This window comes from Bufo bufo, chromosome 5, assembly GCF_905171765.1.
Source record: "Bufo bufo chromosome 5, aBufBuf1.1, whole genome shotgun sequence".
NCBI lineage: Eukaryota > Metazoa > Chordata > Amphibia > Anura > Bufonidae > Bufo > Bufo bufo.
Window position 1 is genome coordinate 3,270,185 of NC_053393.1, and position 214,670 is coordinate 3,484,854.

Sequence of the window (214,670 nt, forward strand, 5' to 3'; positions counted from 1 at the left end):
TCCTTACCTCTTCACACCGGGGCCCTGCATGGACCTGGAAGCTCCTCACCATCAGGACTTTTGCCTGTGCAAGGTACGGAGGGAGCTCAAACACTTCAGTATCAGGGTTACGGTAGTTGCTTGGAGGGAACCATATGGCGTCATTACATCTGTGTCCTCACTCCTTGCAAAAGCAGGAAAGAAACCGGTCACTGAGGCCTTATTGAAAGCTTTAATGGGGGACCTGAGGAAATCCCTCCAAGCTGACATAAAAGAAATGATAAACCCTTTGCAAAAAGATATCACTGAAATAGGTCACAGAACCTCCCATTTGGAAAACAAAATGGCGGAATTTGCTAAAGCCCATAATGAACTGTTTGCCTCTACTAACGATAAAGATGAGGAGTCGGCTGCTCTCAGGGTGAAAGTAATCGACTTATTATTTCAGCGGAAGCGGTCTTCTATTTGTTTCCGCGACATTCCTGAAGCAAGCCCTGCACGATTTTCTGATTTATTCACTGCATTGCTGCCAGGGGTCTTGCAAAGTGAACCGTTTATTGACTGGGCCCATAGAATCCCGAAAGCTAAACGACTTCCAACCGACGTACCCAGGGATGTGTTGGCACGTATCACTTTCTATGTGGCAAGGGAAATGTAATGGCCGCTGCCTGCAACAATCCAGTATTGCCCGATAGGTTCCAAGCAGTTTCCCTGTACACAGACCTCTCTGCTGCCACCTTAGCTCACGCATGCGCAGGGAAGGAACACCATGCTGGCACTCACAAACGGGCATACTCGCGCATGCGCAAGATTACTGAGCTTCGACTCTGTGACGTCGGGGGAGCAATGAGGAGATTCAGAGGATGCGGGCGGTGCTGGGCTCCTGGACCCTTGCGCTCCTTACTTACATATGTATAAAATCGTTTTATTGATCCAATAAAAGCACCCAGAGCTATGAGAACAGTACATTGTGGACATGCTAGTGGCGATCTAGCAGCGCACGTCCACAGCTCTAGATGCTCAAACTACCGGACAGAATCCCTTTAGCAACTTCCCGCATTTCTTCCCAATACCTATTTAAATGGGCAACAGAGGGCATCCCATACCTGGGAGTTACTCTGACCTTTCCTAGTAAGGACTTCTTTAATAGACACTACATGACACTCCTTAACACAGTGTCAAATGATCCTACGTTATAGGGAGGATAGCGACAATAAGGATGATGGTGCTACCTAAGATATTCTGTGTCCATTCCCTTATCACAGCGTTACATACACAAATCCCTTCTCCTGCGGGTTGTATGGGAGTATTCGAGGCATATTCTACATTGTATAACCCTACAGCTGAAGGAGGTTTCAGTTTTCCTACTTTATTACCATGCTACACTTCTAGATGTGCCGCTAGTTCACCTCAGATTACCCCCCTCACTGGATGTCTATTGAAACTGACGCTCTGGGAATTGGGAATCTTAAAGACTTCCTTGGGGTTCCAAATATTGATGCTCGGCAGGCAAGGCCGCTTCCTGTTTTCCCTAAAAAACGAGTAAGTTAGAAAATACCCCAGATATCATTGTGCAGGACTGAGCTTGTGATTCCTGACATTAAGAGTGGATCCAGAATTGGCCAAGTGCGGGAAGGAAACGGACTGCTCCCGTTCTCAAGGGTCGGAGATTTATTCCACTTGTCTAATAAAGACTTTTTCAAGTACCCAAGACTGAGATCCTTTTTGGACTCTCTTCCTAAGGACCAGACTCCTATGAGGTCTCCTTTTGAGCTTCATTTTTTGGGTGACTTCGGGAGGAATAAGATTTATATAAGAAGCTTCTATTACTGAAGACATTTCTGGCCGAGATAAATGGCTAACTGGTTTGAATATCCCATAAGACTCGGTGTCTTAGCCCCTCAAGGATACTCTAAATGTTCACTACACCTGGAATCATCCAGAAAAGTACATGACCCCGGAGGTCCCCACAATCTGCTGGAGGAGAGGTGACCATTATATTGGTACCATCTTCCATGTGTTTTGGTAATGCACCATAAGAAGTGCTTTCTGGAAGGAGATCCACAGCTTTCTGTCTGCTCCTTATTGGGCTAAGACTACTAGCACCGTTTTATTTTTTATGCATTAACGGCCTCTAAAATACTTGTAGCTAAAAACTGGAGATCCCCCAACCCTCTGCTATCATTGGTAGAGTTAGTAATAACTGAGATGGAAGGTACTATGGCTTATACTCATCATTAATACCCTACGCTCACCGGCCTCCTCTGCACAATAAAATGAATAAAACGGTGAATTGGCGACGAACCTCCTAAACTGCGACACTTTGTACCTTTGCTGGATGAGAAACACAATGTAACGCAGCTTCCATGGACCGAGTGGAGCCGACTCCTCGGCATTAGTTCCGTTTGCTTGGTTTTTGTTTCCCCCCCGATTTTTGGGATCATAAGACGTCAACTCCTACATTGACGGACGCTTTTCAGCCCAGATCAAGAACTGCACGACTTCACCCTGGAGTGGTTATGCTTTTATGGCGATATATCATCATGTAATGTTATGGCTACCGAGACTGCGGATTTCTAAATAAAAATTATGTGAAAACAAAAGTTCTGTACTTGGTCTCCAGAAAGAAGCAACGGCGGCTGAGCTGGTCCTGGTGGAACCGGGCTTCCTGGAGACAGATCGGGTCATCGGTTCTGACATCGGCTGATTACCGTGTTACCTTGTAGGGCGCCCCCCACTAATGTGTTTTTTGTGATTTTTTTCAAAAGCCCCCCCGTTAGTCCGTTGCAGCCTCCTCCCCCCCCGTTAGTCCGTTGCAGCCTCCTCCCCCCCCCCCGTTAGTCCGTTGCAGCCTCCTCCCCCCCCCCCCCCGTTAGTCCGTTGCAGCCTCCCCCCCCCCCCCGTTAGTCCGTTGCAGCCTCCTCCCCCCCCCCCCGTTAGTCCGTTGCAGCCTCCTCCCCCCCCCCCGTTAGTCCGTTGCAGCCCCCCTGATGATTTGGCGCGCTGTATTATAATGAGCAGTAAACTCACAACGGGGAGGAGACCAGTCTTCCGCTGTGGGCGATTCCTTCTCCCTGGCTGTGATGGCGATCCAATCAGAGCGGACCGCTCACCACCCGGGAGAAGGAATCTCGCAAGAACTTGAGCTCAAAACCACCCATGGGTGGGGGCCGCCCTACAAGGTGACACCATAATTAGCCGACGTCAGAACTGACGAAAGGTCCTCTTTAAATCAGGTTTTTATATTAAACACATTTTGAAAGCACATCCAGATCCTGGCAGCGCATGCGCAGTACGGTGCGTTCTGAACGATGTCGTCACACCGGGACCTTCAGTTCTGACCCAGCTGCTGCTCCAGGGGCGCACATAGGGATTTGTAGGACACAGTCACACAGCGGGTGCTCGTTATCGGGTCACACTGGGTGCTGTACGGCGTGGTAGTCCTATGGATGCCATACATGGCCGGCCGGGTCGCTCCTGATGAGGACCCACAGGAGCAGTCAGATACTGGAAGTTCTGCAAATCGCCCAGGAAGGGGGTGAGACTGACCCGCTCAGCTTCTGCCTGTTCTTCTCGGTTACCCAGCAGTGGGTGGAGCCTCCCAGCAGTGGGCGGGGTCTCATAGCTCCTACCATCTGTACCACCTCGCTGGGGTGATGCAATATAAAACATGAATCCCACTACGATGAGGCGGACACAGAAACATCATCCCGTGGACACCCCGTCCGCAGGCACCTCCATGCAGAGGAACATGGAGACTTACAGTTCCATCCCCTCCTCCGCCTCGCTCTTCCTGCCGGTGGGCTCGTTACTCCTCTCCTCCACCCCAGCCAGAGAGCGCAGAAGCTGATGGATGGGACCAGATGGGGGCGACCAGAGGACAAGATCCAAACATGGTGAAGAGCTGAGGAGAATGAGAGTAGATTACTGACCATCACAGAGACAGCATTACCCCTCCCCCACCCGCGGAGCTCCCAGGAGGTGCGGTGTATAGGCAGGACACGGCCGCGGAGTGGGCACAGGGAGCGGTGTGTAGGCAGGACACGGCCGCGGAGTGGGCACAGGGAGCGGTGTATAGGCAGGACACGGCCGCGGAGTGGGCACAGGGAGCGGTGTATAGGCAGGACACGGCCGCGGAGTGGGCACAGGGAGCGGTGTATAGGCAGGACACGGCCGCGGAGTGGGCACAGGGAGCGGTGTGTAGGCAGGACACGGCCGCGGAGTGGGCACAGGGAGCGGTGTATAGGCAGGACACGGCCGCGGAGTGGGCACAGGGAGCGGTGTATAGGCAGGACACGGCCGCGGAGTGGGCACAGGGGGCGGTGCATAGGCAGGACACGGCCGCGGAGTGGGCACAGGGAGCGGTGTGTAGGCAGGACACGGCCGCGGAGTGGGCACAGGGAGCGGTGTATAGGCAGGACACGGCCGCGGAGTGGGCACAGGGAGCGGTGTGTAGGCAGGACACGGCCGCGGAGTGGGCACAGGGAGCGGTGTATAGGCAGGACACGGCCGCGGAGTGGGCACAGGGAGCGGTGTATAGGCAGGACACGGCCGCGGAGTGGGCACAGGGAGCGGTGTGTAGGCAGGACACGGCCGCGGAGTGGGCACAGGGAGCGGTGTATAGGCAGGACACGGCCGCGGAGTGGGCACAGGGAGCGGTGTATAGGCAGGACACGGCCGCGGAGTGGGCACAGGGAGCGGTGCATAGGCAGGACACGGCCGCGGAGTGGGCACAGGGAGCGGTGTATAGGCAGGACACGGCCGCGGAGTGGGCACAGGGAGCGGTGCATAGGCAGGACACGGCCGCGGAGTGGGCACAGGGAGCGGTGCATAGGCAGGACACGGCCGCGGAGTGGGCACAGGGAGCGGTGCATAGGCAGGACACGGCCGCGGAGTGGGCACAGGGAGCGGTGCATAGGCAGGACACGGCCGCGGAGTGGGCACAGGGAGCGGTGCATAGGCAGGACACGGCCGCGGAGTGGGCACAGGGAGCAGTGTGTGGATAGGGCATGGCTGTGGAGTGGGCACAGGGAGCAGTGTGTGGGTAGGGCATGCTGGTGGAGTGGGCACAGGGAGCAGTGTGTGGGTAGGGCATGGCTATGGAGTGGGCACAGGGAGCAGTGTGTGGGTAGGGCATGGCTGTGGAGTGGTATATGGGCAGGACATGGAGTGGACAAGGTCTAGAGCGATACACTATACAGTAACCATGCGGCAGGGGTTCAGCCTCACAGTGAGCGGAGAAGACTCTCAGGGATGATGCTTTCTGGCCGGGGGTCCTTCAGGCTTTCCTCCAGCAGCGGGCAGACGCTCATCACCTTACAGCTGCTCATACTGAAGTCTCCAGGGTCCACAATGACGCTCTCATCTCCAGAGCTTCTATCAGGAGACCTGCAGGGGAGAGGCATCACAAAGACCCTGCTGAGAACACAGAGGAGAGGAGGTACAGAGGAGCAGCAGAGACTAGATGAGGGGCACAGGAGGTGTAGAAGAGCAGAGGAGGAGGAGGTGATGAGGGGCACAGGAAGTGTAGAGGAGCAGCAGAGACTAGATGAGGGGCCGAGGGACTGCAAGACTGGTTTCAGCTGCCAAGTGCGGAGGCTGGGCCGCCCCTGTCCCCACATCACCTGACGGGAGGCTGCCCTACCCTGTTATCTATAATCCGATTGGTCAGCCCTCTACACCATACACATCTGATTGGTCAGCGCTCTACACCGTACACATCTGATTGGTCAGTGCTCTATACCATACACATCTGATTGGTCAGCGCTCTGTACCATACACATCTGATTGGTCAGCGCTCTGTACCATACACATCTGATTGGTCAGCGCTCTACACCGTACACATCTGATTGGTCAGCGCTCTACACCATACACATCTGATTGGTCAGCGCTCTACACCGTACACATCTGATTGGTCAGCGCTCTGTACCGTACACATCTAATTGGTCAGCGCTCTGTACCGTACACATCTGATTGGTCAGCGCTCTACACCATACACATCTGATTGGTCAGCGCTCTACACCATACACATCTGATTGGTCAGCGCTCTACACCGTACACATCTGATTGGGTTTGTGCATAAATAAACATAGGAAGGAGAACCCGAGTCTTCGTGCTTGATGTCCCCCGGCCGGGGAATCGCCTGAACCTCGACAACTTCATTTTTATTAGAGGAAACTACTCTAATAAGGAGCAGGGGAGGAAGGGCAGAGGAGGGGCAGGGGAGGAGCAGAGGAGGAAGGGCAGAGGAGGGGCAGGGGAGGAGCAGAGGAAGGGCAGGGGAGGAGCAGAGGAGGGGCAGGGGAGGAGCAGAGGAGGAAGGGCAGAGGAGGGGCAGGGGAGGAGCAGAGGAGGAAGGGCAGAGGAGGGGCAGGGGAGGAGCAGAGGAGGAAGGGCAGAGGAGGGGCAGGGGAGGAGCAGAGGAGGAAGGGCAGAGGAAGGGCAGGGGAGGAGCAGAGGAGGAGCAGAGGAGGAAGGGCAGAGGAAGGGCAGGGGAGGAGCAGAGGAGGAAGGGCAGAGGAGGGGCAGAGGAAAGGCAGGGGAGGAGCAGAGGAGAAAGGGCAGAGGAGAAAGGGCAGAGGAGGGGCAGGGGAGGAGCAGAGGAGGGGCAGGGGAGGAGCAGAGGAGGAAGGGCAGAGGAGGGGCAGAGGAAAGGCAGGGGAGGAGCAGAGGAGGGGCAGGGGCGGAGCAGAGGAGGAAGGGCAGAGGAGGGGCAGAGGAAAGGCAGGGGAGGAGCAGAGGAGGGGCAGGGGCGGAGCAGAGGAGGAAGGGCAGAGGAGGGGCAGGGGAGGAGCAGAGGAGAAAGGGCAAGGGAAGGAGCAGAGGAGGAAGGGCAGAGGAGGGGCAGGGGAGGAGCAGAGGAGGAAGGGCAGAGGAAGGGCAGGGGAGGAGCAGAGGAGGGGCAGGGGAGGAGCAGAGGAGGAAGGGCAGAGGAGGGGCAGAGGAGGGGCAGAGGAGGAAGGGCAGAGGAGGAAGGGCAGAGGAGGAAGGGCAGAGGAGGAAGGGCAGAGGAGGAAGGGCAGAGAAAGGGCAGGGGAGGAGCAGGGCAGGGGCGGAGCAGAGGAGGAAGGGCAGAGGAGGAGCAGAGGAGGAAGGGCAGAGGAGGAGCAGAGGAGGAAGGGCAGAGGAGGAGCAGAGGAGGAAGGGCAGAGGAGGAGCAGAGGAGGAAGGGCAGAGGAGGAGCAGAGGAGGGGCAGAGGAAGGGCAGGGGAAGGGCAGGGGAGGAGCAGAGGAGGAGGGGCAGAGGAGGAAGGGCAGGGGAGGAGCAGGGGAGGAGCAGAGGAGGGGCAGGGGAGGAGCAGAGGAGGAAGGGCAGAGATGGGGCAGGGGAGGAGCAGAGGAGGGGCAGGGGAGGAGCAGAGGAGGGGCAGGGGAGGAGCAGAGGAGGGGCAGGGGAGGAGCAGAGGAGGAAGGGCAGAGGAGGGGCAGGGGAGGAGCAGAGGAGGAAGGGCAGAGGAAGGGCAGGGGAGGAGCAGAGGAGGGGCAGGGGCGGAGCAGAGGAGGAAGGGCAGAGGAGGGGCAGGGGAGGAGCAGAGGAGGAAGGGCAGGGGAGGAGCAGAGGAGGAAGGGCAGAGGAGGGGCAGAGGAGGAAGGGCAGGGGAGGAGCAGAGGCAGGGGAGGAGCAGAGGAGGAGCAGGGGAGGAAGGGCAGGGGAGGAGCAGAGGAGGAAGGGCAGGGGAGAAGCAAGGGCAGAGGAGGGGCAGGGGAGGAGCAGAGGAGGAAGGGCAGAGGAGGGGCAGAGGAAGGGCAGGGGAGGAGCAGAGGAGGGGCAGAGGAGGAGCAGAGGAGGGGCAGAGGAGGGGCAGAGGAGGAGCAGAGGAGGAAGGGCAGAGGAGGGGCAGGGGAGGAGCAGAGGAGGAAGGGCAGAGGAGGGGCAGGGAAGGAGCAGAGGAGGGGCAGGGGAGGAGCAGAGGAGGGGCAGAGGAGGAAGGGCAGAGGAGGAGCAGAGGAGGAAGGGCAGAGAGGGTGTAGATAGGGGATGTCTGTGTAATGGCATAACCCCCCCCCCCGCCAACGGTATGTGTAATGGGATAGCCCCCCCCCAGCGGTATGTGTAATGGGATAGCCCCCCCCCCCCAGCGGTATGTGTAATGGGATAGCCCCCCCCCCCCCAGCGGTATGTGTAATGGGATAGCCCCACCCAGCGGTATGTGTAATGGGATAGCCCCACCCAGCGGTATGTGTAATGGGATAGCCCCCAGCGGTATGTGTAATGGGATAGCCCCCCCCCCCCCCCAGCGGTATGTGTAATGGGATAGCCCCCCCCCCCAGCGGTATGTGTAATGGGATAGCCCCACCCAGCGGTATGTGTAATGGGATAGCCCCCAGCGGTATGTGTAATGGGATAGCCCCCCCCCCCCAGCGGTATGTGTAATGGGATAGCCCCCCCCCCCAGCGGTATGTGTAATGGGATAGCCCCCCCCCCCCCCCCCCAGCAGTATGTGTAATGGGATAGCCCCCCCCCCCCCCCAGCGGTATGTGTAATGGGATAGCCCCCCCCCCCCCCCCCCAGCGGTATGTGTAATGGGATAGAAGCGGTATCCCCCCCCCAGCGGTATGTGTAATGGGATAGCCCCCCCATCGGTATGTGTAATGGGATAGCCCCACCCATCGGTATGTGTAATGGGATAGCCCCCCCCCAGCGGTATGTGTAATGGGATAGCCCCCCCCCCCCAGCGGTATGTGTAATGGGATAGCCCCCCCCCCCAGCGGTATGTGTAATGGGATAGCCCCCCCCCCCCCCAGCGGTATGTGTAATGGGATAGCCCCGGCCACCTCCACAGGTAATGGCTGGACTCCGCTCTCTCCCGTTTCTTCTCCGACTTTCCGCTATTACCTGCTGTTATCATCCTGATTTGCTGTTACTTCGTCTGTGATTTCTGGATTATGAGTTTCTCGACTGATCTGGTATTATTTGATTACCCCCCATTACTGACCCGGCCTGTCTGACTATGCTCTCCGACCTCCTGCATCGATACAGCCTCTACGGGGTTGTCAGGATAAGAAAAACGTGGCCACTTTCCTCCAAGAACAGCCCCTCACCTGACCGCAGGATGAGTATGGTATTACAGCTCGGCCCCAGTCACTGTAAAGGAGCTGCAGTACCAGACGCAGCCCACGGGTCGGGCTGTTTGTGGAAGAGAGTGGCCATCTTTTTCTGGAGAACCCCTTTAATTACTTGTGGCCACTGCTGCAGTACACTCCCTCTATTTTACAGAATGACACGGTGAGGACACGGGCCACGCCAGTTACACGCCGGTGAGGACACGGGCCACGCCAGTTACACGCCGGTGAGGACACGGGCCACGCCAGTTACACGCCGGTGAGGACACGGGCCACGCCAGTTACACGCCGGTGAGGACACGGGCCACGCCAGTTACACGCCGGTGAGGACACGGGCCACGCCAGTTACACGCCGGTGAGGACACGGGCCACGCCGGTGAGGACACAGGCCACGCCAGTTACACGCCGGTGAGGACACAGGCCACGCCAGTTACACGCCGGTGAGGACACAGGCCACGCCGGTTACACGCAGCAGGTTTTTCTAGCTCCGGCTTCCTCACCCTCTTTCAGGGTCCGGGGATTCCTGCAGCGGTGACATCCTGGGGAGACCGTTCCCCCCATAATTGTGGTCATTCTCCAAACTCAGGCGCTGAAGGCAGGCGGACACAGCATCCTCCGACATGTAAAGCTTCATGGCAGGACCCCTGCAAAGTGGACAGTTCATACATGTAACACAGGTCATATCAGAGGAGCGGACACAGTACGTATACGACCCGGGTGACGTCAGAGGAGCGGACACAGTACGTACACAACCCGGGTGACGTCAGAGGAGCGGACACAGTACGTACACAACCCGGGTGACGTCAGAGGAGCGGACACAGTACATATACAACCCGGGTGACGTCAGAGGAGCGGACACAGTACGTACACAACCCGGGTGACGTCAGAGGAGCGGACACAGTACGTACACAACCCGGGTGACGTCAGAGGAGCGGACACAGTACGTACACAACCCGGGTGACGTCAGAGGAGCGGACACAGTACATATACAACCCGGGTGACGTCAGAGGAGCGGACACAGTAAGTACACAACCCGGGTGACGTCAGAGGAGCGGACACAGTACGTACACAACCCGGGTGACGTCAGAGGAGCGGACACAGTACGTATACAACCCGGGTGACGTCGGAGGAGCGGACACAGTACATATACAACCCGGGTGACGTCGGAGGAGGGGACACAGTACGTACACAACCCGGGTGACGTCGGAGGAGCGGACACAGTACGTACACAACCCGGGTGACGTCGGAGGAGCGGACACAGTACATATACAACCCGGGTGACGTCGGAGGAGCGGACACAGTACGTATAACATCATCACTCACTCGTCTTCCTCCTGAAATCTTCTTTTGGTGCAAGAAGGGTCCGAGCGGCCGGAGGGGAGACTCCTGAAAAAACAACATGGAGACTGAGAACCCACTGTGTGTGTGCTCAGTCCGCGGTCCGGTGCAAGCGCTGCAGTCCAGTTCATGGTCCGGTGCAAGCGCTGCAGTCCAGTCCACGGTCCTGACTGTTGTCAGGGGGCCCCGTTCTACTCACCTGCTCTCCGGCCTCCTCCGCGCTCCCGGAACCCTCATCCTGAAGATTACTCCTCACCCAGACTAGGCCGTAGACACTCTGCGCATGCGGTCCGGTGCAAGCGCCGCGGTCCAGTCCGTGGTCCGGTGAAAGCGCCACGGTCCAGTCCGCAGGCCCGTGCAAGCGCCACGGTCCAGTCCGCAGGCCCGTGCAAGCGCCACGGTTCGGTGCAAGCGCCACGGTTCGGTGCAAGCGCCACGGTCCAGTCCGCGGTCCCGTGCAAGCGCCACGGTCCAGTCCGCGGTCCCGTGCAAGCGCCACGGTCCAGTCCGCGGTCCCGTGCAAGCGCCACGGTCCAGTCCGCGGTCCCGTGCAAGCGCCACGGTCCAGTCCGCGGTCCCGTGCAAGCGCCACGGTCCAGTCCGCGGTCCCGTGCAAGCGCCACGGTCCAGTCCGCGGTCCCGTGCAAGCGCCACGGTCCAGTGCAAGCGCCACGGTCCAGTCCGCGGTCCCGTGCAAGCGCCACGGTCCAGTGCAAGCGCCACGGTCCAGTGCAAGCGCCGCGGTCCAGTGCAAGCGCCGCGGTCCAGTGCAAGCGCCGCGGTCCAGTCCACGGGTCACACCTCTGGTCTCTGGGGGCTCTGTGGTCGGGAGCTGCAGGGCTTGTGCCCGGTCTCACACTCCGTGTCACTGGAAAAGGTGTCGGGTCCTTTGCCTCTCCGGTTGTCAGGAGGTTCTACTCACCTGCTCTCCGGCCTCCTCCGCGCCCCCGGAACCCTCATCCCGATTACTCCACACCCAGACCAGGCCGCAGACACTCTGCACTTTATGAGAGGACCAGCCGCCGACTCCAGGCGTCCACAGCGCCCGCCCCGCAGTCTCCTCAGCCGGACGTAGGCTGGATAATATCCCCTCAGGCGCCGTACACGTTATTAACGGGGCTGACAGCAAAACCACCAGAAACATGGCCGCCGCTCTCCTCAGAGGCGACACCTAAAGGGACAGGAAGTTCCTCGGCGGGGATCACGTGTTCCGGATAAACACACTGCCTCAGGTGCTGTCTCGTGCTCAAGACGTGTTTTCTGGTGGTCGCGCCCATTTTGACTGGACAGCCAATCAGGAGCGGCGCCTAATGATCATGTGATCAGATCTCAAGCCTGCAGGAGAGCGGCTGTCATCAGGAACAGGTGAGAGCGGAGGCGGCAGCAGCAGTGCGTGAGTCCGGCTGACAACTTTCCTGTGGTCGGACATTGGTCCAGTGTGTGGCTGTGGTAATATGGAGGCGATGTGACTGGGGGTCCCTCTAAGAGCAACACTGGGGGAAACAGGGGATCAAAAGACTGGGGGAAGGAGGAGGGAGGGACGAGGAGAATTGGGGGGGAGGGACGAGGAGAATTGGGGGGGAGGGACGAGGAGAATTGGGGGGGCGGACGGCGGGAGGGACGAGGAGAATTGGGGGGGCGGACGGCGGGAGGGACGAGGAGAATTGGGGGGGGGACGGCGGGAGGGACGAGGAGAATTGGGGGGGGGGACGGCGGGAGGGACGAGGAGAATTGGGGGGGCGGACGGCGGGAGGGACGAGGAGGGGGGGGACGGCGGGAGGGACGAGGAGAATTGGGGGGGGGGACGGCGGGAGGGACGAGGAGAATTGGGGGGGGGGACGGCGGGAGGGACGAGGAGAATGGGGGGGGCGGACGGCGGGAGGGACGAGGAGAATTGGGGGGGGCGGACGGCGGGAGGGACGAGGAGAATTGGGGGGGCGGACGGCGGGAGGGACGAGGAGAATTGGGGGGGCGGACGGCGGGAGGGACGAGGAGAATTGGGGGGGGCGGGAGGGACGAGGAGAATTGGGGGGGCGGGAGGGACGAGGAGAATTGGGGGGGGGCATTCGACGGGAGGGACGAGGAGATTGGGGGCATTCGGCGGGAGGGACGAGGAGATTGGGGGGGGGGGCGGCCCGGAGGCTGATCTTTGAGCATGATGTGCAGGTGATGCCTGGCACCGCTGATCTGTCAGTTGGATGTAGCCAAGGTGTAGTACCAGGCAGAACTGATGGACCCGATCCCCTCCCCCGGTTGTACTGTGTATTGTCTCTAACATGTGACATTTTATGTGTACAGAAGATGCGTGACGCTGTTTTCTCTACACATTGCTCCAGGCTCCATTCTCCTCTACATGAGACCATCATCCTCCATATGGTACCTTCTGAATGATCTCCTCCTCCTTCTCCACATTAGAGCCATCATCCTCCATTTCACCCTGGCTGTGTGGCCTCCTCTTCCACATTAGACCCTTCATATTACCCCATCACTGGCTGTGAGACTTCCTCCTCCACATGAGACCATCATCCTCCTTATTGCACCATCTGTGTGACCTCCTCCTCCTCCACATTAGACCCATCATCCCTCATATTGTCCTGGCCGTGTGACCTCCTCCTCCACATTAGACCCATCATCCCTCATATTGCCCTGGTCGTGTGACCTCCTCCTCCACATTAGACCCATCATCCCTCATATTGCCCTGGTCGTGTGACCTCCTCCACATTAGACCCATCATCCCTCATATTGTCCTGGCCGTGTGACCTCCTCCTCCACATTAGACCCATCATCCCTCATATTGTCCTGGCCGTGTGACCTCCTCCTCCACATTAGACCCATCATCCCTCATATTGCCCTGGTCGTGTCACCTCCTCCTCCTCCACATTAGACCCATCATCCCTCATATTGTCCTGGCCGTGTGACCTCCTCCTTCACATTAGACACATCATCCCTCATATTGTCCTGGCCGTGTGACCTCCCTCCTCCACATTAGACCCATCATCCCTCATATTGTCCTGGTCGTGTGACCTCCTCCTCCACATTAGACCCATCATCCCTCATATTGCCCTGGCCGTGTGACCGCCTCCTTAGACCCATCATCCCTCATATTGCCCTGGCCGTGTGACCTCCTCCTTAGACCCATCATCCCTCATATTGCCCTGGCCGTGTGACCTCCTCCTTAGACCCATCATCCCTCATATTGCCCTGGCCGTGTGACCTCCTCCTTAGACCCATCATCCCTCATATTGTCCTGTGTTTTCTCTACACATTGCTCCAGGCTCCATTCTCCTCTACATGAGACCATCATCCTCCATATGGTACCTTCTGAATGATCTCCTCCTCCTTCTCCACATTAGAGCCATCATCCTCCATTTCACCCTGGCTGTGTGGCCTCCTCTTCCACATTAGACCCTTCATATTACCCCATCACTGGCTGTGAGACTTCCTCCTCCACATGAGACCATCATCCTCCTTATTGCACCATCTGTGTGACCTCTTCCTACTCCACATTAGACCCATCATCCCTCATATTGTCCTGGCTGTGTGACCTCCTCCTCCTCCACATTAGACCCATCATCCCTCATATTGTCCTGGCCGTGTGACCTCCTCCTCCACATTAGACCCATCATCCCTCATATTGCCCTGGTCGTGTGACCTCCTCCTCCACATTAGACCCATCATCCCTCATATTGCCCTGGTCGTGTGACCTCCTCCACATTAGACCCATCATCCCTCATATTGTCCTGGCCGTGTGACCTCCTCCTCCACATTAGACCCATCATCCCTCATATTGTCCTGGCCGTGTGACCTCCTCCTCCACATTAGACCCATCATCCCTCATATTGCCCTGGTCGTGTGACCTCCTCCTCCTCCACATTAGACCCATCATCCCTCATATTGTCCTGGCCGTGTGACCTCCTCCTCCACATTAGACACATCATCCCTCATATTGTCCTGGCCGTGTGACCTCCCTCCTCCACATTAGACCCATCATCCCTCATATTGTCCTGGTCGTGTGACCTCCTCCTCCTCCACATTAGACCCATCATCCCTCATATTGCCCTGGCCGTGTGACCGCCTCCTTAGACCCATCATCCCTCATATTGCCCTGGCCGTGTGACCTCCTCCTTAGACCCATCATCCCTCATTTTGCCCTGGCCGTGTGACCTCCTCCTTAGACCCATCATCCCTCATATTGCCCTGGCCGTGTGACCTCCTCCTTAGACCCATCATCCCTCATATTGTCCTGGCCGTGTGACCTCCTCCTCCACATTAGACCCATCAATCCCCCATATTGCCCTGGCCGTGTGACCTCCTCCTTAGACCCATCATCCCTCATTTTGCCCTGGCCGTGTGACCTCCTCCTTAGACCCATCATCCCTCATATTGCCCTGGCCGTGTGACCTCCTCCTTAGACCCATCATCCCTCATATTGTCCTGGCCGTGTGACCTCCTCCTCCACATTAGACCCATCAATCCCCCATATTGCCCTGGCCGTGTGACCACCTCCTCCTCCTCCACATTAGACCCATCATCCCTCATATTGCCCTGGCTGTGTGACCTCCTCCACATTAGACCCATCATCCCTCATATTGCCCTGGCCGTGTGACCTCCTCCACATTAGACCCATCATCCCCCATATTGCCCTGGCCGTGTGACCTCCTCCTCCTCCTCCTCCTCCACATTAGACACATCATCCCTCATATTGTCCTGGCCGTGTGACCTCCTCCTCCACATTAGACCCATCATCCCCATATTGCCCTGGCCGTGTGACCTCCTCCTCCACATTAGACCCATCATCCCTCATATTGCCCTGGCCGGGTTACCTCTTCCACATTAGACCTATTATCCCTCATATTGCCCTGGCTGTGTGACCTCCTCCTCCACATTAGACCCATCATCCCTCATATTGCCCTGGCCGGGTGACCTCCTCCTCCACATTAGACCCATGATCCCTCATATTGCCCTGGCCGTGTGACCTCCTCCTCCTCCACATTAGACCCATCATCCCTCATATTGCCCTGGCCGTGTGACCGCCTCCTTAGACCCATCATCCCTCATATTGCCCTGGCCGTGTGACCTCCTCCTTAGACCCATCATCCCTCATATTGCCCTGGCCGTGTGACCTCCTCCACATTAGACCCATCATCCCCCATATTGCCCTGGCCGTGTGACCTCCTCCACATTAGACCCATCATCCCTCATATTGCCCTGGCCATGTGACCTCCTCCTTAGACCCATCATCTCTCATATTGCCCTGGCCGTGTGACCTCCTCCTTAGACCCATCATTCCTCATATTGCCCTGGTCGTGTGACCTACCTCCTCCACATTAGACCCATCATCCCTCATATTGCCCTGGCCGTGTGACCTCCTCCACATTAGACCCATCATCCCTCATATTGCCCTGGCCGTGTGACCTCCTCCTCCTCCTTAGACCCATCATCCCTCATATTGCCCTGGCCGTGTGACCTCCTCCACATTAGACCCATCATCCCTCATATTGCCCCATCCCTGTCTGTGACCTCCTCCTCCTTAGACCCATCATCCCTCATATTGCCCTGGCCGTGTGACCTCCTCCACATTAGACCCATCATCCCTCATATTGCCCTGGCCGTGTGACCTCCTCCACATTAGACCCATCATCCCTCATATTGCCCCATCCCTGGCTGTGACCTCCTCCTCATACTCCACAATCAGACTCCTCATTGTCCATTATTACCCCTGCCCTGGTTGGGTGGGGGAGGTGAGTCTGGAGGAGGAGATTTGGGTGGAGCGTGTCTCTAGGACTAATGTTGAGTGGATCATGTGCAGGTCTTTTTCACGCCCCCGAGGCTGTAGTCTCTGTGTTTGGGCCACGGGGTTGTTTGCGCTCATCTCTGTGACTGCAGGAGGCTGAGAGAAACCTAGAAGTGCATTGAAGACCGTCTGGTGGGGGGCAAAGATAGCGGGCAGACGCCTGCGCTGGGTGATTGGATGCCGCGGTTTTTATGTTTATTTTGTTGTTTTTCCGCAGTGACGGTCCGGGATCAGTCTGGACTCCTGTGGCAGGTGGAAGGGTCCTGGCTGCTGGTGTCCACCTTGGGAGGGGGGGCTATGTAGACACCTCAATCATCTGCGCACACTCCCCAGCAGAAGGCGTCCACGACCAGCGCAGCACTGAGGCTCCATCGCTCCTCCATCATGGCGAGATCCAGCATAAAACGTGAGTAGGGAGCGTGCCGCCATGTATCAGTGAAGCATGAAAAAGCCCCGAAAACCCAATGAAGCCCTCTGTATGAGTCCAGCCGCAGAACCCCTACCCTGCAGTCATACAGCATGTGCATAGCACAGATCTCTGCTTGCGGTCAGTGACTGGGAGCATTACCTGTATAAGACCTCAGTCCCCAGTCTAGTTACTCAGGTATCTGCCCCATCCTCGGCTGTGTACCTCTCCCAGGCGCTTCATGCCTGATCTGTATGTACGTCCTCTGTACCCAGGCCTGGCTGTGACCCTCATGGAGGCCTCGACCGATAAGGACCCCGATGTACAGGAGCAGATCTACAGCTCCCTGTGCTTCATGGGGGAGACGGCCCCGCAGGAGGTTCTGGAGGCATGCGATTCATACCTGCGCCAGCATGACAAGGTATAAAGCCCCTTGTGCTCAGTGTATAAGGCTCCCGTATGATCCGTGTATGTGAGGTAAGAGGCTCCTGTATGATCAGTGTATGTGAGGTAGGAGGCTCCTGTATGATCAGTGTATGAGGCTCCTGTATGATCAGTGTATGTGAGGTAGGAGGCTCCCGTATGATCAGTGTATGTGAGGTAGGAGGCTCCTGTATGATCAGTGTATGTGAGGTAGGAGGCTCCTGTATGATCAGTGTATGTGAGGTAGGAGGCTCCTGTATGATCAGTGTATGTGAGGTAGGAGGCTCCTGTATGATCAGTGTATGTGAGGTAGGAGGCTCCTGTATGATCAGTGTATGTGAGGTAGGAGGCTCCTGTATGATCAGTGTATGTGAGGTAGGAGGCTCCTGTATGATCAGTGTATGTGAGGTAGGAGGCTCCTGTATGATCAGTGTATGAGGCTCCTGTATGATCAGTGTATGTGAGGTAGGAGGCTCCCGTATGATCAGTGTATGTGAGGTAGGAGGCTCCTGTATGATCAGTGTATGTGAGGTAGGAGGCTCCCGTATGATCCGTGTATGTGAGGTATGAGGCTCCCGTATGATCAGTGTATGTGAGGTAGGAGGCTCCTGTATGATCAGTGTATGTGAGGTAGGAGGCTCCCGTATGATCAGTGTATGTGAGGTAGGAGGCTCCTGTATGATCAGTGTATGTGAGGTATGAGGCTCCCGTATGATCCGTGTATGTGAGGTAGGAGGCTCCCGTATGATCAGTGTATGTGAGGCAGGAGGCTCCTGTATGATCAGTGTATGTGAGGTAGGAGGCTCCCGTATGATCCGTGTATGTGAGGTATGAGGCTCCCGTATGATCAGTGTATGTGAGGTAGGAGGCTCCTGTATGATCAGTGTATGTGAGGTAGGAGGCTCCTGTATGATCAGTGTATGTGAGGTAGGAGGCTCCCGTATGATCCGTGTATGTGAGGTATGAGGCTCCCGTATGATCAGTGTATGTGAGGTAGGAGGCTCCTGTATGATCAGTGTATGTGAGGTAGGAGGCTCCCGTATGATCAGTGTATGTGAGGTAGGAGGCTCCTGTATGATCAGTGTATGTGAGGTAGGAGGCTCCCGTATGATCAGTGTATGTGAGGTAGGAGGCTCCTGTATGATCAGTGTATGTGAGGTATGAGGCTCCCGTATGATCCGTGTATGTGAGGTAGGAGGCTCCCGTATGATCAGTGTATGTGAGGCAGGAGGCTCCTGTATGATCAGTGTATGTGAGGTAGGAGGCTCCCGTATGATCCGTGTATGTGAGGTAGGAGGCTCCCGTATGATCCGTGTATGTGAGGTAGGAGGCTCCTGTATGATCAGTGTATGTGAGGTAGGAGGCTCCTGTATGATCAGTGTATGTGAGGTAGGAGGCTCCTGTATGATAAGTGTATAAGGCTCCTGTATGATCAGTGTATGTGAGGTAGGAGACTCCTGTATGATCAGTGTATGTGAGGTAGGAGGCTCCTGTATGATCAGTGTATGTGAGGTAGGAGGCTCCTGTATGATCAGTGTATGTGAGGTAGGAGGCTCCTGTATGATCAGTGTATGTGAGGTATGAGGCTCCCGTATGATCAGTGTATGTGAGGTAGGAGGCTCCTGTATGATCAGTGTATGTGAGGTAGGAGGCTCCTGTATGATCAGTGTATGTGAGGTAGGAGGCTCCTGTATGATCAGTGTATGTGAGGTAGGAGGCTCCTGTATGATCAGTGTATGAGGCTCCTGTATGATCAGTGTATGTGAGGTAGGAGGCTCCTGTATGATCAGTGTATGTGAGGTAGGAGGCTCCTGTATGATCAGTGTATGAGGCTCCTGTATGATCAGTGTATGTGAGGTAGGAGGCTCCCGTATGATCAGTGTATGTGAGGTAGGAGACTCCTGTATGATCAGTGTATGTGAGGTAGGAGGCTCCTGTATGATCAGTGTATGTGAGGTAGGAGGCTCCTGTATGATCAGTGTATGTGAGGTAGGAGGCTCCTGTATGATCAGTGTATGTGAGGTATGAGGCTCCCGTATGATCAGTGTATGTGAGGTAGGAGGCTCCTGTATGATCAGTGTATGTGAGGTAGGAGGCTCCTGTATGATCAGTGTATGTGAGGTAGGAGGCTCCTGTATGATCAGTGTATGTGAGGTAGGAGGCTCCTGTATGATCAGTGTATGAGGCTCCTGTATGATCAGTGTATGTGAGGTAGGAGGCTCCTGTATGATCAGTGTATGTGAGGTAGGAGGCTCCTGTATGATCAGTGTATGAGGCTCCTGTATGATCAGTGTATGTGAGGTAGGAGGCTCCCGTATGATCAGTGTATGTGAGGTAGGAGACTCCTGTATGATCAGTGTATGTGAGGTAGGAGGCTCCTGTATGATCAGTGTATGTGAGGTAGGAGACTCCTGTATGATCAGTGTATGTGAGGTAGGAGGCTCCTGTGTGATCAGTGTATGTGAGGTAGGAGGCTCCTGTATGATCAGTGTATGTGAGGTAGGAGGCTCCTGTATGATCAGTGTATGTGAGGTAGGAGGCTCCTGTATGATCAGTGTATGTGAGGTAGGAGGCTCCTGTATGATCAGTGTATGAGGCTCCTGTATGATCAGTGTATGTGAGGTAGGAGGCTCCTGTATGATCAGTGTATGTGAGGTAGGAGGCTCCTGTATGATCAGTGTATGTGAGGTAGGAGGCTCCTGTATGATCAGTGTATGTGAGGTAGGAGGCTCCTGTATGATCAGTGTATGTGAGGTAGGAGGCTCCTGTATGATCAGTGTATGAGGCTCCTGTATGATCAGTGTATGTGAGGTAGGAGGCTCCTGTATGATCAGTGTATGTGAGGTAGGAGGCTCCTGTGTGATCAGTGTATGTGAGGTAGGAGGCTCCTGTATGATCAGTGTATGTGAGGTAGGAGGCTCCTGTATGATCAGTGTATGTGAGGTAGGAGGCTCCTGTATGATCAGTGTATGTGAGGTAGGAGGCTCCTGTATGATCAGTGTATGTGAGGTAGGAGGCTCCTGTATGATCAGTGTATGTGAGGTAGGAGGCTCCTGTATGATCAGTGTATGTGAGGTAGGAGGCTCCTGTATGATAAGTGTATAAGGCTCCTGTATGATCAGTGTATGTGAGGTAGGAGACTCCTGTATGATCAGTGTATGTGAGGTATGAGGCTCCTGTATGATCAGTGTATGTGAGGTAGGAGGCTCCTGTATGATCAGTGTATGTGAGGTAGGAGGCTCCCGTATGATCAGTGTATGTGAGGTAGGAGGCTCCTGTATGATCAGTGTATGTGAGGTAGGAGGCTCCTGTATGATCAGTGTATGTGAGGTAGGAGGCTCCTGTATGATCAGTGTATGTGAGGTAGGAGGCTCCTGTATGATCAGTGTATGTGAGGTAGGAGGCTCCTGTATGATCAGTGTATGTGAGGTAGGAGGCTCCCGTATGATCAGTGTATGTGAGGTAGGAGGCTCCTGTATGATCAGTGTATGTGAGGTAGGAGGCTCCTGTATGATCAGTGTATGTGAGGTAGGAGGCTCCTGTATGATCAGTGTATGTGAGGTAGGAGGCTCCTGTATGATCAGTGTATGTGAGGTAGGAGGCTCCTGTATGATCAGTGTATGTGAGGTAGGAGGCTCCTGTATGATCAGTGTATGTGAGGTAGGAGGCTCCTGTATGATCAGTGTATGTGAGGTAGGAGGCTCCCGTATGATCAGTGTATGTGAGGTAGGAGGCTCCTGTATGATCAGTGTATGTGAGGTAGGAGGCTCCTGTATGATCAGTGTATGTGAGGTAGGAGGCTCCTGTATGATCAGTGTATGAGGCTCCTGTATGATCAGTGTATGTGAGGTATGAGGCTCCTGTATGATCAGTGTATGTGAGGTAGGAGGCTCCTGTATGATCAGTGTATGTGAGGTAGGAGGCTCCTGTATGATCAGTGTATGTGAGGTAGGAGGCTCCTGTATGATCAGTGTATGAGGCTCCTGTATGATCAGTGTATGTGAGGTAGGAGACTCCTGTATGATCAGTGTATGTGAGGTAGGAGGCTCCTGTATGATCAGTGTATGTGAGGTAGGAGGCTCCCGTATGATCAGTGTATGTGAGGTAGGAGGCTCCTGTATGATCAGTGTATGTGAGGTAGGAGGCTCCTGTATGATCAGTGTATGTGAGGTAGGAGGCTCCTGTATGATCAGTGTATGAGGCTCCTGTATGATCAGTGTATGTGAGGTATGAGGCTCCTGTATGATCAGTGTATGTGAGGTAGGAGGCTCCCGTATGATCAGTGTATGTGAGGTAGGAGGCTCCTGTATGATCAGTGTATGTGAGGTAGGAGGCTCCTGTATGATCAGTGTATGTGAGGTAGGAGGCTCCTGTATGATCAGTGTATGCGAGGTAGGAGGCTCCTGTATGATCAGTGTATGTGAGGTAGGAGGCTCCTGTATGATCAGTGTATGTGAGGTAGGAGGCTCCTGTATGATCAGTGTATGTGAGGTAGGAGGCTCCTGTATGATCAGTGTATGTGAGGTATGAGGCTCCTGTATGATCAGTGTATGTGAGGTAGGAGGCTCCTGTATGATCAGTGTATGAGGCTCCCGTATGATCAGTGTATGAGGCTCCCGTATGATCAGTGTATGTGAGGTAGGAGGCTCCTGTATGATCAGTGTATGTGAGGTAGGAGGCTCCTGTATGATCAGTGTATGTGAGGTATGAGGCTCCTGTATGATCAGTGTATGTGAGGTAGGAGGCTCCTGTATGATCAGTGTATGAGGCTCCCGTATGATCAGTGTATGTGAGGTAGGAGGCTCCTGTATGATCAGTGTATGTGAGGTAGGAGGCTCCTGTATGATCAGTGTATGTGAGGTAGGAGGCTCCTGTATGATCAGTGTATGAGGCTCCTGTATGATCAGTGTATGTGAGGTAGGAGGCTCCTGTATGATCAGTGTATGTGAGGTAGGAGGCTCCTGTATGATCAGTGTATATGAGGCACGAGGCTCCCGTATGATCAGTGTATGTGAGGTAGGAGGCTCCTGTATGATCAGTGTATGTGAGGTAGGAGGCTCCCGTATGATCAGTGTATGTGAGGTAGGAGGCTCCTGTATGATCAGTGTATGTGAGGTAGGAGGCTCCTGTATGATCAGTGTATGTGAGGTAGGAGGCTCCTGTATGATCAGTGTATGAGGCTCCTGTATGATCAGTGTATGTGAGGTATGAGGCTCCTGTATGATCAGTGTATGTGAGGTAGGAGGCTCCCGTATGATCAGTGTATGTGAGGTAGGAGGCTCCTGTATGATCAGTGTATGCGAGGTAGGAGGCTCCTGTATGATCAGTGTATGCGAGGTAGGAGGCTCCTGTATGATCAGTGTATGCGAGGTAGGAGGCTCCTGTATGATCAGTGTATGTGAGGTAGGAGGCTCCTGTATGATCAGTGTATGTGAGGTAGGAGGCTCCTGTATGATCAGTGTATGTGAGGTAGGAGGCTCCTGTATGATCAGTGTATGTGAGGTATGAGGCTCCTGTATGATCAGTGTATGTGAGGTAGGAGGCTCCTGTATGATCAGTGTATGAGGCTCCCGTATGATCAGTGTATGAGGCTCCCGTATGATCAGTGTATGTGAGGTAGGAGGCTCCTGTATGATCAGTGTATGTGAGGTAGGAGGCTCCTGTATGATCAGTGTATGTGAGGTAGGAGGCTCCTGTATGATCAGTGTATGTGAGGTAGGAGGCTCCTGTATGATCAGTGTATGAGGCTCCTGTATGATCAGTGTATGTGAGGTAGGAGACTCCTGTATGATCAGTGTATGAGGCTCCTGTATGATCAGTGTATGTGAGGTATGAGGCTCCTGTATGATCAGTGTATGTGAGGTAGGAGGCTCCTGTATGATCAGTGTATGTGAGGTAGGAGGCTCCTGTATGATCAGTGTATGAGGCTCCTGTATGATCAGTGTATGTGAGGTAGGAGGCTCCCGTATGATCAGTGTATGTGAGGTAGGAGGCTCCTGTATGATCAGTGTATGCGAGGTAGGAGGCTCCTGTATGATCAGTGTATGAGGCTCCTGTATGATCAGTGTATGTGAGGTATGAGGCTCCTGTATGATCAGTGTATGTGAGGTAGGAGGCTCCCGTATGATCAGTGTATGTGAGGTAGGAGGCTCCTGTATGATCAGTGTATGCGAGGTAGGAGGCTCCTGTATGATCAGTGTATGTGAGGTAGGAGGCTCCTGTATGATCAGTGTATGTGAGGTAGGAGGCTCCTGTATGATCAGTGTATGAGGCTCCCGTATGATCAGTGTATGAGGCTCCCGTATGATCAGTGTATGTGAGGTAGGAGGCTCCTGTATGATCAGTGTATGTGAGGTATGAGGCTCCTGTATGATCAGTGTATGTGAGGTAGGAGGCTCCTGTATGATCAGTGTATGAGGCTCCCGTATGATCAGTGTATGTGAGGTAGGAGGCTCCTGTATGATCAGTGTATGAGGCTCCTGTATGATCAGTGTATGTGAGGTAGGAGGCTCCTGTGTGATCAGTGTATGTGAGGTAGGAGGCTCCTGTATGATTAGTGTATGTGAGGTAGGAGGCTCCTGTATGATCAGTGTATGTGAGGTAGGAGGCTCCTGTATGATCAGTGTATGTGAGGTAGGAGGCTCCTGTATGATCAGTGTATGTGAGGTATGAAGCTCCTGTATGATCAGTGTATGTGAGGTAGGAGGCTCCTGTATGATCAGTGTATGTGAGGTAGGAGGCTCCTGTATGATCAGTGTATGTGAGGTAGGAGGCTCCTGTATGATCAGTGTATGTGAGGTAGGAGGCTCCTGTATGATCAGTGTATGTGAGGTATGAGGCTCCTGTATGATCAGTGTATGTGAGGTAGGAGGCTCCTTTATGATCAGTGTATGAGGCTCCCGTATGATCAGTGTATGAGGCTCCCGTATGATCAGTGTATGTGAGGTAGGAGGCTCCTGTATGATCAGTGTATGTGAGGTAGGAGGCTCCTGTATGATCAGTGTATGTGAGGTATGAGGCTCCTGTATGATCAGTGTATGTGAGGTAGGAGGCTCCTGTATGATCAGTGTATGAGGCTCCCGTATGATCAGTGTATGTGAGGTAGGAGGCTCCTGTATGATCAGTGTATGTGAGGTAGGAGGCTCCTGTATGATCAGTGTATGTGAGGTAGGAGGCTCCTGTATGATCAGTGTATGAGGCTCCTGTATGATCAGTGTATGTGAGGTAGGAGGCTCCTGTATGATCAGTGTATGTGAGGTAGGAGGCTCCTGTATGATCAGTGTATATGAGGCACGAGGCTCCCGTATGATCAGTGTATGTGAGGTAGGAGGCTCCTGTATGATCAGTGTATGTGAGGTAGGAGGCTCCCGTATGATCAGTGTATGTGAGGTAGGAGGCTCCTGTATGATCAGTGTATGTGAGGTAGGAGGCTCCTGTATGATCAGTGTATGTGAGGTAGGAGGCTCCTGTATGATCAGTGTATGTGAGGTAGGAGGCTCCTGTATGATCAGTGTATGAGGCTCCTGTATGATCAGTGTATGTGAGGTATGAGGCTCCTGTATGATCAGTGTATGTGAGGTAGGAGGCTCCCGTATGATCAGTGTATGTGAGGTAGGAGGCTCCTGTATGATCAGTGTATGCGAGGTAGGAGGCTCCTGTATGATAAGTGTATAAGGCTCCTGTATGATCAGTGTATGTGAGGTAGGAGACTCCTGTATGATCAGTGTATGTGAGGTAGGAGGCTCCTGTATGATCAGTGTATGTGAGGTAGGAGGCTCCTGTATGATCAGTGTATGTGAGGAATGAGGCTCCTGTATGATCAGTGTATGTGAGGTAGGAGGCTCCTGTATGATCAGTGTATGTGAGGTAGGAGGCTCCTGTATGATCAGTGTATGCGAGGTAGGAGGCTCCTGTATGATCAGTGTATGCGAGGTAGGAGGCTCCTGTATGATCATTGTATGTGAGGTAGGAGGCTCCTGTATGATCAGTGTATGTGAGGTAGGAGGCTCCTGTATGATCAGTGTATGTGAGGTAGGAGGCTCCTGTATGATCAGTGTATGTGAGGTATGAGGCTCCTGTATGATCAGTGTATGTGAGGTAGGAGGCTCCTGTATGATCAGTGTATGAGGCTCCCGTATGATCAGTGTATGTGAGGTAGGAGGCTCCTGTATGATCAGTGTATGTGAGGTAGGAGGCTCCTGTATGAACAGTGTATGAGGCTCCTGTATGATCAGTGTATGTGAGGTAGGAGGCTCCTGTATGATCAGTGTATGTGAGGTAGGAGGCTCCTGTATGATCAGTGTATGTGAGGTAGGAGGCTCCTGTATGATCAGTGTATGAGGCTCCTGTATGATCAGTGTATGTGAGGTAGGAGACTCCTGTATGATCAGTGTATGAGGCTCCTGTATGATCAGTGTATGTGAGGTATGAGGCTCCTGTATGATCAGTGTATGTGAGGTAGGAGGCTCCCGTATGATCAGTGTATGTGAGGTAGGAGGCTCCTGTATGATCAGTGTATGCGAGGTAGGAGGCTCCTGTATGATCAGTGTATGAGGCTCCTGTATGATCAGTGTATGTGAGGTATGAGGCTCCTGTATGATCAGTGTATGTGAGGTAGGAGGCTCCCGTATGATCAGTGTATGTGAGGTAGGAGGCTCCTGTATGATCAGTGTATGTGAGGTAGGAGGCTCCTGTATGATCAGTGTATGCGAGGTAGGAGGCTCCTGTATGATCAGTGTATGTGAGGTAGGAGGCTCCTGTATGATCAGTGTATGTGAGGTAGGAGGCTCCTGTATGATCAGTGTATGAGGCTCCCGTATGATCAGTGTATGAGGCTCCCGTATGATCAGTGTATGTGAGGTAGGAGGCTCCTGTATGATCAGTGTATGTGAGGTAGGAGGCTCCTGTATGATCAGTGTATGTGAGGTAGGAGGCTCCTGTATGATCAGTGTATGAGGCTCCCGTATGATCAGTGTATGTGAGGTAGGAGGCTCCTGTATGATCAGTGTATGAGGCTCCTGTATGATCAGTGTATGTGAGGTAGGAGGCTCCTGTGTGATCAGTGTATGTGAGGTAGGAGGCTCCTGTATGATTAGTGTATGTGAGGTAGGAGGCTCCTGTATGATCAGTGTATGTGAGGTAGGAGGCTCCTGTATGATCAGTGTATGAGGCTCCTGTATGATCAGTGTATGTGAGGTAGGAGGCTCCTGTGTGATCAGTGTATGTGAGGTAGGAGGCTCCTGTATGATTAGTGTATGTGAGGTAGGAGGCTCCTGTATGATCAGTGTATGTGAGGTAGGAGGCTCCTGTATGATCAGTGTATGTGAGGTAGGAGGCTCCCGTGTGATCAGTGTATGTGAGGTAGGAGGCTCCTGTATGATCAGTGTATGTGAGGTAGGAGGCTCCTGTATGATCAGTGTATGTGAGGTATGAAGCTCCTGTATGATCAGTGTATGTGAGGTAGGAGGCTCTTGTAGATGTCAAACTCTCATCTATTTCCAGTTGACGTCCATCCATCGCACCATCATCTTGAGAGCAATGGAGACCGTGGTGAAGAACAGTCTGAACGACCTGAGCAAGGAGACGGCCAGACTGACCATTCTGCTGGCGTCCAGCGAGATGACCAAGTCTAAGGTGGGCGCACTGCTTCTTGTGCCTTTGGCTCTGCTCTTCCGCGGCGGGGGCCCGCCTTTGGCTCTGCTCTTCCGCAGCGGGGCCCGCCTTTGGCTCTGCTCTTCCGCGGGGGGGGGGGGCCCGCCTTTGGCTCTGCTCTTCCGCGGCGGGGGCCCGCCTTTGGCTCTGCTCTTCCGCGGCGGGGGCCCGCCTTTGGCTCTGCTCTTCCGCGGCGGGGGCCCGCCTTTGGCTCTGCTCGTTAATTCGCCGGTTTTCTCGCCCCCAGGACGTGGTCTTCGAGTGGCAGCAGGCCGCCAGCAGCGTGCTTGTAGCGGTCGGGAGATGTTTCATCAACAGCGTGATGGAGGAGATTCTGCTGAAGTTCCAGCCGGGGATTCTCCCTCACTTCTTCATCATGCAGACACTGGCCAACCTCTCCGTGGCTAATGGTACGTTCCAGGGCTGTTCGATATCTACTTGGGGACGGGGGTCACTCCTGTCGGTGCCCGGGCAGTGGACCACCTGCTGTCCTGAAGGGGAACATCACCAGTAACCGGTCCGTATACAAGTGTAAGGTGAGGTTTACCATGGTGGGGGGTAGTAACTGGTCGCTGTTCTCTCCTCAGTTTTTGGGATGGTCCCGTTCCTGAACTCCATCCTGGGCACGATGCTCCCCATGTTGGGGATGGCGAAGCAGGACCCCATGAAGGCCGTGTTCTGTGTCGGTGAGTGCTGGGCTGGGGGGGGGGGGGGGGGGATACTTTTGGCCCCTCACCCTGTACAGGTTCATGTACAGGAAGCTGATCTGTGGGGGGGTGAATTCTCGCTTCCCTTTTGTGCTGTGGAGCGCTGCACCAGTGACGGGACGAAAATGGAACGCAGCCGACACACCTGAGCGAGTCGCAGGAAATGAGGTCTGAAGAGCCCCTGCCATACTACCCATCCTGCCCCCAGCTGTTAATACACTGCACTACAGTCAGAGCCTGCGGCGTGTGCCCCCCCCATTACACCGCGCTCTGCTGCATGCTCCCCGGCTGTAGATCAGACAGTGTGCCCCCCATTACACCGCTCTCTGCTGCATGCTCCCCGGCTGTAGATCAGACAGTGCCCCCCATTACACCGCGCTCTGCTGCATGCTCCCCGGCTGTAGATCAGACCGTGTGTCCCCCCATTAGTGTGCTGTGCTGCATGCTCCCCGGCTGTAGATCAGACAGTGTGCCCCCCATTACACCGCTCTCTGCTGCATGCTCCCCGGCTGTAGATCAGACAGTGCCCCCCATTACACCGCGCTCTGCTGCATGCTCACCGGCTGTAGATCAGACAGTGCCCCCCATTACACCGCTCTCTGCTGCATGCTCCCCGGCTGTAGATCAGACAGTGCCCCCCATTACACCGCGCTCTGCTGCATGCTCACCGGCTGTAGATCAGACAGTGCCCCCCATTACACCGCGCTCTGCTGCATGCTCACCGGCTGTAGATCAGACAGTGCCCCCCATTACACCGCTCTCTGCTGCATGCTCCCCGGCTGTAGATCAGACAGTGCCCCCCATTACACCGCTCTCTGCTGCATGCTCCCCGGCTGTAGATCAGACAGTGCCCCCCATTACACCGCTCTCTGCTGCATGCTCCCCGGCTGTAGATCAGACCGTGTGCCCCCATTACAGTGTGCTGTGCTGCATGCCCCCCGGCGTTAGATCAGACCGTGTGCCCCCCATTACACCACTCTCTGCTGCATGCTCCCCGGCTGTAGATCAGACTGTGTCCCCCCATTACACCACGCTCTGCTGCATGCTCCCCGGCTGTAGATCAGACCGTGTGCCCCCCATTACACCACGCTCTGCTGCATGCTCCCCGGCTGTAGATCAGACCGTGTGCCCCCCATTACACCGCGCTGTGCTGCATGGTCACCGGCTGTAGATCAGACCGTGTGCCCCCCATTACACCACTCTCTGCTGCATGCTCCCCGGCTGTAGATCAGACTGTGTCCCCCCATTACACCGCTCTCTGCTGCATGCTCCCCGGCTGTAGATCAGACCGTGTGCCCCCCATTACAGTGTGCTCTGCTGCATGCTCCCCGGCTGTAGATCAGACCGTGTGCCCCCCATTACACCACGCTCTGCTGCATGCTCCCCGGCTGTAGATCAGACCGTGTGCCCCCCATTACACCACGCTCTGCTGCATGCTCACCGGCTGTAGATCAGACAGTGCCCCCCCATTACACCGCTCTCTGCTGCATGGTCACCGGCTGTAGATCAGACAGTGCCCCCCATTACACCGCTCTCTGCTGCATGCTCCCCGGCTGTAGATCAGACCGCGTCTCCCCCCATTACACCGCTCTCTGCTGCATGCTCCCCGGCTGTAGATCAGACAGTGCCCCCCATTACACCGCTCTCTGCTGCATGCTCACCGGCTGTAGATCAGACAGTGCCCCCCATTACACCGCGCTCTGCTGCATGCTCCCCGGCTGTAGATCAGACCGCGTCTCCCCCCATTACACCGCTCTCTGCTGCATGCTCCCCGGCTGTAGATCAGACCGTGTGCCCCCCATTACACCACGCTCTGCTGCATGCTCCCCGGCTGTAGATCAGACCGTGTGCCCCCCATTACACCGCGCTCTGCTGCATGCTCACCGGCTGTAGATCAGACAGTGCCCCCCATTACACCGCTCTCTGCTGCATGGTCACCGGCTGTAGATCAGACAGTGCCCCCCATTACACCGCGCTCTGCTGCATGCTCCCCGGCTGTAGATCAGACCGTGTGCCCCCCATTACACCACGCTCTGCTGCATGCTCCCCGGCTGTAGATCAGACCGTGTGCCCCCCATTACACCGCGCTCTGCTGCATGCTCACCGGCTGTAGATCAGACAGTGCCCCCCATTACACCGCTCTCTGCTGCATGGTCACCGGCTGTAGATCAGACAGTGCCCCCCATTACACCGCGCTCTGCTGCATGCTCCCCGGCTGTAGATCAGCCAGTGCCCCCCATTACACCGCGCTCTGCTGCATGCTCCCCGGCTGTAGATCACAGTGCCCCCCATTACACCGCGCTCTGCTGCATGCTCCCCGGCTGTAGATCAGACCGTGTGCCCCCCATTACAGTGCGCTGTGCTGCATGCTCCCCGGCTGTAGATCAGACCGTGTGCCCCCCATTACACCGCGCTCTGCTGCATGCTCCCCGGCTGTAGATCAGACCGTGTGCCCCCCATTACACCACGCTCTGCTGCATGCTCACCGGCTGTAGATCAGACAGTGCCCCCCATTACACCGCGCTCTGCTGCATGCTCCCCGGCTGTAGATCAGACCGTGTGTCCCCCCATTAGTGTGCTGTGCTGCATGCTCCCCGGCTGTAGATCAGACCATGTGCCCCCCATTACACCGCTCTCTGCTGCATGCTCCCCAGCTGTAGATCAGACTGCGTCTCCCCCCATTACAGTGCGCTGTGCTGCATGCTCCCCAGCTGTAGATCAGACAGTGCCCCCCATTACACCGCTCTCTGCTGCATGCTCCCCGGCTGTAGATCAGACAGTGCCCCCCATTACACCGCTCTCTGCTGCATGCTCACCGGCTGTAGATCAGACAGTGCCCCCCATTACACCACGCTCTGCTGCATGCTCCACGGCTGTAGATCAGACCGTGTGCCCCCCATTACACCGCGCTCTGCTGCATGCTCCCCGGCTGTAGATCAGACAGTGCCCCCCATTACACCGCGCTCTGCTGCATGCTCCCCGGCTGTAGATCAGACAGTGTGCCCCCCATTACACCGCGCTCTGCTGCATGCTCCCCGGCTGTAGATCAGACCGTGTCTCCCCCCATTACAGTGTGCTGTGCTGCATGCTCCCCGGCTGTAGATCAGACAGAGCCCCCCATTACACCGCGCTCTGCTGCATGCTCCCCGGCTGTAGATCAGACCGTGTGCCCCCCATTACACCGCGCTCTGCTGCATGCTCCCCGGCTGTAGATCAGACCGTGTGCCCCCCATTACACCACGCTCTGCTGCATGCTCACCGGCTGTAGATCAGACAGTGCCCCCCATTACACCGCGCTCTGCTGCATGCTCCCCGGCTGTAGATCAGACCGTGTGTCCCCCCATTAGTGTGCTGTGCTGCATGCTCCCCGGCTGTAGATCAGACAGTGCCCCCCATTACACCGCTCTCTGCTGCATGCTCCCCGGCTGTAGATCAGACTGTGTGCCCCCCATTACACCACGCTCTGCTGCATGCTCCCCGGCTGTAGATCAGACAGTGCCCCCCATTACACCGCTCTCTGCTGCATGGTCACCGGCTGTAGATCAGACAGTGCCCCCCATTACACCACACTCTGCTGCATGCTCCCCGGCTGTAGATCAGACCGTGTGTCCCCCCATTACAGTGTGCTGTGCTGCATGCCCCCCGGCGTTAGATCAGACCGTGTGCCCCCCATTACACCACTCTCTGCTGCATGCTCCCCGGCTGTAGATCAGACTGTGTCCCCCCATTACACCCCGCTCTGCTGCATGCTCCCCGGCTGTAGATCAGACCGTGTGCCCCCCATTACACCACGCTCTGCTGCATGCTCCCCGGCTGTAGATCAGACCGTGTGCCCCCCATTACACCGCGCTCTGCTGCATGGTCACCGGCTGTAGATCAGACAGTGCCCCCCATTACACCGCTCTCTGCTGCATGCTCCCCGGCTGTAGATCAGACCGCGTCTCCCCCCATTACACCGCTCTCTGCTGCATGCTCCCCGGCTGTAGATCAGACAGTGCCCCCCATTACACCGCTCTCTGCTGCATGCTCACCGGCTGTAGATCAGACAGTGCCCCCCATTACACCGCGCTCTGCTGCATGCTCCCCGGCTGTAGATCAGACCGCGTCTCCCCCCATTACACCGCTCTCTGCTGCATGCTCCCCGGCTGTAGATCAGACCGTGTGCCCCCCATTACACCACGCTCTGCTGCATGCTCCCCGGCTGTAGATCAGACCGTGTGCCCCCCATTACACCGCGCTCTGCTGCATGCTCACCGGCTGTAGATCAGACAGTGCCCCCCATTACACCGCTCTCTGCTGCATGCTCCCCGGCTGTAGATCAGACCGTGTGCCCCCCATTACAGTGCGCTGTGCTGCATGCTCCCCGGCTGTAGATCAGACAGTGTGCCCCCCATTACACCGCGCTCTGCTGCATGCTCCCCGGCTGTAGATCAGACCGTGTGCCCCCCATTACACCACGCTCTGCTGCATGCTCACCGGCTGTAGATCAGACAGTGCCCCCCATTACACCGCGCTCTGCTGCATGCTCCCCGGCTGTAGATCAGACCGTGTGTCCCCCCATTAGTGTGCTGTGCTGCATGCTCCCCGGCTGTAGATCAGACCCTGTGCCCCCCATTACACCGCTCTCTGCTGCATGCTCCCCAGCTGTAGATCAGACTGCGTCTCCCCCCATTACAGTGCGCTGTGCTGCATGCTCCCCAGCTGTAGATCAGACAGTGCCCCCCATTACACCGCTCTCTGCTGCATGCTCCCCGGCTGTAGATCAGACAGTGCCCCCCATTACACCGCTCTCTGCTGCATGCTCCCCGGCTGTAGATCAGACAGTGCCCCCCATTACACCGCGCTCTGCTGCATGCTCCCCGGCTGTAGATCAGACCGTGTGCCCCCCATTACACCACGCTCTGCTGCATGCTCACCGGCTGTAGATCAGACAGTGCCCCCCATTACACCGCTCTCTGCTGCATGCTCCCCGGCTGTAGATCAGACCGTGTGCCCCCCATTACAGTGCGCTGTGCTGCATGCTCCCCGGCTGTAGATCAGACAGTGTGCCCCCCATTACACCGCGCTCTGCTGCATGCTCCCCGGCTGTAGATCAGACCGTGTGCCCCCCATTACACCACGCTCTGCTGCATGCTCACCGGCTGTAGATCAGACAGTGCCCCCCATTACACCGCGCTCTGCTGCATGCTCCCCGGCTGTAGATCAGACCGTGTGTCCCCCCATTAGTGTGCTGTGCTGCATGCTCCCCGGCTGTAGATCAGACCATGTGCCCCCCATTACACCGCTCTCTGCTGCATGCTCCCCAGCTGTAGATCAGACTGCGTCTCCCCCCATTACAGTGCGCTGTGCTGCATGCTCCCCAGCTGTAGATCAGACAGTGCCCCCCATTACACCGCTCTCTGCTGCATGCTCCCCGGCTGTAGATCAGACAGTGCCCCCCATTACACCGCTCTCTGCTGCATGCTCCCCGGCTGTAGATCAGACCGTGTGCCCCCCATTACACCGCGCTCTGCTGCATGCTCCCCGGCTGTAGATCAGACCGTGTGCCCCCCATTACACCACGCTCTGCTGCATGCTCACCGGCTGTAGATCAGACAGTGCCCCCCATTACACCGCGCTCTGCTGCATGCTCCCCGGCTGTAGATCAGACCGTGTGTCCCCCCATTAGTGTGCTGTGCTGCATGCTCCCCGGCTGTAGATCAGACAGTGCCCCCCATTACACCGCTCTCTGCTGCATGCTCCCCGGCTGTAGATCAGACCGTGTGCCCCCCATTACACCACGCTCTGCTGCATGCTCCCCGGCTGTAGATCAGACAGTGCCCCCCATTACACCACGCTCTGCTGCATGCTCCCCGGCTGTAGATCAGACCGTGTGCCCCCCATTACACCGCTCTCTGCTGCATGCTCCCCAGCTGTAGATCAGACCGCGTCTCCCCCCATTACAGTGCGCTGTGCTGCATGCTCCCCGGCTGTAGATCAGACAGTGCCCCCCATTACACCGCTCTCTGCTGCATGCTCACCGGCTGTAGATCAGACAGTGCCCCCCATTACACCACGCTCTGCTGCATGCTCCCCGGCTGTAGATCAGACCGTGTGCCCCCCATTACACCGCGCTCTGCTGCATGCTCCCCGGCTGTAGATCAGACCGTGTGCCCCCCATTACACCGCGCTCTGCTGCATGCTCACCGGCTGTAGATCAGACAGTGCCCCCCATTACACCGCTCTCTGCTGCATGGTCACCGGCTGTAGATCAGACAGTGCCCCCCATTACACCGCTCTCTGCTGCATGGTCACCGGCTGTAGATCAGACAGTGCCCCCCATTACACCGCGCTCTGCTGCATGCTCCCCGGCTGTAGATCAGACAGTGCCCCCCATTACACCGCGCTCTGCTGCATGCTCCCCGGCTGTAGATCAGACAGTGCCCCCCATTACACCGCGCTCTGCTGCATGCTCCCCGGCTGTAGATCAGACAGTGCCCCCCATTACACCGCGCTCTGCTGCATGCTCACCGGCTGTAGATCAGACCGTGTGCCCCCCATTACACCGCGCTCTGCTGCATGCTCCCCGGCTGTAGATCAGACCGCGTCTCCCCCCATTACAGTGTGCTGTGCTGCATGCTCCCCGGCTGTAGATCAGACCGTGTGTCCCCAAAGGCGGGGCAACACAAGTAGGTGGGGTCAGTTATACCATAACGCAAAATACTGTCCCATCTGAACCACATACCACAGTGCATCACAGTATACTACCCCAAAAGCCGTCCCTCTGTGGTGGCCATCATGGAGCAGGGGGCTCAGGAGGCGAGATACCGGAGGACGTGTGTGGTATCTGGCCGGTACCTGATTCTCCCTGCTGAGAGCTCGTTATTACCCGCTCAGCGGCAGTGAGGGGGGCTTTGGCCACAGACCTTACAGGGCTGCCCCTGCTAATGGGGGTCATATCCGCAGTTGACGCTCTGCTCTTGTGTCAGCCCTGCAGCATTTTAGTGAGAGTATTCAGGAATATCTCGCCAACCTGGACAAGGCCCCGGACCCTACAGTCAGGAAAGACACCTTCTCCAGTGACTTGTTCAACGCGTATGACATCCTGTTCAATAACTGGCTGCAGAACCGCGAGTCCAAGGTGAGTGCGCAGTGGGCTCTGCTACATGTCTGGGAAGGAAGTGTGGACTGTCAGAGTCTCTCTGCCCTGTCCCCCCCCCCCCCCCCATCCCTTTCCTAGAGTCTGTGCCCTGTCCCCCCCCATCCCTTTCCTAGAGTCTGTGCCCTGTCCTGTCCCCCCCCCATCCCTTTCCTAGAGTCTGTGCCCTGTCCCGTCCCCCCCATCCCTTTCCTAGAGTCTGTGCCCTGTCCCCCCCATCCCTTTCCTAGAGTCTGTGCCCTGTCCCCCCCACATCCCTTTCCTAGAGTCTGTGCCCTGTCCCCCCCCCCCCATCCCTTTCCTAGAGTCTGTGCCCTGTCCCCCCCACATCCCTTTCCTAGAGTCTGTGCCCTGTCCCCCCCCCCCATCCCTTTCCTAGAGTCTGTGCCCTGTCCCCCCCACATCCCTTTCCTAGAGTCTGTGCCCTGTCCCCCCCCATCCCTTTCCTAGAGTCTGTGCCCTGTCCCCCCCCACATCCCTTTCCTAGAGTCTGTGCCCTGTCCCCCCCCCATCCCTTTCCTAGAGTCTGTGCCCTGTCCCCCCCACATCCCTTTCCTAGAGTCTGTGCCCTGTCCCCCCCCCATCCCTTTCCTAGAGTCTGTGCCCTGTCCCCCCCACATCCCTTTCCTAGAGTCTGTGCCCTGTCCCGTCCCCCCCATCCCTTTCCTAGAGTCTGTGCCCTGTCCCGTCCCCCCCATACCTTTCCTAGAGTCTGTGCCCTGTCCCGTCCCCCCCATCCCTTTCCTAGAGTCTGTGCCCTGTCCCCCCCCCCCCCCCATACCTTTCCTAGAGTCTGTGCCCTGTCCCCCCCCCCCCACATCCCTTTCCTAGAGTCTGTGCCCTGTCCCCCCCCCCCCCCATACCTTTCCTAGAGTCTGTGCCCTGTCACCCCCCCCATACCTTTCCTAGAGTCTGTGCCCTGTCACCCCCCCCCACATCCCTTTCCTAGAGTCTGTGCCCTGTCACCCCCCCCCACATCCCTTTCCTAGAGTCTGTGCCCTGTCACCCCCCCCACATCCCTTTCCTAGAGTCTGTGCCCTGTCACCCCCCCCCCCCACATCCCTTTCCTAGAGTCTGTGCCCTGTCCCCCCCCCCCCATCCCTTTCCTAGAGTCTGTGCCCTGTCCCCCCCCCCCCCATCCCTTTCCTAGAGTCTGTGCCCTGTCCCCCCCACATCCCTTTCCTAGAGTCTGTGCCCTGTCCCGTCCCCCCCCATCCCTTTCCTAGAGTCTGTGCCCTGTCCCCCCCCATCCCTTTCCTAGAGTCTGTGCCCTGTCACCCCCCCCCCATACCTTTCCTAGAGTCTGTGCCCTGTCCCCCCCCCCCCCCATCCCTTTCCTAGAGTCTGTGCCATGTCACCCCCCCCCCCCCCATCCCTTTCCTAGAGTCTGTGCCATGCCACCCCTCAATCAGGGCTGTGCAAGCGGGGGTAATTAACCACCTCCGGACCGCTGTACGCACAGACGCGTCCTGGAGGTGGTTGATTCATTCCGAGTGGACGCATATACGCGTCATCTCGCGAGACGCGAGATTTCCTGTGAACGCGCGCACACAGGCGCGCGCGCTCACAGGAACGGAAGGTAAGAGAGTTGATCTCCAGCCTGCCAGCGGCGATCGTTCGCTGGCAGGCTGGAGATGTGTTTTTTTTAACCCCTAACAGGTATATTAGACGCTGTTTTGATAACAGCGTCTAATATACCTGCTACCTGGTCCTCTGGTGGTCCCCTTTGTTTGGATCGACCACCAGAGGACACAGGTAGCTCAGTAATATGTAGCACCAAGCACCACTACACTACACTACACCCCCCCCCCCCCCGTCACTTATTAACCCCTTATTAGCCCCTGATCACCCCTAATCACCCCTGATCACCCCATATAGACTCCCTGATCACCCCCCTGTCATTGATTACCCCCCTGTCATTGATCAACCCCCTGTAAAGCTCCATTCAGACGTCCGCATGATTTTTACGGATGCACTGATAGATGGATCGGATCCGCAAAACGCATCCGGACGTCTGAATGAAGCCTTACAGGGGCGTGATCAATGACTGTGGTGATCACCCCATATAGACTCCCTGATCACCCCCCTGTCATTGATTACCCCCCTGTAAAGCTCCATTCAGACGTCCGCATGATTTTTACGGATCCACTGATAGATGGATCGGATCCGCAAAACGCATCCGGACGTCTGAATGAAGCCTTACAGGGGGGTGATCAATGACTGTGGTTATCACCCCATATAGACTCCCTGATCACCCCCCTGTCATTGATCAACCCCCTGTAAAGCTCCATTCAGACGTCCGCATGATTTTTACGGATCCACTGATAGATAAATCGGATCCGCAAAACGCATCCGGACGTCTGAATGAAGCCTTACAGGGGCGTGATCAATGACTGTGGTTATCACCCCATATAGACTCCCTGATCACCCCCCTGTCATTGATCACCCCCCTGTCATTGATTACCCCCCTGTCATTGATCAACCCCCTGTAAAGCTCCATTCAGACGTCCGCATGATTTTTACGGATCCACTGATAGATAAATCGGATCCGCAAAACGCATCCGGACGTTTGAATGAAGCCTTACAGGGGCGTGATCAATGACTGTGGTGATCACCCCATATAGACTCCCTGATCACCCCCCTGTAAAGCTCCATTCAGATGTCCGCATGATTTTTACGGATGCACTGATAGATGGATCCGATCCGCAAAACGCATCCGGACGTCTGAATGGATCCTTACAGGGGCATGATCAATGACTGTGGTGATCACCCCATATAGACTCCCTGATCACCCCCCTGTAAAGCTCCATTCAGATGTCCGCATGATTTTTACGGATGCACTGATGGATGGATCCGATCCGCAAAACGCATCCGGACGTCTGAATGGATCCTTACAGGGGCATGATCAATGACTGTGGTGATCACCCCATATAGACTCCCTGATCACCCCCCTGTAAAGCTCCATTCAGATGTCCGCATGATTTTTACGGATGCACTGATAGATGGATCGGATCCGCAAAACGCATCCGGACGTCTGAATGAAGCCTTACAGGGGCGTGATCAATGACTGTGGTGATCACCCCATATAGACTCCCTGATCACCCCCCTGTCATTGATTACCCCCCTGTAAAGCTCCATTCAGATGTCCGCATGATTTTTACGGATGCACTGATAGATGGATCGGATCCGCAAAACGCATCCGGACGTCTGAATGAAGCCTTACACGGGCGTGATCAATGACTGTGGTGATCACCCCATATAGACTCCCTGATCACCCCCCTGTCATTTATCACCCCTCTGTAAGGCTCCATTCAGATATTTTTTTGGCCCAAGTTAGCGGAATTTATTATTTTTTTTCTTACAAAGTCTCATATTCCACTAACTTGTGTCAAAAAATAAAATCTCACATGAACTCCCCATACCCCTCACGGAATCCAAATGCGTAAAATTTTTTAGACATTTATATTCCAGACTTCTTCTCACGCTTTAGGGCCCCTAGAATGCCAGGGCAGTATAAATACCCCACATGTGACCCCATTTCGGAAAGAAGACACCCCCAGGTATTCCGTGAGGGGCATATTGAGTCCATGAAAGATTGAAATTTTTGTCCCAAATTAGCGGAACGGGAGACTTTGTGAGAAAAAAATAAAAAATATCAATTTCCGCTAACTTGTGCCAAAAAAAAAAAATTTCTATGAACTCGCCATGCCCCTCATTGAATACCTTGGGGTGTCTTCTTTCCAAAATGGGGTCACATGTGGGGTATTTATACTGCCCTGGCATTCTAGGGGCCCCAAAGCGTGAGAAGAAGTCTGGTATCCAAATGTCTAAAAATGCCCTCCTAAAAGGAATTTGGGCCCCTTTGCGCATCTAGGCTGCAAAAAAGTGTCACATATCTGGTATCTCCGTACTCAGGAGAAGTTGGGGAATGTGTTTTGGGGTGTCATTTTACATATACCCATGCTGGGTGAGATAAATATCTTGGTCAAATGCCAACTTTGTATAAAAAAATGGGAAAAGTTGTCTTTTGCCAAGATATTTCTCTCACCCAGCATGGGTATATGTAAAATGACACCCCAAAACACATTCCCCAACTTCTCCCGAGTACGGAGATACCAGATGTGTGACACTTTTTTGCAGCCTAGGTGGGCAAAGGGGCCCATATTCCAAAGAGCACCTTTCGGATTTCACTGGTCATTTACCTACTTACCACACATTAGGGCCCCTGGAAAATGCCAGGGCAGTATAACTACCCCACAAGTGACCCCATTTTGGAAAGAAGACACCCCAAGGTATTCCGTGAGGGGCATGGCGAGTTCCTAGAATTTTTTATTTTTTGTCACAAGTTAGTGGAAAATGATGATATTTTTTTTTTTTTTTTTTTTTTTTTTCATACAAAGTCTCATATTCCACTAACTTGTGACAAAAAATAAAAACTTCCATGAACTCACTATGCCCATCAGCGAATACCTTGGGGTCTCTTCTTTCCGAAATGGGGTCACTTGTGGGGTAGGTATACTGCCCTGGTATTTTAGGGGCCCAAATGTGTGGTAAGGAGTTTGAAATCAAATTCTGTAAAAAATGACGAGTGAAATCCGAAAGGTGCTCTTTGGAATATGGGCCCCTTTGCCCACCTAGGCTGCAAAAAAGTGTCACACATCTGGTATCTCCGTACTCAGGAGAAGTTGAGGAATGTGTTTTGGGGTGTCATTTTACATATACCCATGCTGGGTGAGAGAAATATCTTGGCAAAAGACAACTTTTCCCATTTTTTTATACAAAGTTGACATTTGACCAAGATATTTATCTCACCCAGCATGGGTATATGTAAAATGACACCCCAAAACACATTCCCCAACTTCTACTGAATACGGAGATACCACATGTGTGACACTTTTTTGCAGCCTAGGTGGGCAAAGGGGCCCACATTCCAAAGAGCACCTTTAGGATTTCACTCGTCATTTTTTACAGAATTTGATTTCAAACTCCTTACCACACATTTGGGCCCCTAGAATGCCAGGGCAGTATAACTACCCCACAAGTGACCCCATTTTGGAAAGAAGAGACCCCAAGGTATTTCGTGATGGGCATAGTGAGTTCATGGAAGTTTTTATTTTTTGTCACAAGTTAGTGGAATATGAGACTTTGTAAGAAAAAAAAAAAAAAAAAAATCATCATTTTCCGCTAACTTGTGACAAAAAATAAAAAGTTCTATGAACTCACTATGCCCATCAGCGAATACCTTAGGGTGTCTACTTTCCGAAATGGGGTCATTTGTGGGGTGTTTGTACTGTCTGGCCATTGTAGAACCTCAGGAAACATGACAGGTGCTCAGAAAGTCAGAGCTGCTTCAAAAAGCGGAAATTCACATTTTTGTACCATAGTTTGTAAACGCTATAACTTTTACCCAAACCATTTTTTTTTTACCCAAACATTTTTTTTTTATCAAAGACATGTAGAACAATAAATTTAGAGCAAAATTTATATATGGATGTCGTTTTTTTTTGCAAAATTTTACAACTGAAAGTGAAAAATGTCATTTTTTTGCAAAAAAATCGTTAAATTTCGATTAATAACAAAAAAAGTAAAAATGTCAGCAGCAATGAAATACCACCAAATGAAAGCTCTATTAGTGAGAAGAAAAGGAGGTAAAATTCATTTGGGTGGTAAGTTGCATGACCGAGCAATAAACGGTGAAAGTAGTGTAGGTCAGAAGTGTAAAAAGTGGCCTGGTGTTTAAGGGGGTTTAAGCACTGGGGGCTGAGGGGGTTAAAGGGCTTCTGTCACCCCCCTAAAGTCATATTTTTTTTTTTTTGGCTCCTTAAAATCTTTATGCTGCGATTTATCAATATGTAATGCTCTTACTCATTTTCGTTCAGTAGTTTCTTCAAAAAATGGACTTTTATAATATGTCAATTACCCCTCTACCAGCAAGTAGGGCGGCCACATCCTCCTTTCATAATGACGCCCCCTCCGCATGTTGATTGACAGGGCCAGCGAACGAAAATGAGTAATAGCCCTATATATTGATAAATCGCAGCATAAGGATTTTAAGGAGCCCGAAAAAAAAAAATGACTTTAGGGGGGTGACAGAAGCCCTTTAAAGAACGCACCCCGTGCTGTCTCTGACCCCTCCATGTTTGATAAGCACGTGTGTGGATTGTGGTGACTAGGGATGAGCGCATAATACTTTGAATACTGTACGTACAGTATTAGAATGTATTGGCTCCTATGAGCCAAAGTTATTACTTCACGAAGTCTCGCGAGACTTTGCTTAATAACTTCATTAATCAATTTCTACTTTAAAAAATTCGGGTTCAGTTCCAGGGTACCGCGCTCGCTCCATGCAGTATTCAAGCACAGCATTATGCCCTCATCCCTAATTATGACGGGTTGGATGAAAGTGGTGTGACGTCGCTGTGATGCCCACAGGAGAAGTCCTCTTAGTGGACAGAACTGACCTCATAATGGTCGTAAAAGGCCATTAGCATTCCCCATGGTGGGGGGTTAGTGGGGGCCTCTGGAGCTTCTTAAAGAGGCCCTCTCCCCGCTCCTGACATCCCGGAGCCTCTGTTCTTACGGCTCTATGTTCTGCCGTTCCTTTATTACTTCTACTAGAAGTTATGGGTGAATTGCCAGCAGTCTGCAGTAAGGGTACAGAGGGGCGGTAACCAGTTTGGGGCGTGTCCCTGCACAGACTGACAATGGCAGCACTGATTGGATAGAGTCAGTCTGTGCAGGGACACGCCCCCAACTGGTTACCGCCCCTCTGTACCCTTACTGCAGACTGCTGGCAATTCACCCATAACTTCTAGTAGAAGTAATAAAGGAACGGCAGAACATAGAGCCGTAAGAACAGAGGCTCTGGGATGTCAGGAGCGGGGAGAGGGCCTCTTTAAGGTGTATGTGTCACTAGCAGGTCATGTCTTCCGGGGAAAAAACCCAGTTGATGAACTGGCAGACTTTCCTGCTACCCCCCCTCCCCCCCCAAGGCACCCGGACTTCTCCGCCGCGTCCCGTATTAGGCTGGGTTCACACGAGCGGATGCCGTGCGTGGCATCCGCTCCGTGAAAGAGTGCCAAGACCCGATGCAGACTGCAGAGGCACGGAGCAGTAACATGACTGAATGACTGATAACGCTCCGTGCCTCTCTGTGATCAGTGAGATAAAGTTGTCACCGTGATTTCGTAGTAAAGAGGTCACAGAGAGGCACGGAGCGTTATCAGTCATGTTCATGCTCCGTGCCTCTGCAGTCTGCATCGGGTCTTGGCACTCATTCACGGAGCGGATGCCACGCACGGCATCCGCTCGTGTGAACCCAGCCTTAATGGAATTCTGTCACCAGGTTTCACCCCCTCCAGATAAAAAAGATGTTAGAGCAGAAGGAGGGGGGAGGGAGAGCCGGAGGCGTCACAAAGGATTATGAGGCGGCGCTGGGCACGAACGGCGACGGGTGCGGGCGGCAGCTTGGATCCATTTACATCCCCTTGGGCACCTTATTCTGTTGAATGACAGGTTAGTAATAGCGTTTTTTTAGCAAAATGAGCCTCCAGATTACATTTATAAGACCACATTAGCAATCGTGAAAGCTCCCTGAACATCAGCATATTTCTATCTGGAGGGGGTGAAACCTGGTGACAGGATCCCTTTAACTTCTGTTTCTTTTATCTGTTGCATTGTATGTCCTTGTCTTTTTAGATATTGAGGCCTCACTGTGATCAGACCCTTGTGTTCTGAACGATTTCAGAAGAAGCGTTGGTTGTATATTGGTGCAGTAACCCTGTGAATGCTGGAGAGTGGCAGCTAATATTCCGTAGATGTGGATGTCGGATAGCTGAAGGGGAAGATTTAGCGCAGGGGTGCACAACCTGCGGCCCCCGTCCTGCGGCGGATCGTGTGATCAACTGGGTTTCTGCCCGGAGCGCCGCACAGCAATGGATTACTGCAGTCTGGCAGGCGCAGGACGGGCGGGCGCTGATGGCGGAGGGTCCATGGCTCTCAATGAGTCTTGGAAGCCGAGGAGCGCAGAGCTGCGGGGACCTGGGCTGGAAATGGTGCAAAAAAAGTCTCAATGTCTCCTCAAGGACAAATTACGTGGGGAAAAAATATAAAAAAAAGTTATTGAAAAAACAATAAAATTAAAAAATATAATAAAATACTGATTAAAGAAAAATGTTCTCTTAGGCCTCATGCACGCGGCCGAGAGCGTTCCGTGGTAACCCTGTGGGGGCAGAACTCTGTGGGGGCTTGACGTTAACATCTGGGTGACTCTTTAAGCTCGCGTCGTGACCCCCCCCCCATCCCTTAGGCAATCCCATCATGTTCATAGACCGGCTTTCTCTGACCCCGGATCCCCTCTCTGCAGGTCAGGCTCGCTGTGGTTGAAGCTCTTGGTCCTATGAGTCACTTACTTCCTAATGAGAAGCTGGAGGAACAACTTCCCCGTCTCCTCCCGGGCATCTTATCCCTGTATAAGAAGAACGTGGAGCCGTTCTACGTGACCAAGGTGAGCGCCCGGAAACTGGAATCACCTCTTTTCTCTGCGCGCTCTCCCGCCTCCTCTTCTCTTCTCTGCGCGCTCTCCCGCCTCCTCTTCCTCTCTGCGCGCTCGCCCGCCTCCTCTTCCTCTCTGCTCGCTCTCCCGCCTCCTCTTCCTCTCTGCTCGCTCTCCTGCCTCCTCTTCTTCTCTGCTCGCTCTCCCGCCTCCTCTTCCTCTCTGCTCGCTCTCCTGCCTCCTCTTCTCTTCTCGCTCGCCTCCTCTTCTTCTCTGCTCACTCTCCTGCCTCCTCTTCCTCTCTGCTCGCTCGCCCGCCCGCCTCCTCTTCTCTTCTCTGCGCGCTCGCTCGCCCGCCTTCTCTTCTCTGCGCTCGCCTCCTCTTCTCTGCTCGCTCGCCCGCCTCCTCTTCTCTTCTCTGCGCGCTCGCTCTCCCGCCTTCTCTTCTCTGCTCGCTCGCCCGCCTTCTCTTCTCTGCTCGCTCTCCCGCCTCCTCTTCCTCTCTGCTCGCTCTCCCGCCTCCTCTTCCTCTCTGCTCGCTCTCCCGCCTCCTCTTCCTCTCTGCTCGCTCTCCTGCCTCCTCTTCCTCTCTGCTCGCTCTCCTGCCTCCTCTTCCTCTCTGCTCGCTCTCCTGCCTCCTCTTCTTCTCTGCTCGCTCTCCCGCCTCCTCTTCCTCTCTGCTCGCTCTCCTGCCTCCTCTTCTCTTCTCGCTCGCCTCCTCTTCTTCTCTGCTCACTCTCCTGCCTCCTCTTCCTCTCTGCTCGCTCGCCCGCCCGCCCGCCTCCTCTTCTCTTCTCTGCGCGCTCGCTCGCCCGCCTTCTCTTCTCTGCGCTCGCCTCCTCTTCTCTGCTCGCTCTCCTGCCTCCTCTTCTCTGCTCGCTCGCCCGCCTCCTCTTCTCTTCTCTGCGCGCTCGCTCTCCCGCCTTCTCTTCTCTGCTCGCTCGCCCGCCTTCTCTTCTCTGCTCGCTCGCCCGCCTTCTCTTCTCTGCTCGCTCTCCCGCCTCCTCTTCCTCTCTGCTCGCTCTCCCGCCTCCTCTTCCTCTCTGCTCGCTCTCCCGCCTCCTCTTCCTCTCTGCTCGCTCTCCTGCCTCCTCTTCCTCTCTGCTCGCTCTCCTGCCTCCTCTTCTTCTCTGCTCGCTCTCCCGCCTCCTCTTCCTCTCTGCTCGCTCTCCTGCCTCCTCTTCTCGCTCGCCTCCTCTTCTTCTCTGCTCACTCTCCTGCCTCCTCTTCCTCTCTGCTCGCTCGCCCGCCCGCCTCCTCTTCTCTTCTCTGCGCGCTCGCTCGCCCGCCTTCTCTTCTCTGCGCTCGCCTCCTCTTCTCTGCTCGCTCTCCTGCCTCCTCTTCTCTGCTCGCTCGCCCGCCTCCTCTTCTCTTCTCTGCGCGCTCGCTCTCCCGCCTTCTCTTCTCTGCTCGCTCGCCCGCCTTCTCTTCTCTGCTCGCTCTCCCGCCTCCTCTTCCTCTCTGCTCGCTCTCCCGCCTCCTCTTCCTCTCTGCTCGCTCTCCCGCCTCCTCTTCCTCTCTGCTCGCTCTCCTGCCTCCTCTTCCTCTCTGCTCGCTCTCCTGCCTCCTCTTCTTCTCTGCTCGCTCTCCCGCCTCCTCTTCCTCTCTGCTCGCTCTCCTGCCTCCTCTTCTCGCTCGCCTCCTCTTCTTCTCTGCTCACTCTCCTGCCTCCTCTTCCTCTCTGCTCGCTCGCCCGCCTCCTCTCCTCTTCTCTCCTCGCTCGCCCGCCTCCTCTTCTCTTCTCTGCTCGCCCGCCTCCTCTTCTCTTCTCTGCGCGCTCACTCTCCCGCCTTCTCTTCTCTGCTCGCTCGCCCGCCTTCTCTTCTCTGCTCGCTCGCCCGCCTCCTCTTCTCTTCTCTGCGCGCCCGCCCGCCCGCCTCCTTTGCCCCTCTTCTTTCCTTAGTCTCAGATCCAGCTGTTTCTTGGATGTCTCTTCCTCAGAGCCTGTGTCAGATCCTGGAGAGCGCGGTGTCTAATGAGAGTCGCACACTGGAGCCTCAGATAGACTCGGTGCTGTCGGTGCTGCACACCCAGGTGAGGTCTCAGTCCGTCACCCCGTACATTGACCCTAATGGGGGTCCACGTCCTGTCTCTGACTCTTCCATGTTGTCCTGTCGTCAGATCTGCTCCTCCATGGAGGCGCCCACACAGATGCTGGCGAGGAATCGGAACGAGGCCCTGCGCTGCTTCACGGTGCTCGGTAAGTGGGGGGCGCAGCATATTCTGGTGAGATGCTCCGCTGTGGTCTGGGGGTCTTTTACAGACTCTTCTTCAGAGGGATGGTCTTGTGGTACCACATGAGTGCTGTATGAGGGGCTGTGGATCACTGTCTTAAAGGAACCCTGAAGTAAATGACTGTACTGTGTGCTGAGCAGGCAGCAGATCGTCCGTGACTGCCATTGATGGAGCCAAGGCTTCCTAGTCACCTCCATTCCTTTGTCCCGCAGCCTCCATCTTCCCGGATCACCTGCTGTCTTTTCTGCTCCCCAAACTGGAGGCCAATAACCCCAAAACACGTGTGGGGACCCTGGTAGTCCTGAAGCAAGTCATCAACTCTGCCGGTAAGTCGGGGGCAGGGGTGGATCATGTTCTAGCCTCTCTCCGTAGAGGCCTCTACACCTGTAGCTATGATTAAAGGGCCAGCTCACACTATATCAGTGCAGTCAGCACTGATACAGTGTAACAAGTCCTCAGCTGTGAGAGGCCTCGAGAGCAGTCACAGAACACTGGATCCTGATTGCAGAGTTCTGTCGGGCTGTAGGATTATAGCTGAGCTGCCGGGAGGAGGCGACGGCTTCTCTCACTCTTTGTCTTGGATTTCAGCGTCTTTGATGGAAGTGAAGAAGGCGCTGATTCTCGCCGCAGTCAGGTCGCCGCTCCAGGACGGCAGCAACCAGGTGAGCGCGGCTGAGCAGACGTTCCCAGCATCCTCTGCACACAGAGCTGCCCCTCAGACGAGCGTGGTAGTGAAATACTGCAAGGTTTTACATCCATGGATTGTCCTTGGACTAGACCGTCAGTGTGGCCCCCACCAGTCAGGTACTGCAGTACCAGACACAACCAGGTGGGCTTAGATGGCACCATGTAGTGGCCTAATCCCGGGGGCCTCTCTCCTCCCTTCTCTGGTGGGGCCTTTGTTTGGTGACATCCCAGGGGCCTCTGTCTAGCAGGGGGGATTGCCTGGGGGCCCCTGTCTGGCCGAGGGGATTGCCTAGGGGCCCCTGTTTGGCGGAGCCCCCATCCCGTCACCTGTACCCTCCTCTCTTTCAGGTTCGGAAAGCGATGGTGCAGCTGATCAGCGCGATGGCGCACCACCGATACCTGGAGCAGCCGGGGGGAGAGGTGATGCTGCAGTACATCATCCGGCTGTGCTGTATGACTCCGGAGAGCTCGGTGAGGGGGGGTGATCTGCGGCCACCGTGACCCCGCTCCAGGCCTCACCGATGACTATAACCCCAAGCATGTAGGGTAACATCCAGCCAACATTAATCATCCCTCTTCCATCCTCAGCCGCGGCGGCAGAACTCCCAACAGGAAGAAGTGACTGAAGAAAGTGTGAGACGGATCAGCATCAACACCCTGTACCTGATCAGCACCACGGTGGAGCGCATGAGCCACGTGAGTCCACAACTACCACCCCCATGGGTTAGTAGGGTCATTAAACTCCTGGAAATTGCAATGGGTTAACCCCTTCCCCCACTGGTCTGTGGTGGCTCCGGTGCGCGCTGCGTCCTCGCCGTTCTCTCCTGCCCATGTCTCTCCCCGTGGGCTACGTCTGCTCAGCCAATCACTGGTCAGTCCTGCCACTTCCTGTGTGTTGAGCCCAGACCAGGAAATGGAGGTCAGTGAGGGCCCGACAGGCGCAAGGGTGGGGATCAGTGAGGGCCCGACAGGCGCAAGGGTGGGGATCAGTGAGGGCCCGACAGGCGCAAGGGTGGGGATCAGTGAGGGCCCGACAGGCGCAAGGGTGGGGATCAGTGAGGGCCCGACAGGCGCAAGGGTGGGGATCAGTGAGGGCCCGACAGGCGCAAGGGTGGGGATCAGTGAGGGCCCGACAGGCGCAAGGGTGGGGATCAGTGAGGGCCCGACAGGCGCAAGGGTGGGGATCAGTGAGGGCCCGGCAGGCGCAAGGGTGGGGATCAGTGAGGGCCCGACAGGCGCAAGGGTGGGGATCAGTGAGGGCCCGACAGGCGCAAGGGTGGGGATCAGTGAGGGCCCGGCAGGCGCAAGGGTGGGGATCAGTGAGGGCCCGACAGGCGCAAGGGTGGGGATCAGTGAGGGCCCGACAGGCGCAAGGGTGGGGATCAGTGAGGGCCCGGCAGGCGCAAGGGTGGGGATCAGTGAGGGCCCGACAGGCGCAAGGGTGGGGATCAGTGAGGGCCCGACAGGCGCAAGGGTGGGGATCAGTGAGGGCCCGACAGGCGCAAGGGTGGGGATCAGTGAGGGCCCGACAGGCGCAAGGGTGGGGATCAGTGAGGGCCCGACAGGCGCAAGGGTGGGGATCAGTGAGGGCCCGACAGGCGCAAGGGTGGGGATCAGTGAGGGCCCGACAGGCGCAAGGGTGGGGATCAGTGAGGGCCCGACAGGCGCAAGGGTGGGGATCAGTGAGGGCCCGACAGGCGCAAGGGTGGGGATCAGTGAGGGCCCGACAGGCGCAAGGGTGGGGATCAGTGAGGGCCCGACAGGCGCAAGGGTGGGGATCAGTGAGGGCCCGACAGGCGCAAGGGTGGGGATCAGTGAGGGCCCGACAGGCGCAAGGGTGGGGATCAGTGAGGGCCCGACAGGCGCAAGGGTGGGGATCAGTGAGGGCCCGACAGGCGCAAGGGTGGGGATCAGTGAGGGCCCGACAGGCGCAAGGGTGGGGATCAGTGAGGGCCCGACAGGCGCAAGGGTGGGGATCAGTGAGGGCCCGACAGGCGCAGGGGTGGGGATCAGTGAGGGCCCGACAGGCGCAGGGGTGGGGATCAGTGAGGGCCCGACAGGCGCAGGGGTGGGGATCAGTGAGGGCCCGACAGGCGCAGGGGTGGGGATCAGTGAGGGCCCGACAGGGGTGGGGATCAGTGAGGGCCCGACAGGGGTGGGGATCAGTGAGGGCCCGACAGGCGCAAGGGTGGGGATCAGTGAGGGCCCGACAGGGGTGGGGATCAGTGAGGGCCCGACAGGGGTGGGGATCAGTGAGGGCCCGACAGGGGTGGGGATCAGTGAGGGCCCGACAGGGGTGGGGATCAGTGAGGGCCCGACAGGGGTGGGGATCAGTGAGGGCCCGACAGGGGTGGGGATCAGTGAGGGCCCGACAGGGGTGGGGATCAGTGAGGGCCCGACAGGGGTGGGGATCAGTGAGGGCCCGACAGGGGTGGGGATCAGTGAGGGCCCGACAGGGGTGGGGATCAGTGAGGGCCCGACAGGGGTGGGGATCAGTGAGGGCCCGACAGGGGTGGGGATCAGTGAGGGCCCGACAGGCGCAAGGGTGGGGATCAGTGAGGGCCCGACAGGCGCAAGGGTGGGGATCAGTGAGGGCCCGACAGGGGTGGGGATCAGTGAGGGCCCGACAGGCGCGGGGATCAGTGAGGGCCCGACAGGCGCGGGGATCAGTGAGGAGAGTACGGCTTCTTTAGCATCATTCTGCCCCTATGGTGGGCGGCAAACCTTGTCGGAATGTCAGCAGTGTAAACCGCTCCGTGTTTCAGATCCTGTGGCCCTACCTGCTGGAGTTTGTGGTCCCCATCCAGTTCACCAATGCCCTGACCCCCGTCTGTAAGAGCCTGGTCCATATGGGGCAGAAGAAGCAGGAGGAAGGCGTGGAGCAGCTGCTCATCAACTACAATGTGAACGGTGGGTGTAAACCCCCCCAAAAGTGCTCCGTACCCCCCCCCCCCATATCCTCTGTATGAAACCCTCGTCTGATTCATCTCCGTTTTGTCTTCACAGTGAATCTGCCGTCTCCACACGCTTTATTTGCTCGTCTCCTGGTGGGTGCAAACCTAGGTCTTATTTATACCTCATTTAGGAAGATGGGGGGGCAGAGGAAGATGATTGGGGGGGGGGGGGGGCAGAGGAAGATGATCGGGGGGGGGGGGGGGGGCAGAGGAAGATGATTGGGGGGGGGGGGCAGAGGAAGATGATTGGGGGGTGGGGGCAGAGGAAGATGATTGGGGGGGTGGGGGCAGAGGAAGATGATGGGGGGGGTGGGGGCAGAGGAAGATGATTGGGGGGGGGGGTGGGGGGCAGAGGAAGATGATTGGGGGGGGGGGGGGGGGGCAGAGGAAGATGATTGGGGGGGGGGGGTGGGGGCAGAGGAAGATGATTGGGGGGGGGGGGGGGGGGCAGAGGAAGATGATTGATTGGGGGGTGGGGGCAGAGGAAGATGATTGATTGGGGGGTGGGGAGGAGAGGAATAGGGTAGAAGGGAAGATGGGGTGGCTGTCTCTTCTGCTTTGGTCCATGTCGGTCTCTTTTCCAGGTGGTGTCGGCCTCCCTAGAACCCAGCGATGGCAGGAACGCCGCTGCTCTCCGTCTTCTGTCCATCATGCAGATTAACATCCACCCGACTATAGGACCGTGCTGGGAGCAGGAGATCCCTCCGCTGCTGCACCTCCTAGAAGGTGGGATTACTCTTTCACCTGGTGTATAGTCGGGGGTCTCGGCTCTAGCTCTCTGTAGGATCCGTAGGTGTCGCCGACCGTAGACGTGAGGTTGTCAGTGGATCCCCCCCCCCAGATTGATAGGGTTACGTCCACCCCCTCAGATGCAGGATGCATGTGTCCAGCCCATCCAGAACGGGAGGCATGTGGTGACATAACCCCAGTAAGGCGCCGTTCTGTGGTCGCCGGCGGGCCGTTTACTTGTCGGGGGTTTTCTGCAGTGCACCTTGTATGTTGCTGGAGGATGGGGGCCATGGTGGTCTCCAGTGCTTGCTTTCACTTCCATGCTGGTGTTCTAAGGATGAAATTGCTGAAGATGAGAGTAGCGCCCCCTATAGAAGCCGCGCCTGAGCAGGTTAACCTCAGATAACAAGCCCTGGGCTGCAGTGCACAGGAGAGCTCGCCCATATACACACCGGGCACCCACCCTTCTGGAGGCTGTAAACATTCAGCGCTGAGGGTTTGTTACAGTTGTATCCAGTCTAGACGTTATCTGCCCTGATACATTGTAACAAACTGTCAGGACAGGAGAAATTTGTACTGCTGTTACAAATACATTGTAACAAGTCCTCAGCTGTGTGATGAGTCTTGGTTAGGACAGTTTTTGTTTCTCTAGATGTAAATAAGAATTTTTCCTGACAGCAAGCAGAGGTATTGTCAATCTTCTGACACTTGTTTTTCTTGTTTTATAGAAACGAATGACAAACTTAATCAGCAGACGGCATGGGAGGAACGGTTACTGAAGGTAGGAGCAGCCTGCGGGGCAGAGGGCTTACTGTAGAGATAGGGGAGCAGCCTGCGGAGCAGAGGGCTTACTGTAGAGGTAGGGGAGCAGCCTGCGGGGCAGAGGGCTTACTAGAGGTAGGGGAGCAGCCTGCGGGGCAGAGGGCTTACTAGAGGTAGGGGAGCAGCCTGCGGGGCAGAGGGCTTACTGTAGAGGTAGGGGAGCAGCCTGCGGAGCAGAGGGCTTACTAGAGGTAGGGGAGCAGCCTGCGGGGCAGAGGGCTTACTAGAGGTAGGGGAGCAGCCTGCGGGGCAGAGGGCTTACTAGAGGTAGGGGAGCAGCCTGCGGGGCAGAGGGCTTACTGTAGAGGTAGGGGAGCAGCCTGCGGAGCAGAGGGCTTACTAGAGGTAGGGGAGCAGCCTGCGGGGCAGAGGGCTTACTAGAGGTAGGGGAGCAGCCTGCGGGGCAGAGGGCTTACTAGAGGCAGGGGGGCAGCCTGTGGGGCAGAGGGCTTACTAGAGGTAGGGGAGCAGCCTGCGGGGCAGAGGGCTTACTAGAGGCAGGGGAGCAGCCTGCGGGGCAGAGGGCTTACTGTAGAGGTAGGGGAGCAGCCTGCGGGGCAGAGGGCTTACTAGAGGTAGGGGAGCAGCCTGCGGGGCAGAGGGCTTACTAGAGGTAGGGGAGCAGCCTGCGGGGCAGAGGGCTTACTAGAGGTAGGGGAGCAGCCTGCGGGGCAGAGGGCTTACTAGAGGCAGGGGGGCAGCCTGCGGGGCAGAGGGCTTACTAGAGGTAGGGGAGCAGCCTGCGGGGCAGAGGGCTTACTAGAGGCAGGGGAGCAGCCTGCGGGGCAGAGGGCTTACTAGAGGCAGGGGAGCAGCCTGCGGGGCAGAGGGCTTACTAGAGGCAGGGGAGCAGCCTGCGGGGCAGAGGGCTTACTGTAGAGGTAGGGGAGCAGCCTGCGGGGCAGAGGGCTTACTGTAGAGGTAGGGGAGCAGCCTGCGGGGCAGAGGGCTTACTGTAGAGGTAGGGGAGCAGCCTGCGGGGCAGAGGGCTTACTGTAGAGGTAGGGGAGCAGCCTGCGGGGCAGAGGGCTTACTGTAGAGGTAGGGGAGCAGCCTGCGGGGCAGAGGGCTTACTCTAGAGGTAGGGGAGCAGCCTGCGGGGCAGAGGGCTTGCTAGAGGCAGGGGAGCAGCCTGCGGGGCAGAGGGCTTACTAGCCCCAGGGGTCCGGTACATTGACTGTGCTCTGGTTCAGCTCCTGGTGGACTCGCTGCTGGCCGTGTCAGATGACCTCTGGATCTGTCAGTTGTCACAGGAGATGAGGAAACAACTGAACAGTTACAACTCCTCCTCCCTGGAGAAGGTGAGTGCTGGGCCTTCAGGGATGATGGGAGTTATGGTGGTCAGTGCCCAGCAGAGGGCGACGTTCATCTCTTTGTCTTTCGTGGTTCATCCCCAGAACTTCCTCTATAAATGCATCGGGAGCGTCCTGGGCACCTGTACCAACCGGGAGGTGGTCAGGAAGGAGCTGCAGGAGCTGCTCACCGGTGCCCACTACCAGGATGAAGCGGAGCGAGAGGTACTGCCTATTGCAGGGAGGGGGTGAAGACCAGGAAATGGGAGCTACAACTACAACTCCCAGCATGTCAGGAAATCAGTCGACTACCCCGGTATTGTGGGGAGACTGCTGAGGAGAAGCTAATGAGTAGGACATCATGGTGTGTGGATGGGCATGCTGGGGAATGTAGTGCAGCAGGAGGTTGGGGTTTATTCTCTCGCAGTCAGTGGAGTATTGGGGAGACGAGGGTGTCCGGCCATTACACATTATGACAAGCCTTCAGCTGTGTGAGCAGGTCAGGACAGGTTCCACCTCTGCTTGCTGTCACAGAACTGGTTTCAGATCTCTTCCTGATCCGACGTTTCGGCCTGATTGCTGAGGAGCGGGTGGTGCCCGCCCCTGGATGACGCTGAGGGGAGGGTGGTGCCCGCCCCTGGATGACGCTGAGGGGAGGGTGGTGCCCGCCCCTGGATGACGCTGAGGGGAGGGTGGTGCCCGCCCCTGGATGACGCTGAGGGGAGGGTGGTGCCCGCCCCTGGATGACGCTGAGGGGAGGGTGGTGCCCGCCCCTGGATGACGCTGAGGGGAGGGTGGTGCCCGCCCCTGGATGACGCTGAGGAGCGGATGGTGCCCGCCCCTGGATGACGCTGAGGAGCGGGTGGTGCCCGCCCCTGGATGACGCTTATCTCTGTGTTGTAGGGTCTCGCTGTTGCTTTCGGCATTTGCTCAGCTCATCACCTGGAGGACACTCTGGACAAGATGTCCGACTTCCTGAAATCCGACTTCATGAAGAAGTACACGGGAATCTTCAACCTCTTCAAGGTTCGTGCAGCGCTTCCAGTGTGCCCCACCTCCCGGGGTGTCGCTTCCAGTGTGCGCCCCCCAACCTCGAACCCCTAAGCCCACCACACCCCCGTTGCGGCATCTGCGTTGAAGTTAGCGCTTGCGTGTGTATGATGGGGCGGTTGTCCTACACAATGTCCCGTCTGTGGGCATGCTCTGGCGGTGCGGGTTCTGGAGGGAGAGTGCCCGCTGGGACCCCTTTACCTGTAGCTTTATCCTGCTGCTGGCGATCATGTTGCACTAGGCGGCGCGATGGCGTCGGCGGACAGCCTGTGTCTTCACTGGCACTGCGCCCCCTCCCACCGTACAAGTGACGCTCTATGAGGGGAATGTTAATTTGATCTTCAGACCTCGCTCTAATGGACAAAGCAGACCCCGTGTTATTGTGATGCTGAAGAACATGGCCGCCACTTCCTCCCCCAGGAATTGACCTGCACCGGAGGCCGGGGGCGTACGATCATCAACAGCACATGTTATAGGAGGCTGAGGTTACTGCACGCCCCAGCACCGCATCATCACGTGTCTGGACTGCGCTCCCGTAGCCCTGCTACATACACCCGCGTCACACCCCCCCTACTGGTGCCGGACCCCTGCCACATACACCCGCGTCATGCCCTCTACTGGTGCCGGATCCCTGCCACATACACCCGCCGTCATGCCCTCTACTGGTGCCGTACCCCTGCCACATACACCCGCGTCATGCTCTCTACTGGTGCCGTACCCCTGCCACATACACCCGCATCACGCCCTCCACTGGTGCCATACCTCTACTACATGCACCCACGACGCGCCATCCACTGGTGCCATACCTCTTCTACATACACCCACGATGCGCCATCCACTGGTGCCATACCTCTTCTACATACACCCACAACGTGCCATACCTCTTCTACATGCACCCACGACGCGCCATCCACTGGTGCCATACCTCTTCTACATACACCCACAACGTGCCATACCTCTTCTACATACACCCACGACGCGCCATCCACTGGTGCCATACCTCTTCTACATGCACCCACGACGCGCCATCCACTGGTGCCATACCTCTTCTACATACACCCACGACGCGCCATCCACTGGTGCCATACCTCTTCTACATGCACCCACGACGCGCCATCCACTGGTGCCATACCTCTTCTACATGCACCCACGACGCGCCATCCACTGGTGCCATACCTCTTCTACATACACCCACGACGCGCCATCCACTGGTGCCATACCTCTTCTACATGCACCCACGACGCGCCATCCACTGGTGCCATACCTCTTCTACTAGATACACCCACGACGCGCCATCCACTGGTGCCATACCTCTTCTACATGCACCCACGACGCGCCATCCACTGGTGCCATACCTCTTCTACATACACCCACGACGCGCCATCCACTGGTGCCATACCTCTACTACATACACCCACGACGTGCCATACCTCTTCTACTACATACACCCACGACGCGCCCCCCACTGGTGCCATACCTCTTCTACTACATACACCCACGACGTGCCATCCACTGGTGCCATACCTCTTCTACATACACCCACGACGCGCCATCCACTGGTGCCATACCTCTTCTACATACACCCACGACGCGCCATCCACTGGTGCCATACCTCTACTACATACACCCACGACGTGCCCTCCACTGGTGCCATACCTCTTCTACATACACCCATGACGCGCCCCCCACTGGTGCCATACCTCTTCTACTACATACACCCACGACGCGCCCTCCACTGGTGCCATACCTCTTCTACATACACCCATGACGCGCCCCCCACTGGTGCCATACCTCTTCTACATACACCCACGACGCGCCCCCCACTGGTGCCATACCTCTTCTACTACATTCACCCACGACGCGCCCCCCACTGGTGCCATACCTCTTCAACTACATTCACCCACGACGCGCCCCCCACTGGCGCCATACCTCTTCTACTACATACACCCACGACGCGCCCCCCACTGGTGCCATACCTCTTCTACTACATTCACCCACGACGCGCCCCCCACTGGTGCCATACCTCTTCTACATACACCCACGACACGCCCCCCACTGGTGCCATACCTCTTCTACATACACCCACGACGCGCCCCCCACTGGTGCCATACCTCTTCTACATACACCCACGACGCGCCATCCACTGGTGCCATACCTCTTCTACATACACCCACGACGCGCCATCCACTGGTGCCATACCTCTTCTACTACATTCACCCACGACGCGCCCCCCACTGGTGCCATACCTCTTCTACTACATTCACCCACGACGCGCCCCCCACTGGTGCCATACCTCTTCTACTACATTCACCCACGACGCGCCCCCCACTGGTGCCATACCTCTTCTACTACATACACCCACGACGCGCCCCCCACTGGTGCTGCCGCATAATTTTCTAATCTGTCCTGGGAATCTTAAAGGGGTTTTCCCATCTCATACATTTGGGGCATATCGCTAGGATATGCCCCCAATATCTGATGGGTGCGGCTCCCACCTCTGGCACCCGCACATACACTGAGAACGGAGCGCACAAAGTGCCGGAGGGCTCTTCACATATGTGCAGCCGCCCTACATTCATTCCTATGGGACTGCGTGTCGCTTGGCTATTTTCGGAAGTCCCATTGAAATGAATAGGACGCGCACCGCACAGTCTGACGGAAATAGCTGAGCCAGCCCTGGTCTATTTTCGTCACTCCCATAGAAATGAATGTCCTCATTCTGCAGGTAAATGCCGCCACTGACTAACGCTTCCTTCCCCACAATCGGCCGCTCCTCGCAGCATCTAACGGAACAGTTCGGTACAGTGGCCACGACTACCTACCCCCAGGTACTGCCCTCACTATCTGTTCTGAGCCTGACTCTGCACCCAGAACTGCTACTCTGCCCCTGACACCCTCAGTTCCTCCCCCCTCTGTATCTCTGTCTCGCCCGCTTGCGTACATCCAGTTGATGGCAGGATGTGTTTGGCGCCATGTCTGCCACCCAGGTCACTATACCTGCTGTAGATGATTAGTCGACGACCTCCTTCAAGATCTTTCTCTTCTGCTTTCAGGATCGAGCAGATGTCGACCTGGAGAAGATCAAGAGCGCCCTCATCCTGTGCTACGGTTATGTGGCGGTGCACGCCCCCATAGAGCTTGTGCTTCCTCGGGTTGAATCGGATATTTTGCGCAATGTCTTCCTTTACTTCCACACCAAGGTGAGGCGCTAGTGCCATCTTCCCTTTTATTATGCCCAGTGCCCCTTGTGTTAGCCCAAAAAGCAGTGGGCACAGGGTAAATCCCTCCACCCTGTGTAGAGGTGCCCATGATGTTCATATTAATGCCCATTCTGTGCCAGTCTCTACCAGAGCCCAGTATAAGGCCCTTGTGGGGTCTGCCCCTGCACACGTGTTCTCCACATCTGCCGAACCTAATTCTCTGTTCGTCTGATTTACCCCTCAGGTTCTGGGGATAAAGGTAGAGCCCAAGGTACAGTGTGTGGAGCTTTACTGCCCTCCTGCTTCCTGCCCTCTACTCTCTGCTACCTGCATGCTTACACCAGGAGGGGTGCCAGGGTGTCTGACCGAGGGGCCCACAACCCTATGGAACTTAGATTTGATGCTGGCCTCACCAGTAACAAGCCCAAATAAAGAGCAACAGGGGGAGGAGACCCTAGGTTAGGGTGTTGTTGTTGGGGGCACCCTACATTTGGGTGTGGGTGGCAGGGGGTATCCTAGATCGGGGTGTTGGCGTTGTCAGTGGAATTTATAAATTGCGGTGTGGGGGGCGCAGGTGGGGGGATCCTAGGTTGGAGGGGGTGGTGGTGGAGGGAGATCCTAGGTTGGGGTGGGGGGGACGGAGGGAGATCCTAGGTTGGGGGGTTGGTGGTGTAGGGCGATCCTAGGTTGGGGGCTTGGCGTTGGGGTGGGGGGGACGGAGGGAGATCCTAGGTTGGTGGTGTAGGGCGATTCTAAGTTGGGGGTTTGCACGGTGAAGGGAGATTCTAGGTTTGGGGGCTTGGTGGTGAAGGGAGGTCCTAGGTTGGGAAGTGAGTGACTGAGTTGGGGATCCTAGGTTGAAGGGTTGGCATTGGGAGAGGGAGTGGTGGAGGACGATCCTAGGTTGGGGGGTCAGTGGGGGAGATCCTAGGTTTGGGGGCTTGGTGGTGGAGGGCAATCCTATGTTTGGGGGGGTTGCACGGTGAAGGGTGATCCTAGGTTTGGGGGTGGGGTTGCACGGTGAAGGGAGATCCTGTACTGGGGGCTTGGTGGTGAAGGGAGATCCTAGTTTTGGGGGCTTGGTGGTGAAGGGAGATCCTAGTTTTGGGGGTTTGCACGGTGAAGGGTGATCCTGTATTGGGGGCTTGGTGGTGAAGGGAGATCCTAGGTGTGGGGAGATCCTAGTTTTGGGGGCTTGGTGGTGAAGGGAGATCCTAGGTGGGGGCTTGGCGGGGAGAATCCTAGGTTGTGAAGTGAGTGACTGAGTTGGGGATCCTAGGTTGAAGGGTTGGCGTTGGGAGAGGGAGTGGTGGAGGACAATCCTAGGTTGGGGGGTCGGTGGGGGAGATGCTAGTTTGGGGGGGTTGGTGGTGGAGGGTGATGCTAGGTTGGTGGTGGAGGGTGATGCTAGGTTGGTGGTGGAGGGTGATGCTAGGTTGGTGGTGGAGGGTGATGCTAGGTTGGTGGGTCGGTGGGAGAGATGCTAGGTTGGGGAGTTGGTGGTGGAGGGTGATGCTAGGTTGGGGGGTCGGTGGGGGAGATGCTAGGTTGGGGAGTTGGTGGTGGAGGGTGATGCTAGGTTGGGGGGTCGGTGGGGGAGATGCTAGGTTGGGGGGGTTGGTGGTGGGAGAGGGAGTGGTGGAGGACGATCCTAGGTTGGGGGGTCGTTGGGCGGTTGGTGGTGGAGGGTGATGCTAGGTTGGGGAGTTGGTGGTGGAGGGTGATGCTAGGTTGGGGAGTTGGTGGTGGAGGGTGATGCTAGGTTGGGGAGTTGGTGGTGGAGGGTGATGCTAGGTTGGGGGAGTTGGTGGTGGAGGGTGATGCTAGGTTGGGGGAGTTGGTGGTGGAGGGTGATGCTAGGTTGGGGGAGTTGGTGGTGGAGGGTGATGCTAGGTTGGGGGAGTTGGTGGTGGAGGGTGATGCTAGGTTGGGGGAGTTGGTGGTGGAGGGTGATGCTAGGTTGGGGGAGTTGGTGGTGGAGGGTGATGCTAGGTTGGGGGAGTTGGTGGTGGAGGGTGATGCTAGGTTGGGGGAGTTGGTGGTGGAGGGTGATGCTAGGTTGGGGGAGTTGGTGGTGGAGGGTGATGCTAGGTTGGGGGGTCGGTGGAGGGTGATGCTAGGTTGGGGGGTCGGTGGGGGAGATGCTAGGTTGGGGAGTTGGTGGTGGAGGGCGATGCTAGGTTGGGGGGTCGGTGGGGGAGATGCTAGGTTGGGGAGTTGGTGGTGGAGGGTGATGCTAGGTTGGGGGGTCGGTGGGGGAGATGCTAGGTTGGGGGGGTTGGTGGTGGGAGAGGGAGTGGTGGAGGACGATCCTAGGTTGGGGGGTCGTTGGGCGGTTGGTGGTGGAGGGTGATGCTAGGTTGGGGAGTTGGTGGTGGAGGGTGATGCTAGGTTGGGGAGTTGGTGGTGGAGGGTGATGCTAGGTTGGGGGAGTTGGTGGTGGAGGGTGATGCTAGGTTGGGGGAGTTGGTGGTGGAGGGTGATGCTAGGTTGGGGGAGTTGGTGGTGGAGGGTGATGCTAGGTTGGGGGGGTTGGTGGTGGAGGGTGATGCTAGGTTGGGGGAGTTGGTGGTGGAGGGTGATGCTAGGTTGGGGGGGTTGGTGGTGGAGGGTGATGCTAGGTTGGGGGAGTTGGTGGTGGAGGGTGATGCTAGGTTGGGGGAGTTGGTGGTGGAGGGTGATGCTAGGTTGGGGGAGTTGGTGGTGGAGGGTGATGCTAGGTTGGGGGAGTTGGTGGTGGAGGGTGATGCTAGGTTGGGGGAGTTGGTGGTGGAGGGTGATGCTAGGTTGGGGGAGTTGGTGGTGGAGGGTGATGCTAGGTTGGGGGAGTTGGTGGTGGGGGGTGATGCTAGGTTGGGGGAGTTGGTGGTGGAGGGTGATGCTAGGTTGGGGGAGTTGGTGGTGGAGGGTGATGCTAGGTTGGGGGAGTTGGTGGTGGAGGGTGATGCTAGGTTGGGGGGGTTGGTGGTGGAGGGTGATGCTAGGTTGGGGGGGTTGGTGGTGGAGGGTGATGCTAGGTTGGGGGAGTTGGTGGTGGAGGGTGATGCTAGGTTGGGGGAGTTGGTGGTGGAGGGTGATGCTAGGTTGGGGGAGTTGGTGGTGGAGGGTGATGCTAGGTTGGGGGAGTTGGTGGTGGAGGGTGATGCTAGGTTGGGGGAGTTGGTGGTGGAGGGTGATGCTAGGTTGGGGGAGTTGGTGGTGGAGGGTGATGCTAGGTTGGGGGAGTTGGTGGTGGAGGGTGATGCTAGGTTGGGGGAGTTGGTGGTGGAGGGTGATGCTAGGTTGGGGGAGTTGGTGGTGGAGGGTGATGCTAGGTTGGGGGAGTTGGTGGTGGAGGGTGATGCTAGGTTGGGGGAGTTGGTGGTGGAGGGTGATGCTAGGTTGGGGGAGTTGGTGGTGGAGGGTGATGCTAGGTTGGGGGAGTTGGTGGTGGAGGGTGATGCTAGGTTGGGGGAGTTGGTGGTGGAGGGTGATGCTAGGTTGGGGGAGTTGGTGGTGGAGGGTGATGCTAGGTTGGGGGAGTTGGTGGTGGAGGGTGATGCTAGGTTGGGGGAGTTGGTGGTGGAGGGTGATGCTAGGTTGGGGGAGTTGGTGGTGGAGGGTGATGCTAGGTTGGGGGAGTTGGTGGTGGAGGGTGATGCTAGGTTGGGGGAGTTGGTGGTGGAGGGTGATGCTAGGTTGGGGGAGTTGGTGGTGGAGGGTGATGCTAGGTTGGGGGAGTTGGTGGTGGAGGGTGATGCTAGGTTGGGGGAGTTGGTGGTGGAGGGTGATGCTAGGTTGGGGGAGTTGGTGGTGGAGGGTGATGCTAGGTTGGGGGAGTTGGTGGTGGAGGGTGATGCTAGGTTGGGGGAGTTGGTGGTGGAGGGTGATGCTAGGTTGGGGGAGTTGGTGGTGGAGGGTGATGCTAGGTTGGGGGAGTTGGTGGTGGAGGGTGATGCTAGGTTGGGGGGGTTGGTGGTGGAGGGTGATGCTAGGTTGGGGGAGTTGGTGGTGGAGGGTGATGCTAGGTTGGGGGAGTTGGTGGTGGAGGGTGATGCTAGGTTGGGGGAGTTGGTGGTGGAGGGTGATGCTAGGTTGGGGGAGTTGGTGGTGGAGGGTGATGCTAGGTTGGGGGAGTTGGTGGTGGAGGGTGATGCTAGGTTGGGGGAGTTGGTGGTGGAGGGTGATGCTAGGTTGGGGGGGTTGGTGGTGGAGGGTGATGCTAGGTTGGGGGGGTTGGTGGTGGAGGGTGATGCTAGGTTGGGGGAGTTGGTGGTGGAGGGTGATGCTAGGTTGGGGGAGTTGGTGGTGGAGGGTGATGCTAGGTTGGGGGAGTTGGTGGTGGAGGGTGATGCTAGGTTGGGGGAGTTGGTGGTGGAGGGTGATGCTAGGTTGGGGGAGTTGGTGGTGGAGGGTGATGCTAGGTTGGGGGAGTTGGTGGTGGAGGGTGATGCTAGGTTGGGGGAGTTGGTGGTGGAGGGTGATGCTAGGTTGGGGGGGTTGGTGGTGGAGGGTGATGCTAGGTTGGGGGAGTTGGTGGTGGAGGGTGATGCTAGGTTGGGGGAGTTGGTGGTGGAGGGTGATGCTAGGTTGGGGGAGTTGGTGGTGGAGGGTGATGCTAGGTTGGGGGAGTTGGTGGTGGAGGGTGATGCTAGGTTGGGGGAGTTGGTGGTGGAGGGTGATGCTAGGTTGGGGGAGTTGGTGGTGGAGGGTGATGCTAGGTTGGGGGAGTTGGTGGTGGAGGGTGATGCTAGGTTGGGGGAGTTGGAGTTGGGAGTGGTGGGTGGTAGATGGATTCTCGGTCACTGGTGGGTGCAGCGGAGCTGTGTGCATTCTCTCAGGGTCAGTTTTATCTTGCGGAGTTTGGCTCATGATGGCGATAGTAACTCTTAGATCTTACTACTGATCTTTACTAACTCTTTCATGGTGACGGTTATGTAACTAACATGGCGGGTGGGAGGGTCTACGTGTTCCGCTATACCGCGCTCCTCTGCAACTTGGGGACGTTGGATGCCGTTACCGGGAGAGACTGGGACACATACAGGTGACGTATGAGATATATACAGTATATAGCGCCGATTATATACTGCTTCCCGAATCACTGCAATCAGCGCCTCCAATCTTTGCATGTGTAATGGGGGGCGGGGACTGTGCTTATTATAATATTACAGGGTGGGGGGTATTATCATTATAATACAGGGTGGGGGCAATCTCATATTACAGCCAGGGGGTTGTTCACATTACAATATTACGAGTTGGGGCGGGGGTAATCTCATTATAATATTATAGGCGGGGGTGTTCTCATTATAATATTACAGGTGGAGGGTGGGAGTTAGTGTTCTGTGTAATTCTGGAGATGATGAGGATGATTGTTCCTCACATGTTCAGTGCTTCTGTCTGAGTAATTTGCTGTCACATAAGGATGATGGGGATCCATCTGCTTTCTAGACGGTGAGCGCCGCGCTGCAGGGTCACCGGACTGGCCGCCGCGCTGCAGGGTCACCGGACTGGCCGCCGCGCTGCAGGGTCACCGGACTGGCCGCCGCGCTGCAGGGTCACCGGACTGGCCGCCGCGCTGCAGGGTCACCGGACTGGCCGCCGCGCTGCAGGGTCACCGGACTGGCCGCCGCGCTGCAGGGTCACCGGACTGGCCGCCGCGCTGCTGCAGGGTCACCGGACTGGCCGCCGCGCTGCAGGGTCACCGGACTGGCCGCCGCGCTGCAGGGTCACCGGACTGGCCGCCGCGCTGCAGGGTCACCGGACTGGCCGCCGCGCTGCAGGGTCACCGGACTGGCCGCCGCGCTGCAGGGTCACCGTTGTGCAGTCAGGTGACCCTGTGGCCACCCCAGTGCTGGATTCGTGCATCCGTTCATCCTGCTCCGGGGGTCCGTGCATTAGGGATGAGCTGACCTCACCTGTACGCTACCTTCTGATGGTTTCCTCTGTGGTGTCTTGTACCCAGGACTTGACCCTGAAGCTCTGCCTCATCCGCACCGTCTCCATGATCGGCCTGGCAATCTGCAGCAGCCCGCAGGCGGGGTTCTTCCACTTCAGCCGCAAGTCGGAACTGATCTCTCAGCTGGTGGTGAGTACGAGGCCCCGGCATCTGGAGATGCACGTGTGGCCCCGGAGATGTGACATGTGTCCCCTCATGTCCTGCCAGGAGTTACTGAAGCTGGAGCCTGTGGACAGCCAGAAGTCTGCCCTGCGCCACCGTGCCCTCGCCGCCTGCTCCTACCTGGTGTATCCTGACTCGCAATGCTGGGTGATGATGGGGTTAATGGTGGCCTTACACCACAAGCTTGCTGACAGTTTCCAGTAACGCCCAGCAGATCACTGTATATGTATATAATGCAGTGACAGCGCTGCTGGTGCAAGACATATGATAGAAGTGGCCCCTGTGCGTAGTATGGGGCCCCTGGAGTGGTTGCCTGCAGCTCAGGATAATGCCCCTTCTGTGATGTCATTAGTTGAAGGATTGCAGACTCTGTACAAGGGTCCTGTGATTGGGGGTGTTACCCTGGCCCTTCTACCTGTAGGTGGGGTGGGATGTGTCCGGGGCCCCTGCTCCTCTGTGGTTGTTTCTTAATGCGCTCCTCAGTAAGCTGGAGCCTCCCCTGAAGGATGCAGAGAAGACGGAGCTCGTCAGTACGGCGCTGTCCACCGTCATCCCCCTCCCACCTGTCTCCATCGGGACCATGGGAGAACTGCACCAGGAGGTAAGAAGAACAGGGTGCCTCCTCTGCCGGAGCACAGTACCTGGGCTGGGAGGCTTTTTGGCAGGTGGGCCTGTCAGTCTTGGGTGCTGTACCTGGGCTGGGGGGGCTACATGGCGCGTAGACCTGTCAGTCCTGGGCTGGGGATCTACGTCGTGGGTGGGCCTGTCTGTCCTGGGGGTCCACGTGGCGGGTGGGCCAGCCTGTCCTGGGCTGGGGGTCCACGTGGCGGGTGGGCCAGCCTGTCCTGGGCTGGGGGTCCACGTGGCGGGTGGGCCAGCCTGTCCTGGGCTGGGGGTCCACGTGGCGGGTGGGCCAGCCTGTCCTGGGCTGGGGGTCCACGTGGCGGGTGGGCCAGCCTGTCCTGGGCTGGGGGTCCACGTGGCGGGTGGGCCAGCCTGTCCTGGGCTGGGGGTCCACGTGGCGGGTGGGCCAGCCTGTCCTGGGCTGGGGGTCCACGTGGCGGGTGGGCCAGCCTGTCCTGGGCTGGGGGTCCACGTGGCGGGTGGGCCAGCCTGTCCTGGGCTGGGGGTCCACGTGGCGGGTGGGCCAGCCTGTCCTGGGCTGGGGGTCCACGTGGCGGGTGGGCCAGCCTGGGCTGGGGGTCCACGTGGCGGGTGGGCCAGCCTGTCCTGGGCTGGGGGTCCACGTGGCGGGTGGGCCAGTCAGTTCCAGTCCATGCCCTCTCCCTTTGTTTTGTAGATCCTGTATCGGGACACGTTGGATGCTTTGAAGGACTTGCTGAAAGGACTTCTCTGCTGGAACATAACCCCTAACGGACTGGAGGAAATGTTTGGAGTAGGTGAAGGGGGGAGGGCTCAGGTTATTGGGCCGGGTCAGCATCTCATTGGGTTCTGTTTGTACTTTGCAGGTCCTGATCCCCTGGATCCGATCCAGTAAGGAGCATGAACGGGAGCGTGCCCTGGAGCTGAGCAGCGCCCTCCTTCATTTTTACCTACACAAGCTCAACGTCAATGTGAGGACCTCCTTCTGCAAAGATGACAGCTGTCCCCAGCAGCACAGAGGATTTCAGGAGAAACAGATTACTTCTGGAGACCCTGCTGTGACATCCCAACAGTCATTTCCTGAAATACTCTGTGCTGTTGGCGATCCTGGTCCTCTTCCCTGTAGATTAGCGGGTTGTGTCTCTGTATACCTCAGATCCTGCTCCTCTGTTCCTCCTCCTGCCGGTTGTGTCTCTGTATACCTCAGATCCTGCTCCTCTGTTCCTCCTCCTGCCAGTGGATCTGCCGGTTGTGTCTCTGTATACCTCAGATCCTGCTCCTCTGTTCCTCCTCCTGCCAGTGGATCTGCCGGTTGTGTCTCTGTATACCTCAGATCCTGCTCCTCTGTTCCTCCTCCTGCCGGTTGTCTCTGTATACCTCAGATCCTGCTCCTCTGTTCCTCCTCCTGCCGGTTGTGTCTCTGTATACCTCAGATCCTGCTCCTCTGTTCCTCCTCCTGCCGGTTGTGTCTCTGTATACCTCAGATCCTGCTCCTCTGTTCCTCCTCCTGCCGGTTGTGTCTCTGTATACCTCAGATCCTGCTCCTCTGTTCCTCCTCCTGCCGGTTGTGTCTCTGTATACCTCAGATCCTGCTCCTCTGTTCCTCCTCCTGCCGGTTGTGTCTCTGTATACCTCAGATCCTGCTCCTCTGTTCCTCCTCCTGCCGGTTGTGTCTCTGTATACCTCAGATCCTGCTCCTCTGTTCCTCCTCCTGCCGGTTGTGTCTCTGTATACCTCAGATCCTGCTCCTCTGTTCCTCCTCCTGCCGGTTGTGTCTCTGTATACCTCAGATCCTGCTCCTCTGTTCCTCCTCCTGCCGGTTGTGTCTCTGTATACCTCAGATCCTGCTCCTCTGTTCCTCCTCCTGCCGGTTGTGTCTCTGTATACCTCAGATCCTGCTCCTCTGTTCCTCCTCCTGCCGGTTGTGTCTCTGTATACCTCAGATCCTGCTCCTCTGTTCCTCCTCCTGCCGGTTGTGTCTCTGTATACCTCAGATCCTGCTCCTCTGTTCCTCCTCCTGCCGGTTGTGTCTCTGTATACCTCAGATCCTGCTCCTCTGTTCCTCCTCCTGCCGGTTGTGTCTCTGTATACCTCAGATCCTGCTCCTCTGTTCCTCCTCCTGCCGGTTGTGTCTCTGTATACCTCAGATCCTGCTCCTCTGTTCCTCCTCCTGCCGGTTGTGTCTCTGTATACCTCAGATCCTGCTCCTCTGTTCCTCCTCCTGCCGGTTGTGTCTCTGTATACCTCAGATCCTGCTCCTCTGTTCCTCCTCCTGCCGGTTGTGTCTCTGTATACCTCAGATCCTGCTCCTCTGTTCCTCCTCCTGCCGGTTGTGTCTCTGTATACCTCAGATCCTGCTCCTCTGTTCCTCCTCCTGCCGGTTGTGTCTCTGTATACCTCAGATCCTGCTCCTCTGTTCCTCCTCCTGCCGGTTGTGTCTCTGTATACCTCAGATCCTGCTCCTCTGTTCCTCCTCCTGCCGGTTGTGTCTCTGTATACCTCAGATCCTGCTCCTCTGTTCCTCCTCCTGCCGGTTGTGTCTCTGTATACCTCAGATCCTGCTCCTCTGTTCCTCCTCCTGCCGGTTGTGTCTCTGTATACCTCAGATCCTGCTCCTCTGTTCCTCCTCCTGCCGGTTGTGTCTCTGTATACCTCAGATCCTGCTCCTCTGTTCCTCCTCCTGCCGGTTGTGTCTCTGTATACCTCAGATCCTGCTCCTCTGTTCCTCCTCCTGCCGGTTGTGTCTCTGTATACCTCAGATCCTGCTCCTCTGTTCCTCCTCCTGCCGGTTGTGTCTCTGTATACCTCAGATCCTGCTCCTCTGTTCCTCCTCCTGCCGGTTGTGTCTCTGTATACCTCAGATCCTGCTCCTCTGTTCCTCCTCCTGCCGGTTGTGTCTCTGTATACCTCAGATCCTGCTCCTCTGTTCCTCCTCCTGCCGGTTGTGTCTCTGTATACCTCAGATCCTGCTCCTCTGTTCCTCCTCCTGCCGGTTGTGTCTCTGTATACCTCAGATCCTGCTCCTCTGTTCCTCCTCCTGCCGGTTGTGTCTCTGTATACCTCAGATCCTGCTCCTCTGTTCCTCCTCCTGCCGGTTGTGTCTCTGTATACCTCAGATCCTGCTCCTCTGTTCCTCCTCCTGCCGGTTGTGTCTCTGTATACCTCAGATCCTGCTCCTCTGTTCCTCCTCCTGCCGGTTGTGTCTCTGTATACCTCAGATCCTGCTCCTCTGTTCCTCCTCCTGCCGGTTGTGTCTCTGTATACCTCAGATCCTGCTCCTCTGTTCCTCCTCCTGCCGGTTGTGTCTCTGTATACCTCAGATCCTGCTCCTCTGTTCCTCCTCCTGCCGGTTGTGTCTCTGTATACCTCAGATCCTGCTCCTCTGTTCCTCCTCCTGCCAGTGGATCAGCCGGTTGTGTCTCTGTATACCTGAGAATATGATTTTTGGATTGGGGGGGGGGGGGGTGCTCTGATTGCAGCTTGTGTTGTAGTTGTACAGAGCTCTTGGTAATGCCACTGATTGTGGGGATGTTTGGGGTTGTAGTTTTCTTGTGCTGACGTTCTTCTTTGCTTGCAGTGTGTGATGACCTTCCATAACCTGGGGCTTCTGATCGGTAGGTTGTCCCCTCGCTGCTCGGACTCTCTCGCCTCCATACGGCAGCACACCCTGGACTGCATCTACTACCTGCTGTACATCCAGCTGCGCTATGAAGGTGAGCGCCGCCGCACTGATCCCCCTCCTCCCTGCTGCCTCCGCACTGATCCCCCCTCCTCCCTGCTGCCGCCGCACTGATCCCCCTCCTCCTCCCTGCTGCCGCCGCACTGATCCCCCTCCTCCTCCCTGCTGCCGCCGCACTGATCCCCCTCCTCCCTGCTGCCGCCGCACTGATCCCCCTCCTCCCTGCTGCCGCCGCACTGATCCCCCTCCTCCCTGCTGCCGCCGCACTGTTCCCCCTCCTCCCCGCTGCCGCCGCACTGTTCCCCCTCCTCCCCGCTGCCGCCGCACTGATCCCCCTCCTCCCCGCTGCCGCCGCACTGATCCCCCTCCTCCCCGCTGCCGCCGCACTGACCCCCCTTCTCCCCGCTGCCGCCGCACTGACCCCCCTTCTCCCCGCTGCCGCCGCACTGACCCCCCTTCTCCCCGCTGCAGCCGCACTGACCCCCCTTCTCCCCGCTGCCGCCGCACTGACCCCCCTTCTCCCCGCTGCCTCCGCCTTGATCCCCCTCCTCCCCGCTGCCTCCGCACTGATCCCCCTCCTCCCCGCTGCCTCCGCACTGATCCCCCTCCTCCCCGCTGCCTCCGCACTGATCCCCCTCCTCCCCGCTGCCTCCGCACTGATCCCCCCTTCTCCCCGCTGCCTCCGCACTGATCCCCCTCCTCCCCGCTGCCGCCGCACTGATCCCCCTCCTCCCCGCTGCCGCCGCACTGATCCCCCTCCTCCCCGCTGCCGCCGCACTGATCCCCCTCCTCCCCGCTGCCGCCGCACTGATCCCCCTCCTCCCCGCTGCCGCCGCACTGATCCCCCTTCTCCCCGCTGCCGCCGCACTGATCCCCCTCCTCCCCGCTGCCGCCGCACTGATCCCCCTCCTCCCCGCTGCCGCCGCACTGATCCCCCTCCTCCCCGCTGCCGCCGCACTGATCCCCCTCCTCCCCGCTGCCGCCGCACTGATCCCCCTCCTCCCCGCTGCCTCCGCACTGATCCCCCTCCTCCCCGCTGCCTCCGCACTGATCCCCCTCCTCCCCGCTGCCTCCGCACTGATCCCCCTCCTCCCCGCTGCCTCCGCACTGATCCCCCTCCTCCCCGCTGCCTCCGCACTGATCCCCCTCCTCCCCGCTGCATCTTGTATCTTTGGGTCTCTTCTTTTCCCCTGCTCCATCCCCTCTTCTGCAGATGCCATCTTGTATCTTTGGGTCACTTCTTTTCTCCTCGGACTTCCAGGTTTTGCTCCCGATCATAAAGATGAACAAGTAGAGAAGCTGCAGACTCTGCGGGGCGGCCTCCTGAACCCTGACTCCAGTGTCCTGTTCCACACTTGCTTTGACATCGCAATGGTAAGAATCTACTGCACCCAGCTGGGTCAGCAGAGTCGTCTCGTTATCATTAGAGGGCAGGGTCAGCAGAGTCATCTTGTTATCATTAGAGGGCAGGGTTAGCAGAGTCGTCTCGTTATCATTAGAGGGCAGGGTCAGCAGAGTCGTCTCGTTATCATTAGAGGGCAGGGTCAGCAGAGTCGTCTCGTTATCATTAGAGGGCAGGGTCAGCAGAGTCGTCTCGTTATCATTAGAGGGCAGGGTCAGCAGAGTTGTCTTGTTATATTTAGAGAGCGGGGTCAGCAGAGTCGTTTCGTTATCGATAAAGGGTGGGGTCAGTCATTTTGCTATCTTTATAGCACAGGGTCAGCAGAGTCGTCTCTATTAGAGGGTGGGGTCAGCAGAGTCGTCTCTATTAGAGGGTGGGGTCAGCAGAGTCGTCTCTATTAGAGGGTGGGGTCAGCAGTCGTCTCTTAGAGGGCAGAGTCAGCAGAGTCGTCTGGTTATTATAAGGGCAGGGTCAGCAGAGTCGTCTCGTTATCATTAGAGAGCAGAGTCGTCTGGTTATTATAAGGGCAGGGTCAGCAGAGTCGTCTCGTTATCATTAGAGGGCGGGGTCAGCAGAGTCGTCTCGTTCTCATTAGAGGGCAGGGTCAGCACAGGGAGGTGTCTCCGCCCTCAGGAAAGCTGTCACTGGGGGTGTTGAGCTCTCGGGCTCTGTGTCGGGAGAGGTTTGTCATGTCTGTGATGGATTTGCCTCCTCAGATCATCGGGAAGCGCCTCCCCCCTGAGCAGCTCACCAGCCTCCTCTTCATCACCTTCGAGGGGCTCTCCGATCCTGATGCTAATTGCTCCAGAGCGGCCAGTGTGATGATCAATTCTCTACTGAAGGATCGAGGAACCGTCTTGCTGTCTAAGGTGGGAGCAGTGCCCCCCTGAGCTCGCCCCACTCGGTCCAGGCCGGTGGGGGGGTCAGGCTGAGTCTGCACTTGTCTCTTCCCAGGTCCCAGAGATAATTCTTCGAGTTAAGGAACAACTGGAGGAGACCTCGGAGGAGCATGTGAGGAAGGCGGCGGTACAGACCATGTACATCCTGGCCACGCAGCATGTGAAGGCCGTGGTGTCTAGCTTACTGTCCAGTCCTGTGCCCTATGACAGGTAATGGCCGCCGTACCCCATCCGTGGTCTGTCCTCCACTGATCCCTCTTATACTACTCATTATCATTTCTGAGTACTACTACCCCCACTCTGCTCCTCCCTCTCTCTTGCAGTGATATGTGCACGCTGTGGGGGGCGCTGTCCTCTGATCCTCCGCTCACGTCTGAGGTACTGAATCTTCTTCTGGAGAAGATGACGGGTGACGTCCCCTACAAGGAGTGTAAGACGTCTTTGCTGAGCTCCGCCTCCAGTCGGGTGGCCACCCTCCTGCCTCTGACTGTAAGTAGATCACGTGACCCCGCCTGCGCTGCTGTATCCCGGGCCCCGGATTAGCAGTGCGGTATTTACAGTCATGCAGACCCCGCTACATGTGTTAAATATTCAGAAGGTGGTTCTGCACCCACTTTGTACACATCTTATATGTAGAGCGACATTGGCCTGGTCCCTGTCTCCTACTGCTCTGCCTGTGTCGGTCTGCACTGCTGTAATCGAATTGTATTCCATGTCCCCAGAAATCACAGGGTGCGCACAGGCTGCAGGGGGTCATGGGATGGGTGTATAACCCCAGTGGTGTTGCTGGGGCCAGTTGGGGTATAGGTCATCCTCGCCCCGGGGTCGGCGGTCCGGGACCAGTATTTCCATAGCATGGTTGCCCGCCCGCCCTCCCTGGCGCTCTCATCTGGCCTGCACAGGAGCTTTATTCCAGACGCGGCAGCTGTAAGACATCTTCATTTCCTCCTGGTGGGGGGAGGGGCGCGGGGGGAGTCTGGAGAGACGCTCTGCACCCGCTGCTTTCTCCCCCATTCCAGCTAATCCCTGTCTGTATACATATACCCCCTCACCCGTCCAGGTGCTCGCCTGCACCAGCCCTGAGGTCAGGACAGGGACGCAGACAGCGGGCCATGTGTCCGCATCACAGGGGGCGCTAATGGCCGCGTCTTTCCTGGCAGCAAGAATCATCTCTAGTAACTTATTATTTTTTAACCTGTTTTTATTGAGTTTTTAAAGTATAAAAAGGTCACGCCATAAAACGAACCCTCCCCGCACCCCAGCGAGCAGTCTCCACAGTGTCCCTCGGACTTTATGCCGTCCGGCTCCTAAAGATTGCCCCGACCCCGCCTTCCTCAGACACCCCCCCCCCCCACACCCCCCCCCCCCACCGATACCAGGTGAGTAGTCACTGCTGCGTGTTCGGGGAAGTAGGTCGAGTCCTGCTCCCACCCTCGGCAACCGGCAGATCCCGTACAGATCTGGAAGACCAACCGGCGGTGCTGGGAATCTCCAGAGTCTACGTAGACCCCCACAGGACCACGGCTTATATTTGATTGGCCTCCGGTTCCGTGCACCTAGGACATTGGCCATCAGATGGAACCCGCATCTTAAAGAGTAGCCCCTGCAACGCCGCACCAATAGATGGAGGAGGAGTACAGATTGCCACTGAGCTGAAGGCGGGGGCCCCACATCCACCTCCCATTTCTCCCTGAGTCCAAGTATCGGATCTCCCAGGCTTTTCACGAGAAGAACCCCATATACAAAAGAGATGAGCTTACAGGAGGCAGACGGGCTCACCACCGAGGCTTACAATGCTGATGTGGACTGTCGGTAGAGATTGGGCGTTGGACCGTGCGTGGCCCGTCGGTTGAGACGGGGTGTTGGACCCTGCTCGAGGGCAAGTAATTGTAGAAGATGGATGCATGGGTACAACTACCCCTATCAGTTGTGGGCAGAGGCAATCGCGGCATCCTCATACACCAGGTGCACATATCGAGGCCTCTGCTGCGCCCCTCCCGCGAACCCTTCGCACAGAGAGGTATCATGCATACAGGAGCGATTCCCACCGAATCGTATGCATGGAACGCGGGAGCTTACAAGCCTCTAGTGCACCTAACGGGGTGTGACTGGGTATAGGAGACGGTGTAATTAGCGGTGCTCACACTTGGTCCCACATGGGATAGGCGTTCCGGTACGCTACATTGCGCTGCCCGAGGCAACAACGCTGATTTGGACTAATTAATAAACCGTCCCGAAATGGTCCCAAATGTGTTGATGCTCCGTAAGGACTCCAAACATAAGCAAATCATCAGCATAGAAAGCCGCCCGCTCCCGTATTTAACCCCCGTGATTCTAGGCCAGTTCCGCATAATGGCGGCGAACGGTTCAATAGCCACCGCAAATGGGGACAGCGGACGCCCTGCCTAGACCGCGCTCCAGGTGAAAGCTGCTACCGCTTATTCTGGCCTTTTGGATTAACATACAATAGCTGGATGCACGCAACGTACTCCGGGCCGGACCCCGTTATCTTTAGGACGGCCCGCAGGGACCCCCGCTCTACACTGCCAAAGAAAGAAGCGGAGCCGCCTGGAGATGAGTCACCATCAACTTTGCTGGAATAAAGCCTGACTGATCCGGAAGTGATCGCCGCCGCCAACCTCAGCGCCAAAACCTTTGCTGAAATGTTTACATCCGAAGAGAGAAGACTCGGACGGGTATGAGCCTTAAAGGAGGGCGGGAACCAGATCTTCATATAACGCCATAGGCGGCCCGCCAGCGCCTTCATTACACATACTGCTCCCTGCCGCCTGCAATTCTTCCAAAGTAGAATAGTGAGTGCAGCTCTGGAGTAAAATACAGGATGTAACTCAGGATAAGTAATGTATGTACACAGTGACTGCACCAGCAGAATAGTGAGTGCAGCTCTGGAGTGTAATACAGGATGTAACTCAGGATCAGTACAGGATAAGTAATGTATGTACACAGTGACTGCACCAGCAGAATAGTGAGTGCAGCTCTGGAGTATAATACAGGATGTAACTCAGGATCAGTACAGGATAAGTAATGTATGTACACAGTGACTGCACCTGCAGAATAGTGAGTGCAGCTCTGGAGTATAATACAGGATGTAACTCAGGATCAGTACAGGATAAGTAATGTATGTACACAGTGACTGCACCAGCAGAATAGTGAGTGCAGCTCTGGAGTATAATACAGGATGTAACTCAGGATCAGTACAGGATAAGTAATGTGTATATACACAGTGACTGCACCAGCAGAATAGTGAGTGCAGCTCTGGAGTATAATACAGGATGTAACTCAGGTTCAGTACAGGATAAGTAATGTATGTGCACAGTGACTGCACCAGCAGAATAGTGAGTGCAGCTCTGGGGTATAATACAGGATGTAACTCAGGATCAGTACAGGATAAGTAATGTATGTGCACAGTGACTGCACCAGCAGAATAGTGAGTGCAGCTCTGGAGTATAATACAGGATGTAACTCAGGATCAGTACAGGATAAGTAATGTATGTACACAGTGACTGCACCAGCAGAATAGTGAGTGCAGCTCTGGGGTATAATACAGGATATAACTCAGGATCAGTACAGGATAAGTAATGTATGTGCACAGTGACTGAACCAGCAGAATAGTGAGTGCAGCTCTGGAGTATAACACAGGATGTAACTCAGGATCAGTACAGGATAAGTAATGTATGTACACAGTGACTGCACCAGCAGAATAGTGAGTGCAGCTCTGGAGTATAATACAGGATGTAACTCAGGATCAGTACAGGATAAGTAATGTATGTGCACAGTGACTGCACCAGCAGAATAGTGAGTGCAGCTCTGGAGTATAATACAGGATGTAACTCAGGATCAGTACAGGATAAGTAATGTATGTGCACAGTGACTGCACCAGCAGAATATTGAGTGCAGCTCTGGAGTATAATACAGGATGTAACTCAGGATTAGTACAGGATAAGTAATGCATGTACACAGTGACTGCACCAGCAGAATAGTGAGTGCAGCTCTGGAGGATAATACAGGATGTAACTGTGCGTCTTCTGGAATCCTTTTTTCTCCAGTGTCCCTACTCTTCTTGGTGGGCCGTTTGGGGTCATGTGTGGACTACTGATTGAGTGAGGTCCTGTCTTCAGCTATAGGTTGTGTGGCAGCAGAAGGGGTTAATGCGGGCGGTAAGTGGAGGGTCTTGCACACAGCTGTGAGTGGGAGTGAATCCTGTGAAACACGAGCCGGCAGTAAAGTGTTTATCCTGTCAGAGGAGTCCAGCTCGTCTTCTGCTGGTTCCGGAGGTCTCCTGTCGGGGCTTATCCCCCCCCTCTAACGCTGCGCCGGTCTCTGTGCGGGGTGTAAATTCCGGCAGCGTTGTCTGGACTCTGGGACGGCTGGTGACAGCCACCCAGCTTTCCTACAAGAGATGTCTGGGGTTATGAGAGAGTTGCCTCTGGTGCCTCACGCCTCTGTTCTCTTCCAGGCCACTTGTGCTCTCCGTGAGGTGCTGTCCCAGCCAAAGTCGTCCCCCGCTGTCCAGGAGCTCTACCCCCAGCTCTTTGTGGCACTGCTCCTGCAGGTCAGCTGTATGGTGGGCGTCCAGCTGCCCAAGAACCTCGGACCGACCAAAGACAGGAAGAGTCAGAGCAGCAGGAACCTGGACCCATGCAGGTATGGTGCCCACCGGCCCAGCTCCTTATGGCTGCCCATAGTCCAGAGGTTAGAGCGCTCCACCGAGGGGTTAATTCAAGACTCCTGCCTGGTACAGGCGATCAGCTGGGGGATGGGGTGTCACTCAATCTCCCCACACTCACCCCAAATATTCAGTGCACTGCAACACCCCTGTACATCCAGCGCTATGTACATCCAGTGCCCTTTACACACCCCTCCTCCATACATCTAGTGCCATGGGGGGTGTACAGGGCATCGGTATAACCCACTGTCCACCAGATGTGCACACAGTGGTGGGGGGCATAAACTTAATAGGGGCTGCACAGGTCACTCTGTGAATGTCTGTCATGGGGAGCTGCAGGAGGCGGCCACTTAATTTATTATTCCCATTTAGGGGGAATTCGCACAAATATTCACATTGCAGATTGGATGTGACCCATTCGTTTCAAGGGTATTGACAGAACACTGTGTAGAGCTGACATATTCCACACAGTACAGACATTCTCATCACTGATATATCACTGACATATTCCACAGCGCTGTACAGACATTCTCATCACTTATATATCACTGACATATTCCACAGCACTGTACAGACATTCTCATCACTTATATATCACTGACATATTCCACAGCGCTGTACAGACATTCCCATCACTTATATATCACTGACATACTCCACAGCGCTGTACAGACATTCTCATCACTTATATATCACTGACATATTCCACAGCGCTGTCCAGACATTCTCATCCCTTATATATCACTGACATATTCCACAGCTCTGTACAGACATTCCCATCACTTATATATCACTGACATATTCCACAGCGCTGTACAGACATTCTCATCACTGATATATCACTGACATATTCCACAGCACTGTACAGACATTCTCATCACTTATATATCACTGACATATTCCACAGAGCTGTACAGACATTCTCATCACTTATATATTACTGACATATTCCACAGCGCTGTACAGACATTCTCATCACTTATATATCACTGACATATTCCTGTACAGACATTCTCATCACTTATATATCACTGACATATTCCACAGCACTGTACAGACATTCTCATCACTTATATATCACTGACATATTCCACAGCGCTGTACAGACATTCTCATCACTTATATATCACTGACATATTCCACAGCGCTGTACAGACATTCTCATCACTTATATATCACTGACATATTCCACAGCGCTGTACAGACATTCTCATCACTTATATATCACTGACATATTCCACAGCGCTGTACAGACATTCTCATCACTTCCACATATTCCACAGCTCTGTACAGACATTCTCATCACTTATATATCACTGACATATTCCACAGCTCTGTACAGACATTCTCATCACTTATATATCACTGACATATTCCACAGCGCTGTACAGACATTCTCATCACTTATATATCACTGACATATTCCACAGCGCTGTACAGATATTCTCATCACTGATATATCACTGACATATTCCACAGCGCTGTACAGACATTCTCATCACTGATATATCACTGACATATTCCACAGCGCTGTACAGACATTCTCATCACTTATATATCACTGACATATTCCACAGCGCTGTACAGACATTCTCATCACTGATATATCACTGACATATTCCACAGCGCTGTACAGACATTCTCATCACTTATATATCACTGACATATTCCACAGCGCTGTACAGACATTCTCATCCCTTATATATCACTGACATAATCCACAGTGCTGTACAGACATTCCCATCACTTATATATCACTGACATATTCCACAGCGCTGTACAGACATTCCCATCACTTATATATCACTGACATATTCCACAGCGCTGTACAGACATTCTCATCTCTTATATATCACTGACATATTCCACAGCGCTGTACAGACATTCTCATCCCTTATATATCACTGACATATTCCACAGAGCTGTACAGACATTCTCATCCCTTATATATCACTGACATATTCCACAGCTCTGTACAGACATTCTCATCACTTATATATCACTGACATATTCCACAGCGCTGTCCAGACATTCTCATCACTTATATATCACTGACATATTCCACAGCGCTGTACAGACATTCCCATCCCTTATATATCACTGACATATTCCACAGCTCTGTACAGACATTCTCATCACTTATATATCACTGACATATTCCACAGCGCTGTACAGACATTCTCATCCCTTATATATCACTGACATATTCCACAGCGCTGTACAGACATTCTCATCCCTTATATTTCACTGACATATTCCACAGCGCTGTACAGACATTCTCATCACTTATATATCACTGACATATTCCACAGCGCTGTACAGACATTCTCATCCCTTATATATCACTGACATATTCCACAGAGCTGTACAGACATTCTCATCACTTATATATCACTGACATATTGCACAGCGCTGTACAGACATTCTCATCCCTTATATATCACTGACATATTGCACAGCGCTGTACAGACATTCTCATCCCTTATATATCACTGACATATTGCACAGCGCTGTACAGACATTCTCATCACTTATATATCACTGACATATTCCACAGCGCTGTACAGACATTCTCATCACTTATATATCACTGACATATTCCACAGCGCTGTACAGACATTCTCATCCCTTATATATCACTGACATATTCCACAGCGCTGTACAGACATTCTCATCCATCACTTATATATCACTGACATATTCCACAGCTCTGTACAGACATTCTCATCACTTATATATCACTGACATATTCCACAGCGCTGTACAGACATTCTCATCCCTTATATATCACTGACATATTCCACAGAGCTGTACAGACATTCTCATCACTTATATATCACTGACATATTCCACAGCGCTGTACAGACATTCTCATCCCTTATATATCACTGACATATTCCACAGCGCTGTACAGACTAGGGTTGTTGCGGGTATCGAAATTTCGATACCCAATCGATACTTTTGTCCCGGTATCGATACGATACCGGGATTTCCGTTTTTTCGATACTGGGCTGCGCTTCTGCGCAGTCTAGTATCTCTGAACATGAGCGCGCTGCTATCGGCGCGCTCATGTTCTCTCTCAGCAGCACGGGGAGAAGGAAGCTGTCCTCCCTCCCCCTGTGCTGCTGCCGCTGCCACCAATGAGAAGAGAGGGGCGGAGGAGGGGCGGCAATGAGAAGAGAGGGGCGGAGGAGGGGCGGCAATGAGAAGAGAGGGGGTGGAGGAGGGGCGGCAATGAGAAGAGAGGGGCGGGCGCACTGCGCCACCAATGATAGGATTACTATCGGAGCGATGGGAGGAGACATCAGCTTCACTAGTGGGCGTTCCTTTTCCCTGCGCTGCGATTGGACAGCGCTACAGCCAGGGAGAAGGAACGCCCACTAGTGAAGCTGATGTCTCCTCCCATCGCTCCGATAGTAATCAGCAGCATGTGGAGCAGGAGAGGAGACAGTAATGGGGCACTGCGGGCGAACGGAGCGGCGCCCAGGACTAAATGGTGAGTGCTGAGACATCGCTGGGCGCCGCTCTGTGTGGCCTAATAGTGAAAGTCTGGACTCATATACAGTAGTCAGTCTTTAACACATACAGGAGGCGGGTGCCGGCAGCAGAATCGCATTGCCGGCACCCTGCCCCTGACAGGGAGCTGCGATCAGCGGCAGTTAACTGCCGCTGATCTGCTAGTACCCGCCTCCTGTATAAAGGGGTAAAATCATTGGTGGTGCAGTGTGCCCCCCCCCCTCAATCCCCCCATCCCATTAAAATCATTGGTGGCACAGTGCGCCGGCCCCTCTCAACCCTCCAGTATTAAAATCATTGGTGGCAGTGGCCACAGGGACCTCTCCACTCCCCCTCATTGGTGGTGCAGTGGCAGCTTCTGATCGGAGCCCCAGCTGTGTAAGCCTGGGGCTCCGATCGGTTACCATGGCAGCCAGGACGCTACAGAAGCCCTGGTTGCCATGGTAACATCCCTGATGCTGTGTGCACAAAGCACAGAGCAGCAGGGACAGTGTGGAGTCCTATTCACCCTGATAGAGATCTATCAGGGTGAATAGGAAAAGGGATGAAAGATCCCAGGTTCTAGCCCCTAAGGGGGGAAATAGTTATTAAATAAAAAGTGAAAAAAAAAACACTAAAATATGAAGTATAAATCACCCCCCTTTTCCCAATTTCACTTATAAAATATATAAATAAACATATTACATCGCCACATCAGAAAAGTCCAAACTATTAAAATATAAAAAAAAAATCTAGGTGGTGAATGCCGGAACAGAAAAAATAAAATAAAAACTGCGCGATTCGCCATTTTTAAAAATGAGGAATGCACGTGGCTTTTTTTGTTTATTTTTTTCGCGTGGTATCGAATGGTATCGAGTATCGCAATACTTTTTCATGGTATCGAAACCGAATCAAAAATTTGGTATCGCAACAACTCTAGTACAGACATTCTCATCACTTATATATCACTGACATATTCCACAGTGCTGTACAGACATTCTCATCCCTTATATATCACTGACATATTCCACAGCACTGTACAGACATTCTCATCACTTGTATATCACTGACATATTCCACAGCCCTGTACAGACATTCTCATCCCTTATATATCACTGACATATTGCACAGCGCTGTACAGACATTCTCATCACTTATATTTCACTGACATATTCCACAGCGCTGTACAGACATTCTCATCACTTATATATAACTGACATATTCCACAGCGCTGTACAGACATTCTCATCCCTTATATATCACTGACATAGTACACAGCGCTGTACAGACATTCCCATCACTTATATATCACTGACATATTCTACAGCGCTGTACAGACATTCTCATCACTTATATATCACTGACATATTCCACAGCGCTGTACAGACCTTCTCATCACTTATATATCACTGACATATTCCACAGCGCTGTACAGACATTCTCATCACTTATATATCACTGACATATTCCTGTACAGACATTCTCATCCCTTATATATCACTGACATATTCCACAGCGCTGTACAGACATTCTCATCACTTATATATCACTGACATATTCCACAGCGCTGTACAGACATTCTCATCACTGATATATCACTGACATATTCCACAGCGCTGTACAGACATTCTCATCACTGATATATCACTGACATATTCCACAGCGCTGTACAGACATTCTCATCACTGATATATCACTGACATATTCCACAGCGCTGTACAGACATTCTCATCCCTTATATATCACTGACATAATCCACAGTGCTGTACAGACATTCCCATCACTTATATATCACTGACATATTCCACAGCGCTGTACAGACATTCTCATCCCTTATATATCACTGACATATTCCACAGCGCTGTACAGACATTCTCATCCCTTATATTTCACTGACATATTCCACAGCGCTGTACAGACATTCTCATCACTTATATATCACTGACATATTCCACAGCGCTGTACAGACATTCTCATCCCTTATATATCACTGACATATTCCACAGAGCTGTACAGACATTCTCATCACTTATATATCACTGACATATTGCACAGCGCTGTACAGACATTCTCATCCCTTATATATCACTGACATATTGCACAGCGCTGTACAGACATTCTCATCCCTTATATTTCACTGACATATTCCACAGCGCTGTACAGACATTCTCATCCCTTATATATCACTGACATATTCCACAGCGCTGTACAGACATTCTCATCCCTTATATATCACTGACATATTCCACAGCGCTGTACAGACATTCTCATCACTTGTATATCACTGACATATTCCACAGCCCTGTACAGACATTCTCATCCCTTATATATCACTGACATATTGCACAGCGCTGTACAGACATTCTCATCACTTATATTTCACTGACATATTCCACAGCGCTGTACAGACATTCTCATCACTTATATATAACTGACATATTCCACAGCGCTGTACAGACATTCTCATCCCTTATATATCACTGACATAGTACACAGCGCTGTACAGACATTCCCATCACTTATATATCACTGACATATTCTACAGCGCTGTACAGACATTCTCATCACTTATATATCACTGACATATTCCACAGCGCTGTACAGACCTTCTCATCACTTATATATCACTGACATATTCCACAGCGCTGTACAGACATTCTCATCACTTATATATCACTGACATATTCCTGTACAGACATTCTCATCCCTTATATATCACTGACATATTCCACAGCGCTGTACAGACATTCTCATCACTTATATATCACTGACATATTCCACAGCGCTGTACAGACATTCTCATCACTGATATATCACTGACATATTCCACAGCGCTGTACAGACATTCTCATCACTGATATATCACTGACATATTCCACAGCGCTGTACAGACATTCTCATCACTGATATATCACTGACATATTCCACAGCGCTGTACAGACATTCTCATCCCTTATATATCACTGACATAATCCACAGTGCTGTACAGACATTCCCATCACTTATATATCACTGACATATTCCACAGCGCTGTACAGACATTCTCATCCCTTATATATCACTGACATATTCCACAGCGCTGTACAGACATTCTCATCCCTTATATTTCACTGACATATTCCACAGCGCTGTACAGACATTCTCATCACTTATATATCACTGACATATTCCACAGCGCTGTACAGACATTCTCATCCCTTATATATCACTGACATATTCCACAGAGCTGTACAGACATTCTCATCACTTATATATCACTGACATATTGCACAGCGCTGTACAGACATTCTCATCCCTTATATATCACTGACATATTGCACAGCGCTGTACAGACATTCTCATCCCTTATATTTCACTGACATATTCCACAGCGCTGTACAGACATTCTCATCCCTTATATATCACTGACATATTCCACAGAGCTGTACAGACATTCTCATCCCTTATATATCACTGACATATTCCACAGAGCTGTACAGACATTCTCATCACTTATATATCACTGACATATTGCACAGCGCTGTACAGACATTCTCATCCCTTATATATCACTGACATATTGCACAGCGCTGTACAGACATTCTCATCCCTTATATTTCACTGACATATTCCACAGCGCTGTACAGACATTCTCATCACTTATATATCACTGACATATTCCACAGCGCTGTACAGACATTCTCATCCCTTATATATCACTGACATATTCCACAGCGCTGTACAGACATTCTCATCCCTTATATATCACTGACATATTCCACAGCGCTGTACAGACATTCTCATCCCTTATATTTCACTGACATATTCCACAGCGCTGTACAGACATTCTCATCACTTATATATCACTGACATATTGCACAGCGCTGTACAGACATTCTCATCCCTTATATATCACTGACATATTGCACAGCGCTGTACAGACATTCTCATCCCTTATATTTCACTGACATATTCCACAGAGCTGTACAGACATTCTCATCACTTATATATCACTGACATATTGCACAGCGCTGTACAGACATTCTCATCCCTTATATATCACTGACATATTGCACAGCGCTGTACAGACATTCTCATCACTTATATATCACTGACATATTCCACAGCGCTGTACAGACATTCTCATCCCTTATATATCACTGACATATTCCACAGCGCTGTACAGACATTCTCATCCCTTATATATCACTGACATATTCCACAGCGCTGTACAGACATTCTCATCCATCACTTATATATCACTGACATATTCCACAGCTCTGTACAGACATTCTCATCACTTATATATCACTGACATATTCCACAGCGCTGTACAGACATTCTCATCCCTTATATTTCACTGACATATTCCACAGCGCTGTACAGACATTCTCATCACTTATATATCACTGACATATTCCACAGCGCTGTACAGACATTCTCATCCCTTATATATCACTGACATATTCCACAGCGCTGTACAGACTAGGGTTGTTGCGGGTATCGAAATTTCGATACCCAATCGATACTTTTGTCCCGGTATCGATACGATACCGGGATTTCCGTTTTTTCGATACTGGGCTGCGCTTCTGCGCAGTCTAGTATCTCTGAACATGAGCGCGCTGCTATCGGCGCGCTCATGTTCTCTCTCAGCAGCACGGGGAGAAGGAAGCTGTCCTCCCTCCCCCTGTGCTGCTGCCGCTGCCACCAATGAGAAGAGAGGGGCGGAGGAGGGGCGGCAATGAGAAGAGAGGGGCGGAGGAGGGGCGGCAATGAGAAGAGAGGGGGTGGAGGAGGGGCGGCAATGAGAAGAGAGGGGCGGGCGCACTGCGCCACCAATGATAGGATTACTATCGGAGCGATGGGAGGAGACATCAGCTTCACTAGTGGGCGTTCCTTTTCCCTGCGCTGCGATTGGACAGCGCTACAGCCAGGGAGAAGGAACGCCCACTAGTGAAGCTGATGTCTCCTCCCATCGCTCCGATAGTAATCAGCAGCATGTGGAGCAGGAGAGGAGACAGTAATGGTGCACTGCGGGCGAACGGAGCGGCGCCCAGGACTAAATGGTGAGTGCTGAGACATCGCTGGGCGCCGCTCTGTGTGGCCTAATAGTGAAAGTCTGGACTCATATACAGTAGTCAGTCTTTAACACATACAGGAGGCGGGTGCCGGCAGCAGAATCGCATTGCCGGCACCCTGCCCCTGACAGGGAGCTGCGATCAGCGGCAGTTAACTGCCGCTGATCTGCTAGTACCCGCCTCCTGTATAAAGGGGTAAAATCATTGGTGGTGCAGTGTGCCCCCCCCCTCAATCCCCCCATCCCATTAAAATCATTGGTGGCACAGTGCGCCGGCCCCTCTCAACCCTCCAGTATTAAAATCATTGGTGGCAGTGGCCACAGGGACCTCTCCACTCCCCCTCATTGGTGGTGCAGTGGCAGCTTCTGATCGGAGCCCCAGCTGTGTAAGCCTGGGGCTCCGATCGGTTACCATGGCAGCCAGGACGCTACAGAAGCCCTGGTTGCCATGGTAACATCCCTGATGCTGTGTGCACAAAGCACAGAGCAGCAGGGACAGTGTGGAGTCCTATTCACCCTGATAGAGATCTATCAGGGTGAATAGGAAAAGGGATGAAAGATCCCAGGTTCTAGCCCCTAAGGGGGGAAATAGTTATTAAATAAAAAGTGAAAAAAAAAACACTAAAATATGAAGTATAAATCACCCCCCTTTTCCCAATTTCACTTATAAAATATATAAATAAACATATTACATCGCCACATCAGAAAAGTCCAAACTATTAAAATATTAAAAAAAAATCTAGGTGGTGAATGCCGGAACAGAAAAAATAAAATAAAAACTGCGCGATTCGCCATTTTTAAAAATGAGGAATGCACGTGGCTTTTTTTGTTTATTTTTTTCGCGTGGTATCGAATGGTATCGAGTATCGCAATACTTTTTCATGGTATCGAAACCGAATCAAAAATTTGGTATCGCAACAACTCTAGTACAGACATTCTCATCACTTATATATCACTGACATATTCCACAGTGCTGTACAGACATTCTCATCCCTTATATATCACTGACATATTCCACAGCACTGTACAGACATTCTCATCACTTGTATATCACTGACATATTCCACAGCCCTGTACAGACATTCTCATCCCTTATATATCACTGACATATTGCACAGCGCTGTACAGACATTCTCATCACTTATATTTCACTGACATATTCCACAGCGCTGTACAGACATTCTCATCACTTATATATCACTGACATATTCCACAGCGCTGTACAGACATTCTCATCCCTTATATATCACTGACATAGTACACAGCGCTGTACAGACATTCCCATCACTTATATATCACTGACATATTCTACAGCGCTGTACAGACATTCTCATCACTTATATATCACTGACATATTCCACAGCGCTGTACAGACCTTCTCATCACTTATATATCACTGACATATTCCACAGCGCTGTACAGACATTCTCATCACTTATATATCACTGACATATTCCTGTACAGACATTCTCATCCCTTATATATCACTGACATATTCCACAGCGCTGTACAGACATTCTCATCACTTATATATCACTGACATATTCCACAGCGCTGTACAGACATTCTCATCACTTATATATCACTGACATATTCCACAGCGCTGTACAGACATTCTCATCCCTTATATATCACTGACATATTCCACAGCGCTGTACAGACATTCTCATCACTTATATATCACTGACATATTCCACAGCGCTGTACAGACATTCTCATCCCTTATATATCACTGACATATTCCACAGCGCTGTACAGACATTCCCATCACTTATATATCACTGACATATTCCACAGCGCTGTACAGACATTCTCATCACTTATATATCACTGACATATTCCTGTACAGACATTCTCATCCCTTATATATCACTGACATATTCCACAGCGCTGTACAGACATTCTCATCACTTATATATCACTGACATATTCCACAGCGCTGTACAGACATTCTCATCACTTATATATCACTGACATATTCCACAGCGCTGTACAGACATTCTCATCACTTATATATCACTGACATATTCCACAGCGCTGTACAGACATTCTCATCACTTATTTATCACTGACATATTCCACAGATCTGTACAGACATTCTCATCACTTATATATCACTGACATATTCCACAGCGCTGTACAGACATTCTCATCACTTATATATCACTGACATATTCCACAGCGCTGTACAGACCTTCTCATCACTTATATATCACTGACATATTCCACAGCGCTGTACAGACATTCTCATCACTTATATATCACTGACATATTCCTGTACAGACATTCTCATCCCTTATATATCACTGACATATTCCACAGCGCTGTACAGACATTCTCATCACTTATATATCACTGACATATTCCACAGCGCTGTACAGACATTCTCATCACTTATATATCACTGACATATTCCACAGCGCTGTACAGACATTCTCATCCCTTATATATCACTGACATATTCCACAGCGCTGTACAGACATTCTCATCACTTATATATCACTGACATATTCCACAGCGCTGTACAGACATTCTCATCCCTTATATATCACTGACATATTCCACAGCGCTGTACAGACATTCCCATCACTTATATATCACTGACATATTCCACAGCGCTGTACAGACATTCTCATCACTTATATATCACTGACATATTCCTGTACAGACATTCTCATCCCTTATATATCACTGACATATTCCACAGCGCTGTACAGACATTCTCATCACTTATATATCACTGACATATTCCACAGCGCTGTACAGACATTCTCATCACTTATATATCACAGACATATTCCACAGCGCTGTACAGACATTCTCATCACTTATATATCACTGACATATTCCACAGCGCTGTACAGACATTCTCATCACTTATATATCACTGACATATTCCACAGCGCTGTACAGACATTCTCATCACTTATATATCACTGACATATTCCACAGATCTGTACAGACATTCTCATCACTATATATCACTGACATATTCCACAGCGCTGTACAGACATTCTCATCACTTATATATCACTGACATATTCCACAGATCTGTACAGACATTCTCATCACTTATATATCACAGACATATTCCACAGCGCTGTACAGACATTCTCATCACTTATATATCACTGACATATTCCACAGCGCTGTACAGACATTCCCATCACTTATATATCACTGACATATTCCACAGCGCTGTACAGACATTCTCATCACTTATATATCACTGATATATTCCACAGCGCTGTACAGACATTCTCATCCATCACTTATATATCACTGATATATTCCACAGCGCTGTACAGACATTCTCATTCCTTATATATCACTGACATATTCCACAGCGCTGTACAGACATTCCCATAACTTATATATCACTGACATATTCCACAGCGCTGTACAGACATTCTCATCACTTATATATCACTGACATATTCCACAGCGCTGTACAGACATTCTCATCACTTATATATCACTGACATATTCCACAGCACTGTACAGACATTCTCATCACTTATATAGAGCTGAGGCGTGTGGGAGGAAACCTACGCAAACAAGGTTAGAACATGCAAACCCCATGCAGATGGTGACCTTTTTTGGTCAGATTTGAACCTAGGACCCCAGCGCTGCAAGCGAGTAGTCCTCACCACTGGGCCACCACCCTGCTATCTCCAGATATACCAGGATATTGGGGTAATGACAGACTGCAGAGACTCCCACCATCCCTGAGAGCGGGGTGTCACTGTGGACTCTATACAGGAGGCAGGGAAATCCGTAGTGTCTGCCATGGTGGTTGTCATCCAGACACAGATATATGTAACTAGGAATGTCTGTAAGATGTTGAGGTCTCCTCTCAGGACGTGTCCCCTTTATTTTACCATTGGCTTTGTGTCTCTAATTTCGTGACCCCCCGGCCGCCCGCTCCCCCACTGATCCATGTTCTCTTCTCCCAGCTCTGCGGTGGAGGCTCTGTACTTCATGCTGGTTCAGGGAGGCAGCGAGGCTGTAGCTCTGAGTGTGGCAGCTGATGGAGGCTGGGAGAAGATGAAAAAGGAGGAGACTCATCACATGGGAGTGACATCACTGAGCAGGTGAGGGAGCCCCACACACACCACCCCGTTATCCTCCACCAGCAGCAGGTAAGGAACCCCCCCCTCCCCAATCGGTCACCCTGTTATCTCCACATTGGTCAACTCGTTATCCTTCACCAGCAGCAGGTAAGGAACACCCACACACACACGCACACCAGTCACCCTGTTATCCTCTGCCAGCAGCAGGTAAGGAACACCCACCCCCACCGGTCACCCTGTTTATCCTCTGCCAGCAGCAGGTAAGGAACACCCACACACACACGCACACCGGTCACCCTGTTATCCTCTGCCAGCAGCAGGTAAGGAACACCCACACACACACGCACACCGGTCACCCTGTTATCCTCTGCCAGCAGCAGGTAAGGAACACCCACACACACACGCACACCGGTCACCCTGTTATCCTCTGCCAGCAGCAGGTAAGGAACACCCACCCCCACCGGTCACCCTGTTATCCTCCACCAGTGGCAGGTAAGGACCCCCCCCACACACACACGCACACCGGTCACCTTGTTATCCCCGTTGGAGTGTGGCAGCGGGCTGTGCATGTCTTCTCTGCTGACGACACCCTCCTTACCCCCCCCCCCCCCCCCTTCCCCAATGTATTATTAAGCCACCATTATTCTAAACCCCCTTCTCTTCCCGCAGCTCCATGGTGCGATACGCCGGACCCAAACTACCAGACATCATAAAGAAACTGCAGTCCGCTCAGAGCAGTGCGTATGAAAGCCAGCGGGTCACTGCCACCGCCTTCCTCGCCCAGGTTAGGAGACATCTACACCCGGTTTACTTCAGGAGACAATTTTAGGTTACATCTGCTCAGTGAGGACCCATGCACTATGTATGGTGCCCCCTCATCATGTATGGGCATCATGACTTGGCACGTGCTGGTTGGATGTGGTCTCTTGAGTCAGAGTTTGGTGTGTGCGGGCTGAATTTGGTCTCTTGGGTCAGAGCTTGGCACGTGTTGGTTGGATGTGGTGTCTTGGGTCAGAGCTTGGAGTGTGCTGGTTCTGTTTGGTCTCTTGGGTCGGGGCTTCGCTTGTGCTGGCTGGATTTGGTCTCTTGGCTCACTGCTTGGCGTCTACTGGTTGGATGTGGTCTCTTGGGTCGGAGCTTGGCGTCTACTGGTTGGATGTGGTCTCTTGGGTCGGAGCTTGGCATCTACTGGTTGGATGTGGTGTCCTGGGTCAGAGCTTGGAGTGTGCTTGTTCTGTTTGGTCTCTTGGATCGGGGCTTGGCTTGTGCTGGTTGAATGTGGTCTCTTGGTTCAGGGCTTGGCGTGTGCTGGCTTGATTTTGGTCTCTTAGGTCAGAGCTTGGCACATGTTGGTTGGATGTGGTGTCCTGGGTCAGAGCTTGGAGTGTACTGGTTCTGTTTGGGCTCTTGGGTCGGTGCTTGGCGTCTACTGGTTGGATGTGGTGTCTTGGGTCAGAGCTTGGCATGTGCTGGTTCTGTTTGGTCTCTTGGGTCACGGCTTGGCATGTGCTGGCTGGATTTGGTCTCTTGGGAGTCATGGCTTGGTGTGTGCTGGTTCTTTGTGATCTTTGGTCATGGCTTGGTGTGTGCTGGTTCTTTGTGCTCTCTTTGGTCATGGCTTGGTGTGTGCTGGTTTTTTGTGATCTATTTGGTCATGGCTTGGTGTGTGCTGGTTCTTTGTGCTCTCTTTGGTCATGGCTTGGTGTGTGCTGGTTCTTTATGATCTCTTTGGTCATGGCTTGGTGTGTGCTGGTTCTTTGTGATCTTTGGTCAGGGCTTGGTGTGTGCTGGTTCTTTATGATCTCTTTGGTCATGGCTTGGTGTGTGCTGGTTCTTTGTGATCTATTTGGTCAGGGCTTGGCATGTGCTGGTTCTGTTTGGTCTCTTGGGTCACGGCTTGGCATGTGCTGGCTGGATTTGGTCTCTTGGGGGTCATGGCTTGGTGTGTGCTGGTTCCTTGTGATCTTTGGTCAGGGCTCGGTGTGTGCTGGTTGTATGCAGCTTGCTGTGTCTCAGGTCTGTGAGGGACACATTGGAGAGGTGATGGAGTCTGGCATTGTATACAGGTTTATACAGCAGCACGTATGGAGCCGTGTCCCCGTCCTCTGTAATTTTCACCGCAGTCTGGAAGTTTCCAGCATAACAAATGTCTTGCATCACCGCTGAGCGAGGGTCTGGCAGGACGTCCAGGGTTATGGAAAAATCCATCATCTGCTCCTCAGCTCTCCCTGGACTGTGATTCGGCCACTGCTCCTGCATCCTGGAAGCTGAGCCTGTAACACGAGCAGCTGAGGCAGCTCTGTGGTGGAGGAGCGAGCCGGCCTGGCACCTCGCCTCATCTATCATTCATACTAAAGATGTTAAATAAAAGGTGCGAGACACAAGCGCTCCCCCTGGGATGACGTGGTGCAGCGTGGACGTCTGCTTGTTGTGCTTCACACCTCACCACGATCAGAATGGACAATAAGGGACACGTAAAACCTGGGCTAATAACATACGACACAATCCCGGCACAGCTGCATGGAGGAGGCACCAGATTGTATCCAGGTCATGGATGTGCTCTGGATAGGATGAGGCTTTTACCTGCCGCTGATGTCTGGGTGTCAATAATTGGGGTGTTACAACCTCGTGTAGAGGAGAGTAGTCCGCCAGCGGCAGGAGGGGAGAACCTTCTGCACTGCAGCCTGTGTGTTTCATAGTGTCTGTCCTGTGTATGACGTGTCTCATGGTGACCCTCCTGCGTGTCACGTGTCTCATGGTGTCCCTCCTGTGTGTGTCATGTGTCTCATGCTGTCCCTCCTGTGTGTGTCACGTGGCCTCTTGCTGTCCCTCCTGTGTGTGTCACGTGGCCTCTTGCTGTCCCTCCTGTGTGTGTCACGTGTCCTCATGCTGTCCCTCCTGTGTGTGTCACGTGTCCTCATGCTGTCCCTCCTGTGTGTGTCATGTCTCATGCTGTCCCTCCTGTGTGTGTCACGTGGCCTCTTGCTGTCCCTCCTGTGTGTGTCACGTGTCCTCATGCTGTCCCTCCTGTGTGTGTCACGTGTCCTCATGCTGTCCCTCCTGTGTGTGTGTCACGTGTCCTCATGCTGTCCCTCCTGTGTGTGTGTCACGTGTCCTCATGCTGTCCCTCCTGTGTGTGTGTGACACGTGTCCTCATGGTGTCTCTCCTGTGTGTGACACGTGTCTCTCCTGTGTGTGTGACACGTGTCTCTCCGGTGTGTGTGACACGTGTCTCTCCTGTGTGTGTGACACGTGTCTCTCCTGTGTGTGTGACACGTGTCTCTCCTGTGTGTGTGACACGTGTCTCTCCTGTGTGTGTGACACGTGTCTCTCCTGTGTGTGTGTGTGACACGTGTCTCTCCTGTGTGTGTGTGTGACACGTGTCTCTCCTGTGTGTGTGTGTGACACGTGTCTCTCCTGTGTGTGTGTGTGACACGTGTCTCTCCTGTGTGTGTGTGACACGTGTCTCTCCTGTGTGTGTGTGACACGTGTCTCTCCTGTGTGTGTGTGTGACACGTGTCTCTCCTGTGTGTGTGTGACACGTGTCTCTCCTGTGTGTGGGTGACACGTGTCTCTCCTGTGTGTGGGTGACACGTGTCTCTCCTGTGTGTGGGTGACACGTGTCTCTCCTGTGTGCAGCTCCTGCAGAGTAGTGAGCTCAGTGACCTCATCTTTCTGGAGCCCCTGATGGACAGCATGACCAGCCGACTGAAGGACAGCAGTGTCACCGTGCGCATGCTTGCCATCCGTGGCTTGGGGAACATTGCAAGTGGACATCCTGAGAAGGTGAAGACCCTGTGGTCCAGGGGGAGGGTGGAGGGGGGGAGTAGTGGTAATTCTTACTCTATGTATCCACTTTATTACAGGTACGAAAACATGGATCCCACCTGCTAACTGCCATGATGAACGCCATGGATGACCGAGAAGACCCTGACCATATAGTGACCCAGGAGGCCATGTCCAACATGTCTCTTCTGCTACCTCATGTGCAAGAGAAAGACATGCACTCTCTTCTCGTTCACACCGCCATCCGCATCAGACCCTTCTTCGACCACGTGAGTAACAGGCGGCCAGATGCGCTGCCGTAGTATGAGTACGGTTACTGGGGCCTATAGTGTCTGTGGCGCCCATGTTTGCTTCGCCTGTGTGGTTATTGTGGCCCAGCTTCACGGCTTTGGCTGTCTTTTAGGAGAGGGAAGAATTGCGCACATCGTCCATTATCCTGTTTGGCAATCTCACGAAGTTCAGCTCCGGTGGCGGGGAAGAGACGCTGTTCGAGCAGATCCTGAACGGTTTAGTGACGTTACTCCTACATCTGCAAGATCCAAAACCAGATGTGGTTAAGGTGAACATGGCGCAACGTTGAGGGAGGGGCCACCCGTTCTCCACCATGTTGTCATCTACACGTGTCTGTTCTCCTGTGTTGCAGGCCTGTAAGTTTGCTCTGCAGATGTGCGCCCCAAGTCTGAACAACCAGGGTCTGGCGGACATGTTCACCTCGCATCTGCACCCCGACAGAGGACTGCACTATGGGGAGTTCATAAACATCGTCTGCAAAAACCTGGTGAGGCGCGTGCCAGTGAGCGCACAGAGATGAAATGTGGAGGATGTACACGCATGGTCTTGTGGGGGAAAGAGGGAGGGATTTTTCGGGGGCAATGTCTCAGGTCCGAGGAGTGTCAGTGAAGGCGGAATGCTCTGCAGATAATGGGAGTGATCTACTAGCTGGACTCTCAGGAGTGCACTGTGTGACATTAACCTGTCTGTTTTCCAGCTGCAGGGCTATCCTGACATGGTCCCTCGTCTCATCCAGACCAACATCTCCTACTTCAAGAGCATCTGGTCGGATCTACGGGCAGCCGCCCCGTTATTCATCGGTATCTTATTTTGTTATATAAAGGGGTCAGCTCCACCCACTGCAGGGCCACGCAGGTGGAAACGAGATTGCCCCCTCCCACTGCTGCAGGGCGACGCAGGCATAAACCAGAGACTGCCCCCTCCCACTGCAGGGTGACATGAATTTTATGTATGGTGTTTTGTCTCTGCAGGGTTCTTGGTGTTGCACATGCAGCCGGATCAGTGCAGAATGGTCGATTTAGATCATCTGGTGACATGTAAGTTCCTGTCAGGTGGATGATGAGTGTCATATCCAGTAAAATTGTCTTAAGCACCTTCCTAATGTCAACAATATGTTATACTCCCTGCCTGTCTGCACTGGGCCTGCCTCTGCCTTGTGTCCTGCCTGCCTGTCTGCACTGGAACCTCCTCTGGCTTGTGTCCTCCCTGCCTGGCTGCACTGGAACCTCCTCTGGCTTGTGTCCTCCCTGCCTGGCTGCACTGTTTCATCCCTGCCTGTCTGCACTGGGCCTGCCTCTGCCTTGTGTCCTCCCTGCCTGGCTGCACTGGAACCTCCTCTGGCTTGTGTCCTCCCTGCCTGGCTGCACTGGAACCTCCTCTGGCTTGTGTCCTCCCTGCCTGGCTGCACTGGGCCTGCCTCTGGCTTGTGTCCTCCCTGCCTGGCTGCACTGGGCCTGCCTCTGGCTTGTGTCCTCCCTGCCTGGCTGCACTGGGCCTGCCTCTGGCTTGTGTCCTCCCTGCCTGGCTGCACTGGGCCTGCCTCTGGCTTGTGTCCTCCCTGCCTGGCTGCACTGGGCCTTCCTCTGGCTTGTGTCCTCCCTGCCTGGCTGCACTGGGCCTGCCTCTGGCTTGTGTCCTCCCTGCCTGGCTGCACTGGGCCTGCCTCTGGCTTGTGTCCTCCCTGCCTGGCTGCACTGGGCCTGCCTCTGGCTTGTGTCCTCCCTGCCTGGCTGCACTGGGCCTGCCTCTGGCTTGTGTCCTCCCTGCCTGGCTGCACTGGGCCTGCCTCTGGCTTGTGTCCTCCCTGCCTGGCTGCACTGTTTCATCCCTGCTTGTCTGCACTGAACCTGCCTCAGCCTTGTGTCCTCCCTGCCTGGCTGCACTGTTTCATCCCTGCTTGTCTGCACTGAACCTGCCTCAGCCTTGTGTCCTCCCTGCCTGGCTGCACTGTTTCCCCCCTGCCTGGCTGCACTGGGCCTGCCTCTGGCTTGTGTCCTCCCTGCCTGGCTGCACTGGGCCTGCCTCTGGCTTGTGTCCTCCCTGCCTGGCTGCACTGGGCCTGCCTCTGGCTTGTGTCCTCCCTGCCTGGCTGCACTGGGCCTGCCTCTGGCTTGTGTCCTCCCTGCCTGGCTGCACTGGGCCTGCCTCTGGCTTGTGTCCTCCCTGCCTGGCTGCACTGGGCCTGCCTCTGCCTTGTGTCCTCCCTGCCTGGCTGCACTGGGCCTGCCTCTGCCTTGTGTCCGGCCTGTCTGCACTGAACCTGCCTCGGCCTTGTGTCCTCCCTGCCTGTCTGCACTGGAACCTCCTCTGACTTGTGTCCTCCCTGGCTGGCTGCACGGCCTTGTGTCCTCCCTCCCTGGCTGGCTGCACGGCCTTGTGTCCTCCCTCCCTGGCTGGCTGCACGGCCTTGTGTCCTCCCTCCCTGGCTGGCTGCACGGCCTTGTGTCCTCCCTCCCTGGCTGGCTGCACGGCCTTGTGTCCTCCCTCCCTGGCTGGCTGCACGGCCTTGTGTCCTCCCTCCCTGGCTGGCTGCACGGCCTTGTGTCCTCCCTCCCTGGCTGGCTGCACGGCCTTGTGTCCTCCCTCCCTGGCTGGCTGCACGGCCTTGTGTCCTCCCTCCCTGGCTGGCTGCACGGCCTTGTGTCCTCCCTCCCTGGCTGGCTGCACGGCCTTGTGTCCTCCCTCCCTGGCTGGCTGCACTGGAACCTCCTCTGACTTGTGTCCTCCCTGTCTCTGACACAGGACTGTGCCACACAGCTGGTAAATGATGATATATGGGGTCTGTACAGCAGGGGGACTTATAGGGTTTGGCTCAGAGTAGATTCCATACAATACTAACTACTCACGAATTTCCAGCAGTGACTTGTAAACCCTGTTGGGGGCGCTGCTCTGCTATGTCCCTCATCCGTACTTTACCTAATGAAGTTTTCGGGGTCGGTGCAGGATTTGTGGGTAACTGCAGGCTCTGAAGCGTCATCATTCATCTTTATGGCCTGTGTCTGATTACCGGGAACGCTGCTGTTTTCCTTCCTGTATTGCTGCGATCAGCTGAGCTGCTTCCAGGATAAGGAGATTTACAGCTGTGTAACCTGCTCCTGTGTCCCCCGGGAGCCCCTCACTCTGACTGTGGGGGCAGGAGGAAGCACAGTGATCTCATTAGGCCGTCTGTCCCGCTAACGTGCAGACGGATCTCTCAGAGCTTCCCATAGGGTCCCGTGTAAACAGCTACTGGAAGTAAGGCTGCCCAGTGCGAGCGAGCCGGGCCCCGCGCCAGAGTGTGGAGGGGTGGAAGAGGAGAGACGGGCGGAGCGCTGCAGCCGGCCAAGTCCTAACACAAAGGGATGGGGCGTCCAAGAGGAAAAATAAGACTCTATAGGTGATGGGCTGTATAGGTAGTAACTAGATTGGATGTGTGTACTGCGGAGAAGCACAGCGGTCTCCGGAGACGCAGTGCTCTTCCTTTTATTAACCCTTTATTCTTGTGCTGTCTGACCTGATTGGCTCTGGTCTATTGGGGACCACAAAAATAATCAAATCCTGGTTTTCAAATGTAACCTTATGAGGAAGATGGTCAATCGCTGGTCACTGACCCCCATTCATAAGGGGGTCACACGATGACCTCAGGGTCTACTCCTCGTCAGTGTTCACAGGCAGGATGTAGATGGTGCATTGGCTCCAGCTCTCCATGATGATGTCACCTCCTCTTTCTCCAGCTCTCATGGTCTTGTTGAAGGATCCGGTCCCGTCTGTGCGAATTAAAGCGTCTGAGACCATGGGCCGATTGGTCAAGTTTGCCTGATGTCGGAAGACAGAACCACAACACCCATGATCCAAGCTGCTCCTCCGCGATGAGGGCTGAGCTTCGTTCTAGCACATTCCGAGCTTCCCTCGTGTCACCAGCATGTGATGTCCCGCGTCTCGTCTGCCTTCTCTTACCTCCTGGATCTGCTCACATTGACTTGAGGTCGTTCCTGAAGACCAGAAGCCTTGTGTTGGCCATGATGGTTACAGACTTGCTGCAATAAAGACTTTGTGGGTTGCAAGTCCTGATCGTTGGGCCCCTGTGACCCGCCTTGTTTTGTGTAGGTTCCTCGTCTGTGGTGGGGTGTGTGTATATTTGGCTACGTCCACGTTGCTGTATATTTCAGAATGATGGGGCTTTTCTATTGTTTTGGCCTTGGAAGCATCAGAAAATATGACTATATTATTTTCACTATGTTGGCGAGTTGTGTATTAAGCTCAGGCGCAGTGTCTAAGGCCGCGGCCGCTCCGTCACGTGAAGGTGGAATTTCAAATGTTCCTTATTGGCAGGAGATGTGTAAGTATCAGACATGCCAAATATTATTATTATAGCGTTATGGAGGAGACCCGCCTGGATGGGACGCAACACCGGTCACAGAGCGATGAAGTGACGTGAGGCCTCCGGTGATGGGTGCCGTATTCTCATTCAGAATAAACAACTCTTTACACTATAAAAATATCCACCATGGCAGCTGGCCTCCTCAGTGTCTGGAGTTCACCCTCCGCAGAAGTCACCCTCCGGCACATGAATGATTTCCGCGTTTGCAGAGATAGAAAAAAATTCCAAGTGGGTTTAACTGCATGACAACGGGGGTTAAACCTGCAAATCCACAGTCAGACTGGCCCTGGATTTTAATACCGCCTAAGGCCCAGTTCACGTCTGTGTTTGGCAGATCCGGCCGGGAACAGACTGATGGAATCCTGTCCAGCCCTACTCACTATAATGAGGAACGGTGGACGCATTATAGTGAATGGGGCCGTCTGGTAGTATCCGGCAGAGGGTCAGAGATTACTGCAGCCCCGAGGACTGAACTTATACCGTTAGGTGCAGAATGATCGCAGTCTGACTCCACTAATGGGTCTAAAAAACTGGGAAATAACTCATGACTGGTTACAGCCGAGTAACGGGCAACTAACAGCCAGGACGTGCACGCTGATAACTAGGTGGAATTGACTTATGTAGTGAAGGGCGGTGTTCACATTAATAGCAGCGAGGAGGTCAGGGAGTGCGGTCATTGGTGTCCATTATGGCCTGTATTTAAAGGAGGAGGGCGGCGAATGTTGCACCTACTGGTTTTAGCCCACGCTCAGCGGGAAAAATGGGTCGTTCCAGACATCGGACCAAAGAAATAAGAACTTTGACCAAGAAGTTGATTGGAGACTGGAAAACACAAAGAGCAGAAAATAACTGGCTGCTCGGCTAAAATGATCCACAATGCTTTAAAATGGCAAAAAAAAAACAACTAAACCTGTGGTAGGAAAAGAAATACCGCCATCCATGTAGACGATAGAATAACAGAAATGGGAAAGACGCAGAATGGGTGGGGGATGGGTCTCATACTCTGCAGTCGGCCTATTTATCACATACCAGGCGCCATGGACCAGGATACTGGAGCCAGTCCATTTATCACGGACCAGAGTCGGCCCATTTATCATGGACCAGGATACTGGAGTCAGCCTATTTATCGCACAGCAGGTGCCATGGACCAGGATACTGAAGTCGGCCCATTTATCATGGACCAGGATGCTGGAGTCGGCCCATTTATTGCACAGCAGGCGCCATGGAACAGGATACTAAAGTCGGCCCATTTATCGCAGACCAGGATACTGGAGTCGGCCCATTTATTGCACAGCAGGCGCCATGGACCAGGATACTGGAGTCGGCCCATTTACCACATACCAGACGCCATGGACCAGGATACTGGAGTTGGTCCATTTATTGCACAGCAGGCACCATGGACCAGGATACTGAAGTCAGCCCATTTATCGCAGACCAGGATACTGGAGTCGGTCCATTTATCACATACCAGGCGCCAGGATACTGGAGTCGGCCCATTTATTGCACAGCAGGCGCCATGGAACAGGATACTGAAGTCGGCCCATTTATCGCAGACCAGGATACTGGAGTCGGCCCATTTATTGCACAGCAGGCGCCATGGAACAGGATACTGAAGTCGGCCCATTTATCGCGGACCAGGATACTGGAGTCGGCCCATTTATTGCACAGCAGGCGCCATGGACCAGGATACTGGAGTCGGTCCATTTACCACATACCAGGCGCCAGGATACTGGAGTCAGCCCATTTATCGCGGACCAGGATGCTGGAGTTGGTCCATTTATTGCACAGCAGGCGCCATGGAACAGGATACTGGAGTCAGCCCATTTATTGCACAGCAGGCGCCATGGAACAGGATACTGGAGTCAGCCCATTTATTGCACAGCAGGCGCCATGGAACAGGATACTGGAGTCAGCCCATTTATTGCACAGCAGGCGCCATAGAACAGGATACTGGAGTCAGCCCATTTATTGCACAGCAGGCGCCATGGAACAGGATACTGAAGTCGGCCCATTTATCGCGGACCAGGATACTGGAGTCGGCCCATTTATTGCACAGCAGGCGCCATGGACCAGGATACTGGAGTCGGTCCATTTACCACATACCAGGCGCCAGGATACTGGAGTCGGCCCATTTATGACGGACCAGGATGCTGGAGTTGGTCCATTTATTGCACAGCAGGCGCCATGGAACAGGATACTGGAGTCAGCCCATTTATCGCAGACCAGGATACTGGAGTCGGCCCATTTATTGCACAGCAGGCGCCATGGACCAGGATACTGGAGTCGGTCCATTTACCAGGCGCCAGGATACTGAAGTCGGCCCATTTATCGCGGACCAGGATACTGGAGTCGGCCCATTTATTGCACAGCAGGCGCCATGGAACAGGATACTGGAGTCAGCCCATTTATTGCACAGCAGGCGCCATAGAACAGGATACTGGAGTCAGCCCATTTATTGCACAGCAGGCGCCATAGAACAGGATACTGGAGTCAGCCCATTTATCGCGGACCAGGATACTGGAGTCAGCCCATTTATTGCACAGCAGGCACCATGGACCAGGATGCTGGAGTCGGTCCATTTATCACATACCAGGCGCCAGGATACTGGAGTCGGCCCATTTATTGCACAGCAGGCGGCATGGACCAGGATACTGGAGTCAGCCCATTTATCGCACAGCAGTTGCCATGGACCAGGATACTGGAGTCAGCCCATTTATCGCACAGCAGTTGCCATGGACCAGGATGCTGGTATGCGATAAATGGGCCGACAGCAGGTGCCATGGACCAGGATACTGGAGTCGGCCCATTTATCACATACCAGGCCCTGATGTCATGACACGGCCGCCCAGACGTGTGCAGTGTTGGCTGGCAGTTGTCAGAGATAAAGGGTCTACAACTAAAGATCACTTATTAACAGAAAAGCCAAATCTGGAAACGGCTTTCCGCTTATGGTGGGAATATTCAAGATTGTAACGGAAAACAAACGCCGCCGATTACTCCTTTTTCAGTTTAAAAATTGCGATTTAGTTCATGTTTTCATTTGGAGCTGAATGTGCAGCCCCCGGCGGATAAAGGCTGGCATCAGGAGGAGCTTCTCTGTTTTACTGCTGTCATTTTGGACACGACCACTGCCTTCTACTACACTTTAGGATCTCTGCTTGCTGTCATTAAATGGAAGCATGCTTGTTACATTGTGTCAGCGGGATTAGGTCAGTGAAGATTTCCAGCTTCTGCCAGTAAGCAGAGATCTTAAATACAGCCAGGAAGCTCACTGGATGATGATCCTGCAATGTGTTTATGTCTTGGTATGAGCCCCCATATTCCAGCAGAGGGCGCACGCACAAAGCTCCATTACACGAGGACCCGGCGCCCTCCATAAAGCTCCGGATAAGGGCTCACGCACATGGATACCAAGAAAGTGTATGTCGCCATTTTTTTTTATCCTGCAGAAATGTCCTGTCCACAGCCGATCTGCAAAAATCACAGATTGGGTGCGGACCAAAAGTACATGCGTGTGCACGTGGCCTAACGGAGCACAGGGAAGACCCCCAGCGACTTATCACACTTCAGCTGGCACACGCCTTCTAGTCCGCAGGAGTTAATAGCACATGGCTTCTCGTGTGATGACCAGTCCAGCTGGACTAACCCTAACCGCACACAGATGGGGATGGTGCGGCAGCGCTGAGGAGACATCCTACTGGTCGCATGAGAAGTTTTATTACAACACAAACCTTCATACAAAGTGTATATACAGGAAGGATGAAGCCCCCATATCAGCCCTCCATTGCCTACCAGATGGAGGAACATGACTGGGGCGTCTTGTCTGAAGTCAGTCTCTGGTTACGTGAAGAGCCGGACTGTGCCGTCAGCTCCAGAAGAAAAGACCCATGGCTGTGTGGGGTGGAAGACGACATCCAAGACGCCCAGGTCCCGGGTGATGTGGTGTCCTCGGAGAACTTTCACAGGCACAATGAGCGGATTCTGCAGGAGGTCGCTGCACGAGAAGAGGGGACACATCAGAAAATCCCCCCCATAGCGCGTACACAGAGACGCAGGCGAGGCGTCGCACTTACTTGTACACCATGCCATGACACACAATGACACTGCCATCATCAGATCCAGAGGCGAAGAGCGGGTACTGTCGGTGGAAGGACACAGCCCTCAGAGCTTTCTTGTGATGTCTGGAAAACACACAACATCTGAGCGGCAGCTCCACTGTACGAAGACCCCCATCACAGGACCACCGCTCACGAGACATACCTGAGGACCTTGTAAGGCTTGGTGGAGAGATCCATGTCAAACCAGCCCAGCTTGGAGTCGTAACTTCCATAGATCAGATTGTCACCTGGAAGAGACGAGACTGACGTGACTGCCGGAACACACAGAGGCAGCGTTCAGCATCACCCCCATCGTCCTGCGCTCACCTCCAGGGTGCACAGCCATGCTGGAGATCCACTTGCAGTTGGCGAGCAGCTTCTTGGTCAGCTCCTGCTTCAGCAGATTGTAGACTCTTATATACCTCTGAGTGGCCACAAAGAAGAAGGGCCGGGTGGGGTGGAACTGGACTCGCTGGACCTGACCTTTGCTTTTGCGGAACGGGTTTTGGCTGCGTCTGCGGCTTAACTGATGTATGAGAACTTGAGAGTTGCCGTTATCCGGGAGAACCACCGCAAAATAGTCCCCGCGTCCGTGCCACGTCACCTGCTTGACTGCCTGCGGGGAGAGACACGGTGAGTGTAAGGAGCAGCCGCAGGGGGCGTCACCCCTCGTTGAGAGTCTACCTTCTCATGGTGGATTCGGAGCCGCAGTCCCTGCTCATAATCTGCCCCCTCCGCTGCCACCCAGGTCACTGGCTGCTTCTTCTGCTCCTCCGGCGCTTCGAACGCCTCCACATGCTGATCGGTGGAACTGCAGAGAAGACGGTCTCCAAGGCTGGGGTTCAGGACGACGACTGAGCGCTCCCTGAGGGGAAACAGTCAACATGTCAGGACGTACAGCAACGTACGAATCCTATACCCAGACAGCACCGCTGTGGTCAGGGATACTCACACACATGCAGCCACCAGCACCAGCGACGTGTTTGGGTTCCAGCTCACACTTTTTATGGCCCCGTCCAGACGAACAGTTTTCATACAACGACCAGAGCAAACTTCCCAGAAGCGGAGCGTGGAGTCATCAGAGCCTAGGGTGCAAAACAGTGGTGTCACCCACATCTGACACCCCGGGGATCGGAGGAGGGCTCCCCATGTCATGTACCAGCTGCCTCCGTGAGGCATGAATTACAGTAAGAGTCCGGAAATCCTGATAACCCAGCGTGGGCCACAGCCTGACACTGGGCTATCAGGACCTCAGGGGCAGTCTATGGGAACCATCCTCCCACAACATGGGGGGCGCTCCTTGAAGAACTGAGTGTGAATGGTTACCGATTCCTTGAGTCCACGTACCTGAGACGATCCACTGACCGGATGGGGAGACACTGATACAGCGCACAAGGTCTGTGTGCCCCCGATAAACCTGACGGAGCAAGCAGAGGGGAGAACAGTCAGGGCAAGGGACAGGAGAGATGGTGGACGAGGGGGCAGCAAGACGTTTGGATGGACTGAGGACTCACCATGGACTGTGTGGTGGGGAACGGCTGCAGATCTTGGGGTTTGGGTAGTTTGGGGATCAGATCCTCAGGATCCACATTGACCTGGTCAATAAAAGAATACAGATGAGACGGACACTCCTGGAAGTGCAGCGCTCACGTCTGGGGGTCACTTACCCTCATCTTTCTCTGGCGAGGACACAAGTACAGGTCCAGGCAGCGCTCAAACCTCTCATGTATGAAGCGGGAGTACGCAGGAACGACGCGCAGGGAACTGTGCGGCTTGGGAAGGAACGACAGCTTCCGGTCTTCGGGGTCCTGCTGCTCCCAAGCCAATTTCTAGAGGAAGGAGGAGACCATGGACATGAAGACGCCTCATGATATGCAGCACTTGGGACACAGTATGGAGGGTCACCACAGACGTCCCACCTCCTCCTCTGTCATCAGGTACTCCGGAGGGGGGTTGTAGGACTCCTCATGTCCTGGGAGCCGCAGCTTTGGAGCAGGAACGTGCATTTTGTGCCGCCCTAGTATGGCATTCGGATCCTCTTGAGCCCACAGGTCATAGTAACTTGGGGCATCATCTCGAGGCTTCCGCGGATGGATCCAGCCCATCTTAATGGCATGAACCAACTTGGAAACCTAAAGGCAGAAAAGATCCATAATGTCATCACAGCAGAGGTTCCGCAGCAGGAGCAGCAGCAGGAACCAAGGGCTTAAATGACCTTCTCCTTCTCAATCAGGGATGGAATGAAGCTCTTCTTGTCCGCTGGTCGGTTGGTGACTGGGTGGATCATGGTCTCATGGCTGAAGAAATCCACCGATGGCTGCAAGAAGAACAAAAGGGTCGTGAGACAGAAGAACCCGCCAGGAGCCACGCGGCCCCCGCAGACAACACAGCAGGAAAATACACGGTCACCCCACCATCATCCAGAACGTCTTCACCCAACTGTCAGCGTCCAGCTGAAGGAGACGAGAACAGTCCGAGGTGCCGCCAAAAACATGATGCAGCGTCAGTCACATAAGCCAAAAAGCAGACTGCACCGCTCCAGACTATGCCGTATCTCCTCCAAATAAAGCTTCTGGAGGAACCCCGAGGGGTTACAACACTCTCACCTTCCTAGTAGTCACAGCAGCCCCTCCATAATGACTCCCCAGTAACTGTCTCCTCAGTACTAAGGAGGTGGGGGGGGGACTGCTGGGACTAATAAAGGAGGGGGAGTTACGGGAGGCCTGCTGCGGCTACTAGAGGGGGGGAGGAGTTAAAGGAGGCCTGCAGCGACTACTAGGGGGGGAGGAGTTACGGGAGGCCTGCAGCGACTACTGGTGGGGAGGAGGAGTTACGGGAGGCCTGCTGCGACTACTGGTGGGGAGGAGGAGTTACGGGAGGCCTGCTGCGACTACTGGTGGGGAGGAGGAGTTACGGGAGGCCTGCTGCGACTACTGGTGGGGAGGAGGAGTTACGGGAGGCCTGCTGCGACTACTGGTGGGGAGGAGGAGTTACGGGAGGCCATCTGCAACTACTAGAGGGGAGGAGGAGTTACGGGAGGCCTGCTGCGACTACTGGTGGGGAGACTGTTAGAGTCCCTGACTACGGGTCATGTAAAAGGGAACAGTGTAGACTCGCCTTCCTGTGTGTTGGCTTTGAACCTTTGGGACTGGCTCCTAAACCCGGAAGACTTCTGAACAGACATGAAGTATGGTCAACGTACCTGGTACGGGTCAAAGTTCACGTCTCCAAACTGTCCTCTTTGCAGCCGGTCAACCAGATCCACCTGCTCATCCGTGAGTTTTATGTCCCGACTGGTCTTCTTATCGTGAACGGTTCGCCTGTAAAGAGACAGACCTTATAAGAAATCCCTCCACAGTCGGACCAGGCGCCCATTCCCTCCACAGTCGGACCAGGCGCCCATTCCCTCCACAGTCGGACCAGGCGCCCATTCCCTCCACAGTCGGACCAGGCGCCCATTCCCTCCACAGTCGGACCAGGCGCCCATTCCCTCCACAGTCGGACCAGGCGCCCATTCCCTCCACAGTCGGACCAGGCGCCCACCCCCAATGCTGGATGGGTAGGTCATTCCAGTCCAGATGTCAATAGCCCTGTATCCGAAATAGGACCTGTCCGGCTCTTGCACCCAATGACAGGGTCTACCCTGCACTAGTGGATGGCGGCCCTGACCTCCAGTACACTCACCAGTAATCCGGATTCTCCATCTTGTCCAGAAATTCTTCCAGTTGGTCCTTATTCCTCAGAGGCTTGAAGATCTTCTTCCCGTCCAGATCGTACCCGATGTGAGGGAAGTCCTTGTACCACTCCATGGGGATATTCCCAACCGTGTTCCTGATGTCCTGCAATGGGGAGAAGAGACCGTTACAATGAGACGACAGCGTGTTATAGAGCAGGAGGAGCTGAGCAGATATTATATATAAAGAGAACCTGTCACCGTGTAATCTGCAGGCAGCCTGTTATAGAGCAGGAGGAGCTGAGCAGATTATATATAAAGAGAACCTGTCACCATGTAATCTGCAGGCAGCGTGTTATAGAGCAGGAGGAGCTGAGCAGATTATATATAAAGAGAACATGTCACCGTATAATCTGCAGGCAGCGTGTTATAGAGCAGGAGGAGCTGAGCAGATTATATACAGAGAACCTGTCACCGTGTAATCTGCAGGCAGTGTGTTATAGAGCAGGAGGAGCTGAGCAGATCATATACAGAGAACCTGTCACCGTGTAATCTGCAGGCAGTGTGTTATAGAGCAGGAGGAGCTGAGCAGATTATATATAAAGAGAACCAGTCACCATGTAATCTGCAGGCAGTGTGTTATAGAGCAGGAGGAGCTGAGCAGATTATATATATAAAAGAGAACCTGTCACCATGTAATCTGCAGGCAGCGTGTTATAGAGCAGGAGGAGCTGAGCAGATTATATATATATATATATATATATAAAAGAGAACCTGTCACCATGTAATCTGCAGGCAGAGTGTTATAGAACAGGAGGAGCTGAGCAGATTATATATATAAAAGAGAACCTGTCACCATGTAATCTGCAGGCAGCGTGTTATAGAGCAGGAGGAGCTGAGCAGATTATATATATAAAAGAGAACCTGTCACCATGTAATCTGCAGGCAGCATGTTATAGAGCAGGAGGAGCTGAGCAGATTATATATAAAGAGAACCTGTCACCGTGTAATCTGCAGGCCGTGTGTTATAGAGCAGGAGGAGCTGAGCAGATTATATATAGAGAGAACCTGTCACCATGTAATCTGCAGGCAGCGTGTTATAGAGCAGGAGGAGCTGAGCAGATTATATATAAAGAGGACCTGTCACCATGTAATCTGCAGGCAGCGTGTTATAGAGCAGGAGGAGCTGAGCAGATTATATATAAAGGGCAGACGCGGCTCTACAGACTATCAGCACAACTATGGGGGGGGGGGGGGGCTGTGCGGACACGAGATGATGGGAGTGATGCACTGCAGGTAACCAACGTACTTATGATGGAGCCGGGTGCCCTGTCTCAGCTGACACCTGGCACTTGTCCCCCACCCTGGTAATTCTCTGACAACCCTGGTGCCAAAGATGCAGACACAAGGGCCTGACAACCACAAAACCCTACAGCTGGAGGACACAGGAGCACTGGAGGTAGTCAGCTCACTCCTGGCACCATTAACTCTTCGGCCCTGGATGGTGACCGGACTCTGTGTGAGGACAAACCCGCCAGAAGAGATGGAGCCTTTTATATGAATCCCCAGGGTGGCATCCATGACCTAAATGGCATGTGCGGCGATTTCCCTCGATGCATGCGCATAGTCACTTGTGACCTGGCCCATTGACTGTAATGGGTCAGTGTTCGGTCCGCTCTGCTAACACAGCGCATGGAGCGTAGACACAACTCTGCAGCATCTGACCCAATGACCGCACAGAAAGGACAAAAAGTTCATTAAAAACTCATTCTTCCCAGTCTACGGGCGAATTACGAAATGTGGCGGACACCAGGAACTATTTGAGGGAGCGATAAGGGTTAACGCTGCGCCTCGTTAAGCAGCACAGGCCAGTCTAGGCTGTTAAATCCCACAGCCGTCTGGGGACTCCCTTCCCCCTCATCCAGCTTCCGATGGAGCCCCCCTCACTCGTGTCTGCTGCCGGCTGAGGGAGGAACCAGACTCACTCTCAAGGGTCACTATAAAAAGTCATTCACAGCTGCAGCTCCGCCAGACGGCTGCACTCCACACGTGTGAGACAGGAGGACGCAGAGACGATGGACAGAGCCGCAGAGGCAGAGAGGCAGTGACAGAACAGAGGCGGATCCTGGGTCACAGGTGGACAGCATCGCGACAGCCTAGGACGCTCACCTACCCGCTGCCCTCTGCTACATCATGTCTTTTGCAATGCTCCGCCATGCCCCTCCTGCCCGCTTCCTCTACCCGGACATCAGCATGCTCTCCGATGATGAGGACAGCGGCAGCGACAGCTCAGGCTGCGGCGACAAAGGCTTCCATCACTCTAGTGGCGGTGGCAAAAGGGCAGATAAAAAGTGTCCGCGACTGCAGCGAGAACCACGTCAGCGACATACGGCCAACGCCCGAGAGAGGGACCGGACCAACAGCGTCAACACCGCCTTCACAGCCCTGCGCACACTCATCCCTACAGAGCCCGCCGACCGCAAACTCTCCAAAATAGAGACTCTACGACTGGCATCAAGCTACATCTCACACCTTGGAAATGTACTACTGCTCGGAGACACATGTGGAGATGGGCAACCCTGTCACACGAGTGCCCCATACTACCAGCTTCACCCGACCACAGCCAGCCCCAAGCACAGGGAGCACGAGCAAGGCCAACCCAAACAGATCTGCACCTTCTGCCTCAGCAACCAGAGGAAGATGGTGAGTACCAAAAACTGAGGAAAAAAAATGTCTGCTTATGTCACCTCACAGCAGCCACACATACACCCGGGGGGACATGCCGCCAATAGCCAGGACAAACGGACATGTAAGGAGCCATCAGTGCTCCTCACCATAAGATCCATCCAAACTTCATATAATCCCCCGACAAGCATTCTCCAAGTGTCCAATCCATCATCACCGGGTGCTTTAGCCCTAAAAATCCCACCCAGACTTCAGAAATCACTATAGGGAAACAGGTGCACAAAGAAAGCCAGGTGAAGAGAAACTTCTGCTCCACCTCATACTATACACATTACTACAGGTGAGGACTAGAAGAAGGTCTGCTCCACCTCATACTATACACATTACTATAGGTGAGGACTAGAAGAAGTGTCTGCTCCACCTCACCGTCCTCCTGGAGACCTCACCTCATACCATACACATTACTACAGGTGAGGACTAGAAGTGTCTGCTCCACCTCACCGTCCTCCTGGAGACCTCACCTCATACTATACACATTACTACAGGTGAGGACCAGAAGGTCTGCTCCACCTCACCGTCCTCCTGGAGACCTCACCTCATACTATACACATTACTACAGGTGAGGACTAGAAAGTCTGCTCCACCTCACCGTCCTCCTGGAGACCTCACTTCATACTATACACATTACTACAGGTGAGGACTAGAGGTCTGCTCCACCTCATACCATACACATTACTACAGGTGAGGACTAGAAGGTCTTCTCCACCTCATACTATACACATTACTACAGGTGAGGACTAGAAGAAGGTCTGCTCCACCTCACAGTCCTCCTGGAGGCCTCACCTCATACTATACACATTACTACAGGTGAGGACTAGAAGAAGGTCTGCTCCACCTCACACCATACACATTACTACAGGTGAGAACTGGAAGAGTCTGCTCCACCTCACCTCATACCATACACATTACTACAGGTGAGGACTAGAAGGTCTGCTCCACCTCATACTATACACATTACTACAGGTGAGGACTAAGCAGGTCTGCTCCACCTCACCTCATACCATACACATTACTACAGGTGAGGACTAGAAGGTCTGCTCCACCTCATACTATACACATTACTACAGGTGAGGACTAAGCAGGTCTGCTCCACCTCACCGTCCTCCTGGAGATCGCACCTCATACCATACACATTACTACAGATGAGGACTAGAAGTGTCTGCTCCACCTCACCGTCCTGAAGACCTCACCTCATACCATACACATTACTACAGGTGAGGACTAGAAGTGTCTGCTCCACCTCACCGTCCTCCTGGAGACCTCACCTCATACCATACACATTACTACAGGTGAGGACTAGAAGGTCTGCTCCACCTCACCGTCCTCCTGGAGACCTCACCTCATACCATACACATTACTACAGGTGAGGACTAGAAGGTCTGCTCCACCTCACCGTCCTCCTGGAGACCTCACCTCATACCATACACATTACTACAGGTGAGGACTAGAAGGTCTGCTCCACCTCACCTCATACTATACACATTACTACAGGTGAGGACTAGAAGCGTCTGCTCCATCTCACCGTCCTCCTGGAGACCTCACCTCATACCATACACATTACTACAGGTGAGGACTAGAAGAGTCTGCTCCACCTCATACCATACACATTACTACAGGTGAGGACTAGAAAGTCTGCTCCACCTCACCGTCCTCCTGGAGACCTCACCTCATACTATACACATTACTACAGGTGAGGACTAGAGGTCTGCTCCACCTCATACCATACACATTACTACAGGTGAGGACTAGAAGGTCTGCTCCACCTCATACCATACACATTACTACAGGTGAGGACTAGAAAGTCTGCTCCACCTCACCGTCCTCCTGGAGACCTCACCTCATACTATACACATTACTACAGGTGAGGACTAGAGGTCTGCTCCACCTCATACCATACACATTACTACAGGTGAGGACTAGAAGAAGGTTTGCTCCACCTCACAGTCCTCCTGGAGGCCTCACCTTATACTATACACATTACTACAGGTGAGGACTAGAAGAAGGTCTGCTCCACCTCATACCATACACATTACTACAGGTGAGGACTAAGCAGGTCTCCTCCACCTCACCTCATACCATACACATTACTACAGGTGAGGACTAGAAGGTCTGCTCCACCTCATACTATACACATTACTACAGGTGAGGACTAAGCAGGTCTGCTCCACCACACCTCATACCATACACATTACTACAGGTGAGGACTAGAAGGTCTGCTCCACCTCACCGTCCTCCTGGAGACCTCACCTCATACCATACACATTACTACAGGTGAGGACTAGAAGGTCTGCTCCACCTCACCTCATACCATACACATTACTACAGGTGAGGACTAGAAGCGTCTGCTCCATCTCACCGTCCTCCTGGAGACCTCACCTCATACCATACACATTACTACAGGTGAGGACTAGAAGAGTCTGCTCCACCTTTCAGACTTGAAGTAATACTCCGGGTGACACTAGAGGGTCTCTGTTACATTAATGCGACATTTGGGACATGCTCCTCATACCGCACTCGTGGAGTTACTGACCATGGCCCCCATTACAACCCTCAGCTATGGTGGTATTACACCCTCTCTGCTGGTTATAACCCCCTTCCCCCATCTCACACGTGGACTGAGACACTCATCGTTGTTGTCTGCTGGTGGAGTAGTGCCGGCCGTCTGCTGTGTATGGTGGGCAGCTGGCACCCGGGGTCTCTGCATCTCCCCCATCTCCGGTCACTTTCATTCAGTCTATTGACTTTTAAGCAGGAGGGCAGGCTGGCGGAGAGCAGGGGGCCACGTCTCTGGGGGCACATAGGGCAGCGTGCCCACTCCGCCGTCCTCACACAGAAACGCTTTGTAAATCTGAGGAGGCTTTGCCCAAAGTTTCCATTTTTAAGTGGATTGTAAAATGTGGAAAGAGAGAATACCAGAGCGGTGACGGCATGAGGAGCGTCAGGAGCCACAGACAGCAGCGGCCCCACAGACGGGGCGACGCTGGTCACACTACTTATAACTGATGTGGGGGAGGGGCGTATGACAGGTGCAGCCTGCAGGGCTGGGATCTGACAGTCCAGGCCCAAAGCCTGAGGCTGCACTACTGACTGCACCTGATGGCGGTCAGTAGGAGAAAGGAGTTGTCAGACCGCCTGGCACGTAGAGGGTCTTACAGGGGTCGTCCCAGGACACAGAATGGAGAAGTGGTGGAGCGCGCGCCGGGGCCCCTCTAATCTCCAGAAATAGGAGTCTACATCGGTCGGACCCCCGCCATCAGATACATACTATTATCCTGTGGGTACATACGGCGCATGACACTTCTGAAGACTCATGACCCCATACTTATCACAGCTGAGGGTTTGTTACATTACACTGAAGCACACAGCAGCGCTCGCCCTTATTACTGGCCAATCAAACACTGGTTCTAAGGAGGGCGGGGCCAGCGGTGGAGGGTGCGGCGGGCAGGCAGAGCGTGTACACACAGCGACATCGCGTGTAACATCGAGACAGCGCTGAGTACGCCTGACGAAGGAACCAAAGAAACACCGATCCTCTACTGTGTAGGGTGAGGCGGAGCTGTGACCCGAGGTGAAGGCGGCCCTCACGCATCATCCGCACAGAGGCAAAAGGGTTAGGTCCATAGGACAGCTAGTAAGACCCAACTTACCCCGCACTCACCAAAAGGGGCAAATTATTATACCGCAGTACACTGCAGCTCTAGCCCTTATTACACCGCAGCTCTAGCCGTTATTATACCGCAGTACACTGCAGCTCTACCTGTTATTATACCGCAGCTCTAGCCGTTATTACACCGCAGCTCTAGCCGTTATTATACCACAGTACACTGCAGCTCCAGCCGTTATTACACCGCAGCTCCAGCCGTTATTACACCGCAGCTCTAGCCGTTATTACACCGCAGCTCTAGCCGTTATTACACCGCAGCTCCAGCCGTTATTACACCGCAGCTCCAGCCGTTATTACACCGCAGCTCTAGCCGTTATTACACCGCAGTATACCGCAGCTCTAGCCGTTATTACACCGCAGTATACCGCAGCTCTAGCCGTTATTACACCGCAGCTCTAGCCGTTATTACACCGCAGTATACCGCAGCTCTAGCCGTTATTACACCGCAGCTCCAGCCGTTATTACACCGCAGCTCCAGCCGTTATTACACCGCAGCTCCAGCCGTTATTACACCGCAGCTCCAGCCGTTATTACACCGCAGCTCCAGCCGTTATTACACCGCAGCTCTAGCCGTTATTACACCGCAGTATACTGCAGCTCTAGCCGTTATTACACAGCAGTATACCGCAGCTCTAGCTGTTATTACACCGCAGTATACCGCAGCTCTAGCCGTTATTACACCGCAGTATACCGCAGCTCTAGCCGTTATTATACCGCAGCTCTAGCCATTATTATACCACAGCTCTAGCCGTTATTACACCGCAGCTCTAGCCGTTATTACACCGCAGTATATACCGCAGCTCTAGCCATTATTACACCGCAGCTCTAGCCGTTATTACACCGAAGTATACCGCAGCTCTAGCCGTTATTACACCGCAGTATACCGCAGCTCTAGCTGTTATTACACCGCAGTATACCGCAGCTCTAGCCGTTATTACACCGCAGTATACCGCAGCTCTAGCCGTTATTATACCGCAGCTCTAGCCGTTATTATACCGCAGCTCTAGCCGTTATTACACCGCAGTATACCGCAGCTCTAGCTGTTATTACACCGCAGTATACCGCAGCTCTAGCCGTTATTACACCGCAGTATACCGCAGCTCTAGCCGTTATTATACTGCAGCTCTAGCCATTATTACACCGCAGCTCTAGCCGTTATTACACCGCAGTATACCGCAGCTCTAGCCGTTATTACACCGCAGCTCCAGCCGTTATTACACCGCAGCTCTAGCCGTTATTACACCGCAGTATACCGCAGCTCTAGCCGTTATTACACCGCAGTATACCGCAGCTCTAGCCGTTATTACACCGCAGCTCTAGCCGTTATTACACCGCAGTATACTGCAGCTCTAGCTGTTATTACACCGCAGTATACCGCAGCTCTAGCCGTTATTACACCGCAGCTCCAGCCGTTATTACACCGCAGCTCTAGCCGTTATTACACCGCAGTATACTGCAGCTCTAGCTGTTATTACACCGCAGTATACCGCAGCTCTAGCCGTTATTACACCGCAGCTCCAGCCGTTATTACACCGCAGCTCCAGCCGTTATTACACCGCAGCTCTAGCCGTTATTACACCGCAGTATACCGCAGCTCTAGCTGTTATTACACCGCAGTATACCGCAGCTCTAGCCGTTATTATACCGCAGCTCTAGCCATTATTATACCGCAGCTCTAGCCGTTATTACACCGCAGCTCTAGCCGTTATTACACCGCAGTATACCGCAGCTCTAGCCGTTATTACACCGCAGTATACCGCAGCTCTAGCTGTTATTACACCGCAGTATACCGCAGCTCTAGCCGTTATTACACCGCAGTATACTGCAGCTCTAGCCGTTATTACACCGCAGCTCTAGCCATTATTATACCGCAGCTCTAGCCATTATTACACCGCAGTATACCGCAGCTCTAGCAGTTATTATACCGCAGCTCTAGCAGTTATTACACCGCAGTATACCGCAGCTCTAGCCGTTATTACACCGCAGTATACCGCAGCTCTAGCCGTTATTATACCGCAGTTCTAGCCGTTATTATACCGCAGCTCTAGCCGTTATTACACCGCAGTATACCGTAGCTCTAGCCGTTATTACACCGCAGTATACTGCAGCTCTAGCCGTTATTATACCGCAGCTCTAGCAGTTATTATACCGCAGCTCTAGCCGTTATTACACCGCAGTATACCGCAGCTCTAGCCGTTATTACACCGCAGTATACTGCAGCTCTAGCCGTTATTACACCGCAGTATACTGCAGCTCTAGCCGTTATTATACCGCAGCTCTAGCCGTTATTACACAGCAGCTCTAGCAGTTATTACACCGCAGTATACTGCAGCTCTAGCCGTTATTACACAGCAGTATACCGCAGCTCTAGCTGTTATTACACCGCAGTATACCGCAGCTCTAGCCGTTATTATACCGCAGCTCTAGCCATTATTATACCGCAGCTCTAGCCGTTATTACACCGCAGTATACCGCAGCTCTAGCCGTTATTACACCGCAGTATACCGCAGCTCTAGCTGTTATTACACCGCAGTATACCGCAGCTCTAGCCGTTATTACACCGCAGTATACTGCAGCTCTAGCCGTTATTATACCGCAGCTCTAGCCGTTATTATACCGCAGCTCTAGCCATTATTATACCGCAGCTCTAGCCATTATTACACCGCAGTATACCGCAGCTCTAGCAGTTATTATACCGCAGCTCTAGCAGTTATTACACCGCAGTATACCGCAGCTCTAGCCGTTATTATACCGCAGTATACCGCAGCTCTAGCCGTTATTATACCGCAGTTCTAGCCGTTATTATACCGCAGCTCTAGCCGTTATTATACCGCAGCTCTAGCCGTTATTACACCGCAGTATACCGTAGCTCTAGCCGTTATTACACCGCAGTATACTGCAGCTCTAGCCGTTATTATACCGCAGCTCTAGCAGTTATTATACCGCAGCTCTAGCCGTTATTACACCGCAGTATACCGCAGCTCTAGCCGTTATTATACCGCAGTTCTAGCCGTTATTATACCGCAGCTCTAGCCGTTATTATACCGCAGCTCTAGCCGTTATTATACCGCAGTATACCGCAGCTCTAGCCGTTATTATACCGCAGTTCTAGCCGTTATTATACCGCAGCTCTAGCCGTTATTATACCGCAGCTCTAGCCGTTATTACACCGCAGTATACCGTAGCTCTAGCCGTTATTACACCGCAGTATACTGCAGCTCTAGCCGTTATTATACCGCAGCTCTAGCAGTTATTATACCGCAGCTCTAGCCGTTATTACACCGCAGTATACTGCAGCTCTAGCCGTTATTACACCGCAGTATACCGCAGCTCTAGCCGTTATTACACCGCAGTATACTGCAGCTCTAGCCGTTATTACACCGCAGCTCTAGCCGTTATTACACCGCAGTATACCGCAGCTCTAGCCGTTATTACACCGCAGTATACCGCAGCTCTAGCCGTTATTACACCGCAGTATACTGCAGCTCTAGCCGTTATTATACCGCAGCTCTAGCCGTTATTATACCGCAGCTCTAGCCGTTATTATACCGCAGCTCTAGCCGTTATTACACCGCAGTATACCGCAGCTCTAGCCGTTATTACACCGCAGTATACTGCAGCTCTAGCCGTTATTACACCGCAGTATACCGCAGCTCTAGCCGTTATTACACCGCAGTATACCGCAGCTCTAGCCGTTATTACACTGCAGTATACTGCAGCTCTAGCCGTTATTACACCGCAGCTCTAGCCGTTATTACACCGCAGTATACCGCAGCTCTAGCCGTTTTTATACCGCAGCTCTAGCCGTTATTATACCGCAGTATACCGCAGCTCTAGCCATTATTACACCGCAGCTTTAGCCGTTATTATACCGCAGCTCTAGCCATTATTACACCGCAGTATACCGCAGCTCTAGCCATTATTACACCGCAGTATACCGCAGCGCTAGCCATTATACCGCAGCTTTACCGGTTATTATACCGCAGTACACTGCAGCTCTAGCCGTTATTACACCGCAGCTCTAGCAGTTATTACACCGCAGCTCTAGCCGTTATTACACCGCAGCTCTAGCCGTTATTACACCGCAGCTCTAGCCGTTATTACACCGCAGTATACCGCAGCGCTAGCCGTTATTATACCGCAGTATACCGCAGCTTTACCGGTTATTATACCGCAGTACACTGCAGCTCTAGCCGTTATTACACCGCAGTATACCGCAGCTCTAGCCGTTATTACACCGCAGCTCTAGCCGTTATTATACCGCAGCTCTAGCCGTTATTACACCGCAGTATACCGCAGCGCTAGCCGTTATTATACCGCAGTATACCGCAGCTTTACCGGTTATTATACCGCAGTACACTGCAGCTCTAGCAGTTATTACACCGCAGCTCTAGCTCTCATTCATGCTGTGGGTTAGTCTGGATCCTGTGCACTGGATGGTGCAATCCTCCATTATATTGTGTGTGGTCACGCTGCGCCTCTATCCAGCCCCCCCCCCTCCCCGCGCCTCCTTTCTCCTCACGCACTCCCCGCTCTATAAATCTCCGCTCTGGGCGCTGGTAGCAGATATTATTTCACGGTTACAGAGATGGAAAGTAAATTCCTTCAAAATAACGTATTCGAAGGCCGCACTAGACATGCACACGGCAGCGCCCCCTACAGGCCACACAGGGGACGGGCGCCTGGGGCCCATCCTGATCTCTCTGGGAATTAACCCCGTCCTTCATTCTCTCTGCAGGGCAAGGATCGAGAAAGGAAGACGACCATCAGAACCTAGTGAAGGCTGCGGGGGAGCACAGACCCCCAGCGACATCCTGAAACCACACAGCGTGCCATAAGGGGGAGAAGAGGCGCCCCCAAATCCAGCGCCCCCCCGAGCCTCCTCGCCGGACGAAGCGCCGCCTTCTCAGAATAAGAGCTAGTGGAGGTCAAGGGGTCGCGCATATCCCAGCCGTGGACCAGCGACTACACAGATAAACCTGTATCTATGGAGGTCACCCCCCAGATAGAGGGAACCTGAAGGGTCACTCCTCAGAGACACTATGTATGGTGGGGGGCACAGGACTGGACCCCCCATGTGTACCTGTCATGTCTGTCACCTCAATAAAGAGATGTTGTCTATTTACATGGCCAGTACAGTCCGCATCCTTGATGAGGCCTGCGTACAGATGTAGCAGAGCCGAGGCGGTCATCTGCTGCCGTGGTTATAGGGGCTTCTCCGAGTCCACACACTGGTGTGATAAGCAGGGGGTCTGACCCGAGGAGCCCTCCATTACCCACAGGGGCCACATATTATAAGCCTCCAATACTCCTACATGAGGAGACGTCTTGCCCACCACAGGGGGGAAACCAAGATGAGGAGTCACCCCGAAAGCTGCGCAGAGCTGGACAAGAGGAATCCGACATTTCATCTCTACCGCCATAGCATGTAAGGTGGGCGGGGAGAACCATAGCCCCTCCCACAAGAGGGCAACAAGTCAATGTCCTAAAAGGGACCAGTCACCTCCTGACGCATCTTTCATACAACACATACAATAGGTCATCCCATCCCTCAGTTATTGCTACTAGAAAATGACTAATCAGTCAGTAACAATTCTTCAGTCTCAGACTGACTGGATGAGGTCAGACTGTGCAGACACCCCACTGGGGGCCCCAGGGCCCAACTCCGTAACAACAACTGAGGGATAGAACAACAGAGTTGTAGGAAAAGATGTTCCACAATTATTACATGGAGAACATTAGAGGATGTGAGAGGATGACTGTAGGGCAGGAGAATACAGTCTATTGCCCCCTGTTATCAGCCATTTCAGGGTACAGGATGACTGTAGGACAGGAGAATACAGTCTATTGCCCCCTGTTATCAGCCATTTCAGAGGAGAGGATGACTGTAGGACAGGAGAATACAGTCTATTGCTCCCTGTTATCAGCCATTTCAGGGGAGAGGATGACTGTAGGACAGGAGAATACAGTCTATTGCTCCCTGTTATCAGCCATTTCAGGGGAGAGGATGACTGTAGGACAGGGGAATACAGTCTATTGCTCCCTGTTATCAGCCATTTCAGGGGAGAGGATGACTGTAGGACAGGGGAATACAGTCTATTACTCCCTGTTATCAGCCATGTCAGGGGGAGAGGATGACTGTAGGACAGGAGAATACAGTCTATTGCCCCCTGTTATCAGCCATTTCAGGGGAAAGGATGACTGTAGGACAGGAGAATACAGTCTATTGCTCCCTGTTATCAGCCATTTCAGGGGAGAGGATGACTGTAGGACAGGAGAATACAGTCTATTGCTCCCTGTTATCAGCCATTTCAGGGGAGAGGATGACTGTAGGACAGGGGAATACAGTCTATTGCTCCCTGTTATCAGCCATTTCTGGGGAGAGGATGACTGTAGGACAGGAGAATACAGTCTATTGCTCCCTGTTATCAGCCATTTCAGGGGAGAGGATGACTGTAGGACAGGGGAATACAGTCTATTGCTCCCTGTTATCAGCCATTTCAGGGGAGAGGATGACTGTAGGACAGGGGAATACAGTCTATTACTCCCTGTTATCAGCCATTTCAGGGGAGAGGATGACTGTAGGACAGGAGAATACAGTCTATTGCTCCCTGTTATCAGCCATTTCAGGGGAAAGGATGACTGTAGGACAGGAGAATACAGTCTATTGCCCCCTGTTATCAGCCATTTCAGGGGGAGGATTACTGTAGGACAGGAGAATACAGTCTATTGCCCCCTGTTATCAGCCATTTCAGGGGAGAGGATGACTGTAGGACAGGAGAATACAGTCTATTGCCCCCTGTTATCAGCCATTTCAGGGGAAAGGATGACTGTAGGACAGGAGAATACAGTCTATTGCCCCCTGTTATCAGCCATTTCAGGGGGAGGATTACTGTAGGACAGGAGAATACAGTCTATTGCCCCCTGTTATCAGCCATTTCAGGGGGAGGATTACTGTAGGACAGGAGAATACAGTCTATTGCCCCCTGTTATCAGCCATTTCAGGGGAAAGGATGACTGTAGGACAGGAGAATACAGTCTATTGCCCCCTGTTATCAGCCATTTCAGGGGAGAGGATGACTGTAGGACAGGAGAATACAGTCTATTGCCCCTGTTATCAGCCATTTCAGGGGGGGGGAGGATGACTGTAGGACAGGAGAATACAGTCTATTGCCCCCTGTTATCAGCCATTTCAGAGGAGAGGATGACTGTAGGACAGGAGAATACAGTCTATTGCCCCCTGTTATCAGACATTTCAGGGGAGAGGATGACTGTAGGACAGGAGAATACAGTCTATTGCCCCCTGTTATCAGACATTTCAGGGGAGAGGATGACTGTAGGACAGGAGAATACAGTCTATTGTCCCCTGTTATCAGCCATTTCAGAGGAGAGGATGACTGTAGGACAGGAGAATACAGTCTATTGCTCCCTGTTATCAGCCATTTCAGAGGAGAGGATGACTGTAGGACAGGAGAATACAGTCTATTGCCCCCTGTTATCAGCCATTTCAGAGGAGAGGATGACTGTAGGACAGGAGAATACAGTCTATTGCCCCCTGTTATCAGCCATTTCAGGGGAGAGGATGACTGTAGGACAGGAGAATACAGTCTATTGCCCCCTGTTATCAGCCATTTCAGGGGAGAGGATGACTGTAGGACAGGAGAATACAGTCTATTGCCCCCTGTTATCAGCCATTTCAGGGGAGAGGATGACTGTAGGACAGGAGAATACAGTCTATTGCCCCCTGTTATCAGCCATTTCAGGGGAGAGGATGACTGTAGGACAGGAGAATACAGTCTATTGCTCCCTGTTATCAGCCATTTCAGTGGAGAGGATGACTGTAGGACAGGAGAATACAGTCTATTGCCCCCTGTTATCAGCCATTTCAGGGGAGAGGATGACTGTAGGACAGGAGAATACAGTCTATTGCCCCCTGTTATCAGCCATTTCAGGGGAGAGGATGACTGTAGGACAGGAGAATACAGTCTATTGCCCCCTGTTATCAGCCATTTCAGGGGAGAGGATGACTGTAGGACAGGAGAATACAGTCTATTGCCCCCTGTTATCAGCCATTTCAGGGCAGAGGATGACTGTAGGACAGGAGAATACAGTCTATTGCCCCCTGTTATCAGCCATTTCAGGGCAGAGGATGACTGTAGGACAGGAGAATACAGTCTATTGCCCCCTGTTATCAGCCATTTCAGGGGGGAGGATGACTGTAGGACAGGAGAATACAATCTATTGCCCCCTGTTATCAGCCATTTCAGGGGAGAGGATGACTGTAGGACAGGAGAATACAGTCTATTGCCCCCTGTTATCAGCCATTTCAGGGGAGAGGATGACTGTAGGACAGGAGAATACAGTCTATTGCTCCCTGTTATCAGCCATTTCAGGGGAGAGGATGACTGTAGGACAGGAGAATACAGTCTATTGCCCCCTGTTATCAGCCATTTCAGAGGAGAGGATGACTGTAGGACAGGAGAATACAGTCTATTGCCTCCTGTTATCAGCCATTTCAGAGGAGAGGATGACTGTAGGACAGGAGAATACAGTCTATTGCCCCCTGTTATCAGCCATTTCAGGGGGAGGATGACTGTAGGACAGGAGAATACAGTCTATTGCCCCCTGTTATCAGCCATGTCAGGTAGAGGATGACTGTAGGACAGGAGAATACAGTCTATTGCCCCCTGTTATCAGCCATGTCAGGTAGAGGATGACTGTAGGACAGGAGAATACAGTCTATTGCCTCCTGTTATCAGCCATTTCAGGGGAGAGGATGACTGTAGGACAGGAGAATACAGTCTATTGCCCCCTGTTATCAGCCATTTCAGGGGAGAGAATGACTGTAGGACAGGAGAATACAGTTTATTGCCCCCTGTTATCAGCCATTTCAGGGGAGAGGATGACTGTAGGACAGGAGAATACAATCTATTGCCCCCCTGTTATCAGCCATTTCAGGGGAGAGGATGACTGTAGGACAGGAGAATACAGTCTATTGCTCCCTGTTATCAGCCATTTCAGGGGAGAGGATGACTGTAGGACAGGAGAATACAGTCTATTGCCCCCTGTTATCAGCCATTTCAGGGGAGAGGATGACTGTAGGACAGGAGAATACAATCTATTGCCCCCCTGTTATCAGCCATTTCAGGGGAGAGGATGACTGTAGGACAGGAGAATACAGTCTATTGCTCCCTGTTATCAGCCATTTCAGGGGAGAGGATGACTGTAGGACAGGATAATACAATCTATTGCTCCCTGTTATCAGCCATTTCAGGGGAGAGGATGACTGTAGGACAGGAGAATACAGTCTATTGCTCCCTGTTATCAGCCATTTCAGGGGAGAGGATGACTGTAGGACAGGAGAATACAATCTATTGCCTCCTGTTATCGGCCATTTCAGGCCAGACAGGGGCTGATTGTGATAAGCAGTGGCCCTTTAATTAGGGCCACCAGACGGGATGACAGAGGCGCCTCCCTCTACAGCACAATAGTAATGCACAGCTCCAGGTGTAAAGCTGGTTTAGAAGTGGAGCAGGAGCGGCAGGGGTTAACATCTCGGGGTGTTTGGTTTCGGAGGAGATGGGTTATAGGAAAATATCCCTCAGATCCGCTGGGGTTTGGCAGCTTTCACATCATTCCACCCCGAAACGTGGCCAAATAGACCCTTGGAGCGTCTCACACAGCAGCGACAGAGCAGGCCCGGAGGGGTTAATCATACGTGATGTAATTCCAGGATATGACAGGCGATTAACCCTAAAGCAGCCAACCCTACAGAAACCCAGAACAAAATCAGAGCCAAAAAAGGGTGCCCGTTAACCCCTCAGTGATCGACGCCCAAAAAAATTACCGGCTGGCGCAGAAGCGCATTAACCCTTGAGGAACTGACTCCAAAGAGGGGCTGACCATTTACCAGCACACGACCAGCAGAAACCCACAATTAACCCTTTCACAACCAGCATTCAAAAGAACACATGACGGGGGAGGGCAGCAGGTAAGCCTGAGGTTAAACGGCTGCAGCTGTGGCGGGGGGCGGCAGGTGGGGGCTGGGGATCCCCTGTGCCTGTCTGGAGGAAGCCGCCTCACCTCTGGAACACTTCAGTCTCTCCTCATCTCCCCCCCCATGGGACAATAATCCCCCCACTCGCCTCCTTCCTGAGCCCCCGGATCACTTTACAGGAGCGCAGCCGCCTCCCCCGCCGCAGGTGACTCTTTAACCCCCGACGGCTCAGAGGATGATGGCGGCAACCGGAAAACAGCCCCCAAAATTACAAACACCCTGCAAACTACACAAGTATGAGAACCTCAAGCAGCGAGACTACCAGACTATCCTCACCGCCCCCCTAACAGAGCCCCCGATATAATCCCCGGCACCCCCCGATATAATCCTCACCGCCCCCTAACAGAGCCCCCGATATAATCCCCGGCACCCCCCGATATAATCCCCGCCGCCCCCCAACAGAGCCCCCGATATAATCCCCGCCGCCCCCTAACAGAGCCCCCGATATAATCCCCGGCACCCCCCGATATAATCCCCGCCGCCCCCCAACAGAGCCCCCGCTATAATCCCCGCCGCCCCCCAACAGAGCCCCCGATATAATCCCCGGCACCCCCCGATATAATCCCCGCCGCCCCCCAACAGAGCCCCCGATATAATCCCCGCCGCCTCCCAACAGAGCCCCCGATATAATCCCCGCCGCCCCCCAACAGAGCCCCCGATATAATCCCCGCCGCCCCCCAACAGAGCCCCCGATATAATCCCCGCCGCCCCCCAACAGAGCCCCCGATATAATCCCCGCCGCCCCCCAACAGAGCCCCCGATATAATCCCCGCCGCCCCCCAACAGAGCCCCCGATATAATCCCCGCCGCCCCCCAACACAGCCCCTGATATAATCCTTGCCGCCCCCTAACACAGCCCCCGATATAATGCCCGCCGCCCCCCAACACAGCCCCTGATATAATCCTTGCCGCCCCCTAACACAGCCCCCGATATAATGCCCGCCGCCCCCCAACACAGCCCCTGATATAATCCTTGCCGCCCCCTAACACAGCCCCCGATATAATCCCCAGCACCCACCAACACAGCCCCGGATATAATCCTTGCCGCCCCCTAACACAGCCCCCGATATAATCCCCGGCACACACCAACACAGCCCCGGATATAATCCCCGGCACCCCCCCAACACAGCCCCCGATATAATCCCCAGCACCCCCCGATATAATCCCCGGCACCCCCCAACACAGCCCCCGATATAATCCCCGCCACCCCCCGATATAATCCCCGGCACCCCCCAACACAGCCCCCGATATAATCCCCGCCGTCCCCTAACACAGCCCCCGATATAATCCCGCCGCCCCCCAATATAATCCCCCAATATAAACCCCACTGCCCCCCCAACACAGCCCCCGATATAAACCCCGCCGCCCCCAACACAGCCCCCCGATATAATCCTCGCCGCCCCCTAACAGAGCCCCCCGATATAATCCTCGCCGCCCCCTAACAGAGCCCCCCGATATAATCCTCGCCGCCCCCTAACAGAACCCCCCGATATAATCTTTACCGCCCCCGATATAACCCCCGCCGTCCCCTAACACGGCCCCCGATATAATCCTCGCCGCCCCCTAACCGAGCCCCCGATATAATCCTCCGCCACCCCCCAATATAAACCCCGCCACCACCTAACACAGCCCCCGATATAACCCCCGCCGCCACCTAACACAGCCCCCGATATAATCCCCAGAACATGGACAACTACAGGAGGAGAGGGTAACATCTCATGGGACAGGTACTCCCCATCATCACCACAGTACTCGGCGGCTGCAGTGCCCTCTCCTCACCTGCAGGCGGCACTGCACGTGATCTATAGCTCCCGTCACTAATGACCTGGCGGATAGCAGAGGCCGGCAGCCGCGGGGTTAATGTGCTGGATCGGCTCACGTGCCGTCTGCCCAGAATCCAGTCCAGTTTTATTAGAGGCTGCGGGGACGGTGAGGAGCGAGGAGTCTGCCAAGTGCGGAGAGGAGGGGGCACCTCACAAGGAGCAGCTACTGAACCCCCCTCAGGGTCACCCTCCGCTCCTGCAAGGGGAGGAGGGGGGGCGAGAGACAGCGCCAGAGGAGAGAGACAGCGCCAGCTGCCCAGAGACTCATTCATTACCTGAGAACAGCTGGAAAAGCCATTGTGCTCCCAGTAAATACTTCCTAACCCAGAGTGGGGGAGGGGGTCCTAGAAAGAGACTGCTTCAGAGATAACCGAGAGCGCCCGCCCGGGAGGGGCCTGTCCTAGAAAAAGACTGCTCCAAAGATAGAGAATGTAATGAGACCCCACTACCGGTGACATCACTGCCCGGGGCTCTGTATACAGTGTAATGAGGAGCGCCCACTACCGGTGACATCACTGCCCGGAGCTCTGTATACAGTGTAATGAGGAGCGCCCACTACCGGTGACATCACTGCCCGGAGCTCTGTATACAGTGTAATGAGGAGCGCCCACTACCGGTGACATCACTGCCCGGGGCTCTGTATACAGAGTAATGAGGAGCGCCCACTACTGGTGACATCACTGCCCGGAGCTCTATATACAGAGTAATGAGGAGCGCCCACTACCGGTGACATCACTGCCCGGAGCTCTGTATACAGTGTAATGAGGAGCGCCCACTACCGGTGACATCACTGCCCGGAGCTCTGTATACAGTGTAATGAGGAGCGCCCACTACCGGTGACATCACTGCCCGGAGCTCTGTATACAGAGTAATGAGGAGCGCCCACTACCGGTGACATCACTGCCCGGGGCTCTATATACAGTGTAATGAGGAGCGCCCACTACCGGTGACATCACTGCCCGGGGCTCTGTATACAGTGTAATGAGGAGCGCCCACTACCGGTGACATCACTGCCCGGGGCTCTATATACAGAGTAATGAGGAGCGCCCACTACCGGTGACATCACTGCCCGGGGCTCTGTATACAGTGTAATGAGGAGCGTCCACTACCGGTGACATCACTGCCCGGAGCTCTGTATACAGTGTAATGAGACCCCACTACCGGTGACATCACTGCCCGGAGCTCTGTATACAGTGTAATGAGACCCCACTACCGGTGACATCACTGCCCGGGGCTCTGTATACAGTGTAATGAGGAGCGCCCACTACGGTGACATCACTGCCCGGGGCTCTATATACAGAGTAATGAGGAGCGCCCACTACTGGTGACATCACTGCCCGGGGCTCTATATACAGAGTAATGAGGAGCGCCCACTACTGGTGACATCACTGCCCGGGGCTCTATATACAGAGTAATGAGGAGCGCCCACTACTGGTGACATCACTGCCCGGGGCTCTGTATACAGAGTAATGAGGAGCGCCCACTACTGGTGACATCACTGCCCGGAGCTCTGTATACAGTGTAATGAGGAGCGCCCACTACCGGTGACATCAGTGCCGGGATCTTGGTGCCTCATTATAAGGTCACTACATGTTGGGGGCACCTCATATGTTACTTACCTCTTCATCAGAGGAGTCATGCTCATACTCATCGCTCCCTCTGGTTTCCAGTTCTGCCGTCTTCTGGGCCACCTGAAAACAGAACAGAAGATCCAGAAATTACCCAAAACTGAAAATATCACTCCCATCATGTTAAAGGGGTCCTCAGTTCAGTAAGTGGTATTTATCATGTAGAGGAAGCTAATACAAGCCCCTTACTAATGTATTGTTATTGTCCATATTACCCGGTGACAGGTAAAGGGTTTCTACCACCAGATTTTGACCTATTTAGCGATCTGCCAGTGTCTGTACTACCTAACACTGCTCCTGTATCACCTGTGTCTGCACTACCACTGCTCCTGTATCACCTCTGTCTGCACTACCTAACACTGCTCCTGTATCACCTGTGTCTGCACTACCACTGCTCCTGTATCACCTGTGTCTGCACTACCTAACACTGCTCCTGTATCACCCGTGTCTGCACTACCTAACACTGCTCCTGTATCACCTCTGTCTGCACTACCTAACACTGCTCCAGCATCACCTGTGTCTGCACTACCTAACACTGCTCCTGTATCACATGTGTCTGCTGTACCTAACACTGGTCCTGTATCACCTCTGTCTGCACTAACACTGCTCCTGTATCACCTCTGTCTGCACTACCTAACACTGCTCCTGTATCACCCGTGTCTGCACTACCTAATACTGCTCCTGTATCACCCGTGTCTGCACTACCTAACACTGCTCCAGCATCACCTGTGTCTGCACTACCTAACACTGCTCCTGTATCACCTGTGTCTGCACTACCTAACACTGCTCCTGTATCACCTCTGTCTGCACTACCTAACACTGCTCCTGTATCACCAGTGTCTGCACTACCTAACACTGCTCCAGTATCACCTCTGTCTGCACTACCTAACACTGCTCCAGTATCACCTCTGTCTGCACTACCTAACACTGCTCCTGTATCACCTCTGTCTGCACTAACACTGCTCCTGTATCACCTGTGTCTGCACTACCTAACACTGCTCCTGTATCACCTGTGTCTGCTGTACCTAACACTGCTCTTGTATCACCTGTGTCTGCACTACCTAACACTGCTCTTGTATCACCTGTGTCTGCACTACCTAACACTGCTCCTGTATCACCTGTGTCTGTTGTACCTAACACTGCTCCTGTATCACCTGTGTCTGCTGTACCTAACACTGCTCCAGTATCACCAGTGTCTGCACTACCTAACACTGCTCCTGTATCACCTCTGTCTGCACTACCTAACACTGCTCCTGTATCACCTCTGTCTGCACTACCTAACACTGCTCCTGTATCACCTGTGTCTGCACTAACACTGCTCCTGTATCACCTGTGTCTGCACTAACACTGCTCCTGTATCACCTGTGTCTGCTGTACCTAACACTGCTCCAGTATCACCTGTGTGTGCACTACCTAACACTGCTCCTGTATCACCTGTGTCTGCGGTACCTAACACTGCTCCAGTATCACCAGTGTCTGCACTACCCAACACTTTTATTTTCAGCATCTAGAGGCTCTGTCTACTCACCATTTCTGCCGCCCAGCACGTCGCTCCAGCCCGCCCTGCTCTATCTCGAATTCCCGCACCTGCGCCGTGCGCTTCTGTATTCGGCGCAGGCGCAGTGACTATCGCACCGCTCCCTGCGCCGGCATCTTCACTGTGCCTGTGCCGATTACGGCGCAGGGATCGCAGGTGCGGGAATTCGAGATGGAGCGAGGTTGGCTGTCAATCAAGAGGAGCGGGGCGGGCTGGAGGGACGAGCTGGGGGGCAGAAATGGTGAGTAGACAGAGCCTCTAGATACTGAAAAGACGCCCCCATAGCATATCAATAAAAGTAGCTCCTCCTGCTCTCCGGCCCCCGTTCTGAGCGCACAGCTCCTCCTGCTCTCCGGCCCCCGTTCTGTGCGCACAGCTCCTCCTGCTCTCCGGCCCCCGTTCTGTGCGCACAGCCCCTCCTGCTCTCCGGCCCCCGTTCTGTGCGCACAGCCCCTCCTGCTCTCCGGCCCCCGTTCTGTGCGCACAGCCCCTCCTTCTCTCCGGCCCCCGTTCTGTGCGCACAGCCCCTCCTGCTCTCCGGCCCCCGTTCTGTGCGCACAGCCCCTCCTGCTCTCCGGCCCCCGTTCTGTGCGCACAGCCCCTCCTGCTCTCCGGCCCCCGTTCTGTGCGCACAGCCCCTCCTGCTCTCCGGCCCCCGTTCTGTGCGCACAGCCCCTCCTGCTCTCCGGCCCCCGTTCTGTGCGCACAGCCCCTCCTGCTCTCCGGCCCCCGTTCTGTGCGCACAGCTCCTCCTGCTCTCCGGCCCCCGTTCTGTGCGCACAGCCCCTCCTGCTCTCCGGCCCCCGTTCTGTGCGCACAGCCCCTCCTGCTCTCCGGCCCCCGTTCTGTGCGCACAGCCCCTCCTGCTCTCCGGCCCCCGTTCTGTGCGCACAGCCCCTCCTGCTCTCCGGCCCCCGTTCTGTGCGCACAGCCCCTCCTGCTCTCCGGCCCCCGTTCTGTGCGCACAGCCCCTCCTGCTCTCCGGCCCCCGTTCTGTGCGCACAGCTCCTCCTGCTCTCCGGCCCCCGTTCTGTGCGCACAGCCCCTCCTGCTCTCCGGCCCCCGTTCTGTGCGCACAGCCCCTCCTGCTCTCCGGCCCCCGTTCTGTGCGCACAGCCCCTCCTGCTCTCCGGCCCCCGTTCTGTGCGCACAGCCCCTCCTGCTCTCCGGCCCCCGTTCTGTGCGCACAGCCCCTCCTGCTCTCCGGCCCCCGTTCTGTGCGCACAGCCCCTCCTGCTCTCCGGCCCCCGTTCTGTGCGCACAGCCCCTCCTGCTCTCCGGCCCCCGTTCTGTGCGCACAGCCCCTCCTGCTCTCCGGCCCCCGTTCTGTGCGCACAGCCCCTCCTGCTCTCCGGCCCCCGTTCTGTGCGCACAGCCCCTCCTGCTCTCCGGCCCCCGTTCTGTGCGCACAGCCCCTCCTGCTCTCCGGCCCCCGTTCTGTGCGCACAGCCCCTCCTGCTCTCCGGCCCCCGTTCTGTGCGCACAGCCCCTCCTGCTCTCCGGCCCCCGTTCTGTGCGCACAGCTCCTCCTGCTCTCCGGCCCCCGTTCTGTGCGCACAGCTCCTCCTGCTCTCCGGCCCCCGTTCTGTGCGCACAGCTCCTCCTGCTCTCCGGCCCCCGTTCTGTGCGCACAGCTCCTCCTGCTCTCCGGCCCCCGTTCTGTGCGCACAGCTCCTCCTGCTCTCCGGCCCCCGTTCTGTGCGCACAGCTCCTCCTGCTCTCCGGCCCCCGTTCTGTGCGCACAGCTCCTCCTGCTCTCCGATCCCCGTTCTGTGCGCACAGCTCCTCCTGCTCTCCGGCCCCCGTTCTGTGCGCACAGCTCCTCCTGCTCTCCTGCCCCCGTTCTGTGCACACAGCTCCTCCTGCTCTCCGGCCCCCGTTCTGTGCGCACAGCTCCTCCTGCCCTCCGGCCCCCGTTCTGTGCGCACAGCTCCTCCTGCTCTCTAGATGCTTCTATCCTCAGATAAGACTTCTACAGAGTTAAATTCAATGCATGTCAGAATAAAAGGAGCAGGAGGTAAACATGTGAAACTACAACTCCCAGCATGCATACCTCCTATGCCCTTCTCAGAACTCTGGAATGGAGAATGCTGGGAGTTGTAGTTTCACAGCAGCTGGAGTGCTGAAGGTTGCTGACCCCTGACCTAGGCTGCAGCCAGTAAGAAGCGGCGATGGAGGGCACAATCGGTGCTCATGATTTTAGGGGTCAGGACATCCTTGGGGTTGCTGGATGGGGGGGGGTATTTAACTCCACCCACGTTACCTTCTCTGCAGGCCCCGCCTCTTCCTCCTCGCTGCTGTCACTGGCGGAGTCCTCCAGGCCGGAGTACTGGCTCTCCTCGCTGTCACTCAGGTCGGTGTCCTCCCCGTCACTCATCATCACACCGTCCCCCCCGAGCAGCGCCCCCTGCAGAACACAAAACGGCAGCTGACAAACCGACACCGATACGGACCCCTCAGTCCCCCTCCTCAGTACCCGGGGGGCCCCCTCAGTCTCCCACCCCCTTCTCAGTACCCGGGGGGCCCCTCAGTCCCCCCTCCCCTTCAGTACCCGGGGGGCCCCTCAGTCCCCCCTCCCCTTCAGTACCCGGGGGGCCCCTCAGTCCCCCCTCCCCTTCAGTACCCGGGGGGCCCCTCAGTCCCCCCTCCCCTTCAGTACCCGGGGGGCCCCTCAGTCCCCCCTCCCCTTCAGTACCCGGGGGGCCCCTCAGTCCCCCCTCCCCTTCAGTACCCGGGGGGCCCCTCAGTCTCCCCTCCCCTTCAGTACCCGGGGGGCCCCTCAGTCTCCCCTCCCCTACAGTACCCGGGGGGCCCCTCAGTCTCCCCTCCCCTACAGTACCCGGGGGGCCCCTCAGTCTCCCCTCCCCTACAGTACCCGGGGGGCCCCTCAGTCTCCCCTCCCCTACAGTACCCGGGGGGCCCCTCAGTCTCCCCTCCCCTACAGTACCCGGGGGGCCCCTCAGTCTCCCCTCCCCTACAGTACCCGGGGGGCCCCTCAGTCTCCCCTCCCCTACAGTACCCGGGGGGCCCCTCAGTCTCCCCTCCCCTACAGTACCCGGGGGGCCCCTCAGTCTCCCCTCCCCTACAGTACCCGGGGGGCCCCTCAGTCTCCCCTCCCCTACAGTACCCGGGGGGCCCCTCAGTCTCCCCTCCCCTACAGTACCCGGGGGCCCCCTCAGTCTCCCCTCCCCTACAGTACCCGGGGGCCCCCTCAGTCTCCCCTCCCCTACAGTACCCGGGGGCCCCCTCAGTCTCCCCTCCCCTACAGTACCCGGGGGCCCCCTCAGTCTCCCCTCCCCTACAGTACCCGGGGGGCCCCTCAGTCTCCCCTCCCCTACAGTACCCGGGGGGCCCCTCAGTCTCCCCTCCCCTACAGTACCCGGGGGGCCCCTCAGTCTCCCCTCCCCTACAGTACCCGGGGGGCCCCTCAGTCTCCCCTCCCCTACAGTACCCGGGGGGCCCCTCAGTCTCCCCTCCCCTACAGTACCCGGGGGGCCCCTCAGTCTCCCCTCCAGTACCCGGGGGCCCCTCAGTCTCCCCTCCAGTACCCGGGGGCCCCTCAGTCTCCCCTCCCCTTCAGTACACATGGGCCCCTGAGTCTCCCCTCCCCTTCAGTACCCGGGGGCCCCTCAGTCTCCCCTCCCCTTCAGTACACATGGGCCCCTCAGTCTCCCCTCCCCTTCAGTACACATGGGCCCCTGAGTCTCCCCTCCCCTTCAGTACACATGGGCCCCTCGGTGTCCCTTACCGGCTCCTGGCTCCCTGTGTTCCGCCTCTTCATGGTTCAGAGCTATCGGTGGTGTCACGTGTCCCCCGGTTACACTCACGTGCTGAGACAGAAGCACCTCGAGCCGGGAACACGTTGCTCAGATGCATGCACACCGGAAGTCACCGTCACCACGCCCCCTCTCTGCCGGAAACCAACTGGCGCCATTTTTGTAGTGGAATTAGAGTAGCAAGATGGCCGCCGAGCTGACAATATAAGGTAAGGAACCCTGGGCGCCTGACGGGGAGGTGTAAGGCGCATGCGCAGAGTGTGATGTCAGACCAAGATGGCGGCGACCAGACCAGTGTGGGCCCAACTCTGTGCGCAGATCTCCTAGGGCCCCCGAAAACCGCCAGAGCCCAGATCCTTCCGAACCAGGGTATGGAACTGCCCCCGATATTATACACACTGTAAACTGCCCCCGATATTATACACACTGTAAACTGCCCCCGACATTATACACACTGTAAACTGCCCCCGACATTATACACACTGTAAACTGCCCCCCGACATTATACACACTGTAAACTGCCCCCGATATTATACACACTGTAAACTGCCCCCGATATTATACACACTGTAAACTGCCCCCGACATTATACACACTGTAAACTGCCCCCGACATTATACACACGGTAAACTGCCCCCCGACATTATACACACTGTAAACTGCCCCCCGATATTATACACACTGTAAACTGCCCCCCGACATTATACACACTGTAAACTGCCCCCCGATATTATACACGCTGTAAACTGCCCCCGACATTATACACACTGTAAACTGCCCCCCGACATTATACACACTGTAAACTGCCCCCCGACATTATACACACTGTAAACTGCCCCCGATATTATACACACTGTAAACTGCCCCCGACATTATACACACTGTAAACTGCCCCCGACATTATACACACTGTAAACTGCCCCCGACATTATACACACTGTAAACTGCCCCCGACATTATACACACTGTAAACTGCCCCCCGACATTATACACACTGTAAACTGCCCCCGACATTATACACACTGTAAACTGCCCCCGACATTATACACACTGTAAACTGCCCCCGACATTATACACACTGTAAACTGCCCCCGACATTATACACACTGTAAACTGCCCCCCGACATTATACACACTGTAAACTGCCCCCCGACATTATACACACTGTAAACTGCCCCCCGACATTATACACACTGTAAACTGCCCCCGATATTATACACACTGTAAACTGCCCCCGACATTATACACACTGTAAACTGCCCCCGACATTATACACACTGTAAACTGCCCCCGACATTATACACACTGTAAACTGCCCCCGACATTATACACACTGTAAACTGCCCCCGACATTATACACACTGTAAACTGCCCCCGACATTATACACACTGTAAACTGCCCCCGACATTATACACACTGTAAACTGCCCCCGACATTATACACACTGTAAACTGCCCCCGACATTATACACACTGTAAACTGCCCCCCGACATTATACACACTGTAAACTGCCCCCCGACATTATACACACTGTAAACTGCCCCCGATATTATACACACTGTAAACTGCCCCCCGACATTATACACACTGTAAACTGCCCCCCGACATTATACACACTGTAAACTGCCCCCCGATATTATACACACGGTAAACTGCCCCCCGATATTATACACACTGTAAACTGCCCCCCGATAATATACACACTGTAAACTGCCCCCCGATATTATACACACTGTAAACTGCCCCCCGATATTATACACACTGTAAACTGCCCCCCGACATTATACACACGGTAAACTGCCCCCGATATTATACACACTGTAAACTGCCCCCCGACATTATACACACTGTAAACTGCCCCCCGACATTATACACACGGTAAACTGCCCCCCGATATTATACACACTGTAAACTGCCCCCCGATATTATACACACTGTAAACTGCCCCCCGATATTATACACACTGTAAACTGCCCCCCGACATTATACACACTGTAAACTGCCCCCCGACATTATACACACTGTAAACTGCCCCCCGACATTATACACACTGTAAACTGCCCCCCGACATTATACACACTGTAAACTGCCCCCGACATTATACAGTCTGTAAACTGCCCCCCGATATTATACACACTGTAAACTGCCCCCGAAATTATACACACTGTAAACTGCCCCTCCGACATTATACACACGGTAAACTGCCCCCCCCCCCCCGATATTATACACACTGTAAACTGCCCCCCGATATTATACACACTGTAAACTGCCCCCCGATATTATACACACTGTAAACTGCCCCCCGACATTATACACACTGTAAACTGCCCCCCGACATTATACACACTGTAAACTGCCCCCCGACATTATACACACTGTAAACTGCCCCCCGACATTATACACACTGTAAACTGCCCCCCGATATTATACACACTGTAAACTGCCCCCGATATTATACACACTGTAAACTGCCCCCCGACATTATACACACTGTAAACTGCCCCCGATATTATACACACTGTAAACTGCCCCCCGACATTATACACACTGTAAACTGCCCCCCGATATTATACACACTGTAAACTGCCCCCGACATTATACACACTGTAAACTGCCCCCGACATTATACACACTGTAAACTGCCCCCCGACATTATACACACTGTAAACTGCCCCCCGACATTATACACACTGTAAACTGCCCCCCGACATTATACACACTGTAAACTGACCCCCGATATTATACACACTGTAAACTGCCCCCCGACATTATACACACGGTAAACTGCCCCCGACATTATACACACTGTAAACTGCCCCCCGACATTATACACACTGTAAACTGCCCCCCGACATTATACACACGGTAAACTGCCCCCCGACATTATACAGTCTGTAAACTGCCCCCGATATTATACACACTGTAAACTGCCCCCCGACATTATACACACTGTAAACTGCCCCCCGACATTATACATACTGTAAACTGCCCCCCCGACATTATACACACTGTAAACTGCCCCCCCGACATTATACACACTGTAAACTGCCCCCCCGACATTATACACACTGTAAACTGCCCCCCCGACATTATACACACTGTAAACTGCCCCTGATATTATACACACTGTAAACTGTCCCCGATATTATACACACTGTAAACTGCCCCCCCGACATTATACACACTGTAAACTGCCCCCCCGACATTATACACACTGTAAACTGCCCCCCCGATATTATACACACTGTAAACTGCCCCCGATATTATACACACTGTAAACTGCCCCCGACATTATACACACTGTAAACTGCCCCCCGACATTATACACACGGTAAACTGCCCCCCGATATTATACACACTGTAAACTGCCCCCCGATATTATACACACTGTAAACTGCCCCCCGACATTATACACACTGTAAACTGCCCCCCGACATTATACACACTGTAAACTGCCCCCGATATTATACACACTGTAAACTGCCCCCCGACATTATACACACTGTAAACTGCCCCCCCGACATTATACACACTGTAAACTGCCCCCCCGATATTATACACACTGTAAACTGCCCCCGATATTATACACACTGTAAACTGCCCCCCCGACATTATACACACTGTAAACTGCCCCCGATATTATACACACTGTAAACTGCCCCCCCGACATTATACACACTGTAAACTGCCCCCCCGACATTATACACACTGTAAACTGCCCCCCCGACATTAGACACTGTAAACTGCCCCCCGATATTATACACACTGTAAACTGCCCCCCCGACATTATACACACTGTAAACTGCCCCCCGATATTATACACACTGTAAACTGCCCCCCGATATTATACACACTGTAAACTGCCCCCCGATATTATACACACTGTAAACTGCCCCCCGATATTATACACACTGTAAACTGCCCCCCGACATTATACAGTCTGTAAACTGCCCCCGATATTATACACACTGTAAACTGCCCCCGATATTATACACACTGTAAACTGCCCCCCCGACATTATAGACACTGTAAACTGCCCCCGATATTATACACACTGTAAACTGCCCCCGATATTATACACACTGTAAACTGCCCCCCCGATATTATACACACTGTAAACTGCCCCCGACATTATACACACTGTAAACTGCCCCCCGATATTATACACACGGTAAACTGCCCCCCGACATTATACACACTGTAAACTGCCCCCCCGATATTATACACACTGTAAACTGCCCCCCCGATATTATACACACTGTAAACTGCCCCCCGATATTATACACACTGTAAACTGCCCCCGACATTATACACACTGTAAACTGCCCCGACATTATACACACTGTAAACTGCCCCCGACATTATACACACTGTAAACTGCCCCCGACATTATACACACTGTAAACTGCCCCCGACATTATACACACTGTAAACTGCCCCCGACATTATACACACTGTAAACTGCCCCCGACATTATACACACTGTAAACTGCCCCCGACATTATACACACTGTAAACTGCCCCCGACATTATACACACTGTAAACTGCCCCCGACATTATACACACTGTAAACTGCCCCCGACATTATACACACTGTAAACTGCCCCCGACATTATACACACTGTAAACTGCCCCCCGATATTATACACACTGTAAACTGCCCCCGATATTATACAGTCTGTAAACTGCCCCCCGATATTATACACACTGTAAACTGCCCCCGACATTATACACACTGTAAACTGCCCCCGACATTATACACACTGTAAACTGCCCCCGATATTATACACACTGTAAACTGCCCCCGACATTATACAGTCTGTAAACTGCCCCCCGATATTATACACACTGTAAACTGCCCCCGACATTATACACACTGTAAACTGCCCCCGACATTATACACACTGTAAACTGCCCCCGACATTATACAGTCTGTAAACTGCCCCCCGATATTATACACACTGTAAACTGCCCCCGACATTATACACACTGTAAACTGCCCCCCGACATTATACACACTGTAAACTGCCCCCCGACATTATACACACTGTAAACTGCCCCCCGACATTATACACACTGTAAACTGCCCCCCGACATTATACACACTGTAAACTGCCCCCCGACATTATACACACTGTAAACTGCCCCCCGACATTATACACACTGTAAACTGCCCCCCGACATTATACACACTGTAAACTGCCCCCGACATTATACACACTGTAAATTGCCCCCCCGATATTATACACACTGTAAATTGCCCCCCGATATTATACACACGGTAAACTGCCCCCGATATTATACACACTGTAAACTGCCCCCGATATTATACAGTCTGTAAACTGCCCCCGATATTATACACACTGTAAACTGCCCCCGATATTATACACACTGTAAACTGCCCCCGATATTATACACACTGTAAACTGCCCCCCGATATTATACACACTGTAAACTGCCCCCCGACATTATACACACTGTAAACTGCCCCCGACATTATACACACTGTAAACTGCCCCCCGACATTATACACACTGTAAACTGCCCCCCCCCCCCGATATTATACACACTGTAAACTGCCCCCCCCCCCGATATTATACACACTGTAAATTGCCCCCCGATATTATACACACGGTAAACTGCCCCCGATATTATACACACTGTAAACTGCCCCCGATATTATACAGTCTGTAAACTGCCCCCGATATTATACACACTGTAAACTGCCCCCGATATTATACACACTGTAAACTGCCCCCGATATTATACACACTGTAAACTGCCCCCCGATATTATACACACTGTAAACTGCCCCCCGACATTATACACACTGTAAACTGCCCCCGACATTATACACACTGTAAACTGCCCCCCGACATTATACACACTGTAAACTGCCCCCCCCCCCCGATATTATACACACTGTAAACTGCCCCCCCCCCCGATATTATACACACTGTAAACTGCCCCCCCCCCCCCCCCCGATATTATACACACTGTAAACTGCCCCCGATATTATACACACTGTAAACTGCCCCCCGATATTATACACACTGTAAACTGCCCCCCGACATTATACACACTGTAAACTGCCCCCGATATTATACAGTCTGTAAACTGCCCCCGATATTATACAGTCTGTAAACTGCCCCCGATATTATACACACTGTAAACTGCCCCCGATATTATACACACTGTAAACTGCCCCCCGATATTATACACACTGTAAACTGCCCCCCGATATTATACACACTGTAAACTGCCCCCCGATATTATACACACTGTAAACTGCCACCCGACATTATACACACTGTAAACTGCCACCCGACATTATACACACTGTAAACTGCCCCCCGACATTATACACACTGTAAACTGCCCCCCGACATTATACACACTGTAAACTGCCCCCCGATATTATACACACTGTAAACTGCCCCCCGATATTATACACACTGTAAACTGCCCCCCGATATTATACACACTGTAAACTGCCCCCCGATATTATACACACTGTAAACTGCCCCCGATATTATACACACTGTAAACTGCCCCCGATATTATACAGTCTGTAAACTGCCCCCGATATTATACACACTGTAAACTGCCCCCGATATTATACACACTGTAAACTGCCCCCGATATTATACAGTCTGTAAACTGCCCCCGATATTATACACACTGTAAACTGCCCCCGATATTATACACACTGTAAACTGCCCCCGATATTATACACACTGTAAACTGCCCCCGATATTATACAGTCTGTAAACTGCCCCCGATATTATACACACTGTAAACTGCCCCCCGATATTATACACACTGTAAACTGCCCCCGATATTATACACACTGTAAACTGCCCCCCCCCGACATTATACACTCTGTAAACTGCCCCCGATATTATACACACTGTAAACTGCCCCCGATATTATACACACTGTAAACTGCCCCCGATATTATACACACTGTAAACTGCCCCCCGACATTATACACACTGTAAACTGCCCCCGACATTATACACACAGTAAACTGCCCCCCGATATTATACACACTGTAAACTGCCCCCCGATATTATACACACTGTAAACTGCCCCCGATATTATACACACTGTAAACTGCCCCTTAACATTATACACTCTGTAAGCTGCCCCCGATATTATACACACTGTAAACTGCCCCCGATATTATACACACTGTAAACTGCCCCCGATATTATACACACTGTAAACTGCCCCCCCCCCGATATTATACACACTGTAAACTGCCCCCCCCCCCCCCGATATTATACACACTGTAAACTGCCCCCCCCCCCCCGATATTATACACACTGTAAACTGCCCCCCGATATTATACACACTGTAAACTGCCCCCCGATATTATACACACTGTAAACTGCCACCCGACATTATACACACTGTAAACTGCCCCCCGACATTATACACACTGTAAACTGCCCCCCGACATTATACACACTGTAAACTGCCCCCCGATATTATACACACTGTAAACTGCCCCCGATATTATACACACTGTAAACTGCCCCCCGATATTATACACACTGTAAACTGCCCCCCGATATTATACACACTGTAAACTGCCCCCGATATTATACACACTGTAAACTGCCCCCGATATTATACAGTCTGTAAACTGCCCCCGATATTATACACACTGTAAACTGCCCCCGATATTATACACACTGTAAACTGCCCCCGATATTATACAGTCTGTAAACTGCCCCCGATATTATACACACTGTAAACTGCCCCCGATATTATACACACTGTAAACTGCCCCCGATATTATACACACTGTAAACTGCCCCCGATATTATACACACTGTAAACTGCCCCCGATATTATACAGTCTGTAAACTGCCCCCGATATTATACACACTGTAAACTGCCCCCCGATATTATACACACTGTAAACTGCCCCCGATATTATACACACTGTAAACTGCCCCCCCCCGACATTATACACTCTGTAAACTGCCCCCGATATTATACACACTGTAAACTGCCCCCGATATTATACACACTGTAAACTGCCCCCGATATTATACACACTGTAAACTGCCCCCCGACATTATACACACTGTAAACTGCCCCCGACATTATACACACAGTAAACTGCCCCCCGATATTATACACACTGTAAACTGCCCCCCGATATTATACACACTGTAAACTGCCCCCGATATTATACACACTGTAAACTGCCCCTTAACATTATACACTCTGTAAGCTGCCCCCGATATTATACACACTGTAAACTGCCCCCGATATTATACACACTGTAAACTGCCCCCGATATTATACACACTGTAAACTGCCCCCCCCCGATATTATACACACTGTAAACTGCCCCCCCCCCCCGATATTATACACACTGTAAACTGCCCCCCCCCCCCCGATATTATACACACTGTAAACTGCCCCCCCCCGATATTATACACACTGTAAACTGCCCCCCCGATATTATACACACTGTAAACTGCCCCCCCGATATTATACACACTGTAAACTGCCCCCCCCCCCGATATTATACACTCTGTAAACTGCCCCCCCGATATTATACACACTGTAAACTGCCCCCGATATTATACACACTGTAAACTGCCCCCGATATTATACACACTGTAAACTGCCCCCGATATTATACACACTGTAAACTGCCCCCCCCCCGATATTATACACACTGTAAACTGCCCCCCCCCCCCGATATTATACACTCTGTAAACTGCCCCCGATATTATACACTCTGTAAACTGCCCCCGATATTATACACACTGTAAACTGCCCCCCCGATATTATACAGTCTGTAAACTGCCCCCCGACATTATACACACTGTAAACTGCCCCCTGATATTATACACACTGTAAACTGCCCCTCGACATTATACACACTGTAAACTGCCCCCGACATTATACACACGGTAAACTGCCCCCCGACATTATACACACTGTAAACTGCCCCCGACATTATACACACTGTAAACTGCCCCCCGATATTATACAGTCTGTAAACTGCCCCCCGATATTATACACACTGTAAACTCCCCCCCGACATTATACACACTGTAAACTGCCCCTTAACATTATACACTCTGTAAACTGCCCCCGATATTATACACACTGTAAACTGCCCCCCCCCGATATTATACACACTGTAAACTGCCCCCCCCCCCGATATTATACACACTGTAAACTCCCCCCCCCCCGATATTATACACACTGTAAACTCCCCCCCCCCCGATATTATACACACTGTAAACTGCCCCCCCCGATATTATACACACTGTAAACTGCCCCCGATATTATACACACTGTAAACTGCCCCCCCCCCCCGATATTATACACACTGTAAACTGCCCCCCCCCCGATATTATACACACTGTAAACTGCCCCCCCCCCGATATTATACACACTGTAAACTGCCCCCCCCCGATATTATACACACTGTAAACTGCCCCCCCCCGATATTATACACACTGTAAACTGCCCCCCCCCCGATATTATACACACTGTAAACTGCCCCCCCCCGATATTATACACACTGTAAACTGCCCCCCCGATATTATACACACTGTAAACTGCCCCCCCGATATTATACACACTGTAAACTGCCCCCCCGATATTATACACACTGTAAACTGCCCCCCCGATATTATACACTCTGTAAACCCCCCCCCCCCGATATTATACACTCTGTAAACTGCCCCCCCGATATTATACACACTGTAAACTGCCCCCCGATATTATACACACTGTAAACTGCCCCCCGATATTATACACACTGTAAACTGCCCCCCGATATTATACACACTGTAAACTGCCCCCCGACATTATACAGTCTGTAAACTGCCCCCGATATTATACACACTGTAAACTGCCCCCGATATTATACACACTGTAAACTGCCCCCGATATTATACACACTGTAAACTGCCCCCCCTACATTATAGACACTGTAAACTGCCCCCGATATTATACAATCTGTAAACTGCCCCCCCGATATTATACACACTGTAAACTGCCCCCCCCGATATTATACACACTGTAAACTGCCCCCCCGATATTATACACACTGTAAACTGCCCCCCGACATTATACACACTGTAAACTGCCCCCGACATTATACACACTGTAAACTGCCCCCGACATTATACACACTGTAAACTGCCCCCGACATTATACACACTGTAAACTGCCCCCGACATTATACACACTGTAAACTGCCCCCGACATTATACACACTGTAAACTGCCCCCGACATTATACACACTGTAAACTGCCCCCGACATTATACACACTGTAAACTGCCCCCGACATTATACACACTGTAAACTGCCCCCGACATTATACACACTGTAAACTGCCCCCGACATTATACACACTGTAAACTGCCCCCGACATTATACACACTGTAAACTGCCCCCCGATATTATACACACTGTAAACTGCCCCCCGACATTATACAGTCTGTAAACTGCCCCCCGACATTATACAGTCTGTAAACTGCCCCCCGATATTATACACACTGTAAACTGCCCCCCGACATTATACACACTGTAAACTGCCCCCGACATTATACACACTGTAAACTGCCCCCGACATTATACAGTCTGTAAACTGCCCCCCGACATTATACAGTCTGTAAACTGCCCCCCGACATTATACACACTGTAAACTGCCCCCCGACATTATACACACTGTAAACTGCCCCCCGACATTATACACACTGTAAACTGCCCCCGACATTATACACACTGTAAACTGCCCCCGATATTATACACACTGTAAACTGCCCCCCCCGACATTATACACATGGTAAACTGCCCCCCGATATTATACACACTGTAAACTGCCCCCGACATTATACACACTGTAAACTGCCCCCGACATTATACACACTGTAAACTGCCCCCGATATTATACACACTGTAAACTGCCCCCCGATATTATACACTCTGTAAACTGCCCCCGATATTATACACACTGTAAACTGCCCCCCGATATTATACACACTGTAAACTGCCCCCGATATTATACACACTGTAAACTGCCCCCGACATTATACACACTGTAAACTGCCCCCGACATTATACACACTGTAAACTGCCCCCCGATATTATACACACTGTAAACTGCCCCCCGATATTATACACACTGTAAACTGCCCCCCGATATTATACACACTGTAAACTGCCCCCGATATTATACACACTGTAAACTGCCCCCGATATTATACACACTGTAAACTGCCCCCGATATTATACACACTGTAAACTGCCCCCCGATATTATACACACTGTAAACTGCCACCCGACATTATACACACTGTAAATTGCCCCCCGACATTATACACACTGTAAACTGCCCCCCGACATTATACACACTGTAAACTGCCCCCCCCCCCGATATTATACACACGGTAAACCCCCCCCCCCCCGATATTATACACTCTGTAAACTGCCCCCCGATATTATACACACTGTAAACTGCCCCCCCCCCCCCCGATATTATACACTCTGTAAACTGCCCCCCGATATTATACACTCTGTAAACTGCCCCCCGATATTATACACTCTGTAAACTGCCCCCCGATATTATACACTCTGTAAACTGCCCCCCGATATTATACACTCTGTAAACTGCCCCCCGATATTATACACACTGTAAACTGCCCGCCGATATTATACACACTGTAAACTGCCCCCCGATATTATACACACTGTAAACTGCCCCCGATATTATACACACTGTAAACTGCCCCCGGATATTATACACACTGTAAACTGACCCCCGACATTATACACACTGTAAACTGCCCCCCGACATTATACACACTGTAAACTGCCCCCCGACATTATACACACTGTAAACTGACCCCCGACATTATACACACTGTAAACTGCCCCCCGACATTATACACACTGTAAACTGCCCCCCGATATTATACACACTGTAAACTGCCCCCCGATATTATACACACTGTAAACTGCCCCCGACATTATACACACTGTAAACTGCCCCCCGACATTATACACACTGTAAACTGCCCCCGATATTATACACACTGTAAACTGCCCCCGATATTATACACACTGTAAACTGCCCCCCGATATTATACACACTGTAAACTGCCCCCGATATTATACACACTGTAAACTGCCCCCCGACATTATACACACTGTAAACTGCCCCCGATATTATACACACTGTAAACTGCCCCCGATATTATACACACTGTAAACTGCCCCCCGATATTATACACACTGTAAACTGACCCCCGATATTATACACACTGTAAACTGCCCCCCGACATTATACACACTGTAAACTGCCCCCCGACATTATACACACTGTAAACTGCCCCCCGATATTATACACACTGTAAACTGCCCCCGACATTATACACACTGTAAACTGCCCCCCGATATTATACACACTGTAAACTGCCCCCCGATATTATACACACTGTAAACTGCCTCCCGACATTATACACACTGTAAACTGCCCCCCGACATTATACACACTGTAAACTGACCCCCGATATTATACACACTGTAAACTGCCCCCCGACATTATACACACTGTAAACTGCCCCCCGACATTATACACACTGTAAACTGCCCCCGATATTATACACACTGTAAACTGCCTCCCGACATTATACACACTGTAAACTGTAGCGGTACATATACGCTGTAAACCTATTACCCCCCTCTGTATTGTATACGCTGTGTGCTTGGAGGTGGGCGGGGTCAGGGATTTCATGGCGCCATGCCCCTCCCCCGCCCTCCGTTCCGGTTGCTGTTGGTAGACCTTTTGTATGTGCGTTTTCTTAGCTCCGCCCCTGACATCCGTCTTTTCCTTCCTCCGTGTTCTGCAGTGTCTTCTCCCCCCTGCTGCGCGGCCGCTCTCTGGACGATGGAGGCGCTCTCTGCTGGTGCGGGCAGCAACGTTCCGGCCTTCCTGGCCAAGCTATGGACTCTGGTGGAGGACCCGGAGACGGACCCTCTCATCTGCTGGAGTCCGGTAAGACCGCCGTGTATCCTGACAATGCCCTGCGACCCCCTCCTGCCTGGTGACCACGTGTGCCACGGCTCAGGGGGCCCCATATACCGTGAGTTGGACTCCATGTGTCTCCTCCAGATCCAGCGCTTCTTGTTGGATGGATCTCCAAGAAGATGGCCTGGTGCTGCCCATGGACCTGAGACGTCGGAAAAACATTGTACCTGATCACTCAGCCTTATCTGAGGAGGAGAGCTGATCCCGGATCACTCAGCCTTATATGAGGAGGAGAGCTGATACCGGATCACTCAGCCTTATATGAGGAGGAGAGCTGATACCTGATCACTCAGCCTTATGTGAGGAGGAGAGCTGATACAGGATCACTCAGCCTTATATGAGGAGGAGAGCTGATACCGGATCACTCAGCCTTATATGAGGAGGAGAGCTGATACCGGATCACTCAGCCTTATATGAGGAGGAGAGCTGATACCGGATCACTCAGCCTTATATGAGGAGGAGAGCTGATACCAGATCACTCAGCCTTATATGAGGAGGAGAGCTGATACCGGATCACTCAGCCTTATATGAGGAGGAGAGCTGATACCGGATCACTCAGCCTTATATGAGGAGGAGAGCTGATACCTGATCACTCAGCCTTATATGAGGAGGAGAGCTGATACCTGATCACTCAGCCTTATATGAGGAGGAGAGCTGATACCGGATCACTCAGCCTTATATGAGGAGGAGAGCTGATACCGGATCACTCAGCCTTATATGAGGAGGAGAGCTGATACCGGATCACTCAGCCTTATATGAGGAGGAGAGCTGATACCGGATCACTCAGCCTTATATGAGGAGGAGAGCTGATACCGGATCACTCAGCCTTATATGAGGAGGAGAGCTGATACCGGATCACTCTGCTTTATATGAGGAGGAGAGCTGATACCGGATCACTCAGCCTTATATGAGGAGGAGAGCTGATACCGGATCACTCAGCCTTATATGAGGAGGAGAGCTGATACTGGATCACTCAGCCTTATATGAGGAGGAGAGCTGATACCGGATGATTATATTATATTGATACTTGGAGGTGTTGCCGCCGGCCGTAGTATGGATGTATTGGAGGTGCACATTTCCTGTACAGGAAACCATATGTGTACTAGTAAATGGACAGTCATATAAACTCTGCCGACCCTGCCTACTGATGAGGAGATGACTGCTGACCCCTCCCTGTAATGATAATTGGATGACTGCTGACCCCTCCCTGTAATGATAATGAAATGACTGCTGGCCCTGCCCTCTAATGATAATGAAATGACTGCTGGCCCTGCCCTCTAATGATAATGAAATGACTGCTCGCCCTGCCCTCTACTGATAATGAAATGACTGCTGGCCCTGCCCTCTAATGATAATGAAATGACTGCTGGCCCTGCCCTCTAATGATAATGAAATGACTGCTGGCCCTGCCCTCTAATGATAATGAAATGACTGCTGGCCCTGCCCTCTAATGATAATGAGATGACTGCTGGCCCTGCCCTCTAATGATAATGAGATGACTGCTGGCCCTGCCCTCTAATGATAATGAAATGACTGCTGGCCCTTCCCCCTAATAATAATGAGCTGACTGCTGACCCTGCCATTCGATGATAATGACATGAACGCTGAATCTATCCATCCTCTGATGATGAGGACTGCTGACCCTGTGTATGTGTGCCCTGAGTCTGACCGCTGCTGTTCTGTTATCAGTCTGGTTTTGTCTATACCGGATGTCGTCCTGGGGGTCAGTGACCTCTGCGGTTCTCGTTGCTCCGGTTTGGATCGCGTTTCACGTTTCTCCATTCGGTCATCTCCTCATTGTGTGTTTCCCGTGTCCTGCGCCAAGTGCGGCTCTGTAAGCTGATCCCCCGGCTCACACATGTTTATCATTTGCTCTGTTCTGGGGGTGTGATGTTCTTGCCACAAGTAGCGGTCTGGCCGGCGTCCAGCAGAGGGGGGCAGTCTGCTCCGAGCTGATTGTCTGCAGCCCCGACACCCTGCGTGCTCTGGACTGGTTGTCACCACAAAGGGAATCCGCCAGGTAGCTGCAGAACCGCGTCCCAGAAATGTGCCCCAAATGTTTGGTGATCTGCCCCAGTCATGTAGTGGTCCATACAGTGCACTGCCCTCCAGCCTGCCCCGGAGCCCGGGCATCTCCAGCCTGCCCCGGAGCCCGGGCATCTCCAGCCTGCCCCGGAGCCCGGGCATCTCCAGCCTGCCCCGGAGCCCGGGCATCTCCAGCCTGCCCCGGAGCCCGGGCATCTCCAGCCTGCCCCGGAGCCCGGGCATCTCCAGCCTGCCCCGGAGCCCGGGCATCTCCAGCCTGCCCCGGAGCCCGGGCATCTCCAGCCTGCCCCGGAGCCCGGGCATCTCCAGCCTGCCCCGGAGCCCGGGCATCTCCAGCCTGCCCCGGAGCCCGGGCATCTCCAGCCTGCCCCCACACTGCTGAACCCAGAGGATTCCTGTTTTCATTAGCCCGGCCTCCCCTACTTTCCCCGGAACTCTGCTGATCCTGTACCTTGTGCCCCCCCCCTGCTGGTCCTGTACCTTGTGCCCCCCCCCCTGCTGGTCCTGTACCTTGTGCCTTCCCCCCTGCTGGTCCTGTACCTTGTGCCTTCCCCCCTGCTGGTCCTGTACCTTGTGCCTTCCCCCCCTGCTGGTCCTGTACCTTGTGCCTTCCCCCCCTGCTGGTCCTGTACCTTGTGCCTTCCCCCCCTGCTGGTCCTGTACCTTGTGCCTTCCCCCCCTGCTGGTCCTGTACCTTGTGCCCCCCCCCCTGCTGGTCCTGTACCTTGTGCCCCCCCCCCTGCTGGTCCTGTACCTTGTGCCTTCCCCCCTGCTGGTCCTGTACCTTGTGCCTTCCCCCCTGCTGGTCCTGTACCTTGTGCCCCCCCCCCCCCCCCCCCCCTGAAACCTGGACCTTGTGAAACACCAACCACTCTGCTTTTCCTAGGCCTTGTCGCCCCCCCCCCCCCCCCCCCCCAATGCTCCACGCTCTGCTTTTCCTAGGCCTTGTGCCCCCTAAGCTCTGCTTTTCCTAGGCCTTGTGCCCCCCCCCCCCCCAGGCTCTGATTTTCCTAGGCCTTGTGCCCCCCCCCCCCCCCCCACGCTCTGATTTTCCTAGGCCTTGTGCCCCCCCCCCCCCAGGCTCTGATTTTCCTAGGCCTTGTGCCCCCCCCCCCCCCAGACTCTGATTTTCCTAGGCCTTGTGCCCCCCCCAGACTCTGCTTTTCCTAGGCCTTGTGCTCCCCCCCCCCCCGACTCTGCTTTTCCTAGGCCTTCTGCCCCCCACGCTCTGCTTTTCCTAGGCCTTCTGCCCCCCACGCTTTGCTTTTCCTAGGCCTTCTGCCCCCCACGCTTTGCTTTTCCTAGGCCTTGTGCCCCCTATGCTCTGCTTTTCCTAGGCCTTGTGCCCCCCCCACGCTCTGCTTTTCCTAGGCCTTGTGCCCCCCACGCTTTGCTTTTCCTAGGCCTTGTGCCCCCTAAGCTCTGCTTTTCCTAGGCCTTGTGCCCCCCCCCCACGCTCTGATTTTCCTAGGCCTTGTGCCCCCCCCCCCCCCCCCCCCCCAGGCTCTGCTTTTCCTAGGCCTTGTGCCCCCCCCCCACGCTCTGATTTTCCTAGGCCTTGTGCCCCCCCCCCCCACGCTCTGATTTTCCTAGGCCTTGTGCCCCCCCCACGCTCTGATTTTCCTAGGCCTTGTGCCCCCCCCCCCACGCTCTGATTTTCCTAGGCCTTGTGCCCCCCCCAGACTCTGCTTTTCCTAGGCCTTGTGCCCCCCCCAGACTCTGCTTTTCCTAGGCCTTGTGCCCCCCCAGACTCTGCTTTTCCTAGGCCTTGTGCCCCCCCCAGACTCTGCTTTTCCTAGGCCTTGTGCCCCCCCCCCCCCCCCCAGACTCTGCTTTTCCTAGGCCTTGTGCCCCCCCCCCCCCAGACTCTGCTTTTCCTAGGCCTTGTGCCCCCCACGTTTTGCTTTTCCTAGGCCTTGTGCCCCCCACGCTCTGCTTTTCCTAGGCCTTGTGCCCCCCCCCCCCCAGGCTCTGCTTTTCCTAGGCCTTGTGCCCCCCCCCCCAGGCTCTGCTTTTCCTAGGCCTTGTGCCCCCCCCCCCCCCAGGCTCTGATTTTCCTAGGCCTTGTGCCCCCCCCCCACGCTCTGATTTTCCTAGGCCTTGTGCCCCCCCAGACTCTGCTTTTCCTAGGCCTTGTGCCCCCCCCCCCAGACTCTGCTTTTCCTAGGCCTTGTGCCCCCCCCCCCAGACTCTGCTTTTCCTAGGCCTTGTGCCCCCCCCCCCCAGACTCTGCTTTTCCTAGGCCTTGTGCCCCCCCCCCCCCCCAGGCTCTGCTTTTTCTAGGCCTTGTGCCCCCCCCCCCCCAGGCTCTGCTTTTCCTAGGCCTTGTGCCCCCCCCCCCCCCCCCAGGCTCTGCTTTTCCTAGGCCTTGTGCCCCCCCCCCCCCCCCCACGCTCTGATTTTCCTAGGCCTTGTGCCCCCCCCCCACGCTCTGATTTTCCTAGGCCTTGTGCCCCCCCAGACTCTGCTTTTCCTAGGCCTTGTGCCCCCCCCCCCAGACTCTGCTTTTCCTAGGCCTTGTGCCCCCCCCCAGACTCTGCTTTTCCTAGGCCTTGTGCCCCCCCAGACTCTGCTTTTCCTAGGCCTTGTGCCCCCCCCCGACTCTGCTTTTCCTAGGCCTTGTGCCCCCCCCCCAGACTCTGCTTTTCCTAGGCCTTGTGCCCCCCACGTTTTGCTTTTCCTAGGCCTTGTGCCCCCCACGTTTTGCTTTTCCTAGGCCTTGTGCCCCCCACGTTTTGCTTTTCCTAGGCCTTGTGCCCCCCACGCTCTGCTTTTCCTAGGCCTTGTGCCCCCCACGCTCTGCTTTTCCTAGGCCTTGTGCCCCCCACGCTCTGCTTTTCCTAGGCCTTGTGCCCCCCACGCTTTGCTTTTCCTAGGCCTTGTGCCCCCCACGTTTTGCTTTTCCTAGGCCTTGTGCCCCCCACGCTCTGCTTTTCCTAGGTCTTGTGCCCCCCACGCTCTGCTTTTCCTAGGCCTTGTGCCCCCCACGCTCTGCTTTTCCTAGGCCTTGTGCCCCCCACGCTTTGCTTTTCCTAGGCCTTGTCCCCGTCCCCCCCGCTAGGCCACAGCCATTTCGGCCCCTCGTTTCCTGACCTCTGCCCCCATTTTTCGCCCCTCTCATGCCCTCTTTCTTTTCAGGAAGGAAACAGCTTTCACGTCTTTGACCAGGGATGTTTCGCCAAAGACGTTCTTCCTAAATACTTCAAGCACAACAACATGGCGAGCTTCGTGAGGCAGCTCAATATGTGTGAGTATCGGAGCGCTCTCGCCCCCCGGTCCTGGTGGTGCCCCCTCACATGCCCTCTTGCTTGGCGGCTGCGTGTGTCGGCCAGTCTGCCCAGCGTAGGGGCATGACTGCGATTTAACCTTAAGCGTTGTCTTCTCCTCAGACGGCTTCAGGAAGGTGGTCCACATCGAGCAGGGGGGTCTGGTGAAGCCAGAGAAGGACGACACAGAATTCCAGCATCCGTACTTCATCCGCGGTCAAGAGCATTTACTGGAGAACATCAAGAGGAAGGTTAACAATGTGAGTGTGCCGCCGGCGGCGGGGGGCCGGGCAGGGGGCCTCAGCTTCATGTGATGGCGGGCCGGGGGCCTCAGCTTCATGTGACGTCACCGTTTCTGTCCTCAGCTGTCAGGAACCAAAACGGTGGAGGTGAAGGTTCATCAGGACAATGTCAGTAAGCTGCTGACGGACGTGCAAGTCATGAAGGGGAAGCAAGAAAGCATTGACTGCCGCCTGCTGGCCATGAAGCAGTGAGTGGTGCCAAACGTTCTCGCTAACTAATCTGCTTCTGGGAAAGCTGAGTGACAACCAGGCAACCGTTACAGCTGTCACAAGGGTTGTCACCCAGCTTTCCCAGGCCGTCTGGTATTTGCTAACAGTTTGCTGCTTCTGCAGTGAGAATGAAGCTCTCTGGAGGGAGGTGGCCAGTCTGCGCCAGAAGCATGCCCAACAGCAGAAGGTGGTCAACAAGGTGAGCGGGTGGACCGCATGTCACTGCTACAGACTACACTCTGCGGGGGCCCACTGGGGGGGGGGGGGGGGGGGTGTTGCACTCTGCGGGGGCCCACCGGGGAGGGGGGGTGTTGCACTTTGCGGGGGCCCACTGGGGGGGGGAGGGGTGTTGCACTCTGTGGGCACCCATCGGTGTGAGGGGTGTTGCACTCTGCCAGGGGGTGTCCGGATTCCATGGACCTAACCTTCTGTTTTCTGTCTCCAGCTCATCCAGTTCCTCATTTCTCTGGTCCAGTCCAACCGGATTCTGGGGGTGAAACGTAAAATGTGAGTGCCGGAGCCCACCCCACCGCAGACGGTGATACTGACGGCCCATCCTTAGGATCTGTTATCAGATCAGGGGTCTGACTCCCGACAACCCACCAATTAGCTGTTAGAATGGGGTGCTGTGCCCCGTATCAGGCGCTGGAGCAGCCACCAAACAACATGCAGCGCACAGTGCTGATGGCCGGGGCTGAAGTCGTACCCCCGCCGATCTCGTGTGGACGACCTTTAGTTCATCAATACTGATGGAGAAGAAAATAACATCTACAGTACAGACCCTGCAGTCTGGACACACCTTCTCATTCAAAGAGTTTTCTTTATTTTCATGACTATGAAGGCATCAAAACTATGAATTAACACATGTGGAATTATATACATAACAAACAAGTGGGAAACAACTGACAATATGTCCTATTCTAGGTTCTTCAAAGTAGCCACCTTTTGCTTTGATTACTGCTTTGCACACTCTTGGCATTCTCTTGATGAGCTTCAAGAGGTAGTCCCCTGAAATGGTCTCCCAACAGTCTTGAAGGAGTTCCCAGAGATGCTTAGCACTTGTTGGCCCTTTTGCCTTCACTCTGCGGTCCAGCTCACCCCAAACCATCTCGATTGGGTTCAGGTCCGGTGACTGTGGAGGCCAGGTCATCTGGCGCAGCACCCCATCACTCTCCTTCATGGTCAAATAGCCCTTACTTTCAAAGTTTTCCCAATTTTTCGGCTGACTGACTGACCTTCATTTCTTAAAGTAATGATGGCCACTCGTTTTTCTTTACTTAGCTGCTTTTTTCTTGCCATAATACAAATTCTAACAGTCTATTCAGTAGGACTATCAGCTGTGTATCCACCTGACTTCTCCTCAACGCAACTGATGGTCCCAACCCCATTTATAAGGCAAGAAATCCCACTTATTAAACCTGACAGGGCACACCTGTGAAGTGAAGACCATTTCAGGGGACTACCTCTTGAAGCTCAAGGGGGGGGGGGAGGGGTGTTGCACTCTGCGGGGGCCCACCGGTGGGGGGGGGGGGAGGAGGGGTGTTGCACTCTGCGGGGGCCCACCGGTGTGGGGGGGGAGGGGTGTTGCACTCTGCGGGGGCCCACTGGTGGGGGTGGGGAGGGGTGTTGCACTCTGCGGGGGCCCACCGGTGGGGGGGGGGGGAGGGGTGTTGCACTCTGCGGGGGCCCACCGGTGGGGGGGGGGAGGGGTGTTGCACTCTGCGGGGGCCCACTGGGCGGGGTGGGGGGGAGGGGTGTTGCACTCTATGGGGGCCCACCGTGGGGGGGAGGGGTGTTGCACTCTGCGGGGGCCCACCGGGGGGGGAGGGGTGTTGCACTCTGCGGGGGCCCACCGGTGGGGGGGGAGGGGTGTTGCACTCTGCGGGGGCCCACCGGTGGGGGGGGGAGGGGTGTTGCACTCTGCGGGGGCCCACCGGGCGGGGTGGGGGGGAGGGGTGTTGCACTCTACGGGGGCCCACCGTGGGGGGGGAGGGGTGTTGCACTCTGCGGGGGCCCACCGGGGGGGGGGGGTGTTGCACTCTGCGGGGGCCCACCTGGGGGGGAGGGGTGTTGCACTCTGCGGGGGCCCACCTGGGGGGGAGGGGTGTTGCACTCTGCGGGGGCCCACAGGGGGGGGAGGGGTGTTGCACTCTGCGGGGGCCCACAGGGGGGGGGAGGGGTGTTGCACTCTGCGGGGGCCCACCGGGGGGGGGGGGAGGGGTGTTGCACTCTGCGGGGGCCCACCGGGGTGGGGGGGGGAGGGATGTTGCACTCTGCGGGGGCCCACCGGGCGCTTTACTACCTCTTGAAGCTCATCAAGAGAATGCCAAGAGTGTGCAAAGCAGTAATCAAAGCAAAAGGTGGCTACTTTGAAGAACCTAGAATATGACATATTTTCAGTTGTTTCACACTTGTTTGTTATGTATATAATTCCACATGTGTTAATTCATAGTTTTGATGCCTTCATAGTCATGAAAATAAAGAAAACTCTTTGAATGAGAAGGTGTGTCCAGACTGTACTGTATATATTTTTACATTATCATTATTATTTATATATATATATAGTGGATTTGTGCGGGGGGGGGGGGGGGCTAGCGGCAGATCTATATGTGATGTGTCTGGGGGGGGGGGCCAGATCTATGATGTTAACCCCTTGCTCTTCTCTTACAGACCTCTCATGCTGAATGACAGTAGTCCAACCCATTCCCTACCAAAGTACAGTCGCCCGTATTCTCTGGAGCCGGTGCACGGAGCCGCTGCTTACCCTGTAAGACCCGCAGAACACTTTCTTAGTTACACCTTCTCTGTCTGCTCTGTTCTCCGGGGGGGAGGGGGGGGTTACACCTTCTCTGTTCCTCTGTTCTCCGGGGGGAGGGGGGGGGTTACACCTTCTCTGTCCGCTCTGTTCTCCAGGGGGAGGGGGGGGTCACACCTTCTCTGTCCGCTCTGTTCTCCAGGGGGAGGGGGGGGGGGGTTACACCTTCTCTGTCCGCTCTGTTCTCCAGGGGGAGGGGGGGGGGGTTACACCTTCTCTGTCCGCTCTGTTCTCCGGGGGGACGGGGGGGTTGTAACACCCCTCAATCCTATGCTTTCCTGTTCCAGGCTTCCTTCTCGGGGTACACGACCACTGGACGCTACTCCCCTGATTCACCTGATGGCCCCATAATCTCTGATGTGACTGAGGTTTCTGGCTCCAGCCCCCCCGGGTCCCCAAACCCCAGCTTGGCAGAGAGGTGAGTATAGTCCACCTGCTTGTCCTCTGCCAGACTGTACCTGGGGGTGTAACATGGAGCCCCCCACTTCTTTTGTAGATGCAGTCCAGTCATCCTGATCAAAGACGAGCCCCTCACTCCTGACAGCCAGGTGACCTCTGAACCCAGCCCCCGCCCTAGTGAGGATCGCGAGAACTCCTTATCTCCGACCACCTTCATTGACTCCATCCTGCAGGAGAATGATCCCAGCGAAGGACGCTCGGCCCCCGGGGAGCAGGAGCCCTGCCTCAGTGTGGCGTGCCTGGACAGGTAAGTGTTCACTCTGCAGACAAGGCGTCTCTCCTGTAGGCGCTGCTCTCTGTCCTCCCCCTACTCTCTCCTGTAGGCGCTGCTCTCTGTCCTCTCTACTCTCTCCTGTAGGCGCTGCTCTCTGTCCTCCCCCTACTCTCTCTCCTGTAGGCGCTGCTCTCTGTCCTCCCCCTACTCTCTCTCCTGTAGGCGCTGCTCTCTGTCCTCCCCCCTACTCTCTCTCCTGTAGGCGCTGCTCTCTGTCCTCCCCCTACTCTCTCCTGTAGGCGCTGCTCTCTGTCCTCTCTACTCTCTCCTGTAGGCGCTGCTCTCTGTCCTCCCCCTACTCTCTCTCCTGTAGGCGCTGCTCTCTGTCCTCTCTACTCTCTCCTGTAGGCGCTGCTCTCTGTCCTCCCCCTACTCTCTCTCCTGTAGGCGCTGCTCTCTGTCCTCTCTACGCTCTCCTGTAGGCGCTGCTCTCTGTCCTCTCTACTCTCTCTCCTGTAGGCGCTGCTCTCTGTCCTCTCTACTCTCTCCTGTAGGCGCTGCTCTCTGTCCTCCCCCTACTCTCTCCTGTAGGCGCTGCTCTCTGTCCTCTCTACTCTCTCTCCTGTAGGCGCTGCTCTCTGTCCTCCCCCTACTCTCTCCTGTAGGCGCTGCTCTCTGTCCTCCCCCTACTCTCTCTCCTGTAGGCGCTGCTCTCTGTCCTCCCCCCTACTCTCTCTCCTGTAGGCGCTGCTCTCTGTCCTCCCCCTACTCTCTCCTGTAGGCGCTGCTCTCTGTCCTCTCTACTCTCTCCTGTAGGCGCTGCTCTCTGTCCTCCCCCTACTCTCTCTCCTGTAGGCGCTGCTCTCTGTCCTCTCTACTCTCTCCTGTAGGCGCTGCTCTCTGTCCTCCCCCTACTCTCTCTCCTGTAGGCGCTGCTCTCTGTCCTCTCTACTCTCTCCTGTAGGCGCTGCTCTCTGTCCTCTCTACTCTCTCTCCTGTAGGCGCTGCTCTCTGTCCTCTCTACTCTCTCCTGTAGGCGCTGCTCTCTGTCCTCCCCCTACTCTCTCCTGTAGGCGCTGCTCTCTGTCCTCTCTACTCTCTCTCCTGTAGGCGCTGCTCTCTGTCCTCTCTACTCTCTCCTGTAGGCGCTGCTCTCTGTCCTCTCTACTCTCTCCTGTAGGCGCTGCTCTCTGTCCTCTCTACTCTCTCCTGTAGGCGCTGCTCTCTGTCCTCTCTACTCTCTCTCCTGTAGGCGCTGCTCTCTGTCCTCTCTACTCTCTCTCCTGTAGGCGCTGCTCTCTGTCCTCCCCCTACTCTCTCTCCTGTAGGCGCTGCTCTCTGTCCTCTCTACTCTCTCCTGTAGGCGCTGCTCTCTGTCCTCCCCCTACTCTCTCTCCTGTAGGCGCTGCTCTCTGTCCTCCCCCTACTCTCTCTCCTGTAGGTGCTGCTCTCTGTCTCCTCTCTCTCTCTCTCTGGTGGGGGGCTGCTCTCTGTCTCTTCTCTCTCTGGTGGGGGGCTGCTCTCTGTCTCCTCTCTCTCTGGTGGGGGGCTGCTCTCTGTCTCCTCTCTCTCTGGTGGGGGGCTGCTCTCTGTCTCCTCTCTCTCTGGTGGGGGGCTGCTCTCTGTCTCCTCTCTCTCTGGTGGGGGGCTGCTCTCTGTCTCCTCTCTCTCTCTGGTGGGGGGCTGCTCTCTGTCTCCTCTCTCTCTCTGGTGGGGGGCTGCTCTCTGTCTCCTCTCTCTCTCTGGTGGGGGGCTGCTCTCTGTCTCCTCTCTCTCTCTCGTGGGGGGCTGCTCTCTGTCTCCTCTCTCTCTCTGGTGGGGGGCTGCTCTCTGTCTCCTCTCTCTCTCTCGTGGGGGGCTGCTCTCTGTCTCCTCTCTCTCTCTCTCTGGTGGGGGGCTGCTCTCTGTCTCCTCTCTCTCTGGTGGGGGGCTGCTCTCTGTCTCCCCTCTCTCTGGTGGGGGGCTGCTCTCTGTCTCCTCTCTCTCTCTGGTGGGGGGCTGCTCTCTGTCTCCTCTCTCTCTCTCTCTCTCTGGTGGGGGGCTGCTCTCTGTCTCCTCTCTCTCTGGTGGGGGGCTGCTCTCTGTCTCCTCTCTCTCTCTGGTGGGGGGCTGCTCTCTGTCTCCTCTCTCTCTCTGGTGGGGGGCTGCTCTGTCTCCTCTCTCTCTGGTGGGGGGCTGCTCTCTGTCTCCTCTCTCTCTCTCTCTCTCTCTGGTGGGGGGCTGCTCTCTGTCTCCTCTCTCTCTCTCTGGTGGGGGGCTGCTCTCTGTCTCCTCTCTCTCTCTCTCTGGTGGGGGGCTGCTCTCTGTCTCCTCTCTCTCTCTCTCTGGTGGGGGGCTGCTCTCTGTCTCCTCTCTCTCTCTCTCTCTCTCTGGTGGGGGGCTGCTCTCTGTCTCCTCTCTCTCTGGTGGGGGGCTGCTCTCTGTCTCCTCTCTCTCTCTGGTGGGGGGCTGCTCTCTGTCTCCTCTCTCTCTGGTGGGGGGCTGCTCTCTGTCTCCTCTCTCTCTCTGGTGGGGGGCTGCTCTCTGTCTCCTCTCTCTCTCTGGTGGGGGGCTGCTCTCTGTCTCCTCTCTCTCTCTCTCTGGTGGGGGGCTGCTCTCTGTCTCCTCTCTCTCGTGGGGGGCTGCTCTCTGTCTCCTCTCTCTCTCTGGTGGGGGGCTGCTCTCTGTCTCCTCTCTCTCTCTGGTGGGGGGCTGCTCTCTGTCTCCTCTCTCTCTCTGGTGGGGGGCTGCTCTCTGTCTCCTCTCTCTCTCTCTCTCTTTGGTGGGGGGCTGCTCTCTGTCTCCTCTCTCTCTGGTGGGGGGCTGCTCTCTGTCTCCTCTCTCTCTCTGGTGGGGGGCTGCTCTCTGTCTCCTCTCTCTCTCTCTGGTGGGGGGCTGCTCTCTGTCTCCTCTCTCTCTCTCTCTCTCTGGTGGGGGGCTGCTCTCTGTCTCCTCTCTCTCTCTCTCTCTCTCTCTCTGGTGGGGGGCTGCTCTCTGTCTCCTCTCTCTCTGGTGGGGGGCTGCTCTCTGTCTCCTCTCTCTCTGGTGGGGGGCTGCTCTCTGTCTCCTCTCTCTCTGGTGGGGGGCTGCTCTCTGTCTCCTCTCTCTCTCTGGTGGGGGGCTGCTCTCTGTCTCCTCTCTCTCTGGTGGGGGGCTGCTCTCTGTCTCCTCTCTCTCTGGTGTGGGGGTGCTCTCTGTCTCCTCTCTCTCTCTGGTGGGGGGCTGCTCTCTGTCTCCTCTCTCTCTGGTGGGGGGCTGCTCTCTGTCTCCTCTCTCTCTGGTGGGGGGCTGCTCTCTGTCTCCTCTCTCTCTGGTGGGGGGCTGCTCTCTGTCTCCTCTCTCTCTCTGGTGGGGGGCTGCTCTCTGTCTCCTCTCTCTCTCTGGTGGGGGGCTGCTCTCTGTCTCCTCTCTCTCTCTGGTGGGGGGCTGCTCTCTGTCTCCTCTCTCTCTCTCTCTCTCTGGTGGGGGGCTGCTCTCTCTCTCTCTCTGGTGGGGGGCTGCTCTCTGTCTCCTCTCTCTCTGGTGGGGGGCTGCTCTCTGTCTCCTCTCTCTCTCTGGTGGGGGGCTGCTCTCTGTCTCCTCTCTCTCTGGTGGGGGGCTGCTCTCTGTCTCCTCTCTCTCTGGGGGGGGGCTGCTCTCTGCCTCCTCTCTCTCTGGTGGGGGGCTGCTCTCTGTCTCCTCTCTCTCTCTGGTGGGGGGCTGCTCTCTGTCTCCTCTCTCTCTCTGGTGGGGGGCTGCTCTCTGTCTCCTCTCTCTCTCTCTCTCTCTCTGGTGGGGGGCTGCTCTCTCTCTCTCTCTGGTGGGGGGCTGCTCTCTGTCTCCTCTCTCTCTCTCTGGTGGGGGGCTGCTCTCTGTCTCCTCTCTCTCTCTGGTGGGGGGCTGCTCTCTGTCTCCTCTCTCTCTCTCTCTCTCTCTCTCTGGTGGGGGGCTGCTCTCTGTCTCCTCTCTCTCTCTCTCTCTCTCTCTGGTGGGGGGCTGCTCTCTGTCTCCTCTCTCTCTGGTGGGGGGCTGCTCTCTGTCTCCTCTCTCTCTGGTGGGGGGCTGCTCTCTGTCTCCTCTCTCTCTGGTGGGGGGCTGCTCTCTGTCTCCTCTCTCTCTCTGGTGGGGGGCTGCTCTCTGTCTCCTCTCTCTCTGGTGGGGGGCTGCTCTCTGTCTCCTCTCTCTCTGGTGGGGGGCTGCTCTCTGTCTCCTCTCTCTCTGGTGGGGGGCTGCTCTCTGTCTCCTCTCTCTCTCTGGTGGGGGGCTGCTCTCTGTCTCCTCTCTCTCTCTGGTGGGGGGCTGCTCTCTGTCTCCTCTCTCTCTCTCTCTCTCTCTGGTGGGGGGCTGCTCTCTCTCTCTCTCTCTCTGGTGGGGGGCTGCTCTCTGTCTCCTCTCTCTCTCTCTGGTGGGGGGCTGCTCTCTGTCTCCTCTCTCTCTCTGGTGGGGGGCTGCTCTCTGTCTCCTCTCTCTCTGGTGGGGGGCTGCTCTCTGTCTCCTCTCTCTCTCTGGTGGGGGGCTGCTCTCTGTCTCCTCTCTCTCTCTCTCTCTCTGGTGGGGGGCTGCTCTCTCTCTCTCTCTCTCTGGTGGGGGGCTGCTCTCTGTCTCCTCTCTCTCGTGGGGGGCTGCTCTCTGTCTCCTCTCTCTCTGGTGGGGGGCTGCTCTCTGTCTCCTCTCTCTCTCTGGTGGGGGGCTGCTCTGTCTCCTCTCTCTCTGGTGGGGGGCTGCTCTCTGTCTCCTCTCTCTCTCTCTCTCTGGTGGGGGGCTGCTCTCTGTCTCCTCTCTCTCTCTCTCTGGTGGGGGGCTGCTCTCTGTCTCCTCTCTCTCTCTCTCTCTCTGGTGGGGGGCTGCTCTCTGTCTCCTCTCTCTCTCTCTCTCTCTCTGATGGGGGGCTGCTCTCTGTCTCCTCTCTCTCTGGTGGGGGGCTGCTCTCTGTCTCCTCTCTCTCTCTGGTGGGGGGCTGCTCTCTGTCTCCTCTCTCTCTCTGGTGGGGGGCTGCTCTCTGTCTCCTCTCTCTCTCTGGTGGGGGGCTGCTCTCTGTCTCCTCTCTCTCTCTGGTGGGGGGCTGCTCTCTGTCTCCTCTCTCTCTGGTGGGGGGCTGCTCTCTGTCTCCTCTCTCTCTGGTGGGGGGCTGCTCTCTGTCTCCTCTCTCTCTGGTGGGGGGCTGCTCTCTGTCTCCTCTCTCTCTCTCTGGTGGGGGGCTGCTCTCTGTCTCCTCTCTCTCTGGTGGGGGGCTGCTCTCTGGAGGAGATTTAGCAATCAGGATTCTGGTTCACGCATCTATTAACCCTTTTCTGTCCCATGATGTACATTTCCTAAAGTGGCCTGTTGCTGCAAACTGGCGTAACAGTATGTCATGTAGATGGCACTGGATCCAGCGTGCTCTCCAGTGGCCCCCGCAACGTGGTCACGCGGCGCTATCTGCAGTGGCCCCCGCAACGTGGTCACGCGGCGCTATCTGCAGTGGCCCCCGCAACGTGGTCACGTGGCGCTATCTGCAGTGGCCCCCGCAACGTGGTCACGCGGCGCTATCTGCAGTGGCCCCCGCAACGTGGTCACGCGGCGCTATCTGCAGTGGCCCCCGCAACGTGGTCACGTGGCGCTATCTGCAGTGGCCCCCAGTCTTCCTAGTACAGACCGTATTTGTGTAAAGTAGTGAACTCTGACAATCTTCCAGATTCTCCCTAAAATTGGAATAAAAAGGGATTGAGAAGCCGTGTTTTCTCCAGAACAGTAGGTGGCCCCCAGAAACCTACCTCGAGGGGCTCGCTGATGGGGGGGAAAAACTGCAGGTGGCACAAAAACAAATCCTTTAAAAATATATATATATATTATTGTGCAAAACTTAAAAACCCAGTAACGTTGGTGTCGCTGTAATCGGGGAACGGCACCAAATTAAAAAACTAGAAAATAAAAACAGACCTTTTACTTATTTTTTTGTTGATTCCTTCCCATAAACAGTTAATAAAATATAAAGGGGTTGTCCCCTGTGGATAGGGGGTCTGATGGGCAGGGGTCGGAGCGCTGGGCCCCTGCTGATCACTGGATCTGCCAGAGGTAGGTCAGCGCTTGCACTCGGCGGTCTCGCAGTCGATGGCGGCTCTAAGTGTCCAAGAGTAGCAGATGTAATCGGCGCGCGCCGCTGTGTTACGTCCGGCACATCTTCTGCCCGTCTCCTCGAAGCTTATGCTGTATGACTGTGTGGCCCCTGACTCTGTGGCCCCGACTTGGGTTGTCTGCTCTGGTTCCATGCTCCTGTGTTTGTCTCTTTCAGCGTTTCTAGCAGTCGTCCGATGTCGGAGGGGTCCCGACTCTGCTCCTCTTCCTCCCTGCAGAGCAGAACAGAGCTCGGGTCAGATGTGTTTGTGTATTATGCCGGCTCTCGTGGCCCCCGCCGCGTCCTCCTCCCCCGCACAGCGAGGTTCAGGCGCCATCACTCACAGCTCCCATGATGCATCACTCCCACTTCACCTTTTATAATCGCACTGGGTGGAGCTTTGTGGTCACATGACCCTGGCACCAGGCAATAACAAGTGGGCGGAGACTTACATTTATTTGCTGGCGGGGAGCTGGGCACACATTACAGTAGGGGGTCTTAGGGTCCATTCACACGTCCGTTGTTTCTTTCCTGATCTGTTCCGTTTTTTGCGGAACAGATCTGGACCAGTTCTGTACCCATTCATTTTCAATGGGTCCTGAAAAAAAAAATCAGACATTGAGCTGTCCGATTTTTTTTCAGGACCCATTGAAAATGAATGGGTACAGAACTGGTCCAGATCTGTTCCGCAAAAAACGGAACAGATCAGGAAAGAAACAGACGTGTGAATGGACCCTAGAGTGAGATTGGTGGTCCCTCCTCCCAGTATAAGCAGTGTTGCTGTATGTGTGAGCAGAAGAGCAGCTCTGAGGCACAAACTGCTGGTGAGAAGTGCGATCCTCTGCAGAGTTCGAGAAGTGGGACATTGGGGGGGTGACATGACAGGATCAGCGCTTACAGTGAACACATATCTGCGTGCTGCACTAGCCTTCCGCTGCTGCCCCCGGCCCCTCCAACATAGTGCTGTGTGCTACCCCGGCCCCTCCTCTGTACCGCCCTGTCCTCTCCCCTCTGCGGCCTGCCTCCTCTGTACCGCCCTGTCCTCTCCCCTCTGCGGCCTCCCTCCTCTGTACCGCCCTGTCCTCTCCCCTCTGCGGCCTCCCTCCTCTGTACCGCCCTGTCCTCTCCCCTCTGCGGCCTCCCTCCTCTGTACCGCCCTGTCCTCTCCCCTCTGCGGCCTCCCTCCTCTGTACCGCCCTGTCCTCTCCCCTCTGCGGCCTCCCTCCTCTGTACCGCCCTGTCCTCTCCCCTCTGCGGCCTCCCTCCTCTGTACCGCCCTGTCCTCTCCCCTCTGCGGCCTCCCTCCTCTGTACCGCCCTGTCCTCTCCCCTCTGCGGCCTGCCTCCTCTGTACCGCCCTGTCCTCTCCCCTCTGCGGCCTGCCTCCTCTGTACCGCCCTGTCCTCTCCCCTCTGCGGCCTCCCTCCTCTGTACCGCCCTGTCCTCTCCCCTCTGCGGCCTGCCTCCTCTGTACCGCCCTGTCCTCCCCTCTGTACCGCCCTTTCATCTCCCCTCTGCGGCCTCCCTCCTGCCCTCCCCTCTCCTCTGTACCGCCCTGTCCTCTCCCCTCTGCGGCCTGCCTCCTCTGTACCGCCCTGTCCTCTCCCCTCTGCGGCTTGCCTCCTCTGTACCGCCCTGTCCTCTCCCCTCTGCGGCCTCCCTCCTGCCCTCCCCTCTCCTCTGTACCGCCCTGTCCTCTCCCCTCTGCGGCCTCCCTCCTCCCCTCTCCTCTGTACCGCCCTCTGTCCTCTCCCCTCTGCGGCCTCCCTCCTCCCCTCTCCTCTGTACCGCCCTGTCCTCTCCCCTCTGCGGCCTCCCTCCTCCCCTCTCCTCTGTACCGCCCTCTGTCCTCTCCCCTCTGCGGCCTCCCTCCTCCCCTCTCCTCTGTACCGCCATGTCCTCTCCCCTCTGCGGCCTGCCTCCTCTGTACCGCCCTGTCCTCTCCCCTCTGCGGCCTGCCTCCTCTGTACCGCCCTGTCCTCCCCTCTGTACCGCCCTTTCATCTCCCCTCTGCGGCCTCCCTCCTGCCCTCCCCTCTCCTCTGTACCGCCCTGTCCTCTCCCCTCTGCGGCCTGCCTCCTCTGTACCGCCCTGTCCTCTCCCCTCTGCGGCTTGCCTCCTCTGTACCGCCCTGTCCTCTCCCCTCTGCGGCCTCCCTCCTGCCCTCCCCTCTCCTCTGTACCGCCCTGTCCTCTCCCCTCTGCGGCCTCTGTCGGCGCAGTTCCTGGTTGTCATTACTCTTCTGTTATAATTAGGGGCGAACTCAATGACCACGTGGATGTCATCGACACCAATCTGGACAGTCTGCAGAGCATGTTCAGCATGGACTCCAGCACCTTCCTGGATGTGAGTGACCCCCCCCCCCCCCCCCCCAACATTCCCACCCATCACCCACACCGTATCGGGCTGACGACCGATGTCTCTCCTTGCAGCTCTTCAGTCCTTCCTTGCCGTTCTCGGACCTGGACTCCAGCCTGGCCAGTGTGAGTATGTGCCCGGGGTGGGCGGCTCCTCGGTGATGCCCTCAGTAGGTATCTCATTGCCGGGGGCTCTCTACCAGTCACCAGATTTGGGGGGCAGGGTTAAAGGATACCTCAGTGAGGGTCCCAGAGCAGCGACCTCCATTTCATCACCTCCTGAATCTGCACACTCCACTTGTGTCCAACCAATGTAGACAAGTGTTCTTATTCACTGACAGCAAACAGAGATCAGAGGCAGAAAACTGAAGCGGTTAGAAAGTTGGAGAAGCTTTCATCCTCCAGTTGATATGAATCCGTGAAACCATGGCGGTACTGCGGAGTGTGATCAGGGGTCAGTGTGTGTTCCCATGTGCTCATCCCCTCTGCTTACATGGACGTGTGTCCAGTCTTTGCACCCCCCAGCAGTGTCCACCCCAGCAGTGCCCCCCCCTCCCCAGCAGTGTCCACCCCAAGACCCAGCCAGTGTGTAAATCATGGGGAGGACCTGACCTCAGACATTGTGACACTTGTGCGTAGTTTACAAATCTCTGCTTTCTGTCTGTGAATTGAAGTGTTTTATTACATCCAGAGGATTAGTCCTGCTCACACAGCTGAGGTTTTGTCACAGTGTAGGCAAGATCAGGTTCTAGAGCTCTTTCCGTATTGGGGTCCACAGGGTCATGACTCATGAGCGCCTCCTATGTGTTTATGGCTGCAGATCCAGGAACTGTTATCCTCCCAGGATCAGAAGTCTTCGGAGGCGGAGGGCGGCGGTGCAGGTAAGGTGTCGGGTGCCTCGCGCCTCGCCTTGTGTCCGGCAGCCTCATTGACCTCTGTTCTGTCCACAGGGAAGCAGCTGGTCCAGTACACGCCGCAGCCTCTGATACTGATGAACTCGCCCAGCTCCGACCTCCCCATCGTCTTGGAGCTGGCCCAGGACGGGCCGGGCGATCACCCTGAGGACCCTTCGCTGGCTCTGCTGACTTGGGACTGTCCGAACACGTCGGGAGAGTCTGGGATCTCTTAGAGGAGTCGCGTGGACCAGTGGCATCACTCATGAGAGGCGCCCACCTCCTGTGAGGCTCTGGAGGTTCTATCCTAATCACACGTAACCTCCGGATGTCTCCAGTGAGACCGCTGACTTCTGGGGGGACTGGTGGCCCAGGGGATGCTTGTCTGCTATGCGGGGGTGTTTGGGGTGACCCTTCCTCCCCGTTGTGGTGACTCTGCTCAGCGCCTCGTCTTCTGTTAGATTTACCTCCCCGCCATCTTTTCCATTAGACTGCGGCCTCCAGACGGAGGTCCGTAGATGGATCGCACTTCTTATACTTGCTTCATCTGACTTAATGTGTGATGTCATTGCTCTGGGATTGGTCTTCTCTGTTGTCACCAGCCTGTGTGATCCCCGGGGGCGTCCCCCAACGAGTCAGGAGTGAGTAGGTTCAGGGAGGGGTGGTTATATGGGATGCCCATACAGCCTTCAGCTGGCAGTGCCCGGTGTGTCGTCATTATAGAGAGGGTCACAGGAAGTGTTGCTGGGGGTCATTGGATCATGTTTTGCAAAGGTCTGGGGGCCAACACTACATGGGGGCCTGCTCTGGGGCCACACTCCTTTGGTTTGTGGTCATATTTGCCCTACAGGGGGCAGTGAGGGGTCAGGAAGTTTTTGCACTTTGGTCATGTGGGGGTCCCACATGGTGGCTAGTCAGGGGTTTCCCAGCGCAGGTAGAAGGGGCAGCAATGAGAAGTGTATCGGACGCTTGGTTCTAGTGCATTGTGTTCTGGATTTTTCAGCAGATTCCTTCTGTATAATCTTCTGTTATAAATATATTCAGCTGTGTATTAATTAACCCTTGCTGTGCTGACTTGTCACTGGGAGGGGCATAAGCTGTGCACCCTGATGAACACAGTCCTTACACCCATGGGTGCCGGTGTCACCAGTAGAACCCCCTCCAGATCCGTGACCACAGCGGCTCCATCCTGTAAGAGATGGGGGATCTTCCAATCTCCAACTGGACTGAACTCGGCTACTTGGGAGGTAAGTGGCCACATCCACTGGTGGAAGCTGAAGAAAAGAGGTTCTGCAGGTGAACGTACATCCTACGACAGGAGCGGGACAGCACCAACATCCTACCTGGAGACGAGGTACAGGACTGTAGCAGTGACCCTCGCCCATGTCTGCCTCATATACACTATTCACTTGGCTTCAGCATCTGATTCCAGTCGGACGTGTGGATCACCTGGTTCCTTAACCCTTGGGCTCAGCCCACTAGTCCCTGGATCACTTTGCCTTTTCACGTCTTATACTATTAAATACTGACTTGTTATAAGTGACTATATCATCCCTCTCCAGATTTCTCCATTGCAATCTCTAACTTTGCTGTTCACCCGGCCAACCTATGACCTCCCTGATATCCGCACTTTGTCATAATCCTACAAACCTTTCCTCGCCCTCCTCATTCCTGGAGTGCAGACGTCTATCGCAGATCTCAGCCCTGAAGACCTGGACACTTCAATGGTCATTTCATGCCAGATGTTATCGGTTTTACCTCCCAGTCCTCAAGTATCATGGATCCCCTTCCCTCCATTCTTCATCTTCTTCAGTCTCATCATTAGACCCAGTAACAGACGAGATCTCCCAGCTCCTCCTGTAATACTACCTGCACTAATGACTGTATTCTCTCACTCCTAGTTCCTCTCCTGGACCTACTACCTGCACCAGTGACCTTATGCCCTCATACCTCCTGCAGGCTCCTGTCTTCTCCTGGTACTACTTACCTGCACCAGTGACCTTATTCCCTCATACCTCCTCCAGGCTTCTCTCTCCTCCTGGACCTACTACCTGCACCAGTGACCCTATTCCCTCATACCTCCTGCAGGCTCCTCTCTTCTCCTGGTACTACTTACCTGCACCAGTGACCCTGTTCCCTCACACCTCCCCCTGGCTCCTGTCTTCTCCTGGACATACTACCTGCACCAGTGACCTTATTCCCTCACACCTCCTGGAGGCTCCTCTCTTCTCCTGGACCTACTACCTGCACCAGTGACCCTATACCCTTACACCTCCTCCTGGCTCCTGTCTTCTCCTGGACATACTACCTGCACCAGTGACCCTATTCCCACACACCTCCTCCTGTCTTCTCCTGGACCTACTACCTACACCAGTGACCCTATACCCTTACACCTCCTCCTGGCTCCTGTCTTCTCCTGGACATACTACCTGCACCAGTGACCCTATTCCCACACACCTCCTCCTCTCTTCTCCTGGACCTACTACCTGCACCAGTGATTCCCTCACACCTCCTCCAGGCTCCTCTCTTCTCCTGGACATACTACCTGCACCAGTGACCCTGTTCCCTCACACCTCCCCCTGGCTCCTGTCTTCTCCTGGACATACTACCTGCACCAGTGACCCTATACCCTTACACCTTCTCCTGGACCTACTACCTGCACCAGTGACCCTGTTCCCTCACACCTCCACCAGGCTCCTCTCTTCTGGACCTACTACCTGCACCAGTGACCCTCTTCCCTCACTCCTCCTCCAGGCTCCTCTCTTCTCCTGGACCTGCTACCTGCACCAGTGACCCTATTCCCTTACACCTCCTGCAGGCTCCTCTCTCCTGGACCTACTGCCTACACCAGTGACCCTGTTCCCTCACACCTCCCCCTGGCTCCTGTCTTCTCCTGGACCTACTACCTGCACCAGTGACCCTATTCCCACACACCTTCTCCTGGACCTACTACCTGCACCAGTGACCCTATTCCCTCACACCTTCTCCTGGACCTACTACCTGCACCAGTGACCCTGTTCCCTCACACCTCCACCAGGCTCCTCTCTTCTGGACCTACTACCTGCACCAGTGACCCTCTTCCCTCACTCCTCCTCCAGGCTCCTCTCTTCTCCTGGACCTGCTACCTGCACCAGTGACCCTATTCCCTTACACCTCCTGCAGGCTCCTCTCTCCTGGACCTACTGCCTACACCAGTGACCCTGTTCCCTCACACCTCCCCCTGGCTCCTGTCTTCTCCTGGACCTACTACCTGCACCAGTGACCCTATTCCCACACACCTCCTCCTGTCTTCTCCTGGACCTACTACCTGCACCAGTGACCCTATTCCCTCACACCTCCTCCAGGCTCCTGTCTTCTGGACATACTACCTGCACCAGTGACCCTATTCCCTCACACCTCCTCCAGGCTCCTGTCTTCTCCTGGACATACTACCTGCACCAGTGACCCTATACCCTTACACCTCCTCCTGGCTCCTGTCTTCTCCTGGACCTACTACCTGCACCAGTGACCCTATTCCCTCACACCTCCTCCAGGCTCCTGTCTTCTGGACCTACTACCTACACCAGTGACCCTGTTCCCTCACACCTCCCCCTGGCTCCTGTCTTCTCCTGGACCTACTACCTGCACCAGTGACCCTATTCCCTCACACCTCCTCCAGGCTCCTGTCTTCTGGACATACTACCTGCACCAGTGACCCTATTCCCTCACACCTCCTCCAGGCTCCTGTCTTCTCCTGGACATACTGCCTGCACCAGTGACCCTATTCCCACACACCTCCTCCTGTCTTCTCCTGGACCTACTACCTGCACCAGTGACCCTATTCCCTCACACCTCCTCCAGGCTCCTCTCTTCTCCTGGACCTACTACCTGCACCAGTGACCCTATTCCCTCACACCTCCTCCAGGCTCCTCTCTTCTCCTGGACCTACTACCTGCACCAGTGACCCTATTCCCTCACACCTCCTCCAGGCTCCTCTCTTCTCCTGGACCTACTACCTGCACCAGTGACCCTATTCCCTCACACCTCCTCCTGGCTCCTGTCTTCTCCTGGACTTACTACCTGCACCAGTGACCCTATTCCCACACACCTTCTCCTGGGCCTACTACCTGCACCACTGACCCTATTCCCACACACCTCCTCCTGTCTTCTCCTGGACCTACTACCTGCACCAGTGACCCTATTCCCTCACACCTCCTCCAGGCTCCTCTCTTCTCCTGGACATACTACCTGCACCAGTGACCCTGTTCCCTCACACCTCCCCCTGGCTCCTGTCTTCTCCTGGACATACTACCTGCACCAGTGACCCTATTCCCTCACACCTCCTGGAGGCTCCTCTCTTCTCCTGGACCTACTACCTGCACCAGTGACCCTATTCCCTCACACCTCCTCCAGGCTCCGCTCTTCTCCTGGACCTACTACCTGCACCAGTGACCCTGTTCCCTCACACCTCCCCCTGGCTCCTGTCTTCTCCTGGACATACTACCTGCACCAGTGACCCTATTCCCTCACACCTCCTCCAGGCTCCTCTCTTCTCCTCGACCTACTACCTGCACCAGTGACCCTATTCCCTCACCCATCTGCCCATTCAACGCCTTGTCTACTGTTTTCCAATCCGCTATCTTTCTGCTGAAGGCTTCTTTACACAAGTAGATCTATTACACGACTGCACTCAAATCTTTGCACGGTACTCTGCGCACCCAAAGGGTATTTATTTGAACATTAAAGGGGTTACACATTTTTTAACAGGCCCCTACAGAGTGGCTGCACCTGTGGTGTGCTTCATACCTGGTCCCCACTGTTGGTTTCCAGCTGCATCACAATCAATGGCCACAGTAGTGATCTGTCACCTGTGCGGCCCATGACCCAGTGACTGGCTGCAGCAGTGACCCGTCACTCTTGCGGTACATGATTGCAGCAGTCATGTGACGTCCATCAAGAAGATGTTGATTCCCAGATATCCATCCAGAGGTGGGGACCATGTAAGTATGAACCCTACCCTGGGGCCAGAGGTCTTTTAAAAAAATGTTTTATGTTGGATAACGACTTGTTCATCGCTCTATGAAATCAATTATCTACTCGTGTAAAGGGGCCTTAACTCTCTACTTGACCCCCTTACAATCTGGTTTCTACACTCTACAGAAACTGCCCATCCCAAAGGGTTAAATGATCTGATGGCTGAATACAATGGTGACTACTCTCCTGATTCTTCTGGATCTCTCGGCAGCCTCTGACTCAAACTCCTCCTCAGCATGATCCACTCCTATCTCTCTGCTTTCAGTGGATCATTTGCTGGTTTCACATCTTCTTCTCTTGCTATTGGGGTTCCTCAGGGTTCAGTCCTAGGTCCTCTCCTCTCTATATAGCAGTCCAGCCTAGTGTAGGAGCAGAGATGGAGAACATCTGGAGGTAACATAAGAAAGGACATCCACTAACACCAGTGCCATGATGACTCCTCACACAATGTCTAGAAGTATCATTCTAGCTCAATCGAAGACGTCAAGTGTCATCAGAAATGGCCACCATAGACCATCACTGATGATGTTCGTGAGGAGCCAAAAATGTCCCCAAGACTATACTTTGAAGAAAATATTCCCACCGCAGAAAATCTGAGCGAATAGGAGTTATAACATAGACATGCATGTGTCCTCCCCATAGGTGGGCATCACTGTCCACCAACTGCCTCAATGAGGTTCCCTCACATGGGATTAAATTGTAAATCAGACATCACAGATGGTGCAGTAGACGTGACCCATACATCTCTGCTTCCTACGCTATAGGAGAGACGTCGCTGCTCCACAAGATCTCACTCCATTTGGGGGAAGACCTTTCACTTTCCTCCATGCGTCCTCGCTATACCTGTGGTAAAAAATGGTCTTTAGGTGAGTATATCCATCCAGCTGACTGCTGGGGACATACCAGGACATGGAGGTCACCTTCATAGCAATGCATTCTGTGGGGAAGTAGAGAAACTACTCCTGCCATAATGCTCTGGTAGCCACTAGTATAGGGTCAACCCCTCCCCATGAAAAGTCAGAAAACACATGGAAGATGCTGAGATAGAACATTTATTAGCGGGGAGGACAAAGCTTAGTAAAGGATCATCTACAGAGGACAACGATGAGGCAACCCCCCACCCCATACAGGACTTCTATTAACACTCCTGTCCTGGGGGATGAGGCCACGTCTGCATTATAGAGCAATGACACGGCCTCGTCGTTGGTGACCATCTAGTGCCCAGGATGGATGTTCTGCTCTTGTCAGCATTGAGGCTGGATTTTAGGTCTGTAGTACACATCTGCATTTTTTGGTTCCATTGATTTCTATGGAGAGAATATGACTATAACGTGACCTCCTATAACATGCTGTGTATGGACAACTTATAGACATCTGGTCATGTGATTCACTCCAGTTGACTTCACATCCGTAGGTTTCCAACCAAAACACAAAGTAAAACCCTTTAAAAAGAGACCTAATGAAGACACTTAGATCACTGGTAGAGAATCTACAGACGTCACAAAAATTGGACCTTTGGATGTGTCATCAGGTCTTGGATATGGCTGGAAGATTCTCCCTGAAGGACCTGGTGAATTCTCAGTAGAGGAGGCCATGATTGTACCAGCTGAAGATGGAGATCAGGAGGTCCGCTGCACTGTATGGCTGCCGCTGTTCACGTGGCCTTGGATGTCACAGTTTGCTGATGTAAACATGTTATGGTCGGGGATCCCAGCTGGACGATATGTCCTCGAGCGCAGGAGTCCTACTTGGAGGCAGAGGTTTGAGGTACGTGTGTGGGAAGGAGGGGGAGACAGTTCTTGAAGGTTTATTTTCCAGCTGAAATAAAAGGAGGAAACAATTCAGTATAAATCTGAATAAACGTCAACGACAACAAAGTCCCGTACCCAGAGATGTCGGACTGCTGCAAACTCGTCCGCCAGTTCTGTCTCAGGCATCTATACAGGAGTCGTCTCACTATACACTGGACAAGAGGACACGTGCCCTATAAAAAGGCTCTCAGAGGCTACTTTTTGGTAGTGTACCTTTTGGTGAGACATGCTTCTAAGACGCACTGGAAGACATTTTGCCCGGGTGACAGTCTTTGAGAGGGGGCATCATAGAACTGAGAGAAGCAGGATGGTCGTTTTAATGAATTTCCTCCATCTAGTCTGTTCTGACCTCGCTGTCAGGAGATCAACGGTTCCATGAGGGCACGCATGGTGGACAGCCCAGACAGACACCAGTAGAGGATTGGCGGAAAAGCTTCCACAGTTTTGTTGTCCACCATCCAGACACAGGTGGCCCCATCATTACACACCCGTCTATGCCCGGACCATTTCAAGGCGATTACCAGAAGGAAATTTGGTGTCACGGCACCCATTATGTCCTATCATTGACAGACGGCCACCGTCAGCTTTGTTGGCAGTCAGTCACAGGGCCATTTCTACAGCCGGGCGAGGGGTGCGACCGCACGGGGCGCATCACTCAGGACAGAAGAGGGGGGCGCCGTCAGCAGGGCCCAGCGTTCATCTCCATATTCATCTGTATCACCGTCCTCAGGATGCAGATGAATGGAGCGGGGGAGAGGCGTCTACCTTGCCCGTTCCTCTGATAGGTTGCAAGCCTAGTGCCTATCAGAGGCCGATGCAGGCGGCACAATGACGTCATCGCGCTGCCTGAGCCGTACAGAGCGGGACACAGGCCGGAAGAGGCCGGCATCGCATCACTGACAGCAGCATAAGGTAAGTATAAGAGTCTATTGTGTTTATTATTTATAGTATACCGTGGCAAGAAGGGGGGTGGCACAATATGGGGGGCACTATGGAGAAGAGGGGAAGCACTATGGGGGCCTATATACTGGCACAATATGGGGGGCACTATGGAGAAGAGGGGAAGCACTATGGGGGCCCTATATACTGGCACAATATGGGGGGCACTATGGAGAAGAGGGGAAGCACTATGGGGGCCTATATACTGGCACAATATGGGGGGCACTATGGAGAAGAGGGGAAGCACTATGGGGGCCCTATATACTGGCACAATATGGGGGGCACTATGGAGAAGAGGGGAAGCACTATGGGGCCTATATACTGGCACAATATGGGGGGCACTATGGAGAAGAGGGGGAGCACTATGGGGCCTATATACTGGCACAATATGGGGGGCACTATGGAGAAGAGGGGAAGCACTATGGGGGCCTATATACTGGCACAATATGGGGGGCACTATGGAGAAGAGGGGAAGCACTATGGGGGCCCTATATACTGGCACAATATGGGGGCACTATGGAGAAGAGGGGAAGCACTATGGGGCCCTATATACTGGCACAATATGGGGGGGCACTATGGAGAAGAGGGGAAGCACTATGGGGCCCTATATACTGGCACAATATGGGGGGCACTATGGAGAAGAGGGGAAGCACTATGGGGCCCTATATACTGGCACAATATGGAGGGGCACTATGGAGAAGAGGGGAAGCACTATGGGGCCCTATATACTGGCACAATATGGGGGGGCACTATGGAGAAGAGGGGAAGCACTATGGGGCCTATATACTGGCACAATATGGGGGGCACTATGGAGAAGAGGGGAAGCACTATGGGGGCCCTATATACTGGCACAATATGGGGGCACTATGGAGAAGAGGGGAAGCACTATGGGGCCCTATATACTGGCACAATATGGAGGGGCACTATGGAGAAGAGGGGAAGCACTATGGGGCCCTATATACTGGCACAATATGGGGGGGCACTATGGAGAAGAGGGGAAGCACTATGGGGCCTATATACTGGCACAATATGGGGGGCACTATGGAGAAGAGGGGAAGCACTATGGGGGCCCTATATACTGGCACAATATGGGGGCACTATGGAGAAGAGGGGAAGCACTATGGGGCCCTATATACTGGCACAATATGGGGGGCACTATGGAGAAGAGGGGAAGCACTATGGGGCCCTATATACTGGCACAATATGGGGGGGCACTATGGAGAAGAGGGGAAGCACTATGGGGGCCCTATATACTGGCACAATATGGGGGGGGCACTATGGAGAAGAGGGGAAGCACTATGGGGGCCCTATATACTGGCACAATATGGGGGGGCACTATGGAGAAGAGGGGAAGCACTATGGGGGCCCTATATACTGGCACAATATGGGGGGGGCACTATGGAGAAGAGGGGAAGCACTATGGGGGCCTATATACTGGCACAATATGGGGGGGCACTATGGAGAAGAGGGGAAGCACTATGGGGGCCCTATATACTGGCACAATATGGGGGGCACTATGGAGAAGAGGGGAAGCACTATGGGGCCCTATATACTGGCACAATATGGGGGGGGCACTATGGAGAAGAGGGGAAGCACTATGGGGGCCCTATATACTGGCACAATATGGGGCCACTATGGAGAAGAGGGGAAGCACTATGGGGGCCACTATGGAGAAGAGGGGAAGCACTATGGGGGCCCTATATACTGGCACAATATGGGGGGCACTATGGAGAAGAGGGGAAGCACTATGGGGGCCCTATATACTGGCACAATATGGGGGGGCACTATGGAGAAGAGGGGAAGCACTATGGGGCCTATGGAGAAGAGGGGAAGCACTATGGGGCCCTATATACTGGCACAATATGGGGGGGCACTATGGAGAAGAGGGGAAGCACTATGGGGGCCCTATATACTGGCACAATATGGGGGCACTATGGAGAAGAGGGGAAGCACTATGGGGGCCTATATACTGGCACAATATGGGGGCACTATGGAGAAGAGGGGAAGCACTATGGGGGCCTATATACTGGCACAATATGGGGGGGCACTATGGAGAAGAGGGGAAGCACTATGGGGGCCCTATATACTGGCACAATATGGGGGGCACTATGGAGAAGGGGGAAGCACTATGGGGGCCACTATGGAGAAGAGGGGAAGCACTATGGGGCCCTATATACTGGCACAATATGGGGGCACTATGGAGAAGGGGGAAAGCACTATGGGGCCCTATATACTGGCACAATATGCGGGCCACTATGGAGAAGAGGGGAAGCACTATGGGGGCCCTATATACTGGCACAATATGGAGGATAACTATGGAGAAGAGGAGAAGCACTATGGGAGCCCTATATACTGGCACAATATGGGGGGGCACTATGGAGAAGAGGGGAAGCACTATGGGGCCCTATATACTGGCACAATATAGGGGGCACTATGGAGAAGAGGGGAAGCACTATGGGGGCCCTATATACTGGCACAATATGGGGGGCACTATGGAGAAGAGGGGAAGCACTATGGGGGCCACTATGGAGAAGAGGGGAAGCACTATGGGGGCCCTATATACTGGCACAATATGGGGGGCACTATGGAGAAGAGGGGAAGCACTATGGGGCCCTATATACTGGCACAATATGGGGGGGCACTATGGAGAAGAGGGGAAGCACTATGGGGGCCCTATATACTGGCACAATATGGGGCCACTATGGAGAAGAGGGGAAGCACTATGGGGGCCACTATGGAGAAGAGGGGAAGCACTATGGGGGCCCTATATACTGGCACAATATGGGGGGCACTATGGAGAAGAGGGGAAGCACTATGGGGGCCCTATATACTGGCACAATATGGGGGGGCACTATGGAGAAGAGGGGAAGCACTATGGGGCCTATGGAGAAGAGGGGAAGCACTATGGGGCCCTATATACTGGCACAATATGGGGGGGCACTATGGAGAAGAGGGGAAGCACTATGGGGGCCCTATATACTGGCACAATATGGGGGCACTATGGAGAAGAGGGGAAGCACTATGGGGGCCTATATACTGGCACAATATGGGGGCACTATGGAGAAGAGGGGAAGCACTATGGGGGCCTATATACTGGCACAATATGGGGGGCACTATGGAGAAGAGGGGAAGCACTATGGGGGCCCTATATACTGGCACAATATGGGGGGCACTATGGAGAAGGGGGAAGCACTATGGGGGCCACTATGGAGAAGAGGGGAAGCACTATGGGGCCCTATATACTGGCACAATATGGGGGCACTATGGAGAAGGGGGAAAGCACTATGGGGCCCTATATACTGGCACAATATGCGGGCCACTATGGAGAAGAGGGGAAGCACTATGGGGGCCCTATATACTGGCACAATATGGAGGATAACTATGGAGAAGAGGAGAAGCACTATGGGAGCCCTATATACTGGCACAATATGGGGGGGCACTATGGAGAAGAGGGGAAGCACTATGGGGCCCTATATACTGGCACAATATAGGGGGCACTATGGAGAAGAGGGGAAGCACTATGGGGGCCCTATATACTGGCACAATATGGGGGGCACTATGGAGAAGAGGGGAAGCACTATGGGGGCCACTATGGAGAAGAGGGGAAGCACTATGGGGCCCTATATACTGGCACAATATGGGGGGCACTATGGAGAAGAGGGGAAGCACTATGGGGCCCTATATACTGGCACAATATAGGGGGCACTATGGAGAAGAGGGGAAGCACTATGGGAGCCCTATATACTGGCACAATATGGGGGCACTATGGAGAAGAGGGGAAGCACTATGGGGGCCTATATACTGGCACAATATGGGGGGGGCACTATGGAGAAGAGGGGAAGCACTATGGGGGCCCTATATACTGGCACAATATGGGGGGCACTATGGAGAAGAGGGGAAGCACTATGGGGGCCTATATACTGGCACAATATGGGGGGCACTGGAGAAGAGAGGAAGCACTATGGGGGCCCTATATACTGGCACAATATGGGGCCACTATGGAGAAGAGGGGAAGCACTATGGGGGCCACTATGGAGAAGAGGGGAAGCACTATGGGGGCCCTATATACTGGCACAATATGGGGGGCACTATGGAGAAGAGGGGAAGCACTATGGGGGCCCTATATACTGGCACAATATGGGGGGGCACTATGGAGAAGAGGGGAAGCACTATGGGGCCTATGGAGAAGAGGGGAAGCACTATGGGGCCCTATATACTGGCACAATATGGGGGGGCACTATGGAGAAGAGGGGAAGCACTATGGGGGCCTATATACTGGCACAATATGGGGGCACTATGGAGAAGAGGGGAAGCACTATGGGGGCCCTATATACTGGCACAATATGGGAGGCACTATGGAGAAGGGGGAAGCACTATGGGGGCCACTATGGAGAAGAGGGGAAGCACTATGGGGGCCCTATATACTGGCACAATATGGAGGGCACTATGGAGAAGAGGGGAAGCACTATGGGGCCCTATATACTGGCACAATATGGGGGCACTATGGAGAAGGGGGAAAGCACTATGGGGCCCTATATACTGGCACAATATGCGGGCCACTATGGAGAAGGGGGAAAGCACTATGGGGGCCCTATATACTGGCACAATATGGAGGGGTACTATGGAGAAGAGGGGAAGCACTATGGGGGCCACTATGGAGAAGAAGGGAAGCACTATGGGGGCCCCATATACTTCCAAAATATGGGGGGACACTATGGAGAAGAGGGGGAAACACTATGGGGGCCACTATAGAGAAGAGGGGAAACACTATGGGGGCCCCATATACTTCCAAAATATGGGGGGACTATGGAGAAGAGAGGGAAGCACTATGGGGGCCACTATAGAGAAGAGGGGAAGCACTATGGGGGCCCTATATACTGGCACATTATGGGGGCACTATGGAGAAGAGGGGAAGGAGCACTATGGGAGCCACTATGGAGAAGAGCGGAAGCACTATGGGGGCCCTATATACTGGCACATTATGGGGGCACTATGGAGAAGAGGGGAAGGAGCACTATGGGGGCCACTATGGAGAAGAGGGGAAGCACTATGGGGGCCCTATATACTGGCACAATATGGAGGATAACTATGGAGAAGAGGAGAAGCACTATGGGGGCCACTATGGAGAAGAGGGAAAGCACTATGGGAGCCCTATATACTGGCACAATATGGAGGGGTACTATGGAGAAGAGGGGAAGCACTATGGGGGCCACTATGGAGAAGAGGGGAAACACTATGGGGGCCCTATATACTGGCACATTATGGGGGGCACTATGGGGGCCCTATATACTGGCACAATATGGGGGCACTATGGAGAAGAGGGGAAGCACTATGGGGGCCCTATATACTGGCACAATATGGAGGGGTACTATGGAGAAGAGGGGAAGCACTATGGGGGCCACTATGGAGAAGAGGGGAAGCACTCTGGGGGCCCTATATACTGGCACAATATGGAGGGGTACTATGGAGAAGAGGGGAAGCACTATGGGGGCCACTATGGAGAAGAGGGGAAACACTATGGGGGCCCTATATACTGGCACATTATGGGGGGCACTATGGGGGCCCTATATACTGGCACAATATGGGGGCACTATGGAGAAGAGGGGAAGCACTATGGGGGCCCTATATACTGGCACAATATGGAGGGGTACTATGGAGAAGAGGGGAAGCACTATGGGGGCCACTATGGAGAAGAAGGGAAGCACTATGGGGGCCCCATATACTTCCAAAATATGGGGGGACACTATGGAGAAGAGGGGGAAACACTATGGGGGCCACTATAGAGAAGAGGGGAAACACTATGGGGGCCCCATATACTTCCAAAATATGGGGGGACTATGGAGAAGAGAGGGAAGCACTATGGGGGCCACTATAGAGAAGAGGGGAAGCACTATGGGGGCCCTATATACTGGCACATTATGGGGGCACTATGGAGAAGAGGGGAAGGAGCACTATGGGAGCCACTATGGAGAAGAGCGGAAGCACTATGGGGGCCCTATATACTGGCACATTATGGGGGCACTATGGAGAAGAGGGGAAGGAGCACTATGGGGGCCACTATGGAGAAGAGGGGAAGCACTATGGGGGCCCTATATACTGGCACAATATGGAGGATAACTATGGAGAAGACGGGAAGCACTATGGGGGCCACTATGGAGAAGAGGGGAAGCACTCTGGGGGCCCTATATACTGGCATAATATGGAGGGGCACTATGGAGAAGAGGGGAAGCACTATGGGGTCCACTATGGAGAAGAGGGGAAGCACTCTGGGGGCCCTATATACTGGCACAATATGGAGGGGTACTATGGAGAAGAGGGGAAGCACTATGGGGGCCACTATGGAGAAGAGGGGAAGCACTCTGGGGGCCCTATATACTGGCACAATATGGAGGGGTACTATGGAGAAGAGGGGAAGCACTATGGGGGCCACTATGGAGAAGAGGGGAAACACTATGGGGGCCCTATATACTGGCACATTATGGGGGGCACTATGGGGGCCCTATATACTGGCACAATATGGGGGCACTATGGAGAAGAGGGGAAGCACTATGGGGGCCCTATATACTGGCACAATATGGAGGGGTACTATGGAGAAGAGGGGAAGCACTATGGGGGCCACTATGGAGAAGAAGGGAAGCACTATGGGGGCCCCATATACTTCCAAAATATGGGGGGACACTATGGAGAAGAGGGGGAAACACTATGGGGGCCACTATAGAGAAGAGGGGAAACACTATGGGGGCCCTATATACTGGCACATTATGGGGGGCACTATGGAGAAGAGGGGAAGCACTATGGGGGCCACTATGGAGAAGAGGGGAAGCACTATGGGGGCCCTATATACTGGCACATTATGGGGGGCACTATGGGGGCCCTATATACTGGCACAATATGGGGGCACTATGGAGAAGAGGGGAAGCACTATGGGGCCTATATACTGGCACATTATGGGGGGCACTATGGAGAAGGGGGAAAAGGAGCACTATGGGGGCATCTACTGGGGGCCCTATTTACTGGCATGCCTTTATGGGGGGGGGCACTATGGAGAAGTGGGGGAGAAGAGCACTATGGGGGCATTATATAGGGGCATTTAATACTGGCACCCATTTTGGTGCCACTATGGGGAAGGGGGGGAGAGGAGCATTATAGGGGCATCTATGTGGGGCATTTTATACTGGCACATTATGGAGGACACTATGGGCACCTAAGCTCAACTGGGGGCACTAAGTGTTTTTTTCTAGTGGCACACAGTACGGGTCACTGGAACACATGAGGGCACTCTGGGGACATTGGCTCTACTGGGGGCACTAAGAGATGTTTTTTTTTTACTGACACACAAAGGGGCGTTTTTGTACTGGCGCACATTATAAAGAGAATTATTACTACCAGGGGCATTATGGTGGGCTTTATTACAACTGGGGGACTATGGGAGCATTATTACCATACTTCTGGGACACAATTACTGTTGGGGGCACGGTAGGAGCACTATTACTACTAAGTTCACTCTGGCACAGAATTATTACTATTGCTGGGATTTTGGGGAGCACTATTACTGTGGGGGCGCCCTGGCACAGTATCAGCTTAGCACAGTAATTTTTGATGTTCACCCTGTTGGCAAATTTCCCTAGAAACTGCCCTGGTCGGTCATCCCTAGTAGTGATTCGAGGGCACTAACAGCTCAGTGATATCTGCAGGACATCCTGACACCACATGTGGTCCTCTCATGGCAGGGCTGACAACTGCTGGTGTGATGATCGGGGAAGCCATCACATATGACAGTCGGTCATCCCTAGTAGTGATACGAGGACACTAACAGCTCAGTGATATCTGCAGGACATCCTGCCGCCACATGTGTCCTCTCATAGCAGGGCTGACAACTGCTGGTGTGATGATCGGGGAAGCCATCACATATGACAGTCAGTCACCCCTAGTAGTGATACGAGGACACTGACAGCTCAGTGATATCTGCAGGACATCCTGCCACCACATGTGTCCTCTCATGGCAGAGCTGACAACTGCTGGTGTGATGATCGGGGAAGCCATCACATATGACAGTCGGTCACCCCTAGTAGTGATACGAGGACACTAACAGCTCAGTGATATCTGCAGGACATCCTGCCGCCACATGTGTCCTCTCATAGCAGGGCTGACAACTGCTGGTGTGATGATCGGGGAAGCCATCACATATGACAGTCAGTCACCCCTAGTAGAGATACGAGGACACTAACAGCTCAGTGATATCTGCAGGACATCCTGCCACCACATGTGTCCTCTCATGGCAGGGCTGACAACTGCTGGTGTGATGATCGGGGAAGCCATCACATATGATAGTCAGTCATCCCTAGTAGTGATACGAGGGCACTAACAGCTCAGTGATGTGCACAGGACATCCTGCCACCACATGTGCCCCTCTCATGGCAGGGCTGACAACTGCTGGTGTGATGATCGGGGAAGCCATCACATATGACAGTCGGTCACCCCTAGTAGTGATACGAGGACACTGACAGCTCAGTGATATCTGCAGGACATCCTGACACCACATGTGTCCCTCTCATGGCAGGGCTGACAACTGCTGGTGTGATGATCGGGGAAGCCATCACATATGACAGTCGGTCACCCCTAGTAGTGATACGAGGACACTGACAGCTCAGTGATATCTGCAGGACATCCTGACACCACATGTGTCCTCTCATGGCAGAGCTGACAACTGCTGGTGTGATGATCGGGGGAGCCATCACATATGACAGTCGGTCACCCCTAGTAGTGATACGAGGACACTAACAGCTCAGTGATATCTGCAGGACATCCTGCCACCACATGTGTCCTCTCATGGCAGGGCTGACAACTGCTGGTGTGATGATCGGGGAAGCCATCACATATGACAGTCGGTCACCCCTAGTAGAGATACGAGGACACTAACAGCTCAGTAATATGTGGAGGACATCCTGACACCACATGTGGTCCTCTCATGGCAGAGCTGACAACTGCTGGTGTGATGATCGGGGAAGCCATCGCATATGACAGTCGGTCACCCCTAGTAGTGATACGAGGACACTAACAGCTCAGTGATATCTGCAGGACATCCTGACACCACATGTGTCCTCTCATGGCAGGGCTGACAACTGCTGGTGTGATGATCGGGGAAGCCATTAATATGACAGTCAGTCACCCCTAGTAGTGATACGAGGACACTAACAGCTCAGTGATATCTGCAGGACATCCTGACACCACATGTGTCCCTCTCATGGCAGAGCTGACAACTGCTGGTGTGATGATCGGGGAAGCCATCACATATTACAGTCGGTCATCCCTAGTAGTGATACGAGGACACTAACAGCTCAGTGATATCTGCAGGACATCCTGACACCACATGTGTCCTCTCATGGCAGGGCTGACAACTGCTGGTGTGATGATCGGGGAAGCCATTAATATGACAGTCAGTCACCCCTAGTATAGATACGAGGACACTAACAGCTCAGTGATATGTGCAGGACATCCTGACACCACATGTGTCCCTCTCATGGCAGAGCTGACAACTGCTGGTGTGATGATCGGGGAAGCCATCACATATTACAGTCGGTCACCCCTAGTAGTGATACGAGGACACTAACAGCTCAGTGATATCTGCAGGACATCCTGCCCCCACATGTGGTCCTCTCATGGCAGAGCTGACAACTACTGGTGTGATGATCGGGGAAGCCATCGCATATGACAGTCGGTCACCCCTAGTAGTGATACGAGGACACTGACAGCTCAGTGATATCTGCAGGACATCCTGCCACCACATGTGTCCTCTCATGGCAGGGCTGACAACTGCTGGTGTGTTGATCGGGGAAGCCATCACATATGACAGTCGGTCACCCCTAGTAGTGATACGAGGGGCACTAACAGCTCAGTGATATCTGCAGGACATCCTGCCACCACATGTGTCCTCTCATGGCAGGGCTGACTACTGCTGGTGTGATGATCGGGGAAGCCATCACATATGACAGTCGGTCACCCCTAGTAGTGATACGAGGACACTAACAGCTCAGTGATATGTACAGGACATCCTGACACCACATGTGGTCCTCTCATGGCAGAGCTGACAACTGCTGGTGTGATGATCGGGGAAGCCATCACATATGACAGTCGGTCACCCCTAGTAGTGATACGAGGACACTAACAGCTCAGTGATATCTGCAGGACATCCTGACACCACATGTGTCCCTCTCATGGCAGAGCTGACAACTGCTGGTGTGATGATCGGGGAAGCCATCACATATGATAGTCAGTCACCCCTAGTAGTGATACGAGGACACTAACAGCTCAGTGATATCTGCAGGACATCCTGCCCCCACATGTGGTCCTCTCATGGCAGAGCTGACAACTACTGGTGTGATGATCGGGGAAGCCATCGCATATGACAGTCGGTCACCCCTAGTAGTGATACGAGGACACTGACAGCTCAGTGATATCTGCAGGACATCCTGCCACCACATGTGTCCTCTCATGGCAGGGCTGACAACTGCTGGTGTGTTGATCGGGGAAGCCATCACATATGACAGTCGGTCACCCCTAGTAGTGATACGAGGGGCACTAACAGCTCAGTGATATCTGCAGGACATCCTGACACCACATGTGTCCTCTCATGGCAGGGCTGACAACTGCTGGTGTGATGATCGGGGAAGCCATCACATATGACAGTCGGTCACCCCTAGTAGTGATACGAGGACACTAACAGCTCAGTGATATCTGCAGGACATCCTGACACCACATGTGTCCCTCTCATGGCAGAGCTGACAACTGCTGGTGTGATGATCGGGGAAGCCATCACATATGATAGTCAGTCATCCCTAGTAGTGATACGAGGGCACTAACAGCTCAGTGATGTGCACAGGACATCCTGCCACCACATGTGCCCCTCTCATGGCAGGGCTGACAACTGCTGGTGTGATGATCGGGGAAGCCATCACATATGACAGTCGGTCACCCCTAGTAGAGATTCGAGGACACTAACAGCTCAGTGATATGTACAGGACATCCTGACACCACATGTGGTCCTCTCATGGCAGGGCTGACAACTGCTGGTGTGATGATCGGGGAAGCCATCACATATGACAGTCGGTCACCCCTAGTAGTGATATGAGGACACTAACAGCTCAGTGATATCTGCAGGACATCCTGACACCACATGTGTCCTCTCATGGCAGAGCTGACAACTGCTGGTGTGATGATCGGGGAAGCCATCACATATGACAGTCGGTCACCCCTAGTACATCACAGTCTAAGTCAGGACATGTGTAGGAGATCGGCACCACTATCCTATGAGGGTCTGGACGGCGAAACCTCATGTCCATAGGTTGTGTCTGGTAGTGTAGCTCATCCTCATTCACCTTAATCCTGCTGAGCTGTAATACCAGACACAACCTGTGGCTCAGAGGGGCGCTGTTGCTGGTAGAAAGTTGCCATGTTTTCTACTCCTGCACCGCCCTGTGATGGCTCTCGTGGTGCTCCACGTCCGGATGGCAGGCGGCCGTGGTGCTTGTGGTCCTCCATGCTGGAGCAGTTACCTGGCAGTGTGAACGATTCCTCAGACTCAGGATCCTGAGCTGAAAAAGAAAGAAATGAATGAGGCGACTAGATCCGCGGTCATGTGACCGGCTCCTGGCTCCGTCCCCACAGGTTCTTACTTTCTTTGGACTCCAGAGACTCAGCCGGGATGTCAAGGACAGGACCTGCAGGAGAACAGAAAAGGCGGTATCATGAGGAAAAGGCAGATTATTCTCCGCATTTCAAGGGCACTGCTTGCTGTCAGTGAATGAAAACATTTGTTGGGTTTGTTTCAATGTATCAGTGAAGACAATAGTAATTAACGGGGTGACGGTACATCATTCCGGCCACAGTATGAGAACAGCGCCACCAAGTGGAGGAAACGGGGACATTCAGAAGTGACTGGAGCTGGGTGCGGATAAGGCCACATCTAGTGGGAAATGTGCGTCCTTATGATGACGGAGATATTATCTTCACACTCCCCACTGTTGGGGCCAGGGGCCACACAATGGCTTCACATGGTGATACATTCCAGGTGAGGTGCCCGAGGGGCGGCGCATGACAATCTGTGTTCATTAAATACCTGTGTCATGCTCCTCCCCATTGAGGTGGATTCAGACGAGGAATCGTCCAGATTATCAGGAACAGCCGATCCTGCAAAAGCTCGTTCCGATAATCTGCCAGGTCTAAATTTGCCACCGATCACCCGATAATGGGGTGATCCTGTCATTTGTGCAGCAGCGATCATCATTTCTGGGCAGCAGATGGTGGCGTCTAGACAGTGACCTGCCGCCCAGAAACAATGGTTCTGTATGTGAAGGAGATCGCTGCGTGTCGTCTCCTCCGCCCAGCGAGCAGCGCTCCTTCCAGACAATTGGCCGCTCCTGCACTAAGCATAGCTCAATATACCTGTGTCATGCCCCGCCCCCTCAGGTCCTGCACTAGGCGTAGCTCAATATACCTGTGTCATGCCCCGCCCCCTCAGGTCCTGCACTAGGCGTAGTTTAGTATACCTGCGTCATGCCCCGCCCCCTCAGGTCCTGCACTAAGCATAGCTCAATATACCTGTGTCATGCCCCGCCCCTCAGGTCCTGCACTAGGCGTAGTTTAGTATACCTGTGTCATGCCCCGCCCCCTCAGGTCCTGCATTAGGCGTAGTCCAGTATACCTGTGTCATGCCCCTCCCCCTCAGGTCCTGCACTAGACGTAGTCCAGTATACCTGTGTCATGCCCCGCCCCCTCAGGTCCTGCACTAGGCGTAGTTTAGTATACCTGTGTCATGCCCCGCCCCCTCAGGTCCTGCACTAGGCGTAGTCCAGTATACCTGTGTCATGCCCCGCCCCCTCAGGTCCTGCACTAAGCATAGCTCAATATACCTGTGTCATGCCCCGCCCCCTCAGGTCCTGCACTAGGCGTAGTTTAGTATACCTGTGTCATGCCCCGCCCCCTCAGGTCCTGCACTAGGCGTAGTTTAGTATACCTGTGTCATGCCCCGCCCCCTCAGGTCCTGCACTAGACGTAGTCCAGTATACCTGTGTCATGCCCCGCCCCCTCAGGTCCTGCACTAGGCGTAGTTTAGTATACCTGTGTCATGCCCCGCCCCCTCAGGTCCTGCACTAGGCGTAGTTTAGTATACCTGTGTCATGCCCCGCCCCCTCAGGTCCTGCACTAGACGTAGTCCAGTATACCTGTGTCATGCCCCGCCCCCTCAGGTCCTGCACTAGGCGTAGTTTAGTATACCTGTGTCATGCCCCGCCCCCTCAGGTCCTGCACTAGGCGTAGTCCAGTATACCTGTGTCATGCCCCGCCCCCTCAGGTCCTGCATTAGGCGTAGTCCAGTATACCTGTGTCATGCCCCTCCCCCTCAGGTCCTGCACTAGGCGTAGTTTAGTATACCTGTGTCATGCCCCGCCCCCTCAGCTCCTGCACTAGACGTAGTCCAGTATACCTGTGTCATGCCCCACCCCCTCAGGTCCTGCACTAAGCATAGCTCAATATACCTGTGTCATGCCCCGCCCCCTCAGGTCCTGCACTAGGCGTAGCTCAATATACCTGTGTCATGCCCCGCCCCCTCAGGTCCTGCACTAAGCATAGCTCAATATACCTGTGTCATGCCCCGCCCCCTCAGGTCCTGCACTAAGCCTAGCTCAATATACCTGTGTCATGCCCCGCCCCCTCAGGTCCTGCACTAGGCGTAGTTTAGTATACCTGTGTCATGCCCCGCCCCCTCAGGTCCTGCATTAGGCGTAGTCCAGTATACCTGTGTCATGCCCCTCCCCCTCAGGTCCTGCACTAGACGTAGTCCAGTATACCTGTGTCATGCCCCGCCCCCTCAGGTCCTGCACTAAGCATAGCTCAATATACCTGTGTCATGCCCCGCCCCCTCAGGTCCTGCACTAGGCGTAGTTTAGTATACCTGTGTCATGCCCCGCCCCCTCAGGTCCTGCATTAGGCGTAGTCCAGTATACCTGTGTCATGCCCCTCCCGCTCAGGTCCTGCACTAGACGTAGTCCAGTATACCTGTGTCATGCCCCGCCCCCTCAGGTCCTGCACTAAGCATAGCTCAATATACCTGTGTCATGCCCCGCCCCCTCAGGTCCTGCACTAGGCGTAGTTTAGTATACCTGTGTCATGCCCCGCCCCCTCAGGTCCTGCACTAGGCGTAGTCCAATATACCTGTCATGCCCCACCCCCTCAGGTCCTGCACTAAGCATAGCTCAATATACCTGTCATGCCCCGCCCCCTCAGGTCCTGCACTAGACGTAGTCCAGTATACCTGTGTCATGCCCCACCCCCTCAGATTCTGCACTAAGCATAGCTCAATATACCTGTGTCATGCCCCGCCCCCTCAGGTCCTGCACTAAGCATAGCTCAATATACCTGTGTCATGCCCCGCCCCCTCAGATCCTGCACTAAGCATAGCTCAATATACCTGTGTCATGCCCCGCCCCCTCAGGTCCTGCACTAGGCGTAGTTTAGTATACCTGTGTCATGCCCCGCCCCCTCAGGTCCTGCACTAAGCATAGCTCAATATACCTGTGTCATGCCCCGCCCCCTCAGGTCCTGCACTAGGCGTAGTTTAGTATACCTGTGTCATGCCCCGCCCCCTCAGGTCCTGCACTAAGCATAGCTCAATATACCTGTGTCATGCCCCGCCCCCTCAGGTCCTGCACTAGGCGTAGTTTAGTATACCTGTGTCATGCCCCGCCCCCTCAGGTCCTGCATTAGGCGTAGTCCAGTATACCTGTGTCATGCCCCTCCCCCTCAGGTCCTGCACTAGACGTAGTCCAGTATACCTGTGTCATGCCCCGCCCCCTCAGGTCCTGCACTAGGCGTAGTTTAGTATACCTGTGTCATGCCCCGCCCCCTCAGGTCCTGCACTAGACGTAGTCCAGTATACCTGTGTCATGCCCCTCCCCCTCAGGTCCTGCACTAGACGTAGTCCAGTATACCTGTGTCATGCCCCGCCCCCTCAGGTCCTGCACTAGGCGTAGTTTAGTATACCTGTGTCATGCCCCGCCCCCTCAGGTCCTGCATTAGGCGTAGTCCAGTATACCTGTGTCATGCCCCACCCCCTCAGGTCTTGCACTAGGCGTAGTCCAGTATACCTGTGTCATGCCCCGCCCCCTCAGGTCCTGCACTAGGCGTAGTCCAATATACCTGTCATGCCCCGCCCCCTCAGGTCCTGCACTAAGCATAGCTCAATATACCTGTGTCATGCCCCGCCCCCTCAGGTCCTGCACTAAGCATAGCTCAATATACCTGTCATGCCCCGCCCCCTCAGGTCCTGCACTAGACGTAGTCCAGTATACCTGTGTCATGCCCCACCCCCTCAGGTCCTGCACTAAGCGTAGCTCAATATACCTGTGTCATGCCCCGCCCCCTCAGGTCCTGCACTAAGCATAGCTCAATATACCTGTGTCATGCCCCGCCCCCTCAGATCCTGCACTAAGCATAGCTCAATATACCTGTGTCATGCCCCGCCCCCTCAGGTCCTGCACTAGGCGTAGTTTAGTATACCTGTGTCATGCCCCGCCCCCTCAGGTCCTGCACTAAGCATAGCTCAATATACCTGTGTCATGCCCCGCCCCCTCAGGTCCTGCACTAGGCGTAGTTTAGTATACCTGTGTCATGCCCCGCCCCCTCAGGTCCTGCACTAAGCATAGCTCAATATACCTGTGTCATGCCCCGCCCCCTCCGGTCCTGCACTAGGCGTAGTTTAGTATACCTGTGTCATGCCCCGCCCCCTCAGGTCCTGCACTAGGCGTAGTCCAGTATACCTGTGTCATGCCCCTCCCCCTCAGGTCCTGCACTAGACGTAGTCCAGTATACCTGTGTCATGCCCCGCCCCCTCAGGTCCTGCACTAGGCGTAGTTTAGTATACCTGTGTCATGCCCCGCCCCCTCAGGTCCTGCATTAGGCGTAGTCCAGTATACCTGTGTCATGCCCCGCCCCCTCAGGTCTTGCACTAGACGTAGTCCAGTATACCTGTGTCATGCCCCTCCCCCTCAGGTCTTGCACTAGACGTAGTCCAGTATACCTGTGTCATGCCCCGCCCCCTCAGGTCCTGCATTAGGCGTAGTCCAGTATACCTGTGTCATGCCCCACCCCCTCAGGTCTTGCACTAGGCGTAGTCCAGTATACCTGTGTCATGCCCCGCCCCCTCAGGTCCTGCACTAGGCGTAGTTTAGTATACCTGTGTCATGCCCCGCCCCCTCAGGTCCTGCATTAGGCGTAGTCCAGTATACCTGTGTCATGCCCCGCCCCCTCAGGTCCTGCACTAGACGTAGTCCAGTATACCTGTGTCATGCCCCTCCCCCTCAGGTCTTGCACTAGACGTAGTCCAGTATACCTGTGTCATGCCCCGCCCCCTCAGGTCTTGCACTAGACGTAGTCCAGTATACCTGTGTCATGCCCCGCCCCCTCAGGTCCTGCATTAGGCGTAGTCCAGTATACCTGTGTCATGCCCCGCCCCCTCAGGTCCTGCACTAGACGTAGTCCAGTATACCTGTGTCATGCCCCTCCCCCTCAGGTCTTGCACTAGACGTAGTCCAGTATACCTGTGTCATGCCCCGCCCCCTCAGGTCTTGCACTAGACGTAGTCCAGTATACCTGTGTCATGCCCCGCCCCCTCAGGTCCTGCATTAGGCGTAGTCCAGTATACCTGTGTCATGCCCCGCCCCCTCAGGTCTTGCACTAGACGTAGTCCAGTATACCTGTGTCATGCCCCGCCCCCTCAGGTCCTGCACTAGACGTAGTCCAGTATACCTGTGTCATGCCCCTCCCCCTCAGGTCCTGCACTAGACGTAGTCCAGTATACCAGTAGAGCAGTTTTGTGCTGCTGACGCTCTGGGACAATCTGCTGTCTGGACCGAGTGCAGCCTATGGCCTAGAACCCTAGACAAAGCTGTGGCATGTGACAAAGAGGGGGTGCACCATGACAGGGTACAGAGGACCCCAGTCTTTAGGTTCTCCCAGGATAGAGTAGATATCCACAATGGCCATCAGCAAAGTCTGACATATTCCCGCACATGAGGATGTGACATTAAACCCCTCAAAGTCCAGGGGCCCTCACAGACCTTGGTCCCCTAAAGACCATAGCCCCCTCCAGACCGTAGCCCCCTCAAAGACCGCAGACACGGCATCACCAAGGAGAAAAGGACAGCGGAAAGCCACTGAGGAGAACCACAAATACCATAAAGTCACTAAAGAGAACCACAGATACCAGAAAGTCCCCAAGGAGAACCACAGATACCATAAAGTCACCAAAGAGAACCATAGATACCATAAAGTCACCAAGGAGAACCACAGATACCAGAAAGTCACTAAAGAGAACCACAGATACCAGAAAGTCACTAAAGAGAACCACAGATACCAGAAAGTCACCAAGGAGAACCACAGATAACAGAAAGTCACCAAAGAGAACCACAGATACCAGAAAGTCACCAAGGAGAACCACAGATACCAGAAAGTTACCAAAGAGAACCACAGATACCAGAAAGTCACCAAGGAGAACCACAGATACCAGAAAGTCACTAAAGAGAACCTCAGATACCAGAGTCACCATAGTGAACCACAGAAATCAGTCACCAAAGAGAACCACAAACACCACAAAGTCACCAAAGAGAATTACAGAAACCAGAAAATCACCAAAGGAGAACAACAGATACCTGAAAGTTATTAAGAGGAATCAATGACAACGAAAAGTCACCAAGGAGAACCACAGATACCCTAAAGTCATCAAAGAGAACCACAGATACCAGAAGGTCACTAAAGAGAATCACAGAAACCAAAAAGTCACCAAAGAGAACCACAGATACCGGAAAGTCACCAACAATAACCACAGAAATCAGAAAGTCACCAAGGAGAACCACACATACCTGAAAGTCATTAAGAGGAATCACAGACAATGAAAAGTTACCAAGGAGAACCACAGATACCAGAAAGTCACCAAACAGAACCATAAATACCAGAAAATCACCAAGGAGAACCGCAGATACTGTAAAAACAGACACGGGAAAGTCACCAAAGAGAACCAGAGACATTGGAAAGTGACCGAGGAGAACATATACCTGCAGTGACGTAACTAGATATGACTGGGCCCCACAGCAAATTTTTTGAGCAAACCCCCCCCCCCCCTTCCTCCCCAGCAACTTCTTCGCAATGGCTGACTCCAAAGCAACAGCCACTACTGTGTCAGAGATCATTCTCTCTGACAAGGCCCAGCAGCTGCTCCGTCTGTTTCCTAAAGTGTCTCTGTTTATAATTTCACTTTATAATAATGTTGAGGGGGACCTGACAACAAAATCTTTTAGCTTCCTCCTGGATGGGCCCCTTCTGAGTTTGGGCCCTAAAGCAGCCGCTTCCTCTGCTTTCCCTATAGCTGAAAGACACTGAGGAGAACCCAAAATGCAGAAAGTCACCAATGAGGACCACATATACCAGAAAGTCACTGAGGAGAACCACACACATCAGAAAGGCATTGAGGAGAATTACAGATACCAGAAGGTCTCTGAGGAGAATCACAGAAGGTAGAAAGTCAATGAGGATAGCCACAGATACCAGTGTCTATAGTTCTCCTTGGTGAATTTCTCCTTTCTGGTATCTGTGGTCCTACTCAGTGACTTACCAGTGTCTATAGTTCTCCTTGGTGACTTCCTGGTAAGTCACTGAGTAGGACCACAGATACCAGAAAGGAGAAATTCACCAAGGAGAACTATAGATACTAGAAGGTCATTGAGGTGAACCACAGGTACTGTTAAGTCACTGAGGAGAACCAGAGAAACTGGAAAGTCACCGAGGAGAATGACTGACATACAAAGTCACTGAAGAGAACTATAGATACCAGAAAGTCACTGAGAAGAACCAAAGATACCAGGAAGTCACAGAGGACAACCACAGATACTAGCAAGTTATGGGGAAATTAGACTTGGAGTAGGGACTCTGGACCAGGAAGGATTAGAAATGGTGAAGTATATTCACAAATAACAAGGAGGAACCAACCAAAGATACATAACAGAGAACTCATCTCTGAAGGAGAAGACCTCGGGCAGGAGACCCATCACCTCCTTATTCACATTCAAGCTAAATCCAGTTACAAGGAAGATGATCAATACCAAAGCAAGAAGAGATCCAGCTCTCAAGGCACTATCTGGAGGCTAGAGCCACCCAGGGTATGAAAACAGCAATGTAATGACTACGGGAATGGGCAAAACCCATTGGCGGCCATACTCCGGCCTCCTCCTCACATCATTGCCCTTCACAGTCCTTTAATCTTCCCTCAATTTCTTCTCACCTCCTCACCTTCCCTCATCTCCACTCACAGTTCCCTCATCCTCACCCGTTTCCCCTTCACCATCCCCTCATCTCTAACCCCATTCTCACCTTTTCTTCTTCACCATCCCCTCACCTTTTCCTCCTCCTCACCATCCCCTCACCCTCCCCATCCTCATATCCCTCGCCTTATTATCACCTTCACCTGCTCGCCATCCCCTCATCCTTCCTCCCTCATCCTCACTATCCCCTCATCCCCCTCCCAGCCTGAACTTCTATTCCTCACCATCCCCTCACCTTCTATTCCTCACCATCCCTGCACCCCCCATCTTCACTTTCTCCTCCTTACTGTCCCATCATACCCCCATCCTCACTTTCTCCACCTCACATCCCCTGATCCCCACCTCATCTTCACCTTCTCCTCTTGACCATTCCCTCATGCCCCCATTCCTCCTCATCATCCCCTTCATTCTCAAAATCTTGTCACCCCCCCCCCATCCTCACCTTCCTCTCCTGCTCATCCTCACCTTCTCATCCCCCTACCTCGTCCTCCTCTTCTCCTTCACAATATCCCCTCATCATTCCTTCATCCTCACATTCTCCTACTCCCCATCCCCTCCACTTTTTCCTCCTTACCTTCCCCTTATCTCCTCCGTGTCCTCTCCTTCTCCTCCACACCATACCCTCATCCTCTCCTTCTCCCCCTCATCCTCCCTATCCCCTCTTTCCCCCCTTCATCCTCCCCATCCCCTCTTTCCCCCCTTGTCCACTCCTTCTCCTCCACACCATCCCCTTTTCCTCCTCACCATCCCTTCTTCCTCACCTTCTCCTCCTCATCCTCCCCCTTCTCCTCCTCATCCCCCCTCATCCTCCTCATCCCCCCTCATCCTCACCTTCTCCTCCACACCATTTGCTCATCCTCCACCCCTCAACCTCACCTTCTCATTCCCTACCCAGTCCTCATGCTCCCCCCTCATCCTCCCCTTCTCATCATCATCCCCTTTATCCTTACCATCCCCTCACCCCCCCCCCCCCCCCCCCCTTGTCCTCACCTTCTCCTTCACACCATCCCCTCATCCTCACCTTCTCCTCCCCACCATCCCCTTCTCCTCCTCACCATCCCTTCATCCCCCCTCATCTTTACCTTCTCCTCCTTACCATCCCCTCATCCTACCCTTCTTCTCCTCATCATTCCCTCACACTCACCCTCACCCCCCCCCCCTCTTCCTCACCTTCTCATACTCACCTTCTCCTCCCCATCATCCTCCCCTTCTCCTCTTCACCACCCCCCATCTTTCCACCCTCATCCTCACCATCCCCCTCTCGTCCTCAACTTTTCCTCCACACCATCCGCTTATCCTCCTCCCCTCACCCCCCCCCTTGTACTCATCTTCTCCTTCTCACTATCCCCTCATCCTTTCCTTATCCTCCTCATCCTTACCTTCTCCTCCTTACCATCCCCCATCCTCACATTTTGCTCCTCACCATCCCTTCATTCTCACTTTCTCCTCCCCACCATCCACTCATCCTCCCCTTCTCCTCCTCACCATCCCTTCATTCTCACCTTCTCCTCCTCACCATCCCCTCAACCTCCACCCTCGTCCTCACCTTCTCCTCCTCACCATCCCCTCATCCTCCATCCTCATCCTCACCATCCCTTCATTCTCACCTTCTCCTCCTCACCATCCCCTCATCCTCCATCCTCATCCTCACCATCCCTTCATTCTCACTTTCTCCTCCTCACCATCCCCTCATTCTCACCTTCTCCTCAATATCCCCACATCCCCACGTTCTCCTCCTCACCATCCCCTCATTCTCCACCCTCATCCTTACCTTCTCCTCCTCACCATCCCCTCATCCTCACCTTCCCCTCATCACCATCCCCTCACCCCCTGCCCCTTGTCCTTACCATCTCCTCATTCTCCACCCTCATCCTCACCTGTCCTCTTCACCATCCCCTCAGTCCCCCCCCTCCCTTGTCCTCACCTTCTCCTGCTCACCATCCCCTCATGCTCCCCCCCCCATCCTCCCCTTCTCCTCACCATCCCCTTCTCCTCACCATCCCCTCATGCTTCTCCCCTCATCCTCACCTTCTCATCCTCCCCACCATCCCCCACCCCCTCTCGTCCTCACCATACCTTCTTGCTTCCCCGCCATCCTCACTTTCTTCTCACCATCCCCTCACGCTCCCCCCATCCTCACCTCCCTGCATAGTTTCCACATTTACGCTGTCGCTCTCGCTGTTGGCAGACTCGCTGTTGGATGAAGCACTTTCGGCAGTTCCATCTGTCTGCAGCCTTTGGACTCTCTGAAAACTGACTGGATCTTCTGTGAAAAAAAAGAAAAAAAAGAGTTAGATCTGATATGGACTACTTCCCCATCGGCTGTGCAATCGCTAGCACTTACCTGCTGGGGGTGCTGTGGTCTCAACAATTGCCTTGGTTTCTGCTATAAGGAGAGAAGATGTGAGATTCTGTACAAGTAGCCACAAGCATTGTCCAGCTGGGGAGCAGTGACCCCTGAGTCCCTGACCCCACTATAACCTTATCTAATGGGTGTCTTGTAGAAAGGACACAACTGCCCCATGACATGGACATGACCCGTGGGACGCTCACCCTCTACCCATACTTGGGGCCCTGTCTACAGCACTGTGCACTGTCCCCCCCCAGTGATACATGTCAGTAACAAGGTGCACTTCAGGGTCTCACTTTGTTGTGGGGTGTCCGTTATCTCCTCATTCTCTGAAATAAGAAGAAAATTAGTGAAAATATCCAGAAAACGCCATATCACATGAGAGCTGTTATGGACATGAGGTGGCCGGCCAGAGCTGGGCATGGGGGCCTTGTGTGAGACCACAATCAGGCTCCGCATCCCCTCCCAGCAACACCTCACTATGGAGCTGCTGACCAAGAGGATACGTACCACCCTGACTGATGGACCCTAGGATATCAGCACCGTGGCCCTCACATCTCAGGGCCACTCATACTGCTCAGTGCTGGACTGGGTCATCAGTAGGTTTGGGGTCTCACTCCTGCCCCGAAGAATCAGGACTACAGACTGACAACAATCATCACAACGTTCAACAGTCATTTCCCCCCAGGAGATCAGAGACAGCTGTCTGCATGACAGCCCACACATAAATAAGAGACACAAAAATAAATTCCCACATTAGAACATGAGGGACATGCATCTTCTAGAGTGATGGGATCAATCTAGACAGTTACCCATAGGGTTAATAGGAGGACCACCCTGTGACTGTTCAGACTTACCTGCAATGGAGCTCTCTACAGGTGGAGTGGTCTCCATGATGGTCACTGCTTCCTCTGTAGAGAAGACATGAACACACTTGAGACGTGAAGACTCCATCAGTCCAAGGGAGGGACTTACATCGGGCCCGGGGACCATAAGATCCAGCAGAGTAATCACAAATCAATGTAAAGTGGAACCCCAACTGTTCTCAGAAGGTGGGCCTTCTGAATCCTTCACTCCATGGGACCTAGCCCAGGGTCATATATTGGGGTGAGCTTCCTTGGCGCCTTGGTCCATCATTTGAAGACATGTTAATCACATGTAATGAATCCAGTCACTATGGCAACTATGGTGGGTGCCCTTTATGTCTACATAGAACAGGAGCGACCTACCTCTAACAGGATCATAACCTCACATCCAAGTCATCAATAAGAACTCCCGACAGCCTGAAACCACTTTACGGTGCCCCCCACATGGGTTCACCATTATAGTGCCAGAAGCTGGGGTCCCACCAATAACCCAAGGATCACCACCCCACCCCCAACATAGAGAACACTGAGGGTCCCTAGCCCCCCGGCCTACAGCAAACCTCCTAAGGGTCACCAATCCAGCATACACATAACCCAGAGGGTCAGCACAACTGGCCCGCAACATATAGAACACCCCATTGGTCACCACCTCCTGCACCCAACATATAAAAAACCCTGAGGGACACCACCTCTGATATCCATCATACACAACACCCCAAGGGTTACCACCGGAAAAAAAAACAAAGGTCACCACCCAATGCCGTCAACATATATTGCAGCACAATGGTTACACCCCCAGTTTCCAACATACACAACACCCAATTGGTCACCACCCATGGCCCCAAACATATACAACACCCCGTGGGTCACCACCTCCTGTTGTAAACATACACATCACCCCAGGGGTCACCACTCATGGCCCCAAACATACACAACACCCCAGGGGTCACCACTCATGGCCCCAAACATACACAACACCCCAAGGGTCACCACCCTACCCGTTAGCCTCCAACATGCAGAACACTGTGGGTCCCTAGCACAACAAAAATCCTAAGGGTCACCACCCTAGCCTCCAACATACACAAAACCCAGATGGTCACCACCCATGGCCCCAAACATACACAACACCCTGAGGGTCATCACCTTCTGCTCCTAACATACAAAAATCTCTAATTCCCATCATACACAACACCCCAAAGGTCACCACCTATTGCCCTCAACATACACAAGACCCCGAGGGACACCACCTCCAGCCCCCCGCATACAAAATGCCCTGGGGTCACCACCCCCCAGCCTCTAACATACTAACACCCCAAGGGCAGCCATCCTGACTCTCAACATATTGTTCAAAAAGGGTGCAATGGGAAATAAATGAAGGGTTCCTGACCACATGACTCCTACCCATGACACCCCAACAATCATGTGGCGGAGTCCCCCGCAATCATGTGGCGGAGCCCCCGCAATCATGTGGCGGAGCCCCCGCAATTCAAACTTACCCTGAGCAACTGCAATGGAGACAAGGAGAAGAGCGGCCAAAGAGCAGAGAGCAATCCTGTGAAGAGAAAACCGAAGATAATAAACCGCCTCTACCCCCATTAGAAAAGACTGCTAGTAACAGGTAGTCACAGCCCCGCCCCCTGCTGATGACATCACTGATATAATGACATGTGATCAGACATGAGATCACACACCTTATACTACAGGAACATCTATTACTGCTGACAACCTGCCTGTATATCATGTCTGAGAGGTAGTCACAGCCCCGCCCCCTGCTGATGACATCACTGATATACTGACATGTGATCAGACATGAGATCACACACCTTATACTACAGGAACATCTATTACTGCTGACAACCTGCCTGTACATCCTGTCTGAGAGGTAGTCACAGCCCCGCCCCCTGCTGATGACATCACTGATATAATGACATGTGATCAGACATGAGGTCCACACCTTATACTACAGGAACATCTATTACTGCTGACAACCTGCCTGTATATCCTGTCTGAGAGGTAGTCACAGCCCCTCCCCCTGCTGATGACATCACTGATATAATGACATGAGATCACACACCTTATACTACAGGAACATCTATTACTGCTGACAACCTGCCTGTATATCCTGTCTGAGAGGTAGTCACAGCCCCGCCCCCTGCTGATGACATCACTGATATAATGACATGAGATCACACACCTTATACTACAGGAACATCTATTACTGCTGACAACCTGCCTGTATATCCTGTCTGAGAGGTAGTCACAGCCCCTCCCCCTGCTGATGACATCACTGATATAATGACATGAGATCACACACCTTATACTACAGGAACATCTATTACTGCTGACAACCTGCCTGTATATCCTGTGTGAGAGGTTGTCACAGCCCCGCCCCCTGCTGATGACATCACTGATATAATGACCTGTGATCAGACATGAGATCCACACCTTATACTACAGGAACATCTATTGCTGCTGACAACCTGCCTGTATATCCTGTCTGAGAGGTAGTTACAGCCCCGCCCCCTGCTGATGACATCACTGATATAATGACCTGTGATCAGACATGAGATCACACACCTTATACTACAGGAACATCTATTACTGCTGACAACCTGCCTGTATATCATGTCTGAGAGGTAGTCACAGCCCCGCCCCCCGCTGATGACATCACTGATATACTGACATGTGATCAGACATGAGATCACACACCTTATACTACAGGAACATCTATTACTGCTGACAACCTGTCTGTATATCCTGTCTGAGAGGTAGTCACAGCCCCGCCCCCTGCTGATGACATCACTGATATAATGACATGTGATCAGACATGAGATCACACACCTTATACTACAGGAACATCTATTACTGCTGACAACCTGCCTGTATATCCTGTCTGAGAGGTAGTCACAGCCCCGCCCCCCGCTGATGACATCACTGATATACTGACATGTGATCAGACATGAGATCACACACCTTATACTACAGGAACATCTATTACTGCTGACAACCTGCCTGTATATCCTGTCTGAGAGGTAGTCACCGCCCCGCCCCCTGCTGATGACATCACTGATATAATGACATGTGATCAGACATGAGATCACACACCTTATACTACAGGAACATCTAGTACTGCTGACAACCTGCCTGTATATCCTGTCTGAGAGGTAGTCACAGCCCCGCCCCCTGCTGATGACATCACTGATATAATGACATGTGATCAGACATGAGATCCACACCTTATACTACAGGAACATCTATTACTGCTGACAACCTGCCTGTATATCCTGTCTGAGAGGTAGTCACAGCCCCGCCCCCTGCTGATGACATCACTGATATACTGACATGTGATCAGACATGAGATCACACACCTTATACTACAGGAACATCTATTACTGCTGACAACCTGCCTGTATATCCTGTCTGAGAGGTTGTCACAGCCCCGCCCCCTGCTGATGACATCACTGATATAATGACATGTGATCAGACATGAGACCACACACCTTATACTATAGGAACATCTATTACTGCTGACAACCTGCCTGTATATCCTGTCTGAGAGGTTGTCACAGCCCCGCCCCCTGCTGATGACATCACTGATATAATGACATGTGATCAGACATGAGATCACACACCTTATACTACAGGAACATCTATTACTGCTGACAACCTGCCTGTATATCCTGTCTGAGAGGTTGTCACAGCCCCGCCCCCTGCTGATGACATCACTGATATAATGACATGTGATCAGACATGAGATGCACACCTTATACTACAGGAACATCTATTACTGCTGACAACCTGCCTGTATATCCTGTCTGAGAGGTTGTCACAGCCCCGCCCCTGCTGATGACATCACTGATATAATGACCTGTGATCAGACATGAGATCCACACCTTATACTACAGGAACATCTATTACTGCTGACAACCTGCCTGTACATCCTGTCTAAGAGGTAGTCACAGCCCCGCCCCCTGCTGATGACATCACTGATATAATGACATGTGATCAGACATGAGATCACACACCTTATACTACAGGAACATCTATTACTGCTGACAACCTGCCTGTACATCCTGTCTGAGAGGTAGTCACAGCCCCGCCCCCTGCTGATGACATCACTGATATAATGACATGTGATCAGACATGAGATCACACACCTTATACTACAGGAACATCTATTACTGCTGACAACCTGCCTGTGTATCCTGTCTGAGAGGTTGTCACAGCCCCGCCCCCTGCTGATGACATCACCGATATAATGACATGTGATCAGACATGAGATCACACACTTTATACTACAGGAACATCTATTACTGCTGACAACCTGCCTGTATATCCTGTCTGAGAGGTAGTCACAGCCCTGCCCCCTGCTGATGACATCACTGATATACTGACATGTGATCAGACATGAGATCACACACCTTATACTACAGGAACATCTATTACTGCTGACAACCTGCCTGTATATCCTGTCTGAGAGGTAGTCACAGCCCCGCCCCCTGCTGATGACATCACTGATATACTGACATGTGATCAGACATGAGATCACACACCTTATACTACAGGAACATCTATTACTGCTGACAACCTGCCTGTATATCCTGTCTGAGAGGTTGTCACAGCCCCGCCCCCTGCTGATGACATCACTAATATACTTACATGTGATCAGACATGAGATCACACACCTTATACTACAGGAACATCTATTACTGCTGACAACCTGCCTGTATATCCTGTCTGAGAGGTTGTCACAGCCCCGCCCCCTGCTGATGACATCCCTGATATAATGACATGTGATCAGACATGAGATCACACACCTTATACTACAGGAACATCTATTACTGCTGACAACCTGCCTGTATATCCTGTCTGAGAGGTAGTCACAGCCCCGCCCCCTGCTGATGACATCACTGATATACTGACATGTGATCAGACATGAGATCACACACCTTATACTACAGGAACATCTATTACTGCTGACAACCTGCCTGTACATCCTGTCTGAGAGGTTGTCACAGCCCCGCCCCCTGCTGATGACATCACTGATATAATGACATGAGATCACACACCTTATACTACAGGAACATCTATTACTGCTGACAGCCTGCCTGTATATCCTGTCTGAGAGGTAGTCACAGCCCCGCCCCCTGCTGATGACATCACTGATATAATGACATGTGATCAGACATGAGATCACACATCTTATACTACAGGAACATCTATTACTGCTGACAACCTGCCTGTATATCCTGTCTGAGAGGTTGTCACAGCCCCGCCCCCTGCTGATGACATCACTGATATAATGACATGTGATCAGACATGAGATCACACACTTTATACTACAGGAACATCTATTACTGCTGACAACCTGCCTGTATATCCTGTCTGAGAGGTAGTCACAGCCCCGCCCCCTGCTGATGACATCACTGATATAATGACATGTGATCAGACATGAGATCACACATCTTATACTACAGGAACATCTATTACTGCTGACAACCTGCCTGTATATCCTGTCTGAGAGGTTGTCACAGCCCCGCCCCCTGCTGATGACATCACTGATATAATGACATGTGATCAGACATGAGATCACACACCTTATACTACAGGAACATCTATTACTGCTGACAACCTGCCTGTATATCCTGTCTGAGAGGTTGTCACAGCCCCGCCCCCTGCTGATGACATCACTGATATAATGACATGTGATCAGACATGAGATCACACACCTTATACTACAGGAACATCTATTACTGCTGACAACCTGCCTGTATATCCTGTCTGAGAGGTAGTCACAGCCCCGCCCCCTGCTGATGACATCACTGATATAATGACATGTGATCAGACATGAGATCACACACTTTATACTACAGGAACATCTATTACTACTGACAACCTGCCTGTATATCCTGTCTGAGAGGTTGTCACAGCCCCGCCCCCTGCTGATGACATCACTGATATACTTACATGTGATCAGACATGAGATCACACACCTTATACTACAGGAACATCTATTACTGCTGACAACCTGCCTGTATATCCTGTCTGAGAGGTTGTCACAGCCCCGCCCCCTGCTGATGACATCCCTGATATAATGACATGTGATCAGACATGAGATCCACACCTTATACTACAGGAACATCTATTACTGCTGACAACCTGCCTGTATATCCTGTCTGAGAGGTAGTCACAGCCCCGCCCCCTGCTGATGACATCACTGATATACTGACCTGTGATCAGACATGAGATCACACACCTTATACTACAGGAACATCTATTACTGCTGACAACCTGCCTGTATATCCTGTCTGAGAGGTAGTCACAGCCCCGCCCCCTGCTGATGACATCACTGATATAATGACATGTGATCAGACATGAGATCACACACCTTATACTACAGGAACATCTATTACTGCTGACAACCTGCCTGTATATCCTGTCTGAGAGGTTGTCACAGCCCCGCCCCCTGCTGATGACATCACTGATATACTGACATGTGATCAGACATGAGATCACACACCTTATACTACAGGAACATCTATTACTGCTGACAACCTGCCTGTATATCCTGTCTGAGAGGTTGTCACAGCCCCGCCCCCTGCTGATGACATCACTGATATAATGACATGTGATCAGACATGAGATCACACACCTTATACTACAGGAACATCTATTACTGCTGACAACCTGCCTGTATATCCTGTCTGAGAGGTAGTCACAGCCCCGCCCCCTGCTGATGACATCACTGATATAATGACATGTGATCAGACATGAGATCACACACCTTATACTACAGGAACATCTATTACTGCTGACAACCTGCCTGTATATCCTGTCTGAGAGGTAGTCACAGCCCCGCCCCCTGCTGATGACATCACTGATATAATGACATGTGATCAGACATGAGATCACACACCTTATACTACAGGAACATCTATTACTGCTGACAACCTGCCTGTGTATCCTGTCTGAGAGGTAGTCACAGCCCCGCCCCCTGCTGATGACATCACTGATATAATGACATGTGATCAGACATGAGATCACACCCCTTATACTACAGGAACATCTATTACTGCTGACAACCTGCCTGTATATCCTGTCTGAGAGGTAGTCACAGCCCCGCCTCCTGCTGATGACATCACTGATATAATGACATGTGATCAGACATGAGATCACACACCTTATCCTACAGGAACATCTATTACTGCTGACAACCTGCCTGTATATCCTGTCTGAGAGGTAGTCACAGCCCTGCCCCCTGCTGATGACATCACTGATATAATGACATGTGATCAGACATGAGATCACACATCTTATACTACAGGAACATCTATTACTGCTGACAACCTGCCTGTATATCCTGTCTGAGAGGTAGTCACAGCCCCGCCCCCTGCTGATGACATCACTGATATAATGACCTGTGATCAGACATGAGATCACACACTTTATACTATAGGAACATCTATTACTGCTGACAACCTGCCTGTATATCCTGTCTGAGAGGTAGTCACAGCCCCGCCCCCTGCTGATGACATCACTGATATAATGACCTGTGATCAGACATGAGATCACACACCTTATACTACAGGAACATCTATTACTGCTGACAACCTGCCTGTATATCCTGTCTGAGAGGTAGTCACAGCCCCGCCCCCTGCTGATGACATCCCTGATATAATGACAAGTGATCAGACATGTGATCACACACCTTATACTACAGGAACATCTATTACTGCTGACAACCTGCCTGTATATCCTGTCTGAGAGGTAGTCACAGCCCCGCCCCTGCTGATGACATCACTGATATAATGACATGTGATCAGACATGAGATCACACACCTTATCCTACAGGAACATCTATTACTGCTGACAACCTGCCTGTATATCCTGTCTGAGAGGTAGTCACAGCCCCGCCCCCTGCTGATGACATCACTGATATAATGACATGTGATCAGACATGAGATCACACACCTTATACTACAGGAACATCTATTACTGCTGACAACCTGCCTGTATATCCTGTCTGAGAGGTTGTCACAGCCCCGCCCCCTGCTGATGACATCACTGATATAATGACATGAGATCACACACCTTATACTACAGGAACATCTATTACTGCTGACAACCTGCCTGTATATCCTGTCTGAGAGGTAGTCACAGCCCCGCCCCCTGCTGATGACATCACTGATATAATGACATGTGATCAGACATGAGATCACACACCTTATACTACAGGAACATCTATTACTGCTGACAACCTGCCTGTATATCCTGTCTGAGAGGTAGTCACAGCCCCGCCCCCTGCTGATGACATCACTGATATAATGACATGTGATCAGACATGAGATCACACACCTTATACTACAGGAACATCTATTACTGCTGACAACCTGCCTGTATATCCTGTCTGAGAGGTTGTCACAGCCCCGCCCCCTGCTGATGACATCACTGATATAATGACATGTGATCAGACATGAGATCACACACCTTATACTACAGGAACATCTATTACTGCTGACAACCTGCCTGTATATCCTGTCTGAGAGGTAGTCACAGCCCCGCCCCCTGCTGATGACATCACTGATATAATGACATGTGATCAGACATGAGATCACACACCTTATACTACAGGAACATCTATTACTGCTGACAACCTGCCTGTATATCCTGTCTGAGAGGTAGTCACAGCCCTGCCCCCTGCTGATGACATCACTGATATAATGACATGTGATCAGACATGAGATCACACACCTTATACTACAGGAACATCTATTACTGCTGACAACCTGCCTGTATATCCTGTCTGAGAGGTAGTCACAGCCCCGCCCCCTGCTGATGACATCACTGATATACTGACATGTGATCAGACATGAGATCACACACCTTATACTACAGGAACATCTATTACTGCTGACAACCTGCCTGTATATCCTGTCTGAGAGGTAGTCACAGCCCCGCCCCCTGCTGATGACATCACTGATATACTGACATGTGATCAGACATGAGATCACACACCTTATCCTACAGGAACATCTATTACTGCTGACAACCTGCCTGTATATCCTGTCTGAGAGGTAGTCACAGCCCCGCCCCCCGCTGATGACATCACTGATATACTGACATGTGATCAGACATGAGATCACACACCTTATACTACAGGAACATCTATTACTGCTGACAACCTGCCTGTATATCCTGTCTGAGAGGTAGTCACAGCCCCGCCCCCTGCTGATGACATCACTGATATAATGACATGTGATCAGACATGAGATCCACACCTTATACTACAGGAACATCTATTACTGCTGACAACCTGGCTGTATATCCTGTCTGAGAGGTTGTCACAGCCCCGCCCCCTGCTGATGACATCACTGATATAATGACATGTGATCAGACATGAGATCACACACCTTATACTACAGGAACATCTATTACTGCTGACAACCTGCCTGTATATCCTGTCTGAGAGGTAGTCACAGCCCCGCCCCCTGCTGATGACATCACTGATATAATGACATGTGATTAGACATGAGATCACACCCCTTATACTACAGGAACATCTATTACTGCTGACAACCTGCCTGTATATCCTGTCTGAGAGGTAGTCACAGCCCCGCCCCCTGCTGATGACATCACTGATATACTGACATGTGATCAGACATGAGATCACACACCTTATCCTACAGGAACATCTATTACTGCTGACAACCTGCCTGTATATCCTGTCTGAGAGGTTGTCACAGCCCCGCCCCCTGCTGATGACATCACTGATATAATGACATGTGATCAGACATGAGATCACACACCTTATACTACAGGAACATCTATTACTGCTGACAACCTGCCTGTGTATCCTGTCTGAGAGGTTGTCACAGCCCTGCCCCCTGCTGATGACATCACTGATATAATGACATGTGATCAGACATGAGATGCACACCTTATACTACAGGAACATCTATTACTGCTGACAACCTGCCTGTATATCCTGTCTGAGAGGTAGTCACAGCCCCGCCCCCTGCTGATGACATCACTGATATACTGACATGTGATCAGACATGAGATCACACACCTTATACTACAGGAACATCTATTACTGCTGACAACCTGCCTGTATATCCTGTCTGAGAGGTAGTCACAGCCCCGCCCCCTGCTGATGACATCACTGATATACTGACATGTGATCAGACATGAGATCACACACCTTATACTACAGGAACATCTATTACTGCTGACAACCTGCCTGTATATCCTGTCTGAGAGGTAGTCACAGCCCCGCCCCCTGCTGATGACATCACTGATATAATGACATGTGATCAGACATGTGATCACACACCTTATACTACAGGAACATCTATTACTGCTGACAACCTGCCTGTATATCCTGTCTGAGAGGTAGTCACAGCCCCGCCCCCTGCTGATGACATCACTGATATAATGACATGAGATCAGACATGAGATCACACACCTTATACTACAGGAACATCTATTACTGCTGACAACCTGCCTGTATATCCTGTCTGAGAGGTAGTCACAGCCCCGCCCCCTGCTGATGACATCACTGATATAATGACATGAGATCAGACATGAGATCACACACCTTATACTATAGGAACATCTATTACTGCTGACAACCTGCCTGTATATCCTGTCTGAGAGGTAGTCACAGCCCCGCCCCCTGCTGATGACATCACTGATATAATGACATGTGATCAGACATGTGATCACACACCTTATACTACAGGAACATCTATTACTGCTGACAACCTGCCTGTATATCCTGTCTGAGAGGTAGTCACAGCCCCGCCCCCTGCTGATGACATCACTGATATACTGACATGTGATCAGACATGAGATCACACACTTTATACTACAGGAACATCTATTACTGCTAACAACCTGTCTGTATATCCTGTCTGAGAGGTAGTCACAGCCCCGCCCCCTGCTGATGACATCACTGATATACTGACATGTGATCAGACATGAGATCACACACTTTATACTACAGGAACATCTATTACTGCTGACAACCTGCCTGTATATCCTGTCTGAGAGGTAGTCACAGCCCCGCCCCTGCTGATGACATCACTGATATAATGACATGAGATCAATACAACTACAACACTCATCATTTAGATATGACCCCAGTGCCCAGAATTTGCTCCATCCCCACAGATGAGTGACCATCACTAAGTGCCCAGGACAGGAGCGGCGGCGCAGGTGAGTGATCAGACAGGTCGGTACCTTGTGAGGGTCCTCATGGTGCAGCAGGTGAGGAGAGCGGTGTGTGCGGACCACCTGGAGTCACTGAATATACGGGGAAGACCCCGCCCCCAATACCTGCACCGCCCATGGCCCGCCCACACTACAACCCCCACCAGACGTTAACCCTGACACTGACAAACTCCAACAGTTACCTAATCCAGGGGCAAATAATGGGGGTGATAGTGAACAACTACAAGGTGATCGGATACATGGCCGAGAGGAGTATCACACAGGAGAGGATTAGATACACCGCTCAGCAGACTGTATCACACAGGAGAGGATTAGATACACAGCTCAGCAGACTGTATCACACAGGATAGGATTAGATACACGGCTCAGCAGACAGTATCATACAGTAGAGCATTAGATACACAGCTCAGCAGACAGTATCACACAGGACAGTATTAGATACACGGCTCAGCAGACAGTATCACACAGGATAGGATTAGATACACAACTCAGCAGACTGTATCACACAGGATAGGATTAGATACACAGCTCAGCAGACTGTATCACACAGGAGAGGATTAGATACACAGCTCAGCAGACTGTATCACACAGGAGAGGATTAGATACACAGCTCAGCAGACTGTATCACACAGGATAGGATTAGATACACGGCTCAGCAGACAGTATCATACAGTAGAGCATTAGATACACAGCTCAGCAGACAGTATCACACAGGACAGTATTAGATACACGGCTCAGCAGACAGTATCACACAGGATAGGATTAGATACACAACTCAGCAGACTGTATCACACAGGATAGGATTAGATACACAGCTCAGCAGACAGTATCACACAGGATAGGATTAGATACACAGCTCAGCAGACAGTATCACACAGGATAGGATTAGATACACAGCTCAGCAGACTGTATCACACAGGACAGGATTAGATACACAGCTCAGCAGACAGTATCACACAGGATAGGATTAGATACACAGCTCAGTAGACAGTATCATACAGGAGAGGATTAGATACACAGCTCAGCAGACAGTATCACACAGGATAGGATTAGATACACAGCTCAGCAGACAGTATCACACAGGATAGGATTAGATACACAGCTCAGCAGACAGTATCATACAGGAGAGGATTAGATACACAGCTCAGCAGACAGTATCACACAGGATAGGATTAGATACACAGCTCAGCAGACTGTATCACACAGGACAGGATTAGATACACAGCTCAGCAGACAGTATCACACAGGATAGGATTAGATACACAGCTCAGTAGACAGTATCATACAGGAGAGGATTAGATACACAGCTCAGCAGACAGTATCACACAGGATAGGATTAGATACACAGCTCAGCAGACAGTATCACACAGGATAGGATTAGATACACAACTCAGCAGACTGTATCACACAGGACAGGATTAGATACACAGCTCAGCAGACAGTATCACACAGGATAGGATTAGATACACAGCTCAGTAGACAGTATCATACAGGAGAGGATTAGATACAGAGCTCAGCAGGCAGTATCACACAGGATAGGATTAGATACACAGCTCAGCAGACAGTATCACACAGGATAGGATTAGATACACAGCTCAGCAGGCAGTATCACACAGGATAGGATTAGATACACAGCTCAGCAGACAGTATCACACAGGATAGGATTAGATACACAGCTCAGCAGACAGTATCACACAGGATTAGATACACAGCTCAGCAGACAGTATCACACATGACAGGATTGGATACACAGCTCAGCAGACAGTATCACACAGGACAGGATTAGATACACAGCTCAGCAGACAGTATCACACAGGATAGGATTAGATACACAGCTCAGTAGACAGTATCATACAGGAGAGGATTAGATACACAGCTCAGCAGACAGTATCACACAGGATAGGATTAGATACACAACTCAGCAGACTGTATCACACAGGACAGGATTAGATACACAGCTCAGCAGACAGTATCACACAGGATAGGATTAGATACACAGCTCAGTAGACAGTATCACACAGGATAGGATTAGATACACAGCTCAGCAGACAGTATCACACAGGATAGGATTAGATACACAGCTCAGCAGGCAGTATCACACAGGATAGGATTAGATACACAGCTCAGCAGACAGTATCATACAGGAGAGGATTAGATACACAGCTCAGCAGACAGTATCACACAGGATAGGATTAGATACACAGCTCAGCAGGCTGTATCACACAGGATAGGATTAGATACACAGCTCAGCAGGCTGTATCACACAGGATAGGATTAGATACACAGCTCAGCAGACAGTATCACACAGGAGAGGATTAGATACACAGCTCAGCAGACAGTATCATACAGGACAGGATTAGATACACAGCTCAGTAGACAGTATCACACAGGATAGGATTAGATACACAGCTCAGCAGACAGTATCACACAGGATAGGATTAGATACACAGCTCAGTAGACAGTATCACACAGGATAGGATTAGATACACAGCTCAGCAGACAGTATCATACAGGAGAGGATTAGATACATAGCTCAGCAGACAGTATCACACAGGATAGGATTAGATACACAGCTCAGCAGACAGTATCACACAGAATAGGATTAGATACACAGCTCAGCAGGCAGTATCACATAGGATAGGATTAGATACACAGCTCAGCAGACAGTATCACACTGGAGAGGATTAGATACATAGCTCAGCAGACAGTATCACACAGGATAGGATTAGATACACAACTCAGCAGACTGTATCACACAGGATAGGATTAGATACACAGCTCAGCAGACAGTATCACACTGGACAGGATTAGATACACAGCTCAGTAGACAGTATCACACAGGATAGGATTAGATACACAGCTCAGCAGACAGTATCACACAGGATAGGATTAGATACACAGCTCAGCAGACAGTATCACACAGGATAGGATTAGATACACAACTCAGCAGACTGTATCACACAGGACAGGATTAGATACACAGCTCAGCAGACAGTATCACACAGGATAGGATTAGATACACAGCTCAGTAGACAGTATCACACAGGATAGGATTAGATACACAGCTCAGCAGACAGTATCACACAGGATAGGATTAGATACACAGCTCAGCAGGCAGTATCACACAGGATAGGATTAGATACACAGCTCAGCAGACAGTATCATACAGGAGAGGATTAGATACACAGCTCAGCAGACAGTATCACACAGGATAGGATTAGATACACAGCTCAGCAGGCTGTATCACACAGGATAGGATTAGATACACAGCTCAGCAGGCTGTATCACACAGGATAGGATTAGATACACAGCTCAGCAGACAGTATCACACAGGAGAGGATTAGATACACAGCTCAGCAGACAGTATCACACAGGATAGGATTAGATACACAGCTCAGCAGACAGTATCACACAGGATAGGATTAGATACATAGCTCAGCAGACAGTATCACACTGGAGAGGATTAGATACACAGCTCAGCAGACAGTATCACACAGGATAGGATTAGATACACAGCTCAGCAGACAGTATCACACTGGAGAGGATTAGATACATAGCTCAGCAGACAGTATCACACAGGATAGGATTAGATACATAGCTCAGCAGACAGTATCACACTGGAGAGGATTAGATACACAGCTCAGCAGACAGTATCACACAGGATAGGATTAGATACACAGCTCAGCAGACAGTATCACACTGGAGAGGATTAGATACATAGCTCAGCAGACAGTATCACACAGGATAGGATTAGATACACAGCTCAGCAGACAGTATCACACAGGATAGGATTAGATACACAGCTCAGCAGACAGTATCACACAGGACAGGATTAGATACACAGCTCAGCAGACAGTATCACACTGGAGAGGATTAGATACATAGCTCAGCAGACAGTATCACACTGGAGAGGATTAGATACACAGCTCAGCAGACAGTATCACACAGGATAGGATTAGATACACAGCTCAGCAGACAGTATCACACTGGAGAGGATTAGATACATAGCTCAGCAGACAGTATCACACAGGATAGGATTAGATACACAGCTCAGCAGACAGTATCACACAGGATAGGATTAGATACACAGCTCAGCAGACAGTATCACACTGGAGAGGATTAGATACATAGCTCAGCAGACAGTATCACACTGGAGAGGATTAGATACACAGCTCAGCAGACAGTATCACACAGGATAGGATTAGATACACAGCTCAGCAGACAGTATCACACAGGGTAGGATTAGATATACAGCTCAGCAGACAGTATCACACAGGATAGGATTAGATACACAGCTCAGCAGACAGTATCACATAGGATAGGATTAGATACACAACTCAGCAGACTGTATCACACAGGACAGGATTAGATACACAGCTCAGCAGACAGTATCACACAGGATAGGATTAGATACACAGCTCAGCAGGCAGTATCACACAGGATAGGATTAGATACACAGCTCAGCAGACAGTATCACACAGGATAGGATTAGATACACAGCTCAGCAGGCAGTATCACATAGGATAGGATTAGATACACAGCTCAGCAGACAGTATCACACAGGACAGGATTAGATACACAGCTCAGCAGACAGTATCACATAGGATAGGATTAGATACACAGCTCAGCAGACAGTATCACACAGGACAGGATTAGATACACAGCTCAGCAGACAGTATCACACAGGACAGGATTAGATACACAGCTCAGCAGACAGTATCACACCTGATTGGATACACTCAGTTTATAGTTTTAAACCCTATTGGATTCTGCCTGGGCTGAGGACAATGATGGGGGTAGTGACTGTGCGGCGCCCCCTCCCCCACACCCTGTGATTTGGTATGAATGGCTGATTGTGTCCATCAATGGTCCATTATGTGGTGTCACCTGCAGGGCTCCTCGGCCTCTGACACCCGTCACCGCTGGACCATGGACAGGGAGCAGGTGACACCCCGTGTATGTGCCGTATATTAGCGGGATATATGTCACCGGGGCGTGTCCTGTATGTGCCGTCCACCTCATATATATGACACGTGGTCCCAGGAGGCTGTAGAAAGTCCCATATTAGAAGAGTGTAGACGTCCATAGCTACATCCAGTACAGTAGAGGAGACTTCACCTCATGGCTGTAGAATGTCCCATATGATATTATTACTGCACATATTAGAAGAGTGTAGACGTCCATAGTTACATCCAGTACAGTAGAGGAGACTTCACCTCATGGCTGTAGAATGTCCCATATGATATTATTACTGCACATATTAGAAGAGTGTAGACGTCCATAGCTACATCCAGTACAGTAGAGGAGACTTCACCTCATGGCTGTAGAATGTCCCATATGATATTATTACCGCACATATTAGAAGAGTGTAGACGTCCATAGCCACATCCAGTACAGTAGAGGAGACTTCACCTCATGGCTGTAGAATGTCCCATATGATATTATTACTGCACATATTAGAAGAGTGTAGACGTCCATAGCTACATCCAGTACAGTAGAGGAGACTTCACCTCATGGCTGTAGAATGTCCCATATGATATTATTACTGCACATATTAGAAGAGTGTAGACGTCCATAGTTACATCCAGTACAGTAGAGGAGACTTCACCTCATGGCTGTAGAATGTCCCATATGATATTATTACTGCACATATTAGAAGAGTGTAGACGTCCATAGCTACATCCAGTACAGTAGAGGAGACTTCACCTCATGGCTGTAGAATGTCCCATATGATATTATTACCGCACATATTAGAAGAGTGTAGACGTCCATAGCCACATCCAGTACAGTAGAGGAGACTTCACCTCATGGCTGTAGAATGTCCCATATGATATTATTACTGCACATATTAGAAGAGTGTAGACGTCCATAGCTACATCCAGTACAGTAGAGGAGACTTCACCTCATGGCTGTAGAATGTCCCATATGATATTATTACTGCACATATTAGAAGGGTGTAGACGTCCATAGCTACATCCAGTACAGTAGAGGAGACTTCACCTCATGGCTGTAGAATGTCCCATATGATATTATTACCGCACATATTAGAAGAGTGTAGACGTCCATAGCCACATCCAGTACAGTAGAGGAGACTTCACCTCATGGCTGTAGAATGTCCCATATGATATTATTACCGCACATATTATAAGAGTGTAGACGTCCATAGCCACATCCAGTACAGTAGAGGAGACTTCACCTCATGTCTGTAGAATGTCCCATATGATATTATTACTGCACATATTAGAAGAGTGTAGACGTCCATAGCCACATCCAGTACAGTAGAGGAGACTTCACCTCATGGCTGTAGAATGTCCCATATGATATTATTACCGCACATATTAGAAGAGTGTAGACGTCCATAGCCACATCCAGTACAGTAGAGGAGACTTCACCTCATGGCTGTAGAATGTCCCATATGATATTATTACTGCACATATTAGAAGAGTGTAGACGTCCATAGCCACATCCAGTACAGTAGAGGAGACTTCACCTCATGGCTGTAGAATGTCCCATATGATATTATTACTGCCCATATTAGAAGAGTGTAGACGTCCATAGCTACATCCAGTACAGTAGAGGAGACTTCACCTCATGGCTGTAGAATGTCCTATATGATATTATTACCGCACATATTAGAAGAGTGTAGACGTCCATAGCCACATCCAGTACAGTAGAGGAGACTTCACCTCATGGCTGTAGAATGTCCTATATGATATTATTACCGCACATATTAGAAGAGTGTAGACGTCCATAGCCACATCCAGTACAGTAGAGGAGACTTCACCTCATGGCTGTAGAATGTCCCATATGATATTATTACTGCCCATATTAGAAGAGTGTAGACGTCCATAGCTACATCCAGTACAGTAGAGGAGACTTCACCTCATGACTGTAGAATGTCCCATATGATATTATTACCGCACATATTAGAAGAGTGTAGACGTCCATAGCTACATCTAGTACAGTAGAGGAGACCACCTCATGGCTGTAGAATGTCCTATATGATATTATTACTGCACATATTAGAAGAGTGTAGACGTCCATAGCTACATCTAGTACAGTAGAGGAGACTTCACCTCATGGCTGTAGAATGTCCCATATGATATTATTACTGCACATATTAGAAGAGTGTAGACGTCCATAGCTACATCTAGTACAGTAGAGGAGACTTCACCTCATGGCTGTAGAATGTCCTATATGATATTATTACTGCACATATTAGAAGAGTGTAGACGTCCATAGCCACATCCAGTACAGTAGAGGAGACTTCACCTCATGGCTGTAGAATGTCCCATATGATATTATTACTGCACATATTAGAAGAGTGTAGACGTCCATAGCTACATCCAGTACAGTAGAGGAGACTTCACCTCATGGCTGTAGAATGTGCCATATGATATTATTACTGCACATATTAGAAGAGTGTAGACGTCCATAGCCACATCCAGTACAGTAGAGGAGACTTCACCTCATGGCTGTAGAATGTCCCATATGATATTATTACTGCACATATTAGAAGAGTGTAGACGTCCATAGCCACATCCAGTACAGTAGAGGAGACTTCACCTCATGGCTGTAGAATGTCCCATATGATATTATTACTGCACATATTAGAAGAGTGTAGACGTCCATAGCCACATCCAGTACAGTAGAGGAGACTTCACCTCATGACTGTAGAATGTCCCATATGATATTATTACTGCACATATTAGAAGAGTGTAGACGTCCATAGCCACATCCAGTACAGTAGAGGAGACTTCACCTCATGACTGTAGAATGTCCCATATAATATTATTACTGCACATATTAGAAGAGTGTAGACGTCCATAGCTACATCCAGTACAGTAGAGGAGACTTCACCTCATGGCTGTAGAATGTCCTATATGATATTATTACCGCACATATTAGAAGAGTGTAGACGTCCATAGCTACATCCAGTACAGTAGAGGAGACTTCACCTCATGGCTGTAGAATGTCCCATATGATATTATTACCGCACATATTAGAAGAGTGTAGACGTCCATAGCTACATCCAGTACAGTAGAGGAGACTTCACCTCATGTCTGTAGAATGTCCCATATGATATTATTACCGCACATATTAGAAGAGTGTAGACGTCCATAGCTACATCCAGTACAGTAGAGGAGACTTCACCTCATGACTGTAGAATGTCCCATATGATATTATTACTGCACATATTAGAAGAGTGTAGACGTCCATAGCCACATCCAGTACAGTAGAGGAGACTTCACCTCATGGCTGTAGAATGTCCCATATGATATTATTACTGCACATATTAGAAGAGTGTAGACGTCCATAGCCACATCCAGTACAGTAGAGGAGACTTCACCTCATGGCTGTAGAATGTCCCATATGATATTATTACTGCACATATTAGAAGAGTGTAGACGTCCATAGCTACATCCAGTACAGTAGAGGAGACTTCACCTCATGGCTGTAGAATGTCCTATATGATATTATTACTGCACATATTAGAAGAGTGTAGACGTCCATAGCCACATCCAGTACAGTAGAGGAGACTTCACCTCATGGCTGTAGAATGTCCCATATGATAATATTACTGCACATATTAGAAGAGTGTAGACGTCCATAGCTACATCCAGTACAGTAGAGGAGACTTCACCTCATGGCTGTAGAATGTCCCATATGATATTATTACTGCACATATTAGAAGAGTGTAGACGTCCATAGCTACATCCAGTACAGTAGAGGAGACTTCACCTCATGGCTGTAGAATGTCCCATATGATATTATTACTGCACATATTAGAAGAGTGTAGACGTCCATAGCCACATCCAGTACAGTAGAGGAGACTTCACCTCATGGCTGTAGAATGTCCCATATGATATTATTACTGCACATATTAGAAGAGTGTAGACGTCCATAGCCACATCCAGTACAGTAGAGGAGACTTCACCTCATGGCTGTAGAATGTCCCATATGATATTATTACTGCCCATATTAGAAGAGTGTAGACGTCCATAGCCACATCCAGTACAGTAGAGGAGACTTCACCTCATGGCTGTAGAATGTCCCATATGATATTATTACTGCACATATTAGAAGAGTGTAGACGTCCATAGCCACATCCAGTACAGTAGAGGAGACTTCACCTCATGGCTGTAGAATGTCCCATATGATATTATTACTGCACATATTAGAAGAGTGTAGACGTCCATAGCTACATCCAGTACAGTAGAGGAGACTTCACCTCATGGCTGTAGAATGTCCCATATGATATTATTACTGCACATATTAGAAGAGTGTAGACGTCCATAGCTACATCCAGTACAGTAGAGGAGACTTCACCTCATGGCTGTAGAATGTCCCATATGATATTATTACCGCACATATTAGAAGAGTGTAGACGTCCATAGCCACATCCAGTACAGTAGAGGAGACTTCACCTCATGGCTGTAGAATGTCCCATATGATATTATTACTGCACATATTAGAAGAGTGTAGACGTCCATAGCCACATCCAGTACAGTAGAGGAGACTTCACCTCATGGCTGTAGAATGTCCCATATGATATTATTACTGCACATATTAGAAGGGTGTAGACGTCCATAGCCACATCCAGTACAGTAGAGGAGACTTCACCTCATGGCTGTAGAATGTCCCATATGATATTATTACTGCACATATTAGAAGAGTGTAGACGTCCATAGCTACATCCAGTACAGTAGAGGAGACTTCACCTCATGGCTGTAGAATGTCCCATATGATATTATTACTGCACATATTAGAAGAGTGTAGACGTCCATAGCTACATCCAGTACAGTAGAGGAGACTTCACCTCATGGCTGTAGAATGTGCCATATGATATTATTACTGCACATATTAGAAGAGTGTAGACGTCCATAGCCACATCCAGTACAGTAGAGGAGACTTCACCTCATGGCTGTAGAATGTCCCATATGATATTATTACTGCACATATTAGAAGAGTGTAGACGTCCATAGCTACATCCAGTACAGTAGAGGAGACTTCACCTCATGGCTGTAGAATGTCCCATATGATATTATTACTGCACATATTAGAAGAGTGTAGACGTCCATAGCTAAATCCAGTACAGTAGAGGAGACTTCACCTCATGACTGTAGAATGTCCCATATGATATTATTACTGCACATATTAGAAGAGTGTAGACGTCCATAGCCACATCCAGTACAGTAGAGGAGACTTCACCTCATGGCTGTAGAATGTCCCATATGATATTATTACTGCACATATTAGAAGAGTGTAGACGTCCATAGCTACATCCAGTACAGTAGAGGAGACTTCACCTCATGACTGTAGAATGTGCCATATGATATTATTACTGCACATATTAGAAGAGTGTAGACGTCCATAGCTACATCCAGTACAGTAGAGGAGACTTCACCTCATGACTGTAGAATGTGCCATATGATATTATTACTGCACATATTAGAAGAGTGTAGACGTCCATAGTTACATCCAGTACAGTAGAGGAGACTTCACCTCATGGCTGTAGAATGTCCCATATGATATTATTACTGCACATATTAGAAGAGTGTAGACGTCCATAGCTATATCTAGTACAGTAGAGGAGACTTCACCTCATGGCTGTAGAATGTGCCATATGATATTATTACTGCACATATTAGAAGGGTGTAGACGTCCATAGTTACATCCAGTACAGTAGAGGAGACTTCACCTCATGGCTGTAGAATGTCCCATATGATATTATTACTGCACATATTAGAAGAGTGTAGACGTCCATAGCTACATCCAGTACAGTAGAGGAGACTTCACCTCATGGCTGTAGAATGTCCCATATGATATTATTACTGCACATATTAGAAGAGTGTAGACGTCCATAGCCACATCCAGTACAGTAGAGGAGACTTCACCTCATGGCTGTAGAATGTCCCATATGATATTATTACTGCCCATATTAGAAGAGTGTAGACGTCCATAGCCACATCCAGTACAGTAGAGGAGACTTCACCTCATGGCTGTAGAATGTCCCATATGATATTATTACTGCACATATTAGAAGAGTGTAGACGTCCATAGCCACATCCAGTACAGTAGAGGAGACTTCACCTCATGACTGTAGAATGTCCCATATGATATTATTACTGCACATATTAGAAGAGTGTAGACGTCCATAGCCACATCCAGTACAGTAGAGGAGACTTCACCTCATGACTGTAGAATGTCCCATATGATATTATTACTGCACATATTAGAAGAGTGTAGACGTCCATAGCCACATCCAGTACAGTAGAGGAGACTTCACCTCATGGCTGTAGAATGTCCCATATGATATTATTACTGCACATATTAGAAGAGTGTAGACGTCCATAGCCACATCCAGTACAGTAGAGGAGACTTCACCTCATGGCTGTAGAATGTCCCATATGATATTATTACCGCACATATTAGAAGAGTGTAGACGTCCATAGCTACATCCAGTACAGTAGAGGAGACTTCACCTCATGGCTGTAGAATGTCCCATATGATATTATTACCGCACATATTAGAAGAGTGTAGACGTCCATAGTTACATCCAGTACAGTAGAGGAGACTTCACCTCATGGCTGTAGAATGTCCCATATGATATTATTACCGCACATATTAGAAGAGTGTAGACGTCCATAGCTACATCTAGTACAGTAGAGGAGACTTCACCTCATGGCTGTAGAATGTGCCATATGATATTATTACCGCACATATTAGAAGAGTGTAGACGTCCATAGCCACATCCAGTACAGTAGAGGAGACTTCACCTCATGGCTGTAGAATGTCCCATATGATATTATTACTGCACATATTAGAAGAGTGTAGACGTCCATAGCTACATCCAGTACAGTAGAGGAGACTTCACCTCATGGCTGTAGAATGTCCCATATGATATTATTACTGCACATATTAGAAGAGTGTCGACGTCCATATCTACATCCAGTACAGTAGAGGAGACTTCACCTCATGGCTGTAGAATGTCCCATATGATATTATTACCGCACATATTAGAAGAGTGTAGACGTCCATAGCCACATCCAGTACAGTAGAGGAGACTTCACCTCATGGCTGTAGAATGTCCCATATGATATTATTACTGCACATATTAGAAGGGTGTAGACGTCCATAGCCACATCCAGTACAGTAGAGGAGACTTCACCTCATGGCTGTAGAATGTCCCATATGATATTATTACTGCACATATTAGAAGAGTGTAGACGTCCATAGCCACATCCAGTACAGTAGAGGAGACTTCACCTCATGACTGTAGAATGTCCCATATGATATTATTACTGCACATATTAGAAGGGTGTAGACGTCCATAGCCACATCCAGTACAGTAGAGGAGACTTCACCTCATGGCTGTAGAATGTCCCATATGATATTATTACCGCACATAATAGAAGAGTGTAGACGTCCATAGCTACATCCAGTACAGTAGAGGAGACTTCACCTCATGGCTGTAGAATGTCCCATATGATATTATTACCGCACATATTAGAAGAGTGTAGACGTCCATAGCCACATCCAGTACAGTAGAGGAGACTCCACCTCATGGCTGTAGAATGTCCCATATGATATTATTACTGCACATATTAGAAGAGTGTAGACGTCCATAGCTACATCCAGTACAGTAGAGGAGACTTCACCTCATGTCTGTAGAATGTCCCATATGATATTATTACCGCACATATTATAAGAGTGTAGACGTCCATAGCCACATCCAGTACAGTAGAGGAGACTTCACCTCATGTCTGTAGAATGTCCCATATGATATTATTACCGCACATATTAGAAGAGTGTAGACGTCCATAGCCACATCCAGTACAGTAGAGGAGACTTCACCTCATGGCTGTAGAATGTCCCATATGATATTATTACCGCACATATTATAAGAGTGTAGACGTCCATAGCCACATCCAGTACAGTAGAGGAGACTTCACCTCATGTCTGTAGAATGTCCCATATGATATTATTACTGCACATATTAGAAGAGTGTAGACGTCCATAGCCACATCCAGTACAGTAGAGGAGACTTCACCTCATGGCTGTAGAATGTCCCATATGATATTATTACCGCACATATTAGAAGAGTGTAGACGTCCATAGCCACATCCAGTACAGTAGAGGAGACTTCACCTCATGGCTGTAGAATGTCCCATATGATATTATTACCGCACATATTATAAGAGTGTAGACGTCCATAGCCACATCCAGTACAGTAGAGGAGACTTCACCTCATGGCTGTAGAATGTCCCATATGATATTATTACTGCACATATTAGAAGAGTGTAGACGTCCATAGCCACATCCAGTACAGTAGAGGAGACTTCACCTCATGGCTGTAGAATGTCCCATATGATATTATTACTGCACATATTAGAAGAGTGTAGACGTCCATAGCCACATCCAGTACAGTAGAGGAGACTTCACCTCATGTCTGTAGAATGTCCCATATGATATTATTACTGCACATATTAGAAGAGTGTAGACGTCCATAGCCACATCCAGTACAGTAGAGGAGACTTCACCTCATGGCTGTAGAATGCCCATATGATATTATTACTGCACATATTAGAAGAGTGTAGACGTCCATAGCTACATCCAGTACAGTAGAGGAGACTTCACCTCATGGCTGTAGAATGTCCCATATGATATTATTACTGCACATATTAGAAGAGTGTAGACGTCCATAGCCACATCCAGTACAGTAGAGGAGACTTCACCTCATGGCTGTAGAATGTCCCATATGATATTATTACTGCACATATTAGAAGAGTGTAGACGTCCATAGCTACATCCAGTACAGTAGAGGAGACTTCACCTCATGGCTGTAGAATGTCCCATATGATATTATTACTGCACATATTAGAAGAGTGTAGACGTCCATAGCCACATCCAGTACAGTAGAGGGAGGACTTCACCTCATGGCCTGTACATGTCCCATATGATATTATTACTGCCCATATTAGAAGAGTGTAGACGTCCATAGCAGAC

General features: G+C 53.1%; 4 protein-coding genes and 1 long non-coding RNA gene across 11 annotated transcripts; 4 read left to right on the forward strand and 1 right to left on the reverse strand.

The window, feature by feature from the left end:
* The first annotated feature begins 2,288 nt into the window (after positions 1 to 2,288).
* On the forward strand, positions 2,289 to 10,742 carry LOC121001942. The gene is made up of 3 exons (XR_005779187.1): positions 2,289 to 2,626; positions 5,457 to 5,461; positions 10,732 to 10,742. It is a non-coding gene; the product is annotated as an uncharacterized LOC121001942 (long non-coding RNA).
* An 874-nt stretch (positions 10,743 to 11,616) lies between these two features.
* Positions 11,617 to 94,429, forward strand: MROH1 (maestro heat like repeat family member 1). Of its 6 annotated transcripts, none has more exons than XM_040433189.1 (43): positions 11,617 to 11,745; positions 16,392 to 16,580; positions 16,856 to 17,001; positions 26,505 to 26,636; positions 26,902 to 27,064; positions 27,242 to 27,340; positions 34,330 to 34,481; positions 42,865 to 43,005; positions 44,935 to 45,027; positions 45,115 to 45,193; positions 45,441 to 45,554; positions 45,817 to 45,890; positions 46,264 to 46,386; positions 46,504 to 46,611; positions 48,681 to 48,825; positions 48,922 to 48,962; positions 49,454 to 49,595; positions 50,327 to 50,379; positions 51,614 to 51,721; positions 51,818 to 51,937; positions 52,616 to 52,738; positions 55,816 to 55,962; positions 56,207 to 56,233; positions 61,904 to 62,026; positions 62,105 to 62,184; positions 62,543 to 62,660; positions 63,360 to 63,455; positions 63,529 to 63,633; positions 66,240 to 66,375; positions 67,603 to 67,715; positions 68,460 to 68,612; positions 68,698 to 68,852; positions 68,966 to 69,131; positions 73,120 to 73,307; positions 85,837 to 85,974; positions 86,623 to 86,737; positions 89,593 to 89,739; positions 89,820 to 90,008; positions 90,143 to 90,298; positions 90,383 to 90,517; positions 90,728 to 90,830; positions 91,002 to 91,067; positions 93,744 to 93,829. In XM_040433189.1, exons 2-43 carry the CDS (start codon positions 16,559 to 16,561, stop codon positions 93,827 to 93,829), a joined length of 4,920 nt encoding a protein of 1,639 aa, XP_040289123.1. In that variant the 5' UTR covers positions 11,617 to 11,745; positions 16,392 to 16,558. The 6 variants fall into 6 exon arrangements, with proteins under 6 accessions (XP_040289123.1, XP_040289128.1, XP_040289124.1 ...); XM_040433190.1 differs by lacking the exon at positions 11,617 to 11,745 and adding an exon at positions 11,746 to 11,829; XM_040433192.1 differs by lacking the exon at positions 11,617 to 11,745 and adding an exon at positions 11,753 to 11,773.
* Positions 94,430 to 97,998: 3,569 nt separating this feature from the next.
* Positions 97,999 to 127,515, reverse strand: BOP1 (BOP1 ribosomal biogenesis factor). Its single transcript, XM_040433197.1, has 16 exons — positions 127,363 to 127,515; positions 125,878 to 126,021; positions 122,069 to 122,140; positions 102,172 to 102,326; positions 101,690 to 101,807; positions 100,703 to 100,804; positions 100,407 to 100,619; positions 100,155 to 100,316; positions 100,002 to 100,082; positions 99,835 to 99,904; positions 99,440 to 99,572; positions 99,172 to 99,352; positions 98,815 to 99,103; positions 98,651 to 98,735; positions 98,464 to 98,571; positions 97,999 to 98,384 (listed from the first exon to the last, which is right to left on the reverse strand). The coding sequence occupies exons 1-16, from the start codon at positions 127,393 to 127,395 to the stop codon at positions 98,231 to 98,233; spliced, it is 2,100 nt and encodes a 699-aa protein (XP_040289131.1). The 5' UTR covers positions 127,396 to 127,515; the 3' UTR covers positions 97,999 to 98,230.
* On the forward strand, positions 103,827 to 113,668 carry SCX (scleraxis bHLH transcription factor). Its single transcript, XM_040433213.1, has 2 exons — positions 103,827 to 104,863; positions 113,308 to 113,668. Exons 1-2 carry the CDS (start codon positions 104,354 to 104,356, stop codon positions 113,344 to 113,346), a joined length of 549 nt encoding a protein of 182 aa, XP_040289147.1. The 5' UTR covers positions 103,827 to 104,353; the 3' UTR covers positions 113,347 to 113,668.
* Positions 127,516 to 127,604: 89 nt separating the features above from the next.
* On the forward strand, positions 127,605 to 160,141 carry HSF1 (heat shock transcription factor 1). Of its 2 annotated transcripts, XM_040433198.1 has the most exons (15): positions 127,605 to 127,759; positions 140,291 to 140,436; positions 145,654 to 145,762; positions 145,905 to 146,041; positions 146,147 to 146,271; positions 146,417 to 146,492; positions 146,739 to 146,800; positions 148,964 to 149,060; positions 149,396 to 149,526; positions 149,605 to 149,814; positions 156,011 to 156,088; positions 158,088 to 158,178; positions 158,265 to 158,315; positions 159,010 to 159,070; positions 159,140 to 160,141. In XM_040433198.1, exons 1-15 carry the CDS (start codon positions 127,654 to 127,656, stop codon positions 159,316 to 159,318), a joined length of 1,659 nt encoding a protein of 552 aa, XP_040289132.1. In that variant the 5' UTR covers positions 127,605 to 127,653; the 3' UTR covers positions 159,319 to 160,141. The 2 variants fall into 2 exon arrangements, with proteins under 2 accessions (XP_040289132.1, XP_040289133.1); XM_040433199.1 differs by lacking the exon at positions 156,011 to 156,088 and having other exon boundaries at positions 159,140 to 159,354.
* Positions 160,142 to 214,670: the final 54,529 nt, after the last annotated feature.

Coding starts and splice junctions, on each gene's coding strand:
- MROH1 (XM_040433189.1), top strand. CDS start 16,559: ATGGCGAGATCCAGCATAAAAC. Junction 27,341..34,329: donor GAAGGCCGTGTTCTGTGTCG/GTGAGTGCTGGG, acceptor CTCTTGTGTCAG/CCCTGCAGCATTTTAGTGAG. Junction 45,194..45,440: donor GCGCTGCTTCACGGTGCTCG/GTAAGTGGGGGG, acceptor TTTGTCCCGCAG/CCTCCATCTTCCCGGATCAC.
- SCX (XM_040433213.1), top strand. CDS start 104,354: ATGTCTTTTGCAATGCTCCGCCATGCCCCTCCTGCCCGCTTCCTCTAC. Junction 104,864..113,307: donor TCAGCAACCAGAGGAAGATG/GTGAGTACCAAA, acceptor TTCTCTCTGCAG/GGCAAGGATCGAGAAAGGAA.
- BOP1 (XM_040433197.1), bottom strand. CDS start 127,395: ATGAAGAGGCGGAACACAGGGAGCCAGGAGCCG. Junction 101,808..102,171: donor ATGGAGAATCCGGATTACTG/GTGAGTGTACTG, acceptor GTCTCTTTACAG/GCGAACCGTTCACGATAAGA. Junction 99,573..99,834: donor CGGTCAGTGGATCGTCTCAG/GTACGTGGACTC, acceptor TTTGCACCCTAG/GCTCTGATGACTCCACGCTC.
- HSF1 (XM_040433198.1), top strand. CDS start 127,654: ATGTCAGACCAAGATGGCGGCGACCAGACCAGTGTGGGCCCAACTCTG. Junction 146,493..146,738: donor AGCAGAAGGTGGTCAACAAG/GTGAGCGGGTGG, acceptor TTCTGTCTCCAG/CTCATCCAGTTCCTCATTTC. Junction 156,089..158,087: donor CAGAGCAGAACAGAGCTCGG/GTCAGATGTGTT, acceptor TGTTATAATTAG/GGGCGAACTCAATGACCACG.